The sequence below is a fragment of the Aythya ferina genome (assembly GCF_964211825.1).
Source record: "Aythya ferina genome assembly, chromosome: 4".
Taxonomy (NCBI): Eukaryota; Metazoa; Chordata; class Aves; order Anseriformes; family Anatidae; genus Aythya; species Aythya ferina.
Window position 1 is genome coordinate 35,159,713 of NC_140300.1, and position 247,315 is coordinate 35,407,027.

General features: G+C 37.2%; 1 protein-coding gene and 1 long non-coding RNA gene across 13 annotated transcripts; one reads left to right on the top strand and one right to left on the bottom strand.

The window, feature by feature from the left end:
* Window positions 1-1,319: 1,319 nt before the first annotated feature.
* On the top strand, window positions 1,320-123,765 carry LOC311436098. 11 transcript variants are annotated; one of them, XR_014692600.1, is made up of 5 exons: window positions 9,698-9,714; window positions 10,454-10,508; window positions 11,613-11,678; window positions 32,090-32,357; window positions 36,622-37,255. It is a non-coding gene; the product is annotated as an uncharacterized lncRNA (long non-coding RNA). The 11 variants fall into 11 exon arrangements; XR_014692592.1 differs by lacking the exons at window positions 10,454-10,508; window positions 32,090-32,357; window positions 36,622-37,255 and adding exons at window positions 121,704-121,906; window positions 123,210-123,765 and having other exon boundaries at window positions 9,589-9,714; XR_014692593.1 differs by lacking the exons at window positions 10,454-10,508; window positions 32,090-32,357; window positions 36,622-37,255 and adding exons at window positions 52,719-52,782; window positions 78,059-78,459 and having other exon boundaries at window positions 9,589-9,714.
* An 85,493-nt stretch (window positions 123,766-209,258) lies between these two features.
* LOC311436888 (uncharacterized protein) lies at window positions 209,259-240,300 on the bottom strand. 2 transcript variants are annotated; one of them, XM_084519435.1, is made up of 9 exons: window positions 240,121-240,300; window positions 233,050-233,142; window positions 232,601-232,663; window positions 231,865-231,986; window positions 229,851-229,963; window positions 226,495-226,663; window positions 225,986-226,061; window positions 212,704-212,769; window positions 209,259-209,384 (listed from the first exon to the last, which is right to left on the bottom strand). In XM_084519435.1, exons 6-9 carry the CDS (start codon window positions 226,548-226,550, stop codon window positions 209,277-209,279), a joined length of 306 nt encoding a protein of 101 aa, XP_084375561.1. In that variant the 5' UTR covers window positions 226,551-226,663; window positions 229,851-229,963; window positions 231,865-231,986; window positions 232,601-232,663; window positions 233,050-233,142; window positions 240,121-240,300; the 3' UTR covers window positions 209,259-209,276. The 2 variants fall into 2 exon arrangements, with proteins under 2 accessions (XP_084375561.1, XP_084375562.1); XM_084519436.1 differs by lacking the exon at window positions 229,851-229,963.
* Between the last annotated feature and the right edge of the window lie 7,015 nt (window positions 240,301-247,315).

Below are 247,315 nucleotides of genomic sequence, written 5' to 3' on the forward strand. Positions count from 1 at the left end.
ATCTGTGTTAGATTTCAGTGGCAGTTCTGGCTCCTTATGATTTAAATCCAAAGCAAACATTTAGGCCTTTTCAGCAAAAATGACAGAATATACTGTTTCCATTAAAAAAAATAAAATAATAATACAAAAAAAAAAAAAAAAAAAAAAGTAAAAGTCACGTAAACAGCTTTTACACACCCTGCAGTCACCTGTGTATGATTCTGTAAGTGGCCCAAAGGACTCTGCGTGACAGGCTGTTGAGGGTTCTGGACCACCCTTCCACCCCTGTCCTTCCTCAGCTGGCACTGCAGCCTGTGCCAAAATGAGTGGGCAAGGCTGCTAGAAGCTCTGCAGTGCTGAGGTAGTCTGTTTTCCAGGGAATTCCCTTTTTCCTTTATCCATATTTTTACCTTTTTAATGTTATCTATCTATTTTGTATTTTATGTCTTTATTTTATATTTCTTACATTTATTTTGTTTTTATGTATATTTACATGTATATAATATTTTCTTTTATCTATTTCTATCATGTAACTGGTAACAGAACACAAAAAAACTCAGAAACACAAATGTTCTTCTCCAACAGGAATATATTCATATATTCAGTACAGCTCGTATAGAATCATTAAGGCTCTTTTCCTCCTCTTCTCCAGACTACACAACCCCAGTTCCCTCAGCCGCTCCCCATAGGACTTGGGTTCCACGCCCTTCACCAGCTTTGAAGGCCTTCACTGGACATGCTCCAGGGCCTCGATGTCCTTCCTGTTCTGCAGGGCCCAGAACCAGAACTGCACACAGCACTTGCTCAGTGCTTTACCAGCCAGGAGAATTAAACTACACCTGATATTCAAGCAGACAGAGTGAAAGCAGCACAAAATTTGTGAGCAAATAAAACAAAAAATCTGCCTTGGTCAGGCAGTGGCAGGGAGGCCGCAGACCTGGGGCAGGCTCAAGATATATCCATACACATTATGGCATTGAACTTCCCTATTTAGCTGTTGTTCACAGTGTCAGTAACATGCTGACTACATCTTGAATGTCAGCCTCCTGAGCAGTTTCCTAATCTGCGCACAAAGATCTCATTGTAATGGGGAAAAAAAAAAAAAAAAAAAAAAAAAAAGCTTGTTTAAGATCATGAAAAGCAGCATGCTTACATGGAGGAAGAGGTTGCTAACACTGTCAAGGAATTATTATTATGAGAGCATAAATTTGAAAACTTAGAATGTCTATTTGATTTGCTGGGTAAGACTAAGATGTTCACAGTGGTTTTAAAGCTTTCTGTGGGAGGGTCTGGTGTCTATGTATAAAAGACTGATTCGCCTTTATTGCTGTTAACTCCTACAGGTCCAGAAGGTAGCAAGAAGCTGGGCTGATCACTGCTCTGGGTCTGCTCAGGACAATGGTCACTCTGTGTCCACAGACTCTAGGCTGGAGCTCTGCAAATCAAATCTGACTTCATAATCTTTGCGCAAAGATCTCTCTGTAATGAAAAAACCTCTTGCCCAAAGCAGTGCTGACCGTCATTGCAGCCAGAGAGGTTGGTAAATTCCCCAGGTGAGGTCTAGTGAACTATGCTGGCATGATCCTCAAAGGTCCTGGTGCTGGTGGCTTGCCCTGGCCCTGCTGCACATGTGGTTTAAAGGCTGGAGGCTTGAGATCAAAACCAGTTACTGCTTAAAATCAAAATGCAAGGCTGTGGTTGTGCAGTGTGAGGAAAAAAGGACCACTAGGTCCTTCCACTAGGTTGCAACAACTAGATGTTTTTGCAACAAGGATCTCTGACAGAAGGGCATATTGTTCCCTTGTGCCTATGAAATCACCTCAAAGTGAATCTTGACTTAGTTGGCAAAATCTCTCAGGTAGATTTCCTCTGCTTAGGGTTGATTTGCTTTGATGGCAGTTTGTCATGAAACACATTGCATAAGCCATGCTCTAGTGAGAAATATGAATATATACTGTCTTACAATACATTTATGGTATTTCGAAGTAAAGTTTTAAGGACATGTTAAATGGACTTGCCAACCATGTCCAGTCACTCCATTCCTTTCTCCTCCTGTTAATGCAAGCCAAAGGTCTGAAACACTGGGCTTGCTACGTCCTTCAGGGAGGTTAATTGTCCCACTGCAAGGGAAGTAAAAAATGAAAATAAAAATCTTTTGTCACAATTTTTTTTTCTTTTCACGTTGTATTTCTTAAATTACAGCATTGGCTTTATGTTGCTGTTATGAAAGCTCTTTCCTCACTGAAATATTTTCTATTCTGTCTTTACCAGTTTAGTTTTGATCATAGCTACAGGCTTCTCCCTAATTTTTGTCTTCCATTCATCCCTTGTGCTCAAGCAATAGCTTTAGGAAAAAAGCTCCATTATTTTTGTTGTTGTCCTTGTAGTTAAAAACTCCTGCTAGATGAGTGTCACTGCTAAGCTGCTCACCAATGCCTACTGTATCAGGGCAAGCACTGAGCAGCCTTGCGCTTTTGAGACCCGAAAAGTGTTTGCTGACATAAAACACATCATTGCCACTTGGTGTGTCACTCCCTGTGCTCAAGAGCCCTGCTGTGAGGGGCTGTGCTCCGAATTTGCTCTGAGAAGCCACCAGTGCCACACAGATGACAGTTTGCACAGGGCATGTGAATTGCTAGCGGACAAAACTCTGGTGGTCTGTCTGTTTAAAGCCTTAGGTCAGAGTTTCCATCTATAAACATTCTCTTGCATGTTTATGTTTTTCTACAGTTTGATTTATTGGAGGTGAAAAACACTGTATACTAACTTCTTAAAGCTAACTGATTAATTGTTGTTGATAGAAGACTATTCTCATCAGCTATAACTCAGATGATCAGCATGTAACACCATATTATTAAGTTCATCTGCATGATGTACTCTTTAGTTAGATATCAGAAAAGTGGCTGTCAATTTTGTCACCGTTTAAAAAAAATAAATCGTAATTGTAATGTTGTTGTTTTAAACTATTTGTCTCCAGAACAGATGAAATATCTCTATTACATTTTTGTCTGAATGAAACCTTAGAACTCTATTACCCTCACTGGGTGTTCATTTGCAGATTTTCAGTATGAAGAGAACTTTATCTGGGGAGTGGGTAGTCATCCCCGGGTCTTCACTCTAGACACACAGGCATCCTATGTGTCTAGAATAAGACATTTAAACTTTGGGCTGTTATTACACTTCCAGTAAAATAATGCTGAACTTCTGCTTGTAAAGTACAATAAAAGCTTCAAGTTTGTTTTAAAGTTAAATATACCAATATATAGCAAGCTGGTTTTATGACATGTACACCTACAGTGTACCTCCATGTATAAGGCAGTTATACATGGGCTACAGCAAGAGCTGTGGAACAAGTTGTGTGACTCAGTCACAGCTGAGTGCTTTATTCCCAAAACAGAGGTGGTTCCACACCTGCTGGTCGGACACAGGTTTCTGTGGGCCTGCCTTGTGCCCACACTTAGCTGCCCAAGGACTAGATAACCAGTTATCTATGTGGTGTTGACATCCAGTGTGACTTTGCTTTCCACTTTCCTCAAATGCAGAACTTCCTAACTTAGTAGCTAACTTGAATGTGGAGCAGACAGCATCATTGTTGCTCTTCACTCCTACACAGTTCAAGCTAAACTCCAAGTAAATAAATATAATGAAGTGATAATGTGGGGATGAATAAGATTTCTTTGGGTGTATCTAGCAACGAACTGGTTGCTAGCAAAAATAAAATCACCAAGAAATGTTGTTTTGAAATCTAAAATGATGATGATGATGATGATGATTATTATTTAAGTTGTTAATGTCCTACTTTGAAAAAAAAAAAACTTTTTTTTTTTTTTAATCCATTTGTGGGCAGAAATGTGTGTTATTTATTTTATGATGTGTGATTTGATCACAGGTACAAACAGTTTATGGCACTGCAGTCATACATAGGAACCGTCCAACATCAAAAAGCAAACAACCTCTCTGACTTTTACTGTTACATTATCAACACAAAAAGGAGGACTAAGGAGAATCTCCATCCTTTACTGGATGCGGGGGGAAACTTAGTTACAAGAGATGAGGAAAAGGCGGAGGTGCTCAATGCCTTCTTTGCCTCAGTCTTTAGCGGCAATACCGGATGTTCTCTGGATACTCAGTACCCTGAGCTGGTGGAAGGGGATGGGGAGCAGGATGTGGCCCTCATTATCCATGAAGAACTGGTTGGTGACCTGCTACGGCACTTAGATGTGCACAAGTCGATGGGGCCGGATGGGATCCACCCAAGGGTACTGAGGGAACTGGCAGAGGAGCTGGCCAAGCCACTGTCCATCATTTATCAACAGTCCTGGCTATCGGGGGAGGTCCCAATCGACTGGCGGCTAGCAAACGTGACGCCCATCTACAAGAAGGGCCGGAGGGCAGACCTGGGAAACTACAGGCCTGTCAGTTTGACCTCAGTGCCAGGAAAGCTCATGGAGCAGATCCTCCTGAGAGTCATCATGCAGCACTTGCAGGGGAAGCAGGCGATCAGGCCCAGTCAGCATGGGTTTATGAAAGGCAGATCCTGCTTGACGAACCTGATCTCCTTCTATGACAAAGTGACGCGCTGGGTGGACGAGGGAAAGGCTGTGGATGTGGTCTACCTTGACTTCAGCAAGGCTTTTGACACCGTCTCCCACAGCATTCTCCTCAAGAAACTGGCTGCTCTTGGCTTGGACTGGCGCACGCTTCGTTGGGTTAGAAACTGGCTGGATAGCCAGGCCCAAAGAGTCGTGGTGAATGGAGCCAAGTCCAGTTGGAGGCCAGTCACTAGTGGCGTCCCCCAGGGCTCGGTGCTGGGGCCGGTCCTCTTTAATATCTTCATCGATGATCTGGACGAGGGCATCGAGTGCACCCTCAGTAAGTTCGCAGATGACACCAAGTTAGGTGCGTGTGTCGATCTGCTTGAGGGTAGGAAAGCTCTGCAGGAGGATCTGGATAGGCTGCACCGATGGGCTGAGGTCAACTGCATGAAGTTTAACAAGGCCAAGTGCCGGGTCCTGCACCTGGGGCGCAATAACCCCAAGCAGAGCTACAGGCTGGGAGAGGAATGGTTGGAAAGCTGCCAGGCAGAGAAGGACCTGGGAGTGATGGTGGATAGTCGGCTGAATATGAGCCAGCAGTGTGCTCAGGTGGCCAAGAAGGCCAGCGGCATCCTGGCTTGTATCAGGAACAGCGTGACCAGCAGGGCTAGGGAGGTGATCGTCCCCCTGTACTCAGCTCTGGTGAGGCCGCACCTCGAGTACTGTGTTCAGTTTTGGGCCCCTCGCTACAAGAAGGACATCGAGGTGCTTGAGCGGGTGCAGAGAAGGGCGACGAAGCTGGTGAGGGGCCTGGAGAACAAGTCCTACGAGGAGCGACTGAGGGAGCTGGGCTTGTTCAGCCTGGAGAAAAGGAGGCTCAGGGGCGACCTTATCGCTCTCTATAGGTACCTCAAGGGAGGCTGTAGCGAGGTGGGGGTTGGCCTGTTCTCCCACGTGCCTGGTGACAGGACGAGGGGGAATGAGCTTAAGTTGAGCCAGGGGAGTTTTAGGTTAGATGTTAGGAAGAACTTCTTCACTGAAAGGGTTGTGAGGCATTGGAACAGGCTGCCCAGGGAAGTGGTGGAGTCACCATCCCTGGAAGTCTTCAAAAGACGTTTAGATGTAGAGCTTAGGGATATGGTTTAGTGGAGGGCTGTTAGCGTTAGGTCGGAGGTTGGACTCGATGACCTTGAGGTCTCTTCCAACCTAGAAAATTCTGTGAAATTCTGTGAAATTATTCGGAATAAATTTAGTTCCTGGACCTGAAGTAGCAAGCAGGCATGAAATGTGATATTGTTAAATGGTGAATTTCAAACCTTTCGCAGGGGGAATCCAAGAGAAAAATGACCTCTAAGCAGACAGAAATCACTGGCTGCGAACTGCTGACATTTGTACTTCTGGTGATGCTCTGAAATTCCTTGCATATGAGGTTGAGCAAACAGAGTAAATTAATAAAACAAACATAATAACTCTGCATTTCAGCCCAGTTTCTTCATATTAAAAATAGTGAGCAGAGAGGTTTAGCATGGCAACTGTTTCTGAAGAGAACACGTTTTACTTTGATCTTACTTAGACCCAGGTTCAGCCTTGCATTTGAATCAGTCAATGCCTCCAGAGTAAAGCTTTTATGCCATGGCAAGGAAGCACTCCCTAGCTGACCTGATCTTGAATTCTTTCAGTGTAAGATTTTTTTCAGTCTTGAGATATCTTTTTCTAGCAACCCAAAGGTTTGGGGCCCAAATAAAAACTTTCAGCACAATAAGCTCTGCTCCAACTGTTAAAGCTCAATTCTTTTTGTTCATGACTTTCATACTGAAGCTCAAATAGCTACAGGGAAATCCAGCATATAACCATCATTTTCCACTTTCTGCTACAAAGTTTTTATCTTTCTGTGTTTGTTTTTATGGTAGGATAGTTTCTGGTTTGAATTTTATCTAGCATAAAAACTGCCTAAAAGAGCAGACCTAAATACTATTCTATTATCCCTTTCAGATTTTGGCTGAAACTGAAACATGGAGGAAAACCAATTGTCCTCCTTTTTCCTGTTCTAAAAGATAAGTGTGACATGAAGCACATGCCTCTCTTAAACACTCTCGCATGTGCCTAGAATTTTTGGTCAATAAACCCAAGACTGGAACAAGGTTGAGGCAAGCATTATGGATTAAGGATTTGTCAAGAGGGCCAAATTCCAGGCAGAGGTTTCTTTGTTCCTCCAGAAGGGTTTATTCATACATCTTACTCCTTTTTTTATGTGTCTGCTTTTCCATGTTTAGCTGCTAGATAATAACAGAATGCAGCCATGTTTCTGCCTTATACCTTCCCCATGCACTTCATCCCTTGCAACACAAATGTTAAAGGATGTAGATACAGATGTTCACATTGAGTCTCCTTTGGTACACTGGAGGACACCATCACTTCTGAGTTTCCAGGGCTGCCAGTGCCCCAGAACTTGCAGCTTCTTTGTGTTGATCTCAATCGGAATCTGAGGTCTTAAACACTTGTGAGCACTTAGAAGCAACTCATGTCAGCAGGGGTGCTCCTGATGGCACTGCTTTTACCCAGTCCTCAGTTTGGACCCAATGCCTGTGGTTTGGACCCAATGCCCATGGGTCCACCGCGTGTTATCTCATTGTGGGCTGAGAGACAAAGCAGCATGGGTGCTACCCAAATCACAGAACATAAGGAGGCAACAATAAAGGGGTGGTATTGAGTGCAGCCAAATGAGAAGCAATTAATTTTTTTTTTTTTTTTTAAAAAGACTTTCACATTGTTGTTCTAGTCAGCTGCTACTTCACACCTTGAGAGAAAGTGCACATATACTAAAAAAAAGCGCTTTTGTACTCCAAGTAGTCCCTCACATTTATACATTTCTGTTGTTTTGCTGTGCTTCACTGAAAACCTCTGTCTTCAAGGACAGGCTGAATATGAGTTTGCATTTGTTGTGGCCTCTTGGAAAGCAGCCATCTTCTATTTGAAGTGAACTGTGTTATCCAAGCAGAATCTGTCCAGTTAGCATTTGCTGGTTTTCCTTTGTTACCTGCCTAGGGATACTGAGAACATGCACACCAGACATTCATATGTCTACCTTCATCAACTAACAGTTGATCCAAGTCTTTCAAGAGGAGACACAGAAATTAGCCCATGATTTCAGCTAGATAAAGCATATTGTCTTTTTATCATAAAAATGAAATTTCTTAGGTGGCTTCTAAATCACATCCACTTTCTGCTGCTCCATTTCCAAGTGCCCCATTCTCTTTTTCCTCTGCTAGTTTGATTTTTTTTTTCCCCTGAAGAGAGAGGGCACAAGCTCTGCTCAAGAAGCAGAGGGCAGGCAAGGGAGCTGGGAATGCTCATATGAAGAAAGATTCAGCTTTGCTTTCCAGTGCCTCCACTCCTGGGGATTTTCTGTTACTAAATAATGCTCTTAATGAGATTTAAGACTCTTGTAAAAAAATAATTAAATTAACTCTGTCGAAATACTGTTTTCATTTCTGACAGCAGGATGGGAGATTAATGATCAATTGATTGCCTGTCCCCTTCTCTCACCCCTTTAAAAACATTATAAATATAGATTTAAAAGGATCTGAGAAAGGCAAGAAATGAAAATTACGGAAAGAGGGTGGCCTCGTTATATGTCTGAAGCACAGCCTGTGGCTCACCATAGGAAAAGCTGAGTGGCCAGCATTGACAGAGCTGCTTGCCTCATGCACTTCTTCATGGTTTTGTTTAGCTCTTCTCCCATATTTTTGCCTTTTCTCAGCCTTGACATCTATATCATTTTACTTGTCCACTAGTGACATTGCAATCAAAAAATTTCTCCTTGATTTCAGTCTCATGAGGTGGTTGAGGATTAGTGTGCTGGAGGCAGAGACTTGAACAGCCTTGTCCATGTGGAGGAGTTGGAGTAAATAATTGTGCAAACCAGTCCTAGAGGGATCAAAACCAAGAACCAGACTATGAAAGCAAGAAATCTCCTCACACAAAGGCAAGGAAAATGAAATAGAGTACTCTGAAAGAATTCAAGTGCCTTGAGGCTTGGATGACAGCTTAACAACCAAATGCTATGGAGCGTTGCCACGTTCTAGATGAATCCTAGCTACAGAGGATGCGTGCCCCCATGTGGTGCTGTGACCAGTGTGCTGACCTCACTGTCCAAGCAGAAACAGTCTAGTAGGAGAAATAGCAGAACAGACCTGTACAAATATATGCCATTAATGATGGGTGCTGACAACACTTTCATTTTATATCAACAGAATCAAACAGTGAAGTTTAAGTTGCAGCTGGAATATGCTGGAGAGCAAACTAAGCCTGCGTATTTTGCACAGGTCATAAAAATTGTCATGGAACAAGGTGTTTTAAAACCTGTTATGGGCAGCTGACCTGGAGATGAGACTCTGCCTATCTATTGATGCAAATTGACTTTTTCTTATTCAGGGTTCTGAGCAGCTCTTTCCTCCACTGTACTGTTCTGCTGTGAGCAAAGTAGGACAAAGTAGGTCCCTTCCAGCATAGCATATTCTATGATTCTACGTCTGGAAGCTCAACTTCTGATTTTGCCTTTCAAGTAATTGATAACTGTGTTCCTTAAGTTATCCTGCCTGAGTGTACAAATATATATCTACATATACAGTGTGTCTACCAGATTAGACTTCAAGCAAAATATAGCAATATTCATTATTTCTTTTAAAATATCTCCCAAGAAGAGGTGGAAGCGGTACCCTACTCATACATTTTACCATATGGTGAAAGGTTTTCTATTCCTACGTTGTAGCCATAAAGTACAATGTAGGAAGTTGTACTTCAAAGAGGCTCTTGCAGGTAATGAGCAGCTGGAAGGAGGTTCACCTTAGAGTGTGCCCAGTAGGTGGAATTCAGATACCAAAGGAAATATTTTTTCTGTGGTTATTGAATGCTACATGGGACCAGAAGTAAATGACCCAAGAAAAATAACCTGATGTGGAATACTGAGGCATTAGAAAGCCCTACCAAAGCAGGAGGATTAGATAAAAGGATTCAGCTGTGCTTTGCTTTTTAATAGCATCTACAGCTAATAATTAAATGAAAACAAATTCCTGATGATAGTGTTGTCTGTAACACCTGGATTAGGTCAATGCATTTCCTGTTCCACACAGAGGGCATAAAAGGAGCAAACTGAGCTCAGAAGAGGGACTGAAGTTCAGAATGGAGGTTCTCTGGATTGGTACTGTATCGATATCTAGGCAAAATTTGTATGCTTTCTTATTGACTTGCTTCTTTAATAGAAGACAGGTTATTATATTAACTTCAGCAAGTAAGAATGTCTCCATATGCCTGTTGGAATAACAATAATAAGAAGGAAATATGGTCCCTATGCTGCAGCTTCTTATGGGGAATTCTGGTCTGTAAATTCTAAAACAGGTAGTCTGGATTATAGGTGTGATTCACATACTTGTGTTAGAGTTCTCAGAAAAGGAAGAGTACTAGAGATAATGAGGACTACTGTCTTTTATTGTAATGCAAAAGCTGTGTTCTTTACTCTGTTTTATTCCTTAGCAGAGCAGGTTTACATTATCAGTAGCCCTATCATAGCTGAAGGCATCATTTCTTTCTTTTGTATTTTATGATGCACGTGTCCTCTGAGATGTAGAATTTAAATCTCATTCATATCCTCAATGTTTCATGTTGAAAATTGGGCACTTGCCTATGCTGCAGTTCTAGCATGCTATATTGAGGTAGCACCTTTTAGATCATCTGGTTTTAAAGATCACAGTCAGATTCAAGTTACTTACAGAGTATGCATATGCTTACTTTATATAGGGAGCCTGCATGCTTAAGTGAAAGCTGTGAATCTTTATGTAGTGGCCAAAAAGCTGTAAGTTTAGTACTGTGACAGTAGTGACAGACAAAATTACTCTGTGCACCTAAATCCTAACTTTGTGACATCTGCACTCTCTGCTTAGCTAGGAGCTTTTCCCCTCCATGGGGAGAACACGACAAATTGTATGGCTTTATCTGGTAAGAAACATTAAAGAATAGGGGTCCTATTTTGCCCTAAAATAATAATAATAATAATTAAAAATATATGTTTTGGCCCTGGGATTTCTTGTATGTTTACTTTGGCCATAATGTAAAGAAAGCAAATGAAATTATTTTCTGAGAGGAAATACTGTTACTTCTGCTGAGAAGAAAGGAAGTTGTATACACTCCAAGAAGCTTTTTCAAAGCTAATTATCTCAGCAATAGCTACAGTCTTAATGGGCAGGTCTTGCTTTTGGTCATTTAGGAGGAACCTTCAATAACACTGCTCTTAGAAGAGTATTCTGCATAATTTTATTATCACAGATAGGATTGCCTGCTAATTATTTAGCTGCTCTTTGAAGAGTTTTGACACTAGTTTAATAAATGACTATGGATGCTACAGGTACTTTTGCTGGCTGTTCTCTAAAGGTCTCTCCTGCAAAAATAATCCTGGTCCGATTTTGATTTTGCTTGCACCAATCACCTAGTAGAAAAGGTCCATCAAAACCAGTCAATTCATTTTTGACCAATGTAGTCCAGAATGAAAACAGTAGTTTATATCTCGCTTTTGATATTTCTGATAGGAATAGTACGTTCTTGAATAAAACATTAAATGACTGACTGTTGGAGTTACTGACTAAAATGTCTGGGTATGTTCATTCTTTTAAATAACTTGCAAGTTCGGTGTTCAAAAACTAAGCTAAATTTCACTTAGCCTAATTAATACCTTAAGAATTTCTCTGAAAGTAAAGGCAGCAACAAGACAGCTACAATGGTATATTTAATAGCCTCTGTGTTATTGCTGGCATTTTCAAATAGTTACTTACAATAAAGTTCATGTACTCTTCCTGGTAATATCTGGTTTGCCCCAAGGTATTGGCTGTCAGTTATGAAAATATGAGGTCTGATTTTTAATCCTGGGCATGCCAGAATGCAGTGTTTGCCTGGGCACACAGTTAGTTCTGCCTATAACCAGTCTTTTGCATGTATCTGTTACTCAGTGGAATGGCAGTTATGGCAAAGATGCAGAAATAACTTCATGCGCAAACTTCTGAAAACCATACCAGCACTCTGAATAATGAACGTTTGTATTTATTCCAGGTTTTTTGTATTCTGCCTAGCACTGGCTGAGGGAGCAGAAGAACTGAGTTGCACCACACATCCAATGTAAGTAAGTCTTGGGTATAAGACCTGGGGATAAGGCGTGTCATTTTTGCTCTCTAGCAGTCTATTGAGCTTAAAATAAACACAGAGAAATAAATCATGTATAAATCATTTGGAAATATCTAAATATTAAGATTAGAGTTCCTTCACGTCTTGTATTGCTTTTTATTCTTTCTATATTCTGAAATACATACTTAAACCACATACGTATCTAATTGATCTAGGCTAGTGAAGGCAAACTTCTGACTGGTACACCAGCATTATCACATCTCCTTACTTGCTGGCTGTCCATCCTCCTCCTCCTCCCTGCATCCTGGCCCTGCACCTGGGAAGGCTGATCTGTCCTTGGGTGTCTGGGGAAGGGGAGGTTCTTGATATGAAACACACTGGCAAGAAATTACTGATAGGATCTTCTGGTCACATAGGTAAAACCAAATCAGAGGAAGCTCTCTTAGGTGGAACCCTTGCAGAGGTACATGTATGCAGCACCTGGCCTGACCACCCCAAGTCCTGCTGTGTCTGCAGGATTTAAAGCTAGTCTCACAGCAGTGGGACAGGGCTGGATAGCCAAGAGGTCCAACAAGCATCTGCTCCTCCCTTTGGTCCAGGTCATGGATGAGGGCTTTTGGCTATGAGGGCACATCAGCAACAAAGCAGGAGATGTCATAACTTCATAAACTGAAGAAAATGAGCATACTCAAGATCCAGGCATCTTAAACCATTGTCTTTCATGATAGCAAGAGCATATACTTTAAGAATATACTTTAGTTTAGGACTTCCCAGAACAGTCTCCTTCCAAAGGAGAGGGTGTTCCTATAGATGGTGTAGACATGTCATAGTATTTTTTGTTTATCTATGTCTAAAAAGAGGGTGTATTAAATTACTCAGTAGCAGCTAGGATAGACGGTTCCATTTTGTCTTTATTAAATTACATACCAAAGAAAGCTTAAACCACTTCAGCAGAACAGTGAATCAAAGTTCAGAGCTGTTGCAAACTCCACTGATTTCAGCTGAGTTGTATCACTTTCACCAGGGTTGAATTATTTGTGAAAGCAAACCCTTCAAGGCTATTATTGTGGTAAAAGGAATGGAATCCTACATTATTTAATATATGATATTGTATCTGTTTTTTCTGCTTTAAGTCCCGTTCTTTACAAAAGTCTTCAGTTTAATTGGCTTCAAAGAAGAATTTGCCCACATTTAAGTTATCAAAACTTTAAGCAGAGCAGATAGGAGTAAAGCCAATTATTTATACTTTATTTTTAGTAGACCAAAATGATGAGAATATAAAAGGCAAAAAGATTAACCCAAACTGTCTAACATTTTAAGGTCTCAAAAAAAACAAGATTAAGGTATTGAAAAGCATCCAAGTAATAAATCTGCAGAACCAAAATACACAATTTTAATATTTCAAAGAAACACAAGAGCTGATGGGCACAGATGCTAAGCTGAAACAACTTTAGCAGCCTTTTGTGTTTGTGGACTTTTAAAAATAAAGTGGTCAGATGTAATAAGCAGATGATGCAGTTTATTTCTCTGATGCCATACCCAGTGAGGTGCTGGAGGAGGGTAAAAGAGGTTGGGAAGAAAAATGCTCCCAGCTTTCTGCCCTGTTGCTTACAGCAATATGCAAAGCCTGTGCTTCTCCCCTCTTGGATAAAGCAAACACATACTGTGAGATGTAAGTCTGTTTAACCAGAGTGTCCTGACTGAAGTTATAGAGCACCTAGGTGCAATGGGCTGCTGGTGAGACCACAATCATCATCCCTGCCCTAAGAGAGGGACCAAGCTTCAGGTCCATCCAAAGCAGGGCAGGTAGGTCCAGGGCAGAGCCCCACATATGGGAGACCGTATGAGAATGTGCACCTCAGTGAGATTTATCTGTTGCTTCTGTTTTCAGATATAAATATAGTCACAAACATAAGCACTGGTCAGACACGTGAACTTTACCAATATCTTTTATTCAGCAGGTATATTTTTGGGTTTTGTTTAAAATCATAGCTGCTGGCTCTTTTTGTGTGTGTGTGTTGGGGGGGGGGGGCGGAGAAGGAGGGTAACTTTTTTTATTTTATTCCTCTATAGCCTCACAAATGTAATTGAAAAATGAAATGAGATGATGAAATGAGATTATTCTAATTCTGAAAACCAACAGAGCTTTCCCTACATGTTGAATTTGGTATTCGTCTGTAAATCTGGTAGAGATAATTTAGTCTGCACGCAGCAGGGAAAATAAGTTCAGCTTTGCTCTGAAATTTCTGGTTGCATCCAGGACTGACAAAGTAATGCTCTATAAGTCAGCAATTTTGACATGGTAATGAATGGGAGATAGGTATAGTCTGAAGGATAGTGTTCACTCCCAAGGCACCACCTTTGCAGTCACTTTTCAGAGTAGAATGCTGTTTTACATATTTTCTTTATCTTTATCAGGCTGGGAGGTGGTGAATCTTGTGTTTGCTTTCTCTCAAGGAACATCTCATATAACAAAAACAAAGGAATCAGACACCCCTTCCTTGTAGCCTTTCTTTGTACTTCCTGCTGCCACCAAGAACCTGGTCATGTAGACAAAGGAGCTGTGTCCTTCATCCTATGGTTGCAACCAACATTTGAGAAAATATATTTGTCATTCTTCCTACCTGCCACTCCCATTCCTTCCTTTGTCATGTTCCCATTTATTTGAGGAAGTAACTAGATCGAAAAGCTTAGAAGTGAGAGACCTATTCAGACCCAAGTGATGCATCACTGAACATGGCATCACATATTCCTATAAATTTATATTTAGCCTCTGTACTTGAATATCCCACTTAAGTTATATGGGTAGCACAAACTGACAAAGGTGTTAACTGATTGATTGGCGCAGTGGAGCAACTTCTATTTCATCCACGTCCTCCACCAGCTCTACATTTTCCATGCGGCTGGGCTGCCAATTCTCACACCTAGCGGGTCAGCCTGTTATTTTCTCTTGCTTGAGCAAAATTCCATTGGCATTTCCAAACTGATGCTTGCACCCAGGCATTTCCTAGCTCAATGGGCAAGGGACTGGAAGGTGAAGGAGATCCCACATGGCACAGTCTCACTTACCAATTATTCTTGGAGATGCTTCTTGCAGCCTTTCCAAGCAGTCCCAGGGCTCCCTGACGGTCATAGCCTTCTGACTGTTCTACATGTGTTTCATAGCTATTTTAATTCCTATGGTTCTTTTTAATTATAGCAAAAGTGATGGCAAAGAATCATGGATTCCCTTCTCTAACATGTCTCCAGCCTTATCGGGATCTCCTTCATGGGTTATTTCCAGACACTGCTGCCAGCAGAGTGTTTTGAATAATGTTTTCCTTGTCAAAAGTATTCAATGCAAATCCTGGAGGCATTTGGCATTGACTGCACATGAGGTGGCTTAACACTAACAGATGAAAATCTAAATCCAATAGTGTGCTGGAGCTAATGGCTACAACGAAAGATGAGGATATTCTGTCTGCTCTAGTTTGTTTTTTTGCAGTGCTGAGTGGTACGATCTGGAATAGGTATGGTGCTTCCATGGGTATAGCATATGGTCATAGATTATTAAGTTAAAATTTCAGGGATTTGTGTTTGTGAAATGAATATTCCATCCCAGCAGCCCAGCCATTTTGGAGGCACACCTGTGTATCCCATCATACCTTATGCTGCAGCAACATCAGGGAGAGAACATTTCAGGATTGCTGCCACACCATCCAGCGGTTCTTGCTCATTGACATGGAGAGAAGAAACAGGGCCGGTCAGTCAAAGGAAGGATGCAGTGGGCCAGGGGGGTTGCAATTTTCTCTGCCTCAGTCTGCCAGAGAAGTATGTTATCTCTAGGTTGCAAAAATGTGAGTTTGGCAAAGCCTGGAAAAGACAGAGGCTGATACATGACTAGTCTAGGCCATAGTCCTAAATGTTTTTTCAAGTATCAACGGAAGTAGGAGGTAAAAATGTACATCTAGTTGTTTAATAGTATCTGAGAGGCTCAGGACATTAATTCTGTTTTTGTTAATCCCCAATTTTAGTCATTTTTCCTGTGCACAGAGAAGCAACTTCTACCAGCCCTGCGCGTGTTTTTTTTCCAAGCATAAACTACAGAGACTATAATATACTGATTTATACTTGCAAAAATCATTTTTTTAAATGGATTTCCCAGATGTAAATTCAATCATCTGTTTAGCCAGGTGTGAGAATCTATCAGCTGTGTATGCAGGTGTCAATGCTTGAAAAATGATCCAGTTTACTCCTCTGTAAAGAGTTCTGCATCACCTAGGTCTATCTTAAGCTGAGTTTTGAGGATTTAAGTGGAATTTGAATGGGGCTTTCTGTGCTGAAGGGCCTTAGCATAGGGCAAATGCTTCATAAAGTGTATGCACAGATGGGCAAATTTGGCGGCCCATAAGTGAGGCTGGGCTGGCAGCCCAAATCGATAATCTTGCCCCAGATGTGTCTCCTCCTAAAATGTGTCTAGCTCTTGTCAGGCTCATTAGAGAGAGGTGGTTTTGGCTAGTCTGCCCTTTTTTTGAGTGAAAACATAGCATTTCTCAGTGTATTATCAACATTCCTAAACTGAAATATTTAATAACCTATGCTATCTAATACCTGACTTGGCTTTGCATTAGAAACAATTGCTTGCAAACTGTTTATCTATTGAGTGAGAATGATTAAAAGAAAATAAAAAGTTCTTCATATGCTATTTTTGGGCAACAAAATGACCTTGCTGCTATTTTAAATATTTCAGTATAATTTATATTAGCTATAATACCATCAATAAGGCAGCTTGAAAATTAAGTGTCATTCTTGGCTTGAGACGCTGGGTGTGTTGTGGGACTGAATGCCATGTGCCAGAAAAAAAATTAAAACCAAAACCATGGTCAAGTAGCTAAATTTATGGAGAGAGCAAGCAACGTGGGCCTGAACAACACAGCAACTTTGGACAAACAGCCATGTCTACATCTGGGGAAACATTAAAGTCCCCATCAACCCCAACAGCTGCAGAGCTATGATGGGGAGAACAGTGGCAAGATGACAAAGCCATAATTAATGCTGAAGGTGTCATCTCCCTGCCTGGTAATGCAAGTGGTGGAAAGCTCTGGGGAGTGGATGGGAACTTGCTGGCATTTATGTCCCCATGTGTTGAAATATGTCGATCACCTCCCCTCTAAGAGGAGGCTAAGTTGTCTACCTAATTCTTTCACCCATTTCCTCACCTAAAGTCTCCACCCCAGTAGCTTTTGCCTCTACTTCTTCCAGTGCAAGTCAGATTTTGTTGAATGTGGAGGACATTATGTACACCATGCCAGACAAGGCCCCTCTAAGGCATTAATGCTTCCTTATCTCTGCTAGAAATCCCTCCCCTGTTTCATCCCAGGAGAACATTTTGCCTTTTTCACAGCTGCCTCACACTGATGGTTTCATGATCCTCCTGTGCTCCACTAAGACGATGTGAATATTGTGGGATTTGGCAGTGCTTCCCAGCTCCTGGGTCCAAGAGCAGGACCTGGACACATCCCAGCTCTGTGCTGGGATAGGATCTGGATGTGTACTTGAGACCTTTTCCTCCTACCTGTCCATACCATACTTTCCATGAAACTAAACACAGAAATGCTGGCCAAAACGCAGCTTCAGCACAGTACATTTTGGCCTGTCTAGATAATCAGAGAACAGGATCTTGGAAAACACTGCAGCTTATATCAGTTGTTCAGACACAGCCATATATACTCTGTCTTTTTTATTATTTATATTTACCTCAGGTGTCTATAATGGGTTCCATTCGTTTCAGCTGATCCTATTTGACATTTTTTTTCTCATGACACCTGCATGACATAAGATTCTGTCACTGCTTTTTCTACAAAACAGCAAAATCCTATTTTTTCCCTCCATTTAATCTATGTATCTTCTACTTTGTTTGTGACTTTCTCTTCTTTGAGGCTTCCTGAATAACCATCTGCTAAAATTATTTTTTGTACTTCCATGTAACCTGGTTACTCTACATTTTGAACAAATCCACCATCAGTTTCTTCACACACTATCAAATTTCATCAACTTCTGTTGCTTTAATATGCAATCTAGACTGACATTGTATAGCTGACTGCCTTCTTTGTACAGTAACCTCTTCATAATCCTCTGCAGACGACACTGCTTAAAAGGTTTTCTAAATCCAGTCCATTTAGTGATTTCCATCTACTTTTAGAGCATCTACAGAAAATCCTACTTCTTTTTGAAGTATCTTGAAAAATTGAAACAATAAGGATACTAGGAAGTATGGTGCACTGCTAAAAATATTCATGATCTTAATGAGCAAATTGACCTGCTCCTAGAGCTGATCCCTTTACCCACTTGAAGTGCCAAGTCTAAAATTAGGACATAAATCCTTTGAGGGAGAGTTGTATTGCATCATATTTGGAAGTGAGATACATTTGGTTTCCAATGTATCATCCTAACAAGCATAGCTAATCACTTATAAAAGTCTATTGCTAATGACAGTTGTTTTCTTACAGACTTATCCCATGAAGGCATAATTCTGCTTTTTTTTTTTTTTTTTTTTCCCGAACAATCTCAGAAACATTTTTGTAGCTCTGCAGTTGTCTCTATTTTTGCAAAGTTGGTGAACCCCTAACCTTTTAGCATGCACAAAAGGTTTGTGACATTGAGATTTATGGTGCAAGCCAAAAAAAAAACACAAAAACCTCTGGCGGTATGCAAAGTATTCAAGGGGTTAGGAAAATAATAGCTTCAATCTATATGTAGCAAACAGGTTTTAATAAGTTAAAATTCCCTCAAAAAAAGCTTTAATCAAAAAGTAGTAATGCATTTTACCTACAGAAATAGTTTAGAAAGCATTTCCCTTGTGTTCACCTTTTTGTTATCATAAATACTTGTGAAACATTGCAAGAGAATTTTCAGGGTGCTTCAGACCTGTGGAAGTAAGATACCATGTAAAATCTCACACAAAGCTCTGGAATCACAGCATCACCAACCCACTCAGACACTCGAGTAATATAAGAGCTAAGCTGTGCTGCCATGACATCACAGATTTTTTTATTTTTTTTTTTTAAGCTTCAACTCCTCAAGATGTTTTGCTTCTCTGAAATTTTCTTTAGCATGAGTGAAGGGTGAATTTCCAATACCCTACATAAAGGTCTTTTACCAGAACTTCCATTAAAGTCAATGGGAGTCCTGTGGCTAACCTGTCCATATAATGCACTTGAAGTCTGGGGCTAAATGTCTGACTGCTGCATGTTATACATGTAGGATTTTTAAGAGCACTTTTTTAAAAAAAAAAAAAAAAAAAAAAAAAGCTAAAATATTTTGCCAGGAACATAAGAACTTCAGCACACTAATCTTTTTCTTTCTCTCTTTCAATGATCCCGCCTGGATCAAGCAGGCAACACTAGAGGAGTCTCAAGCTCACACTGCTGGAAGGACTTAATTGCCCTAGGGGACAGAAAACAGAATCCAGCTACAAAGTTTTGGTCTCCATCCCAGATACTTAGTCTATTAGATGAGTCAGGAGGTTACGGCTGAAAAGAAATAAGCCCCTCAGCAGAAGTACATTTTGCAATCTGCTCTGTTTGGAAAGGTGCTGACGCAGAGTCAGGCTGCCAGCATTGGGAGATGTACTGATCACTGTTGTACCAGATGGGTAGGGGCAGGGGGGACAGGAGAGGAGAAATGGGCATTTGCAGGCTCATTGAAGAGGGCAAAAGTCATGCTTTTCTATACCTTTTAGATACTTGCTTCTCCCCCCAAATATTAACATACGGTTTCAGCAGGACATGACTGGAGACCGTAACACTTTCCCGATGACACAGGCTATTGAGTTTCTTTGTGACGAGGCTAAGGAGAGTGGGACGTCTTGTAGCTGGGAGCAGAGGTCTAGGAGCCACTCAGTCACTTTGTCACTTAGGGCAAGTTACTTGACCTTTCTGTGTGCACTTGAGCCATGTCAGATAAAGTGGCTCAACACCACAATTTCATGGAATACCAGAAACCTAATCTGAAATAAATTTTCCTTAGTTCATTGAACAGGTCATCTGTATAATCTTAAGATTTCACCTGTGTTAACTAAGCTAAAAAGCTGAAAAAATCATCAGTCCACTTTCTGAAGTTGGCACTACCTCTAAATTCTATTAGACAGAACACTACACGTTTAAAAGAAATAAGAAATATTGTTTGTACAACACAAACAAGGGCATAGAGTAGCTAACTGAATTGTAACTCAGCATGCGTAATTGCATGTTCTTAATAATTAAAATTTGATGACTTGTAATCATGCAAATCTAAAATTAGATGATTCTGAAAAAAAAGAGTCTTTATAGATTTTTCAGTTGAAGTAGTTTGTGACTGGAAAAAGTACATAATTAGGTTGCCATCTCCTTCCAGTTCATTCTGTTATTATTAGACTATTAAACTATCTGTGTCAGCAGATAGTTTAGCTATTCTGAAAGAAAGCATTGGAGCATTTGAATAATTCACAGACATAAAAATATTGCAGTTCTTGTTTTTCTTTGCTTGCTTAGGTAGTTAAGAAAATCATAAATCTTCAAATATCATTCTTGCTTGAAGTGCTTTCCCTTTGCTCTTACTGAAAGGGTGGATATGTATGCTCTGGAGCTTTTAGCTGAAACTGCTCACAGGAATTGCACAGAAATTGATTTGAGGCCACAGTGTAGGTAGAAATAACTCTTATAATTCCATGGATGTTTTTTGTGTAAAAAGGAATGGATACTAGTTTGGCCTTTTTTTTTTTTTTTTTTTTTTTTTTTAATTTGGGGGGAGAAAGGGGAGAGGGTATAAAAAAAAAAAAAAGAGAAAAGGAAAAATTGTGCAATATTTGGGCTTGGGAAGTAAAGTTCAATACCTGGGCTCATGACGTAGATACACAGCCCATTTTTAAAGCAATTTTTCTCCCATTATTCACAGTAAATGTATGCCTGGTGCTCACTGTGAGGAGTACAATCAAATGGTTGTGTTGATTAATGTACTTGCTGCAACCAGCTTCCTAAAAATCAAAACCTCTTATTCTCAAGTATAAAGAGCATACTATTTCAGTGATTGAAACTGGTTCCATATGAATATGCTTATGTACCAGACTTACACGGTTAAGGTCAATTTTAAACCTGCAGTCCTTCTCCATTGGGGCTGCAATTGGAGTAGAGGAGATAATACAAAAATTTCTGTGCTGCTACAGTGCAAATAAAAGTGCTATGTGTATGTTCTTAAAAAAAAAAAAAAAAGAAAAAAGAAAAAAAAAAGAAAAAAAGCAACACATGAATATTGTAAAGGAAAAGCTTTTTCTTCACTTTTAATTTAAGCAACAAATATCTTGGAGAAGGTGTTTCTTCCCCCTCCCCAAGTATTTACTTAAGGTCTTGTTTGCTTACATCAGTATAGCCTCCTCTTTATGTTTCATACCAGTAAATATATTGTGTAGAAAATACTGAACAGTAGTCATGTTGCAATTGTAAAATGCAGACCTGGCTTGACCTGTTTGATCATATAATGTATTTTCCTGACTCCTACAAAAGCTTTTGCAGCTCTGCTCCTCCTGATGTATTCTGCCCATAGTTTGGTGGCTTCAGTTAGCAAGAAGCAAAAGTTAATAACAGGGCCATCTTGTCAGCAGCATGAGTTAAAGAACATGAGATGCTCATGCATCTTTGCTTTGCACATATGGCATTTTCCACGAGTTCTACAAGTCAGCTATTACTGTGCAACTGAAGAACAGAGGTACCGTATACCTTGCAGTTACATAAAGCACTACTTGTTTTATTTTCTAGTAATGATCCCCGTGTTTCTTTCATGGGTTCAAACTCTTTGTTAAGATTGGAAAATTGTGTAGGTTATGTTTTCAAATTACATGAAGGCTCATAAAGAGTAAGTACCTGGGGTATTTCTGCTCACAGCACATAGGTCACTAGAGGAGGTGTGTGTTGGGGAGTCAATGGTTTTCATACCTAAATATTTGTTCCTTAGGCCAAGAAAAGATCACAAGAGCAGCTAGCACAGACTTGTAAAACACACCATTATGCATCTGTTGAATACTCTATGTCAAGACCAAAGACTTCAGTTAGTCTATATATTAATACTCAAAAGCATAAAACATGACTTTGCAAGCAAAGACACAGCTGTGGGATTACTGGTGGAATGGATCATGGCATGGCTGGATGGATTCCCTGGAGGGTTTCTTCCCATCCTCATGCTGTAGTGAAAATTTAAAGCCAGAAATGTCTTACACATCTGACTGGTGGGAAAAATAAATAAATCTTGTGTTCTCAGTTAGTAAATATCTGAGAGTAAATATCTAAATCACTAGTGAATATTCAGGATACTGAGAGGATTTCTGTCTTACTAGATCCCTATCCCCTGGGCTCAACACCTTTTCTTCTGCTGTAGACAGTATCTGATGCTGGGGGGAAGAAGAACAAAGCATTTATTACTCATGCAAAAATAATTCTGCTTGACCTCAGCAGAGAGCTATCAGGAACAGGATTCAATTACAGTTGTTCTGCAAATACGTAGCCATTCGATGTGAAATTGCATTGCAAGCAGTGCTGTTTTTCAGAGTGAAAGTGAGCAAAGGTGATAAATTGAAGGATCTCAATCCCAGTCCGAGCATATACACAGGCAGAAGAAACTCCTGTAAACTGATCAAAACATTTACAGGAAGTTATCTGATCTTACATCAAATCTCCTCAGTAATTCTAATGTTTAACCTTCACAGCTTTGAAGGTGTCCATCTCAAGGCTGCACTACTCTATCTTTAGCTCAGAGTCACTCTATGGCTTTAATAAGGAAGTCTTAACAGCATTTGCCACCAAACCTCTTTTTCATGCATATAATGTTGTTAAGACTTGCATCATCTCAAAAAATAATATTCTAATTCTGAAATCTTTGAATTCTCACTGGTCCTAGCTACATCTCCCTGACATGCAAACACAAAACCTGAACGCAGTGTTTATGCAAAATAACCTATCATTGATATTCCCATTAATATATTTATTAAATATATTTAAGGAAAAGAAGCTGCAATTGGTACAGCTTTGTACCAGAAGCTCATGTGTAGGTGATTATCCATAACATCCCGTAAATCCTCTTCTGAGTCATAGCTTCTCAAGACAGTCCACTATTCTGTGCAAGTACAATCTGTCTCCGTGTTTCCCAAGTGTATTACGTTGCATTTAGTTGATTCAGCAGGATGTGTTTTTAATACATGATCATGTTACCCAGTGAGCAAAACTGTTCCAAGTGGTAATCTGTACTCCTCTCTTGCTGCCCCACTAATCTTTGTATCTGTTGCAAGTTTACCAGCAATCACTTCAGTACACTGTTCATCTCATTTTATACAGTTCCTCAATAACAGAGATCAAGGATTAGGCTCTGACAGGCCACTAAAAGAAATTTATTGAATCTGTTATGGTACCTTCTTATGGGTATGTCTCACTACCATTGGCATTCAAGGTGAATTAAGGTTTCTGCAGAAAGTGTATGGGCAAAACACCTGGGTGAAACAGCTGTGATTCTTCCACTTAGGAGCATAAGATTAATAGGAGAGAGAAAGAAGACTATATTCATGTATATCCATATTCCTGCTTCGATGCACCTTGTTTGGATGAAATTCCTTTTGCCTATTGATGTCTCAAAACTGAATCAAAGGTAGGAAACCTGGATGTGTTAAGAGCATCAGTCATTTTCTCTTTTCTACATGTATGGAGAGGAATCTTCCTTTAGGCTTCTAGTTTGCCATCAGCTTAAGCAGCTCTTTTTTTAACTGCCATGTAGCAGTGCGGCTGGCTTTACAGATATGCTTCCCCACCTCTTAAAGTGGATGACTATCAGGATAATTTAATTTTCTGCCTTGCATACTCAGCGAAGTGTTTTCAAGTGTACAAACTGTCTCAAACATAACATGTATAGTTAATCAGCTCCCACAGGCCAAGTCTGGAGTTCTGCAGTACAGGTATTTTTCAGTTATCCTAAAAATCTGTGAAGTGTTTATTTTCTGTAGCCTTCTGCAATAGAAAGAATGAGAGGAATTTTAATTTATTTTAATCCTTTCCTTACTAAGTTAAGGAATGTAAAGTATTGAAAAAAAGAATCTGCTTTCCAGAAAACAAAATAAGACTTCTAGGAATGGATAAAAGAGAAGAGCTACTTGGTAGCTCATCAATCATGCAGTTGTAATCAGGCCTCTGTGATAATGTCCACCAGAATCTGACTATCGACAGAGTTCAGTGCATTGCCAAAGCATCACACACCTCTGTGCTTCAGTGCTAGCATTCTTTGCTCACTGTGGCCTAGGAAAAATTAAAATGACTTTTATACCAAACCATCACACACCTCCTTTGTGCTTCAAAGTGAACATCCTTTGCTCACCATGGCTGAGGGAAAAATAAAATGACTTTTATACCAATTGCTTCAGCCTTTTTTTGCCGTAGGTCCCACAGGGGTGCTTCCCTTTTCTTCCTTTTGTTGCCTGGCACCACGTGTGGCAGGAAGCAGTCTCAGCAGTGTCCCAGCTAGGCTCTTGGGCACTGTATTGACTGATGAAACTCCAACCACCATCTGCTCTGATACCCTGACCCCAACACTTCCCCATGGGAATCACAGCCCAGGACTAGCAGCACAACCAGAGCCCGGGGACTAGAGGGCATCAGGGCAGCAAGGGAAAGCAGAAACAGCATTCCTACTTGCAGTGTTAAATTCAACACTTGGAAGATTCAGTGCTGTTAGCTGACAGAAAATAGATGCTGGAAAATACCTCTGCAGCCAGAGTGTCTAAGTGCATGTTGGTCTCCAAGCTAGTGATGAATGTAGCTAGGCGAGGGAAACTTTTGGGATTGGAACCTTTTTTAGCTTACTGTAAAAGTGTCTAGCTTACCAGGCTTTCTAATGATTTAATACATCTTTACTTTTAAAACAGTAACTTGTGTGAAGAGTATAAGGTTATTTTTGGTGTAGTGGGCTTACTTTCTGTTCCATGAATGTTTTAAATAACAACTCAAGAAACAGCTTTCTTCAACACTCCTTAGAAATGGAACTAGAACTTATCAGCAATTCCAAGTCACCAGGAAAAATATGGCTAATTGTCTGTTTCATGTGTTTCCTGGAAAGCATGCAAACCTCGCACATTAGTTGAAGTTAACTCCTTATAAACTTAACATATGCAGTCAAATTTCTTGGACACGATATCTTAACAGTGAGGAAATGTGCAGGGAAAAAAAAAAAAAAAACACGTTGAAATTAGTTTGATATACAAGCAGAGATGATAACTAACTGTTGTCAGGTGACCTTTATTAAGCCAGATACTGCACAAAAGTCCACCTTGCACCCCAAGCCAGTGCCTCGGTCAGTCAGGTAAAATCAAGTGCCTGAATGCACAATACTCCCAGAAAGACATTTGCTTTCATTTGTTCTGTGTGGTAGTTATGGAGGCTGCAATAACAAAAGGATTACATGGATGTGTGATTGGATATTGCAAAGGGTCTTTACAACCAAGCAGAAGGAGATACTTAATTTGTTTAAAAACAAAAGCTCATATTCTGAGGAAATCTACAGCACAATCTGTGTGAAGCCCTAATTCCCCAGTTCCATCTGTGCTTCCACCAGTATAGAGAATTACTGACCCTAGCAATGTCCCAGATGGCAGATAAGTATGCAGAAATGAATTGCTTATTTTGTTAACTGTAGCTACCTGGGGGAAGGGTGCGTGTGTGCGTGCCTGCTATGCCCACTGTCTTAGACTGAAGAAAGAAAATACACTATGACAATTAAATCCAACGACACTATCTTTCACAAGAAAACTTGCTATTTAAAAATAACGTCAGAAGGGTGCTTCTAATATCTTCTTCTCTTTTGATGTGACTGGCTTGGAGAAGCATGTGTGTAAAGCCGAAGGACTGAGTCCTCCATGGCAGGAGATGAATTGATAAATGTCACAACCAGGAGGGGGAAAAGGCTATTTCTTTTGTGATTTTTACCTGGGAGTTGAGGATTTCCATGAAGTTTCATTCTCAGAGCCTTAATTAAATGCCTAGTCTTTCCATATAATTATTGGAGAGAGAAAGTCTTCTGCATATGGACTATGAGTCTTCCAAGGAGGACTTTTTGATTGGATGGGAATGTCAATTCCTGTTAAGGATTCACATGAGATATGAAAAGGTAGAGTGTGAATATGCTGCAAGTTCTCTCAAGGTCTTCAGTTTCAGGAAATAAATAAATAAATAAAATAAAAGGTAGAACTGATATGAATTTCACAGTTTTGCCATTGACAAGACAGATACAAAGCTGTTTCATCAGGCTAAAAATGATTTGCTATTTACTGACAATGTATTTGGAAAATAATATAAAGCAAGTGTTTTCTTCTAGCTTTTTCAAATTGTTTCAGTGGTGAAAGGGAAAACAATTCATATGATGTAGGTCAGAATCTGCAAGTTTCATTAGAGAAAGTGAGTTTTGAGCGAGAAGACAACATGGACACACTCTGTCTTACAAAGTCAATAAATATAAAGACCAGAAAAAAAAAAAAAAGTGAGAGGGGAAGACTATGAAATATAATCTGCTGTAAAGCTGTACTTGCCATTTGATAGCCTCTGAAATGAACCCATGGTATTTTCATGATATAGTTTAAAATCACCCATTCTTCTTAGTTTACAGCCCACATCAACACATAAAAAGGCACTTACAAAAACTACTAGTATTGGATAGGGGAGTACTTTTTTACCCATCAGACAAAAATAAAACATAATAGAAATGTTAACAATAAAGGCATAAAAATATATTTTTTTTTTTTTATGAGGGAAAATATCTGTGATGGAACAAAGAATTGCAGTGAGACTGAAACTTGTTACTGTGTTTTTTGTAAAAATAGTATATGTAATCTTCATCTTACTGTGATTTTTGCCTAGTATCACACTTACTCTAGAGCCGTATACTTTGAGGATGAGTGACATCTGGTAAAAAGCAGCACTCTGAATTAAGATTGATTTTGACCAGTCAAAACAAGGCAGATTGTACCGTGTAAATCTCTTTAATGATTACAAGTTCAGCTGATGCAGGATGGATGCCAAATGTTAGTATTGTGTTCAATGAATACTTTAGTGTAGTATTTGCCTGATGGATCCCACAGAAAAGACATATGAAGCAAACAAAACTGATGAACTTTGGCCTCCCTTTACTTTCATGGAAAATGGTTACTTTTGCTGGAAAGGTTTTATCTTAGTTTACTCTCTTAACAGAAAGTGGATTTTTTTTTTTTTTTTAAGCTCAAGCTTTCCTTATTGAAAACAACTGTACAGAATTTAAGCAGAAAGTCGGAGTTTAACTCCCTCATGCTGTTCCATGCTTCTTTGTCTGCAGTCACAGCTATGTGATCAACAGCATTTTAGTTGGGCTTGACAGCCCCCAGAAGAGCAGACACGACGGAAATCATAGAAGATCTTTTGAGACCCCTGTTGAGAGGGAGCTGTTTGGAAAGTGAGAGACCTGCACAAGTGTTTTTTGTGTACATTGTTTTCATATATGGAGCATGTAGGAGAAGGAGGCTGTAAGGTCTCCATGGGTGAGCAGATAATGTACATGCGGGCACCACAGCAGAACATTTTCTAGGATCCTCTGAGACTGGGAAATTCTTTCAGAGCACTGTGCATGCCCTGTACGCACCACAGAAATATCGCTAGACTGGCAGAGATGCAGAGGTACAGGGAAAAAGATATTTCAGCTGAAACAAAAAGTAAATTTAAAATGGCTAGAAGGTGTTTAAAATTTCCTTGCACTAGGATTAATGCAGTGTTCTCTCTTCCATTGGTGACAATAGGAAATGTTTTAAGGCTAATGCAATGACTACCATATGCCGGGAGAAGGTGGCACTCCAAAGGAAGTATTACTGGGAACAGTAGGGTGAAACTGAGCAATAGGGATGTAGGCTAAGCAGCAGAAAAAAAAATAAATCTGTTTTGTTAAGTGAACAGTGAATAATCAGTTGAGGAATATGGCAGAAATTCTATACGTTGAGTCATAAAAGCCATAAAAAGATCTCAAATGTGTTTATGGGGAAACATCACCATGCTGGTATGAAAGTGACTTGACGGTAATTTTCTATCTGTAGACTTTCTTTGGTTCAGAAAGACCAGTCCAAGTAGACTAAGCTTTAAAATTGCAGTTTAATATTTTTTTCTTATTTATTTAACTTCAATTTTAGGCACTGAAGTAGATGCTGGTATCAAGTGGGCTTTTTGGGGGAGGAGTTTGTGCCTAGTCAAAAACATATAGGTTTGTGGCACTGGCATATAGGTTTGTCTGGTTATCTGGGATTTGTCACTGATTACTGAAATAAGACTTTTTCAGATGAGCCTTTTTCCTTTGTCACCTGTGAGAGAGTCCCTCTGTGCATCCCCAAAATGAACCATACCATGGGCTGGCCCAGATAATGTGCTTCTCATCGTTTAGGGGATTACCATACAATAACTGAACAGTGACTCCTGTCTTTACTAAGCAATGGGGAGAAAGAGGCAAGGTCCTTCTAATACAAGGAGTAGACTCCTGTTTAAAGAAGTGGCAGAAATGCGAGCAATTCATTTTGAGAGAGACAAAATAAAAATTGAAGGTAGATTTAATTATGAGAATCTGATTTGTAAATAAGCTTTGAAGAAGAATGCATAATCAAATTATTTACCCATATTGTCATTCTTGATGATTTGGTATTTTGTTTCCTGATCATGACTGAAAATGGAGCTGTCAGCTGTCTCTCTTAAGCATTGTGCTAGGGTGCTAATGATCATATCAGAGCCAAACGCTTTATGCATCAGTTTAGGAATGTGTTTTCCCACATGAATTATTTTGTTTGTCCAAAATGATTGATTTTACTAAAAAAAATAAGTAGCACAGCTGCTTCCAAAATCTGCATGAGTGTAGAATTAGGCATAAAATAGGCTATTAATGGTTCCTTTAGCCAAATATCTTCCTCAGGCATGAGTACAAGAAACATTGCAATAGCATTTATGACATCATAAAGAAAGATAATGAATACGTGATTTTGCATTTAGTGGTTTTATTTCTCCCCCACATAGGCAGGTATATAGCTCTTAATTGTTTTTGTTTGTTTGAGGGTTTAGCCCCCTCCCCTCTCTCCCCCTCCCCCCCTTTTAATTACAAGCTTGATCTAAATTAATATGGTTGTTACTATCATGTACGCCAATGTCCATTTGTGTTAGGAAAACTGTTCATGCCATTCTTTTCTTTCTGGATTCATGACTTCTCTTAAAGAATCATGCATTCTTTATTGTTGAGTGATGCCCAGGAAAGTTTGAACTACAGGAAAAGGTCAGACTAGTTTGTTTTCACTGGTATTTAGTCATTACTGGAATCACCCATTAGGAGTTGTTCAGGAATTGGATTATCGTCTTGGGAGAAAAAGAAGGTTAACAATGATTGTTAGTTTCTCTGAAGCCTTTCTGTTCTTCTGCAATGAACGCCAAGAGATTGAACCTAGAAGGGAATGTGCAGGGTCTGTGGAGTATGGGAATACTATGAGAGGTACTAACACTGCTCCACAGAAGTTAAACAAAGCAGAGCTGCCTTGATGAAACCTGGAGTCGTCTAAAGAGGAAAAAGGACAGAGGTTATAATTGCACAACTGAGCTATGCTGATAAAGCTACCTTTCAAAAACAGCCATGAATTTTTTTTCCTCCACCAGTGAAATCTCTGGAAAGCCCTAAATAATTGACTGTTCAGGAGCCAGCAACTGAAATAGAAGTTGGAAGTGCTGTTTGCACAGGTGGCTGGCCTACTGGGAGACTAAATGCTTACCCTGTCGCCCATATCAATTATTCTGAGACTCTGTCTGTTTAATGTCTGCCAGTTTTGATAACAACAAAATCCTTTTAGAAAACTGCTGATGCAACATTTATCATGCTATCTTTATGGGACTGATTTTATTTCATTCTACTTTTGCGAACATGTGGTAAGCTAAGGTACTGGAGGAGTTGTTTAATTGGCTTGTCACTTCATGTCCTGACAACTATCTCAAATTCTAAAGTCTAAAAGTATACAAGATAAGACACCCCATGGCGATCTAATTTGGTTTACTTTAAAAGTGCGGCATGGGCTTCTGTACAAACACTGAAATTCAACTGTTCATCCTTGCAGTTGTCAAGGGACTTACCTGTCTGCAGGCAGACTTCACTGCCTGCTCCAGACACTGCAGTGTCTCATACCACACACAGAGATTTGCTTGAAACGATAGCTGTGACTTTTACTAGCTCCTCCCTGTGCAAACCAGCGGCTGGGACAAACCCTTGGAGATTTCCCCAAATAAGCAGATGCTGAGACCACAGCAGTCCTTAAAAGGAGGTAATGCCTCATCTTTCCACTGAGATCCACAAGCAGCAAGTGGAAAGTCCCCCTTGGAGCAGATGAGACTTTTGGTAGCATTGCACATCTGCACTGTGTGGTTCTCTTCTATGGGAAATGCATATGCAACTATAAATTGCTAGCTCTCCTATCTAAGGAGGAAAACCAGGGAGGAGGAAGAAGAAGAAGAAACAAACAACAAACAACACTGTACTGCACTTTGCGACCTCAGTGCCAAAAAGTGTACAGATTTTTGGTACCGATTCCTGACTGTGAAACACTTGGGTTGTCAGCTCTGTGCAACTCAGAGCAGCAATAGGGAATCAAACAAATGCCACCCACCAAGTGTTTGGACTCAGCAGCAGCTCTGTGCCTCTTGTTACCTCAGTTAACCTAGACCTGCTCCCTACCCAAACTGTTTGTTTAACCCAAAGAATAATAACTATCCAGTGCTGCCAATTTGTCATGTGGGAAAAGTTATTCAGCCCCTTTCAAGGAGCTCATGGGCCATAGCCTTGGAGAAAGCATGCAAGAAGAGAGAAGTGAGAAGCAGAAAAGCCCCAGCAAAGGAAAAATTGTGGCAGAAGAATGCTATTAAAGTCTATTAACATCTTGAAAGAAATTTGAGATGCCATTTTAAAGTTTCACCAGTCATATAAGGAGTCATATGCACCAGGACAAGGGGTGAGGTGTTGATTTGACATTGCTTGCCATGGGATGGAGGCACCATAGGGCTGCCACTGCAGAGAACATTTCTTGTCAAGGCTCCTCTATACTGAAGGTTGTACTCTTGTTGTTGTTGCAGTGCACTGTTTGCTCTTGCTCCCTACCCTGATCCCAAAGGCCTTTTTACTTGGCTACATAGATTTGGAGTTAATCTGTTAGGTGCTGGAGAAAATGTATGAGCAAAGGGCAGATGTGGAAAGCAGGGCTAAGGAACAGAGAAGCTGTAAGTAAAAAGGACTTAAAATGAGTTTGAGTGGTTTCTTTCCTTAAAGAAAGCAGTTATATTGGAGCCTTCTGAAGCTGCTGATATGAATCCAGCATATACAGGCTACTAGAAATGCAAAGAATAATCCTTTACTTTTATTATCGCCAAATCATATTATTCAAAGAAGTCAAAGTGGAAAGATATGGGGACTGTGGCAAGCCAGTTAGTGTACTGGCAGATATTTTTCTCCATTAATGGGAAACTTAGAAAAGATGATCTTCTACAAATATGCAGCATTTAGGAATTCACAATTATTTCATGCAGTTATTTATTCTTCTTTGTTCAGACTGAATGTTTAGGGAGGATTTGACAGACTTTTATGAGATGGAATACTACCATCATCCTGAAATCCTCAGCCACATATTTATGGCTAAAGAGGGGAACCTAGCCTCTGCTGATGTTTGTTCTGCACACTGCCCAAATCTTTGCATTTAGACAAAGTATAATGGAGATTAAGTGGTAATGTTTTCCCTATAACATTTTGTTTTCAATCCAGCTCCCTTTTCACAAGGACCCATTCTTTACAGGCTGTCATCAGGCTCATGCAAGTTAGGAGTGAGAGCACACCTACCTCAGTGACTAATCTTTGTCTTTTAGACAGGGCTGAGTGTGTAGTCTCCAGGTCAGACAAAGCCTATCCTCAAAGGAGAATGATTCGACTTGTGGATTTCCTGTATTTTCATATTGTCTGGGAGCTAGTGTCAGCACTGTGCCTAGTTACCATCAATCCACAAATTACATCGTTTTTAGGCCGAAAAGTCCTCTCTCGCAATGTTGTTTGGTTTAAATTTCTGAGGCAAACTTTCTCATTGGTCTGTGATAGTCTGGGCAGCAATGACTTTTTCTTTGTAAATCATATTTAAAAGTTCAACCTATAATCAAGTGAAATTAGAATAATGTCCTCCAGTGTTTCTCTATGATAGTGGGTTTTATGCAGTCACCAGTGACTCAGTGCCAACTGGTCATTTCTAATCATTATTGTCCAATTGCTCTGCAAAAGAAAAGCACATTTAGCAAGTAGATGAAATGACTAAGAGCTGAAAGAGTAGCACCTTTTTTTTTTTTTTTTCACAGTTTACCCTTCTGATGGGACAATGGAGTATGTTGGCATTACCAGTGACTCTGCACTGTTTTGTGGAGAAAATAAACCCTGTTATCTCAGATGCTTGAGACAAAGAGACAAAAGGAGAATCTTATTTGCAGTTCTGCTTTGGATACAGATGCCTAAGTACAAATTGGAAGAAGCATTATGGCCACAGACAATCTAAGCTGTAAAATAACAATTTGTTGATGTCAAAACTGGATATGTAGAGAAACATTGCCAGTGCCTGTTTTGTGCTTGGTATGTATGATCCTGGATATTTTTCCAGAGAAAGAACAGAGTCCTCTCTGTGTATCTTTAAGTTTATAAACATGTATATACTGAATCATAGAATATCCCAAGTTGGAAGGGACCCACAAGGATCATCTAGTCCAACTTTTTCAGTATTTGGTACAAAACACCAAAAAAAAAAAATAATATCTCTGCGTGTATGTGTTATATACAATATGCTAGCCTTAATAACAGATGCATTGTGGTAATGATGTCTGTGTGACAAATTGCAGGGTCATTTGATAATCTGAGTCCTCCTGGGATAAAGGGCACTCACTTTTGACCTCTTCACCTACAAAATGTTTTTGTACTAGGACCCTTCCTGGGGGACTCAAACCAATGAGGCTTTGCCTAATAACAGCTGCCTTTGAAAATTAACCAAAACATACCCATTGCCCCCTCTCACACAAGGTCTTCATTTAAGATAAATACATTGCTCTAAACTGGAGTGTACTGCAATAGTTGGCCCTTGGTTTATTACAGGTTTCAGATCCAACAGACCATTGCTTTTAGTGCTAGGAATTTGTTGTATCCTGGTCTGGTTCTCATCCATTTACTCTGAGCCTATCCATGATCTCTCTTGTGATCTCAATAGTTCTAAAGCACAACAGAGATTCTAATGACCAGTGTGCAATCTGGAAAGGACAAGACATTTATGTCAGCTGTACACGTTTTTCTATTTCTGAAGACTGTTCACATATTTCACTGGTACAGGAGTTCACAAAAGAAGCACAGAGAACAAAAGCCTATAAAACATATTTTGAGCTCTCTAAAGAATGTCCAAAATATGGCCATTTTAAAATGTGACACATATAGAAGACAGAGCCATCTCATTCAGTATCCAGTTTTACTGTTGTTTGTTTAGTTTGACTTACGTGGCTTCCTTGTGGACGTCTAGTCTTCAGAGAAATTTCACTGTTTCTGCCAGTAAGACTTTCTAGGCTGCTCTCACAGTGGGTGGTGTAAAGCACCCACTTACAGCAGTATGGTTTTAGGCTATGATCTCTGTAATAGAGTGAAACAGAAGCTTTCACTAGAGAGCCTTTAGAAGATATAAATCAAGCTATTGAAAAAGATGGGGGTCAGGTGATGGGCACAGTAAAAGTTCTAATTTACGTGTAAGTTCCACAGGCTCACAAACCGCAGTGCAAGGAATACAGAATCTCCTTTACCATAATACAGAATCTGCTCTCCATAAACTCCTTTATGTTTTTATCAGTTAGATACTTATACACTTCTCTGTTACTTCCTATTGGCAGAGTAATGTACCTCCAACAGTCATAATTAACAATTATAATGGCAAGGATGCGTGGATGGAAGCAAATGTGTATCTTCTCATGAAAACACCAGTGATCATTATCTGAATTATTTTTAATTCAATTTTATGGGTTTTAGAAGATGCATTTGAATTTTCAGCTCTGAAAGAAGTGTTAAAGTCTCACAAAACCAAGCATTTCTCATGTACTTTTTTTTTTTTTTTTTTTTTTTTTAATAATACCATTGCATTCTGATTATTATTCCTTAAACTTATTCAAAATTTTGGGTTACATATTTACAAATTACACATTTGCTAAGTAGTGAATTAGAGGGAGTTGATCCTGTGTAGATTAAAGCATAACACATTTAAGTTCAGCTTTTAAATCTTGGTATCACACAGCTTTTGCTTGCAATATGTTTTAATGTAAGAGGTGTCAGATTGGAATAGATACTTAGTTTTCCATCCACCTTTTCACATTTTAGTGCTAGGAGGAGAGGATCTTTCCTGTTTCCTCACAAAGCTTGGTGTCAGCTCTCTAAAAGCCTGTCACAAAAAGAGGTTTGTTTTTGTAATTCAGAGAAGTATCTTTTAAATGAAATTGCCTAATAAGCCCTTCAAGGAATCGGCAGTAACAGAAACTAAGGAAACATGAGTGAAATTCATTATAATTGTGACAAAAATCAAAGGCCACGCATGCTGCCTCTGAAAATAAATATTGTAATATTATGTAATGTTCTTTACAATTTAGACATTCTTTCTAACCCTTCTTTAGGATTTCATGATATTCCCAGTTGCCACATCCATTCATTTGAAATAAAAATCAGGGAAATGCCCTTGCTTGCTCTATTCTGCTATTGCAATTTAGCTTAAGGACAGGGGCTCACCCACTGTGCAGAAGTTAGAAATATTTCAGTACCATGCCCTGGGCTGCAGCATAGGGAATAATGATATTGCTCTGTAAACCCCAGACCAGAAGCATCTCTGGATGTCAGAAACAGACTTTGGAAGGAATGCAATGGAAATTTGGAATGTCACTTGCTGTACAGAAGATTAAATGTTGAGTGGCTTGGATGGGTTGGGAGATCATTTTCCTGTGATGGGGAGACCCAACACTTGCTTCTGCTGTCATGCAACTCCTGTAGTTTGGGGTGCCAGAACTTTGTATGAAAGAGGATGGTATCATTACAAGAAATGAAGTTACAGAGAGAGGTGATTTTACCTAAATTGTCAAATGCTAAGTTTTTTTGTTTGTTTGTTTTTCTTTTCTTAATTATACAAAGAGGTATTTCCTCTTACTCTTATTTCCTGTTGTGTAGTATGCACATCTACACTATGATAGATAGGGGCTGTTCTCTAGCTGCGACAAAGCTGCAAAGGCTTTAAGGGGTGGAGCAACAAGTCTTTGAAGACCTTTTTCTTTTGTAGTATGCTGAAGCTGACGTTGCTTGTAGTGCCAGAAAAATAACTAAGGACTGGTTTTCAAAATGAGATGCACAAGGGCAGCTGTGAAATGTTATCTTTCATCCTGGTATAAACACATAGTGACATTTTTCTTCAGCATCCATTGTGTGCTTGGTTAACCTTGTTTTCACAGACAAGGAAAATATTAAGTGGCTGTCTACTCATTTATTCATCCCCTAACTGCAGATGCAGCTGAAGTAGCTACAGTCCAGGTTTCAAAAACTAGGTTCCTATCGCATTTCTAGAAGCATTCCTATAGAGTAGTTCTGATGTTGATCACATACCTAGCATGAAGACAGAAGTGTGACCATGACACTTGTGCAAACACATTTGGAACAGCTGCTTTTTAATTAGTGACTGTGAGTGCACCTTGCCAAATCCTGGGGCATCTCAGTGAAGAGGCGGTTTTATTAAGGTCAGCATCTAGTCATGTGCACTGCTAAACGTTTGCCACTTCTTGATTGCCTACTGAAAGCTTGCAATCCTGCAAGTTTTCTCCATCCATGTCAAGCTGAACAAAAATGTCTTGTCAGGCAACTGCAGAAAATGAAAGCAGTGTAAGGAAGGCACTGTGTAAGAATTTCTCTTCTCTGCTGTCCTTCCATAAAAATGGTGCCTTTTAACTTGGCAGGACTTACAGCCAGTCTTCTGTGAAGTTATGTCAGCTAAAGCCCTTTTGATATTTCAGCAAGCAGAAATGATTTAGTGCTGTTTCCTTATACTTTATTGGAACTTAGAATATCACCCATGCTCTGTATAAGGCTTGCTTTCTGATGTAGATAAACCACTGGAAATAGTTAGAAATGCACATAAAAAATAAACCTAGTGTCAACCTAGTGATTCTACATGTACATGTGCTTTTTACAGTTTCTACGCTAATTTTCCAGAAGAAATTTTAAGGAAAACATGCTCTACTTCCCCAAATGGCTTATGCTAAAGCAATGTCTTTAGAAAAGAAATTGAGGAAGAAAAGGTATTTGGTCTTCAACTTCTGTTCTCTAAGAATGTCATAGTCGGTTGAAGAATAAGCAGTGAAATGAAAATACATTGAATTAGATGTTTTCTGGGGCCTTACTTTTTACAGTTCTTTTGACGTGTCTTCTAGAGGGACTTTGAGGGATTTGGGAGTTGTCATGGTGATTTGTGGATGTCAAAACATTCAGAAAACCTTAGGGATAAGATCTTAGAACAAATGTTTTTGTTTCTGAGCTTTGGTATGGTCAACACAGAATTATTGATGTTTGTGAGGTTCTTGAAGAACAAAGTATGCATTATGGACCATAGTCATGGAGTAGCTTTATTTTTCTCTGTTTCGTAGTGTCTGTGAATAACTCATCCAGTTGAAATGAAACAGTGAACTAGACTGCTGGGAAACACAGTGTAGGCAGGCTGTCGATACAAGCAATTAGCGAAGAAAACGATGTAAAATAAATTTTTGCTCTAAAATGAACTAAATCGTACAAGAATTTGCATCTGGAAACATCTGAATGTCTTCATTTATTGCTTGTCTTGCAGGCCTGGAGGCATGAATACCAAACACAATGGGAAAAGTTCTGAAGTTTCTGTAACTAAAAGCTTCCAAGAAGTGCATGGAAACCAAACTTCATAATACTTTCAGTAGGTTTCTAAATGCAATAGCTTCAGAGAAAGAAGAGTTGGCAGCATCTAAGAGACCAAATGTGTCTCGGAAGATATTTTGCAAGCATCTAGAATAGTTGGGCAGATAAAAAAAATTCAAGGGAATAGAAATGCATCCTCAAAGAGAATTTGCAACAGTATGGAAAATGTAAAGACTGGCCTGTTAGGTAGAAACAGTTGAGGGCTAAGTTGCTAGAAGAGATGGCTGATGTTTAGTTTGCAAAACTAAACAGATTGGAGGAAGACATAAGCAATTGGAAAGGGGGAAAAAAAGAACTATTAAGTCACTGCTCACAAACCACTGGGACTAGAACTCCCAGCCTGGCAGCTTCTAGCTCTAATTTTCAGCTTGTTAGTCTTTTCTTTTTGTAATGTTTCTGTTATTGTGATTTATAAATAGAAACCAGCCAGTTCCAAAGTGTTCTGAGCAAAGGTTTCATAATCTTGACATTTTGTCTTTGGATGTAATTTGTACATAGTGAATAAATAGTAAAAGAGACTCTTTTTAAAAGTGTGGTATATTTTGAATTGTTTCCTATCCTCTCTTCCTTCACTGTTTGGCCAAGGAGAAGTTCTTTCTCAATCAGTTAAACACACACACACAAAATCCATAAAATTTAAGGATTTCTATGGAGATGGTATAGCTTATGCATTTCAGAGCTGAATATGCTACAGGCAAGCTACATGATGTTTTTGATGTTTTATTCTGTCAGTAAACACTATCAAATATATGATAGCTCCACTTGTCTTAGAAAAAAAATGCAAACTCAACTGGAGCACACCAGACTTAGCACTGATCTAGCACTTGTATGCCAGTGCTGCACTGAGAAAGCCACTTTCGTGGTTCTGTGCACAGGAGGACTTTAGCTTACCACCTCCTTGCATTTTTCCTGGTGCATGATGCACAAGGCTTTGGTGCCTCTCAGAGAATAAAGTGGAAGGTAGTACAGGAAGTGACAAATAGAGTGGAAAGGGAGAATCAAAGCTGTGTAAGCATGGCTTAGTTTTGAAAGACTGAATATTGAGCAGCCACAGAATTTACAGGATCTTGCTCTCTTCAATTTACCGGAAATATATAATAGAAAAAGCAACAAACTATTATAGGTGACACTTTGTCGGAAAGACTCTGTTCTCTTATGACAAACATTTTTGTATTAGCATAATCTATTTTTGTATTAAGCATAATCTATTAAGATGTCTATAATCTGACCACTGGGGTCTTAGAATACAATGTTTTCCCTTTTTTACCCTTCTTGAAGACATTTTTGAGTCTCCCCTCTCCCCTCCTTAACAAATGAGTTCATGAACTTCACCCATAAACAAGATTGCTGCTATCTGAACTTTTGGTTTCCTTTCAAGAGTTTTGTTGAGACATCTGTGGTTGAATCTTCATGAGTCTGGACATACACTATTCCAAATACTTTTTCCTAACCCCTAATATGGCAAAGCCATTCCTACTCAGTAATGCTCATAAACATTTGCATAAAGTGAATTGTGTACTTGAATTGGGACCTCCAACATATCCTGTTTGATATACTAGACCTCATAAAAACAAGGAAAGACAGACATAATTTGTGCCCGTCTGGAAATGAAGTGCTTCTCTTTTTCACTCACATAAGGATCCTTCTCTCAACGGCAGCATAACTTCTGGGCACTGCTTGCTTTTGAAGCAGTAATGGCAAAGGATAAATTCTTTTATAATGCAAGCAAGTAGTAAGTATGAGAAAAATGTTTGTATAAAAGATAAATAGCTTCTGGACAGTCCAAAGCATTTTTGTCTCCCATACTAATCAGAAAGCTGACAGGGCTCTTTTCCACTTGGTCTTCCTCTCTACTTATTCTTCCTCTCTCAGGAGCTGCTGAACATTGTAAGGTGTGAAATAAGAGTAATGGCAAATGACTATTCAGTCCTGTATCCTGTCTCCAGCAACAACTTATGCTGAGCATAAGGAAGAGTGTAAGAACAGAAAGTAAATGGAGTTGTATGTTGATAATATTCAATGTGTGTGTGCATTTCTGTCTCTAACTTCCAAGCTCCACCAAGACTTGAAGTGTGAAGAGTGACTGAGATGATTTAAACTTTACTTGATTGATTAACAAGCAGACAAGAAATGCCTATGAAAGGGAAAAGACCTGCAGAGTTGCCTTTTTTCCCCCTCTTTATTTTATTTTACTTTATTTTACTTTATTTTACTTTATTTTATTTTATTTTATTTTATTTTATTTTATTTTATTTTATTTTATTTATTTTATTTTATTTTATTTTATTTTATTTATTTTTAACAAACATGGGAACAGGAGCAATTAGGCTAGGTCAATGTACGTTCCATTAAACTCTCATCAGTAGAAGCATAAGCAGTTCTTAGAGCAAGAACTGTAGTCTGTGATTTTGGTCTCCTCTTGATCATGCTTTGAGGCCATGTTAACTCTTACTCCCCTTCTTTTCTGTCCCCATGAAGCTGTCTTTCTTGCAATAAAAAAACGCATAATAAGAAGGTGAAAAAAAAAAAAACAACATTTTGGCAGCAGGCAATTTTTAGTGATAGGGAAAGCATCTGGAAGTGTGGTAGGGGTTGGAAAAATATCAGGCAGAGGATCTTCTATATTATGTGCAGTTGCTACGACCTTTGCATTAAAATGAACCCACACAATCCAAAATTGTCTTACTCATTGATGAATAGGCTAGATGGTTACAGGCTGTGAAGATCTGACAGAAATGCATTTAATATACTGAGCACCTCCCTGCAGTCTAGAGAGTCTATCAGACTCTGAGACTCTCCATCAGAGAGTTGTCCTCGCTCACCTGTTCCTTTTCAGCTGGCCTAGAAGGGTGGTTTCTGTGCATACCGTGTGAAATACCTCCCTCTGCATCATCTCATGGGTGAGTCACAAGTGCCAAACTCCAGGTTATCCAGCTCTTTCCAGGGAATAGGAACCTAAAGACACAGGAAAGACAAACCTTATGTGATTTAGTTATGGGTGAATCTCACAAAGTCTGTGCTGCATTAGGAAATTGAACTTGGTGTTCGGGAAATCAGGTTGTACCACTAGGCAATCCTGCCTATGTACATGGAATACACAGGTACATAAAGGGTGATCTTAAGTAAATTATTTGGCTGATACCAAAATTAAAAAGAATAATCTAACTGTGCTTCTTCTATTATCTGTAACGATAGAGTTCTCTTCATTAAGGTTTAATTATTTGATATCCCACAAAGAATCAGTGAGGACAGTAGTGTTTTATGAAGAACTGAATAGTGTAGGTCAGGTTTTTTGACTATGCTTTTAAAGGAGAGAAACAATAGTAAGGTAGCCAGCCAGAAAGCCTAAGGGAATCATTCGCATTCAAGGTGTTAGTATTAAAAGGCACAATAGGAAGCAGATGTGCAGAAAAAACAAAATAAAACTGCAGGCAGGAAGGAGTACCTCAGGCTATGGCTGTTCCTACCGTATGAGTTAATGAGAACTCAGCAAGGAATTATTAATTTAATTACAGTTTACAAGCAACATGTTAGCTTATCTTTTATAAATGATGTAGTAGAATCATTTGTGACTAAGAAATACAAGCTCTTACACAGTATGTGTAGTAGAAAAAAAAATCCAGCCTGCATTTGGCCTACCAGCTGCTGTACAGCACAGGGTGTATTATCTCAATATTGTTATGGCCTGGCATTCACAACAATTTTGTTTGGTGACCTTATCACCAGATGCAATAAAAGTACTTATACAATTTTATGAGGATTTTGCTTGATAAGGATAGATAATTTTGTTATTAAGGATATTATTAAGGATATATTAAGGATAGAATATTTTGGATATGCCCATCCAGCTGAAGAAATGGGGTTTAGTAGATCAGCATTTGCTCCTAGGGTGTGTGCAGCACACATTGGATGTGTGCTGCAGTGATTCAAAATCCCTCTTCCCAGCTGTCCAGAGAAGAACAAAATGATGTATGTCAACTTATTTCATGATGCAGGGCATGTAACTGGGGTGAGGAGCACTGGAGTGACTCCAGGTGTCACAGCTGCCACCAGGTCAACACAGATCCCAGTACTTGCCCAGAGCACTGTTAGTTCTTGTTCGGGAGCTGTGAGCATGTCTGGCAGTGTTTCAGTGGTCTGCCCTGTGTTTCATACTGTCACCTGCTAGTGCTGAATTAGGACCACCATAATTAATTTCTCATGTGTCCAAGTACTATAGCAAAAAAAAAGTCATAGTCTAAATCAAGATATACTGAAATTGTCAGACCTCACGAAACACTTTGAGTGAGATTTCAGGTCATTCTCAAATTTATATGAATCAGTGGCTGTTCCTGAAATGCGACTGCATCCTTGACGTTAATACTGAAGAATGAAGGTCAAACCCAGGTTTGACAGACAGCTAGTTAGTTTAGGAGCCATGTCCATCCTCAGATGAAGAGGAAAGAAAGAAAAACATTGATTGGAAGGATATTATAGGTTATTTAATCCAGAGATTTTCCATAGTTCTTGCTACTCTCTTTGACCTGATCCAAAAAAGGGGGAAGGCAGAATACTAAAGAAATAAGTCTGGTGCTATAAAATGGTCTCCTGAATGCAAAAGATGCCTTTAGGAACATTAAAGAAGAATTATGTACAGCTCCTGTGTGTCAGGCTCAGGTTTTTCCAAAAATTTTATTGTCCAGCCGGATGTGACAGAAATTAAACTGGGTGCAATTTAATGCCAAGAAACTGTTGGTAAAGAGTACCTAGCACTATATATCATTGGGAAATCATTCTGGAGGGGATAAAGATATGCAACAATAGGAAAAAAAAAAAAAAAAAAAAAAAAAAAAAAACAAAAACCTTTTCACTATAAAAGGGGCTTTAGAAGCATTTTTCTATTATTCCATATAAAAAATGCATCTTAGTGAAAGATTATGAGCTCTCAGTATGAATTACTATAAAGAAGAAGAAAAAGGGCCACACTAGATAGCTTATGATAGGTGCCATGCAGCCTAGAAGAGAGGGATCTGGGGGTCGTGGTAGACAGCAAGTTGAATATGAGCCAGCAGTGTGCCCTGGCAGCCAGGAGGGCCAATCGTGTCCTGGGGTGCATCAAGCACGGCATCGCTAGTAGGTCAAGGGAGGTGATTGTCTTGCTCTACTCTGCGCTGGTGCGGCCTCACCTCGAGTACTGTGTGCAGTTCTGGGCACCACAGTATAAAAAGGACATGAAACTGTTGGAAAGTGTCCAGAGGAGGGCTACGAAGATGGTGAAAGGCCTGGAGGGGAAGACGTACGAGGAACGGCTGAGGTCACTGGGCCTGTTCAGCCTGGAGAAGAGGAGGCTGAGGGGAGACCTCATCACAGTCTACAACTTCCTCGTAAGGGGGTGTCGAGAGGCAGGAGACCTTTTCTCCATTAACACCAGTGACAGGACCCGCGGGAACGGGGTTAAGCTGAGGCAGGGGAAATTTAGGCTTGACATCAGGAGGGGGTTCTTCACAGAGAGGGTGGTTGCACACTGGAACAGGCTCCCCAGGGAAGTGGTCACTGCACCGAGCCTGTCTGAATTTAAGAAGAGATTGGACTGTGCACTTAGGCACATGGTCTGAACTTTTGGGTAGACCTGTGCGGTGTCAAGAGTTGGACTTGATGATCCTTAAGGGTCCCTTCCAACTCAGGATATTCTATGATTCTATATATCACATCAGTAGCATACTATTGGGCCTGAATATAGGAAGAGACTTATGATGGGTAAAAATATTTTTTGACTTTATTTATTTGTTTTAATTAAAGAAGTTGCATACTAATGCATGTAGTTGTCCTCCCCCCCCCCCCCCCCCCCCCCCCCCCACAATGTGCAGACAGACCTTATAGTATGGCTAAGAAATTTCCATGTCAGGATTATTTTGACATTTGCTCCTCATGAGCTGGAAAAGAGCCAACTTGGAAAAGCTGGAGGGAAGAAACTTCCTTCCAGGCATTTGGGGTGCTACAGAGACTTCTCTCCTAGTGTTTCACTCTGTTCCCTTGACATAGAAGGAAGGGGGAACAGCTCAGACCCACTTGTCCTATTTGTGACTTGAATTAAAAATCTGTTACTACGAATGATTTCCTGGGTACAATGTGACTCAAATGGGCCCTTGGGTGTTTGTGTCCTGAGCTGGGTGGAGGAGCTGGCTGCTCTTCTGCCCTCCTACACATTCCACAACCTCTGATCATGCGAGATGTTTATATAGAATTCTACACATGCAATCTGGAATCAATTTTGGCACCAACAAACCAGATTTTAGGTTGTCGGCAGCCCTCATACAAATGTGTGCGTGTGTGTATAAATTTAGAAATATAAATATATACTGGCAAGCTATGAAGCTGTCTAAGGTGATTGCACAGTCCTCATCGGTTTGGAGTGACAGGTGGAGATGCAGAATTGCTCTCCATGTTCTCTTGCTCTATCTGAAGACTGTGTGTACATAATTGGACCCGTCTTTTCTGCCTCTTCTAACATTCCTCTGGCTCTTCAAGGTTTGTTGTTATCGCTACAGCACACCAGACTGAGATACTAATGATAGCACGTGGGTCAGTGCCATACTGTTTTAGAGAAGGGGTGAATGCAGCGGAGAAAAACAGTTACTGAAAGTTAACACATAGTTCTGCATTTAATTCATGGCTGACCTGTTTCCCTTGCTCACCTTCAGAGAGATCAGCTTTCATTTTCCCACCATACTCTGTCTGAATTTACAGAGATGCCTTCTAGAAATCAGACTGCAGCTTTTAAGATCACAGGCTTTCTCTGGAGATGTCTGCTGATTGTAATCCTGCCCAGCTCAGAAAAGCTGCAAGCTTTCTGTTAGAGTTTCACTGGTCCCTTATTTGAAAGACATAGGTCAGAAAAGGTCTAGGAATTGTGATCAGACAGAGCTAACATCCACAGCTAAAGCAAACTGCTTGCAAGGTCAAAGATGAATAAAACCTCACAAAATTGTGCTCATGTTTTGTTTGACTATCAGAAATGTTATTTACTCTGTTGTTAGTCTGTATCAATGTCATTACTGAATCTTGATTGTCACTTGGGTTCTTTCAAGCTGAACAAGCCCGAAATATTTTCTCACAACCACATAATAAATATGTAATGCATAGAAAGGTGGTGTAGTTCACTGTGTCATAGTGAAGATAACTATCATTTTTGCTAACTACATCAGGATAAAAATCTTTTCCTGTTTTTTTTTTTTTTTTTTTTTTTTTTTTTTTTTCCCCTCTCCATTTCATTTTTAAATGTTTATTTAGAAGAGAAAGGCTCTTAAATGTTATTTCCAGTGCCAAGAGTTAGACTTTGTAATCCATAAATAGATAACTATGGAGCTTAATTTTGTAAGGTTTTGGACAATCAGACAGTAAACCACCTCCTCTGAATAGGTGACTAATTAAGAATGAACGAGGCTTGCTATGTTGTTGTTCATAACTTAGGCTTACAGATCCCTTCTGCAAACTAAAGTAAACTATAAAGAACATAGTTCATGAGCCCCAGAAGCCAAGCCAGCTGATGCTCTGTGTTGATGTTGTAATATACAGTTCAGCTGGTGGTAATGAGTGGGGTGATATATATTTCTCCCTTTGCTTAAACTGACTAAATGAATTAGGGTTTAAGCTTCAAGCTGTATATTTGCTCTAGAATTTCATCTAATTCCATTCGCATCACAGCGCAACATTTAAACATAAAATAAAACAGTAAACTCAATCTTTCCAAGTCTATAGCTTGTTGACATTGAACCTCACACAGTTCTTATACTGTCTGCTTGGGCCGACATGGCGCTATTAGATCAACAATACCAGCTGTTTTTTTAATTCTCTTGGGAGCCAAAATTTAAATAAAGCTAAATATTAGGTCTGTGCTTAGATCTACTCTATAAATATTGTCATTAATTTTGGAGACATTTGTGCTTTTTTTTTTTTTTTTCATTTAATTTTTATTGTTGATCTTTGCAATCTTGCATTTGTCATTGTTTTTTAAGGTACTCATAAGTGTTTTGTTTATCATACTTTTGTAGTGCAATTTTTCCATCATTTTTAAATGTTTCTAATAGGCTGCAGGGTTTGTTTGCTTTGCCCCTATAATAACTTGAATTACAGGTCCACATACTTTGTCACAGCATATGTCAGATAGGGCACAGGACTGAGACTCAATAGGATTTGGAGCCAGTTGCCTCCCTTCTGGGTGCCTTTATGATAGGTTTTGACCAAAAAATAATCACATGCCTCTGTGATCTGAAATGTGATGTGCTCTCAAACTGTTAGTGAAGATACCAGAAGCTGAATATAGTCTGGTTGTTTTTGTTTGTTTGTTTGTTTTCTTTCTGTGTCTCATTTCTGCTGCTTCATGCCACAGCTGAAGGCACTATGGGTATTACAGGCTTTTCCTTGTTGAAGCCTATCTACTGTAGTGGTCCTCTATTTACCAAATACATGTGTATCTGAATAACAATAGCTACTCATGCTTGGTACAGGTTGATAATCTGAATCAGGGAGTGCAAGGTGAGCATACAGCTAAACTGACTAGTACTCAATACCTAGACAACATGTCATGGGAAAATTTTGCTTCTATATACAGCTTTCCTAGCAAAAGAATAACATAACAGTTTTTAAAACAGAATAAGTTAATCTTTTTATAGCCTGCATGGTTAATCTGTGTGACGTATCAAGGTGAGATATATCATGGTGTCTCACCAAGGCATCACTGACATGAGTTTGAAACAGGAACCCTTGACCAGTCCTGCAGGTGGAATCTGAAATATTAACTTACCCAAAGGCTGGGAAACTTGCTCAAACCCAACACTTGGATGTTACCTTTGGAGTACCATTATAGCATAGCTTCATTTTGGTGCCTATTTGTGCCTGTATAACACACCCATTCATATATGGTCTGCCTTCTCTTTTATCTTCCGTTTTCTTCCTCTTGGTTTAATATTGATGTTCTGGTATGCCACTGACACCACTCTTCACCTGTGTGAAATTGCTCAGATAAACACAGTGTGTCTTCTCTCTGTAGCAGGTATAGTAGTTCAGTGAGGGAAGAAACAAAGCATGAATATATATGCAATGGTTATTTGATAAAGGTCACTGGGTTTTATGTATGAAGATGCAACAGGGTTAATTACCTTTACACCCAGTAGACAAGACATTTTTGTAATGCAGCTGATAAAGTATCTAGTGTTATTTGTCCTTTAACTCAAAGCTTATGTGTTGTATACAAATTTATCACACATGCTTGCTGTATTTTTTTTCTCGGTATTATATCAGGCCATCCAGGTTCCACAGAAACTATAGCAGTGTCTTCCTGCCATTGTACACCAGGAAGTGCCGGCAGATCTCTTATGTCCCATGGTCTGCAATTTCCCTCCTTCGTTTTGGGAATGTGTTATTTTTAAACAGCTAGAGTAACAGGAAAAGAAAGTTGCTCCTCTACAACACAGGAACAACAGCTGTGTTACTGGGCTGGCTGGTGTCGGTATCCCCACCACAGCACCCTGGATGTTGTGAGTCATGTAGGCTGGTAACAACATCTACAGACATCTTGTTAGTGACAAGAGAGAGAGATGTGGCCATAAATGCCAAGTCCGTTACCATTTTCTGCTTGGCATTTGCCAGCAGGCCGCCTTTCTGTGGGAAAGGAGTATGGTCCACAAAAGAGGAGACATAAGGGACTTGCACACATCCTCACCTTACCCCCATGTACCTTCACCCACTGTGTTTACAGTTTACAGTAAATACCAATTAAGACACATAAAGAATTTAGTGTTAGACCTACATAATTTTATGCTTACAGCATTCTATGAAGGCTATTAAATGTAATTTACCCATTTTACTAAAAGTGGAAAATGAAGCCTACCTTTACGAGAGCTCTTCAGGGTGAACACTTGAGGCAGGATGTTTCAAGACCCTTTGTGAATCAGTGTAAAAATCAAAAACAAAGTTAACTTTTTATTCAGTCCTTGCATTCCTTAATGTGGCTTTTTGACCAATGTCTTATACCACAGTGAACTATTATCCCCAAAGCTCAATACTGTCTGTCAGTGCTGTGTCCTGAAAGATTAAGCTATCATTTTGGTGTGGAAGGTTGTCATTTGCAGGACCTCAACAGAGATAACTAGATTTTGTTTGTTTCTGCATAGAATGGGAACATGGATAAGATTTCACTGCACAAAATAGCTTAATTTCTGAAGTATTAAGGAGGACAAAAGAAAGCTTGAGAAGAGAGGTACTTAGTCTGACTCTCTCAGCATTTATACAAGTGCAAATCCACAGCAATTGTACTCATATAAATTCTCCATCAAATGCAGAGGCCCACATCCTTAGTGAACTCGTGAAACCATGAGGAAAAAAAAAAAAAAAAAGGTCAAGACATGAAAAGAGTACTGAAAAAGAGATGTAAAGTGTTTTATACAGGAGAAAGTAAGTTAAGAAATAAAATCTGTGTGTTTGAGGGTTTGAAGTATCAAATATTTATGCACACAAATATTTATATCAGTTTATATGCACTAATAAAACAGAAAAATACACTCAGTATGCTCCAAATAACTGAGACTCATCTGGGAATTAGTGAAGTGCTTCAACACATAAAAGAAATACATAGCTAACACAGAAAGAACTCGATTTCAAACTTTTACAGCAAATTAGAAAAATAAAGGATCTTCTGTTAATGATTTGACTGGTAGCCAAAAAGTTCTTGAATGCATGCTGCAGTTCACAAACTGATTAGCAAAATGGGATCAACTTAATTTTTGTTTATATTATAAAAATAGAAGACTGGAAATATTTTTTTCTTTTACATTTTAATTGAAAAAAAATATGAATAATGTAACTGGAACAGATTATGAATATATTTTATTACAGAAAAATACAATTGTCTGATGGCATTCAGTGTCAGGCAATATTTCTTCATGTTCATATGTTTTGGTCCTATTTTTCATGAGTGTTCAAAGTACAAAAAGGGATGAAATGTTAAGAAAAAAAAAAAAAAAAGGTAAGGAAAAAGAAAAAAAAAAAACACAACACTGTTTTTAACCAGATTTCTCCTCAGAGGTATGTGTTAGAAAGAATTTTTCCCAGCTCTCACAGTAGTCCTCCATGCAGAGCGTGGTGAAAGCCCCTCAGCCAGGCATGCTGGGTCTCTATGCAGGAGCTGCATATTCCTGCCTCAGAGAAGTGCTTACAACATTGTGGATGCTACAGAAAAACAAATGTTAAATAATTATTTTGTTACTCTGTCAGGCCACTTGGGATGAAGGCGTTTCACGTCCTGAACCTTTTTTTTTGCAAAAGTCACAGACCATTGTGCATTACATTGGTGGAAAGAGGCCCCAAAGTGCTTTGGCAAAGATTCTTAGAAACACTATTTTCAGATTTTAAAAATCTCATCTAGGAACATCATTGTCTAGCTGAGCTGCCTAAAGCATGTTATTGAGGCTCCAGTGTTATGCATTCTTGTTTTTGTGATGCTTAGGTTTTGGAAAAAAGAAGCAGAAAATATCTGTCTAATGAACAGGATCCAAGATTTAAAGACTTCTCAGATTAGACATTGCAATTAAATCCTTAGCCCCCCAAAAATCCATGCTAAGCCTCTGAGCAATATCAGCAACAACAGGAAAAGACTTTTCCTCCGTTTGTTTCCAGCACTTTTAACTTGGAAAAGGTTTTTACTGATGAAGCAGGATTTAACACTGTGGGCTAGAGCAAGGAGGGTGTGATGAAGGTAGGCTGATAAATCAGATGATTTATCCCAGTTGAGGATTTGGCTCCTAATGCAGTTAGTTTAATAGAGACATATTAAAATAATAAAAGGTAGTGAATCAACAGTCTTCACAGAAAACCAAGTAGTTCTGGATACAGAAAGTTCAATCCCCATAAGAAGGGTTGTTATTTTTTTCTTCTTTTATTTATTTATTTATTTATTTTTAAATCATTGGACATCATCTCTGTCTGCTAGGTCTTCTTGAGTTTCCTCTCTCTAATTCTGAGAAAATTACTGCTCTGAAGCTACTTCCATATTGAAGAGCCAGGGTCACACAGCAGCTGTGTTCAGAATATACTAGAGGCAAGCCCTGCTGCAGCATTGCAGCAGCTGGTACAGCCGGGGAAAGAACAGCCTGCTCCCAACAGGATGCGCTTCTCCGACTGTTAGCACAAAAGCCTTGGGTTCCTGAAAAGTGTGATGGTCCTCGCCCATGAAAAAAGTGTGGTTTGACTTTATAAATGACTCCTCCTGTAGAATTCCTACAAAAATTGTTTTCTATTGCAGGAGTAATTTGCAAGTTAATGGGGAGAGAATAAGGGAGTCTGTCAGGCTGTAAACACTGGCAGCCTTAGCAAGAAGCATCCTTGGGTACCTCACTGCCACCTTGTCTCTATCTGAAGCTGAAAAGTGCACACGGATCATTATACCTTTCCATCAGTATGATTTGTCTTGCCTTAAGAAAAGGAGAAAAAAAAAAAAAGTGTGTGTGTGTTCCACGATTTCTCATGCAAGGTGATACACATACGTGGGTCTCAGGAATGCAAGTTCATAATTAAACTGGGAATTTTGGCATTTGGAACTTGTGGAAATTTACTGTAAATGTATTAGGAAAGTAAGGATATATGCTCATAATCAGGATTCCATTAGCAGCGTGTTTTATTAGCTCCACAGTGTTATTTTTTCCTCTGTATTTCCACTTTTCTTGGCTTGTACATAATGATTGGGTTCTGCTTTTGAAACTGAAATAAATCTCTGTGGGTGAAATTAGACACACTTCTGTGGGGGGGAAAAAAAAAGACAAAAATCCTCAGTGTCCCATTTTACTCTATTATTTTCTGCAGTTAATCAGTTTTAATGAAAACATCTTTGATGATGGATAACCTAACTGGCAACTGAGACCGGAGGAAGTAGACAATAAACACATCTATTGTGGAGAATCATATGTTCTTAAGACTTTTAGCCAGTAATCATATATTTTGAATTTGTGTTAATTCAGGTCTGGTAAATTGATCAAATAATTCTTCCAAACATATTGAACTGAATGAATGTTGCATTCAGAAATGTTTGTTCATGTTAACTACAGAGAAGTGTTACATTCACTATCACTTTAAATCAAATCTGCGTGCCTTGACCAAGAGAAAGTAAACTTAAATACGACCTCTATTTAAAATGGCAAAGCTATGTGTTTGTGAGTATTTTTATGCATCTATTAAACAGCAAAAATGTAGGAGTTCTGCATACTAAACCTAAATAGTGTACTGTGTTAGAGTGTTACACATTTAAGAGAGCCTGTGTGGGAATTACTTTTATACATGTTTCTGAAGTCAACAAAAATACTGTTAATAGTAACAACAGTGCTTTTTCTCACAAAATCTGGCTTGCTATCCCCCTGAGATATTTCTGTGTTGCTTTTTCATCATTTCTTCATGTATTTAAATTTTCAAAGAAAATCAAAACACTGCCTTGTCATGTACAGAGATATTATTCATGTTATACACATTTTTACAGTACCGTAGTGTTTATAGTTCAGAAGTGTCAATAGATGTGTCTCCTGAAAACAGAAAGATTTGCTATAGCTTTCCTTGAAGTATGCAACTTTGCTTAGTGAAAGATATCTCAAATATGAAACAACCTGAAAAAAAATAAATCAATATAGATAAGCATCATCCAATTTTTGTTTGTTTTCATTTATAAACAGAGGATAGATGATATTCAGAATTAACTGTGACTAGTGAAAGTAAAACCACTGTTCCTTTGTCTCACCTGAACAAAAATATTTTTGGAGTATGGTGAGACGCATCACTAAATTCTCATGATGCTATGTAATTTAAAATAAATAATTATTGGTAGAAGAATACTACAAGATGAGCTGTTTAGAAAAACCTGTCCCATGTAACACAAGACTTGCTCATACATGTTAAACTTCAACTAATGAAAAATTACTAAAAACTGTTGAAGATCACTGTTTTTCCAACTCAGCCCTAAACCCATGCAGGTCAGCAGCAATGGAGAGACCAGCCATCCCCACAGAATCTCTTGACCCACATTATCAAACAGTGCTGAAATTCTAAATAAACCTGCACCTGAATGTCTGCCAGCTCTGTTAGACACCATCTTTAAGGTTTTTGTTGTTTTGTTTTGTTTTATTTTATCAGTTCAGCCCTAGGGCTGTACATGCCAGACTGGAACAAAGCAGACTGAAAGGGCTCACAGAGTGAATACTCGGAGAGGTGTGAAGGCTGCTGCTGCTCTCCTGAGGACACTAAGTGCATTCAATATGCTGCAGGGCCAGGGGATCAGTCCTGGGGTTTATTGTTTTCGCAGTGGTGAGTGAATGCAATAGGGAAATTATGAGTGGAAAAAAAAACACAGAGCAATTAAAGTCATAGGACTGCAAGTATATGAAATATGGCTGCAACTGTCCAGCCTCCATCTTTCCCAAAATAAATAAATCTGACTTGCAAGTAAGAGGGTTGTGAGCCAAGAAGTTGTGGAGACAGTAAAAAAAAAAAGAAAGCCTCTCTTCCATCTGGGCACCGGATTTATATCCATAATCTCTGAGGAAACCAAATAAAAGAAGGATGCGTTTTTCATCTCTCTCCCTCTCTGTGAACAGTAATTGTGGTAGAGGTTCCTACCCAGTTTCACGTGGGAACGGAGACCAAGTTCCACCAAAGTGTAAGGAGTCATGTCTTCAGTATTCTCCAGAGATGAGAAAAGATGGAACCAGAAAAACCCCATCAGGTCTCCTTATTTCTGTTGGAATGCGGGAACTGGAGTTTTTAGGTATTGTGAAATCTCAGCTCCTTCTACCAATGAACTTAGAAAAATTTATTGCAAGAAAAGATGATATTGAGGTTCAGTTTTATTTGTATTCAAAGATCTGGTTTTGAACTTGGCAGAAAAAAATTTTTGCAGGGTTTGGCTGTTCTTGCAGGACCTAATCCAAAGCCCATTGAAGTCAAGATGAATCTCTCCCTAGACTCCAGTGAATTTTGGGTCAGACCCCTACAGTAACATTGATTCTGATGTTTGCAGAGGTTGAGATTTTATTACTGTAATCTACATAAAATATGCCTGGGATTCATTTTAGATATTTCCCTCTTTCTTTCACATAGTGTTCAAGATATAATACATTTTTATCTGGAAAAATATTTATTTTTTCTCTATGAAATTATGAAATAAATCATAATTATTATTACATGAAATTATGGGGAAATCCACAAAAGACTGGACTCGAAATTCTGTCCATTTCTCTCTTTTAATTTACTAATGTCTTTTGATGTTTATTACATGTTTGTATTGTAAGACATGCAGTTTTTAATTCCTTTTCCAGATGAAGATTATCTTGCAGAATGGGAAACAAACTGAGACTACAACATACTTTATCCAGGTTGTGGTCCTAATTCTGCATATACTTCTGGATTCTTTATTGACATGAACATCGATGCATTTACTACTCAATGCATGCCTAGTTATCACTGAATATAATTCACAGTCTATCAAGCCATTTTGATGCTGTTTTAGTCTACAATGAATCAGAATATGCCATGGCAAAGACCATGAGTGGGTGAAAGCCTAGTGTCAGCAAAGTACCTACGATCCTCCCTCTTTCTCCAGATCTGTGGTTGACAGCAAGTAGGTGGAGGAGCTTAAGCACATTTTCCAACATAGAATGAGATAAAGTGTATGGAGTAACCCCTCTCCATCAGATTTTCGCTTGTTATGAAAATTAATCAGAGACAAATCTAATTACAGTAAGCTGTCATAAAAGCAAATGTATCTATTTTAGCAAAAGTTAGAAGGCAATACTTGTAAAAGGAATGGGGTGATCAAGATGCTGACAAAGACATTACTTTGAATGTGAGCCACAAATAGGGCAGAAGTATGTATATGATGGCTCTCATTCTCCAGTCTCAAGGTGCTAGCAGAGGCTGGGGCACATCCTTAGGAAAAGCAGTTCCCTTCTGCAACACTGAGTGATTTCTTCTGCTCCATAGGAATTGCTAGGTATTTGCTTTCAAGAACCTCTGTGATGTGAAGCAAGTGAAGAGTTCAATGATGGTAAGCCAAGCAACAATATTCCTAACTTATTCCTCTATGAAGATAATACATGTAATCAGCATAACAAGTTGCGTTTTTTTTTGTTTGTTTGTTTGTTTGTTTTTAATGCAACTGAGCAGCACTGTGCAAAGTCCTAAGAAAACGGCAGGTTCTGGGGCTTGAGGGAGGTTATCAAGTTCCCCCCTGATTTGAAGCTTCCAGAGTTAGATTCTTTCTTGTATGTAATCATTTCTTTCATTTCTATCACCCCTCCTTGCCCTCATGTTCAGTATATAAAGAGAGGTTTTAGACATCTGTCCCATTCTTGCTATATAATACTCAGACGTTCCTTTTCTCATCTTTTTAGTTGTGTAAGTTATAAGGTAAACAAGAAGACCAAATATACTAGACCAAATATACAAATATACTAGAAGACCAAATAGCACTTTACAATTTGGTTTATATTTTTTAAACTTACAGCTCAGCTTGACTTTCAAAAAATCTTATATAGCCTATCTCCAAAAAATGGTGTTTTGTCTGATTAGTCTATTTTCCTTTTTATTTTGTCTTTTTATCATTATAATTATTCCCATATCTTACAGTTAATTATCAAATTAGAAATCTATTTAAAGTTTTATTCCTATTTTCTTGGGATACAAATATTAAACATTCTCTGCATATGGGCTTTCAATATGCCTAGGCTACATTCAAATCCCCATGCCTTCTACCCAGGTGAATCCAGTAAGTAGTGTCTTAACTTTTCAAGGTCTGCACTTTCAAAAATGAAATCACTGGGGAATTGGGAAGGGAGTAAGGAGGTGCAAAAGCTGTCTATGTTCTTTGGTGTTATAGTCTAAAAATCTGTACAACACAAATATTAAGTGTAACTATTCCATAGTTAGCAATTGTACTTTTCAGAGAACACGGCATGACGAATTGAAGTAGGTGAAATCGCCATGTTCTTAATATCGCTGGTAACAAACATGGGGTGATTTTATACCCAGTGCTTAACTCCCAGGGTTGCTTTCAGATGGAAGAGGAACAGAGAATTAGTGTTGTGGAGCTAAAGAATTGATGGATGGTGCTGCTGTAAATTCAGATCACTCAGTCCTTGATTTATTCAGGAATTTTCAAGAGTGTGGCAATATATATTTCTAATTTCCACTGAGGATGAATTTGGTGAAAGGAAAGAGAAATTATTTGCTAAGAAATAAGCTGGAATCAGGTGCAGGGTGCCAATATTAACACTGCTAAAGAAGAGTTGTTTCCTGAACCAGACTGCAGTGCCAGCAGGGCTTTCGGCAGCAAGCTGCCAGAGCTGCTGACAGACACCTCCCTTACAGGAGGGTTGTGTGCTTGGTTAAAAGACAGTGACGAGGGCTTCCACTGCCAGTCCTGCCAGAGCCCTTGCCCTCCCCGGGGTCTCTCCTGGCAGAGGAGGTGGCAACTTTACAGGCAGGCAAAGGAGCTGTGTGCATTACTCTACCATTTTTCTTTCCTCACAGGTTCAGGGAAAAGAAATTATTAATTTCAGCTGCATTAATATGAAAAGTTACAGTTGCTTTGACAGCAGTTGTATTGAGGGTTGGGGGAGGATGTTCAATTAGCTCAGAGCTCTACATTCTAGCAGGGAAAAATGGCTGTTTTTTATTTTTTATATTTTTAATTTATTTTTAACTATAGAAAGCATACATAGCTGAATACCAACCATTATTTTCAGCTCTGAATATAATAATCTGAGTGTGAATAGCACTTTTCATCCAAGGAGCTAAAGTGGCTTACAATTATTAACAAATTACCTCCCTTACTGATAGAGACAGGAAGCATCGCTATTGCATTTGGGGTTTGGGGAAGATTAAGATACTGAGAAATTAGTTTGTTCAAGATGGCAGAGGGAATCAGTGGCAGAGCTGACTAAAAACTGAGAAGACTGTGAGTGCATTGTTGAATCCTCACTGCTTCTGTGGAAAATTTTTTCAGAGAAAAGGCTCTCTTTCCTATTCTTGCACAGCTCGTGTTTTGATTAAACACAAAAAGACTTTCTCATATGTCAGACTGTAGCAAGGGTCACTTGAGGTATAAGATGACCCTTGCTGGACAGCAGCTTAGGACTTCTTTTTTATGTATGACACAGACTGTGCATTATAGTCATTTATAACTTTGTAAAGTGAGCACAAAATGAGCCAAAGGCAATGTGGCCACATCATTTTCACTTATTATTCAATAAGGTGGAAGACAAGGTCAAGCTCTTTTAGAATTGCAGTCATTTTTTAGAAATAGTTTTATTTTTTTATTGCTGCTGTGAGGTATACCAATAAAGTACATCTAAGCACATAGGAATTTCAACTCTCTATCTACCCTAAAATCTGTAAATTTGCTTTAAACTCTCACTCATAAGGAAGGTGGTGAATTTTCTAGGCTGTTGAAGGGTCCTATTTTGTTTCTGTTCAGACCTGGTCAGTTGAGGTCCCTGTGACTGATCCCAGTACACAATAAAGAAAACAGCTAATGCCAAGCCTCGGCATAACCTTCCCTGGTTTTGTTCAAGATTTGGGAGAAAACTAGAACAAAACGGCAGGGAAGGAACAGTCGGTTGCAATCAGTGTTTAAACTACAGATTATGGCTAGTCTTTTTGCCAAAGCCTCAGGTCCACAGCTTGACTTTTCTTTTAAAAAAGACTAAAGAGACAAGGGAAGTGCATTGGTCTAAATTTCTGGCTCATCTATAGTTTCTTATGCTGTCAATGAGCAAATGTCAAATACCATATATATATATATGTATGTGTGTATGCAGGCATATAAATATATATATATATGTAAGTACACATATGCACGTAGATGTATGTATAAGGATTTTCTGCAGCCATCCAAGTCCAAACTTTGTGTCTGTTGGCTCTCTCTGCACCAAGATTTAACAAACAATAGGTCTGTGCTTTGCAAGAATGCTGCCTTCATAAAAGTTATGTGTTAAATGAAATTTAGCTCATTACAGTGCAGAGAAGGGTGGTGGCAAGCAGCATTCTCTTGATGGAAAAAAAAAAAAAAAAAAAAAAAAGTCGGGAAAATAAGTATTTCCAAACTTTGAGAATCTGTTTACAGACTGCGGGGAATATAAAATAACATGCATTTATTGAAAAGGTCTTGATGGAGTCTGTTTGAAAGCCTAATCCTGAAATAGTCTGCTTTTAAGAACCAGAGCACTTTGTGATTTGCTTCCTCAGAATGGGGCCTATCGTATCTCCCAACAGCAACCTATTTTTGCAGAGGGAAAGAAATGTTAAATGCTATGACTGCTAGACTGGGAACTTGGTTCAGCTAACATCAGGTTTACGACCTAAAATGGAGGTAAATGGCCAAACCTGATCAACACCCCATTAATCTAAGGATGATCAAGTAACATTGTATTTGGCAAAGCCACAAATAGCCATGTAATAACTTTGTAATTCTATGGTAATTTCTTACACATGGTTATTGATGCCCCATAAAATAGTGTGTTACCAATAATCCCATACTACCTCTCTGCTCTTAAATATAAGGTCACTGACAGACCATGACTGTTTAATGTACTTTCAGTCTCAAACAGAAATCTTATACAATGGCTATAAAAATGAACCTTAGTGGGTGACCCTCTTTGCTCTTTAATATTTTTTTCCTCAGAACATATCACGTATGCATCAGTGCAACTCTATATAGTTTGTGAGATATTGGACTTATGGTAGACTCATCTCTTCCTTTTCATTTTTCACCTACCTACAACCAGAGTTTTAAGAAGTTAGGATTGCTTAGGCCATACCTGCTTTCAGGTGTAAAGACCAAGGACCTGGCTAAGGAGGCAAGTAGTAGAATTCAAACCACCCAAAAACCAACCAAATACTATGGTACAGTGGCATGCCATTTTAAGTCACTGGTGAATCGATAAGAATAATCAGATGCTCCCATTTTAATCTCCTATTGTGAAGACACCAAGAAAGAAGCTGACTATGTACAGACCTCTCAGAACAAGGAAAACAGACACAGAGGCTAGCCTAGAAGATAAATTGGTGCTCTTCTAGGTTGATGTCTCTCAGCCCTGGACCTTATTAGACTTAAAATGATTGTAAATTTCACTATAAGCCTTATTTTTGTACCTGTGTGCAGAAAAAACTGTATTCCTCCATAAATTACTTTTTCATGTTACTTGTTTGTAGGGAGAAAATTCATGTGGCCAAAGCCCAAGTAGAGTAGAAGCTGGCCATGTCTGTGGGAGACAATAAAAAAGTTTTTTTTAGATATGTGAACAGAAAAAGGAGAACCAAAGACAACATAGATCCACTACTTGATGGGGAACATCAAGACAGACAATGACATAAGCAAAGCAAAGATATTTAACGCCTTCTTCGCCTCTGTCTTCAACACTGATGATGAGCTTCGGGACCCAGGGTGCCCTGAGCTGGAGGACCGTGATGGTGGGAATGACAAACTCCCAACCGCCCCTGAACATGTGTGGGATTTGCTGCTCTACCTGGGTCTGTACAAGTCCATGGGTCTGGATGGAATTCATCCCAGGGTGCTCAAAGAGCTGGCTGACATCATTGTGGGACCTCTCAATTATTTTTCAATGATCTTGGGAATCTGGAGAGGTGCTAGTAGGCTGGAAGCTGGCAAATGTTGTGCCAATTTTCAAGGGTAAGAAAGAAGACCCTAGCAACTACAGGCCTGTCAGTCTCACGTCAGTGCCTGGTAAAATTATGGAGATGATTATCCTTGAAGTTATTGAAGTGCACCTGGGGGACAATGCGGTCATTAGTCCCAGCCAACATGGGTTCATGAGGGGTAGGTCCTACCTAACAAATTTGATTTCTTTTTATAAGATCACCCATCTAGTCATCAAGGGAAACCAGCTGATGTGATCTTTTTGGACTTCAGCAAAACTTTTGACATGGTTTCCCATAGGATCCTACTGGACAAAATGTCCAGTGTACAACTTAAATACATCATACGATGGGTGAGCAATTGGCTGACAGGCAGGGCTCAAAGGGTTGTGGTAAATGCGGCTATATCTGGCTGGAGGACGGTTGCTAGTGGGGTCCCTCAAGGCTCCATTTTAGGGCCAGTCCTCTTCAATGTTTTTATAAATGATTTGGATGTAGGACTAGAAGGTGTTTTGAGCAAATTTGCTGATAACACCAAACTTGGAGGAGTTGTGGACTCAGATGAGGGTGAAAAGGTCCTGCAGAGAGATCTGGACAGATTGGAGAGCTGGGTGATCACCAACCACATGAAGTTTAACAAGAGCAAGTGCTGGGTCCTGCACCTGGGACGGGGCAACCCTGGCTATACGTACAGACTGGGTGATGAGATGCTGGAGAGCAGCCCCGCAGAGACGAATCTGGGGATTGTGGCTGACAGCAAGTTGAATATGAGCCAGCAGTGTGCCCTGGCAGCCAGGAGGGCCAACCGTATCCTGGGGTGCATCAAGCAAGGCATTGCTAGTCGGTCAAGGGAAGTGATTGTCCCACTCTACTCTGCGTGGGTGCAGCCTCACCTTGAGTACTGTGTGCAGTTCTGGGCACCACAGTACTAAAAAGACATGAAACTGTTGGAGAGTGTCCAGAGGAGGGTGATGAAGATGGTGAAGGGCCTAGAGGGGAAGACGTATGAGGAGCAGCTGATGTCACTGGACCTGTTCAGCCTGGAGAAGAGGAGGCTGAGGGGGGACCTCATTGCAGTCTACAGCTTCCTTGCAAGGGGGAGTGGAGAGGCAGGTGACCTATTCTCTGTAATCACCAGTGATAGGACCCGCAGGAATGGTGTTAAGCTGAGGCAGGGGAAATTTAGGCTGCACATCAGGAAGAGGTTCTTCACCGAGAGGGTGGTCATACACTGGAACAGGCTCTCCAGTGAAGTAGTCACTGAACCATGCCTGTCTGAATTTAAGAAGCAATTGGATTGTGGACTTGGTCACATGGTCTAAACTTTTGGGTAGACCAGTGCAGTGCCAGGAGTTGGACTTGATGATCCTTATGGGTCCCTTCCAACTCGGGATATTCTATGATTCTGTGATTCTCTGTTGAATAATGTTTAGGTCTTTTTGTGTGGTGGATTTCAGTTATACTTGATTTTTTTTTTTCCCTTCATTCCTATTAGAAAAGATTAAAAGATGAGATAAATGCTTGCTTTAATCCTTGGTTTTAGATACTCTTAAAATTACAAAACATTTGGAACTAAGTTTACTCTGCATTTCAGGGCTAAGCCTCTTGTCTTAGTAAACCAAGCATTGGAAAATATGTATTTGGAGTCAAATTTGATTTTGGCAATTTACATATAGCTCTAATTAGGAATATCACGTAAATTTGCAATGTGGTCATACAAAGCTGTCTTGCACTATTAAAATGGATGTGGAGTTCTGCCACGGACTGCAAGGAGAGCAAGATCACGCAGACAGTCCAAAAACACTGGAGCCACCACTGAAGTAGGTCTGACCATGTGCTGAGCACCCTAGGGCAACCACCATTGCTCAGCATCAGCTAGGGCTGGACCTCTAACAAATCCACAGCGTGAGGCAAGGAAATGCTTGTGCACTTTCAGGGGAAGTTAACATCTCATTTTTTAACTTTTGCTTATGTATAGTTTTGAGATTGTTAAAGTTATTTTTATGTCTGTAATACATCAGGGCTGCTGTGTTTTGTATAGCAGAGCAGCAAAATTTGATTGCAGTTATCATTCCTACACAGAGGAGATGTGTAATTGTGGGTTTATAATGCTCCCTAAGCAGCTTTTGTGGACAAGACCGGGTCAGCCTTTTTAGAAAAACAAACAATAAAAGGAGTGCTACAAAATGGAAGATGAATCCCAAGAACAGCAGCTTTCCACTATGCACAAGCTAACATGCTTAGTCCTGTGAGCTGGACCCTCATGTAAATAACATGAGCTGCCCCAGCATCTCAACCCTAAGGAGTACAGTGCATAGAGATTCACTTGCAAGGAACAGTTTGCAGGATCGTGCTCCCAGCAACTTCGTATTCTCTTTGGCCTGGGTGGAATTAGCATATGACTAGATATCCTTTCACCAACTGTGATTGTCAGGTAAACAGACAGAGGGGAGAATAGGACCATCTGTGCCTGGAAATAACAGAGAAATCCCCTGGCCTATAAACTTACTGGAAACCACATATACTGGGCTGTGCTGGGTGCTAATGAATAAGAGCAATGTCTCAGTCTCTGGCTGGAAACGATGTTCTTCAAAATACGCTTCTGAATTTAATTAGTTTTTAGAAGTCTGTTTATGTATTCTGTATACAGCTGTGGAGCACAAGGAATCATGCGGTTTTTGTGACCTTCTGTTGCTCCTTGCAGTGTTTTCTCTCATGTTGCCTTTCAGCTATTCCTTTCACCCCATCGTGTTATCACGTGCATTGTTAAAGACACACTTTGATGCACACATTATCTGCATGCTTCACAAGGTATGTTTGTATTTTCTGTACCAATGAGAGAATCATAAAACTGCTTTCCAGTGTTGCTGACTGGGACATAGTTGGTGTTCTCCATGACGTGGAAATCCCTGTTGACCCTCAGTACTACTGGCAGCTTTCATTCATTACACAGACCCTTATTAAACAGCTTTCCACTTGGGCAATAGACTGTAGCTTTTGACTTGGGCTGTCTTATACTGCCAGAATCCTTCAAATTATTCTCCCATTTCAGTATTTTTTCATCTTCAGACAAGAAATAGATATGGCATTATGCAATTTGCAATTTCTAATGTAATGCAGCTTAATCATGAGTTTCTCTAGTAACACTTGTATTTGAAGGGAAAAAAAAAAAAAAAAAGAGAGAGAGAGAGAGAGAAATATAACCAGAAGACTTATAAATAAATTCAGATAGCAAAGCAGAAATGGCAACCAGTCCATTTAGCCTCTCTCCTTAAGCCCTGTGCCTGGAAGCCCAAGGGAGAGGTTAATTACTCAGGTGAAAGTCTAAGGCTCAGGGCTCAGAAAAGAGTTACTGAAGTCATTCTCCAGAGCAGAGACCAAATACTGAAAGCGTACTTGGTGAGATAATGAAGTGACAGAATGGATTGTTAAAATTTCTATAGTACTATTTTACTCATAATTCAATTTCTTCTTTGTAGTACTTACCTGGCATTGAATGCATTTTTCTCTGACCCTTTAAGGAAAAAACACCATATTTGTAGCTTAAAAATATGTGTAACAGGCTTCAGGTAGAACACTATGACTAGGCAAGAAGATCAATAATCACATAAAGTTTTATTTCAAGTAATGTTCAGCAGCTTTCCAGAAAGGAGAGAAAAACAAACAAACAAACAAACCAACAAACAAAACAAAACCTTAATGTTTTAAACCATTATTAGAAAGGAATTGCTAAATCCAGGCTCTTTCAAACTTTGGCTTTTGCATGCATGTATTGCAAACTCTGAGCAACCTCTTTTTACTCAAATATTGACTGTCTTGATAGTGGTGTCCCCAGGGTCCTTGTTCTTCCCTTCCACTTGGGCTACAAAACAGCTTGTAGTGGGAGTCATTTAATCCTCAGGAATGCCCTAATGTATCATATAAAGCCAAATCTAATTGTGCTCCAAGTTCAAAAGGTATTCACAGACTGATGAGGAAGAGCAATTCTCTTCAGCTACTATGCCCAGATTCACCTGCTGGTAACTGGAGCTATGATGGGTATTAAAGGTCATTCTCAAAGCCACTGTTATCTGCATTTGTTCTGCAATGTACAGTGACAAGGAGCACAACTAAGCAGGCATAAATTCAGGTCTCTTGCAAACATAGATTTTGCCTCACTTTGAATAAAATTATATAAAAACAATGTTCTTCTGATGTTAAATCATGTTTTTTCACTGCAGAATGATGTGATTCCTCTAAATATTTTGATTGTTCTCTATATACTGAGTCAAGTAGAGTATTTCAAAATTACAATTACCTGTAAATTCTGCACATGATTTTAAAGGACTGGATAAAGAGGTTATGTATATCTCAAGATTACAAGTCAAGCTTTTCAACATGCAGATACGTAAGATTAAAAATCTACTTGTCACACTAATTGTGAGGCTTATAGAGTTATCTGTATTTACTAGGTAAATTCACCAAAAGTTCATCCTCAAGTTTGATGATCAGTAGGATCATTTACTGGTATGATTACTGTTGGCAGCAGCATTTTTTTTTTTTTTTCTGCAGCTTCCATTCCTCCTCTATGATAATCCCTGATTTTATCATTCAAAACTAACCTTTCCCCAGGTAAAATAATAGCTGCTGCTCACCTCTTATAATGTTTATGCTGTTTATAATGTGCATGCTGTTGGATGATTAGAAGAAAATTGTAAAATATGCATTTTAAAATTGTTTAATGAGGAGGTAAAGTAACTGTAAAAATGTTGTTTATGTTTATAAGCCACCTTATACTCTTAGGTGTATACTTATACATAAGGATGTAAAAAAGGTTCTTAACCAAGGGGATTTAAAATTAGCTTCCAGACACTTGTAAGCAGTGAAGTACTAATCTAAAGCTTTTGATGTGGTGCAATTCACTTCAACTTGTGGAGGCTAGTGCAGAAAGAGAAAGCACCAGCCCCCTTGGATGGGACAGCATTCCAGCACCAACAACGCCATCATTGTTCTCCTTCCCAGAGAGGCTGGAAGCAGTGGTGACCCCAAAGCAGTCCCTTTGGAAAAGTAAAACTACTTTGCAATAATAATTATTCCTTGAGTTCAAAAGACTAAGCCTTCCACCAAAAGAAATAAAGTGATTGCAAATTCACACAACAGCTGGTTGAAGTTGAATGAAGATGTCAGTTACTCAGATAAGGAAGAAAGAAATGGTCCCTCAATATCCTTTAAAGGAACAACTACATATAAATGTGTTTGAGTTTTGTAAAAATAGATGTACAGTGCTATGATCTACCCAATTAATGCTTCTCTTTTGTCTGCCACTCCTTTCTTAAATGTTTTCTGTTCCTTGAATAACCACAGATTTCTCTGGATGAATAAACCTTCCCATTACCTTTTAAAAGTGTCTGAAAGCCTGATCTAAAACATTACTTGATCCTCTCTATCATTCTCAGCCAAATAGTTGCTGTTCACAGACTGATCAGTGTGTCATGCTTACTTTATCAGCAGGAAGAATAGGCTTCTCTACCACCTTCCCTGAGGAATAGGGACAATTTATTTATACTGCTATATAATAGACATTCCCTCCTGTAGTTAGAGGGATGGTTCATGCTACAGTTAGTGGGCATAAAACATGGCTGAAAGACTCAGGACACAACTGAAACTTGAAACATATGAATTACAAGAACAAAATAAGAATTATTATAAGAATTACCTTTTGATCAATGACTACCATGAATATGCAAAGGGCATTTTCCACTTAGATTTAAATGTGTCTTGTGTTTGTAACTACTGTTCAGACCCCTGAGTGTGGCAACATTACTGTGCAAATTTCAATGACTCTTCAGTGCCTATGCACTCAGGACAAACCTCTGCATGGGAAGAGGCTGTTTAGACAAAACATTTCAAATACTAACACCATTTCTTTTATCTGGGTGAGATTTGTCTGTGTCACAGAATGAGGTTAATAGAAGGCTCCCCCTAAGACCATGCAGTCACTCAAGGATGAACAATTTTGTATTAGGAAGTCTCTGAGTTTAAAGCTTGGGGAAATGTGAATGCTATAAGACTTCCAAGAGAAACTGGGTTCTCAGTGCCTTCGTAAGGATGACTTTTTGTGGAAGAGCAATGCCTTTGTGCAGTTTCAGATATTCTACCTCAGGTAAAGAGGAGGGCTGAGCATCTAATAAATATAAAAACGGAATGGAAGATACTGCACAGCCCCAACCTCCTAAATAAGAAATTAGCCTGCAAATCTCCCTCTCTGTTACCAACTAGCGAAAGGGAAATGGCCCTGGCATCTAAAGAAATGCAGTTATCACTTTACATCTTGTCAAGTCACCATTTTCAATTTATTCTTCATGCATTTTTTTCAGACAAATGATTTTGCTTATGATGTAGAAGTTCCTTTCTAGAAGGAATCTATTTACCTTCTATTGGCTATATATGTATTTTATTGACTCAGACATTTGGATTTAAAAGTATGTTGCTGGTAAATGTGTTAGTTCCTTAGACCCTTTTTCAGCTACTTTGTGTCTTCATATAAAAGAAATTCCCCAAAAGGAACATATACTGACTATACAGTTTCATGTTGCACTGCCATCTATTTTCCATACGGATACAAAGAAAATATTAGAGATTAAAGCTCAGGACCTTTGGGAGTAGTGATCTCTCTAAGAGTTCACCAGCCTAACAGTCACCACTGTCCTGGGTCATCCTGAATTGCTCATGTTTTCCTTAGTGCACAAGGTGTTGGTGTTACCACAGAATTACTAATAATAGATTCTCATCACTTAAAAGGCACAGACATAGGATGGAGCAGCAGAGCCAGTTCCCCTCTCTGAGCTCATCCCTGTAAAGTATCTGTGTAACACTGAGTTTGTGAGGTTAATAGTAAAAGTAATCCTTGAAATTATTTTATCTTTGTAGCATTGCAATATCTGGATTTTTCTTCATTTATTTATTTAATTTCGAAATGTGTTATAAATGCTAAGTGCTTTACAATAAACTGCTTTTCAGGGCTGGTACCTGTCTTCAGACCTGAGGGTCTATCTTTACTGTCATTGTCATCACTCAACAGGCAGTATATCTCTTGGATATTGCTCTTCTCCTCCAAACCAGGAAAATATTTTTTTTTAATTTCTTCTGTGCTCTTATTGGTCTTACGGAATATCTGTTCCTGAAGAAGAGAGCTGTAGACTAAGGAATGTGTAAAGAAAAGTCAAAGTTCATACCAAACAAAAGATAATAGGTGCTGTTTCTTAATTTTTCACCTCCTTCTTTTGTACATTTATCTTTTGTATCCTTTAGTTATTACTTTAAGGATTCTAAAATCAATACTACATGCTCAAGCCATGCTGGCAAACATGACTTTTAGCTTGGAAATTCCTGAAATGTTTCTGAAATGCTACGTGTATTTCAGGCAAATCTTAGATGTGTATGGTCTTCAAGCAATGTAAAAAATGAAGTTAGAATGAATGGCAGAACTGGGTGCATGGAAAATAAATTCATCTGGGAAATGAAGAGAAAGAATTTTTATCTGCTGAAAATATAATTAGAATGACTGAATTAGAATATCAGACTCTATTGAGTATTGTTATCTTAAGAAAACTAACTTTGACTCAGAGTAGATGGAGAGTGATGGAATAATAATTGTTGATTGGGTTTGTGCTACTATTTGTGTATACACGATAGCATTCTTTTACTTTTGTGTGCATGGCACATTCCTAAACTGTAATTACTAGACTTTCCAAGTTTCTCTAGCTGCCAAATCCCCCACTGTGACTCTAGCAGTGTTTTGCATTAGCTGTACTGAACAGTAAATATTATAAAGAAAATAACCATCAGTATTTTGCTAATGCATTTTAACCACTAACCCCCTGAAGTTACTTTTGACCAGTTGTATATGGCCCCAGATTTCTAGGCCATTTACAAAAGAAATCAATCCATCTTTTGTTATTGTAGTCATTATTCTTATTATACTAGGCATTAAAGCTGTGATAGTCATTTTACCTTCTTTTACCATATCTGTAATATTTTGTCAACATCTATCCTTTGTGATTTGTTTTGCACACCGAATATTGAAACTGTAATTACAACATTGAAAATTCTAAAAGACAATAAAAAAAGAGAAAAAAAATGTTTCTTGATGGATAAAAAAAAAAAAAAAAAAAAAAGAAAAACAGAATTCTGTTGACATAGTTACCACTGAAAGAATACTCTGTATAAAAGGAAGTTCAGCAAAATGAATGGGCATGAATGCTTGGCAACATCCCAGATTTTAAAATTAAATTTTAACTCCATTTTCTTTAGAAAGAATAGAGAGATAAAGTTAAAAATATATTTTTTTTCTGCTATTTGGAACACTTTACGTGATTTTAGACTTTTTACAATAGTGTTTTTAAAATGATTTTTTTTCTTGAAAAAAAGGTATTTTTTTTTTTCAAATAAGGTGTACATATTTATCTCACGAGACTGCCTATTATCAATATATCTAGGAATGAGTTCTAACTATTCAAATAAATTGAGATAGCTGGAATCTTTGTCTAGAATTTGATGTAAAGCTATCTCAACTGCAAATAAAGTTTAAGGATTGCTAAAGAGAAAACTGCTGTTATAAAAGGTGTGAAATGGAGGATTCCTTCAGAATTCCTAGTAAGATTTAGATGAGCCAAGTAAGGTCAAAAGAATGAAATTGAATGTGAGACCAAACACCGAAGACCTCATTATGATCAGTTACTGTGAAACGATGCTTAATTTTGGCTGAGGAATTCATGGTGAGCACTGGAGATTGTGAATCTAATCTATATGCATGTGACTAATGTGCATGGCATTGGTAAAGATGGTTTTAAAGTACAGATTAAATTTGCTGATGGAAAGGGACTTTTTCTGCATCCTTTAAATCAGCTCTTAGCAGAGTTCATGAATGATATACAAAATGAGGCTGGAAAGCCATTTTTGGATTAGGAAGATTAATTTGCTAATTACAGCTTGCTGTGGATCAGAGAACTGTCTTAGTAATGCAGTTTTAGTGATGCTTGTGGGTTGGACAAAAAATCTTGACTGGTAAAGGTACACTGAAAAAAAAAGTTAAAAAAAAAAAAAAAAAAGAGAGAAAGAATAGACTTTCTCAATGGGAAGAGAGTTTTCTCTATGCAGCTAGTTTCATCATACTAAGTAAATGTCCAGGGAAATGTCTATTTGAGCGTACAAAACCCTTTTCTTCCTATAATATGCACTCTACCTTACCAGTTGGCTGCTGAGAAAGCACTTGCTGTGAGAACTTCCAGTTCAGTAAGGAACTTTAGTTCTCCTGCTTGAAACAAAGTCAGGTAGAGAGAGGTAATTTGCCAAGAATTACAAAGAAAGATTTTCTTACTCACCTCTGCAGAACTGGATGTCAGTTTTAATTCATCTTTTCAATCTTCCTGCAATAGGCAGAGACCATAACAGGATTTGATATGTCTTGATTTCTAAAACACTTTTTATGGAATGTGGCTTTTGTTTTGTCCCATAAAAAATAAAATAATTAAAAAAAAAAAATAATACAACTTTTCCTGGTTTACTGTGGTGTAGGAACATGTGGAAGCCAGATCTTCCACTGCACAGATTGCAGAAAGCAAGAGAAGTTGTTTGTTTGTTAGACTGTATTTGGAACAAATTTCAGTGAGTACATAGAGAGGCAGATCATGCATGGAACTGTGTACTTATTTTCCTCTACTGTGAATTTATACATCTCTTCTGAAATTACATTTCTTTCCTGTTGTGTTGAAATGACAAAGAAACTGAACTTCATCAGCTCAAGTGAGAAATGGTTCACGTTTTAGCTGGGAACTCACATTCATCAGTTTAATATTCTCTTTCAAGATATACTAAGTTTAGGAGAACTACTTACTTCATATTTATGTAATGCCCTGCTAGTACTACACTGTTTCAACAAATCAAGGCATTTAAGTGTTCTATTTGTAGGCTGAGGATGACAGATTCCACTAAAGAATATATAAATAATTAGCATCATCCAAGCATAGAGAATTGCAGCAGTGGCTCTCTCTCCTTGCTCTTTTATGTGAGATCTGTGTTGAACAAGTGTACCATTTAATTTTAATGAAATGTTGCGCTGCCTCACATTTACTGGCATGCCAAGTGACTGTAGTCAAAGTGTATGGTAAAAATTCTGTGCTTTGTCAGTTTATACTCTCTCTCTCCTTTAAAATAATGTTCCAACTTTAATTTATTAGCACTTTCCTGTGCTCTGGGAAGACTCCTGTATATATGAGTGTCAATTACCAGGCTCAGCTCCTGCTGTCCCTGGAAGCTATGGAGGAGTTTGCTTTATAAGGTGAGCTCAAGCACTGCTGTGAAAGTTCAGGGTCTTTCTTCATCTGCACAGGGAGCCAACAAAGTGTTCATATAAGTTTTCCCTGCCATTTGTGTCTCAGATCCCCTCATGTTACATGACATACCACATTTTGGAGAGATTATCTTCTGAGATTGTTGCCCACTTATGCCATCTATGGCACCAGTGTTTTCTGCATAGGATTTAAGTTTGACTAATAAGTCTGTCAATAGCTTATCTGCAATGAATGCCAGGATGGCAGTGAGACTTTACATTCCATTATCTACTGATAACGACATAATGGTTGCAAAGAACATGGCAAGGTTACATTTAAAGACTATAGCAGAGCCTGAATAAAATAAAAAAATAAGCTTCTGAAACACATTACAAATATTTGTGGTTTGCAAAGTAGCAAGAAAAAGACAGAACTGCCATTTAAGAAAACATTAATAATGCAACTGGATGATTCTGTGACAGCTTAGACGTTTTCATCCTGGAAGAAAACATCACTAGCTGGCCAGAATTAAGTAAAGATGAAGAAATCTTTTCCATATACTCAACTGTTATGCACTGTGTGAAGTTCAAGTGTTAACTCAGATACAGTTTAAGGTGGTTCTGATTTCATGCAAATATCATATGGAGAGGAACAGAAGAACTTTAACAATTGTGAAGTTAAAATTATGAGAGTTTCTGTAAAACAACATGTCAATTTAATTTCTCATATATATATATTTCAATCCCTATATCTACACTACAAGTAATTTTTGTTGTGTAAGAAAAAAAAGTAAAGTTTTACTTAGCAGAAGGTGTAATATTTTAATTGATTGGCTCAAATGAAGAAGTTCATTTGACTTCATAAATTTCCTTCTGATACAGAGGTCATGAGCTTTTCACAACTTGGAGTGCTACATCAAAATAATGAATGCAGCAGAATTTCCTTATGGTATTAGCCAGCAAAAGCTGCCTTTTACCATTATGCTCAGAGAGGCAACAATGCGTGTGTGTGTGCAAACACCAAAGATGTTGCATTGCTTAGCTGGGTGATAACCTGTTCCTGGAACAGGCACAGTCAAAAATGTCATTCTGGAATACTGGAATATAACTCTTCTGCTTGATTTTCTGGTTTGTGATCCAAATTGGCAATCTCAAATATGTTTGTGTCCTCTTCAGTGGTTCATTTTCATGTTAAATGTCATGAGGTATATCAGTTAATACTTGAATACATATATATATATATGCAAGTATTTAAATGGAAAATTGGAAGAGATTTGCTGTGGATGTTCTTCCTACATACCCAACACAACTGCTGTTATCCCTCTATGTATAAGAAGTATCCTTTATGCTCTATTCCACTTTACATGTTTATCTTTTACCAAAAAGCAGATAGATTAAAATTTGAGTACAATCCTCCAATTAAATGTACATATTACCTCTGGAAAGGGCAAAGACATTCCTGTAGTTTCACAGTCATGTCAGTGAATTCACAGAAAGTGGGATTTTTCCACCACTAAGAGGACACTCAGTAAGACTGCATCTACCTTTCTAATTATGCCATCAATGAAAGGTCAGGAAAGTCTTTATAACACATGGTCCTGCTAGGAAAATCTGTTTCACTCATCGGCAAGTAATGGTGTATAAGTATATGCTTCCCCTTTAGCAGGCTGTGAAGAATTTTTAAAAAACATACCAGACATTTATACCTCGTGTTTACTCCATAAGAAAATCTTGAGGAGATTTTATGAGGAGGTCTAGGAATCTGTACTGACCTTCTCACAAAATGATTATGGATGTAGAAAGAACACCCAAGCACATAGACACCCCAGCAAGCACTTGAGAGTCATTTATGAGGTCTGAAAAGAAAATACAAAGTAACTTTTTCCTTACAGGCAGCACACTCTTAGGAATGGGTCCTGGATATTAAAGTGCATTATGAACCTCTGCATAGTGGAAGCAAGCTGGGGCAGACACCTCAGAAAAATAGGAGAGCATCTCAAAGACATTAAGTAATAGCCCATGTATAAGTCATCAGAACAGCTGACTTTGTGGAAGAACTGTCACATAAAGGACAAGTTGTGCCAATTCCTAAGGCAGAGAACGTACAATCACGTAGTTAAAGTACTCCTATAGTTGAGACAGCAGGTGTTAGAATTTACAGGTACTAGAAATATATCCAGTTTCCTGTCTGTGTAATAGGAGAGAGTCAAGATGGTCCTCAGTACTGGCATGCAGGAACCAAAAGTGCTAACTCCTCTTTTTGGCAAACAAATGTAAAGGAACTCTTTCCAGCATCTTCACTATGTATACACTCTCTTTCTTTGTTCACACTCAAATTAATAATAAGAGTTCTCATTAATTTAGGAAGAAAGAACCTCAAATATTTGAAGATAAATAGAGGTTGAAATTTTGAGTTTGATTATTAAATGAATAGTCTAGTCAGGAGATCTGAAAGGGGAGATATAAACAATTCACATTCTTAGCGAAATTGGAAGCATTTTTATAATATTCCTTTTTTTTTTTTTTTTTTTTTTTTTTTTTTTTTTTATGGCTGATTTGAGCTTGCTAGAATCTTACCCAGTAAAGAAAAGTCCCATTAATGAGTTTGATATGTGTTATACATGCAACAGTTTTGAGTGTTGAAGGTATGTGCTGCAAGACTCATCTGTTAGTGTGCATAGTGTTCCAGCTCCTTGGTGTATGTTGGGAAAGTTTGTTTCTAGTTGTATTGAATTTGTTTTTTCTTACGTGGATTATAAAGATTTGCAACTATAGCAAATACTTGCTTTCATAACAAATATTTTGGCTTTTACTCTGCATAATCAGTGAACCACCATACCACAGTGATTTCCCACAATTCAGCACAGGAGAATAAATGAGTTAAAATCTAATAATAATAAAATAATAATAATAAAATCTGTTCGCAGAGACTGAATATACCATATTTTTTCTTTCTTTTTTTTTTTTTCTTTTCTCATATGCACACATTATTCTCAAGTCATAAACTCAATACAGAGCAAAACTTGTAAAAGTCTTCAGATAAAGTCTATTTCTATCATTTCTATCAATCTAATTGAGTCTTGTCTTCCAGACTGCTGTAAACTGTATTTGGAGGTTTTGTTAAATTTGGGTTCTTTTATTTAAACTTGTTTGTTTGTTTGTTTTCTTATTGAAAAGCAAAGCATAGAAAGATGTAATGATTTCACTTTGAAAGTATGTATACGTTTTTCAGGTAGACACCATTATTCCAGTAATATCCAACTAATGTCTCTTAACAGGGAAGATCCAGAGGAAAGGATCTACAATGACACATTAACTTACTTGAACTTCTAAAGTTTGACCTTTCTCTGATCCAAAAAGTTCTGCAGTTACCAATCTTTCTACTCCAGAAATTTTTAAAGCCAACTTACTACTGTGTCTGAACAGTCATATGGAAGTGCCAATTCATTAATAACTACAAGTTTGCATAAAAGTAGTAATGGCTAATCACATTTACATCAGCATGACTTTTTACATCAAACACTAAATCTTGCGTTTAGTATCCCCAGACAGGATCAGGATATTTGAAGTGTTTGTGAATGTTCCCATAGCACTAAACCAGACACACTGTGCACTGCAGAAAATTTTGTGAATCCATGTTATCATATTATGCTTTTTGTACTTTCTCCCCCACGCTGAAACACTTCCTCTTCACAAGGGGCAGGCATACTTTTAGATGTGATCATCTTCTTTCAAAGGGAATGGCCATCTGAGACCACATAGGAATGATGTTCAGATGAAAAATTGGAAGTGATTTGGCCTTGCCAATTATTTGCCTGGGCGTTTTGTTTTCATCTGTCAGTCTCCGATGTTCAACAGCATCTTCACTGCATTGTTTTTGCAGCTCTTGGGTCCCTCAAATTCCCCTTTAATTGATGTCTAAACTTCAAAGTGTTTTCCTTGCAGGCAGGTTTGCAGATACTTGTTTGCATCATGGGAACCACAACTACTCAGCAAGCTAGAGGAAAAGGCCCCTCAATTGGCTCTGCCAGGAAAACTCATAATTAAACTCTGCTCAAGATTTATGGATCCGGTGCAGAGGGCTTGATTGAGCTGCTTATCAGTTTGGGGGAACCTCATTATTTCAATTTTCATTTGAAATCTGTTTCAGACCAGAGACAACTCAGCAGGACCCTTTATTGAAATATTTGGTCTGCTTAATAACGCGTGGCTACTTGTTAATTATCAGAGGGGAAGCAGGGCTCATTATCAGGATGACTAGTCACATCATACCAATACTTTTCACATCAGTTATTTTAAAAAGTCAAGATGTGAACAATAATTGAAAACTTCACACAAGTCTGAAGTTCCTAAGTGAGTAGGTATTTTTCATTTTGGAGTAGGGAAAAAAAAATAAAGCAAAAAATAAATTAAATGTTCTGTGTTTCTTTTAATCCATATAAGAGCACTATCACTCTTAACAGATATACAAACAATCAAAGTAAAGTAGCAATTGTTTTACATTTGGAATCAATCTGCTAAATCTTAAAAACATATCTCTGGTTAGTTGGTAATTCAAATACAAGTAAAAAACACAATCAGATTTGGATGAAAAAAGGGGGAAAATTATGTAACTGGAGCAAGTCCATGGAGTTTATTGAGAGTCTTGTTAGGGTTTTGGAGCCAAATAGAAGTAATATTGGGACAATTTCCTACCACTAATGGAACTGTGGCACCTTTTAGATACTTGTTAAATCTGGCTGTTTCTTTTCATCCTCTTATACTATCCAGTAACCAGTCCTCATACAAAATCAAAAACAGAATTATTTTTGTCTATAAAGACATAGTGATTCTGTGACTTTTATTGTTTCCTAGTTGCTTTTTACTCTGCTCCACTAGAATGAATTGTTCAATGCGGTGAGGTGGCCATCACTTAACTTTATGGAGAATTTCTTCCCCTTCACTCAGCTAACTGTTGTTTTTGTGATACTTGAGAATATTTGTGATCAGTTTAATCCCTTCTGATACTTTTTAAAAGGGAACATTTGCCTGAGCTTGTCAAGTTTTCTCAGAGAGGTAACTCCACATCTTTGCTGCTACCAACACTATCATGAGTCAAACACCATATGCTAAGAGCTCCAGCATATATATATTTTTTTATTTTTCAGGAATGAAGTATAAACATTTCCTGCAAAAGTACATATAATAGAGGTTTGTTTGCCAAGTGGTTTTATTTTCCTCTTTGGCTGTGATTCTCAGAAAATGTTTAAACAGTAATGTAAAAATAAATGAATAGATTTTCTTCATTACTATTTTCTTTCCCTGCAAGAATATGTGCCTCAGGGACACAGGGGTATAGAACAGATTAATAGGGAAATTTTGGTGGGAGCCGCTTGTTAAATATTGGCAGTACATCACTGCACTGAAGAAAAATGAAAGTTGGTGCCCATGGAGTTACTCCTGATAACTGATTGCAAGACGCCTTCAAGGCTGCAATTTATCTTCAAGAAATGCAATAATTAGATCTGTGTAAGCTTGGGCTGTCTCTTTTCAGTAAAGAGGCAGATATGATTTCATTATTCAATTCCTGTGAGGTCATTAGTGAACCTGGAAATCTATTCAGGCTGAGTTAACTGAGAAGGAAGAATAAATATATTTCTGATGGTGTCAGAGAAGAACTGAAGCCTTACTGTTTATTTGAACAAAATAAGAAAGAAGAAAAAGAAACTTCCTTAGCATTGTCGTGTCATTGTGTATGCCAGCAGCATCAGTATAGTGTCCACATGATGGCACAGGATCTTCCTGCCTTGGCACTAGGTCTGCCTGCCTTCCTAACTCTGAACTTCTTTCCTACTTACAAAAGGAACTTGCAGAGTCTTGCAAATTTAGTGATATTAGTGCATACCTCTTAACTCCTGGGCACCATCAACACCTATACTGGCTAGGTATTTCTAAAGTATAAATGAGTAGTTACTCAACATTTTCCAAATTTTCCCTTTTTTCAATTGAAAACTAACTTTTAGTGAGAAAAATTCTTCCTATGGGAGTGAAGGGGAATAAAAAACACATTTTAGGGGAGCAAGTATACATTTACACGTAAAAGGTTACCATCTATCACCATCTCAAAGCGTTAGCTCATATTTCATTGAAACAAAGTGTTACATAAGGCTTAAATCATTTCACTGGCCAGCAAAGAGGAAAAGCAATAGGTGTATATGTGATCTATCCAAACTACTTCTCACTGGAGCTGTATTATACATAGGTAAAACCTAACACTTTTACCCAGTCATAGAGCAGCCAAGGAATACCACAGAGTGCCCAAGAAGTTGTTTTGCTGTGTTACACTATTATCAGACATTGAAAAGTCTTTCAGTATACTGAGAAATATCTGTTAACACTTGATAACAGAAAATAGAAGCATAATTAAGGACTGAGAATTCTCAAGGGGAATTAATTATGAATTTACAGCAGCACCTGTATTTCTGGGAAACCCAATCTAGCTCTACTGATTTCAATTTGGAAGTGGCAACAGAGGAAAAAGTGTGTTCACATTGAAGGTGCCAGGAGGAGAAAGAGGAAGAATGGCAGAATGAAGTCCAAATCAACCACAGAAAGGTTAGAGCAATGATAACAGGGAGAAAAAAAAAAAAAAAAAAAAAAAAAAAAAGGAAGTAGAAGAGTAGAGGAATCACTCTTTGGGGTTATCACAGCAGCATCTGAAATTTTGTCCTTCTCTGTTTTTCCTGGAGGCTGCACAGAGAGTGAGTAGGTAAGCAGACCATTAATGCAGTCTAAAAAATCCATTTGTTAGCTGTGACCAGCAGGAACCTCTTCTATTGTTTTTTCAGCTTGGGTTTTCGGAAGTGTTAAAATTCATTTTTAAGCACATCTCAGATCTCTCTTTTTCCCCTCTCCCGACTCATTGGAATCCCCAGAATTCCCCAAACCCTATTTCTTGTTTTCATCTATATGCTCACAAGTCTTATATTTTTGCATATATATATACATATATATATGCATGCTTGTGCATACAAATGTATTTGGAGTTATCAATTACCACTAGGTATTGAGTACACTGTTAAGGAGAAATGTTTCTTATCATCCCCTTTTGTAAGTGCTGTGCAGACTTGCCATCTGCATCATGAATGGAAATGGCCAGAGGACCCCTTTACTTCCCATTACTATGTTGCGAAATGTCTACCAACCATCTTATTCTCTAAAAAAAATCATAGTGGCACCACTTGGTGTGGCAGTAATGACAAGTCACTTTAGATGTACTGTTCAACCCAGATCCAAACTGAGTGGAAGACCAGAGAAGAAAATATAAAGAGCAATGTTTGTTGAGCCTGCCTGTTCCCTGGTTTTGATTAGGCAGCAAACTGCAATTCCACAGGCTGAAACTCAGAAACGTTGTGTATCTTTTGCCTAAGAGCTTATTCTTGTGCTAACAAGCTTGCCAGCTTTCCAGCCTCCTTTCTGGATGCTTATTTAAATCAGATGTCTGGACCATAGGTCCAGCAGCTTGGTTCCACAGTGGGGGGAACAAACAAACAGTGCAGAGACACATGCATACGCGCACAAGCCTTGGAAAAGCAGCAGATCTAGGAGGGAAGTGGGAGACAGCCAGATGGAGGATTTTAGGCTCTGGCTGGGGAGGGTCGAGGTAAGAAATGTTGCTGTGGCAGTTTAAGAGATCCTGACCCTAAAGAGGCTCTTGCCTCTTGTATGGAGCTGCTGTGAGATTTGCAACCTCCCTGCCTCCCCCCCACCAGTTGCGGGGGGGGGGGGGGGGGGAGAAGGGGGAGGGGAGAGTTGCACAGTTGATGTTCATGCCCGCTGTGCATGCTTCAAGCAGAACAACGCCTCTGCTATGACAGAGCTTATTTATGTGCAGTGTACATGTTTTGTACCACACGTGGCTTGTTAAGAATGCTCATGGAGTGTAAGACCCAGTGCTTTGTAGTGTCCCTGAGAGTTACCACTGTTTCTGTCCTGTGTCCATTTTCCAGCCAGCGTTCAGGAAAGATCCAGAAAGATCTCCATATCTGTCTGAGGAGATCAGTTCACTCGTGGACAATTCCCAAAAGGGGCTTCCTGGGCTGAAGTTTAAGTATGAAAGTCATTGGGTACCTCCCTGAGGACAGGCTGAATTCAGCATACCAGCCCATGGTTAGGGGTCAGGATCAGGCCCAGGATCTCTCCAAGTCTATGGAGATAAAGGTGCTATGCCAGTGTGTTAGTTGCAGCAACATGTACATAGCTGGGAGAGGGACTCACAAATGCTTAAAATTGCCCTGTCGGCTCATGTCAAAGAGTTTGCTGCATCAATCCAGATGCTGCAGCACATGGTAACCACACATAGGCTGAAGCGCTGTATTTCTGCATTAACCAGCAAATTTTATGTTATGACTGGCCACCGAACAACAAAGTGATCCAACTGTACATTTCTCTTAATCATCACAAGTGCTTACTTTGTATTAAAACGAAATGCCTTCAGGGCTAGATCACAACAGAGTAATGATAAATCTTGTCAGAAATCCTGCTTGCCCTGGCAGCAAGTGGGTTCTGTGGTTTTGGCTACAGTGCATTGGTGTTCCTTGCTGCGCTGAGGGCATCACATGTGCCCATTTAAGGTTCAACTTTGGCTCTCTCCCAGCTTCTTGAGAATTTGTTTAACTTTCTCTTTAGAGACTGAGTATGCCCTTCTTCACGTGAAGCTTATTTTCCAGGGACAAACTGGGGGCAAAAGGAGGTGTTCTAGCAAGATGGCCTAACCATCTGTAATCATCAAGTCTAAATGCCTTTTAGACTGTGTCTTGATTATGGAGTTAGTATTTAGCTTTCTCTGTGTGTGTGAGATATTTGTATTTGTCTTGAGTGTTGTCTTTTGAAAAAAATAATAAAATGTTGCTTCCAGTCCTCTAAAAGATTCAGTGTTTTCTACACTATTCCTATCAAAACCAATCCTTTCGTAGTTATGAATTGGACCCCACTGTCATATTCTGGCTGTATCTTCTGTAATTGTGTCACCTGAGAGGGACAGAGAAATTTGGTATTGAATTTAGTACATAGCTCAGAGGACAGGGCGGGTATGTCCCAAAGAGCATTCCCCGCGGGGCTTAATGGTCCTGCTTGTTGATTCTGCAGCATCCTCCCTCCCAGGTGCCTGTGTGTCCTTCGCAGGGAAACCAGGGCATTGGGAGAGAAGAAATATTTGTGCAAAAATCTCACCCTGACATAGATTTGGAGCCCAGCTGAGCTGAGGGGATCTGTCTCCAGCCTGTATAATTTTGACATGGCCTGTATGTAAAGCTTACCACCAACGAAAAGTACCTAAATGCCAAAAATGTTCCTGGGAAAATAAACTGTTTGATAGTCTTGCTGTTTTCTAGTTTTTAGCTTTTTGAACAAAAAGTTTTTTTGGAGGCTTATGTCTCCTTGATATTTTATCAGGGGATTTCATAGTGTCCTTCGAGTTATTTTGGTTTACAGGGTAGGGAACAATGGGAGAATGATAATATCAATTGCTTCCTCATATTGTTTTTATTTATTTTTTTTCCTCTTATATTTTGGGAAATAGTTTAATTTTGCATGAGGCAGCACACTGAATAGTAATCTATTGTACTGGGTCTGTTCATGTCAGATAAATTACTCTGGGAAACAATTCTCTTCTGACCTTCATTTCTATGTATGCTTGTATTAGTCATTTACGTGGATTATGTGTAGTAGTTTCATAAATATATTTCTACCCAGTGCTTTCCATCTCATTTTTTGTGAAGTGCAGCATGTCTTTGTGTGTTTTTTGTTGTTGTTTTTTGCATGACGAACTGGTGATGAATTGAATAGTTAGATCATGACTTGATGTGCATTTATCACAGATTGCAATCTATTTACATTATATAATTTTCTCCAGATTTTCTTTTATTATTCACAGTCTGTAACTGAGACTCTTCAGTAAATAGGGATGATAATTCCACAGAATTTCATAGAAATAGTTTTATTTCATTTATTGGTAAGAAATGTTGGCCACCAAATTTGAGATGTCAGCTCTTACAGGAATAGAGAGAGCTCTAGAAAACCCCCTCTGGAGACTGCATTTTTTCCAGAGGAATAGCTATTACCCGTTCCAGAAAGTTTGTGAAGTCACTGTCTATAAAATACCACGGGAAGGTATATATTGGAAAGCCAGAAAGGCTTCTGATTATAGCCACTTATCCGAGTTTTCAAGGAGGATAGCAAAGGTTTTTTTTTTTTTTTTTTTTTTTTTTTTTTTTTTTTTTTTTTTCCCTTCACCCCTTTTAGAAGTGTATTAAGCAGTTGCACTAACATCCAGATCCACAGCTCAGTCATGGGTGAATTGGTCTTTTCTGATCCTCAGGAAACAACTTCAGCAGATGGTTTTCATCACTGCATCAGTACAAGCACTGTGACCAGAAGAGGTAACATGACCAGAAAATTTCTACTCCTTGGTCAACTTGGTAGCTGCAGCAGTCCAGCCCAAGGAATATAGAGTAAGCTCCCTCACAGTGTGTGAAGAACGACATGATGGGCACCAGAACAGAAGAGGATTTTGAGTGCCTTATCCTAATTTTGTGCATCCTGTCTTTCACTGCTCTACGAGCATAAAGACCAGAACAAACAATCTGGGCCATTGTGTTAGGAAAGTAAATCCTTAGCAGGGATGTCCCCGGTTAGTCATTTTGTGGTTTGATAACTATTTTCTCCACTAATCTGACTTCCCTAAATAAACTGAGCTGCTTTGTTGTTTGGATTGAGATAGCCCAGACTTGCTGTGAGTCACTTATTTTTTCAATTAAGATACCTTTATGATTTTCTACATTTGTTGAACTGGGTTATGAAGGCAACTTCCCAGAGGACTTTTTAGTTCACATGGCAGAGAGAGAGTATGTTTTCTTCCTTGTGCTGTTTTTTTTTTTTTTTTTTTTTTAAGTAGGATGTCATTCACAAGACACATTAAAAAGATTATCTTTGGTATCAAATGTCCTTTTCATCTTTTAAGCAGCAACCAGGCATGTCTTATCAGGGAACCAGTATGTAGCGCCTTTTGTATGCAGCCCTGATGATCTTTGCATTTGTTGAGGGATCAAATGGTCTGGGACATGCTTCTTTTCCAAAATACCGCTGAAATTCTGCTTCTGTAATGTGTGTCTGTGCTGTGCGCTGTTACAGCATTTGCTGCTGCTATCTGACCAGCCACATTTTCTAGTATGCATTAGCTCAAAACAAATGCAATGAACAGACTGTGGTCTATATGTCAGGATTTTAAAGTCAAACTGGGTAAAATTGGTTTCAGTAACAGACATGAGGACAGGAACAAGAATGGGCATGTGTTTAAGGCATCAGACTGAGATTCTGAAGATCCAGTTTCAGTTTCCAGACCCATCAGAGATTTATTTTTTTTTGTACAATCTCCAATAAGTTGCTAAATCTTTTGGGCATCAGTTCTCTGGCTGTAAAGTGGGGGGTAATATCATCTTGCCTTAAAGAATAATTGTGGGGATGAAGTTGTTTGCTAGGGCTCTAAGGTAAGATGGCAAGGGGTGTTGCTTGCAGACTGATCTCACAGAAATGACCTCATTGCTTAATGGTTTAGGTTCCAAATCTGCCAAGTGGGAACAATAACTCTGCTACCTCTTCAGGTCTGTTATGAAACTTACTTCAGTAATATTTGAAAAACGCTTACTTTATGTCCTACCTTCTCTCAAGGGACTTCACAGTAAACCAGCAGCTTCCTCACACTCACCAGATAGTTTTGTGCTAAAGGGGTTTGTCTCAAATATCTAAGCCAGCTAAGGCTTTCAAAGCCTTAAAGTAAAGTAAACCTTCAAAGAAGGGATCATTTAATGATTACCATCTTCATTTAGATTCTAGTTAGTCTTTTGCCTTGTACACTAACTCTGGCTTGTAAGTTCCCTGAGCAATATTCTCATTTTGAAGTTGTTATTCCAAGAGCAGGAGAACTGTATTCATTAGATAAACTCCTGTGTAGCTGGAATAGTGAAGCCAACAACAACTGATGGTTAGTGCTTTTGTCTTCATTTATAATCTTTGCTGTCATTTGAGTACTAAATCACTTAATTGGGAACCAGTTTTTGTCCCTTTTTAAAGAAATAATAAATAATGGGTATGATATCATGGTCATTTTCTTCAAGCTAAAAACTTGGAAAAAAAGAAGACCTCTTAGGCTTGAAGGATGCAAGCAGCTGGCTTTGATGTGCACCACAGAAATATTTCCTCTCCTGATGCAGATTACACATACATGTATTTATAAATCTGTCCTTTTTTTCCTCTCAAGTCACACTTTGTTGCATGTTTTACATGTCCTACTGTTCTTCCCAAAACCTTCAATCAAACCATAGCAATCTAGAGTAAAACCTGCATTTTGTGAGAGATAATAAGAACCCACACTTACAAAGTTCTGCAGACAGTTATTGATTTATTAGCCTGTTATTGATGATGATATAGAAATGTGGCACTTATGAGCAATTATATCTGTAGAGACAAGATGACATTTGTCACAAAGATCTGTGGTTTTGAGAGGTTTGTTTTTGTAACCAGAATATGCTTAGAGCATATTTGAGAGACAAAGTTATTGTACTATGACTTCAACTAATACTTTGCAAACAACTTTCACAAACTTTCATGGTTGCAACAAACACACACTGTATTTTTTGATTAATAGGCTCTCAGATATTATACATGGTAAATTCAGCTAAAAAAAAATTCTCTGCCTACTGAGCCTTCACGTCTGCAGGTAGTGTCCAGTTGTGCTTTATTGTTCTTTTATTTCTCAGCATAACCCCTATAGAGGGAAATCTTGTTAATTTAGAACAGAGGGTCAACTGAACCAAATTTTTTTTAACTTTCATGTTTGCTAAGCTTTTTTTTGTTACCTCTTTTCCTGTTTGTTGTTTGTTTGTTTTTAAAGATAAGATAAAAATTTCTCCATTATTTCTCTTAATCTAGTTCATGTGAGGGGTCCCTTAAACATGTGGTTCCTCTGCAGGGGAAGATGCAGCAAATTTCTTAAAGATGTTTGGAATGTGTGGATGTCAGCCAAGTCTCAGAGAACTTGTTGGGGGTTAGTGGCAGCCCTAACTGCATTTTCTGATAAGTCCTCTTTTAGATGGATTTCCTTTCTAGAGACCTAAAGAGCTGCTCATTAATCAGACACTGCTTCTGGGGACAGCAGGAAAACAGAAGAAAAAGGAGGCCCTTACACTTAGTGTTCCTCAGTCCAATCTCACGACTAAACAACTTGCACAGACTTACAAGGGGAGGCCAGTGTTACAAGTTTCAGCAGTGCACATGCTTACAGTGTTTCAAGAATGAAAAACTAATACAACAGAAAAATAAGACTCAAAGGCAAGTTGTGGAAATTTTTTTGTCTTCAAGAGGAAGAGAGACAAAAATATACCAAGGCTGAAATGTGTTTGCTTTAATGTGAGCAAAGACGGTGATACTTCAGTGTCTAACTGTATTGTAAATGAAAAACCATGGAAAAGAATGTCCTCAAAAACTATGGTTTTATTGTTTGTTTAATTTTATTTTTATTTAAAGACCATAACGATTTGTTGAACTACATATTTTTCAGTACTGAGATTCTTTACATAATTGACACTTAACATTTTAGGAGGTGTCTAAGGTTCTCTGTTTTGACAAAGACATTTACCATGGTTCATCATTTAAGTTCAAGTAGAGAAAAAACTAGTCTTAGAAATTAGAAGAGGTATGGAAGTTACTGAGGTCTTCTGCTTTTTTAAATTATTTTTTTAAGACAGCATTTTTTCTTTTTCAGCATTTGTATTCTGTCTTCTTTTATCTTTAAAAGATAAAAACAGACATGGAACCATCTCAGAATTTAAAAAATACTGACAAAATTAATTTTTTCCACTACCAAAAAAGAAAAGATGAAGGCTGTATCTGTCAGATAAAACAAACAAAAAACAACGTGATTTCTGTCAGAGATGCATATGGTTTTGGCATATACATAGTCACTTATTATACAAATCTCTCTGGCAAATAATGAGAAGAAGTCCTCACGTTGCATCCACATTAAGTTATTTTAGTTCTGTTTTACATGTATGTGCCAAAAGTTTGCATTGCATTCAGATATTACCTATTCTCTGTGTACTTTCTGACCTTGTCATGCCAAAGAGCCAGCAAATAGACTTCCTTTTCCAGAATATAACAATAATTCAGGTCAGAGTAGGAGGAGTTGTTTTACATGGATGATCTTCACTATGAATAATCCAAAACTGACCTCACCTATACTGGTTGATATGAATGGTCTTAGATATTCATTCAAATATGACTTTATACTCCAGAGTATATGTGAACCAAGTTTGCTTAGACCCTTAGGCTCTATTGAGCAGGACTGGTGACCCCACAGTACAACGGGACTCCCAGGCTGAGGAGTGGCTGGTACAAGCCCTCAATAACTCCATTTGGGATCACGTACCACACTCCCTTGTCATGGGTGCTTGAACCTTGTTAGGAATTGAACAGTGGATTCACCTTTGCACAAATGCTACAAAATATCCTGGGTACTACAGCATCACTGCAGTCCCCTGGGGCTATAGTAACAGGATTGTGCTGCAAGAAAACTCCAGTGTTCTTGTTTGGAGCCTTGCTCTTAGGCTGAAAAGCAAAAATAGTCATTTGTATAAAAACTTTGTTTTTCCCCTAATAAAATATTGTATTTCAGTCCTTTCTAACCCTGCAAATGTCACGGAATGGTGGAATTTTGACAGAATTGTTCATTCTAGTAGTATTAATTAAAGGAGTGTCTCCATCTTTCTTCTTCTTAAAATAAATTTTCCTTGTAAGAACCAACACTCAACTTTATCCTAAATAAATCCTGTTGAAAATAATGGAAGTATTTCAATATATCTTTTGAAGTATTCATTTAACTATAATGCCCCAGTCTTTGCATTGTACATAAACAACATATCAGTAATATGGAAACAGATCCTTAAACAGGTTTCTACAAAGTTATGTGATATTTTATTTACTAAGCCTTTTTCAAGGCCAGCTTTGCAACTTGCAAAAAGAATATTGCCCTTGCTTTTAAATAATTTTGCATAAGACAAACAACAAATTCTCTTTGTCCAGTCATCTGTCATATGCTTGTAACATTCTTCCTCTATTTCTTGTCTGTTCCATTGGAAAAATAAATTTTCAACTCCCCTATTCTAGAAACTTTGCTAGTATAGTGTGCCTGGTTTAATCATATCGAGATCATTCTTGTCGCTTGTTCCTTACTTGGAAATCTGGCAGGTTATCATTTATGAGAATACAAAAATGTTGCATTGTATGTTTTATCTTCCTTATTTCTTGAGGGCACTAAAAATACTAATTTTTTTGACGTGAAAGTTGCCTGGGGCTACATTTATTCAATTCATTGAGGTTTTCAGATGTCTCACTACCTTAGTGGTTCACTTCTATTTCTTTGATGTCCATTAATATGTGTAGCTTCATTGACTACATGTAAGGATAAGGTTTAAAATAACCTCTCCTATTTAAACAAAAGGTAAAGGTATTAAAAGAACAATTTTGGTGATTATGAATGATGGACGGTCAGTTGAACTGTAATTCAACTCCTTATATCAAGATTTTCATACTACAGTGATTGCCAGCTTCCTTGAGGTGGATTGTTTATACTTCAGCCTTTAAGATGCCACATTAATTGACAACATATTATTAAGAGAAAAATCAAGATGAAGTAATTTCTGAAGTCCTCTCTCTATTCTTATTGGGGAGGGAGTATCCAAATCAGGGTTGGTAGTTTGTTTGTTTGTTTTGAGAGAGGGACTTAAGGTAGATTTAAAAAAAAAAGTTAAATGAGTAAAGGAACCAAATTTCCTTACAAAGTCTCCCTACAGAATCCCAGCTAAGTAACCTAGAAGAAAAAATGACTATGCATCTACTGGGGATAGCAGCTTCTGGCTGGCTTGTGAATACAAGTGATACTAGCTATATATTATGTTTAATGCCATGTCTGCTGGGTTTTATCCATCACTACAACTGTACTGTGAAAAGCTTGGTGGCTTTTCTGAACACCCCCTGCTTTCTCTTGTCCATTCACTCTGAATTTCCACCCTAAAATACCATGCATGCCAGGGCAATGAATTTGAATTGAATTTGAATAAATTCAAATTACTGCTATACAGTCTGAAATCATAGAATCATAGAATCATAGAATATCCTGAGTTGGAAGGGACCCTTAAGGATCATCAAGTCCAACTCTTTGACACCGCACAGGTCTACCCAAAAGTTCAGACCATGTGCCTAAGTTCACAGTCCAATCTCTTCTTAAATTCAGACAGGCTCGGTGCAGTGACCACTTCCCTGGGGAGCCTGTTCCAGTGTGCAACCACCCTCTCTGTGAAGAACCCCTTCCTGACGTCCAGCCTAAATTTCCCCTGCCTCAGCTTAACCCCGTTCCCGCGAGTCCTGTCACTGGTGTTAATGGAGAAAAGGTCTCCTGCCTCTTGACAACCCCTTACGAGGAAGTTGTAGACTGTGATGAGGTCCCCCCTCAGCCTCCTCTTCTCCAGGCTGAACAGGCCCAGTGACCTCAGCCGTTCCTCATACGTCTTCCCCTCAAGGCCTTTCACCATCTTCGTAGCCCTCCTCTGGACACTTTCCAACAGTTTCATGTCCTTTTTATACTGTGGTGCCCAGAACTGCACACAGTACTCAAGGTGAGGCCGCACCAGCGCAGAGTAGAGCGGGACAATCACCTCCCTTGACCTACTAGCGATGCCGTGCTTGATGCACCCCAGGATACGGTTGGCCCTCCTGGCTGCCAGGGCACACTGCTGGCTCATATTCAACTTGCTGTCTACCACGACCCCCAGATCCCTCTCTTCTAGGCTGCTCTCCAGCGTCTCATCGCCCAGTCTGTACATGCAGCCAGGGTTTCCCCGTCCCAGGTGCAGGACCCGGCACTTGCTCTTATTGAACTTCATGCGGTTGGTGATCGCCCAGCTCTCCAACCTGTCCAGATCCCTCTGCAAGGCCTTTACGCCCTCATTTGAGTCCACAACTCCTCCAAGTTTGGTGTCATCAGCAAACTTGCTCAAAATACCTTCTATTCCTACATCCAGATCGTTTATAAAAATATTGAAAAGTACCGGCCCTAAAATGGAGCCTTGAGGGACCCCACTGGTGACCGCCCGCCAGCCTGACGCAGCTCCATTTACCATAACCCTTTGGGCCCTGCCCGTTAGCCAATTGCTCACCCATCGTATGATGTTTTTATTTAGCTGTATGGTGGACATTTTGTCCAGTAGGATCCTATGGGAAACCGTGTCAAAAGCCTTGCTGAAGTCCAAAAAAATCACATCAGCTGGTTTCCCTTGGTCCACCATACGGGTGATCTTATCATAAAAGGAAATCAGGTTAGTTAGGCAGGACCTACCCTTCACAAACCCATGCTGGCTGGGACCAATGACTGCTTTGTCCCCCAGGTGCGCCTCAATAAGTCCGAGAACCAACTTCTCCATGATTTTACCAGGCACTGATGTGAGACTGACAGGCCTGTAATTGCTAGGGTCTTCTTTCTGACCCTTCTTGAAAATCGGCACAACATTTGCCAGCTTCCAGTCTACCGGGACCTCTCCAAATTCCCAGGATCGTTGAAAAATAATTGAGAGAGGTTCCGCGATGACATCCGCCAGCTCTTTCAGCACCCGGGGATGAATCCCATCCGGACCCATGGACTTGTAGGGATCCAGGTGGAGTAGCAAATCCCGCACACGTTCAGGGTCAGTTGGGAGTTTGTCATTCCCACCATCCCGGTCCTCCAGCTCAGGGCACCCTGGGTCCCGAAGCCCATCATCGGCATTGAAGACAGAGGCAAAGAAGGCGTTAAGCGTCTCTGCTTTGCCTACGTCATCGTCTGTGAGGAGACCTTCCCTATCAAGGAGCGGCCCTATGTATTCTTTAGTTCTCCTTTTTCCATTTACATATCTAAAAAAACCCTTTTTATTTTCTCTCACAGACACAGCCAGCTTCAACTCTAGCTGTGCTTTGGCCACTCGAACTTTCTCCCTACAAACACGAACAGCATCCCTGTATTCTTTCCATGACGCCTGGCCCTCCTTCCAGTAGCGAAACACTCTCTGTTTCCGCCTAATCTCCATTAGAACATTCCTGGTTAGCCACGCCGGCCTCCTGCCCCGCCTGCCTGACTTGCGATATTTTGGAATTGCCTTATCTTGTGCTTCTAGGAGGCATCGCTTAAAGAGTGACCAGCACTGGTGGACATCGAGGCCTTCAAGAGCAGTTTCCCAGGGGACCTTACTGACTAGTTCCCTGAGCAGCCTGAAGTCCGCTTTCCCCATATCTAGGGATGAGGTTTTGGTGGCACTTTTCCTTCTGTCACCATAAATTTTGAACTCAACCACTTCATGGTCGCTATGACCGAGGCGGCCACCAATCACATCTCCCACCAGACCCTCTCTGTTTTCTAGCAACAGGTCTAGGAGGGCACCTTTCCTAGTTGGCTCTGTTAGCACCTGTACCAAGAAGTTATCATCTAGGTGCTTCATGAACCTCCTGGACTTGCTCGTGTCAGCCGTGTGGCACTCCCAGTTAACGTCCGGCAAGGAATCTCTGTTTCCTTGCTTATCTTCACAGATTATGTATGATAGATAATGCTTAATTAAAATAATCTAAACTTGATCAGTTTTTAAGGTCAGATTGATTTTAAGAAAAAGATACAGTGATGATGATAGGGACATGTTCAACACATCTTTTTGCTGAAATCTCGTGCTGAGGGTTAATGTGCTACTCACACACAAAACCTGGGGACTTGCAAGTGTGTGTACGTATGTGCTCAGTATTTATTGAAATGAGAGTTTTTACATAAAAAGATGGGACACATGGTTAGCAGCTGGAGTTTATGAGGATCTCTAATAAAATGGTGGTAACTGTAGTAACAGTAGTTGCTGCTGCATTCTTTAGTTGGTGACAAAATGGTGGCACACCAGTAAAGCTATGCTCTTAAGTTGAAAAACACTTTCCAGGAGTTAAGGGGATAGAGAGACAATGTAGTAGCAAAAACCTTATCATTTCCTGTGTTCTCTAAGTTGTTGGGTATTTATTGCCTTTTTTTTTTTTAATCTCATGGTGGGCAGCCATACTTGTGGCTGCCCAGAGAGGTTGTAGACTTGTCTTCCTCTGAGGTTTACAAGTCTTGTTTGGCCAAAGCCACAACTCACTCTATTTAAAGTCGCTTTTAGTGGTACTTAGGAGGAGTTGGAGTAGATGGCAGGAGGTTTTAGTAGATGATGGCCAGCCATCCCTTCCAAGCAACATTTCTATAGTTCATTAATTCTGTGTTAAAATTACAAATTTATATCAAGTAACAAGCAGTTTCTCAATTCAAAAAACTGCAATCAGACTTTCTGCAACAGGAAAAAAACAAACAATCAAAGAACAAAACAAACAAACGAACAACAACAAAAAAAAACAACACATATCACAAACATATTCCCTGTTTCAAGTAAAACCAGCTACCCCACAGGGATTTTCACAGATGTTGTTGAGGTTGCCTTCACAATTGCTGTCTTTCTCAACTCATTTCTTTGTGGGAAACCATTTTTTTCAAAATCTACTCCAGTTTGCACCCAATGTCAACCAAAAATATCCACTTGGTGCTGAAGAGTTATACCACTTTAAAAATGAAACAAGCAATACCAACTCTTTTTTTTGTGCAACAGGCCTGTATAAACATTTTGAAAGATATTTGTCATTCTTTCAGTCTTTCAGTATTGGACCCATACTAAAAACCAATAAACTTCTAAAGTGGGCTGCATTGTTTAGGGAGGCATTTTCTGGTTGTGACACCAAAAAGGCAAAGAAGGTCACTTCTCAAATCTTGCAAAAGTAGAAATATTCATGTTTGAAAAAATGCATAGATTTATATTGGCACCAAAAAGAGAACACAATATTGAAAAATGCCTGATTACCTAATCCTAATATTATTTTCAGCATACCAAACTTGTTCTATCTACCTGATCATGTACAGCAGAACAAACATTGTATAAGTTTATAAACAGTAAAAGAAAAACATAAAGCCTGGTTCTCAAAATATAAACATGAAAAATGATTAAATGTGTCCAGTTCAGGGCGTTCAGGGCGACGAAGCTGGTGAGGGGCCTGGAGAACAAGTCCTACGAGGAGCGGCTGAGGGAGCTGGGCTTGTTCAGCCTGGAGAAGAGGAGGCTCAGGGGTGACCTTATCGCTCTTTTTAGGTACCTCAAGGGAGGCTGTAGCGAGGTGGGGGTTGGCCTGTTCTCCCACGTGCCTGGTGAGAGGACGAGGGGGAATGAGCTTAAGTTGAGCCAGGGGAGTTTTAGGTTAGATGTTAGGAAGAACTTCTTCACTGAAAGGGTTGTGAGGCACTGGAACAGGCTGCCCAGGGAAGTGGTGGAGTCACCATCCCTGGAAGTCTTCAAAAGACGTTTAGATGTAGAGCTTAGGGATATGGTTTAGTGGAGGGCTGTTAGCGTTAGGTTGGAGGTTGGACTCGATGACCTTGAGGTCTCTTCCAACCTAGAAAATTCTGTGATTCTGTGTGTGATTCAGTAAGAATAATAATAAAAATTACTGGACAGGGGAGTAATAGCATAGAACAAATAGTAGTCAATCTGAGAACACCTTTGGAAATTAAAGAAGAGATTTAAAAGTAGTTTTTAAAGGTTGGGAGGAAATAAATAAAATCAGATTTTAGGGGGTATTGTAGTGCTTCTGGAGTTAAAAAAAAAAAAAAAAAAAAAAAAAGAAGTCACCTGCCAATTTCAGAAGTGGTATTAGATTCTTGAAAGAGGAGGTTATGTTACTGTATGTCTAAAATTCAGCCAGGACCAATACCTTTAGGCTTTCAAAACTAATAATCCCAATTCAAAACCAACTAAACTCATTGTAGGTAGTTGATGGAAAGAACATAAGGGGAGTATAATGTGATTACACTTGCTCAGAGCAGGACTTCTCCATACTATTTGCATTCTGGGCAAGCCCTAATCACTTAAATAGTCCCACCAAAAGTTTTGAAAAAGAAAAAACAAAAACAAGCAAACAAACAAACAAACAAAAATATCAGTGGGAAACAATGATCTATCGACAGTACTCTTCCTAAAGTTTCTGTATGTGGAGACTATTTTTTGTATATTTTTCATCCTTACACTGTTGAGCAGGATGTGCCAGTTGTCAGTTACTGTTACTAAGAACTGATTACTTTAATGACATTAAATGGTATTTCTAATATGCACTAACTAGGACTTTTGCTGGAGAAACCTTATCTTACGATTCAGGTATATAAAGTGATTCACAGTTAAACTGGTTAACTAGAGTTCTGGAAAAAATAAAATAGATGTTGCAATATTTAGTCAACTTTTTCCTTCTATTGTGCCTGTTTCCCTTTTCATGCCTGCCTTCCATTAATACACTAAAGAAAGAATTTAGAGACAAAAATGATTACAAAAAATTAAAAAATGAAAATCAATGAATACTTAAGAGTTTTTTTAAGATGCGAATCCTACATTTGTGAATTACTGTTCACACCAGATCTCTCCCTTGAAGAGTACTGCAGTTAGAACCGGCTTCCAGTAAAGCAGATAGCCAAGGCAGATTTAAACTAGATATTTTGGAAGCTTCTAGCTATCAAGCCTCATTAATGAGAAGTGCATACTAATTTACCTGTTTTTGTTGTTGTTGTTGTTGTTTGTTGTCGTTTGTTTGTTTGTTTGTTTTTTTTAGCTAGGTGGTAGAGATAAATTACACCAGACTGCAAACAAATCTACTCTATGAATATTTATATGAAAAATTAAAAGGTATAATAAAAAATATACATATATAGGTTGAGTGTAAGTTGCATATATGCCCATAAATTTATGCATACTCCATAAGGAAATGCCACTGTTTCACAGGATGAAAGCAAGCAGAAGCAGAATTGTCTGTGATAGTTATGTTTGCCAGGCCCGTGAACTGTTTGACGTTTCTCCAATGAAAAATGGTAACCACAGACACCACACCAACAGGGCACAGCATTAAAGGCCACCATGGAGTGAATTGTCCAATATGCATTGCGTTTTTTTTTTTTTTTTTTCAGTAATATGTCACAGCTTGTGCGTTCTGTTTAAGATTTAACTGGTAAGTTAAATGGAAATGGTATTAATTATATGCTAGAGCTATGTCAACCTTCAAAACAGCTGTAGGCTTTTAGTCTAAGAGAGAAAAAAAAAAAAAGAGTGAGAAGGAAAAAAACCCGAACCTAACCCTAAAAGCATTGTAAGCTTTTTCCAAAAGGATGAGCTTAAGATATGATGACAAGACCTTCAGTTATCTCATGATAAAAACTTCCAAAGTGTCCATCTTCACCCGTCTTTTCATCTCTTCTCATAGACCTTGGTTTCCACTCTCCAAAGGGCAAAACCATATATGTCCAGGAAAAAAAAGGGGACACGGGGAGTGAATCTGGGGCCAGTTTCTTCCCTTTGCCTCTCGGCTTCTCTCAACAGAAATTCTGATAAAAGCTGCCAAGTTCTCATGATCTTTTCCTCATTCTGTTTCTATGCTACATGAGCTTCACCTGCTGGTAAATTTGGATGAAGATTTTGTGTGTACCCTGGCTAAAAAGGACTCCATATAGCCTTATTCACAAGCCAGTGTTGAGATTTTGTGCTCTCTCTGGGATCATCTTGATGATATAATAAGGCTCTTGGAGCCACTGGCACTGGCAGAACCCTGTTTTTCTAATAATCTTTCAGCCAGGAAGGGAAGTGTTGACAACCAGGTACACAACCACAAAAGCATTGTATAAGAAGAATAGAAAGGACTTTTTTTTTTTTTTTTTTTTTTTTTTTTTAATATGCATATATATATTTTGTTGGTGGGTTGTTTTTTCAAGCCAAGACACATATTTTGATGATGACTATATGATAATGAAAAACTTGTAACTATTTTACAGTCAACTGTGTTGCTGTGGAGCAGCACACTTGGTTTCTTGTCTGGTATTTTACTTTTTGAAGTCAGCAATATTTGGTCTGGCATTTACGTTTCAAACATAGTTTAGCTCTCTCTTGACACAGTTCTGTGGAGACACTTGTTAGCACTTAGCTTTTTATTAGGCTTCCAGCCTTATCTTGTTGTCATTAAGTGAGACACAATAAATGGAGGAGTTATGCACTCATTGTGTGAGGTAGGGATTTGAATGAACTACTGACTCATTGAAAGTGGTAAATATGAACCCAAAGTGAGATCTAAGTCATTATCTAATTACACTTGACATTTCCGACTGAGAGGCCTCTGTAGTAATAACAATGTATTAATTGCTTAGATTTCTTTCCCAGTCACTGGTGGTGTTTCTTGTTCTGCCTTCTGTCCTCATTCTCTACATGTCACAGTAGCTTGAAACATGCAATTCTATGTGCGTGCTTGGCATTGCTGATACAATGACACAAAGACAGTTTTGTGAATGTTCACTCTAACCAAATATGAACAGCATGGCCAATCACACAGTCAACATCTGCTACAGATCATACATAGAAGTCTAGAGATGAGTTTTCTGAAATATGAATCAATATTTTATATTTTACTTTAAGGCAGGCATGGTTTGGTTTGATTATCTAAAGACAGAGGAGAGATGAAAAATTCCAGAGTGGTTTTAAATTTTTCTTAACGCTGGTCTATTTTGGACCAACTTCTTTATAAAAGTTTTATAAACCCACAAATCTTGGCCACGTGCTTGCTAGCTCTCTTTGTGTGATGCTTCTTCAACATAATATTTGTGTGTTTTCTGCTGTTGGTGGACTTCTAGTGCTGTCCCAGATTTACCCATTTTACTTCTTATGGTTTCATGAAAAACAAATCTCCATCAGCTTAATGCAGCTATGTTCCAGCCACTCAAGCTCTCCACTAAAAATAATTCAAATAATTCTGTTGCTCAGGGGAACTACTAGTTTCAAAGTACATTGATTGTAATGTATCAGTTGACTCAAGGCCATTTAGAAGATGCATATATCCAGCAGGTTTTTTGTTTATTTGTATTTCCAGTGAGCTATTCTTAGCTTCCATAAAAGAGTAATATTTGAAAAAGCTGTTTCTTGCTTTAACCCATAAGTTTATCTCATAATGAACAGGAAGGTATTTTAGAATTAATTTGTAATTAAGATTTTTATTTTATCCTATCCTATCCTATCCTATCCTATCCTATCCTATCCTATCCTATCCTATCCTATCCTATCCTATCCTATCCTATCCTTTCCTATCCTTGTTGGTGGGAAGAAACCCTTGTATATATTTTAGAGTTTTTACCTCAGGAAAATAAACTTGTCCTTAGAATCAATGAGGAGTATCAGATCTCAGTGCTACCTCCTTCACAAACAGAGAAGGACTGGTGGAGGATGTGATTGTCGGGAGCTGTCTTGGGCAGAGTGACTACGAAATGGTGGAGTTCACTATTCTTGGTGAGGCCGGGAAGAGGACCAGTAAAACCGCTGTATTGGACTTTTGGAGGGCTGACTTTGAGTTGCTCAGGACACTAGTTGGTGGAGTCCCTTGGGAGGCAGTTCTGAAGGGCAGAGGGGTCCAGGAAGGCTGGGTGCTCTTCAAGAGGGAAATCTTAATGGCACAGGAACGGTCTGTCCCCACGTGCCCAAAGACGAGCTGGCAGGGAAGAAGACCAGTGTGGCTCAACAGAGAATTGTGGCTTGATCTTAGGAGAAAAAAGAGGGTTTATAATCTTTGGAAAAGTGGGCAGGCCACTAGGGAGGACTTTAAGGATGTAGCGAGGCTGTGCAGGGACAAAATTAGGAAGGCCAAAGCTCATCTGGAGTTCAATCTGGCTACTGCCGTTAAAGATAACAAAAAACGTTTCTATAAATACATCAACACAAAAAGGAGGACTAAGGAGAATCTCCATCCTTTACTGGATGCAGGGGGAAACTTAGTTACAAGAGATGAGGAAAAGGCGGAGGTGCTCAATGCCTTCTTTGCCTCAGTCTTTAGCGGCAATACCGGTTGTTCTCTGGATACTCAGTACCCTGAGCTGGTGGAAGGGGATGGGGAGCAGGATGTGGCCCTCACTATCAATGAAGACCTGGTTGGTGACCTGCTACGGCATTTGGATGTGCACATGTCGATGGGGCCAGATGGGATCCACCCAAGGGTACTGAGAGAACTGGCAGAGGAGCTGGCCAAGCCACTGTCCGTCATTTATCAGCAGTCCTGGCGATCGGGGGAGGTCCCAGTTGACTGGCGGCTAGCAATTGTGACGCCCATCTACAAGAAGGGCCGGAGGGCAGACCCGGGAAACTACAGGCCTGTCACTTTGACCTCAGTGCCAGGGAAGCTCATGGAGCAGATCCTCCTGAGAGTCATCACGCAGCATTTGCAGGGCAAGCAGGCGATCAGGCCCAGTCAGCATGGGTTTATGAAAGGCAGATCTTGCTTGACGAACCTGATCTCCTTCTATGACAAAGTGACGCGCTGGGTGGACGAGGGAAAGGCTGTGGATGTGGTCTACCTTGACTTCAGCAAGGCTTTTGACACTGTCTCCCACAGCATTCTCCTCAAGAAACTGGCTGCTCTTGGCTTGGACTGGCACACGCTTCGTTGGGTTAGAAACTGGCTGGATAGCCGGGCCCAAAGAGTCGTGGTGAATGGAGCCAAGTCCAGTTGGAGGCCAGTCACTAGTGGCATCCCCCAGGGCTCGGTGCTGGGGCCGGTCCTCTTTAATATCTTCATCGATGGTCTGGACGAGGGCATCGAGTGCACCCTCAGTAAGTTCGCAGATGACACCAAGTTAGGTGCGTGTGTCGATCTGCTTGAAGGTAGGAAGGCTCTGCAGGAGGATCTGGATAGGCTGCTCCGATGGGCTGAGGTCAACTGCATGAAGTTCAACAAGGCCAAGTGCCGGGTCCTGCACCTGGGGCGCAATAACCCCAAGCAGAGCTACAGGCTGGGAGAGGAATGGTTGGAAAGCTGCCAGGCAGAGAAGGACCTGGGAGTGATGGTGGATAGTCGGCTGAATATGAGCCAGCAGTGTGCTCAGGTGGCCAAGAAGGCCAACGGCATCCTGGCTTGTATCAGAAACAGTGTGACCAGCAGGGCTAGGGAGGTGATCGTCCCCCTGTACTCAGCTCTGGTGAGGCCGCACCTCGAGTACTGTGTTCAGTTTTGGGCCCCTCGCTACAAGAAGGACATCGAGGTGCTTGAGCGGGTGCAGAGAAGGGCGACGAAGCTGGTGAGGGGCCTGGAGAACAAGTCCTACGAGGAGCGACTGAGGGAGCTGGGCTTGTTCAGCCTGGAGAAAAGGAGGCTCAGGGGCGACCTTATCGCTCTCTATAGGAACCTCAAGGGAGGCTGTAGCGAGGTGGGGGTTGGTCTGTTCTCCCACGTGCCTGGTGAAAGAACAAGGGGGAATGGGCTTAAGTTGAGCCAGGGGAGTTTTAGGTTAGATGTTAGGAAGAACTTCTTTACTGAAAGGGTTGTGAGGCATTGGAACAGGCTGCCCAGGGAAGTGGTGGAGTCACCATCCCTGGAAGTCTTCAAAAGACGTTTAGATGTAGATCTTAGGGAAATGGTTTAGTGGGGACTGTTAGCGTTAGGTCAGAGGTTGGACTCGATGATCTTGAGGTCTCTTCCAACCTAGAAATTCTGTGATTTCCTTACGGATGGTTCAAACTTCTGAATCACAACATCAATTTATGGAATCATCAGATTAAGGAGAGGGCATCAGATCTTTGTGTAAATCTTTTTTGTTTGGTTGATTTTTATTTTTATTTTTTGATCTTATTTATGCACTATCCTTTTGACCCAGCCTGCTTTAAAATTGTGCGTGGATCACATATGCAGCAGTAGCAAATTAGCATGTTAGTCTGGATGAGTACTGCATTAACACAGCAGAGCCACCTACACTAAGCTGATTTGTTTAGGGAAAGATCTCAGTTATCTCTGTTATGATGTTACGGTGTGTGTAGACAGACTGAGCAATATCTGCAATGGAAAAGGAATGAAAAGTTGTGGAATATGTGCTTTAAACTTATAAAACATGCACAATGATGTCAGCTGCATTTTCTGAAAGTAGTAATAGATTTATCCTGTGATGAGTTGCATAAGTTACAGTTGGAAATGGTCTTACTGGTCCCAACTGTGAAGAGTTAATTCTGAGAAAATAGTCATACAGGTGAGAATTTCCAGTGTTACTTCTTATTCTGAAAGCTCTTTGATGAAACCAAATAAATTTTGAGATTCTTTTTCATTTCAGTGAGGTCTAGTCTGGATGTCTTGCATTTTGTTATGGTACCCCAGGTCAAGTAGCCTTGTACATGGACACTGTACAGTGATCGCATCTTAAAGCTTTTCAGTCACTTGTGTCTGTGGAAGGGCTCCAGTCACTGTTCCTCCCTCTGACTGACCCACACTCATCATACCATGTTATGGGGGAATGCTCTTGGGAGCGCAACACAATAACTCTTCAGATCAGTGTCTGGGATGACATGAAACCTTTCCTCAGAATGCCATCTGCATTAGGCCTGTCTGGTTTCTAGTGAAAGCTCTTTACAGACAACTTGGCTGAAATTAAATTAGGCTTAGGAAAGAAAATTCTTAAACCACAGAAAGTACATATTAAAAATATGAGTTACCTATGGAAACAAAACCAAAAATTCCCAGAATTATCCTTCCTTCTGTGACACCTAGCTGCTATAGACTTTTAAAGAATTTAAAGAGCTTTAATCTCACTCTTAAGCTTTGTATCTTGCCATTGAAGTAATTAAAGTAATGTTTTTTCTTTCTTCCTGCACAGGAAGAATTAATTATGATAAGCAAGCAAAGATTCATTTAAGAACAATGACACCTGATTGGGAGCTTGCCCAGCTCTTCGTTCACAGAGGCTTCAAACATTTTTTTTTTGTACCCTCCCCGAAAGATTCACAGTACATTATCTCTTGATAGGTGACCTTGGCTTTGGTCTTATGGCCAGCTCAAAGTAAGCTTCTGATTTTTATATAACATGTAAAATGCTGAAACAGTTTTCCTTGTACATCTCAAGAACTATCAGGATCTGCAGATAGCAGGTAGCAGGTTTTGTATTCTCCATATTCTTAGTTAAAACACTCGTAAGTAAACTGTAATGATTTAAGACTCTCTGCACATTCAATAACTTAAATTATTGTGCAGATTTAAAGCCAGAAATCCTGGAAAATATGTATAGAGTCCATTTCCATTTTACTTCTCTGATCTGTTCTTTCTCATTGAAAAGCTCCCAGGGGTAGTGACTTCTCTTCTCTCACTTTAATTCATGGATATGGTTTGAAGTTGACAGATATACAGCTATTTAATGTAGCTTTTGATCATGGTTTAAAAAGAAAGAGAAAAAAGAAAAAGGAACATAAAATGAAAGAGTACTTTTCTCCATGGAGGATAGAATGCCATTCGAGGCTTTTACTGCTGGTAATTATAACATGGTTTAGTTATGATATCCAATAATAGCTTTTTAATGCCCTTAACACAGAACATTTTTTTCTTTTCCTTTTCAATTTTTTTCCCCCAAAGCTTTCTACATTTCATTTGCTATGCTTTCTGATCAAGAATTGATGACTGTCTATCATTTACCTTATCTTACAGAAGTTTACAGCAGACAAAATTTTTGACATAGATGTAGTTATTTGATGAATAGTTGGATATCTTTGTTGTTTTTTGTTTTTTGTTTTTTTTTTTCCTCCTTTGTCTATATTTCCCCCTATTTCTGCTTTAGAATAAAAGACAGAAGAGACTGGCTTGTGAAGCTGAGCTGGAGAGATTGAGAAAAATGAAATTAAACCTGATGACATACAGTTCACTGTGTTGCAGTCATAAAAATGGCCTCTGAATTTGAGACTTTCTAACAAGGCAGGAGATTTGTTGTCTCTTTATTGTCTTTTGAATATGCTACATTAAAAAGAAACTGAACCAATTAAAACAGGGCCAAGAATTCTGGAAAAAGTGATCTGGCAAGAACTAGATTTTTATTTATTTATTTATTTTACTACTCAGTAGGGATGACCAAAAACCATAAGCTGTTTATCTTACCTTCAGCCCTTGAGGTTTGTGTTCCAATGAAACAAATCTCAAATTGAATTGCTCCCTTATCTGGACTTGCAGAATTCAAATCCAACAACAACAAAATCAGATTGAAAAAATAAATTCCAGATTACTTCATTTTTATTAAGCTGCTACATTTCAACATACTTACCATATGTTCATTTTTAAGTATGTGATAGGAGTAGGTCTGCTTGTTAAGATCAGGATCAGCTTGAACCTTATTGATATATTTATTATCAACAGTTTACAGATTAGAGGCTTTAATAACTTCTTAAAATGAAGTTATAGCACTAATTATGAAGATCTGCTATCTATATCCCATTTACCTAAGTCTCCAGATAGACAGATCCTTGTGAAGGAGTGAAGAATGTCTTCAGCCACAGTAGACAATTTATATCTAAATGTATCTTTGACCGTTGTGGCAGACATAGTTGGTGAATATGCACACCCATTGCAATCAACAAATACAAGAATTAGAGAGGATGCCAGAGGATGGGATATGCTTACATTTCTATTTTAAGAAGAAAAGATGGTTGTATTTAGGTGAGCCTGGTGGTACTTTACATTCTCTCCCTTGTGCAAAATTTTGCTCACCTGCTCTGGAGGAGGGGAAAAAATCTTATGATTCCATTCTCCAAACTGTTTTGATCTTTGTGATTTTGATCTCTGATATGGATTTATTTTGTGCCTTTTGAGTATAACTATTAATGGCTTTTATGTTTCATCATTTTTCATCTTAGCATGAAGAAAGAAATGTGAGGAAAGTGGAGGAGGGGGTCTGCTGCCTATGACTCCTGTTGAATCCCCTTTCATTTCATGACACTTGTAGTAAGTCATCATGGGGATGTATATACTTGAAGTGAAATTTGTGTGGGAGAAAGAGATTTGATGTGTATCATATGAAGTAATCATTGTAAAGTCTCTCACCTCAAGCAGAATGGTTTTCATTTCAGTAAGTTCTGGAGAAGGCAATGTTCTGAAATTGAAGCACACATCTGTGAGCTGTTAGGTGGAGTAAAGGAAAGCAGAGATTTTTTTTTTTTTAGTTTCCATAGTTTGGCCTAACAGCAGTTCAGACTCTAGAGATAGAGGTGCAGAAAACAGGAACATAGCAAAACAACTGAAACATTGATTTCTCTCTGACAAATACTGTGGCTTGATTGTTATCTTTATGAGGGAGCTTAACCTTGTAAAGTTTCATGCACATATATTTAAGAATTCTCAATGTAATATCTATGTTAACAATATTTATTGGGTTCTTTCAATGTATACTGTATCTACAGTTTAGCTTACACCTGTGTGAAACAACTGGTCTTACACAAGATACTATAGGCATAATTAAATGTTTAAAGCACGACAGCAGCCTGATTTCTCTCTATAGCCTGATCTTTAAAATAAATCCCAAGATCCATTTTTCAGTTTGGTTGCACCTTCAAAACAAATGGAATCTACATCTACAGTACTAGTAGCATGAGGTAAGGAGCCATACTGAGATGACATATGTTTCTGCAGCTGTATGCATTTGCACTCTGTCACAGCTACATGAGAGCACTGATTTGCTGGCAGTACATAATATAAATATGACAATAATATTTGGTATGTGAGACAGATCTAAAGCTTTCTTGGATGATGCCTCATTGAAAGGTGATTTGCTAGATGTTCAAAGGTATCATTTATATATATATATGTATATATATATATATATTTATTTTTTTTTTTTTGGGGGGGGGGGAGGGCAAAAGTAGTGGAAGCAGGCCCAAAGAAAGACTGGACAAGTGCAGTGTAGACAGGTGCTCTTGTCCATGAGGCAGGGCTGCCCTGCAGCAGCATGCCAGTCAAAGTTTGTTGGAAATAGAATTTGAGTTTTCTCACAGCTCCAGCTTAATGTAATTGCACAAATGAGTCAGTATTTCCTGGTTAATATTTTTTTCTACCAGGGAAAAACAAATAAAAACAATTAACTCCATTTTTCACTAATGAGTAAATTCTATTTTTTCCTAACCCATGTATGTTTTCCCATTTCCCAAATGAATGATCATCTCAGAGTGAAGCTGCAGAAAGCATCTCTTAGTTAAAGACTCCTAGTATCTTTGCTATCTCTGCTAAGGTCTTCTCACTTGAAGGAGTTCTTTGCTTATCCTATACCCTTGGCAGGGGATTTGTTGTCTTCCATGAAAACTTCACAATTCCTGCTGTGGTGATTCCCCAAAGTCACTATTAGCATAAGGTGGTTAGGAAAGGACTTTTCTTCACCTTCATTTTGAAAATTAAGCACAGTGGGAACTGATTTATTTTTAATTTATCTAATCAATTTAATTTATCTAATCAATTTATCATATCTAATTCATCAAATACTGCAGGATAAGAAAATATATATTGTATGTGGTATACCAAAGCGACACAAGAAGATAAATGAATGGAATAAGCTACCTCAGGTAAATCAACAAAAATTCCTGCATAAAATTAACTTGTGTGGTTAAAAGAGCAACTACAGTGGCCCTGGGACAACTTCAGAAGGCTCAATAGAACTGCAGGAAACTGTATTTCTTTTATTTACATAAGCAATTATTAGTTAGCTATTCAACCTTCCCAGAAAACTGCTGAAAACGTCTTCAATATCAAAAAATGAATGATCAGTAATATTTTTAGTATAATTTAATCTAATTATATCAACAATATGTTGATTAAAAATCCTGATACTAGATTCCTCAAATGACTGGCATGTTAAAACACATGAGACAAAAACAATAAAATAAGATAATTTATCCAGAAAGAAAAGCTTATCTTTATATTTCATGCTTATTTGATTTCTGCCACTGTGGGTTTTTTTTTCTTTCTTTTATATATATCACCCAGAAATACTTGACACTGTGCCCAGAAATCAGTTATGCCCACAGAGGTATTTATATATATTCTCCCTCTCTTTTTATTGTAATATGAGAAAATGAACTTGATCTTGACCTAGAGAAATAACACCTTAAAAGTCAAAACAGAAAAATGGAGGATGAATTTGTGTCTTTTGAGAAAGTCTCAAGTTTTCCTTTATTTTTGTGTCCATGACAGCACTGTCTACCAATAAAGTAGACAAGACATATTAACAGAAGCCAAAGGAACTGGCATTAATATTAGGTACAGTATTGCAGAGCATTAAGACCCTCTGAAATCAATTCAAATCAGTATGAGTTTGCCAAATGCATCAGTGGGTTTTGGATTAAGCCCATAATTGAATATATATCTGAGCTGACGGTCTGCAATGAAAGTATAATAATGATTATATATGAAAAATTTATAGAATCGTTGCAAATTATTAGAGATATCCAAAAGCCTGATAAGATATACACAATATTGCTGTTTCTCTTTAGTCTGTGGACTTAATATTTGTTGGCTTCCATAAAAAAGGAATGCATGGTGAACGAGTTCCTCATTTCTCCCATTTCATGAGGGAAATGAAGATGGTGGAAATATCCCATTTTTCTGCCTGTTGCTATCACCTAATTGTAACCAAAAATAGTTAAATGTGGCAGATGGTTTGTGCTCTCAAAGGTATACTGTTTCTGTAAATTTCATAGTAATAAAGCAGCTGAGCAGGAGAGATGGAAGGCATATTGAGATGGTCTCATTAGAGAGAAAGGTTCCATGCAAGCAACCACATATTTGGTACCAGGGAAGGTACAGGGAGCTTGCCCAAAAGATACAGATTTCAAGCAATGTACGCTCTCAGACTGGAGTGCTTCTGCTAGGCAAAATATGTTGATTTAGGTTGTCAGCACATCATCAAGCACTCTTTCCCACTTTTGATCAACTTTTAAAAGCATGCATGATCTTTTGGCAATGGTATTTTTTATTCTCAGATACTGTTGGAACAGGCCTAAAATATCTAGTATTTCTATAGATTTGAAGCATTTGAGGGACCAGATCATTTCTATCCACAGTGAAGAAATGCAGAAAATAAAATATAAAGAGGAAGATAAATCTAGTTTTTAAAGGGTTTCAAACATATTGAAGATTCTGTACCTTTATTCATGTGTGTACTTCAGCAAATGTTAATTGCCACAGGATCCCATACTGCCAAGCCTGGGTCCTTCTTTGGTGAGAGCCAACCTTTATAATATTCTCCATGCTAAACAGCTTATGTACAAAATTGCTAGAGAGATAGTTAAAGATGTTTGAAAGCCCCCTGATGTAAATGGATAGATTTATGCTATACCTTGAGTGAAATCTGAAATCCAAACTTGATTCATGGTCAGTCTGATTGGATGAGAGTTTTTAGATGTATTGTCAATCATGGCAGAGGAGAAAGTTTTGCCATGTGCTAGCCCTCAGTATGGTTCTTCACATGTCTATTCCCCACAGTACAAAGAATCCACAGAAACCAGTCCTTTACTGTCTAGCCCACATTGCTATATCATGGTGTCATTTGGCCAAAATCTAGGGGACAAGTCAGCGAGAAAACTTCTCACCCCTCTGCCCCAAGCCAGGAAAGCATATGATAACTGCTGAAATAAAATCATTTCACTACTACCTTTGGACAATATAATGTGCTTCTGTTTGCTCCCTGATCATTGCCCTGACAGATAACAGAGGTATAACCTCTGCCTACTGGCTGAGCCATGGTACCACACTGAATCCCAGTGGGAGATCAAATGCTGAAGGTATTGTGGTCACAGACTGCAAACTGCAACATGATCTCTCTCTGAACCCTTCCTCTTCAAATAATTTATGTTGGCATTGCAAAGAAGGTAATTGGCAAAAATATCACCAAGTGCTGTAACAGTGCCGTTACCAAATAGGCAAGACACTTAGAAAACAATCATTTAACAAAACATTTAAAAAACAATCTCAAATTTGTGGTGAATTTAAAAGAAAGAATACATATATACATACACACATATATTTCCTTAACTACAAATAGACTGTCAGCATTGCTTTAAACAACAGTGTTCTGAGGCATCTCACCTAGATAGAGTGGAGCAGCTGCTCCTTTCAGCAGTGGCATGCCTGACAAAATCACACTCTGGACTATAGTACTTATTCATTGTTATCAAAATTAGTGCTGCATTAGGCACTATTTTTTTAATAGATGGACAACTGTGGTTTTCACCATGCCCCTCATGGGTCCTTTGGATTATTTCACTTTTTTTTTCCCCCCCCCCCACCTTCTTTACCAGGTTCCCTTTTGTTTCTTTTCCATCTCAAGAGATTGGTTCAATGTTTGCCAATTGCATATGTATTCATGTCTTGGATAGCGAACTTGTCATGCAGAGAACATGCATTCTTGTATGGCTTGTACTATCCCTCATTGTGGAATAAATACTGTGATAGCTCAGCCTTGAAGAAGTCTGCATATGCAAGATGAGCGGGTATTTCAGGTAAAAAAAATTCTATCAATTTTGAAGTAGGTGATTTTTTTATAAGTAGATACAGTCATGACAACTCAACACAGCTGTAATAATCGTAACAAAAGATCTTTTACTGATTAGGATAAAATGAGAATAGCCAACACTTTGGGAAAAAAAAAAAAAAAAAAGGAAAAAAAAAAAAGAAAAAAAAAAAAAGAAAAAAAGAAGAGCCAAATTACTAAGTATATCAGAGAATTTTCTTTTATCACTGGCTTTTCAAACAGTTTCAGTGAAATTAATAGGCTAAAAGCCAGCTATACTTTTAGCTAGGGGGATATAATGAAAAAATATGAGTATTTTTTTCTAGCTTTATGGCCAGTGGGACTTAAAAACTGGAAAGAAGTGTTTGAGGATTTGATTGTTTCAGAAGTCTATCTCCTCTCTTGTTCACATCAGCCCAAGCATTCTGTGGAAGACCAATATACACTGTTACAGAAATAGCAGTCCTCACTAAAGTAGGTGAAAGACTGATTTAAATTTGTGAACAGAATGCAGGCACAACTTCAGTTGAGCAAACGCTTACATTTGCCCTGGATTTTGCTTGTGTTATACGTTTAAAAATTTCCCCAAAACCTGTATGGCTTGCAAAAAGGGATACAGGATAGAGCCTGATTCTACTGTTTGAAGTGAAGACAGTAAGCTTCAGAACAGACATAACAGCACTGTAATAGTATTGCAACTTCCCCCGGGCATTTTTAGAAGAACTAGCAAAGAGAAAGAAAGAGATCAGCAATTGATACTGTATATTGAATAAATGGATACTGATATTGGAGCACTAATCCAGTTTTCAACAAATCATAATCATGAATCCAGTAGCTGAATAGAAAAGTGCTAGAAATGTCTTATTAAGTTTTTGAATGCTCTTGGTTGTAAACTTTGTTTTGCTTAATGTTTTAACAATCTATCTTCAAAGTAGCATTTTGAACATTGGAAAAGACTTCTCATGAACTATTCTCAATACTTTTTCAAATGTAAAAATTTCCATTAAAATCACAAAACAGGAAAAAGGTAGTTTTTATGAGGCATATTACTGTGGGAGTTTGAATGAAGAAAAAAAAAACACAACACAACAACCTAGTGAGATGATTAAATTAATAATAAACTATAAAAAATGTTAACACATGCATAAGAAAAATATGCTAAGTTCTGAAAGGAATATCTTCTGTGGTCTTAAGGAATTTTGTTAAGCTTCTGTACTTTAATATATATCCTAATCCTTACCCCAACAAAGTTTATGTCAACATTTCTGTTGACATCAGCAGGAAGTGATAAGAAAAAACTTGGTAAATTTGATGATTTGTGTATCTTTAAATTGAGAGCTTTCAAAATATATGGGGTTGTAATATTATCGGGTTCCTGTTTTTTTTTTTGTTTTCCTCCAAATTATATTTCATACATAATCTAATGAATACAAGTAATGTAAGAAAAAGGTTTATTTTTCAATGATGAACTTTTCTGTCATTTTAATTTTAAAGGATTTAAAGCTTTTCTATTTCACTAATGTGGGATTTACTTTTAAAAAGTATGCAGTCTTACCCTCTATTTTACAATTTTCCATGAAAAGTTTCTCTCAAACTCAATCTACAATACAGGCTATTCAGGAAAATGTTCATTTCAAGGAGTAATTTTGGCTGTTTTGCCAGCGTTGTTGTAAACTATAGTAATATAGAACAAGAACTACAAAAAATAGGTAAAAATGGAAAGCCATGCTTTTTGTTCTAGGACAAGAGTGCACTCTTTCTCTTGATAAGTGCATTTATTTTCAAGTTCCAAAAAAACATATTTAAATTTCTAAAATACTTCTATGTCCAATGATGTGAATTTAGTTTTTCTCTGTGTGTCTCTTTTCCTTGTACTTCATTCAGGTGTTGCTCACGTTCTCCTCTGTCTTCCAAAATACACATAATCTATCTTTAAGCGTTTGGCTTATTGTTAGGTCCACTATGAAATGGAACAATACTTTTAAAATATAAAATAAAAGTGGCCTAAGTTAAAAACATATTTTTCTTTGAACAGTTTGGAACTGCTCCAAGGTTCAAAGGAGCTATTTTGAATGGCACTATGCACCTAAGGCTGGTTATCACATTGACGCTCTTATTCACTATTAGTAACTCATGTATGAGCACATACTCCAACAAATATATAGAGTATATTAAGGACTCTACTGATTTCATTCCCAGAAAAATAAACTATTAGATCTTTGTTTTCATTTGTATGTTTTTTCCCTAGCTCTTTTTCATCCTATATGATCTCCACAATGTCCATGCGTATGGGAGGTGTACACTCCCGCTGCTTTATAGCAAGGCTTCCCACTGGCATAGACAGAAGTAATTAGCCAGAGAAACAATGGTGACATTATAACACAGATGTTCTTGTGAGGAGGGCTTTTTTTTTCAGTATAAAAGCTCAGTTAAAGCTGTTTGTTTCATACTCTGCTTTATCAAACAGTTTATTCAATGTCTGCAATCTGCTTAAATTTTAAACAGTTATTCAGAGCACTTGGGAAATTATATGCATTTGATAAATAACATAATTTTAATGCAGTTTAAGGATACAAATAACACTCCCTAACCCTCGAAAATAAACTTGAAATTGAAAGAATTCTGGAAATTAAAACCTAGTTCAGCCTGATGTTTTACCATGGGGTTAGCTCACCCTTCATGTAATGAACAAATTAACCTATGCAACCCATAAAATTCCTCCAAACTTAACAGTGCCCATCAAAATTCTTCCAGTTCAGGCATTCATTACTCTTATTTTAATGGATTTCAAACTGTTTTATGTTAGGCTTCTCTTCTGTCTTCTGTCTTGTCCTGTCCTGTCCTCTTTCCTCTTTCTATTCCCAATAAGGTGTTAAAAGGAATGTCTTTTAATATATTTTCTTTTAACTTAGGTTTGATCAGCATTTAGAAAATGTTAGCAAAAGTGTAAATATTTAAATTTCAGCTTTCCTTAAACTAGTCCAAGTGTTCATAAAGTTGTAGGTAACTTCCCTTCAACTACAAGTGAAACAGACTAAATTGGTTATGATTGTGACAAACTACCAACTTTTATTAAATGATCTCTCTGAGCATCAGAATGTGTCAGATTTGTTTCAAGTTCTGGCAGTTTCATGTTTCTGAAATTTGTGCTAATATTTCCATCCAGATGGGTTCATAACCCTGAATTTAACTCTGACTTTCAGGACTGAGCAAACTCAGACTCTCAACTGAAATTTAAGGAAAATGACCTGCACTTGAAAGACATATGAAAACATTTAAATCCAAAGCTTGTGTTGTCCCTGGTTTGTTTGAAATTTAGGTCAAAGTTATGTATTAAAGCCACAAAGCTTACCTGTGTTTGATCAGATTGACCTAAGTTTCAACTAAAACCCAGATCCCTTTTCTTTGTAAGTATTGAAAATGTTGCCTGTGGTAACATCAGGTCCTAGACCAACCTTGAACACTATGATGGAGAAACTAAAATCTCTTCTTTGCTGGATAGTCAAGGGAGCAATGCTGAGGGGAAGCTGCTTTCAGCATTCCTGTTCAAAATTATGATATGGAGACCCAGTCCAAGTCAGAAAATTTTACCTGAAACAAGAAGCTTAAAGCCATGCTGAAAGAAAATTCATAAGCTTTTTTTTCTTCTTCTTTTTTTTTTTTTTTCCCTGCATGCTGTTTTAACTCTGAACAGGTAGCTGACTAATTTTGAAATGAATTTGGATTATGAAAGTTTATATTGAATTTACACTGAGAAAAAATCTCATTATCAATGGATTTCCTATGTTATCTCTTGACTTTCCCAAATTTTGCAATAGACAGACTTATATGTATATTTTATCTCTTTCTTCACTGTAAGTGAGTGGAAACTGAAAGGACTAATCAATCCATCCAGCAGATGACACTGGGAGTTCTTTCCTACAGCCAGTATTCCTTTCCAAAAGAAGCATGTTACCTTGAAGAGGTATTGGACAAACCCTTCCAAGCATTTTCTGAAATAAGGTTTAATAACTTTCTTCAGCAGAGAATTCACTGATAGCGTGTGTTCACCCTAAGAAAGATAAGAGAGTTTGTCTTAAGAAGCTCTGATTCAAAATGTCTCCAGGTCTCCAGGTAGGGATTAGCTAACGTGCTTCCAGGGGGCACATATTTTGCTTGGAGAAGTCCACAGACTTAGTTAAGTCAAGTTAAGTCAAGGCTAGATCAGAAAAATAGGATTTTCTGATGGATGTTTGGGTAATACTAAGGGAGTCAGTGCATACATCTGAGCATGAGAATTTGCAGGACTGACGGGTTAGGTGCACTTAAATTTTCTTATGCGGGTGTTTTTGCTTGGCTGTTTTGCCATGTGTTTGATTTCCTAGTTAACTGTGAAGTTTCCTAAGAGCGAAGAGAGAGGCATGGAAAACTGAGAGATGGATAAAGTTAATATTTTGTTTTTATTAGATGCTGTTTAGCTGCTGATCTAAGACTGATTACCATGACCATTTGAGGAAATTTGTATATTTATGTTCATGCTAGAGAATTTAAGTAACAGATATATCATGGATTTTCACAAATCACGTGCCTATGTTTTGTAATAGTTTGTATTTGTAGTAATAAAATTCTGTACTGATGAGCGAGGCACGTCAGTCAGCAATAAAAAAAGTACCTCCTCAGACTTCACCAAAGTGGAATAGTCACATTCCTCAGTCATTCATTTTTTAGGCTGTATTTGTGCAACTAAATCAACAGTAGGGTAAAAAGATTAAGATGCTCAGACTTTGGTGTTAACCAAAGAAATAAACTGGAGGCAATGGTAAAGATTAGAACATCTGTCACTGTAGAACAGCAGAAACTGAGAAAATTTACCTGAAAAAAATGAATGCAGATTTATTTACCTCGTGAAATGTTTGTGCAGCTATTTTAACCTAAATGAGTATATTGTATGCTCATTTTAAATGATCTTATTCAATAGCAGAGTTCATTATTTTCTATGTACACTGTGTGGTATATTTATAAAATGTAGTGCATACTCACAGGTACCAAGCCCTGTGAATAACTTCATATGATTTGCTATGTGATTTATTATTATTATTATTATTATTTTCAGATGTAAAAGTAATAACATTCAAAAAGCAAACCTGGAATGTGGAAAATTGCAGTGAACTAGGAAAAGTGTCCTATAATATACATTTGAATTCCCTCTTAGGAAGTAAGTTTTAACTCAACATGAAGTCGCTTCACAATTCCTATGAAATAGGAAAGATATTGAAAGGATGGTTTGTTCTCTGACTGATAAAAGTGGATTTTTACATCCATTATCAGATTAGAGAGGGGCTTTGGACAGCTAGTAATGTGACAGCTATTTTCTGGTGGAGTTTCAAGCTAAAGCTAGTAAATGTTTACTATACTGACTAGCCCCAGAGAACACACTAGGAAGTACTGTGTCTATTTAATATTTTTAAAATCTGGGGTGAGATAATGGCTCCACTGAAATCAATGGCAAAATTCCCAGTGCATTTGTGGGGTCAGGATTCCATACCTCCTGTTTTCCACAGATTTCAGAGCTGTTCATGTAAGGCTTGAACTGTATTTTAGCTGAAATAAGATCTGTCTGTGACAGCTTTAATGCACATAAAAGTACCCTGGCTAGTTTATGAGAGCTGGAAGATTTTTTTGCCACTCTTTTTAGCAGTATAACAAGAATAAATTGTAAGTTTTTATTCTTTATTGGAAGATTCTTTACTGGCCTTACAAATTTGGACACAGAGAAGAAAGGTATAGAAGCTGGTAATTTTTGTAGCTTTAAGGTTCAGTTTGAATAAATTAGGTGCTATGGAAGATTACTGCAGGTAAGTTTCTGGAAGCAAATTGGGAATTTAGGCCATTAATGAAGTTGAACAAAATGATGGTAAACAATATTTTTCTGGGCTTTCATCTGAGGACTGAATACTTGATAAATCCTCCTCTTTGAAACCTCATCCCTCGACCCACAGCTATGTACTAAGTCTGATCTACTAGGTAGATTACCAGAGCACTGGTCATGCACACTGGCCAGTACTGTCAAACCACAGCTTCTGCAGCTTGTTTCTATGTGACTTTTGCCATTTGGTGTAATGTTGTTGAGATCCAGTTTCAATTTTCATTGTGCCATCAAAGCCATAGTTAGTGATACACAGAGAGCTCTGATACCCATAATGTCTAAAAGGGCTAACAGAGTTAGACAATAAATTAATATACTGGATTTCAATAGTATTCAAGTACCTGAAGGGCCTTCTGATATTAGCTTCAGGAAAAAAAAAAAAAATGATATAATTATCCAAATATATCTATCTATTTGCATGACTGCATGACTCCAGTTACTGCAGTCTCATATCTCAGTGCATTTGTCTATGCGATACATGAGAAAGAAGAGATAAAACAGATTATGGCAGCTCAGAGATGATTACTTGCCCATTTGATATATTTATCTGAGGCCATATTTACCATGACTAAAGTGCTACAGAACATATCAATGTGGTCTAAACTCAGATAAATGTTCCAGCCTTTCTTTGTCTGTTATCTTTCTGAGGGAGTAAAGGAAATGACCAAAAAAAAAAAAAAAGATAAATCAGACCTGGGTTCAATTCCTTCTTTTGCTCAGGAACCCACCCTTAGGATGTGTCTTCATTGCATGGTTCATTGATGAATGAACATCAGTCCTCAAGATACAACCCATATGTCTTGCGGCAGAGTGATTCTCTTGTGTTCTGAGGCAGTATGACCACTTGTTCCCCATGAAGTCTGACTTTTAAGTGGCGTGATGTACTCCGTTTCATTTAATAGTGTTATTGGACTGTAAAACTGTATTGACCATCCCGCTCAGCATTAGTTAACCTATGCTTCCCATAAGAACTGTGCTCCAGAAGTCTCCTAAGGGTATCTGTACAGTGACAATCAGCAAAAAACAAAAATCCAAACAAAACAAGCACACATTTATTTCCACAGAGTGGTTTAGATACCTACAGGCTTAGTCAAGAGATAGTTCCTGGTGGCTGCAAGGTTTATCTAAATTTTTTGTAACAACACTAGTGACATTTGGAAAAAATGTTCAGCATCATTGCCTCAGTGCCTTATTTATTCATCATCCCACTCCTCCAGCTCAGCCACTGAGCAAATGTAGAACATCATAAGATTATCTGCCTTTTTTGCCCCCAAAAGGTTAGGCAATTCTTTGACTGAAAGAAAGTTGGGAAAGACTATTTTGTACAATAGCTGTCTTTTTTTTTTTTTTTTTTTTTTTTTTTTTTTTTTTAATGCTGAAGACACTTTTCCTTCATATAATTCAAGAGGAACAAAATAATTTTACAGCTGCCTAAGACAATTTAAAAGGCTTTTCTGAATATCATAAGAACTTCTGAAGAACTTAAAAAGACATAGAGAAATGTGTCTTAAGGGTTTCTCTCATAAATATTTTGTCTTAAATTTCAGTCCCAAGATTAATTGTCTCCAGTCTCCAGCCTTATTTCCAGTGCATCAGAGAACAGTCCAGAAGCAAACTCAGCATTTTTTTTTGCCTTCTTAGTGGAGCATTAATCTGTAATTTTTGTGATTTAATAACATACTTAAAGAAGTTTTCTTGGCTAAAATCTGATACATAGTGCTGGTGACCTCCAATGACCTTCCTTTCTTCAAACCAAAGGCCTTAATTGTCAGTCCTCTAATATGTACAGAGAGGCCACTCAAAAGGATGAAATCCAATATAAATAAATGACATTTGGTGATGAGGTCAACTTTCAATTTAAGATTTATTTTACCCAGATGCCTGAAATGAGAGGCTAGACTACATTTCAAGGTTCAGGGAAAACTTAATAGATATTTGTTGTTGAATTGAAGAAATGACCTGTTGCAAGCATCTGCACTAAATTACACTTTATGGAGAGTATTCTATATTCAAACTCTTCAGGCCTTATGATGTTGTCTTTCATGATGAGATTTTCAAGCCTAAGAAACTAAATAGCTCATAACTGAAAAGAAAAAAATATATATATGATAAATAAGTTCCAAGGCATACATTTCTATTTGGACTCTGCAAGGTGTTAGGCCTACCAGGTCAAGTATCTCCTTCTACTAATGTCAAAGGGATATATACTGACAATTTTGGTGGGAACGAACATCTATAAAAAGTATAAATTCGACTGACCGTACAGCTGTGTGAGAGCTAAATGACAGTCAAACAAGATTTGTATAGTGATTGGGGTTTTCATCTTTATTCTGCCACTAGTTTCCTTTGCCTTTCTGGGAAATATAAAAATTGTTTCTTGTTCATAAACTATATCAGAAATCCTATTAAAATCTAATTTTCTTCATGCTACTTATGACATGTTTATTTTCTGTGATTCACTTGGCTTTAGTACTCTGGAAAGTACTCTAATAAAGTTCATTTTGTTTTATTTTCAGTTGTCACTGTAGAATTTTCATTCCAAAACTTCAGCAAAATGTTTATAGAAAATAAGAAATATTTTCCATTTAAATTTTAAATGCATATTCATATATAAAATGATTAACTATAGCTACACAGGCAATTCCCCTTTCTAAATCCATCTTTTCACTGGAATCCCACATTAGTTGACAACATCATTCTCAGGTGGCTGGGATGCTAAATCTTCAGAAGTGGCATATTTAAGCACTTGAACGTCCTCAGGACACTGCACTTACACAGAACTGTCCTTCCCTCTTAGATTTCTAGCTGACCTCTGCGACGTCTCTGAAGAAAAATGGAACATTTTTGTTAGTATGTCCACATCTCATTGTTCTCAAGGAGGAATTGCCGATGTCTAGACATCTGTCCTATATCCAGCACATACCTTGTTTGATATTTATCAGGCAGAACATCTTGACAAATGTAAGACTAAATGCAATGCATTTTAATTGTTATTCTAGAGAGTCAAAACATTTTCTAAAGGAGGAAAAAATGAGTCACAAGTGTTCCTGAGAACACTTTTGTGTGTGTGTGTGTTTGTGTGTGTCTGCAATCCCAGCGCTTTATTCTTCTTAAAGAATTAGTCTCTATAAGGAAGTATTTACAAGTTGTCTGGTACTATAGCTCTGTTTGCACAAAGCCTACATTTATACCACTTCACTCAGAATACATGTTGTAAAAATAATTAAGAATAACATAGAAGTTGCTGAACTCTGTCCTACTGTGGCTAACTGGCTTCCTGTATGATAATAGTTATTTCAACTGAGCTCTAATATCGCAAAGTGTATAATACTGATGTACACAATACTAGATAACCTATTTATCTCTAAAATCATGGGGCATTTTAAACATGAGGTTTCCTTTCACTACACAGTGTTGTAAAGCCTAAAAATCAGGGTCTTGATATTTCAGAATAGGCATTTCAGAGCATACACCCTAAGATATGAAGTTCTTATTTCTGCATGTCCAGCTTCTGAGAGCAAATAACAGGTCTTGTGAGAATAAATATACTGTGAAGAAATGACTAGTGTTATGATGTAAATGCTGAGGAAATTAAGCATTCTCTTAACCATAGTGTTTAAATAGCATCAGGGATAAGGACACACATTAAACAAATCCATGCAGTGAAATACTGAACTGCTTGCTAATCTGCCAGAGTTCCTGTGATTCAGTGGGTTCTGAGGGAAAACAAAAATAACTCAGTAACTAGTAGGACTACCAAAACATACAAGGGTTCTGAAGTAAATTTATACAGAGAATCTCCCTTCTGGCATTTCCCATATTCTGAGTGCTTGACTTAGGCTGCTATTGTTCTTCCAGCTTTGTTTAGAAAAGTACTATATCCACACACGTCCTGTGTATAAAATACGACTACACATGGAGGGCTGTTTTAGTATGGCTTTCTCATGAGAACAACAACTCTTACTGCCATATAGAGAACTAGATGAGATATCCCAATGCTGTTAAAGTCATTTCAGGTTTGCCACTGAATTCTATGGTGGATCAGAATTTCACCCCCAAGATTAAGGATCAAAATACAACTAAAGGAAATGAAAGCAAGCAGTAGTAAAACATCAGCAGTAAACCTGTCCCACAAATTTCTTGTGGCTTTACAGGGGTGTAGTTAATACATTAAGTTGTTTTTACCTAATTGGTGACTTTTATTGTGTCATCAGACAGAAAACTGATGCCAAATGGCATGTGCATATGAATGAATGAGAGAATTAAGACAACATTAACAGAATAGAAAACCACACCTTTAACATGGTTTCAGCATGGGAGCAGAGAACTTCTGAAGAAGAACATATTTATATGTGGGAAATAATAACCAAATAATAATTAGTAAGAAGTTACTGGGGTTTTGTCTTTATGGAAGTAAACCATACTGATCATAATCAAACTCATACTTACAGTTCTGTTCAAAGTAATAGCTGTGTCAGTACCATGGCTGATGATGTCTCCTCTTTCTCCAAGAACTGCCTGCCAGAACTGCCATGGTCTGTCATGTCATGAAGCAGTGAGGCTTCAGCTCCTTTCACTCCTTGTCATAGAGCATAGATTGGGCTGGCTCTCACAGCAAGGGATCCTGCCATTGTACCCATCCCCAAACCTATTGCAGTCACCAGAACTGAAATGGAAAAAAGACTAAACTGAAGAGTGGATTGAGAAATGTCATAGGTGCTATGACTATCATGCTGTTCTTATCAGTTTCATTAAGCTGTCCTCAGTCTGTACTGTTGAAGAAGCCAGGCAGATGCACTGCTCAGGATGGGACCATGCTAAAGTTGCTGCTTTTAAAATGAATCCACAAGAAAATGTGAACGTTTGTCATTCCATTATCCATTGTGCCCAAAGAACGCATCAGTGGGAACAGGGCTTGGTGCACAGAGCACCAGTGTCACCTGCCCCATGGGAGTCTGGTTACTTTGTGCCTCCTGGGAAGTAAATGAATGGTGCATAAAAGAGATATGAGCTGGTTTTAGGTGTTCAAATCTTTTCCTTTATCCATCTCTTCTGCCACAGTAGCTCTACTTCTATATGAGTTGTGCGTTTTGGGAGGGAGGCTTCCTCCTATGAAAGACGAGACTTTCTGTGGTATAGATTACAGGCTGTACTTAACAGACCTACACAGCAGCCATTCTTATAAGATCTCTCTCTCTCTCTTTTTTTATTTTTTTCTTTTTTTTTTTTTCTTTCTTTTTTCTTTCTTTTTTTCTTTCCTTTTTCTCTTTTTTTTTTTTTTTTTCTTTTTTCTTTTTGGAGCTGAGTTTTTCTACCGTGGAGAAAAATCTCAGTGGTTTACCTACTGCTGTATTTCTATTGTAACAGATGAAAGGAATAAATAAGAAGCTTCTTGATTTTTCAGTGAGGAAAATAAAAAATCAGGAAAGGAAGTTCTTCAGCTTTCCATATGTAGGATACTTAAATGTTAGACCAAAATATTTTATTCTGCATTATAGGTTATAAGAATCAGATATAAACTACTTCTTATACTGCAGTGATTTTTCTAGGAGACATTTACAAGAAGGAATAAAGCCAAACTCTCAAATAAAAAAATGTATTTAGAGCAATTTATCAATCTTTAATAGCTGCCCTGCTATTTAATATGATGTTCTAGGAGACTCACCATGGTTTTGTGGAACAACATTTGTTAAACACAGGCTTCTTCTTATTTCAAACAGTCAGATTTCAAATACACCCAGAGTGTTTCATTTTCCAAAAAGCACTGGCATTTGGTTTAAGAATGATTCACTTGTCTGTCCTTTTTCTATATAGACTTTATTATTATTATTATTTTTCTTTTCTAGCTATAGGAGTGATCTTATATGGAAATAAACAGTGGTAATGATTTCTCTCTGATTATGGTACATTGCATGCTTCACTCTTTTCATTTGTTTAATTTTTAATGACCAGGCATTATGTCATACAATGAAGTAGAAAGGGGATAATAGCCCATTAAAAGTTTTTTTGTGAGCAATTTTTTAGTCAATTACTGCTATTTACGGGCTTCTCTTTTCAAAAAGAAAATTTTAAAAAAATAAAATAAAAAAAAAGAAAGAAAGAAAGAAAAAAATAAATAGTAGAATGTTTTAGCCATGATATTCAGAGAAACACAGAAGAACTCAGGGAAAGAGGATAGCTTTTATTAGATGAACTAACTTGAATAAAGCAGACAAGCAGATGGTTACATGACTGCAATTTTAGTCTTGTCACACAGAAACACTAAAATATTAAAATATTAAAAATAAGCTTTTTTCCTAACAAAGAATTAAGAAAGATCCTTTACTCCTGAATTAGATCATAAATGTAAAAGGGAATATATACTTTAATAGGAAAGAGTTCACAGTCGCCTAAATGAAAAAAGCTGATAGAAAAGACACTAACAGTCTTGTGGTACATTTGTTTCTGAATTTCCTTGGGCACAGACTGAACTTCCTCTCAAAGTAATTCTCTAATTCCTACTGGGCATGGGATTTATGTTAGGGGCTATATAAAGGGCAAGTACATTAATTTGTAAATGTCATGCTACAGCAGATTTACAAAATATAATTAAAGTTTAAGAACAAAGCTTCCCTAATGCTACATGACACAAGGCTCAACAAAGAGTATCTCGACAGGTAGGGGGCAGAGGAGGAAAAAAATCCAATAGCCCGTCTGTCTCAGCAGGAACACTTAAATAATGCTTACAGGGAAAAATACTGAAAGTTTGAAAAAAATGCAGTACACAAGTCATACTGCTTTCTAAAACACAGTATTTTTGCTAATTCTTTAGGTTCTTTATTACAGTATTTTGTATAAGTGATACCCTGAGAAATATTTTCTAGTTTACAATAGTGTCTGACATGCAGAAGTGCTAGACTGCATGACGATAATTCAATCAGTCAGCAAATCCTCTTGTCTCTCAGTCTGTAAATTCAAGTGATATTTCTGCATTCATCTAATGTCAATCCATGGCAACAGGCCCAAAATAAGGATTATATCAGAGGAATTTTGTGTGTTTGAGAGAAAGAGAGAGAGAAGGAACTTTGATTTGGAAAGACTCTTCCCAGAGTTGTGCTTTGGGAAATAAACATGTACTAACTTCTCCCTCATATTACATTTTTAAATCCTTTTTGTTCTTGTTTAAACTAATGTTAATGTAGACTTTGCATACACGGTTGCTTTACAGAGCCTTTTCTTTCTGTCATCCCACCAAATATCTCTGATGTTTGGATAATAAATCGAAGCCAGGTCTCAGACTGCATAAAGCTATAGTGATATAACCATATATTATATGTACTCATTATGTTAGCCTGCTCAGACATTCTGCCCTTCAAGTATAAAATATATTGAAATAATCAGTCTGAAAATTATACAAGAGTATCCGCACTGCAGTTTCAGTGGTGTGACTGAATGTTCAGCTTCAATTAGTGTAAGTATTCATATAAAGAAACCTAAAAAATTATTACTTTTGGGTTAGTTCAAATGATAAAGAACTTCTCACATTTTTCACAATTGCCAGTTTCTTTGCTTTATTCTGGCTCTTCTGTTTCTTTGTGGAAACATCTATCTTTGGGTTGTGATTATAAAATCCTACAGGTACATTGACAGCATCTCTAAAAAACATCAAAATTATACATCCATAAGTACTTTCCTCTGTCTCCATGCGTAAGACTTTTAGTCCCAAAACCTCCCAGATGTGAATTTTGTCTTTCTTTCCTCTTTATTACTGATCGCAATCCTTAAACATAATCTGGAGCACTATTCTCTTTGCTACCAAGAAGCATAGACCTTAAATCAGTTCACACAAGTGTGTAAGTAGAGGAAGTTTGGGAAGGTGGGTGAGGTGCCGTGCACTCCAACGTGCATATCAGTGACTACAAGCCGGAAGAACCAGAATGCTGTTCAAACATTTTCACACATATCAAGACAAACCACTGGAAAATGTGGTAATGAACGGATAATCAGAAGCAGCTTCACAGCCCTAAACTTTTCCATTTCTTGAATGTTCCATATTTCTCTTCCTCATAGAACAAGTCTGACTTCACACTCTATAAAAATATTTCTATTTGTTTGAGCAGACTCTGTTAGTCTGAGCAGCAGGCAGAGTGATAGAAAAACAGGGCTGTTATGAAGGTGTTGTTGAGTCTCAGAGGAGCATTTCACAGCTTTCTGATCTTTCTGCGCTCCTGTTGTCACGCTGCAAAGAATAGTGGCCAAGACAGCCCCAGAGGTGGGGTCTACCTCCCACTGCCACAGACTGCTTGACTGCAGTTCATCCCTCCCATATTGTCTAAGGTGGTAATTAGCACTCTGCCACTTGTATTACCAACTCTTGGCATCTCATTTGAAGCCTGCAGGAAACAGAGCATACTGCAGAATAAATGCAACTGAGGCATTTCAACCCAGCTGGTTTGTGATTTGCACTGATGAAATGGACCTCTGCCCTCTTGCACTTGCATAAGGACAGAGACCAGGGTGATGTTTATTCTCCTAAGGTAATACTGAGAAGTCAATCAGATGAATGTGTAATTGCTTAGAGGTATTACTGTAGCCATGGATTTGCTTTCTCTCTTTTTGAGGGGAGAGGAGAGGAGACTGATACATATGAGGCCATTCTAATTATTAATTTGTAACAGGAACATTCTTAGTAAATAGAGAACTTCTTCCATAACAAGATGAATCTCGATTTCCAAGGTAGGCTTCATTCCATTTGAGGATGAAAAGATCTCCAAATTTACTTCTGGAAGTGTGATAATGAAGATTTTATTTCACTGTTTTAGGCATTTCAATCCCATGTTGCCCTTTAACCCTCCTTTATTTTTCCAAAAGCTCCTCATGTGCACACAGTGTGGAGGGGAATTTCTACTACAATTATTCCAGAAAAACATAGCTTGATTTATGAACAATAGATAGCTATACACTTTCATGGTGATGAAAGTAATTCTTGTTGCTGATGTGTTACGTTGCTGTAGTTAAATGGTTCTCTATGCTGCCACTCTTTCATCATCAGTTGACATAGAAATAGAATATACCTAGAAGGAGAGGAGATAAATTTAGCATAGTTCTCCTGCACATATATACTGGCAGCTTTTCTGTCATACTTTATTTACACAGAATTCCCATTAGTACATGAAGCAGTCTGTCACAACATGACTTACTGGAAACCTGTGCCCCACATCTGTAGCACTCACATACCGTCTTCAGTCTCTCTATACTGGATTTGGTACATCCATAAAATAATATTCACAAATTTGCATCCTTTTCCTTAGCAGAACTTTTGTACAGGATTATCCTTTTCTAATTTGTCTTTGGCAGCTTCCAGAGTATGTAAGTAGTAATATTCAAATACAGGAGTCATGCTAGTAATTTTGCTGAGGGTTTTTACAAAGCAAGCTTATTTTGAACAGAAAGTAGATTGTCATGGTCTCGATACTTACAAACCAGGAGAAACATTGTCTAGTCTGAAATTGTTCATGGTGAAATATCTCCCATCTTTGTATGTGCATGCACATGCATATGGATTTAATTTGTAGTGATTGGATTAGTGGATAATTCCAGTTATCTGGTATCCAGGCATTGACTGACATTGAGTCCACTTTATCAAAAGTCAGTGCTGCAGCTATCTTCAGCAGACATATTTCCTGACAAAGCACTTAATGGAGTTTCTCAGGGCTAAAGTACTTTTCAAAATGGGTCAGACATTGTAAAATAAGGCCTGCTCAATGTGAATCTTTTGGACCTCGATAATTACTGTTTATGTTTTTCCAACTTAGTTTATTCTGGTTCAGATTTTATGCTGGAATTAATTTCTCTTCTGCCAACTAGGTATGATTTCATCATAAATACAATGGCAAACCCTAGGCTCAAACCATAGGGATAAGTAAGAATGTGGTTGTTTTAGACTAACATCTGCAATGTCAAGCAACATAAGGAGTGTCCTATGTATTCTTGCAATGTCAGATTGTGTAGCCTGGGAGAGAAATACACCAAAATTTAATGCCATGTACAGCACCACTCTGATTAATCATAGCTGCACTTGTCAAATTTAAGCAATGAAAATTAACATGAAATATACAAGTAGATATTTTAAGAACTTTATTGAAAGTAATTAAGGAAAATTACATTCTCCAATTATGTAGAAAAATCATTCAAGTTTTAGCCTGTTGCTTTGGTCTAAAACCAACATCAGTGCTTTATTATTATTATTATTATTATTATTAATTAATTATTTTAAACTTTATTTTCTTCAAAGATTTTGTTCAAAACAAAGTGATACATTAACTAGCAGAGCAACTCTAAAGTAATTTTCCTTACAATGCCTAGCTAAATTGAGCTCTTATATCCTTGTTTTTGTTTTCAGTGGCACGGCTTTGCTCTAACACATCCTGTCAATTAACCCTTTCTGTTGTCATATTTTTAAAAATCTTATTTGTTATTGTAATCTATGCATCCTTAGAACCTATAATAATGAGGGACATTTGGTGATGTTGAGTTTATTTAAAAAATAGATATAACCTAAAAAATATAACTCTGGTTTTAAGGGTAAAGCAACCCATGAGAGTAGAAAAGCAAACTAACCATGAAGGAATGCATAACTGGGAGGATCATTTGGTGATCTTGGATTTATACAGAAAATAGACCATTATGATCTGTTTTGTACTCAACATCCAATGGCTACCAAAGCAGAATTTCTCAATATGACAGAAAAACATTGCTCTTTGTTTATATGTATTGCTCTTTGTCTTGTTTTTGAGGTGCTTTCAGATTGAAAGGGTTGATTGAGGATAGTAACAGCTTCAAAATACTAAGTACTGAGCTCATTAAGTAATCTAGCTAGAGTTCTAAGTAATTTTGCAGTGACAGCCAAAAAGTAATTATTCAAATCAAATTAATTTTACACAAAATCTTATTCAATAGCAAGCACTGCATAGTTCTCATAAAGGAAGCATTTTTCCATTAACTAAGTGTTCTCAAAAAGTTTATCATAAAATACAAAGCACATGCCATTAATGTTCACTTATGGCTAAACAGCAGATCTGATGATATGTGATAATATCTCTAAACTTTTCAATCCAAATACATTATTATCATACAGAGTTCTTACATAATGACATTACTTGTTTCAGATGATCACACTGAAATATCCTTCTCCAAGGAACAACTCTCAACCTATTAATCTGTTTTACATAAACTGGAGAGATTAAGTGGAAAAACAAGATATTTCAGGTGCTTGAAAGAAGTTCCTAACATGCCACAATGCCTCAAGAAAACACACCATTTTGAGTGAACCATGTCAGATAGAAGTGCAATCATCCATAGAGGACAATATGAGACAGGAATAGCTTTTTTCATGTAGTAGCACATGACTTATAGTAGTAGGTTCTATACTCCATTAATCTGTATAAAATTTACAAAAAGGGATAGCAAGTTCTTAGATAGTTCAATTTTTTAATATACAACTACTATGATAAAATGTCCTTTTTACCAGCATATCTAGAATTTGTATTAAAATTAGTATTAAATATAGTCTGTAGCACTATCAAAGTCATAAATTTTAAGCAATATAAGATGTTGGAACTATCATGACAATAGCTGAGCAAATAATTGGAAATATTATTCACAAATTATTGTTTCTGTGGATTATTGAGTGAGTCATTGTCACAGCTCTACTCATAATCGTCCATGCTTTCATTTTGTTTGCATGAACCCTGGAAAATCACTACAATTCAGGGAAATTATTCATGTGTACAGATCACTTCAGCTGGTACTGAATTTACACTACAGTTTAGATGTTTTCAGTTCCTTTTGGAGCTGCTGCTTCTCTATTTTTAGAGTTTCTAATACCAGAATTGCACTGCATGACTTAGGAAACCGATCATAAAACATGAAGAATAAAGGAGTACTTGAAAGATCCGTGAAAGCTTGAAAATGTCTCTGAAGTTCCTTCTGAGCTTCTCACCTCAATGCTTCCTTAAACAGCCTCTTGCAGAGCTGCCTTGCCTTCAAGGCATGGGTTGTCTGGTGAGCCTGTTCACATACTTGGAGCTAGAAGAATCTTTGGACATTAGAATTCACAATCCCCATGACACAGCAATGCCCATGTATTTCATATTTAAATATTTATGGGTGGGGAGAGTTCTGGAAGGTGCCTGCCTTCTTAGATATGTAGATGTTAATAACTGTTTCTGTCCACATTGGTTATAACTGCTTTGAACTGACATGTTAGTTAGTGCTATGCTTTGACATAACGCGTAGTCATTGCATTTTTGGGGCAATAATTTTCTGATCCATCCATTTAATAACATGAAGAGCTCTGTCTTCATTCACTGTAGCATAGCTGATAAAACAAAGGAACAAACTATACCACTTTCTGCAAGAACAAGCAAGCTATGGGTTAAGATTTCAACATCATGTTTCTCTGATGTTAAAACAAATGCTTCTTCTTATTGAAGGTTTTTTAATATTTGATATAAAATTACTACAGTGAAATTTTTAAACAATATTCTTTCAGATACAGTATTTTGTTTGCTTGAAAAGTTAAAAGGCTTTTGCTTAAGGATGTGGTTTTATAACTGAAACACAAATGTTGCATTAACATTACAAGCAGGGATAATTTTCAATCTGTCTTTAAAACAATTGTATCAGCTTCCGTGTTAATCATCTCCTGCTTGAGAATCTGTATTTGTTTTAGCCTCAATATATTCTGTTACTATTTTATAACAGTAACTATTAATAGTGCAAGGCCCTATCCCCTCAAACAGAAGAGAAAGAAGTAAGCATGAGTCAAAAGCTATTAAAAAACAATATTTAAATTGTTTAAGCTTTAAAACATTAGAGGCTCCCTGTTTTATTGACTAGTCTATATTACAACTACTTCTACATGTATATTGATACATTATACCTGTTACAGGCATTGTCGAAGTAGCTGTTATTTATAGATTTTTGCCTCTAATAAGGTCATTATTTTATGTTTTATTGAAGATACTTTAGTTCAATATTATTGAATAAATCTATATTATTACTCATAAAACAGCAATAAAAACATTCTCCTTGATGTAACTTGATAAACTACGAAAAGTTTCAATGTATGAGTGATTTTTAAGCTTTGTGGTGGGGTTTTTAACAAAAATTTATCACAGATATTTTTGATTTGTAGGATTCTGGTAGGCTGTTATACTGTATTTACTGTTATACTGTATTTCTGGGGTGTAAGGTACCCATAGACTGAAAATGTACCCAACACTGAAAATGTACTGCAATGAACTGACTTAAAAATGGAAACAAAATGTTTAGTTAATTTGATAGAGTTTTCCACGAGTAACTTGATGATTTATTTATTTATTTATTTATTTATTTACTGCTTTCTCATTAAAGGGAAGTACGAGAAGATTTCTGGTACATAATGGTTTCAGGAGTTTTCTTACCCTTGCTACCAAATTTTGACACTTTTATATAGTACATTTAAATTTATACCTGGCAACATTTGATAGTCTTTTTCATGCCACATTTTCAAAATAAAAAGTTTCAAAGTCCTTTGAAAAAAAATGCATCCTTTTTATTTTTATTTAATGGTAAATGATATAAAGAGATCCCTCTTTTTAGATACCTGTTCCAGCCAGTATGAAAGTTTCCATCATTGTGCAACACACTGGTACATGATAATGCACTACTTATACACCTAGAGAGAAGAATGGGATTTATCTTCATCCAATTTCAAAATACTATAATGCAGACCTCTCCATATGAGTTAATCATCATGAGTTAATCTTCTCTTCTGATCTTGGGAAAGAAATACCCATCTTCAGGTAAAGTTTCACATCATCACTTATTTCAGATCATTACTTTGGCATTAGAAGAGATGCAATTTAGAACTGGCTAGATAGAGACATTAAAGATATCAGGCTACAGGAATCCCTTCTGGTAACTCTCAGTGGTACGAACTACTGCAAATCAATGCATAGCTCTGAGCCTGCTCTGCATTTCACTAAGGGCTGACGTGTCTCCCTTGAAACTCACATTCAGATCAGGACAAGTGTTTTTGAACTGAATTTTCCCAACATCCCTAATATCTGTGTTCATCACAGTATACATTGTCATGCAAAAACTCCATTCATTTTGGATATAACTGAACCAGAAGATGAGTAGCTAGTGTTCTCCATCTGCTACTGGTTTTTCACATGGCCAGACCAGAGCAAGTCCAGAGCAAAACCCCTGGAAGCCCATATCATGTGGACATAGACTGCTAAACACAAGGAAGTCCATGCTGCAGACCTGCTCCTATCAGCCTCTGTTGCTTATTCTCATGGATGTAACCAGTGTTAACCCTGTCCACACATAGAAGCTGGCACAAAGCCTCTCTGTGAGTGCAGCCAGACCTGAAGTGCAGTTTCCCATTTTCAAGCGTTTTGCTTTCAAGCACAAGAAACAGGGGTGGAAGGTAAATAAATAGCAAACCACCTGCATAAACAGTACCATTGTACATATATAAGGTAACAGTGAAATCTGATCAATTTGTTTATTTTCAGGATTTATACCACAATATCTTCTTTAGGTTTGGAAGAAAACTGTGCAATTAATCTTTTGATTCCTTTTTGCAACATATTCTTTTCATCCCAGAAAGTAGGTTACCAAGCCAGTTTTAGACAATATCATTTGTGTTTTTTTCCTAAGCACAAACTCATTCTTGCTGGACAAAGTAGGATTCATGCAAATTAGATATTATACTGTGTTAGAAATTTAAATATGAAATAATAGTCTGAAAATGTAAAGGCCTGGTAAATGTATAAATACATACATATATATGTATGACTGTGTGCAAATATGATTTACTACAATGAACTGCATTTAGCAGAGTGCAAGATTCTGATAGTTTGTTATTATGTACATTCTTCTGTTACAGTAATTCAGACTGAATTAACTTTAAGAACATTTTAAGAATTTCAAGAAGATAATTCAAGACATGCCGTATTTTTATATTTTCAAAGACATCCTTATCTCTTTTTTTTTTTTTTTTTCCTGGCATATTGCCTTTTGGTGTTTCACACAATAAATTACACTCCATCTTTGCACAGATTTATGATTTTGTTCATTTGTTTGTTTGTTTGACAGTGTAATACCAACAAAAGGAAACAAAAAAAGGAAGGAAGAGAAGAGATTTCCTGTCAAAGGATTTTCCTTTTAATTCTTCCCTTTCTTCCAACAGAAAGCCTGTTCTTACAGCCATGGGAATTTCTATTAGTATATGTTTACATCTGAATAGGGACATTGATGATGCTAGTAATAACAAGACTAATGACAGAAAGAATCACTACTGAGAGAGTACTTTACAGATTGAAAATATTGTTCTGATGTTGAACTGGATTCTTCTCTGGAATAACTTTTCATTTTTCATTGTTATTGCATCAGGGAACTTTATCCCTTATGCAATCCCTTTATCTCTTAGTTAATAAAGATTCACAGTTTTCCTTTGATGTGTCTATAATAATTTATTCTTCTTACAGACATAAATCCTCTCCAACTTTATCTCTAATTTTATTTCTGACTGCAGGAATTCTTGCTTTGCAATTTTTCACTGTCTGTTCAAATGCTGTATTGTGCTTTTAAAGAGCAAGGAACAATGGAACCCTCCATTTCTGAATGTTAGATATTAAATTGTTCTTATGAAGAGCTGATATCTTTTTTTCTTGGCTTTCACATTCCACTGGCTTCTTAGGAACAGTGGATGGAGGGGAAATAAGGATACAGCTGGCTTAGAGGTTCATGTGCAACTTAGGACCTTCATGGACACAACTCTTCTCAGTGGTGCCCAAGAATAGGACAAAAGACAATGGACACACAATGAAATACAGGAAATTTTTCCTAAATACAAGAAAAAGCTTTTTACTGTGAGGGTGATCAAAGAGTGGCTCAGGTTGCCCAGAGAGGCTGTAGAGTCTCCCTCCTTGGAGTTATTCAAAACCTGACTCAACATGACCCTGAGCAACTGGCTCTAGCTAACCTTGTTCGAGCAGAGCTGTTGCTCTAGACAACCTCCAGAGGTCTCTTCTCACCTCAACCACTCTGTGATTCTCACAAATCTGTGAAAGAAAACAACGCACAGGCCACAGACATTTTGCAGAGATGCCCCTACATACCTTTTGGCTCCATCAAGTCTTCTGAGCCCTGAGTAGAAGGGCCATCTGCAAGAGCAGGGGGAGGAAATCTCTTTTCCTCCCTGTTCACTGCTTCTTTGGCTGCACCCCCATGGAGATAATTAACCAAGACCTTCATCCTGCAAGTACTTACATATGCGATAAACTACTACAAGAGAGATTCAATTGAAGCTAATAATGTTACTGATGTGGTTAGAGTTCAAACATATGCAAGCATATCCATAGGGTAAGGCCTCTAAATAGCTTTTTCTTTTAGTTGTTTTCACGTTTTTCATGGTAGAAAAATTAGACAGCTGGAATGTAGAAATTATCATCTCATTTAACTGCTAAGCAGCCATCGGATGATGATAACAGTGTCACTCTAGTGAATCCAGCACCATTTCAAGCTTCTGTAACTGCAGCTATTTAAAAGCTTTGAGTTTCAGGTCCGCTGTAAATCTCCAGTCAAACAATCACCATCAGGTGCTGAAGAAACAGGAGAAGGTTTCAAAGCCTCTCTGGTGCCAGGGCATCCGGCACACTGAAAGAAAAGGAGCACATAGAAAAGCTCTTGACTTCCTGCTGTTATTTAAAAAACCCTTCAACTGTCAAGCAAGAAAGAAGTAAGCTATTGTAATAGACAGCACTCTCACCTCCCATGGGGAAGGAGTATTTCAGAGCTTCATTACATCTCCAGATATACAATTAGCTAAGCCCTCACTAAAATATCTGCCATTCTTAATTTAATCCTTCAAAGCAGTCAAAGCTGAATATTATGCCAATGTTTCCTGTTGCAGAAAGAGGCAAGATTATAAAGCATTATAATTTTACTTTAAGCATTTTAATTTTGCCTTTAGATATTTGTTATAAATGAACTTTCATAAGAGTACCTATTATCACCAGATCTATAGGCAGTGGTTGGTAGCAGCTAACTTATCCTGCCTATTGGACTATTTCAGTGACTTCATATACTTCAAATAGGAAGAGAATCTGGTATTTAACATATTTTATAATCTGGTATCAGTTATTAAGATATATGATAAAGGAAGTAAAATATAACTTAAGAAATTTATCTAAAATGCCCTTTTCAAAAGAAGGAAGACTATTCCAGCCACAATAGTTTGAACAATAGCAGCTCATCTTAGATCCTACTCATATGTTTACAATCTTCTATTTAGTAGCACTGAACACTAGTAGGCATCTGCAATGCCTAAAATCAAATGTCTACAATGCCTACAAACAATCAAACAAACTCCACCATTGCACACTGACATCACACAATAATTTGTGGGTGAAGCTAGATATAGTATCCAGATATGATCCTTTCTAGTTGCTAGACCATGAAAAAAAGCCAGACAGAGGCATGCCAAATTCCATTTATTAGACATGAATAACTGTTAGTCTTGTATGCCACTCTGGGCAACATTTAACAAATAAAGACAGTGAAGTCAGTATTCAACCCATTTAACCTTTTATGTAGTTGGCTATAAGCATCCCATTATAATGTCATTTTTTTTAGTTTTCACTGCTGTTATATTTGATTGCTTTACAATGGATGGAAGCTAAAAAGATGAAAGTACTTTTTCTCTTCATTACCTTTTTTTAATCTACAGATTTGTTCTTCACAGAAAATGAATAATGTGCAAGAAGAACTATGCCAATTATCAACACACTTATGTCTTACAGAAGATTTATTTTTCCTGCACAGTTGTGAGCTTTAGCCAAATTTCTTGCATGAAAAAATGTGTCAGTTTAAGTTCCAGGGCAACAAAAAACAATTACTGACTAGGTCCATTTCCTTCAGAGATCATTTGTTTCCCGTTGTAAGAGGTTTTCAGAAGTAGAAAGTAGTGTGAAGCTGTAACAAAGTCTGTAAAGACTACCTTACCTGTGCATGAAGAAGTCATCAGCTGATGATGATTTAAATTAACGCTTAGCTAAAGTCACTGTATTTTCAGTTGTCCAGCTTTTCTTCAGACATTTGCTGCTAATAACTCTGTAAATGTTTAGCATATGTTTGGAACATTTTATAGTTTTTTTTGTTTGTTTGTTTTTAAGAATTCCCTCCACTGAAACTCACTGTTTAATGGTTCAAAGATTATTCATATGTTCAGTTGTGTCACCTATATTTATCTGCAAATCCTAAATTAATTGGAAAAAAAAACAAAACAGTGCTTGATAGTCTGTTATGTGCTGCTTAGCAGTGATGCTAGACTAATTCAAAAGCTCTTTTAGAAGAATCATGGCACGCTTCCAAGAAAAAAAGGAGCAAAAGAAAAGCAGCCTGATAGCTTTATGATATTCATAATTAAGCCACTGCTAAAGAAAATTAAAATCATAGACTGGTTCTACAAATAATCACACACATTTCACTTTAAGCGTGTCAGTAATACTATTGACTTCAGTGAGCCTCCTTACACTTCTTAGAGTTACTGAAATATTATCGACATGCCAGAGAGAAACTCACATTTAACTTTAGTCTTAAGTACAGGTCCTCCCATTTCTACTAATGCACACACAACAAAATCCAGGCAATTAATGATGCATTAATTTAGCATAGCTAAAATCCTAGCTGCCAGCTGAAAGCAGTGAACACCCACTCAAAAACTTAAACAGAAACTCCATTACAGTAGATGGAAGCATCTGCTTTTAAAATGAGCTTTTCTACCCAGAAGGCTAAAGAACTGAATGAAGAATACCCCAGCCTGTTCATTCAGCATACGCTTTCCATTGTTTATGATACTAATTCATTGTGATGGTATTTTTATGTTAATGCAATTATATTACTTTACCAGTATATAATAGATTCATAAATATTTGTATACAAATTTATATATGTTAAGTATCTTGTAGGTAGACATATATCTCCTTATGTCAAATTGGTACATACCTCTTTTTTTTTTTTTTTTTTTCTTTCCTTAAGGTAACATATGAAAATATTGTGCAATTTAACCGACTGAAACAGTGTCAATCATGTCTGATTGAATGGCTGCCCACCTCGTCATGTGGAAATAAAAGCCTTTGTTACACAGTACAGATAAATTACTTCATTTAAACACTGGGAAAAAAAATATTTTGGCTGTGCATGCATTCATTAAATCCAGATGTTACACTATTAACTGTCCATAACTGTTTTTATCAATAAATCATAATTGAAAGATTTGGTTTTGCAAGATGGCAGAAGAGTGGTTTTGTTTGTTTTGTTTTTCTTTTATATTACATTTTTATTTGTTTTGTTCTGTTTCCTACTTAAGACCTCCTGGCAATAACAGTATAATATTCAGTTTGCAGAACAGTGTATGTTGTACTGAGAGCTACAGTTAAAATGTCTACAGCTTCCAGAACAGAATGTGCAGCCATTTTGGACTGTGAAAACTGAAAAAGAACTGATTTCATAAATTGTTCCAACGTTTTGCTACTAGTTACCTTGTGTCTAAGGCAAAAATACACATAGATGTACATATATTCTTTAACACATGAAAGACCAGACATTTTCCAGCAAGCTTGCAACTGTATTTAGTAGAAATCCCAAATGTCATGTCCTCCTCAGTCCTATCTCCCATGCAACATGGAACTGAGGGGGCACTTTCATAATTTTAAGTTTTTCAGGCTGGATGATATATAATGGTAACTCATCTATGCCACATAATCCTAAACAGCATTATTTCTGCTGTCTGAGACATCTGTCCATAGAAACATACTCATTCCTCTTTTGGGAAATATTAAGGATGTAAAGAACTGTTATCTCCTGAAAAATGCTTAAGCAACTATTTAAAGGAATTTGCAGTCCTCGTGACAGCAGTGAGAGAGAAAGCTCTGCCGCATATTGCAGAATTGGACTTTATGTCAGCCTATTCACATTAATTGTAACCTATCTTGTCCTTTCAATGATAAATTGCAACATTGTCAGAAAATGGAGTAGACTCATTTTGAATACTATAAGAAAAGAATCTCATGTTTATAGCATTGCATACATGTATAATAGTATCACACATCCATGATGTAGTTGTACAACATATCTATTACCTCAGTTTATGAAATAAAACCTGCCAGCTAGTAAGCTTAGAAGGTATTGGATGGAATTATTCCTACTTTGCAACAGACAACACTGTGATTTTCCCTAATATAAACAATTTTTATGACAACCACCTGTGTTCTAACTGAATTATTTTCCAGATCTGATGTCATAATTTTAATCAAACCTTCTGTTCCTCTGGAAACAAATGTTTTCGGACCTTTTGTTATATATTTACAGCTTTGGTGGTGTTTATTTTCTGCCCCCTTTTTTTTTTTTTTTTTTGTCCTTTAACAATCAGCTTTCTTTTCTCTACAGAATGCTTTTCACACTCTTGAATCTGTTTTACTGACAACAGTAATTAATAGACTTCTTAATAAAATCTCATGTATTATGGAAGACATTATGACAATGGTTTCTAGTCCCCTGCTTTTTGAAGTTCCCAAGATCCCCCTACACACATACTGCTTAAAGGCCTGGGTAGTATGAAAGCAAAATCCTAGCAATGGTGCTCAGGTTTTTTTTTGTTGAAGGCCATTATACTTGTGTATAATGTACTGTACTTACTCTGTTAAAAGCTGAATGCTCCTGTTGCATGAGTACTTCATGTATAGAAAAACAAAACAAAACAAAACAAAACAAAACAAAACAAAAAACAGGTGAGGTCTTCACATGGCTGAGAAAGACCATTTCAGTCACAATAGTTCACTTTTCATGCTTTTTTTTTTTTTTTTTTCTTTTTTAATGAGAATCTATGCAAAAGAGGATAGAGCTGCTTTAGATTTAATCTGGAAGCGTTGGGTTGGCATAAATTATGGCAAATTCAAGTAGCCCAACAAACAAATCTCTTATCCAGAATTGCCAAAGGAATGTATGCTCCAACCTTGCTTCTCTCCGTGCCTTTCTTGACAGCAGAAAGATGCATATGTGAGGGAAAAAGGGCTCTTCTGAAAACAGCCTTACAAAAGCAGTCTTGTATCTCCCTCCCAGGGAGTCCTCTCCTGACTTCTGCATTGCCCCTTTTAAAAGCCCATCACTCTGAGGATTAGTGTTTTGCAAAGACTGCACAGAATCAGTTATGTGAGGAAGAGAACTGACCAGGTTAAGATACAAATAGAACTTGCAGCAAGTGGGCAGCAGGAACACAGCCTGCATTCCTATTAAAAATTAATAATTATATATATATATATTGCAAACTAAGTTGTCCACAAAAGAAAGTAGACCTGTATGGAAAAATAAATATATTACAAAAAGGAGGATAATATTCTGCTTTGCATAACTTGGCTAAGACTAAAGATATTAGTATTGTTATATTTTCTGCTGAAAACATCTCCTGTCTTACCTTTTCCTGAAATCTTTGATAAAACAGTGAAAAAACAAAAGTGAGTATGCCAGCTTGCATACTTAGTGAGTATGCCAAGATAATTGGGAAAACCAAGAATATTAGTTCTTTAGTTCTAACATATTCCCAGTATGCATTTATATTTTAGAACTTCTTTCTAAATATAATCAATATTGACTACACCCATACCATATGTCAAATGCACACATATACATGGATATGTATATAAAACATGCAAACTATTAACAGGTCCCCAGCTTGTTCAAGAAGTGTGATTGGTATGTCAAAAAAGAGTGATTGGTTTCAGTCTTTAGAAACAATAATATTAGAAAAAGAAACAAAATCAAAAACAAACAAACAAACAAACAAACAAAAAAAATTCCTAGAATCTTACTTTATCTTTCATCATTTGCTTTCACAATTATCTTTATTGTCCATGCATGGACACTTGTGTTTGGATGTCCCTCATGTATACTTCAAGCTTTAGTTTGGCCTCAACCTTGATTTTCAGGGATTTTGACGTGTCATTGTTTATCTCCTGATTTTCCAACAAGGAAACATATTTACAGCCTTCTGACCCTTTGCATTGTGCCTCTAAGTACAATATATAAATTTATGTGCATACCAGGAATCCCTATGCATCTAGTGAAATCCACATGTAACTTTCAGTGCCCATATTCCATCACATTTTTACATGAACACATGGCTTTTATAACAGATCCTGCTCATAATTTGAGGCCCTCCTTTTTCTGCGATCCATCTATGGAATGGATTTTTCATTAATAGGGCCCTAAGACTTTACACTTGACTTTGGAAAAAGAACAGGCACTGGTGCCAAGTTTTGAACTCCACACTCATTATAATACAGTCTGTTGTGTCAAACACACTCGAAAATGTAATTCTAGGAGAAAACAGGGTCCAGATCCTCAAGCAGACCTTGGTGGGCATCAGGCAATAAAGCACATTTGACAGCAGTGCTTCCAGGCATGTTGCTGTGGACAATTGATGGCTTAGAGATGGTATAGACATGTGCAAGAAGTGGAACTTGAAGGATTTCTTCACCCAAGTAAGTACTTCACTATGACGCATGAATGCTTTGGTGAAGTGCCTTAGTTAATTATTTAGTACAAATAACTTCCTTTTTGTCTCAGATTTCATTCAGCCAGCTTCTAGATCCCTTTATTATATCAGACTCCAACCCATTAGTAAAATGTCCTAAAAGAAAGGCATGGTCTCATATTAGGATTGACCTTCCTTACCTTTTTTTCTTTTTCTTTTTTTTTTTTTTTTTCAAACAGGCCTGTTAGTGTTGTAATTCAAAGAAACCAGTAAAATGGGGAATACTAATAAATGACTAATATTTTTAATTGTCATTGCCCCTTCCATCACAGAATCTTGTGGACCCCTAGAGGAACATAATTGTATTTTCAAGAAGTACTGGTTTTTATGTTTAACAGTAAGAAGGCATTTGATACCATTGTGGAAACCCTATCATCTATAGTTTCAGAATGGGTAACAGATAAATGTTCTTACAGAGGAGACTTGAAATATGAAGAGTTACAAAATGGGAAATCTTTTGACACATCCAAGGTACATCTTACACAGGCTAGTCAACATCTATCCTGCGTTCCTGATGTTTTAGATTGAATGGTTCTACATACATAGAATTAAATAGCTCTTTCCAGGGTGGATGTATTTCTGATCTTACAGGATGTGCTGTGCAGTGCCTGGGACATCATGAGATAAATAGATATGTTGATCATAATTTAGGAGAAAGGCATGTATTGACAGCTCCCAAAGTTAATTGGCAAATGAAAAAAGCTTTGGCATTACTCATTAAGGCTTTACTATACCAATCTGTCAATGGTTTGAAACCAGCCCAGAGGGACCATTCCTAGAAGTGTGAGAGTCAATATCTTGGATCTCCTTTGAGATGGTAGACTGCCAATCAGTGCTAATTGTGGTGATGGTTTATTTCATGTACACTCTGTAACTGTCAGCCCGCAACAAGGCCGAAACCATTGACTTATTTAATTCAACCTTTATTATCTGTTTATCATTATATGCATTTACAAGGTATGCATCATTGCAGCATCTGGACACATTTTGCAATTACATGGACCAGAACAGAATCTACTGGCACTGTTAATACTGTTAAGCATTGATTATATTCCAGCATTGTTCCTATTGTCCTGCACACAGCCCTCAACCACTGGAAAGACATACTTTGTCCCATGGAGTTTACAGTACAGACGAGCAAGTTTTTATGAATAGCACAACAATGGCATTATGGAGTGGGGTCCTGACCTTTAGCATCGATAAAAACAGAATTTAAATAAAACTTCTGTGAAGACCAAGGCCAAAAAAATACTCTGCATTTGTGTATGGGTGAGAACAGAACATTTCTAATAATACTTGCATAGCACTGCTTCCCCCAAAGACCATATATCAGGTAACAGAAGTGTCTTTCTGTAATGCATTCTCTTTTAGAGAAGACAAATTTTGATACATACACTTAATAGATATTTCATTTTACCTCCCAGAATTGCAGTTTATGTTTCTGTCTTCTGAGTTTCACATACTCTGAAAACTACAAAATTATTCTGCCCATAGCCATGGAGTTTTGGAGCTCTGAAATACAATGTGTATTGCTCCTAGCTAGCTAGGAATTAATTTAATTATTTTATTGAAAACTTACATCAGAACTTGCATCAGTTTCTGGTATTTTCCAATGAATATGGGAAATGTTTTACATAAAATATTTCACATTGCTGGTATGGCTAATGCATGTTGTGGGTGCAGGCTGAGAAGGAAAAGCAAAAATGCTGTTCGATGTGGTAGAACAATGAATTTAAAAAAAAAAAAAAAAAAAAGGAGTGAATGACTCTCTGATTTCTCAGATTTAGGATGTCAAGGCTAAAGTCAGGCAGCAGTGATGAGGGAAGGTCTTTCTGAACATACTTTAAAACTTCTGTTGAAGTGAACTAGTTTTATTAGATGTTACTGTTTCATGGTGTGTGATGTCACTAGAAATCTTGGATGGGTGTATAAGCTGATTCTGTTAGATTTTGAGAATAATTTTTTCCTTATGCATTAGCCATTTTTAACTGGATATCATCTTGGATTACACACATTTGGACATGTAACTACTTTTACACTCCTCTACTTACATCCCAGTAAAGCACTTGTACATTGTGATTATAAAGCCCCGCATACAGCAGGATCTCACTGTTAAGGTTCATTTGCTATCCTCAGAAAGTACTTAAATTTGTTCTTTTAAATTGTATCAGCATTTTTCACATTTCACTTTAAGCCAAAACAAATAATATATTTAGATTAAAAATGAAAACAAAATTCAAGCCTGCTGTGTTTTTCATTAACTCACGGGAATCTAAAATAAGATTAATGGATTTAAGCCAATCAATAGTGTGTGCTTATATCCTGTGAAATTTTCAGTTAATATTCATGAATTGGAAATGGGAAGCTGATATTTCAGGTTGAAGTATGCCATACTATTATCTTTTAACAACCTGAAAGAGAGGACTAGCAACAAAAGAGAAAAGGCAAGCATTTCTGCCAAAACACTACGTTGATTCCCAGGTCTCTGCTTACAATGAACAGAAAGTCTGAAACTGGTTATGCTGAACCAGCTAAAGACTCCATAGAGTAAGGCCGGTGTGTGCACCACAGGTTAACTGTGCCCATGTGTGCAAGGAATAGGAGTCAGCTTTCCTAAGCCTGTCATCCATGCATCTTCCATGTAAATGCTTCTTGTGCACCCTGCATTGCATCAAAAAACAGCTCCAAAATAGGTCTCTCCACTGGTCTTTTAAGCTCATGAAAAAACATTTCTTCTGAGACTAGAATCCCAGACCAGACAATGGAGATGCATAGAAGCAGAATCATAGAAACATTAAGGTTGGAAAAGACCTCCAAGGTCATCTGTTCAACTGCTGTCCCCCCAATATTACCGACTAAACCATGTCCCTAAGTACCACATCTAAGTATGTCTGCCAATCACCATGCCCAGGTTTCCTTTATCTTTTATGTTGGCCTGAGTTGTGAAAGAAAGCATTTAATAGCATACCAATTCAAAAATCTAGAAGCTTTGAGCTTCTTCACAGTTAGGTGCAGAAGCTGCTTCTATTTGTCTCACATGAAAAATAAATTCCTAAATATCTCAGAAGAAATTTGGAGAGATGTGGGTTATCTCACCTGTTGCAGCATTTGTTTGCTACAAGACTTGTGTTATTGACCTTTTTAAAAAAAATGTTAACAGCTGTGATTAACGCTATTTTCATTGTCACTTTAAATACAAGAAATAATTTGCAAAGAGGGTGAGAAGTTTGCTTCTCTCTGTATAGCTCTTTTCTCATGCCAGGCATACACATGGTTGAATCTCTTCAAGCTCTGCTTACAGAGAAGTGGACATACATCTCATATAAAATTGATATCCACTTAAAAAAAAAAAAAAAAAAAAAGAGTATGCTTATGCTCAGGATAATCCTTGTTAGTAATGTCTAGCTGGGAATTGCAGGAAAAAAAGTGGAGAGGATGTTCAAGTCCAAGCATTTTGCATCACAGAATATTGCCTTTAGATAGACACATACGCAGGCAGGCAGGCAGGCGCACACGCACACACACACACACACACATTTATATCCATACAAGCCTTCCAAAGACTTAGTTAAACAAGCATAATTCTGCATAACCCAGGAAAACTTCTGGACACATTCTGCTTTCCAGAAATCCAGCTGACTCTGGTATTTTGTTAGGGGGAAGTGACTGCAAGTAGGGGATTTGAATAAATATTTATTTATGCACAATTATGTCATCTGCTGGATGCTCCATTATTTTTCTGGCAAAAGAAGTGATTGAATGGAAAGAGTAAAATGCATCAACGAATGTACGACCTGTCACTGTTTTGTTTTGCTTACAGTGAAACAGGAAGGCAGTGGCACAGAAACCCTTACCCAAATCATGAAAATGTCCCACATGGCCTTGGTTTTACCATTGCCAGATGTATGTCCGCCATTTTAATTTTTTCCTCAGAAAGAGATTAAGCTGAGCTAGCTCATTTCACATATATATGTATGCATATATATACACACACATATATAAAATTATTTTTTTGTAATTGCAACCTTTCCTTATTAAACATACTCAAAAATTTGGGGAAAACGTGTTGTTTATTAAAACCATATTTTGCTAATAACATTTTGCAAGAGCTCAGATTACATAGTGCACTATTCTTTGCTCCTTTTTAAGGAGGTGCTGTAATTTTGGAAAGCAACCTATGTCCCATTTGAAGCCTGGGTTGCTATGGCAAATTCAAATTTTGGTTCAATCATGTAGTAAATAATAACATAAAATTGTGTGCAAATGGCCAGAGCGAAGGTTAAAAAAGCCTCCCATGTACCCTTAATTTGGGGCAACATGCTTCTTTTCTGCCAAGTCTTTCAGTTCCTTCAAATGCTCCCCATACAGCCTGCATGCATATCATGTGCACCTTTAAGTGCCTTTTCATACTCTTGGTTGTTCTGAATGTCTTGGCTTACAGACAGTTTCTAGGATATACTACAAAGGGAGATTCCTGGGCCTTGATAAAGATGAGTTTTATGAAGAGGTAGGCTCCAGACACTGTCCAAAACAGCTGAATACTTTCAGGTACTACCTAATATATCTGTTTGTAGTCAAGCAATTGCTCTCCCCTCATACATGACATAAATGAGTGCTGTGGTGTAGAAGAAAACTCTCCAACCACCACGCACTCCTGTAAAAACAAAGCTGGTAACAACACAGCCATGCTCCACCTCTTCACATATTCACCATTTGGGATAAGCACATCACTTCATTCTTCCCTAATCTACTGGGACATGAGGTGATTCTTATTCCTTCATAACTGAGAAGAGACAGGTTTAAAAAAAATAAAAAATAAAAGTAATAAAAGAGATCTCTATGGACATGAGCTTATTTGCTCTCTCCGTACCATAAGTCAGCTTGTTTTGGCATGCATGTTGTGTTTGTTTGTTTCTTTGTCAATGTTTAGAACATTTCAGAGAGAACAAAAATGGTTTGCAGATAGTGTTATATTCACAGAAAAATGAAAAAATGTATGTTACTACATGGCAAATATAAATACATGCTGGAGAGGGAGCAGATCATACTAGTCATTATTGCCCTGCTTGTAAAATATCAGAGATAATGGATAGTGGCCTTGGATCTTCAGCACATTCGCTCCTGTGGGTTTTTGTGACCACCTGCCTTAACAGTGGTTATTTTATACTAACAGCTCAAAGGTAGAAAAGGAGGAAATATTTTTCTCTAAAATGTAAAGTAATTGTTAGAAATAGATCATAGGAAGAAAATCTGTAAATCATGCATGCTCAAAGACATAATTCTAAGTTAGCAGAGAAATGAATTAGCTTATCTAATTTACAGCTTTCCAAGGCTGAGGTCACATGATATACATCTGTGCAGCCGAACGACTCTGACTGAAGGTCTCTCTTCAGGAGACACTGCCAGGAAATGCTAGGTTAAATTTTCTCACTAACTCTGGTTTTTGTTTTTGTTTTCTCTCTTTTCCTTTGGCTTTTGGGTTTCTATTCCTGACAGGGTCCCAGAGCTGCAGGGACTCTTTCCTCAGCCCCTGGGCACCAGAGCAGCCCCGGGGAAAGCTCTGTGCAATGAGCCTTGTGCAGGGCTCCACCTCCCACCTCTTCACATCTGCCCTTATCTGAGTTGCCCTCTGATCCTGCTCTTTCAGAGAGGTTTTCCTGGCTGAGTAAATAATGCAAATATTAGCTACAGAGCTGCAGAGATGGTGGTAGCCCAGTATTTATGTCCCTTGGGATTGTTAATACTTTGAGACCTCTGTTTATGATGTGCCAGCATAACATGTTTTAGTGCAGTCATTGGATTATCTTCCCACAGTTTTCATTTTCTCTCATATGTCATTAAGTTGCTACCAGCATGTATTAGCAGAGAAAAAAAAATAGATTTATAAATATATATATAAAAGACTTTATATATGTCTTTTCAAATCATGATAATGATTGTAATTTTAATGGTTTAAATTCATTCAAATAATTTTACAGATCACAGGGAATGTGATTTATATGACAATCATTTATAAAGTCTATATCTTAATTGAAGTGCAGTTACAAAGCCACTTAATGCAGACTGAAATTTGAGAGTTTCCAGTCCTCATTGTAACAGCTTAAATATGAAGCAAATATACAAAAAATAAAAAAATAAAAAAATCACCTGAAGTTTACTCAGAAACTTCTAGTGTCCTTCAGGTGCTTGTTTTCCAGGCAATGTAAAATCAGAAGTCCTATACGATTACCAAACAACACAGCACTAGTTACACTGGGGGTGTTTCCCATCAAAAGTAACAAACTACTATTTCCCCTACCCTCTGGCCTCATAATTTTGATAACACTGATTTATATAAAGGAGGAAGACTGTATCTGATCTGAATATTGCCTCTAGAAGAGAGAATAAAATGTTGGGTTTTTGCCAGGTCTACTGTCTTGGAACAACTCTTACTATGAAAGCTCACACCACTACTATTGTTATAAAAAATTACCTTCTTAATATTGTCAAGACCTTTTCTCAAATCTTACTGATTTTAGGCCTACTGTCTTCTTCTGTAACAATGGCTTTTAAATCTCTGCAGGTTTAGCCAACTGCAGAAGCCACTAGCTGTTGAATCTAGTAAAAATAACAACAAGTAGACTTTATTTCCCATGATTTAATTCAAAAAATCTTGCACGTGTGCTTAATTTAAAGTATGTGTGTATTCTCACTGGAATCAATGGGAATACACAGATGACTAAAGGTAAGCAGATGTGTAAGTCGTAGAATACGGGTCTGAAATTAAGACAAGCTTCAACAAGTGAAAGCTGCAACAGAAAGGGAAATCAAAGATGACAGAAGCAATAAACAGTAATAATATTGTGGAGTCAACCTAAGACATGTATATCATGACCATCATCACAATGCATTTCAAAATAATAATAAAAAATAATAATAATAATAAAGATAATTGTAAAAATGAATTCTCAATCACAAATTAGTCTTCCTCCTCAAAGGGAGATAACTAAAAACAGGGTGAAGTATTGAGAATGGAGCTGAATGAGGAAAAATAAGGTTTTCAGGCTGCTGAAAGAGAACATTTCAATTAACATCATCACTGTGAATTCTAGAAGAAGAATGTTACAAATGTATATCTCCATAGCAAAGATGTTATGAAAGCAAATAGTCATAGGTTGAGAGAGGAAAAAAAAAATAAATCAAAATGTGGATTTGAATTTGTCCTTTGACACTATGAAGAAAAAGCAAGCTTCTCTAGTGCTCTAAATGATAACTTAGTGGAATAATTCAGGGAAGGTTTGACTCTAACAGGTAAGGATGGAATTTCACCTACTGTAGCTGTGTGTGACCAAGCCTTAGATAAGTTAAAGAACAGAAGTTGACCATTGTTAAAGATGGCGATGATAAAGATATAGGTGAAGATTTCAGCTCGCTGAGCAGGAAGGCATTAGTCTCAGGAATATTTAAGAAAAATACAAGCAGTAGATGGCTGAGGATGAATATAATCAGAAATCACCAAACTCTTTATTTTACTTTGATTGACTTCAAAATTCTTCCTTGCCACTTGTCTGTTCAGCAGTTTCAATCTGCATATAACATAAGACCTAGGGAAAAAAAAAAAAATTGAAAGAAAGAAGTACTGAAAATGTCATTACAATATCCTCTGATTCACACATTTGTTTTGGATGATGAGACTGGCTTGAACATTTTACATAAACATCCCTGGTACCTTGCTGCTCTGTCAGAGCCAATGATGTACTTCCCATTGTTTTCTTTAGCACAGAATTGCTTCCTTCTAATGTCTGATCTCCACATCTCTACAAAGTCATCTTTTTGGTACATATAGCCAAGATTCATAAAAATATGCAGGCATTTAGTAAACACATAGGTGTTGATACTAACTCTAACTATACGGATTGTATCTTTGACATTAAGCACCTGTTTGAAATGATTTTTTGTCTTGGCAACTACACTTTCAGAATGATACTGGGAATGACAGATGACCTCTAATGAAGGTGTGGTGACTAGTGTGTGGGCAGCTTGCAATGACAACTGTGGGTGATCTGGAAGGGGAAGGAGATAAGGTCTTAGTAAGATTTTCAAAGCAAAAACGCTTGAAAAGAAATTCTCAGCTCATATTTACGATGTACATTACCTGTGCCTTGGAAGCTTTACGCTGACAGAGTCAGGGTGATTTCTCATGTCTTGCATTCATTGGGAGCTCATAGCACAACTGAGAACAGGGCTTTTGTCCTTAGTATTCTTTTTGGCGCTCACTCTGGTGCAGAGATGGGGCTGAGTCACAGCTTTTGGAGTCAAAGCCACATCAGAAAACCCCTAAAGTTTAAGGGCACTTGGACTGATACTTTTGGCTCAAATCACCTCAGATCTTTTGTAAACAATTTGGCATTCTTCCGATTTGTACATACTCAGTGAATGATGTGAACCAGGAAAGAAAATAAGTATGCTAAAATAATCCTTTCCCCCCTGCTGTGCATGTGAATGAAACTGAGTCCATCAGAAAGGAGGATATCTGCCAGTATCAGCAGGGAGGTTATTATCTTTGCATATGTTGTTTGCTAAGAAAATCCCTGTTAAGAACTGTTGTGGTGATATGCAGAATTGTGGAAGGATGCATTTGCACTGTACAAATTTGCTTCCGTCTGACTTCTTAATTTCCTGGAGCTCTCAAACCATGCTACATGAGCAGTTTGCCATCCCTAAATAAACTAGATTGCACTGCATTCAGCTTTATCAGAACAGGACAGAGTTCTTCGGACAACAATGCTGCCAAACAGTTGCATGCTTGATGCGTTTATGAAAAGGACCTACCTGACTTGTTTGCTGCTGATGTCAGAGGACTGGGCTGGATGACTCAGGACTGTCTGTTCAGTCTGTCTCTTTTATATACCCGTGTCACAACCTGTTTTCCTTTCCACAAATGCACCAGCCTCTGTCTGTAAAAAGGAAAAGGAATACATGGGAGAGTAGCGATTGCTGTATTTTCTAAGCTGCTGTATTTCTTAAATTTAAGAAAGGTTAGCAAATTGCCAACAGGTGAGAAAGAGGGAGGGAGAGAAAAGGCACATATTTGTGTCCATGCCTGTTTATTCCCATTTGTTCCCAAACTCCTGCTTTTCATTTCATATGAGTACAAACCACAAGCAATTGCTGAAGGCTAGAGGGGGAACAGCACAAAATTAGTGCACGTGAAATCAAGATCAGTCCTTAATAAGAGACAGAGCAGAAGGATTCAAAAACACAGCAAAGAGCTTGCTGAGGAAAAAAAGTCAGTAATGACAATTTTAAAAAAGAAGAGCAAGATCCCCCAAATAAAAACCACACCATTGGTGGTCACTGGTGCTGTGCTTAAGCTGTCATCTGTTGAATCTGGCAGTCTGCATGTCATTTAACAGATAAATGCCTTTACCAGAGCCCTCTGGACAACGAGAATATACAGCACACACATTTAAACCAGACTGTGAGGGCTGGGGAAGCTCTGTTGGTGGTCACAGACACCAAAGAACCAGGTATAGGAAATTCTGAGTAAGGCAGACATACTTCTGGAGAAAAAAAGAAAAAATAACGAGAAGCAAATCTTTTTTCCTTCTTCTTACCCAAAGTTTTGGTAATCCAGGCTGATTGCACTTTAATGTAGCCACTCATAAATTTAAGAATACACAGAGATTATGTTTGTGTGGCTAAACTGGAAGTGGTCTTTCCTTTTAGATAGCCACAGAGACATACAATTTGCTCTGGGAAAGCAGGACATAAATTTTATCTGCTCTCATCCAAGTTGCTATAAGGAACCACATACGGCTAGTGGTACTGCCTACTCTGCAATCCATTAAACACGCCACAGCTCTTGCTAAAGCAAAGTGTTTTCAACTGTATGCCATGTGGTGAGTCTCAGCAGAGAAAGAAATGGTGGGATTTTTTGCAGATTATTACATGGGCTCAAAAATCCTGAGCCTGTGCAAACATTTAAAAATACTCAAAATATTTGAACTGGAAAACACCCTCATTTGCTGTAATGCCTGTGGATTTCTTAAAAAAATACAGGATCTTCCTTTCCAGTCATCCTCTCAAATGTGAAGTGGTTTAATGAAAAAGAATTCTAAACAATTTTATTGTAGCATGTTTTCATAGGCTATTTACAGCCTTTCAGTTTATTCGTTTATGTATATTTTGTCTCAGTTTTCAAACAAAACCAAACCTTTCCTGGGGGTAGCTTCATCCAAGTTTTTTCTTCTGTCTTCTGCTCCATTGTTCTTTGACGCGCTCCATGGAAACAGGCATGTTGCTGGAATCTCCTCCATTCACATCAGTGCTGGCATGAAGTTTCAAGGGACAGCAGTTACATTGATCAGCCTGGGGCTTTTAAAAGGCTATTTCTGGGGGCACTGCAGCCTCCAATAGGAGAGATGAAATTTGGAACAAACCCAGTGCATTATTGTAATTGTAGATGAAGATGCTTCTGTATGACACAGGGCAGCTTGAACACTCTCTTTTTTGTGTTTGTTACCACTGCTATGACAATGCTCTTTGAATATATTATTCAGGTTTATTACATAATTCTCACATTTTTCTTTCCCTCTTATAAGACCATGACTAAGATTAGTGTTTTCTATGCTATCTGCTGCATACACATATAAGGGGATAAGAAAACTAACCTTTTTATAATCAAAGGCAGAGAATCCTCCACAGACTATTTGCTTTACTCAATATATTTTCCATCAAATAACACAGAAGCAAAGTTTTAAAAATATCACTTCCACAGAAATTTCCAGTTCCTTTTGTTTATTCCTAATCTACATCACCTGGGCCTCCTGTGCTTTTGGGTGAGCAGTTGCTGTGTAGTCCAACACATAAATTATCTTCACATGCCAAAGAAAGCTTAGGAATTGCCCAGTCTATTTCAAAACCTAGAAAAAGTACAAGGTTGTATCTGGCAGCAGCAATATGCATTAAACATTCTCAAAGAAAGCTTTGTTATTAAGGAGAAGCAACCTGTTTGGATCAAGTAGGACCAACATAAATCTTCATTCAGGACTTAAGCATACCAGGAACTATTCTGAAATTAAATAAACTTCTTTCTTTCTTCTTTTTCTTTTCCCCCATAAAACATTTTTTCCATATCTCCTAGATCTCTGCACTTCCAGATTTTAGCCTCTAAAGAAATAAAAGACCTCTCTTTTTCCCTACAAATCCTGCACACTTCAATACTTACTTTGGATTGGCTTTCCAAGATAGACAACTTCGATGACTGTCCAGGCAAAGGCTGAAGAACGATTTCTGTTCTCGTTACACTAATTTATAGGAATTGAGGCCATTAGCTCTTAGATTGCCACATGCAGAACTGAGTGCTTGTCCTCCTTCCCTCTGTCAGACAACACATACAGAATTACAAGCCGTAATAAGGAGTCAAACCTGACCTGACTGAACCGTCTTCATAACATGATAAGAGGTCATGCAGTCATTCCTCTGTTTACATCAATTATTTCCTTTCATTGCTGTACTAGTGGTTTGGATGGTGTGTTGGAAAGCTCAGTGTCTGCGATGCAGTGTGAAGTAAAATGGATGACATATTGTTGAAAACTCCCTGGCTTCTTTTGCAACAAGCTGCCCATCAGTAATTGTTCCTTCCAGAGAGAAGTGATGTAATGTTTTCAAAGAATGCTATTGCTCCCAGAGGAGAAAACATAAACAATCCCAAAGAACATGCCAGAGAGCTGCCAATTCTTCTGATCCAACCTGAAGCCCCCCAGTATTTTGGGGGTGGTGTTAAGGTCTGGCTTTTTGAATCATGTAATGTTGTGGAATACTCAGCTTTCATTAACAGATAATTCACTTTTAACCCTGTGTACTGCAGAGGGGAAAAAACCTGTAAACAAGGACTAGAATAGCATAGAAAAGGGGCAAACACCCCCCTCCCCCCCCCAAAGTTCTTTACAGTTGCATGCCTTTTGAACAATGCAACATCTGACTCATGATCTTGAACTATTTAGCAGCAGCAATGCACATGCTTCATTGATTCCACCAGATAGAGCAAACACTCTACGTGCACTCAGGCAGGCTTCAGTGGAGTGAGACGCCCTCCCGCAGACACAAGCTGGGGTGGGAACTGCAGCTGGCTGGCCCCGTCACATTGTTCATGCCATGCGGCTGACTAACCTACCACTGGGTAGATGATGCCTTGAGAGAGGGAAGTTCTGCTTAGGGAGGTACTACATATATATATATATACTATTTTTTTATCTTGCAGGGCAAGCTAAGAATAGCAGAAGTGCCAATAAAATAAAAATAAATCAAAAAGCCTTTAGCTTCTTCTTCCAACCGTATCAGTTTGGTCCAACGAATGACAATAATCCTCTGGGAAAGCCCTTAGACTGTGGCAGAACAACTATGGTGGCAGCAACACCACGGTACAAGGAACAGGACATGAATGCTGAATAGCAAATTCTCCCACCCAAAGGGTTAATCCTGAATATATACATATATATAGGCTAGTAATCTGCTATTTTTTGGCTTCACAGAGAGGAAGGATGAGTTAGGGAAGTGTGAACTTGTAGATGGTGCCTCATATCTGCCTAAGAATCTGAAATATATAGAACATAATTATGCACTGTGTTTGCAAGACTGTGGAATGTGGTTAAAATAATATGCAAATTAAAAAATAAAGATCCTGCTGAAGTGTTTGACTGAATGTACCTTAAGTGTGCTGAGGCCAGATGGGAATTTCCTTAAGCCCCAGAATGAAGTGAGGTTTCTGATGTAGATAGCCCACAGTGGAGCAACAATGTTACATGGATTTTATGACTTTCAATAATTCTGCTTTAATCAGAAAATTAGAAGTAACCAAAAAAAACCCCTAAGGCCTAATTTGATACTCTATTAAACCAGTATAGCACTAGAGTAATATCATCATTTTCAATGGAGTTATGCTGGCATAAAATTGATGTCAGAGGCAGATGAATCAAACCCCAAGACAGTTGTGAATTATGTTCCTTCTATCTGACATTTTAATGTTCAACTGAAAAAATGTGGTGGACTTGGGAATGAATCCCAAATGCAGTCAACCTGAAAGGCTTGATAGAGAAGGATGTGTTTCTAGTGCTAGTTTAATCATTCAGATATACAAAATATAAGTCTTCTTAACAGAGAACACCACTGAAACGATCTGTCTGCCACTGTTCTTAATAAAAGAGTAATGGCCATTTACGCACTAATATTAGCAAAACTTTGCAGGGTATTACAATGGAAAGACACAAATGTTTGGATAAGATTTAGAAATGATTATTTATTTTATATATATATATATATTTTTTTTTAATACAAAGCTCAAATGTTTACCCTCTGGTATGAGGAATAATTCCGTAAAGTGTAATGTAAGCAAAGAACTTAGCTGCATTTTTTCTCTGTTATGTATCTACAAGAAAATATATAATTGCATTAAGATGAAGAATGTTCTGCTAATTAAAAGCAACAAGAAAGAATAGACTTTACAGTGCAATAAGATTTTAACTTAAAAGAACCTATTCACTTTTGTACCATTTGAAAAATTGCAGTATTGTAATGTTTACTAAATATTTGCAAAATTACATGAAATTGCTTTAAAATAGAAATCTGCAAAATAAGCAGAAAGAAAACATCTGTAAGTAATATAGCATCTGAATATAAAAATATTAACCAGGAGACAAATGTTGCCAAAAGTATACATAATTATTGTACTTCATTAGACCCAAATCTGATCAATCTCAGTTAAACTTGCAAATACATTTTGAGATTCAACCCACTTTCACACCACTTTTATATCAGGGGAATCCTGTTAACTGGAGTTTAGTGGAGACCTTATGTTGGTATATGAGAAATGGGGGAACCAGTCACTCTGTTTATAGTCTGCCAGGAGAGACATAGCCACTTACAATTTTTGTGTCTTAAGTGGAATGAATGCAAAAACCCCAAAGTGAAATTTTTACCGCCAGGAATTGAACAACTCAAGCATGCAAAATGAAGCAATATGGTATTTTAGTGCCAAAGTAAGTCCACTTAAAATTTCTGAAAAAGTACAGTTTGCCAACTCAACGTCTGCTGCATACAACTAGGCTGTAATGAGGGATAAACATAGGAAGGTAAATGGCCAGCTTCCTGTACAAATACTTGACTTCATCTTAAATATTCAACCCAAATCCCCTTACAGCCTTAATTCAAAACTGTGTCTATTACTCTTTTGTCCCATACTTAAACTGGGCTTTAGCATTTGTTGCAGCAGTTGGCATCACAGAAGGAGTTAAAACCAGTCCTCAGCAAGTTCAACACATCTTTACGAAGTCCAAAATGGTAGGACTGATGAATTTTTTTTCTGCTCCATACCACTGTCAGAACAGCTCAAGCTCTTCTACTTAATTTAGGGTTGGGTATTTATTTAAGCATACATTCATTTGCCAGTATACTTGCATCTTATAAAATGTTTTATCTAGAGTATCCCAAAAGCCACCTGATGTCTCAAACACTTTGCAAATAACCTGCAAAGGATGTTCTGTTTCATATCACATTTACCAAACCAAACAGATGGTAATACATAGATAAATTTTGGTGCTTTGTCTCCTGCTTAAAGTCTCATACATTAAATAGCTCTCTGGGAGGAAAACTTGGGATCACCTGCCAGTCACTTAGTTTTGGCTTGTGCTGTTCACTTCAGAGATAAGTTAGCAATACTTCAAAGCTGCAGGTCTTCCACTGAATTGCAATTTTACATACATAAGGAAGAAGAGAGAATAGCCAAGGATTAAAAAGACAACCTCAGATCTCAGTCTTGCTAGTCCAAATATTGCTGTGGCACACTTTCCCTCACCCTTGCTCTTGGCCTCTGCTGCCTCCCATCCTACTGCATATAACAGCCATGGAGAATCTGGTTCCTAACCTAAGGCAGACCTCCAAGGTCAGGAGATACCAGTTCACCTCAGGAAGAAAATTAAATCCACTGATTTTGTAAGTATGCAGCACTCATCCAAGTAGAAATTCATACTCACTTAACTGAACACCTCATAGGCACACATAAAATGCTCAGCCGTTCACAAGATGCCACCACCAGGAGATTCAGTCAGATGATTATCTATCACTGTTACCAGTGCCGTGAAGAAAAGCAATCTAAAAACACCCCATGAAACAGCCAGCAAGAACTGCCACATACAGAATGAAATTAAATGAAATAATGAAATGAAATGGAAAAATAAATAAATAAAATGAAAGCAAAATTCATTTACAAATAGTTAGGCAGAATAATAGAAAGTGTATAACACTGGTTGCATGAAGAAGATTCTAGGAATAGAAGAAAAGAGAAAAAGTACAATACCTTAAAAATACCACATGAATCACAAAAACAAATTTTGAGGAAATTTCCTGCAGCAATTTCAACAACACGTCACTAAGAAAAACACATCACTGCTTCCCTCTCTTTACAGTAATTTTGCTGAGTGAGATCTAGAAGCAAGAAATCACAGTCAGGTGAAAAATCAAGGGAAAGACTAAGCTGCAATCATCAAAATTCTTAGTGAATAGTTACTTAAAAACAAAGCAAAATGGTCCAAGCAATAAAGTAGCTTTACATGGATTCCTAACCTCTCTTAAGAGCTGGGCAACAAACTTGTTTGAAAAAAAAAATGAATCAATACACTATAAAAAATTGCAGGAACAGGATTACGATTACACTGAATAGATAGTGCACTAGCATGAATCTGCAGGATTTTTTTTCAGTTGATGGTTTTTATGTGCAAAATTTGGTCTAAAATAATTGGTGTGTAAAGGTGGGGTGTGGGGGGCTGTTTAAAAGAGAGAGAAAGTAGGGGGAAAGAATAAAAATTCTACTTTACCTAATAATGTCAGTAGACATTTAATTCATGTTGAAATATGTTCAGCAACTTTTCAGCTACAATAAGACAGCTATGTAGAAGAGAGACTATTATATTAACAAAACACATTTCTAAAAAAAATTATCAGTTCTTTCAGAAACCACCATGGCTGCCTTCTTATAATAGCTATGTAAATTGAAAATCAGACTTCTGTAGTCTTTATTAAAAAATAACTCTTGCCTGATTCAGATTTTTTATTAGTACTTTAAAAAAAAATCTTAATAAACTGTAAATTACTTTATATTACTTTCATCAACACAGAAAGTGCATTAATGTTTCGTTGTCTGCTGAGCAATGTTTACAATCACTTTTCTTGACTGTGATCCTAATATGTTGGAAGCAATATCTCATTCTTAATCTAGTTGCCACTGAGTGTATAAATTTCTAAATGTCCATGTTCATTTCCTTATTTTGGTGATTTATCTCACTGTTTAACTCATTGCTTTTTCAGTTGCACAACTTGGGTGCATAATTTTAAATGAAGATATTGACTTGAGAACATCCTCTATATCCTTTGCTCAGATGACATTCTCAAAGAAAACACAGGATTGAAGATATCTAAACTTCCCTTTTCTTTAGTTACCTGCCAAATTCTAAATCTTTCATTTCTGTTCTTTCTGCTTTCTTTGAAAATAGCATAATGAACTGACATATCATATCTTTTTAGGCATCGGGCTTCTATAGACAGATGATGCTACCAAGTTTTGCTAGATCCCATTCATCAGTTCTATTGCTTGAACACAGAAAGCTGTAGCTGATGAGATGAAAACACTCTTTGACTTACTTTTGTGCTTTAGTGTCCAAGAAAGAAAGAAATGTTCCTTTCACAGTCTTATGAGCCACTAAATGCGTAAGACTTGATTAATATATATACGCTCAGTGGTTTGTGTTTTTTGATTGTGTTGAGGAGAAGGCCAAGTGATCCTGTTGAGCCAGATATCTAAATTGGAAAGAAAATCTCTTAACAATTTCAATCCACAGGTCTTTCATTAAAAAAAGATTTTTCAGTTTGTCCAGAAAAACCATGTTCAGTCCTCTGGAAATCATTTCCCATGCTTCAGACTTGTTTAGAGTAAATAAATCATGTGCTGGATTAACAGAAAACCCATGTCATGTTTTAGCTTGAGTCTTTAAGCTTGAGAGTTTACAAAAACATACTGCTAAGTTATTCTTTTCTTCATTCCTACCCAAGAGCAATTGAGAGAAATCAAGTCTCCAGCAGAGATGCGAGGGGTAGTTCCATTTTGTCACATGAGGAATCCTTCCCAAATGACTCTAGTTAAGAATCAGCAGATCACATAGTAAATTACACGAGACACCAGACCTCAAAGGTTTAACTTCAACTCTAACTCAGCAAGGGATTTTTCTTATCCTCCAAATTTCTATTATGCTTACACATGATTTTTGGTACTATTAACTTCAATAATATGTTGTCAGAAACTTTTCTCACAGCACCATAAGATATGTACCTATGGTGCTGAATGAAAGATTTTTCTCAGTATCAACAACCCTTCCTCCCCAAGAGCTGTTATATGTTGCCCAATAATAACATGAAGAACTCACATGAAAAATCTTTTGATTAATTCCTTGTGTCTACAGTTTATTAAGCACAATTTATCCAACCTGGCAGTAGGTATTTATGAAAACAATATTGTTATAGCACTTGTAATTGTGATAACACACACACACAGGTTACCAATTTCTTCCAATCTTGTTGCTTTTGGAATCTAGACAGGCTGGCAGCTCCTAACAATTCCAAGTTTTTCTGTTTAGAAAGTAGAGCAAGTTCATCATAGATTCATCACTAGATCCATGAGAAAATATATGGGAGATAGTATATGGGAGATAGTATAAATTATGAGCTAACTTAAAAAAACAAAAACAAAAACAAAACAAAACAAACAAAAACAAAACAAAACAAAACAAAACAAAACAAAAAAAAAAAAAAAAAACGCAGCACTTGCAGGGCAAGCAGGCGATCAGGCCCAGTCACCATGGGTTTACGAAAGGCAGGTCCTGCTTGATGAACCTGATCTCCTTCTATGACAAAGTGACGCACTGGGTGGACGAGGGAAAGGCTGTGGGTGTGGTCTACCTTGACTTCAGCAAGGCTTTTGACACTGTCTCCCACAGCATTCTCCTCAAGAAACTGGCTGCTCTTGGCTTGGACTGGCGCACGCTTCGTTGGGTTAGAAACTGGCTGGATAGCCGGGCCCAAAGAGTCATGGTGAATGGAGTCAAGTCCAGTTGGAGGCCAGTCACTAGTGGCATCCCCCAGGGCTCGGTGCTGGGGCCGGTCCTCTTTAATATCTTCATCGATGATCTGGACGAGGGCATTGAGTGCACCCTCAGTAAGTTCGCAGATGACACCAAGTTAGGTGCATGTGTCGATCTGCTTGAGGGTAGGAAAGCTCTGCAGGAGGATCTGGATAGGCTGCTCCGATGGGCTGAGGTCAACTGCATGAAGTTCAACAAGGCCAAGTGCCGGGTCCTGCACCTGGGGCGCAATAACCCCAAGCAGAGCTACAGGCTGGGAGAGGAATGGTTGGAGAGCTGCCAGGCAGAGAAGGACCTGGGAGTGATGGTGGATAGTCGGCTGAATATGAGCCAGCAGTGTGCTCAGGTGGCCAAGAAGGCCAACGGCATCCTGGCTTGTATCAGAAACAGTGTGACCAGCAGGGCTAGGGAGGTGATCGTCCCCCTGTACTCAGCTCTGGTGAGGCCGCACCTCGAGTACTGTGTTCAGTTTTGGGCCCCTCGCTACAAGAAGGACATCGAGGTGCTTGAGCGGGTCCAGAGAAGGGTGACGAAGCTGGTGAGGGGCCTGGAGAACAAGTCCTATGAGGAGCGGCTGAGGGAGCTGGGCTTGTTCAGCCTGGAGAAAAGGAGGCTCAGGGGTGACCTTATTACTCTCTACAGATACCTTAAAGGAGGCTGTAGTGAGGTGGGGGTTGGCCTGTTCTCCCACGTGCCTGGTGACAGGACAAGGGGGAATGGGCTAAAGTTGCACCAGGGGAGTTTTAGGTTAGATCTTAGAAAGAACTTCTTTACCAAAAGGGTTGTTAGACACTGGAACAGGTTGCCCAGGAAAGTGGTGGAGTCACCATCCCTGGAAGTCTTTAAAAGACATTTAGATGTAGAGCTTAGGGATATGGTTAGTGGGGATTGTTAGCGTTAGGTCAGAGGTTGGACTCGATGATTTTGAGGTCTTTTCCAATCTTGAAATTCTGTGATTCTGTGATTCTGTGAAAAACAAAACACAGAAAACCTCTAAATGTGCTAACTTCATCTGGATCTACTATGACTTTGAATTATTGACATTATCAACATTAGTCAGACTGCAAGGTGAAACACTCAGGGCAATAAAATTGCAGCACCTCTTTTGATATTCCAAAATAAAGTCTAACATACATTATGAAAAGCTAAAATCCAGCAAAGGTGATTTTCTTTCCACCATTGTAAGCATAGATTAAAATTCATTGAAGTGTACATTTTTCTTTATTTAATTTCATATTATTTTTTACATATGTAAATTCAGGTTTTTCTTTTTGCTTCTGCTATGTTATCACTAATTTTGTGTACAGTTAGTAGCTGCTCCTCTACAAAAGGCAAATACAATTTCATTTGACACAATTCAAAATTAGCTTTACCTAAAGGCTCTTACAATATTGAGGGCTTATTTGTCTCAGATATTATCTTTCTTTTTGGAGTTTTTGAGCCATAAGCATGACATAGACATGCCATCAAAGACAGTTACATAATTCCTCAATTGTATATAGGGCATCAGCAGATCTCTAACCCAGTGGCTCAAGCACTCTTCTCCAATGGCTTTCTTCTCTTTTTTTTTTTTTTTTTCCTTTTCTTTATTTTTATTTTTATTTTTTTAACTGCCTTTTTTAAATCTTGGGAACAGGAGGAGTATATAAAAAACTCTACACTGTACATTTTAAGCCTATTTATTTTTACTCGGTGAAAAAGCCAGATAATCATTACAATATGGTTTGGGAATCTAATGAAAAATCTGAACTCTGAGTAAAGACAGAAAGGTCTTAACGAGAAGATATACACGTATATATATATACTCTCTGAATGAAATCTATATATTCTTCAGTCAGAGAGTCTTTGATCATAATTTTTTGCAATGTGAGTCATGTGACTGTTGTGCAGTCTTCATATAATCACGATCCCTTTGTTATCCCCTTATGTCTGCTCCTCTAATTGAGTGGCATCATGTCTTAGTAAATAGCAAGGGTGCACAGAAGCACACAAAGCTTTTCTCAACCTTTTGTTCAATCTGGATTTTAAAAATATATATATTTAAAAATACATTTTAAAAAAATAAATATAAAGCAAACTGTTTTATAATCCTAAGAATGATTCTGGTTAAAAAGCCTGGAAGCTGGAGAGAACATGCCCATTAATCATTTGGGAGCAGTAGTAAATGACACACACTCGGCTACTCCATACAACATTGTATTTTAATGATCTGCAGCTATTTGTTTTAAGACATCATAACCACTAGCTAATGACACATAAACAGTATTGAATAAATACACATATACATATAAACTTATAGGCATTTGGGCTAAACCCACCTCTCAGGGAAGTGATGCAACATTCTCTGACCTGCATAAGCAAACAATTGGCATTTTCATTTTTGTCCTTCCAGCACAAGCAGGGCCATGCATCTGCCCCTGACAGGCTCTTGACTCTTTCAAAGGGTATGGATCAGTAGAGAAGGGATTCATGTCAGGATGTTGCTGTTCATTCAATGTTAACTATTAGAGTAAGACAAAATTCTTAAAATAGTGAGAGATCACTGTTTTCCAAAGGGCTTTCAAGTCAGGTACCATGTTACAGGATAGGGCAGGAGGGTGCTGTGTATGACAACACAAATCAACAATTAGGTTAATACAGTTTTTAAATTCACCTGATCAAGATACTCTACCAGAGAATGGAGAGAAAAGTAGTGAAAAAGTGCTTTTGCAGTGCATTGGCAAAAAGATGATCACTTAAGAGAGAGCCCAGTTCAATTTCCTGAAAGATTTTCTTGTTAATAAAGAGCGAGACACTTTCATTTAGGTGATGTTACTGGACTACAGTTCCCTAGCAAAAAATAAGTGATTTCCACTATTAAGCAGCCGTAAGAAAGACAGAGCTCTCCCACCATTTTCATAGTATTCCCAAGATTCACAACAGGGCTGCTGGATCAAAGGTCTGACACTTGACTGCATAACTTTGTGAATAATGCCTTGAAGCTACATAATAAAGCTACAAGCTTTATTCATAATTGCCACTTTCAGGAGTGAGAAGGGTATCTAAAATTTTAGCACTCATAATTTCAATGTCCAAAAACGTGACATTAGAATCCCTGACTCACTATTATTGTGTCCAAACAAGAAAACAGTGGGGAAAATCTAAAAATGTGGACTGGCTTTACTAATTAAGGCATATTAACAGCAAGCTGTGATACATCATTGCTTTTCCCCACTACAGGAGCCCTCTCTAGTCCTGTCCTGATAGCTAGAGCAATGCTAAAGAGGTCAGCATAAACCTTTGTCACTCATGAGCTGTTTCTTGTATCTCTGTTCATGTCTGGGTATCCATAGAACTCATTTCTCCATATTTTGTGCACATTTAGAATGGAGACTATGTGATTTTGAGCAGGAATTAGATATTTGTTGCAGTAGAGGGCAGCAGTATTCATTCACAAGCCAGACAGAACTGTATACAGTACATATAAATACCAGCATAGTTGTCAGACAATTTAAGAAAATGGATTGATGTGAAAGAAAATGAATTGAATTTTTAATACCTTGATCAGAGTGCATATTGAACTCACATCACACTTTTTACAGATAGAGATAGGTAATCAGACTGTATAATCCCAATATTAAAATCAACTCACACATGTTAAAATTAGCAACCTCTTAGGAAATCACTCCAAATTTATGAGTGAACAGGGTGCAACCACTTGTGCTTCATGCAACAATATGTGTAATTTAAAAATCTGCAGTATTGAACTTGGGGCCATCCCCACCCCATTAAAAATAAAACTCTCCTCCAAGCCAGTGGAAACTGGCAATCTTCATTGAATAGCAACAGCCTACAGAAATATATCTCCATTTGTAATCATTTCAGTGTATGGATGATGACATTTTGAAACATCTGGATCTGATGATGTCCACAGGAGATTCCAAAATGGTAGTGTCTAAATGTGATGATACAATAAATACAAGATGTTTTATTTTAGATTGAAATAGCAGGATAGAGACAAGGGCAGACATAGATAAAGTATGCAAGCATGGGACTTCAGGTGGCAGCGCATACGCCTCTTAATTCTTGAAAATACCCCCAGCAACAGCCACCTTCTGTGATCTCAGAGCAGCCCTGCAGCTGTTCTCCAGCCAAAATTCTTAACAGGCTTGTGCTCACCAAAATATGTGGCTGTAATTCAAACCATTCACTGCTCAACATAATTAAGAACCAATCTCTGAGTCCAGAACAATAGCCTGCTCAAGCACTAGCACATGGGAGCAAAATGAGACTTTATGTCTTGGCTCATGTTTGCTTTCATCATTTTTTTTTTCTCTTCCAAACAAAATCCTTTCCCTCTCCTCCCTACAGCACATTCGTGTGCAGTTTTCAGGTTACCATAGCTCACTTCAGACTTTCTTCACCACAGAAATGGAGCCACAAAATTACCCCGAATGTATTGTTGCGCACGAATGCTAAAGCAATAAATTTAGGATCTCCGACATAGAGACTGCTTGTTTGGAGATCTAACAGCAAGACACTCAAAACTGATGGGGCACTGTTATTTCTGGTCCACGACAGCTACTTTTGGTGCGGAACAAGAGGGGAAATAGCAGACTTTACACAAACTTTGCTGTTGCTTAAACCCCTGATGACTCAAGAACTACTTTACGCCTCAGCCTGACCAAGGGCAGCCTCAGGGACATTTCTGACAGCCAAGAATAGCTAGTAGGGAGCAGCCCAAGGTGATTTCTGGTTTCCCACTACATTCCCTGCTCTACCACGCAAAGGCTGAGACAGCCGAGAGACATAAAACCAGTTTTATGACCCAGTTTTCCTCTGTCAGGCAAATTTCCTGGTAGACTGGGCAGGCATTGCTCAGCTCTCCAGAGCTTCCAGCAGCCCAGGAAGGCTTACTGCCCATTGAGAAGCAGGTCTTCCTTGCACCAGAGGTGTGTGGCACCACTCACCACATCCCCACCAAGTCAAGAGTTACTTACAGCCATTGCTGATGAGTCACACCTTCAACATGGCCTGAAGGCTTAAATGAAGACATACAGCAGAGCAGAAAACAATTAAAACAGACAAAAGCAGAAGACTTTCTAGGCCAGAAGCAGAAAGTTGCTGTAAAGCACAAACATGTTCTTCATACAAGCATTTTACTTTTGAGAGAGGACTTTCCCTGCTTCAAACTACTGACAAAGATATAAAACCTGGAAATATTTTCTGTTTTGCAAAACAAAGTCCTGTTAAGGAGGCCAGGGAAGGAACAAAAAATATATTTTGAAGATCTAAAATCAAAACCATGTGGGGACTGATGGAAAAATACTGCAGACAGAGGTTAACGAAGAGGAAATCTCAGGAAGGTTCATGTCATACTTTTTTTGCTATTTATTCCCTACAAATGAAACAGTTTCCTTCCCTGTGGACAGGCTGCCCCTAGTATCCACAGGCCTGGAATTTGCAGAAATTAGGGGGATCATCTGAAAATCAGCCGAAAATCTAAACAACCAGTGAAGAGGACCTCACTACTAATGATGGCTCCAATTTCACAGGAACTGCAATGGGTATGGGGCTCAGGTAGAGGCCTATTAATAGGAACAATGGGACCACCTTCTTAAGGGTGATTACCCAGTGTAGTGATGGCTAAAATACCTGAAGTTCTTGGGGGTAGAGGGAAGGGAGGAATTCTGCTGTGCTGCTGGATGCCTTCCTCTGTAAGGGCTGTGGGAGATTAAAACTTTCCAAACAATGCAAGAAAGATATTGCTGCCAATTTGTTTAACCTTGTGTATTTCATGAGCACGAGGGGAAGATCCACCAACTCCTCAGCGTGCTCCAGCTGGGCGTGTTATATAGCCCATTATTTGGAGGAGCCAAAAAATTGTGCTTACAGTTCAAACCCTTTACGCTCACCACAGAGCACTGATCATGTTAGATTTCTAACTAAAATCTAATCAAATTAGCATCATTGAAATGCAAAAACATAATGAGATTGTCTTAGCAGAGCCTTTCTATCCCTTAATTAACCATTGCCATCATTAAATTAAAAGCTTCTGAGATTGTCCTTGCAAGACTGAAGTTAAGCAGTACCCACATCTCATTACTTAGCTATCCAAAAATGAGATATGTACACAGTTTATGTCATCTTTCCATGGATGGCTCAGAAGGAATTAGAGCCATTCACTTTCCATTCCATGGCTCATTTCTACTTGGGAAGCAAGGATTTGTTGCCAGGAATGTTTTTAGGAGCTTAGACACTATTGTCATTTCATTAAAATTGTTCCTAGATTTCCCAGCTGTTTTTCAGTGTGTAATGGGACATGCATGCTGCTCACTTCTGCACATGACCTGATGCTTCTGCATATACATGTATCTCACAATGTGAAAGGAAGGAGAAAGCCACCATTGTTAATGTTAGTCTCATTTTGCTATCCACACCAGAACTACAACTCCTTAAAGTTAACATTTGTCTGATGAAGATACACATGCTACTTATGTGCCATGGCAAAGAACAGCATGGCAAAGTCCACATCCATCAGGCCATATTTGTCTTTGTTTCAGACCACGAAATCAGTGCCTGTAAATTACTTAAATGTTTCTGTGCCTTTGAGCCAGTGGAACTACGGTCTTTTTAGATGTTAGAGGTCCCCTTTTGCCTTCAGCATATCTGCCTTGCATAGATTTATCTTCCTCCGCCTTTTTTCCTTCAGGATCTTAAACATCATGTGTTTGCCCCAAATTCTGCCTTATTTTATACACCCTTGCACAGATGTTCAGAGTGACAAAGCTAGTGTATGACATCAGAGTTTATTCTACAGCAATTCATCTTTCTGCATTAACTGTGTGATAAACTATGGAAGAAAGTTCCTTTCCAGTTCTCTTATCTATGAACTGTCGTAAATATTATCGGCAAACTGGTGACCCGCTTCCTCCAGTTTCTCATGATAACTTCATTGGATTTGTTTAAACAAACTTGTGTCCCAGTCCTCTGCTACACTAACCTATTTGTTGTGGAATCACTAAGGCTGTTGGTAAATTATATATTTTACAAAAAGACCTATATCAAATGTTTAAGGTCAGATTTGGCTCCATGTCCCTGTCAGACTGAATAATGATCAGTTTCCCATACTAATGAATAAGGGGAAAGTTTGCTGCAGTGAACAAAGGACTTATATGTAGATATGCAACAGAAGCTAAAAGAAAGAGAGGAATTAGAACATGAGTTTCACTGAAATGCACCTAACTTTGGCCAGACTGGGTTAATAGTTGTTTCAAAAAATATACAAAGAAATGATCTCTTTTTTGTTATCAAGGCTAACATAATATATACAGTCACACCTCTTATTTGTCATTGCTTTCTTTGTGTCCCTGCATTTTCAACAAAATCAAATTGTTTAAAAGATTATATGTAATAATGCTGAAATGCTTCAGGTGAACACACTCCCTTAATATATTTCAAATGTGGACTATTCAAATTGTTTTCTACCATGTATCTCAAAACTTTAAAGAGTTGCAAATCCACATTACATGCCTCATGTTCTTTAGCAAGGAAGACAACTACTTCATTAACAACTTCCTACGTCAGATAACCCTCTTTGCTATAAAACCTGTAATCTGGACCACCCTAAATGCTCTTATCTTTTTGCTGAAGGAAGAATTACAAACGCTATAGACTGGAAGTATACATTACCTTCCTCGTGCTGCTAGCATTCAACCACTATTCTCCTCAGCTTCCTGCTTGCCCAAGGAAGCTTGTCGTTTGAGTAGGAGAGCACTATGCACCCGATACCAGCCAGATGCTCCAACAAAATTACCAGTTTCAGACTTTAAAACCATGCTTTCATTTCTGTCATCTAAAACCAGGCCTCCATGGTGCTGTGAGAAATATGAAAAAACATCACCTGAAGACAAAATTCAGACTCACAGAACACTGGGTGGGACAGTAGCCATACCTCAATCCAGAACAGTGACTGATTCCTTACCAGCCACACTGATAAACATAAGAGAAGGAATTTCTGCTTTTCCCTATTCCAGTCCCAGTACAGTCTCAACATGCTTTGCTGAAGGAGGGGAAAGCCACCAGTTCTGCCTCTCCTTTCCCTTTTCCTCCCAACTCCACAGGCTGGTTTTCCCTTGCTGCTCTTATCAGTTCCCAGGCACCACCCTGCTGAGATGGAAGGACCTTCCCTACCGCTTTTCTTTGGGAACCTTTTTAACAGTAAAATTCCCTTGCAGCTCCCTATGACTCACAGACTGTGCTTTCTTAGTGCTGGGGTCACTCAGCTAATTCTCTGCTGAAGGGTGATGGAAATGTTTTTTCCAAAATGCAGCTTCTTTTCTAACTCATGCCTTCCCTCTTCTGATACTCATCAGTCCCACCTGTGCAACACTTCTTCACAGAAAGCAGCCACACTTTTGTCCCATTTGATCTGCTGAACAGCATAAAATATGTTAAAAAAAAAAAAAAAAAAAAACTGCAAATACCTGAAAAGTTTTTTTCTGTGGAATTCCTGATCTGAACTATTTCATTGGAAGTGAATCATGTTAATGAAGCAATAAATAGAAACTTAAAGAAAACACAAAATTTGGGAAAAGCAAACATGGAATATGAATTATCTGGCAGTAACGTAAATGTTATAAGTTTCATTTACACTAGCAGGCTGTTTTAATTCCAGTTTTGTGCACTGAGTCTAATACTAAATCCAGGTACCCAGTCAACCTCCTTTTTAAAATTCTGGCTAAAGTACAATTTCTGACTGAACATTTTATAAATAATATATGCTGTCTTATTTTAATTTTTTTTTTTTTAAATGGCTTTGAGAGCTAATGTCTGTGTCTGTCTTGGTATTCAGCACGGAAACTGAGAAGAGGGAGGAGTGGTGAAACAAGCACAGAAAATGTAAGTTCACAAGCTAAACACCCTTCCCCTCAAGACAGCATATTGAAAGTGGAGAGTCCTTTTTCACTATCTTAACTCAGGAGTAAGGAAGCATTTAGATAACTGTAATTTTCCACAGAAATTGAGCCCAGACCTTTCCAAGGCAAGTTGGACTCATAGACCCAACCTTTCAGGAAACTCTGGGTCTGATTGGGTCTGTATCAGCTTCTTGTAGGGGGTTTCTACATGGTGCTGTGACTGCTATCGCCCCCTCACATGTGTGGCTATGCAATGTCCCCCTCCTTGGGGCAAGAGGGAGAGGAGGTGGGAGGCTGGTAATGGGAAAAAGCATACTCTGTGCTTCTCACTCTAAACCAGTCACTTCTTTGTATGAAATTCAATGGGATATCTTGCCTAGTGTTGCTTTAGAATATGTTCTGCCTGCCAGTGTTTTAAGCTATGAAAAATAGACAATAGCTGAAACTGTGAGGCTTTGATTTTTATTTAATTGGTTGTGTGCACTGTACACCTGCAGCATAAATGTAACTTTTTATTGGAGATGGAAAGCATCCATATGAATTCCCGCAAACAGCATAGCATATAACAAAAATAAGACTCTCTTGGGTTTTTGCCAAAATAATTGGAAATCTCAATTTATAAGAATTTTAAAACCCAGTATCAGCTGGTAGCTACTGTTTTTAGGGGATTCATTTGGGTTATGGCAACAAATAATTTTCTTTTAAGGCAATAACAAATAGTAGTTTTAAGCTGAGAACAATAAGGCAAAAAAACCTTGCACCAAAATGCCTGTTACTACAGCCTCTTGTGAACAAAGCAAACTGTTCCTACACAGTTGTTCCTATGCAGACACCACTTTGAGTGTTTTTTTGTTTGTTTGTTTTTTAACTTTTCAAGTTAAATGTCATTAAGAATCAGTACCATTGTCTTATAAACACAGCAGATAATATGCAGGTTCTATCAGAGATTTATATTTAAAATGAAACTTTAACTCTTGTTTGTCAATGCCAGTGGCAAAAATTAATATTCTGTATAGGAGGAAATTTGCATAAAGAAAATACTGTCCCAAGATCATTAGATACTCCTCTCCAGTTCCAGAAAAATAATAATAATAAAAAAAAAAAAAAAAAAAAAAAAAAAGTGAAACCATGAAAATAAGAATTAATCAAGAATATGGGATGTAGCATATATTGCCACATCAGCACATCAGCATTTTCTGCAACAGCTCCATACTCTTTGCCAGGCTGAATGTCTCTACCACATGGGTCATTTGGTCCTAACCCCCCAGTGATGAGAACAAATGTGAGGAACTATGGTATCAAGTGAAACCACCATGTGGATGGCCAGAACAAAACCCTGCTGTGGGTTCTTCTTTCTTCATTTTAGTTAGCACCATTGTAAGCAGTGGTAAAGCAAGAAAAAAGGCCTCTGAATCAGCCCAGAAAGCTGTCCTTAAAGGGCCTCTCTTGAAATACTACCAACAAAACTGACTTGCTCTGAGCTCTGTTATTGACAATACAGTAGAAGAAGACCATCAAGGTCTTGTCAGATCACGGTCAAACCTTCTGAAGTCATTAAATTTTTGTTGTTGTTGTTGCTTTGCACCAGCTGTAACATGGGATGTATTTGATATAATTCCTAGTTTTCTCAAGTCAGTAATTCTAATATACCACAGGAAAGAGCAAACTGCATTGCACTCCCCCTTGATCTGAGAGCTGACTGATGAGTCTAACTGATGATATCAGTAAAAGGAAAAGTATTTTTAAGGGAATGAGAGTCATGCATGCTCATCAGTGCCAGCAGTCCATCCATTTTACCCAGAGAGTGAGGTAAGCACACATTTTTGAACATTTTTACCAGTATCTCAGAAGCTTTTTTTTCATATGTACAGCTTTAATGTCTGTTTTCTTACATATATGCAGAAATTATGGAAGTACTTACAAATGAATGCAGTAAATGTAACATCAGTTTGATGAAAGGGTTATACAAAGGATAAGGATTTCTGTGTCAGAAAGAGATTTCTGACACATTCAGGAGATACAGTGAGTGTAAATAGCAGAAGAGTTAATAGGTTGAAATAAAAAAGAAGGCAACAGGAGACAGGAAGGATTCATACAAGTATGGAATAACTGATTCTGTGGCTATTCAACTGTAGGCTTTTCAATAATGTCTAGTTTCTCACAGGGTAATATTTCACAATTTGACAACTAGCTACAGTAACTATGTTCTGGAAAAAAAATATTAATCTCTGTCAATGATTTTGAGGCTAAAAAAGCTAATACTTTGTTTTTTCAAAGAAGTTTTCATTATTTTTTTTTTGACATAAAGTCCTCCATAGGTTTATTAGTTCATAGGCAGAGTTGAAAAATGATGGCTTGCAATAGTGAAAGTTTTGAGTTTGAAGGAGCTAGAGAGCCTGCATGAAGTAAAATATTGGCATGCAGATCACCTGCCTTTCATTACAAGGGCTGGATATGAGCCTGATGAGAAAGTGAGGGGACTAGTTCCAATATACTATGAACTGATGGCTGCAAGGAATGGCAATCCAAAAAAATGGGAGGGGACTGAATCCAAATGACATGAATTACATCTGTTGAAAGGGTGCAGAGGAATGGAAATAAACTACTGCAGCTGCATGTACATCTGATGTAGACTAAGAGATGGGAAGAGGAAGAGGAAAAGGAAACAGAAAGTACAGCTGTTGCAGTGGCAGCTACTGAGTCAATAAAGAAGGGAGCCACAAAGCTGTTCCGTGAACAGAAAACATCCCAGAGCAAAGGGACAAGAGTTAGCATAGGAGCTCCTCAGATAGAGGACAGCAATACAATACCGAATCACATTTCTACCTCCTGGGTGGAGGCACTTACAGTTCTTCTCTTACAGTTTGCTGGCTTATAAAACACGGTATTTCCCAGTTTAAGTTCTTCGGAGGGATGAATGTATATGCTACAGAGGTTTTTAAAAGACAAGTTGAAGTTAAATATCAGGAAAGGATGTAAGGATTCACCACAGTGAAGGAATGGAATTAATAACATTCCAGAATTGAAAATGTACCACCCTCATAGGCATTTCACACAAGCACATCTGTAGGCAATCTCTTGAGGGCTGTGAAGGTTTTTTTGTGATCCCAATTTAAATGATCTCCTATGGTTGATTTTATACACTACTTTAGGACCATAATTATTCATTTTCTTGGACCAAATACTGGATGTTTAGCTAAATATATGCCCTAGAACTTGGAAACAATATCCCTAAAAACTTTGGGCACTGAGATAAATATTTCATCAACTACATCAAAGATTAGAGACCTTTTCAGATTCTTTGCCAGTCTCCCTAATAAATCAAAATGGACACATGACATATTGTATCTCTGCATCAAAAAAAAAAAAAAAAAGGGTTTAAAAATTTTGCAAGCACATACTACAACAGTTGAAACTTCAAGGGATTGTATGGTCATTAAACAAATTCTATGCTTCAGCTTTTTATGGTGGAGTAGATGTTTTCCACCTAAGAAAGCATCATGAGGCACTGTAATACTAAAGAAAGTAATAGTAAAAAATGTGGGAAGCTATTGGGAAACAGGTAGCTAGGAAAACTTACAAACTTCACAGAAGAGTGACTGAGTGTTCTTATGAGATTATTTGAGAATCCACAATCACAATAGCAAACCTTTCACCTTTTGTGTGTAGTAAATGTGCTACACCTGCTAGACAAAATACATTCTGACCATGAGAAGAGATAGTTTGGGGAAATGCATTTTTCTTTGTCATTTATGTTTTAATAAAAACTTTTTTTTTTTTTTTTTTTTTGCTTTACAAAGACCATGTGTTGAAATGCAGACGATACGTCATGATAAGCCCCTGAAAGCTATTGTTTATTATCTCTCTGTACTAAAACAAAGTTTTCAATGCTCCTCAAGTGGTTTCTATCTTTTTCCTTGTTTGGTTTTGTTTTCTGAGTGCCTTATCCAAGACTTGCCTTTTAACTTTCCTCAGGGAAATAAATCTCACAGAGCAGTTTTCACAAAATTCTTGCAACCGTGAACTCAGAACGTTTAACCAAGTGTGCTGCAATTGCCTGAAGTAACTAGGAAAATAAAACTAGGCTAGGCTCTGGACTAGGTGGGGACTTGATTGTTCTTGTGCACACCAAGACCGATAAGCTGCACTTTTTGCTACTCTGAGCCAAGGACCTGTCATGTTTTGACAAATTCTGTACCCTAGTGTACTTTTGCTCATTATAATATCATTATAATACTGAAACACACCTCCATCCCAAAAGGTACCCGGCTCCAAGGTGCGACCATCACTCACTGAGCATGCGATATGAATTTCTCGAAGCCTATTACTTTAAACAGAGACAGGAGAACTTTTTACCAACCATAACTAAGATATGCTTGACTAGAGTCACTCAAGCTCCACCTAAAAGATAGAAAATAATATAAATTGGCCTAAGAGAGAGGGGATGTTAGGGAAGATACCACTGTGAGGGGAGATACCATCCCGAGGGAATACCACATCCTGAGGACCTTCTGACTCCTGGGACCAGTCGACGGGCTGAGCCTCTCTTCCCCCACCGCCCTTCCCCCCACCTCAATTTGGACGCCTTTGTGTGAGATTTGAACACTTGGTTATAAATCTCTCTAAAGTCTTTGATCCTTTTAATGTGTTAATTTCCAGGCTGCGCACTTGTGTCACCTGTGTATTTCATGCATACTAGCTTGCTTTTGCAGACAGTCACTATTGCTGGCAATCCAAAGAACCTGTGTACCTGTTGCTGTAATAAATTGCACTTTATTGCATTGTTCCTAGTCATGATAGCTCTCATTAAATGTGACTAGAGTAAGGGTGCTTATATGTTATCGGTGAATCCGTGACCGTGGTAGGTCAGTGTTCTGAATCCAAGCAGACCCCTAACAGTTAATGTGTTATTGGTGAATCTGTGATTCTGATAGTTCAGTACCCTGAATCTGACTGGGCCCATAACAGTTAATTGGCTATATCCCTTAACGCGACACCAAGCATCTACATGAAATTTTAAACTGAAAGCACAAAATGAAGCTAGTGTTCCCATAATGTTTTATGAAACAGAAGAATCATACAATCATTAAAGAAATGCCTAGCATTGTGGATGTCAGTGAACTTGAAAGAATTAACAGGACTTCAGTGGCACGTCAACATTGGGCAGAGCTGCAGGCCCAAAAGGAGACAAAGAAAGAAGGCAATGGAAGAGGAAGGAGTCCCACTGATGGAAGCAGCATTGAAGACCCTCAGCTCCTTTTCTGTTTCTCTGTATTTGCATGTACCCCAGGCTAATATTATCATGGACATGCAATAAAGTCTTTTTAAAGGAAAGAAACATTGCCCTACAATCTCAGATCTACTCCCAGTATTGGGGCTAAATGCACTTTGTGATATAGAGACTCTCCTCAAGAAGAGTCAGCACAAGGATTGGCATCACTGGCATAACTTATTTGCTTGTGGGTAGCAGTCTGAGTCTGCACTGGTAAACATGTAACAGTGTGGTAGAAGTTTCAGTGAGGGCCTTTTTCCAAGATCTGGATAACAAAATGATTTTGTGGCATCCCAGGGATATGACTAACAAAACTATTGTTTTTCTTTCATTTCTGTGCTATTGCTTTAATTAGGAAACCACAAAAGTTAAAGCAATGAACTAAACATATGAAAGATAAAGGTACAGTTAAATCTAAATGTCCTTGATATGAGTGCTTTGATGTAAGGTTTAGTTCAGCTGTGAGATATGTGTAGAAACTGGGGTAGGATGGCTTATGTCTGTCAAGTCTCCTACCATAGCTGAAAAGAGTGATTTGAACAGTCTGTTGTTAAAGTGTCTGAGGCAGATGTTACTTTTACCACCACAGTCAAAGCAAGGGTCCTCAGTGTTTGACTTTCAAAATCCTCTCTAAGTTCCTTACAGAGACGTAAAATGGTTTGTTTACTAAATCTGTAATTTTACAAAACTTGTGAGGTCCAGAATGAAATGTCTGATTCTCTGCAGTCTCCGGTGGGACATATATTTCCTTAATCTCTTTAAGAACATACATCCTTCAGCCCAACACCAAGTGCTATATTTATAATCTAAGAAGACAGTAAAGATCCTTTTTCTTTTTGTTATCATTTTTCCTATAGTCATCTTAAATAGTTTCAAATTTTGCCATTTTATTCTTGTGAAAACATGGAATTGGTAAACTCAGCTTCCTGATACATTTCTTTTTGAATACCTAAGTATATTCATACTTACTTGCTGCTTTCTTTGTCTCAAAAGATTTCAAAGGTGTTTTCAAACCTCATATACAAAAGACTCACTTCACCAGTCACAAAAGATTGATCATCACTCAGCAGCAGAAAGCTGTAAAACTAAACACTGCAGAACAGTTTATGTCAAGAAATACAAGTAGAGGCTTCCCTGAAATCCCTGTTCAATTAGTAGATTTTTGTTTCCTCAGCAGTCCAATCAGTCAGTCACATCTTTGTGTAGCAGAAATCAAAAATGGAATAACAGCTCTGTAGCAACATCAGGAAACAACGCAGTTAAATGCATCTATTTTCTCTATTTATATTTCTTCATAGTGAGATAATAGTGATTAATTCATGTCAAAATCTGAGGGAAAGAATACAGCCAGACTCCAAGCAGTGAAAGGGGTTATGGCTTCAAAAAAGTATAGCGTGAACCTCCTAATGTGAAGCAGCATTTAAAAGTCACAGAGGGGACTGTACCCACTGAAGCTGAATAGAGGTTCAGCTCTGGAAGTAAATGGTAGCATTTCAGTGAAGCATAATCTAATTCTAGTTACTTAAAAATACATTTTCAGGTTTGCTAACACTGGATTAATTGGATTTGCATCTCTTATGACAGGGCCGCATTTAACTCAGTGATATTTGTTTGAAACTTAATTAAAATAATTGTAAAAAAAAAAAAAACAAACAAACAAAAAAACATGCTTTTTTTTTTAACTGCATGAAGTTCAACAAGGCCAAGTGCCGGGTCCTGCACCTGGGGCGCAATAACCCCAAGCAGAGCTACAGGCTGGGAGAGGAATGGTTGGAGAGCTGCCAGGCAGAGAAGGACCTGGGAGTGATGGTGGATAGTCGGCTGAATATGAGCCAGCAGTGTGCTCAGGTGGCCAAGAAGGCCAACGGCATCCTGGCTTGTATCAGAAACAGTGTGACCAGCAGGGCTAGGGAGGTGATCGTCCCCCTGTACTCAGCTCTGGTGAGGCCACACCTCGAGTACTGTGTTCAGTTTTGGGCCCCTCGCTACAAGAAGGACATCGAGGTGCTTGAGCGGGTCCAGAGAAGGGTGACGAAGCTGGTGAGGGGCCTGGAGAACAAGTCCTATGAGGAGCGGCTGAGGGAGCTGGGCTTGTTCAGCCTGGAGAAGAGGAGGCTCAGGGGTGACCTTATCGCTCTTTTTAGGTACCTCAAGGGAGGCTGTAGCGAGGTGGGGGTTGGCCTGTTCTCCCACGTGCCTGGTGACAGGACGAGGGGGAATGGGCTTAAGTTGAGCCAGGGGAGTTTTAGGTTAGATGTTAGGAAGAACTTCTTCACTGAAAGGGTTGTGAGGCACTGGAACAGGCTGCCCAGGGAAGTGGTGGAGTCACCATCCCTGGAAGTCTTCAAAAGACGTTTAGATGTAGATCTTAGGGAAATGGTTTAGTGGGGACTGTTAGCGTTAGGTCAGAGGTTGGACTCGATGATCTTGAGGTCTCTTCCAACCTAGAAAATTCTGTGATTCTGTGATTCTGTGATTTTTATCTGATGCATTACATTCACCCACTATTCCATGTCTAATGTCAAACAGAAGTTTAAAGACATGAATGGCAGCCCCATGAGACAGTCTGTCACCCAGAAGGTATCCGTATCAGTCTTATCACAGTAATCATCAGCCTCATGTTTAGAATCACTGCAGTTGTCTGAGATCTGAACCTAAACTCGGTAGACAGTCTGAAAGAATCAACAGCTGAGAAACATGTTACTACAGCATTAGCTAGTCATCATCAATCTACAAACACCGCTGTAATGTCACCTGCTGATTGCCCAAATCTGACACTGAACTGACATAAACCAACTTACCTGTGGGTCAAACGTACGGCAGTCTGCACTGTGACACAAGGTGAGCTAGGAACAGTAGCACAGGGAGAAGTGGGGGATACAAAGCTGGGATGAGGAGTCACCTTTTCTAGTCAGGGGAGGTCCACTTCCCTGAAATGGGAAGTGGAAAACACAGTTTAAAACAAGCAAGAACAAGAAAGGGAGGAAAAAAATGGCAGAATATTTTCCAGCTGAGTAGCCTTCAAAACCTAAGACACTGAGTATAACTTTAGAGAAGGACTTGTTCCATTGCTTCAGCACAAAGGAAACAGGAAAGATCCCCCTCAGGTCAGAAATTTTGTTTCTTTCAAATTATTATACACATTTTTGCATGTTATTGTAGAATTTGTACATAACTGTGCAAATAAATCTGTACACATGCCAGATAATTCTCTTACACGTTTATAAAGTAACAAGCAGATTCAGATTTCTAAAGAGGTGCTACAGTGGCTCCCTAATATCAAGGCTTCCTGTGAAATATTCTTTCACCATCTATGACATCTATGATTTGCAGCATTGTTTACAACCATAAAAAGAACAAGTAGCTGTTATGAAGTACACTGTGCATTCCTTATTTCTTAGAAACCAATATTAAAGGAAAGCTTTTCCACTGATTCTAGGGGAAAAAAGAAAAAAAAAAGAAAAAAGAAAATACATTTCTGTTAAATAAGTAGAAGAAACAAAATTCTGTAGTAGCATAAGCAGAAGATACACTTAATAAGAAGGATCAGTTATTTTGTGTATAAATATTGTGTGACTTGCATATAAGAGAGGATAAGTGTAAGAAAATCTATATTCTTCAGTTAGTGCACCAATCAGTAATTAGCACATTTTTTAAAGTGAATTCAATCCCTTGATTCAGTTCTGCAAAATAAATGGAAATAGATGACTACCACCAGAGAGATTTTTTGTGTTTATGAAAATAACAGAAAGATGACTTCTGTGTACTATAGGGAAGCCAGAGAATCAAATACCCATCCAAAATGATCTAAAATCCTTCTTAATATATCCCATTATCTAGTTGTTCAGGAAACTCTGAGGTTACTCTTAAAATATTGCAGGATCTTTTTCTTTCCTGAACAACATATCTTTTCTGACTCCTTTCCAGTGTCACTCTTCATCTCACTTCAAAAGTGAGATCCTATTTGTACATTTTTCAATTTTTATTTTATTTTATTTATTTTTTGAATGTCTATTTGCCTGCTGTCTACTTTACTTGGAATAAAATAGTCAGAAATAGTTCAGGGCTGGAGTTACTGGTCAGACCCATGAATGTATAGTTTATTCAGAAACTATCTGAGATAAGCAAGAAGTTTGTAAAGAACATCAGTGTTTGCAAACCATCCATCTCATAATTCCACTGCACAAATGAGAGGCCAGGTCCTGGTGTGCAGTGATCTCCCCAGGAGCAGCTGCAGTCAAGGCCTACATCTACAGGAGGACACCTTAGACCTTCTGCCACGCCATCCAAAAAAACAACCCAGCCAAAACAACCATTAAGAAAGAAATGTTTTTGTGCACCAATTCTTACAGCCTGTAGCTACATTAAAAGTGTCAAATTTTCAAAAGCACAGTAGGTGAGCTCAGTTTTGGCTTCAGGAGCATATCATGAAGCCCACTTAAATGTAGCATCCTGCACAACTGCCAGCAGAGAAGCATGGGGTTATTTTGCTGACTGATGTTTCTTCCTTGTTTTAATTTTACCCCAGAGGGAGCTCTGGGTCCTCCCATCTCTGCTTTCTTATGGTCTCCCAGTAATGCTTCTGGACAGGGAGGCTGAGTTGGGGGGGGAGCAGGGGTAGCAGTGCTAAGGTTCTCACTTTCCCTATTACTAGGAACCATCATGAGGGCTCTGGTGGGTTGTTAGCACTGAGTTAATGTTCCCTTGCAGAACAAAAGTAGATTTCTGAAAGTCTGTTCATGGGTGTTACACACCATAACATACATAACATACCAATGTTTTCTGGTTCTGATAGTATATCTAAAGCATATCAATACATGTGAACGCCTTCCAACGTGTTATTCATCTCACTCTCTGTATGGTTTTTATTGACATCTGGTCACAAAATGTTGTACTTCCACTAGTCAATATAACATTACTGTCCATAAAATATACATGTTCAGGGTTGTATGAGAAGTTCAGCTAGCCCCTGATAGGGCCCCATACTAAATGCTTATTAAGGAGTATCCAGACAAGTCAAGCACACAGTGATAGTTCCTGAGAAAGACAGTTTCATTTTGTCCTCCAGTTCTTGTGTCTGCTATATTCTGATACAGCTGCTGAAGGAGATACATAATTCATAATGGAGACCTCCAAACATTCAGACAGAGAGCAAGATAATGCCAGTAAAAGCCACTATTTAAAACACTGATCTAGTGCTCCGTATTATGACATGCTTAGACACACCGTAGTGTTCATCCTCCCCGGTTGGCAGAATTTCAGTAGCAGTTTAATGCAGAATATCACACTAAGTAAGAGAAAACCCCAACAGCCTGCATTTACACATACCTTTAACTGAAGCACTTGAAACCTGAAAGGAGTCTTGGGTTTTGGAAAAAGAACTTTTTGAAAAGGACATGGCCTCGCAGTTTCTGTGATCTCTTTTGACAGACTGTGAGCAAAATGTATTTTAAGAATCTTTACATTAAGTTCTAACCACAGCAACTTTCAGTACTATTCCAAATATATTTTCCCTTTCTAGAAGTGAAAAATTTTATTTCTACTACACATGGCAAACAGAAGAGTTCAGACAACATCATTGAGGAACCTTCTGTTGACGGAATCATGGCAATTTTTATAGCCGAGCTTACATTTACAAGCAGGAGTATCACAGGGGTCACAGCCCTGCTTCATGTCATGTGGCAACTGAACAAAGTTGAACACACACAGGGAGACACTGAGGTGGCCGGCTGGCATGGGGGGTAAATGCTGCAAAATCATTTTGCCCACCCACATAGACAGTGCTTTAAAACCAGTAAATAGAAATGCAACAGTAGTTTTATAGAAAGGCCAGACCATAAATAATTAATCCATTGGATAAATACATTTACATCAAACAGAAAGGCAGAAGCCACAAGCCAAACTTTACCTTGTAGATTTTTTTTTTTGAGCACGTGCTGTTTCCAAATGTCATTCATACAAAACATACAACTCTGAAATTACCCAAACCTTTTGTTGCTTCATGCCACCAGTTACAGTAGTAGAAACCTTTGTTAGGAGGCATGCTGTATGTTCAATATACAACTATCTTTACACCATGGAAACAACTACAATTCATGTCACTGTTTCCTTCAAGATGCAACTCATTCTCCAGTATTTCATTTAATGTGGTAAACATGATAATGAGCATTTTAACAAATGTGAAAGTTGCCCGTGTTTCTCACTTTGGTAACCGTATAGCAGATTTATGGGAATTTAGAGCACAATACAGAAAGATACTAGGTACTGTGCTCTACTCTCCTTTATTTCCAAGAATATGGCTATGTAACTGAATCTGTTGGAGAAAGCCATATAATTCTTCTTAATTATTAAATTAAAAAATATATGTATATCTTATTTTTACACTTTAAAATTAAAATATACACTCATCATTTGCATTGGCCTTATTGGAAGGTAGGTTGATAGCTTATAAATATCAGAGCTCAAAGTAAATCAGTTAATAAAATATATTCAAAGGGTGTTTTGCCACTTAATTATAAAAATAATGCTCAAGTTTAATATCACCAAGGACAATTCTGGGAGGTCTAATTCTTAAAGTACAGTTAAACCATAAAATAATACTTCCACTTTTAAGAAGAAGATAATTTCAATAATTTTAACTTTATGTTTTGTAAAGATGACTTTTCCCTTTCCTACACAACTTCTATGTTTCTTTGGAGACAGCTACATTTCACTAGGTTGAGATCAAAGGTGAGGAAGGGGACAAGCAATGATCCTTCTATACTGATCAGCTCAGAGCTGAAACAGGAAAAAAGTTTAATTAAATTGTTTCCTGTAAGCTAGAGGAAGGTAATTAAAGCCAATGTACCATTGTTCTTCTAATCCCTGCCCAAGGAAGTTACATGGTTCACAAATCAAATTACTGGGGCAGCACGAGCCCCTGGCGGAGACAGGGAAAGATGCAAAGTGGAATTAAGGATTCAAATATCAACACATACCAATAAATCCAATTTGTTCCTTATTCACATGCTTTGATATTGATACATTAAATAAATAAATAAATAAATAAATGTGGTTCACTGTATGAACTAATTCCCCTACGCATTTCCACTTTTTTTTTATGGCAATTTTCTGACAAGTTGTAAAAAATAAAATAAAATAACACTGTAGCAACAACAATAAAATTTAAATTTTTTTAAAATCAAATCAAATTTTAAAAATCAAGTTTTTTGGGAGAGAAAAATTTATTAGCCTAACATAATTATGCAGCATTACAGAAAAAGGTAAACAACTCTCAGTGTAGTATAAAACTAGCCTTTATTGGCAGCAAGATAACATCAAAGCTAAGAATTTATTGGCATTCAACAAAAGACTCTACAGTTATGAGACAGCAAGAATAGTCACCATCATATTGAATGGGAAAAATATATTTTGCTAGAGCTATGAAAGAGAACCGCAAGTTTCAGAACATGATCCAACCTGTACCAAATCAGGGAATGAGGAAAATCCTAAATTTCTTGAGTCATACAGAACACTTTTCACTGTTGACACAAAGGAACAGGCAGTATTTGATCCCAGTCCGACTGACACTCCAGACACCACACAGCTGATACAAGGATAGAAGAACGTCTGCATTTTGTGCATGCTTTAGAGACCAGTCTCACTGGCCCTGTGTTGCACTGTGTTTTCTGCAGCTGCTCAGTAAATCCTGTTCATCAGATTTGCTGCATATTGCTTACTCAGAGCCCCCTGGGATTTTAAAATAACTCTGCACAAAGAACTGAAGTTTGACTCTCCTATATCCCAGGTTGAGTCAGGCAGACTGCCAGCTACTTGTAATTTTGATTAGAAAATAACAGAAATAATAAAAGGGGAACCACAGACAGTTCTTTTGCATGGCCTTTTGTGTGTGTGAGAGAAAGAGAGAACAAATGAATTTTCAGGTTCTGTTTGAGGTTTAGGCACAACATCACATCAGTTCTTATTTCATCTTTTCTTAGTTTTCACCTGGTTTCACTAGAATTCCTAAAGCTTTACTTCATACATTTGCTCACTTACACTTTATCTCTTTTAAATCACAGGTATGGTTTCATTCTTGGCAAGCTCCACACAGCTACTGAAGCATGTTAGCAATTAGGGAAGTTCACTGTTTGGCTGCAAGAAATAAGAGTTGCAGATCTCCACATCAGATGAAAATGGATCACTATTGTAGCTGACAGCTGGCTCTCCAGAAACATTTTCCCACTGGGTATTTTGTCACAGCATATTGCTAAGATAGTTTTCTACAGGAGCAGGAGACTGTCATTGATTGTAGTCACCGGTCCTTCATGAAAAATCACCAGTAGCTTCATAGACAGGACCTTTACCTTGACTTCTTTCTCTGTTTCACACCCTTCTTCATCAAGACCTTGGATTTTGTCCACTGCACCCTTGTGACAGGATCCCTCTCCTAATTTTACACCACATGTAAAAAAACAGGGTTTACACCTGCTTTACAGCTAGAGTAAGACTTTCTTCCTCATTAGCATATATCAGATATAATTAAAGTTTTCAACAATATGGTAAACTAATGTGAACGGGATCCATATGTTTAACATAAAACAGCGTTTTGTTTACATATTTCATTAATTAAGGCACTTTGTGTTTTTCTTAACCTCTGTTAGGCTATTTTGATAATCATCATGTATGATACCTATTATTTATTTGTTGTTATATAAAAACTAAATTATCACATGTAATCAAGTTGCAAGTTTTCTATGCAGGAGATTCACATTACAGGAGAATGAAAAATATTAAAAACCTCTATGTTTTTTTCACAGAGGACATAAATTACCTCATAATAATTCTACCTCTATTACCAGTGATTTCAGAATGAATAATGAAAAAAAATGAATCTTCCACGAGTGATATGATTTTCAAAAGTAATCTCTTCATGGAAACATGGTAGGTTGAATAACACAAGAAGACCATTAGGAATAGAAAATCTTTAAGAGAACTAATGAAGAGGGGCATTTACAATTTGTATTTCCACATGAGTAGGTATTTCACAAAATAACATTCATTATTATAAGAGCAAATCCAGTTTCCTTTTTCAAATTAAAATATTTGACGTTTAATACAAATATCTGTTTGCTGCTACAGAATCACAGGATGTCTGAGATTGGAAGGGACCTCTAAAGATTATCTAGTCCAACCTCCCTACCAAGCAGGATCACCTAGAGCACGTTGCTCAGAATGGCATCCAGGTGGGTTTTGAATATCTCCAGAGAAGGAGATTCCACAACCTCCCTGGGTAATCAGTTCCTGTGCTCTGTCACCCTCACAGTAAAGAAATGCTTTCTTATATTCAGACAGAATTTCCTATGCTTCAGTTTGTGCCCATTGCCTCTTGTCCTGTCACTGGGCACAACTGAGAAGAGACTGATTTCATTGTCTTGACACCTTCCCTTCAGATATTTATATACGCTGATGAGGTCTCCCCTCAGTCTTCTTTTTACCAGGCAAAACAGACCCAATCCTCTCAGCCTGTCCACATATGACAAGTCCTGCAGTCCCCAAATCACCTTAGAAGCATCTTGTTATCTTTTTTTTTTTTTTGGGTGCTGATGGTGAAATGCAACTTAAATTATACATCTCAAGTAAAGGCTCTTACAGCACACACGGTTAAAGACATATTTGTTGGTAATATTTTCCTATTTTAGTAGTTAAAATACAGCTTTATACCTGGGCTGCCTTGTACTTTTTGTCATATAAAGTTATTTCAAGTTCAACACTTCCATCCTTTTAATATTCATCATGGAGAAAACCAACAGGTCACAAAAGTGATTTCTCTTGTACTATGAAATTTCATGTAGACTTGAAATAAGCTCTGAGCTCACAGGGCTGTGACCTCGCTCAGGAAGTTCATAATTTCTAGCATGAGGGCTACAAGCCCCTCCACCTCAAGACCAACCCCAGAAACAGCCACACCCATATAGACCAAAAGAAATGGCTACCATCATGTAGAAATGCTTCATAGCTAAATGCTTAATAGTAATACCTAGTAAGATTGTTATGTGTGAACATATTGGTATTTTATTCCTATGGAGTTTCTTTTTTTTTTTTTTTTCCCCATTAAAAAGTAGACACCTTCAAATAGAAGATGTTTTACCACCAGGAATGAATATCAGTCCTGGATTTACAATACCCTCAGCTCTTTTTACCAGTTTGAATCTGCCTTGATACCATTTAAAACAACTTCTCTTTCAGTTCTCTGTAAACTGGAAATAGTAGCTCCATACGTCAAAAAGAAGATAAATGTCTTAATATTCTCCAGGTACGTAGCTGGTACATGGACAAATGTTCTAAAAGAGACCAAAACTAAATGTGCAATTCCACACTTAATTCAAGCCTTAAAGATGTGAAAAGAGCTCTGTGATGAATAATGAAAAGCAAGAAGTAGTAGGAAACTGCCTAGAGTATGTGTGAACATGTATTTAAAAACTGTACCTTAATGCAAAAGGCAGATGAATTAGAACTGCAAATCCACTTACTGTTAGTAATCCTAACATCAGAGAACCTTGTAGATTAATGTTCTTTTAATGTATTTCCAAGTAATGATGTACAAGCCTATATATGTATAAAAGCACTGAATGAACAATAGATAAGTCTCTGATTCAGGAACTGTATAGCAACCATAGGAATAAAAACTAGATAAGAAATGTCTTGTACTGGAAACTAGTTTCAAAATAATCATCAGTTATTAATAAGACTAATGAAAAGGAGAGATTTTGCTTTCTAAGTTAAAATTGAAATGTTCTTTATGAAAAGCAAACAACAACAACAAAAAACACACCACCCAACTATTGTCACAATCAGGCTGAAAAGCATTTTTTTTTTTAAGTTTTACAGTAAATTCCTATACTGTTGCCTTCAGTGTTTAGAAAAAAACTTCACAGGTGCCTGAATATTTTTGTAGATCACACTCCTTTGGGTTGGGATGGTGCCTTGGTTCACTTCTCTACAGCTGGTGAAATTTTCTCAACATTGACACAAAGACACACATGATGCCACATCTTCACATGTGCAGACAGCTGATTACATCTCCTGCACCTGGGGAGACAGCGGCATGGGTGGGCACTGCACATTAGCAGTGCCAGGCAGGGCTCCCCAGAACCAGCAGCATGCATGCAGGTGGCATGCACCACCAGCAGCCTGGGATGTCTGTGATATCTTGTAACAACAAACAAACAAACAAAAAATAGAGCACGCTATGGGCTAGGTAGATACTCACTCTTTTCTTTCAAAGGCCTCCTCAAAAGCTACCTGCTCTGCTCCATTCATCTCGTCACAGATACCAGATTTTTCTACATAACAGGATGTGCATAAGAATGATGCTTCAGCTGCTGTTAATTCAGCTCAGTTAATTCAAAGCCCCAACAAAGGAAAAGAACAAAGGGTAAAACAAATAAAAATAATGAACCAGTTGCTCAGTTGGTGTAATTGCACTAGCTTCAATAGAACTACACTAATTTTCAGCAGCTGCAGTTTTGGCTCTTTTTTCTTTTTATTTACTTTACCTCCTGTTCTTAATTTTCTACCCTTCCATTTGTTTGCTATTTTCATTCATTTGGAGTGTAAATCCCTTGAGGAATGACCCTCTCCTCTTCTCTCCTCTCCTCTTTCCTTCTTTTCCTTTCCTTTCCTCTCTTCAAAACCATGCAAGATTAGGTTAGTTCCATTATATGATAGGTAGGACAGACATGGTAGGTATAGGGACAGTATAGAACTGGAAACACAAAACAACAACAACAACAACAAATCTAAATCTGTCTCCATGTATGATTTTCTACCTTCACCAGCCAACTATCTGAGTAAGATCAGGATGGATAACAGGCAAATGCTGCCATAAGACTCTGTTGCCTTACCTACTCCTAGCGACAGGACATACTTAAAAAATACCAGTTTAATGCACTCTTCCATTTCAGAGGTGTTTTCTACCTGTCAAAAGAAGGAGCTTTGAAAGAATTGCTAGTTGTTTTTTTGTTTGTTTGTTTTTGTTTATTTTGTTTTGTGGTTTTCTTTTTTTTTTTTTTTTTTTTTTTTGGTTGTTTGGCTGGCTATTTTTTTGTTTGTTTATTTGTTTGTTTGTTTTTTAGCTAGTGCACATTCTTTGGTGATCTTTTCTTCTTGTATTTGTTTTCCTGGCAACCTGGCAAACCAACCAGGTCTAAATCAGCCACTCATAACTTACTGAAAACTTTTCATAGAGAAGACCCTAATTCAAGTTCTCAAGTTTAAATCTGTTGAACGGCAAAACAATCAAAACGGTAAAGATTAAAGCCACAAACAGATAAGGAGATGAACTGAAATACAGTATAGCACCTTCACTTCTGTAACAGTTCCCCAGAGTCCTCACTACTTGTTCGCAAGCAAAAAAGATATTACTAATGATTTATTATGATCATCCTGTGACAGAGCTCATAAAAACTGTTAATAAATCAATCTACATGCTTGAAAGTTCTTTCTGAATAGCTTAGGTGATGTGACAAAAATATTTAGCATTCTCAGTTTTCTCAGGAATTGTATTACTTTAGATATCACAGAGCTAGGTATCAGTAAGTACTGTATAACTATCACTGCAAATTACTAGCTTATTTAACATGCTTGAATGTTGAATTTGTTTTAGCATTTTTTTGAAGAAAAAAAAAAACAAAACACAAAACAATCTAGAAAGGAGTAACAATTCAGTCAGTTCTTTCAGTACCAATTGCACAAAATGTTTACTACTAGGCTTCAGAGAACATAAAACCTGCAATGTTGTAATGAAAATACAATTACATCTTTCCTGTTCCCAAAGGGTGAAAAAGCTTTTCTAATACAAAATGTGCCTGTAGCTGGCTTGCCAGTCCATGTGCAGCAAGGGGCAATTCAGCAGACAGTCTTATTCACAGTGGTACAAAGTTTCATTTTTAGGTCTTGGCTAAAAATTTAATTGTCTTTTTGCAGATAAAACACAGAGTACAAAGACTGTTCTTGCTTTTTACCTTCACTCTCTCTGGCAATTTTCAATTATACTCCTCAGATATATTTATCAGGAACTGATACAGAAATCTGCCAGCATATAACACGAAGTAGTGTTTTACTTTCTACATACCTCCCATCTTCTCTGTTCTCAGGGTGCTTCCACAAGTGAAGTAAAAATTTCAGGTTAGAATCTGTTAAAATATTTCGAAATATGAGTTGCTACCTTGGAGTTGTATTATGTGTTCAAAAACATAATAGATTATATATTCATCTTCTAACAATGGATAAGGATGATATCCTGAACTACAATTCAGATTAAAGTAATTACATTTAATGGTTTCTGCAGCAGAAGTTGCAATCTTCCTCTATAAAACCAATTTATTATTGGTATTCAGTGGTATTCAGTTCAATTAATGAAATGTTAAATACAAATAACTAAGCATTCCTACATTTCAGAGCTAAAGCTAGACTTATTAGGCAAACCTGCTCATAACTTTTCAAAGAAATATAAATTCAGTTAAGTGAAAATACCAACATGTCCCTGTACAAAAAATGAAAATAAAAAAATGAAAAAATGCAGATTTATATGAACTCTAAATCACTGCATCACCCATATTCAAAGATTTTGGCAAACCATTTTCATATAAATATGCCATATACATTTTCCCACTAGGTTTCCATTTCCTTACATAGAAATGTCACTGTGAGATATAATTTACTGAATATCATCCAGCTAATTTATACTGATATGGCACTGTAGGAGGAAGAAAGTGTAAAAACTTTTTTGTGGAAGAAAGACTAAATGACAAGGAATCTGTTGCAACAGTGTTTTATAAGAGGAATCATATGTCAGAAAATAGGTTATTTGAACCGTAGGTGTGAATTAGATTTTTGAAAGAAGAGTATTACTGTTATTTTCACTTGCATCTATTTTTTCTAAGAATTTGCATTACAATTTGTGGATGACATAAGAAGCATGAAATCATGCAAATAATATTATAATATATAATAATATAATAATGCAAATAAATAATTTACCCCATCTCATACTGATCAAAAATCACAGAATTCCTCCTGAAATTAAGCTGGCACTCATGTAAGGATTTAATAAGGACAGCAGCTCAGAGACCAAGCTGAAGATGGAAGTTAAAATGGAAGTTGTAAAATTTGGTTTGGGACTATTACAGAGCCAGTAGTTAACAAGTTTACTCCAGCAGTAAATCAGAAGTCTAACAGCAAAGGGACTCACATTCTCAGTGTTGTCTTTAGTATTGTTCTTGGATTTCAAGAGCTTTCATCTGAAAGTCTTAAGGATAGATGAATTTGTTCAAACAAAACCTCCAGGGATTCATTTTTTTACTATCAGACGGGAAGAAGAGTTTAATTTGTTCAGTACAGACCTTATCCATTTTATGACTCCTCTGAAATTCTTTTGTATACTAACATTTATATATATACATGTATATATATATACATATATATATATAGTGTGAGAACTCTTTCCATGAGACTAGATATAAACCTCTTTTACCAATAATTCATTAAAATTTATAATAGCTTTACACTATAAATATGTGTATTAAAATGTTCCTAAAAATAACTGAGTTTATTACTGACATAAAAATGACTATCAGTTTTCAAAATTTATTTCTCTTATCTCAGTTATTCTGTGTTGGAGAGTTTTGCATGCATTTGTAATGATAGCAGTCATGAAAGTCTTAAAATCCCTGGTGAGGCAGACTTTTCCTTGGATGAAGCCCACCTAAATGAAATCTGGTGAATCAGGAGACAGGAAACCTAGGAGTTAATGGATTTATTAGTTTTGATTTTTTTTTTCTTCTGCTTGCCTTCTGCTTTTGTACTAAACCTTTCAAAAACTGTATTGTTCTGATTGTCATTAAAAGCTCAGCCATTAAGTTCATCTTGGAACAACTTATGCAAAGCCTCTAAATAAGGTTGATTGTATGGAAAATACATTTTTTATTACATTTCATATTTATTTTTAGATTTTCATCAGTCATAACGCAAGTCATAAAGAAAACTAAAAAGCCTATAAACCCCACATATATGCAATGTTTTCTCTTCTTTTCAAATTAACAACTTGGATTTTACATCAATAATAAAATGGACTTTACTAAGCAATGTTTATAGATGACTCTTCAGCTTAAGTACATGTTATGAGGTGTTTTTTCCATTTTTAGTTGTAAAAACAAATTTTAATAATAATAAAAATATGAATAAATTTTAATATTCCAATATCAGTATCGTTAATTTTAAAACCACACTAATTTAACTAGAGGCTACAGAGTTTATTTGTAAGTTATTAATCCATCAGCAGAAGCATTTTTCCTATGATACACTTACTTTTTAATGTTTCTAAGATCTGTGAAGCAAAAACCAAGAACTTAAATATAATTTGCTCTAGATAATGTATTATAAATTCTATCACACATACAAAACACTACACTTATAGGTCACAATGTGTATTTTGCAATTATTAATTATTCCTGTTATTATTAATTATTTCCTGCTGTCAGGTAAGAACTAAACTTATAAATTAATGTAAAATAAGAACTCATCCCATTAGGCTCAATCTGGTTACACAATTAGCATTCATTTATAGACTCTTCCAATAATAGTGTCACTTCATTTATAGACTTACTATTTTGAGGGGAAATAAAGGTCCCAAATTGTTTCAGGCTTATATAAAGTACAAATTGCAATTCCAGGTGTAGTGATCATGCAATGAATGATAATGCAGTGAAGTTATGTGGTGGGAAAAAAAAAAAAAAAAAAAAAGTGTTCATTATAACTACGCCATGTATTTTCATTAGCCTTTCTAATACAGCTGAGTTATTGATATTTCTATGCACCTTTATCAGGCAAGGCAGGAGTCTCTGGATATTGAAGTTTTCTAACATTTTAGGGAAAAAACTTAATTATACTCTTGTACTGATGTAATTGTGAAAACCCAGAGTACACCTTTAGAGCCAATCTACTATGAAACTATGTCTAAAGTGCCTCCAGTGCAAAATTAAACAATTATTCTGTAAAGTAAACGTTATGTTATTGTAGTACATACTATATTCCTTGTCCTGCTAACAGCTTAAAATAGATTACTCACGAAGAGATAGGTGTGTTTCTTTTTGTTTTTTGTTTGTTTTTTTTTTTGTTCGTTTGTTTTTATGTATAAATTCTTACTTGTCAATGACAATGAGTAAAACAAAGATGAAAAGATGAAAATCTTAAAACATTTAGGTCCCCTATTGGCCTTTCCTAAATGTAGAGTCCTTTTCCATTTGTGTACCCACCTGGTACTGCATGAATTTGGCCCATTTTAGGGGTATGAGTACATTATAAATATACATAAGTAACAGTTTGCCTTTAAATGTCTTTTGTCCAGATTGCATTTCTTGCAGCAAGAAGAATATCTGCAAATCACCACTATGCAACAACTATGGACATTTCAATCCCATTTAGCATTTTTTAGAAGGAATAATAGGAGATTGCTGAACTTCAAGGGGTAGATTTTGTTGCACAATAGCACTGCAAAGAAGAGAATTAAAAATATATTCTGCTGGTACAAGAGACTCATCTGAAGAAATATTTAAAACTTCAGAATTTTGAAACTAAAGCTCATAATCCTCCTATTTATAACTTATATGAAACAATGTAGTGCTTCATATAGAATATGAATCCGAATATTTCGTCAGAAATCAATATACTTTTGAAAATGATGTTGAAAATAGAGAAACAAAGCAAATGAAAAATACACAGGAAAAAGATATTTTTGAACTCTGAATGCATTTAAAAAATAAAAATAAAAATAAGGAAAAAAACTTTAAGATTTCTACAATAATAATAATAAAAAGAAACATCTGAAAATATGCTTTTTTCTTCTCTTTCAGATGGAATGTGAAAAACCCTTCAACAAATACGTCTGCATTTGTACAACAGTTTCAAATTACAAACTGCATTCCCTAAGTATTACAGAAAACTATTGCATTTGGTGGCAGTATTAAATTATTATTATTATTATTATTTTATTGGCCTAGGATATGTACTAGTAAAAGCAGAACTATTTGGTCAACCACACAGAAAGGACTGTTTACCCATGATTAATACAGAACATGTTAATCATGGGTGAGCAGTATCTGTAGACAGATAAGGGACTGATTGCAAACCCCAAGTTTACCTCCATGATCTGTAAATTGTCTTCAGTTAACCACACAAACATTTCCACAAAACACAAGGAGGTGGAAAGACAGATCATCCCTGAATAATAAACAACCCAGGTTTTGAAAGAAGCTCCTCAGATTTAAAGCTGTTTCTGCCACCAGAGCTGCCACAGTTTTGTTGATCTTACTGCTGCTTGACCAGGCCAGAGGATGCAAGATGTTTTGAGTTCATTTAGTGACTACATAAAGCAGAAGGAACTCAGGACCATAATCCTCAAATCTTCTGGAAACAGTACCAGTAACATTTTATTCTAAAGCAACAAACCTTCAGATTTATTGTTGAAAGCACATAAAAAAAAAAAAAGAAGGAAATAAACAGAAAATTCCTAGAAAAGTGATGAAAAAAGAAAAAAAGAAAAAAAAAAAAAAAGTGGGCAAAGGAATAATATCCTTCTCTCTTACCTTCTCTCTTACTGTCAACATATGCAGCAAAGTCAAGTGCTGTATAGAAATGAGTCTACAGTGCTAGAGAAAGAAACCTTCCGCTAACTAAAATAACTGCTGCAAGGTGGATGGTAATGATATTTGCCTCTCACATAGTCCTGAGAAGGCGCCATTAGTTTGTCACTGTTATCATACTCCATGGAAAAGGAATGCAAAAGCTTTCAATGCTCATCCTGCTTTTATACAGAATTTGTAAATAAGTAAATGTTCATCCTTGGGTTCTCTCAGACTAATTCCTACAAATCTAAGGATCATATTCAGATATAAAGTACTGTAACTAATAGCGCTGTTTATTCATTAAGATGGCTCACAATGCTGTGTTCTAGCTGATTCTACGATAAGAGGGAATCTTACATTCAATATCCTCTAAAGTCTGAATTTGTAGTAGTCATAAAATAATGCAAAACAGGGGAAAGTCTGGTTCTGCACTGTTATCTCTCAGTGATTAAAGAATGTGTAAATGTCATGTATATCCTACAAGGTTGCCCCCCATAAGACTGCCTGGAACACCTTCAGTGTGTTAATCCTACATGGAACCATTGTTTGCATTTCTCACATGAATATTCACCACATCTTAGGAAGCCTTTCCTGCTATTTGCCAACTTTGCTCCAAATGACAAATTCAAAGGGCTGAGCAAGTTCTTTTTAACCAACCTGAATGCTAGATTCTAGATGTGGTACTTTGAAATACCTCTAAAAATGTCATTTTATTTCAGATTTAAATGTAAAAGCATTATGCTCCCATTTCTACAGTGCCTGGGAAACTGTCCAAATAAAACCCAGGGTTGTACTATCCACATTTTGCAAGTCTTTCACAATGTTCTATGCTTTTTTTCCACAAATAATGTAGCCAAATAACTTCTGTCCAAATTAGCAATGGTGACTTACCCAGAAAAAAAAAAAAAAAAAAAAAAAAAAGAAAAGGTTAACACTTTGACAGGTCTAAGTTTTAGAGCATGAGAGGATAAGGAAGAGGGAAAGCTCTCTGTCAAATGTCTTCTTTTTGCAGATGATGCAGAGAAATCTACTTCATCAGCTTAGAGGTGAAATTGCATCAAAACTGTAAAAACAAAATTTTGTACCTTTGTTCACCTTTAAGTAGGTGAGCCAATAAAGAGAGAAATATACACGTCCCCTGTAAGTCATATGAAACTGTTCAACTATAAAACACTAGCATTTCTCTTCAGCTCTAGAAATACTCTCTTTAGTGTGAAGCTTGGACCATTTCTAAATTTTTTTATCCCAGTTCCTTGTCCTCTAACATGCCACCCAAGAAGACTTTTGGTAGAGCTTATGTGTGTTTGGGTCACAGAAAAAGAAAATTAGTCCCTCTGCTTTACATGATATTGACAGTGTGGGATTGTGCTGAATGCCATTAGTATTAACATTCCAGGACATAAAATTATTGTTCTCCTTTGAATTTTTGTTATTACTAGTCAGGGCAACTGGTATTTGGACTTCTTCACAGACTTTAAAAAAGAATAATCACAGGCTCGATCCTGTTCCCATTTAAGCTAACGAAACTTTTGACACAACTTCAATAGGGTCCCAGGCCCTCGAGGACAATTTTCTGAATATCCAAATTTAGCTTTTGAAGTTCCACATGGTTCAACTCAAAAGTTGAATCACTTGGGAGGAACAATTTTTCAAATTCTTATTTGCACACCAAAATTCACATTCCAAAAATTGTGGAGGCCAGTTTAAACTAGAAATAATATTATTAAACATGCCATCCTTTCTTCCTCCATTGTTTTCCATACTACCTGCTGTTCACTGTGAACTTAGCAATTTCACATGTGACTTCCTATTATTTCAATAGGATGTGGTTGCTGTAAAAACAACCAGCTATAGCATGCTCTGTGTCACTGAGTACCAGCTAATTTCTACAGACTGCCTATCCAAAATACGGAAGCTGAGGGTGGCTTTTATCTCTTTACAGTCTCACTATACTCTAGGCTAAAAATATTGTCTGAAAATGAACTCGCTCCAGAACAAAAATATTCATGGCTGACTGGACCACCTTCTGTGCACATCACCTACCCACAAGATGTGTCCAGTTAATGGAAAGATCTTATATTTAAACACCAAAATATACTGCCACTCCACCTTTGCTTTAATCATGTACATAACCTTTTAGTGACTTACTCTTTGATTCAAAAAGAATAGACCAATACTGTATTTTTAAAGAAATGTGAATAGGGATTTGTACTTTGTGAAGAAGTCACTTTCACATGAAAATCATGTTTGCAATCATTTCCACTCCAGTGCAGGAATAGGATGATGTTCTCCCATGATGCCAAGGAAAATAGTATGGCTGCTATGGCAAGGGTGAAACAGCTTTTACTGGGGAAGTTGACATGTTATTTCTTCTGCAAAAACCTTTAGAACTTTCTGAAAAGGGACTCAGTATTTGGTGAAGCATTAAGGACTTTTTTTTGGAAAAAGTGCTTTGCTTCATAAGAAGTTACTCAGAATGTGGTTCAAAATGTGTTTTTTTAACTAAAGAGAAACGTGTGGTGCATATGAAAAAATACAGAAAACCATGAAAGATATCTTTGTTAAATGTCAGTGATATGTGTCTGTTATTTTTCTGTCTTGCAAGCTAATAAACTTAGGACCAGTTGCTTTACAGACAGGGTAGTTATTAGCTCTCAGTAGAAAATAATGTACCACGGGGAATTTACTGTATAAGAAAAATGCTCTTAAATATTTTGGGCCATGTGAGCCACCCAGGGTAAGTGTTTTCTGGCAGTAGAGGTGTTATTGTTGCCATAGCCCTGCCACATGATGTTATTCTCCTAAGTAAAATGTAGTTTTCCTATTAAAGAGCTCTGCTTAAGCCCAGCAGCAAGTAGCCATGATTTTGTTCTCATACCCAGCATGGAAGAGAGGATCATGCAGTAGTGGTAAAGGAAAAGAGCAAAACTGCAATCTGTGGTTTAAATAAAGCAGGTGGAAAGAAAGGCATGTCATTTCTGACTGTGCTCAGAAAAACTAGAAGAGCTAAAGAAGAATATTATTGATTACAGAGATTTAAATGCAAATTTGTTGCTTACAACTTTCAGAAAGCCATCCAATCTATGAGGAGATATATAACCCTAATGGTTTTATTTTCATGGAACCTTACTTTTGCTATTAAATGTCTACTGGTTTTTATTTATTTATTTATTTATTTATTTATTTATTTATTTATTGATGAATCTAGTTATTGAAGATCCTGATTAGCAAAAAGAAGAGTTACAATTCAAAGCCCAACAGCTGGACTATGTGGTGATTGTTGGGATTTAGCAAACACCTTCTAGATAGAAAGATAAACATGAAATTGTGTTTTGAAACTCTGAAACAATGTTTGGCTGTACACACTCTTGGCTTTAAAGACTGCTTTTAATACTGTAAATATAAAATGATTCTGCATTAAAACTTGACAACATTGTTTCATCCTTTATTCCAGGGCACCCATACTGAAGTTGAGGTTTTATGAGTGTAAGTAGATTAGACCTGCAATATTATTTTTAATCATGTACCTATTCATGAGCAAAGGTCTTTTTAGATACAAACCAGGTGCAGACCAGCTGCTTTGTGTATCTGTGAAAGTGGCCCCAAATTGAACACAAAAATCACAGATACCTATCTTTGAATAATAACATTTATGTGTCATGCAATTCCTTTCTGTTATTCTTGTCCAACGATTTTCCATAACCAAATAATTTGTCAAAGTATGTCTTGGTGGGCTCCTCAGCTAAGGTCACAGCCGTGTGATACAATCTGCCGCAACATTTTGCTCAAGAGTTTCCAAAGGGCACCCACGTGCTGGTGAGAGCAGCCCACTCCTTTACTGGCCTGTGGACCAGCTCAGCGCAGTGCAGACACGGGGCTATGCTTCTCCAAGGGGCAGCACGGGCAGCTGGAGAGCTGAGCAAGCCCCCACCCCCACTCTTGCCTATTGTCATGGTCACGCACAATTGGTATGTGCTGACAGAACCATATAACACTGGCATAGATATAAAACTGGCAAGTCATGCCAAACAAAACAAGCTGCGGAAACAAGGACTGTAAATCCCAACAGAGGTCAGTGTCTCCTTGACCAGAATCAAACAATAATAACTAATAATAACACACAAATTTCTATAAGAGGAGGGGAAGAGATGCCTGGAGGAATGCTACAATACATAGTGATTTCTCAGAGTGATTTGCAAGTGGTAGCTACTGAATAAAGGTTGGAAGCAATATTTGATTGGAAAAACATTATGCAGCTAGAAAGTGAGAAAAACTTAGAGAAAGGAACCTATAGCATTTGAGTCTGAGGACTGAAAGTTTCATCTGATAGAAAAAATGAATGCCTGTTGATCTGCGGAAAACATAATGCAAAACATGTTTGCTGAGTGAGAAAAATGTTGATTGGGCAATATCAAAAGCAGCTGTCGTGTGACAGTGGAAAACCAATTAAATAAATGCGACATGGCAGCAAAATAGTCCATGTGGATTGGGGTCTGTGACGTTATTAGAGGGGGCAGTGATGTAAAGTTCCTCACTAAGCTGTAACTGTGCCGACAGCATCAGTGACTTGCCGAGGTGGTCACAATATCCATATTGCTCGATGTCTTACTGTATGTCTTACTTTTATAATTACGGTCCATCCCTGATCTTATTGACTGTCATGGCTCCTGACTAATCTTGATCACACACTTCCCATGTTATGGTGCAGATAAGTTACCAACACACGTAGGTTTGCTTACCTGGTAGTTCCCTGGTATTCTCCATTCCCTGGTCTTCTCTTTGTGTTTCTTGACACCAATCCGGATTAAAAACAACAACAACAACAACAAATGAAACAACAAAATACTGATAAGCAATGGGCTCTGACAGACAAAAATGTTATCCTGATGACATTCTGTGCCGTGACTTTCAACTCAATAGGACTATAATGAAGTATATATTAATTTTTACTGTCAAGCGCAGATTTTCTATGGCTGTCATTCTTCTTGTTTGAAGCAATATGCAGTGTCTGTAATGGGTATAATGTATGATTTAATGTGTCAAATACAAGTATGTGGCCTTGATTTTTTCCAGTTTACCCATTCTCCAAAAAGATGGTGATCTCATTGGCACTCTTGTCCTTGTTATGACAGCCTCGTTCCTACACCTGCAGCAATCTAGCCAAGGGAGTACGGTGAGATAGATTTCATTAAAGGCATTGCTACTAGAGCCAATATGCAAATCATCTAATTAGATATCTCTGCTGTTCTACAATCATCTTAATTCAAAGGTTTGTGGGTGTTGGTACAAGTAATCTTAGCATCTATGTCTTTGATAACTAGCAAGTTGTAAATTCATTCTCAACTTAAAAGAACAGTAAGTAAATCCAGTACAGCTGATTGCATGCTGTAGTTTAATGGCCCACCAGAAATCTTCTTAAGAGAATGTATTATTTGCACTTCGCAAGAGATGAGGACACTAAGAAAAAGGACATCAGCACTAGATAAAGAAGGGCCCCAAAATCTGCCATCCCATGGCATTCACCAGAAAGAAACTAAGCTGTACATTAGTTAGGTTAATGTATTTAGTTAGGTTAATGTATTTAGTTAGGTTAATAACTATTACTACAAGAAAAATCGTTCCTATGTACAAATTTAAATTACAACACATTGCATCACAAGTTGGGTGCATGAGACATACTGGCTATCAAAGTTTCATAAAGTGGCGTGGGATGAGAAACAACTCTGAGTACCTGAAACTACTGCAAAGTCCAAAGAGGGACAGAGAGGAGCAAGGTATCAGTGTTTACATCCTCTTCTTAATCGCGCTCTCCCTCTCTCTCTCTCTCTCTTTCTTTCTTTCAATTTTGTGAGTTCCTTTTTGAACAAAGAAGTCAATATTCAATCTTCATGTTTATTTGAATCCCTTGAAATGTTTTTCCAACATGCCACTGTGAAGAGACTACATGAAAAGATTTTTTTCATGAAAAGATAACGTGACAAAGCAAAACAATTTTATGTTCTAGAGTATTATGTAAGCATTTAGTTTTCAAAGTATGCTTGCAACAATTCAATATATATATATATATATTTTTTTTTTTTTACACACCCCAGACAGTATCAACATTTTTTATTCGTAAAGCTTTCTACATTTCCATTGAATGGAAGCAACTTTCATTCAAGCTTCCCCAGCACTCTCCCACCTTTTTCTTAAGGGACCACTTCAGGATGAATGCATGGTTTAGTCTCCATGACCCACTCACTCATTGATGCCACTACAATTGCAATTAAATGACTGAAATTAGTTTTAACTGTAATGTGAATACTAGAAGTAGTTAGACAGACGCAACTAATTCATCCTTCATTTAATATACATTTCTGCTACTGTTAATCTGCTTGTAACAGTGACGTACATCTAATGGATTCAATAGGCTTTTTGCTCAAGTCTGATCAAAGTATTAGTAACACAGTTGCGCAAAAACAGAGAGAAAAATACTTCAAATCTTAATATGATTTTTTAATGACCTTCTCTTTTCCTAATGCCTACAGCCCACTTGTTTTCAGGTCAGGCTAATGTCTAAAGCAATCATCCCAAGCAGGAATGGCTTATCTTGGTGCTTACAATCCATTCTGTTTGGTGTGCTTTCCTTCTTTTTTAGCAGCAGCTGGGAAAGCAATTGCTGGTGGAAATACATGGACCCAGTGAGCATCGCCAGGACTGCATTAGACCATGTGGTTAACTTGAACTGCATGTGTTTAGATTCCCTGTCTTAATTTTGAACCCACAACATAAGGGGAGCATATTTCCCTGCTCCCACATCATTAATTGCAATCACTGTTATCCAAATAATCTGGTTCATAGATAAAAATTGTTTAAAAAAACTTGGAAGAGACACAATGGATCAGCTAACAATAGGCCGTCTGATCGTTTAGGAAAACTAATAAAAAAATAGTGACATATTAATAAACCATTCTGACTCCTGGCTTGTCAAGGATTTGGATTGTTAAGTATAACAAATCCAAAATCCATCAGTTAAATTCTAGTGACACTGAAATCTATAGGAACTCCGATTCTTGCATAGGGTGATGGGTCAGCTAGTGAGTTCATCCAAGCACTAAGGCCTGAAATTTGGCTTCAGAAATTCTGACATGCTTCTTGTTGTAAATAGCCCAAGCACAAGCGTCTGAATGAACACAAGAAGAAGCTGCATTAGGTTTTAGCAATAAAGATGTTACTTTCTGCCTTACACAGATTTCCTACGTGACAAACATCAAAATTAAACAGTTGCAATATTCAGCACATTTTTATCCAGATAAATATTGAAAACATATTTAATGCAATATTGAAGGGATTACAGAATTCAGAAAAGGGAAAGTCTGACTAATGCTGCAGCTGTGCAGCATTCCAGTGAATCCAAGCCATTGCCAGCATTTATTAGCCACTCAGTCTTTGACAATAAACAATCTTCAGCTCACAATCATATATCCAGACAGATAGATGTATGGTATTGCTTACACAGCCACATTAACACTGTCCTGTCTATGAGCCATGACTACCCTTAACTATTAGCTTTCACTCTGAGTCTGTTACAAAAGGCATAGTCCAATTTTGCTTTCATTTTCTTTAATGACAAATCAATTACAGTATTATACCTTTTGTTGTACATTTATTTTTGTTTTCTGGAAGCTTTACTATGGGCACTTCATGAAAACTTTACTGCTGACATTGAAATAAAAACTTCAGCCATTTTACATTTTTTATTTTTATTTTTATTTTAAAAAATAAAATAAAGATAAATGAGATAAAAAATAAAAATAAAATAGAAATTTTAGGTTAGAAAACCTGTTTTTCCAACACGATATCTGGAAAACAAAAGAAAATCAAACTACTTAAAGACGTGACAGCTATTTCAATAGGAAGCAGGATTTCACCCATCATAGAAAGTGTGCTTTGTAAAAGAAAATAGCAATGGAAATGGCTGCTTTAATATTCCTCCAAAGAAATAAGTACAGTACTAGGAATAGCAAAGAAATCATTATGATACTGTCTTGTTAAATCAGGTGAAGAAAAATCTCTTGTATCATTTTAAATCATTTCATGGAATAAGTATTTGAGAAAATAAATTTTGAGAAATCTCTTCTGTTTACATATGCACACCACACAGCTTTCAGATCACCAGGCACAAGATGGACTCAGAAAGCCACTTCTCTTATCTTCAGTCATCACCATATTATAAACCTCAGTGAAGGGCCTTATTTATATTTGGTGAAGGTTCAAAAAGAGAAGAAAAGAAAGAATTGTCATTAACCACAAAAAACTGCTCAAAGATTATAAAAAAGTGCTTGACTTCTGAAAATACCTGGTTTGCACAGGAAATGCTCAAGAATTTATAACAAGTATGCCAAAACACTTGTTTTGAAATATAGCATTAGAACTGGAATAATACCAGCCAAGATGAATCTCAGATCAGCAGTTCTGAAAATGATGTAAACAAAACAAAATAAAACAAAACAAGAAAGAATGTTTTGTAAAGTAAAAGACATGGAAATGTTTCAGTGCTTCCAATAGTACAAAGCAGAAAGTCACACAAAAGAGCTTCTAATTTACAATAAATATTTTTCAATACATGAGATAAAACAATTATTTGGCCCCCTTTATTTTTTAGTTGCTTCAAGAATGAAATGCCATCATTGTTATTGTGTTATGTTCTTGTCAAAGTCAGCATATCAGAAAAAATCTCAAAAAATATTGAGAAAGAGGTTATTGTCAGCTGGAGACTGTTTTATTGTGGTACCTTGCTAGGATAGTTTTATAAATACTATCCAAGAATGAGTGGAAAAAGCAAGAAAATCTTGTAATATATGGAAGGATTATGGTAAGAATAATATATCTACTTTCATTTATACTCAGCACTGAATGTTCCAATATTAAATACAATGGGAATGTATTTTAAAAGCGTATTTTTCATTAACATAGAATTTTCCCTACAGTGCAACCATCTGTGGGACATCCAGACTTCTAAAAATGATATTTCTCAATCATGGCCTGGATGGTTAGGAGTCAAGGCAGCACCAGTGGGACCAAGGGCTAAAGTGGGGATCCAACTAACACAAGTTCTGTCCTGAAGAACCCCCATGGGTGTCAGAGCTGCCAAACATGCAGAATAGTGCATTTTAAGGCAAAAGTTTTGATGTAGAGCAAACTGGACAAGGATGCACTTTAAAATGGCACACTGTACCTTACACGAATGAATAGACAAGAAGCTCATAATGCAGAAACAAGATAGACAGTTCTAGCTTATACTTTCCGTATTCATTCTAAATTGTCTGCACTTGTTAATCACTAAGCTTCAAAATATTTCTCATGGAATTGTAAAAGATTTTCATAGAAGATATGTCCATATACATATATATGGACATATATGGATATATGTATATATATATATATATATATATATCCAAGTCCAGGAATTACAAAAGGAAGCTGTATGGATTTTGATCCATAAGACAGCAGAGCAGTGATATCAGAGAACACCACCAAGGAAGACAGAGATGACTCCATTCATAGCAAATCATTGCTGATGAAGGTGATCTATGGGAAAATGTTCCGAGCTCAGAACTAGATACTTCTGACATCAGATAATTAAACATTGCTGTGGTTACACTATTTTCAGATATATTTTTTTCAAGATACCACTTTAACATCAAGTGTTCATTGGCACAAAGATGACAGGTGGTCAACCAAAGAAGCTCAACATTATGGTGACATAATGAATCATAATGTTAATAGCACTTGCATCCCTTTTTTTAATGATTGAAGAATTAAGAAAATCTTTTTTAAAACAAACAAACAAAAACATTAGCTTTGAAAGTCTCAACATGGTTAAAGATTCACATTTACTATAATTTCACTATTTCAGACAGAATTCCACTCTGTTGAAGCAGGATATCACCTCTGAGTTCATGTCAAGTTCAACTTGAAAAACACAATGGCACAGTATTTGCTGCTGGATAGAACAAAATGAAGAAAATGACTACAGCTAAACTGAGATTATTGAACCAGAGAGAGTTTCTGGAATCCATGATCTGCCATGGTGGTCTGGTCTAGAGGACATTTTTTACTGTATAAGGAGCACTGGACTAAAAGACTAGACAAAACTCAATAAATATATTTTTCATTTATAAGTGCAGTGATAACCTGAAGAGTCAACTAAGATCCTTTAACAAAAACAATAAAAAAGAATTTCTTTGGCCTTTTGTTAAATCTTTTTGATGCTTCACGGAGGTTTAGGAGAAACTGTGGTCAGGGATCAGGAGCTCACATGCAACTGCCTGCAGGTGATAGTCATATATAAGATACAAATCTGTAATACCATATGGCATCCAAGCAATCAAAATGAACATTGACAGAAGAAAACAAAAAGAGAAAGGAAAAGGGGAAGGGAAAGGGAAAGAGAAATACACAAGAGATACACATTTAAAGGTGTATGTTTCTTTTTTTAAAAAAAGAATAAAATCCCACTTTTTAGCTTTTTAATTACACTTCTTTTTTAAATAACATGAAATGAAGAAAATTATGACATCGACAGGCAAAAGTAAAAAAACAGCTTCTAACTTGTCCTTTTCAGAATAGAGGATATAATATTTGTCATTTTTAGTAGTAGCTGCCTATAAAGTCACATCCTTAATGCATGTTCCCTAAATAAATGCCATTATTTTTCAAACATGAAAAGCTATTGAGTTCTTTTGACTCTTGAAATCAAGCCAATTATTTATGTGTATAATGTGGTTTTATCACAGCCATTAAACACCCACACAAGCACCTTTTCATTAGTCATTTCTTAATGAAATGCTTCATAGATGCTCATTTTAAATATATTATTTGGTTATGAGGAAAGTTTTAAACAGACCTTATCTCTTACTTCTTGCACCTCAGTTTAGGCACTTACATTGGAAGACAAGTCACTACAGGCAACTTCTTAGGGTGATTCATGCAATCACTTGTATCTCAAAGCCTTTCAGAGACTCCTGCATCTTTCCACGGCATAGACTCCCAACAGTTAAATCCAAGGTGAGGCCTCTGGCTAAAATTAGGTGGGATGAAACACACCAGAAGGCAGATTTTGGAGTGGCTTTCAAAAGAAGTTTTGCATTTATTTAAGACATGGAATTGAGATTCTCTCTCTTCCTCATTGCTCCTCCTCCTTAATTTAGACAATAATTCTTTTTGGCTAGCAGAAGTAATTATTGGGATAATTTCTTTAGTAATTCAAAATCTTATATTTCAGTAAGCAGGCAGGTAGACAGGCCAATGTTAGGCATGTTGTCAGTTGGCATTTTCTGTGAAATTCAGTTCATTTGACAAAATGTCCTATCTGAACTTTGAGCAATTCACAGAACTTGGAATATGTTTGAAGATAAAAAGCAAGATACAAATAATAATAATTTTGTGTGTATTTCTTATTTCATTAAAAATACTTCACCTTGCCAAAATGTACTTTGTGTATATTCTGAAAACAGAAGTCTTCCTAGAACAACAGCAGCAAAAACAGAGCCAGACACAAAAGCTTATTTTCTAACATAATCAGGGGAACATTGAGTGTAACAGAACAGCTATCTCTGATTTTAGTGAAACAGAAAAACTTACAGAACATTCCCTTTTGTGTTGTTTTCTATTTCTGCTTATAGCTCTGATGGAAGTTAGAAATAATGTTATAGGCCAAACACAATTATGTGACATTTCTGAGCCTAAAAAATGGACACCAAATTGAAGGACTTTGTATTTTATTTGATTTATTCATTAATTTCCTTATTATATAAAAACTAAGGAGACCTCACACTTTCATAGCCCAGAGTACATTTCATTAAAGAAAACAAACAAACAAACAACAACAACAACAACAAAAAACCATTAAAATTCCTTCCCCTTTGCAATGATTCGGAATGTTGAAGTGACTTTACCTGTTCTTTATCTGCTACCAGAGTTGAAATCTTCCCCTCACATTTGCATTTTACTGGCATTTCTATGGCAGTCATGAATAATCGTCTGCTTTGGAAAGCAGCATGGAGTATTATTAACTGTTATGCCTTTAACATGACCTTTCTATGACTTAGAAGTTGGTAGAAAGAAGGAAAAATAACATTATTGACAACCAGCTGGCGCCCCGTACACCACTAACAGACCATCAGCAAGGGTGACCACAGGGTTTTGATGCTCTGTCTTCTAGCACATGAACCCAGTCAGAAACCCTGAAAAGCCTGGATTGAAAATACGTTAGCTGTGAACAGATACATCACAAATGCTTTGGAGCAAGTCTAAAGACATAAACATTTCTCTTAAAACTAGAAATTTTGCTCCTCTGTATTCTACTGCCCTGAACAATTTGTGTATAGGTTAACCAGAAAAGTTACCAGCAAGCACTCATTTCAGTACAATATTGGAATCGGAATTAAATCATAGTAGTTATTAAATCATAAGTAGTCATTAAATCATGGTAGTTATTCATTGGGGAAAAAACAAACAAACAAAAAAACACACTACTTGATGAAGAGTTGCATCAAACACAAGCTATATGTGTGGCAAGTTGAGGCAGAGACTTTCAAAGCTTTGTAAGGACCACAAACCTACCCCTTCCTATATTGTTCATTGGCTATAAGGCATACAGAGATGATGTCAGCTTTGAAAATTTCAGAGTTAATTGGGAGTGTTTCTTCAAATTCCTATTTCATGTTTAGAGGGTCCATTCTGTTATAGTTCAGTAAAAACAGATTTTGAGTTCACTTCAGTAGGAGGACCAGCCTCTTTCATGAGACTGGACTAACAAGGATTTGTGTCTTCCTATTGTTTGTTGTTATTGTTATTGTTGTTTTGGTTGGTTGGTTTTGTACAATCTCAGAAAGCATAACCATGAAGTACTGGCATGTGATGTACTCAACACAGGAAGATATACTGTGCTGCTCTGACCTGCGAAGTCATATCCTGCATTGTCATATCCTGCTAAGATCCCTCAGGTTATTCCAGGATAAGTGAGATTCTGATGTTCAGAGCAGGTCTGGTTTACAGCAGAATATTCATCTCTATAAATGAGATGGGAAGAAATGTCCAGAAGCATTATTTAGAAATGAAGATAAGTGCTGGCTAAGTTTCCTGCCTTATGCTTATATCATCTAATTACTTTGGCATCGTGTTTTCCTCTTTCATGTTCCAAGTCTGCTTTGTGCTTCAGCAGTTCACATCATTCTCCTTCCTATCTCTTACATTTTCTTTCCCCTCCCTTTAGATAAACCATTAACAATCCTAAGTAAACTGAAATTTGGGGGTTTAAATATGCTCTGTGTTACATAATTTCTGCTCCCAGTGTCCAACCAACACTACTTATTTTTTTGTCTGCAAGACAAGATGCTACATTGGGCACACTTTTAATGGGATCTCCCACATCCCTTATCTATCTTAAAATAACCCAAAAATAGCAAGAAGAGCTATGAATCCCAATGACTAGGTTCAGTAATTTTGGAGAGAGAGAAGGACCTGAGAGCCCTGTTTGGCTCTATTCATTTTTCTCTTTATAAAGCCAGGCCTATTCTCCAGAATTTTTTTTAGTTCAGCAACCTTTAGATGGCTTCCTGGCCTACAGCAGATCTTCCCAGATCTTTTAATATCCTAAGAGGAGTGGCTTTCCTCCTTTTATCCCTGGCTGTGTGATTCTTCCCATGCCTGTCACAGTCACTCCCAACAATGCACATTTCTTCAGCAGTGACTTCTTTCCATTTCAAGAACTTCTCTCAGCTGTGCATGCTCCATCTCTTTCAGGGAAGGATCTGACTTCCCTCTGTCCCCCCATCAGGGGGGTTGTTGAACAAAGGACTGCAGACAGAACAAAGCAAAGAGACAACCTTTCTAAGGAACACAGCACATGGTAAAACACAAAGAAATAAAACAGGTACCATCCTGTACAGATTTTGATATTATTTACAAAATTGTATTCTTTGGCATTCCCTCATATGTGAATATTCTAGACATTTTTCTTACCAGCTCTGAAATGGAAAAAGACAAAGATGGCACCAGGAGAAAATACCAGTCTGTCTGGAGCCATTATGGGCATTTGGGTAGTTTTCGTGGAAGACTGAAAGGCCATCTAAGAAAAAATGGAGACCAAAGACGTGCCTTCCTGGACAAAATGTTGTCCTTCTTGATGCAAAACTAGGATGCCGAGCCTCTACAGCAGGGTCCTCTGCACTAGTCCCCATCTGTGCCTTAATGCTGGAGTTAGCATGCTAATGCTGGCTTAGCATGGTATAACATAGCAAAAACAGCTTAGTCCTCAACCAGGGAGGGCAGAGAAGAGCCTTGGTCTCATCCTAACACATTGTCTGCAGTGTTCCGTGGATACAGAGGTTCATCCAGCTTGGGCTGTATAAATAATGCTTTTGCAGAGGAAGCTAATGTGTTCATGTGAATATTTTCATGTCAAATTATTATCTTCTACAACACATTAAATTAAAGGGTCTTACAGTCTCAACATCTGCCTAAAAGAGTTTTTTTAATACTTCATCTGTTTGATTTTCCTAACACTAACAAATAATTCTTTCAACCTCAGTACCTATATCTCCTTCTTTTTGAGTTAGCTGTGTTTTTACAGTCCTGTTTATGAGAACTACAATCTATATGGAAGCAGTAAAGTTTCATAAATGTATCTTATGTATACAGCATTTCCTAATCCCAAATGGAGGTAATGAGACCTAATTTCTCATTCAAATTGTCTCATTACAATGTATTAGAAAATATCAAGTGGAAAATCAGGAAAATAAATAAATAAATCAGCAGGTATCTGGCAGAATAGATTATGTTTAATTATAAATATTTTAACTATATTGTTAATGATTTCAAAAAAAAAAAAAAAAGGATTGAAAATGTAGTGTAAATCTTTTTGCATCCTTTTTTAAACAACTCTTGTTGTATACACATGCGTATAGACACTATGCATATCTGGCTCTAGCATTAATTTGTTGAAACTAGACCAGTACCAAGGGGATCTTTGATCTGCACAATTATCAATTATATAATTAAAACCAGGAAAGTGAAGATGCTCTGAAGATTTGTTACTAGCTTAATTTATTCTCAGTTATTAATTTCTGTTGCATAAAATTGAAAAACATGAAACAACAAAGCATTCATACTGGCTCTGTAGTGGTCTTTGAACTAAAAAGTCTCCTAAGAGTTACGGAATGTATATTCTGGGTTATTCGATTATATAGTACAATATTCCTAAGAAAATATAGGCACAGTCTATGAGGGATAGATTTTTGATCTGTATCATAGCAAATAATATATTTATAGTTTTGATTTTAGAAAAAAAAAATAAAAAAATAAAAATAAACTTTGAAGTGTTCAATTAAATTATCTTTGTTTACTCTAAAAATTCCTTCACATTGGAATGAATTACAGTTCATTACAGTTCAGCTTTTTTTCTTCACTTCAATCTACTGCATTTATGGGAGTTAATGCAAATCATCAAACAACTTAGATCATCTAATATAGATTTAATATAGATTAAAGACAAGATTTTGAAACTTATGTTGTCTACTTTTTACCAAAGATGCTGCACAATGACATTGTACGTGTATTCTCATGTACAAAGGTACCCAAGCCACATGATTTTAGCCTTGTCCGCTTTTGCACAGGGGTTACTCCATAATTACTCTTTCTGTGAAGCTGAGTATAATTAAGTTAACCAAGTAGTTACTTGCAAACCTAGAGGACAGAAACCTCTGGACTAACTAAGGCAGTGGATTGACCAGAAAAAATATGTTCTTCATGAAGCACTTGAAACAGCTACAGGCCAAAAATTAAAATGAAATAAAATAAAATATAAAATAAAATAAAATAAAATAAAATAAAATAAAATAAAATAAAATAAAATAAAATAAAATAAAATAAAATAAAATAAAATAAAATAAAATAAAATAAAATAAAATAATAAAATAAAAAATAAAATGTTGGCTCAGCCTATTTTAAACACTTAGATACTTGAGAGTCATATTGAGCATGAACACTACCAAAATAAACCAGTGTTTTAAGTTTTTTAGTGTAAGGAAATAAAAATAAATAAATAATAATAATAATTAAAAAAAAAAAAAAAACAGCATGAATGTCAATAAAACACATTGGGTATTAAATCCGTAAATTATAAAAATTAGAATCAGTTAAAGCTTTTTCAGTTCAGAAATATTTTTCTGGACCTTTTAAGAAACCAAAATGTTTGAGTGTTCAAGAAAACAAATTAAAACCTTTATGGAAAATAATTTTTGATGAAGTACAAACATCAAAAGACACGGGTTCTTTCTGCTAAAAAGCCATTCCAAAAACAAGGTCCTTGTCATCAGAATGTTCTGAGGGAGTACATCTGATCAACATCTAAACAAAGAAGGAAGCACATCAGAGAGTTTCAACAGCAAGCCATTGGCCTGATATGCCTGAGGTGCACCGTCTACATATTGTAGAGAATTAGAATGGAATAAAAGGGAGAGAAGGGGAAAGTGGAGGGAAAAGGAAAGAAAAGGGGAGAGGAGGAGAGGTGAAGCGAGGTCAGGAAACATTGGAAGGGACCTCCAAAGACCATTGAGTCACAGTGCCTGACCACTTCAGGGCTAACCAAAAGTTAAGGCACATTACTGAGGGCAGTGCCCAAACACCTGTTGAGCACTAGCAGGCGTGGGGTATCAACCACCACTCTAGGAAGCCTCTATCAGTGTTCAGCTACCCTCAAGATAAAGAAATTCTTCCTCGTGGCCAGAGCAAACCTCCCCTGGCACAGCTCTGTGTCGTTCACACACGTCCTGCCACCAGTGAGCAGGAAGCAGAGGGCGGTGCCTGCCTCTGTGCTTCCCCTCCTCAGGAGGTGCAGAGGGCAGGGAGGTTGCCTCCTCTTCTCCAGGCTGGGCACCTCACATGTCCTCAGCCTCCCCTCACAGGACGGGCCTTCCAGCCCTTTCACCAGATTCATTGCCCTTCTCTGGAGGTTTTCAACTGCCTTAACATCCTTTTTATATTGTGAGCCTCGAACTGGTCACAATACTCAAGACAAGGCTGTATCAATGTTAAATGCAGTGGGTTAATAACCTCTTTTGACTGGCTGGCTATTCTGTGTCTAAAGCATCCCAAAATGCAATTCTTCCTCTTGGCTGCCAGACAGTTCCCAGACATAAAGCTGTGTATCATAACAGCTACATAAGCTTACTTCCTTAAGGAAGGACCTACAGAGCTCTGTTGTTCCAAATCTGTTTGCAATCCCAAATTTGAAGGTTTGTATCAAATATTCTGTTCATTCACCTCATGCACACAATTTTACTATTCTGTACAAAGAAAATAATAATAATAATAATTAATAATAATAATAAACCACAACAAAAAAATATATATCCCTTGTCATTAACAGAAGTTCAGACAATGAATATTCTGCTTGCCAGACTGCAGTCTCTATGTAGTTTTTCTTTGTGTATAAAGAGTGAGTAACTGAAGATTCAAATTGCATATCAGATGAAATCCCAAAAGTTATTATGCTCAGTCACATATTCTACAGTGATTTGTTCTAAGAATCAGGCCTTCTAACATCACCTCATCCATGTGATATTTTTAGTGTTGCCTGGTTTCAATCAGGCTAGAAATCTCAGAAAGATAGCTTTTATTTTGTCTTTTTCTATGTATTTCTACCTCAGAAGGGGAAAAAAAAAAAAAAAAAAAAAAGCAGGGAAACAAAGCACAGCAGGACAGTAAGTACTGGACCATAAAGACCATAAAAAAACTGAGCTACCACTTCCATTCAGATGTATAAAAAGAAGTCATCAACATGCCTTCAAGGTAAAAACAAAAATCTAGTCCAGCGAACTGTTATTACAAACATGAAATAGAAAGTATCATCTATGTCAGGTGAAAATAATCTCTTCTTAATGTCATGGAACTGAGTTAAGACAAAGTTACAACTGACACCTAAAGCTCTCTGATATAAATAGTAAGTGGAATGATATAGTCTCAGACATTCACCAGAAAAAAATATGAATAAATAAACAAATAAAACCACCTATTTTTGCTTATTATTTCTGTAATGTTTTTACCATTGTTTGGAGTAATTAGGCACTATGTTGAGCAAGTATTAACATAAGCTATTTTCCTCCTCCTTAATTTGTTCCAATAAGGTCTAATTATTATTATTATAATTACCATTCTGAAAGCATGTGCTTGCTGTTGTGTTATTCCCAGGGAGGAAGCTGGGAGAGACCCTGTCTTTGACCCTAGTCCATGGCTGGCCACTGGCTTTGCCACCACTGCTGAAGACCAGGTAAAGAGGAGAGCTTCATTTCTTACTTATACATTACACAGCACATCTCTCTTTCCTACATTGCTTCTGGACAGTAACAGAGCCAGCAAGTTTTTATCAAACTATTTTTTATGATATAGAAATGTCACTGCTTTCAAGATGAATAAAATACTTTTGATTATATAAAGTGTTCGCTCGAGAACTCACCAAATTTTCCTTCCAACAGAACATACTCTGATCATTTAAAAAAGTCTGGAAATGTATCTGAAATTTGAACATAGTTACTTTGAACCACTATACAGCACATTTCCAGGGATTTACACTACTCTGATAACTTGGAATAGTCAGGAGCTCAGCTCATGACTGCTTTGCATTCCCAACGTGATACAAAACAAATGAATTTTACTAGGGAATTTACCTTTTCCTAAGTTCTATTCTCTTTTCTCCTTTCTTTCACTAATGCTATATCAAATAATTATTGGGTATATGTATTTAAAACAAACGAGCAAACAAACCCTTTGCTGGAGAAATAAAAAATTTATACATAGAAGCTGCAATTTTGCTTCAACAGAAAATTTTCATATTCCTTTTCTCTTTCTTCAAAAACTTTGTCTGAAAATCTATAACAAACTCATTCAGTCATGAAAACACGCTTAGTACTCTGTATGCACAGTGCATGAAAAATGTGTGCCTTTCCAGAAATACACCCTGGCCACACACATGCACAGTGCAAGTGATCAGATATAGGGCACTCTGAGGGGCTGATGGGAAGTCTGCCCTTTTGATGCAAAAATGTAATTGAGCAAAGAAATAGGGGGTCGTAGGTTGCAGTTTGCTCCGTGGACTGCCCACAATGAGAAGAGAAGAATTAACTTCAGCCAAAACCAATAAAAGTACCTCTCCTCTCCTCTGCCTCTGAAATCCTCTGGGACACTGAGGTTCTCCCAGACCATCACATAAGTCGGACCTGTCAAAATTGTCAGTGAAACTGTGCACCCAAATCCTATCCTAGCCCTCACCATGTGTTATAGACATACGTATGGAGCACTGTATTTAGTGGGTACATGCTCATACAGGTTCCTTGTAGGGCCAAGGAGAAAGCTGCAGTGTCTGAAATACACATCCACCTACACAGAAGCACAGTGAAGTGGGTAGAACTAGGTGCCCTAGGAGAGAAAATGGGAGTAACAGTTTCCTGAGGATTGCTAAGCCAGCACACTATTAAATACACCATCTAATATTGCTCTGTTCTTCCACTCTTGCAGCTACCACATGTGATGGACAAAATCCAAGTTAAACACTAACACCAGAGCATGCTCCAAGACAGAAGACCAGGCCTCAGGCTTTGCCAATACAATACAGTTCTATTCTCTATTTATTTTTGTAGTTCAAAGACCTGGCAGTAGCCCATTTGATGCCTGCCATAAGGACCAGTGCATTCCTGATTACTGCCATGAGATTTCCAAGCCCACAGATGGCTTGTACTCCAGCAGATGCCAGTCACCAAGATAGACTATGTACAAATAACAGGGGGATTCTCTGAAAGAAAGAAAAAAGCCAGCTCCCATTTCCACTTTGAAAGCCCCGATAATAGGCTGCCAACTTGAGGACCTTGCTTTAATCACGGCAACCACATGAAAGACTTTATTCTGTTTATCTTGGTTCAATGAGGAAGCCAGTGATAAGTCTACCATGAAAAAAAATCCATCTTCTCCCCAAAGCTGGCACACTTGTCCCAAGATACGGGCTTTGATTTCATTTTAAGTGCAGTTATTTACAATCATATCATAGAGTGCATGATTTTTATTTCTTTTTTGTCCTACCAAATGACCTCTTCCTCATAAGCAGGTTGTGAATACTTTAAAATTCCTCCAAAGCACAGTGGCATCTCTGAGTCGAAGTGGTGAGAAAAAAGAGCAGCAGATCTTCCTACAGCTGCAAGGCAAGCATGCAGCCACATCCTTGATGTGTGCACCCAGCCAGGCAGCAAGAGGTCCTGAAAAGAAGAGCTGTGGCCAACACATAGGAGTGGATGAGGCATGTAATGCAACTAGTCTTTTCTTCTCCCACTAGTCTTTCTGAAGCAAACAGGACAAGTAAAATATGAAATATAAAGATGAGACTGGTGCCCAGCTACTGAATCTGGAGTATTACTTTTCCATGGAATAGCAATAACAAAGAAAAACTAAGACACAGATTAATTGCAGATAAAATCATATACCGCTCTTCCATATAAGCTAACTGTGGTTGTTTGGCTGTGGAATACTGTGAATAATTGAGCAGGTACTGCTGTTCCTGTAAATTAGAGCAGTATACTTTTGCTTCTATCTAGAGATTGCTGGCAGGCCCCGGTGTTGCTTATGGTGCAGCCAGATTCTATAGTTTTGTTGCATTAGTTTTCTGGGCTCACCAGGTACTTCATAGGGTTTAAATGGCAGTGAGTACAAATCTCTGTTGACTAATAATAAATTTTAGAAGGTGTGAAATGGCCAACTAATTATTTTGAACCCAATGAGTGCAAGGCAGTGACTGTGACAATGAAGGGAGTATGCAGTAGACACTATTTAGGGACAGCTTGCTAAAGGACTTTGGAAGCAGGCATATTAACAGGGAGACGACTGAAAGATATTTATAGCCGTTTGATTCCTGATAGCTACACAAAGCCTCAGCTCCTGGCAAAGACATAAATGGAAATGGAGAGGAAAACTCATTTGAGATTTGCAGAAAGACGCATAATTTTTTAATTCCGTAGGTCCACTATTTTCAGCACAACCATTTTTACTCTTGAAATGTAGGTTGTATTACTACATTTACTTCTGAATTCCCAGCCCCTGGCACCCATAATTCAATTTTCCTGTCTAAAAAAAATGCTGAGGCCTCTATGCTGATATCTCAGCAAACATAATACTTCATCTCTAACTGTATCCTGTTTAGTCTGGATTTGTTCACAAGCAGCAGATTTGAAATATGGTCTTGCAGCATATTCAGTAATAAACACACAAAACTGACAGGCAATAATTTCCTATTTTTTATGGAAGATAACATAAGATATTCAGCAAAACTTTGCCATATTGTGTGATTGTGCCAACTTACCTCTCTCAGTGAGATAGAGTTATCCTTATTGCAAGATAGTAGGAGATGCTACTATAAATCTTGCAGTATCTTGCAAATGTGCAATTACTCTTCACAAGTGCCCAGATGGGGATTATATCTCATTATATCAAGTGCTATACAAAAAACAAACGTCTGGCTGTAATTAATGGGATTGGAAACTTCAAGAAGAACAGATCTGGAGATGAAAAAAAACACAAATGGTCAGAGGTTCGGCTTGAAAAACAACCCAAATGACTGGATGCTTATCTTAACCTTGTCCAAAGTATGTAATCATCCTGAGAATGCAAAACTGGACTGAATCACAAGAATGACCTTTTTTTGCAAGCTTTCCACTATGTCCTTTGTCTATATGTTGAAAATATATCTGAAAATTTTCCTTTTCATGCTACAGTAGCACTTAGATTTCTGACCTTTTTTTGTTTTGTTTTGTTTTCTTTTGAAACAGAAATAATAGAAATAGCAGATCCATGAATAAATAAATAAATAAAACAAGTTTTACACAGCACAGGGTGAGAATAAAGGTCTGTTTTGGTGAAAGCTTAAATTGATTACTACTTTAGGAAAAGGAATTCACTCGTGAACACATAGATGTAAAATAGCATTGCCAGATTCCCATTTACAAGCCCTAATCAACATTTCCAGCACAAAACATTCCCCTCCCCCCTCTTAAAACATATCACCGATTAATCACTTCACTTCATTTACCACTGTAGTGTTCTGCAAATACACATTATCCCTGGATTATCCTTCTCAAGAATAGCTTCTGGCCAATCCACAAACTTTTCAGTATTTCATTCTAATTTGACCCACTAACACATTTACCCAAAGAAACATTTTTGGATCATCTCAAAGGCAAGGCAGGGAGAGGTAGCTGTACTGGTTTCTTTTTTTTTTTTTTTTTTTCCCCTTTAGTTTTCTGTAGCATTATTTGCTGAACAGGTTCAACTGAGTGTATATTCAGACGTGCTCTTACTGAAATTTGCTTTAATGTTAGTCATTAACAGATCTGCATACTTCTAAATATTCTTTTTACTGCCAACACAGTTTAAAAAAAAAAAAAAAATCAAACATTTTTTTTCTCATTGTATAATAATTTTTTGATTAAACACACCAAGTGCTAATCCATCTCTAAAAAAAATGTTATACTGTGAGATGCAAATTTTAATGTTTTCTTGAAAATTTCATAGTAAATCTATTCTACAAGCATAGGACAGGTCGGATTCGATTTTTAAGGTATAAAGTGAAAACAGCAGAAATCTTTCATTTAAGAAAAAATGATATCTTATAAAAAGAAGGTTTCAAATTTATGATTCTACCAGTTTTCCTTTCATTCTCAGAAGTGTTGAGAAACTAAAAGGAAAGCAATCCCTTTTTCTTTCTATTGGAAGAGCAAAAAGAGCCCAAAAGCAGAGGTGGGTAAATTCCGTTTACCTACTTTTAATTTCAGCTTCAGTGTCACTTGTCGGTCAGAACTTATGTCAGGATTTCACACTTATTAACTGAGACACTTTTATTGAATCCTTGCAACCTTTACTAATGTGTAAACCATAAAGCATGAAGGTTTCATTTTGAGGTAAGTTTACAGAACAAGTAAGCAGGAAAACTACTGCTCTGCTTTTCAGCTCCCCAAGCCGGTCTTCAAAATATTTAATGACCCTAACCCAGAGAAGTCACTGTGCAAATGGACGCCATAAACAGCCATAAACACATGATGAACAAGTGGAGCCATAACAGCTATTTTGAGATGGATGGCACCGGTTTCAGAGAAAACTTCCCTTAAAAAGAAAGACTATTGAATTACCCTTTCATATCCGCAGCTACATTAATCAGCCTTGAGTTTCTCCATGATGAAAAATGAGCAAGTGATGTCCAGCATCATGCTTGAGCTTTCTGCTAAAAAGAGAGGAAGCTGTCATGCAGGCTGTGTGGAGCTGGAACTGCCACTTAGCAGTGACTTGGTCATTGGTGGGAAACTGAAATCTGCAAATCTGTTCTATTGACTTAACCAGTTTGCTCTTCTAAATTTTTCTTGCAGTTTTTTATATCCTGTCTACAAATAATCAACTTATCTCTCTTTTATACTTGTTTCTGTTTAATGTTATGCTTTTACAAGAGAACTGAAATATTTGCACTAATTTGTGCTAATAGTTGTCCTCGAAAGATTACTGTTGTTTTATGTTTGGGAATACAAATACTGACAAGATATGCCAACACTTAATTTGTTCTTGTACCATTTAGTAGGTGAGTTGACTTTGATGACCCTTAACACTTAAAAAAAAAAAAGGGGGGATTGAACAATGTAAAATAAGTATGCTGAAACATTTCTGCATTCCTGAGCTCTCTTAGCCTCTTTTTTTGATCTGTACAACTCAGAACAAGGTATGAGGCATATTTTGTGCCATATTATTTATGAACAGTTTGTTCAGGAGAATTTCTCTTTATCTGGAGTATATACTTGATAGTGTATGCTTGTCGAGAAATACACAATACTGAATTGTTGTTCCGAACTTTTAATGGATAGCAAGCTAAGACAGAACTTTGCCTAGAGATAAACAAAGTATTACCCAGATGTGATGATATGCTCTTGCTTTCATAAAAATAGCATAACAGAAACCAGAATAAGACTCTGATTTCTTTATCTATAAAATATATTTTTTCCAACAGAAACTAGAATAGTTTAATGTGTTGATTTTTACATCTTTCTAGAGTCTTTTAAGAAAACCAGCCTGGAGTTTGGAATGCTTGGCCACTGTGTTTAGAAGATACTAGTGTCCAGATTGTAAATTTAACTATTCCTTCTTCTCTGCAGCATTTAAGAACATTATGACAAACAGAAAAGAAACAAACTCTGCTTGTTAGTATACTTACATAATTTCTAACATTAAAAAATTGTTCTGTGTTATGTCTTCTATGATTTTTTCTAACAAAACCAGTAGAATATACTTCTAGCAATTGACTCAGTGTCCGTCAATATCAACTGAAATACCCAAGACTAGAACTTGACAGAAATAGTAATACTATTCCTAAGAAAAAAGAATAAAGATAAAAAAATCTGAGAAAAAAACTTAAACCCAAATCCTTAGAATCCCCCAGAAACCCTTAAAAATACTTACTTTTTCATAGGAAGAAGAAACAAATAGAAAGTTCTGGCCTCCTGAATGAATGCCAGGAAAGCTCCTGTCATTTGCTAGAAAGTGAACTTATAGCAGTGAAAAAGGTGCCTTCAATAAGCCCAAGAAGGGAGCAATAAGAACAGTAAAATGATACAAACAGCCTGGTAGGTAGTAATTACAACCATAAAACTGTTGCTATTTACTCAGTCAGCTTTTTATAGCTATCATAGCAAAATAAATGTGAAAGGGAAGATGAGATGATTTGGAAAAGTTTTAATCATTTGAGAAGCTCATCATGTTCAAGAGAGCTGTAAAGATTGAAAGCCCAAAAGGGCTCACTGGGAAATTTGATAAATGGGCAGTCTAGTGTGTTTTCTGAGAAAACCTGATAAAGACTACTTTATGTGAATACAGAAGTTGTTTAGGGAAAAAAAAAAAAAAAAAAAAAAAAGGTCTTTTTTTTTTCTGAGCAATTAATTTAGAAATGTTTCTTGTATTAATACTTTCACTATTTCTATTCAATTTCATGACAACACAAAAGATGTAGAGTTAATGGGAATTTCATACTCAAACTAGTTCTGATACTGCATAGGAAACTGTCAAAATTAAAAATTGTGCAAAGAACACAATTTGTGAAATTTTAGTTCAGAGCCAAAGCATTTTTTTTTTAAATAGTAACTTTCAAATAATATAATTCATAATAGTTCATAATGTTGATATATGAAGGTTTAAGGTTTCTAAAGGAAGATAAAGTAGTATGTCACACATTTGAATTGTGTGTAGTTAAAAAACTAAATGAAGTTTCAAGGTTTTAATTCTGTCCTAATTTAACTTTAGCATGCAATGACATTATAGAAGGATTATTAAAAGAAATGACAGTTTCCATAGTCAGAACCTTTCTGTGTCACAGAAGACTTAAAGTTTTGTTAGTGGGAGGAGACCTAGAGGAGATAAAGAAATATGGTGAAGAAAGTCTATACTGAAGAATTCTTTTCTGTGCTTTTCATATATTTTTGTTCATTCCATATTTTGCATCATGAGCATCCAAGAAACTATTCTTGATTAGTTTAATTAGTAAGTAGTTTAGAAAAACCAAAGCCCACCTAATTCAGTAATGATATTAATATCCAATAACTAGGTCACATTACCCCCAATTACTATAGAGATTACAGAGTTCCTTGTGGAAAAAATCTTTCCATATCATACAGGACATGAATAAAAAGCTGGGATATGTCTAGTGCAGTAATGGATTCAGTCAAGCAGAAAATTAACCAACTCACAGTGGAGGGTGGTGGAGGGGACATGGTTGTCTCGCAAACTGTTTAGAGACAAGTAAATTTCACTCAAATGAAAGACTAGATACTTTCATCCACCAACCAGAAATTAGTGGAGCAGGTAGCCAGCAAAAGATATCCTTCAGGCAAGATTGGATTTGTTCTGTGTCCCCCATGCTCATTTCTCCTTCAACATACTTACTAAGCCTGGTATGGGGAGTCTTGGCAATTAGCAGAGCAGTTATGTCTGGCACTGACTTACGCATGTGGGCTCAGAAAACTTAAAAAAATCCAGATCATGGAAGTCCTTATTATTTCAAATGTCTTCCATCTGTTTTCAGTCAATGAGAGCACTTTCACACACCATGAAAGTACCATGTTGCTCAGAACCTCCAATACTACAAAATATTTTCAGATGACGAATAGCAAAAATCAATCAGAAGAGAGATACGCATATTCCCTAAAGGAAAATTCTTCAGGAAAAGGCTATGCCTAATCTATCTAATCTGCATGTAATGGGTATTAAGGTCCTGATCTCACAATTTTCAACACTCTCCAAGCCTATGCTGAAGCCTTCAGGACTGTTCTGCTTTTCCTAGAAACAATATATTACAAGGAGGATAAAAACTAACATCAGTTTTCTCCCTACCTGAAATCACAAACACTCAGAGTCCCACAGATCAGATATAGCTAAAGATTCCTTATTTGATGGTGTGCACATGCATAGGGTTATGCAAGAAGCTGACATAGGGACCTCATAAGCAAGATAAAAACCGTATCCTTTATATCCATCTTTGTATACAGTAATCAACAGTACAAGAGATTTAAAGATTTTTATCAGTTTAGCAGTATTATCAAATGTTTCTCACATGAAGAGAAAGACACTCAAAACCACAACAACAACAACAACAACAACAACAACAACAACAACAACAAAGACCAAAGCCAGCCAATAGCAGTTGTAGACATTGTAGACATGATAGCACACTTAACTTAGATTGATTTATTCAGCATACAGGACATAAACTTCTACCTCTGTAGAAGTAGGTAAAAACAAGCAAATGCTTGCTCTTTACGGTAAACTAAGACGTTATTTATGCTTGAAAAATACTTTTATATATATATGTATTTACATATGTTACATCAACCATTAAAAATAATTGTAATGAACAATGTAACCAAACCAGACATACTTGAAATTGTTCATCTTTAAGCTGATTTATTTCTTTTCAAAGCCTACACTAGGTTTGTTGATATGCCTTACTATGTCATCAGACATAGGCATGCATGTTCAGTACTTCCGGGTGATTATGCGGTTATACACTAGACAAATGTCAAGGTCCTTAAATTTTCCCTGCAGTTTCATTTCAGAGGCCAAGATGTTAATTACTAGGGACAAATTTATTTTTAGGATGGGATTATTATAAGGTTTTTCACTGTGATTTATTCTTCATTGTAATCAACATTGTTAAGAGCTCCAGTAATGTACAATTTATTAGAAATAGTCTTTTTCCTGGTCTTTTTTGAAAATGTATTCTGTTTTGCAACCGTATCTTTTCTTCATAAAATAGTTACAAGTCAAAATGACATGCATCAGTGGCCTTTAAGAATAAAAATAAAGCTATTTTCCAAACTGTTTCCCTCATATTAAAACACTGTTTAAGAGAACTGTAGTTTTCAATTTGCATGGTAGAGATACAGTAACCAATTGGAAGACAGTTGCTGCCAGGAACATTTGGTGTCAATTACTGTATGGCTGAAGAAATATATATATATATATATATATATATATACACACATGCATGTATATATATATGTGTGTGTGTGTGTAATTTTTAGAGAAACTGATGAAACCTCACGTTTTCCTTAGGTTTGTCAGAATTGAGGATTTCCTGCGTTTTCTGTTCTGTCAAAAGGCAGTCTGTCCCAGCAAAATGTCAAGATGTCTTTATCTAAGTAATTGCCCCACTTGCATTCTCAGCAGACCAGAAAGTTGTACTATTTTCATGAGCAATAATGAGAATACTAGAATGTGACTATTAAATGCAGACATCTGAGGGACAGAAATTGTAAAAATGGAGGACAATTTTCCACTTACACTTATATAAATGGCTGCCACTATTATTCCTGGAACTGTCCCATGACCACTGCTATTGGTGGTCACATACGTTGGAGTTCAGGTCTGTCACTGTGCTATGTGTAACTTATCCCATGAGTAGACAGAATCAGGCCCTTATGATCTTAACAAAAAAAAAAAAAAAAAAAGTCTGATGGTGGATAAGTATTGGTCTTACACTTCTCTTAAAATAATTTTTTAGGCTATAATAAATTATACATGGAGTGTAGTTTTCAGTTCATAAAGAAAACTAGTGATTTCTGGGTTGAAAAAATGACCTCCAATGAATAATAATGTCCTTGCTTGTGGCTTCAGAACTTAAACCCCACAGGTTTTCACCTTTTTCAATCCCACAGAGCAATTCCTTTCCCTATAAACTAAGGCTCCAGCCCACATCTGTTTTATTACATATCTTTAAAATGTCATTTTAGGCTAAAAATGTGCTAAATGAAATTTAAGTATGTTCTACCAATCGTAAAAAGAAAACTACAAATAGACCTCGAAAGACAATGTAGAGTATAGAAATTGTGTCATGCTGGAAAAGAAAATAGTCTAGCCATAGCTGTTCATAGTCTGATGGCAAACCAGCAGTAGGTCAATCAAGCTGTTCTTGGTTCCTCCAAAGAAAAACAGTATTTCCCCTTCAATCTACCTTTGTGTTCTAGTGTGTGGAGGTCGCGTTGTTGTGCATAGCCAAAATGATCACACTCAACTTCCAAGCATGCTGGTTCACCTGTGCTACAGCTGGACAGGCACCTCCTGGAGACAACTGTGGGATGAAAAGGTGTCACTGGGATAACAGTTACTATTGAAGCTCAAGTTGCTCAGCATATTATCAAGGTCTATGGCTCATCATTAGCAAACTCCAAGTATATTTATTGAAAAAAAAAAAAAAAAGACAAAAAAGAGCAGCTTTCTTGAGTTGGCACAGTCTCTTCTGTAAGTTTTGCAATCTTGTATATCACCAGAGCTATAAAAGGAGGCCTAGAATGTGATCTAATTTCCATCGCATCTGAAATGATTCCACTGAAGTCACTAAAATCCCTCTCTGGTGTCTCCAGAACAGGCTGCAATTACTCCAAAAACTGTCTACAACCAGAAAGGGAGGTAGGATTTCTCCTTTTCTAGGGACACATTTGGCTAAACCATGCAAAATCATGTCCCACACTTCAGGACTTCCACCTACTTATGCTGGGGACTAGCTTTTGGAGTTGCTACACATTTCACTCTATTGAAATTTTTAAAAATCTAGTTTTAGGTGCCTCATGAGATCATTGTGAAGTATAAAACATGTAGTCACTGAAGTTTTGAGCTCTTGCTTCTAGTCACAAGATGCTCAATATTAATGTGAAGCTTTCCTGTACATGAAAACTACTGAAATAACTTAATTTTTTTTCTTTCTTTGTCAGACAATGCATTTGGGCCCCGTAGAAATGAGGTTGACTTGAAGTGGTATGTGTGGTGTGAAAAAAATTACTGCAAAGTATAGTTTTTCAAAAGTTCCTAAAATTTTAATTAGAAGAAAACACATTTTTTTCTGCACTTACTTTCAAAGTAAAGTCTGTTTTCACTAGGGAGGATAGCTGATAGGATACCCTCTCTCACAGTAAAACTGGAATTAAAATTGAAATGTAATGTCATGTAATGTCATTTCAATGGGGTAATGGCCACAAGATAGAGCACAGGAAGTTCCACACCAACACGCGAAAGAACTTCTTCACAGTGAAGGTGACGGAACACTGGAACAGGCTGCCCAGGGAGGTTGTGGAGTCTCCTTCTCTGGAAGACCCGTCTGGATACCTAAATGCCTGCTCTAAGGAACCTGCTTTGGCAGGGGGGTTGAACCCGATTATCTTTTGAGGTCCCTTCCAACACCTTCAATTCTGTCTGTGTGATATTTTAGCCTGGTATCTTAGAGCACAAATCAAACACAATCAGTACAACTCATCATACAGACGTCTCAAACTAAAGGCAAATAATACACCACATTTTATTCAAACTTATTTAAGTGTGTTTCTACAACAACTTCACATATTTCTCTTCACAGTACATATTTCTTCATCCAATTAGCATCCTTATGCTAATAATGATCTTTTCTGATCATTATTTACCTGAAGATGTGTGATGAAAACTTTAGAAAAAGTGTGAAATTAAAGGTCTTTATTCCATTTACAGAAGAGAATATTAACGCTAAAGGGAACCCACACAACAATTTATCTGGTCACTCACTGCCAAGATTCTTTCTAATTTTATTTTGGTGAAACCCAGGAAAAACATTGTTACCGCTTCTTTGTCTCCTTCTCTTAGCATAATCAGAGAAGAGTTGGCTTAGTCTTATTTTATTTATTTCATTCAAACAACACCTCACCTTCCTTTAGCTTATTTTTCCCTTTCCTTCTTTCTCCTCCCACCCACTCCCAGTCATAAAGCTTTCTGTAAATTATGGTAAGCTTCACAGCTCTGCGGGTTTTTAAAAAATCCTCATAAAATAAAGCCCCCCTCACCCCCCCCCCCTTTTTTTTTTTAAAGCAGAACATACGCAGGGCACTTAAGAGAGATGTGAAAATGCTCTTGTTTGACTACCCTCATCTGAGGGCAATTTTTGGCTACAGATGAAATTCATAAAGAACACAAGGAACAAATTAGCAGGTCATCAACATCTTTGCAGACACAGAGCATAAGGAGGAGCAAAATACTGAGAAATAGGCTTGGTGAATCAACAGATAAATTACATATATATATATTAAAAAATAAATAAATAAGCCAAGAGGGTCAAGTTTGTGTATGTCTTGACACTTTCATCCCCCTGAAACTATTAAATCTTTTTTTTTTTTTTTTTTTTTTTTTTTTTCACATCTCCTAGCTTTCAGTGTCTCACTGCTGAGTGCCTATCTTGGGTCTCCCAGAGTCTGCTCTCAGAGATGAATATTTACAGTTCCAAACGAAGTGCTAAAGCACAGTCTCACAGTCAGGTTTAACATTTCTCAAAATAGTCACCCAAAGTGTGTAACCCAATGTTAGTGGAAACATTTCAAAATAATGTTCCACTACAACACACTGTGTGAAAAAGAAAATAATATTAAATGAAAATTTTAACTTGCAATGTCTACATGTGTAAAACAAGTATTTTACAAGCGTTGTCATAACATATTACTAAAAAATACAAGGGATTTGTCCTTTCTCTGAGCATAAAGTAATGTTTCCTGCTTTCAACTATCTTATTGTTACCAGATCTTTTTACTGCTGCAGAAACATAGTGAATATATCAACAAATCAACAAGAAAAGATTTATTTTTCTTAATAAGTTAAATGAATAAGAAATGACCCATCTACAGGGGTCTCATGCCAAAACTAAGAGTTAAAACCAACTAAATAATAGGAATAAAACACCTTGCTACTACAGTTTATGCATTCAGAAATTCACCATATGCTTGACATATGCTAAAGGTCATGGGCAGCCAATGGCAAAATATAAGAGAGTTTCTAAGTGTTATCAATGGTCATCTTCTAGCTAAAAAGTTACTGAACCCAACACATAATAGATTTTAACACTGGAAGGACCTAAACCATGATTACATTCTAGTCTGATCTTATGCCGTAAATTTTTTGGACTGGTTGTAACTGATAAAAGACGAATTAACCTGTTTTCTATATATCATCCACACTCAGATAAACCAGCTTCCCTTGAAAGAACACCATACAGATAACTCTCAGATAAGGTAAAAGTTCAAAACATTTGGCTCCAGACAGTAGGCAAAAGCTGGCAAGAGCAAAGGGCTGTGGCAGATTCCCTCTCTTGCGGCTGTAGGGCCCTTTCCCTCACACCCCCTTGTCCTTCCCACCACCCCATCTTCTACACGCTCTTCGCTGAACCCTTCCCTCCTCACAGTTATGGGTAGATAAATCAGTGTGGAGAGCTGTGAAGGCCACTGAAGGTACAAGAAAGCAGGGTGCGCAGAGAGAGGGAGGAGAGCTGTGGAGAGGAAGGGGGAAGTCAGCACCAGACACCAGCCAGGACAGCGGGATAAGGAAAGAGGAAAGGGCTGCCCTCACAGTGCAGCAGGTTACGTGAGAAAAGTCACACTAACCTTTATTTTTATGTATTGACAGCTCACTCTCCTTGCTGGAGTCAGGTCAGCACTTGAAAGGAAACTCTGGAATTAAAAATCACCTTGTTACTCTCATGTACATAACCTATTCTGTGGAGTCACTTCTAACTGTCTACATTAAATACATAGAGATGTGTGAGAAAGTTTATTTATATAAATAAAGGTCTACAAATATGGGAACTTCATGTAAAATGTCAAAAGTTCACATTTCCATAGTAAAGAAAGAAATTCCACAATGAGCCCTGATTTACTATGCTTTTGTGTGTAACAGTCCTCAGAGCTTGACCCCATGTTCTCTCAGCACTTTTCCAGTACTTCTAGTTTTTTCCACATTTTCTAATTTAATCCTTTCCAAACCCACAGATTATTCTCTTTACTAATTAAAAACTAGACCAAAGTTAATTTATACTAGTTGGCTGACTAATACAGCATTTAGATTGATTAGCCCACAACAGCTATGAGCTCAAAAAGACAAAGGAGAAGAAAAGGCAGGGGACACTACCTTGAAGTTCTTTACCTTCCAACCAATTTTAGCCTACTTGTAAAAGCATTTTTTTACTGAGATCTTTCTACCACTTTAAATGTTCTTGAAATTGCTGAACAGATCACAAAGGGTCAAAGGTACAGAGCTCTGTATCTTGGTAAAATAAATTTGTTTCTCTCAACTTGTCTCAGCTCTCAGTTTTTGCGCAATGCAAAGGCACTGTCTTTCTTTTTTCTTTTTTTTTTTTTTTATAATCCTTATGACTCATACCAGTCTTGCAGTCAGGAAAACATATCTTGGCATGTGCTTTTTTCTTTATTTTGATTTAGCTCATCTTTATTTGACGTAGCACCAAAGCTTGTTCCTGAATGTGCATCACATCTGTAGGACATCAATCCTTGAATGATTAAAGTTTAAAATCTCATGAAATGGGTCTCACAGACCACATTGTGACTTGCATATTGTAGTGTATTATATTTGTCTATGGGGTATGTATTTATGTGTAGTGAAATTGCATTAGAAATGGATGTGTATGTATACCACAAAATATTTGTCTGCCTTTTTGGCACATGACTCACTAAACTAAAATTTAGGAACGGCTATCTAAGTGTGATAGCTACTGAAGATTAGCTTAACATTGCATGAGGAAAGAAATCTTGTTAGCCCTTGACATGAAAAGAATTCACCATGTTGGTTTTGGCTACTCAGTTTACTGCCAGTAACACTATTCAGCATGCCAAAAATCAAGCTTATGGTTAGATTACTACAGACCTGACCTTGGGCAGACATAACAACATTTTTTTTTTTTTGGAGGTGGGGTAGGGGACAAGGGGGAGCCATCTCTTTCAGAGCAATCAGAGGCTCAGGACAAAATGGAGGCAGTGAGAGGGTAAAGGATGCAAAGGGGTATCCCTGACTACTCTTGTTGATGCTTTACTATGTTGTGGTGAATCACAGAAAAGGAAAGCATACAAACATGGACAGCTGGGATGGGGATGATCTGGCATCAACACAAAGCCTATTTTTATATTCTATCCCCAAACTGCTGGATGTGAAACTCAGAAACAGGCTTCAGAGTAGGAACAGGAACATAACTACATAACTCTCTCATCCCAAATGGATGAGATCCCACAACCCCTAGACTGCAGATCTTTGCTCCCTGTTGAAAAGCCTTACACACAGATTTGTACCCTTCTGTGCTCACATAAAAGAGTGGAGACAAAAAGGGTTTCCATTCTTTAAAAATTAAATAAATAAAAACACAACTGAAAGAATGCTACCTTTTGACATAGTCCTAGGTGTTTGAACCCTAATGTTCTGGTCTTTACGAGTGAACTGAAATACCTTCATGTAGTCCAGGCACAAAAGAAACTGCAGGAATGAATGGCTAATTATGCAGCATCCCACCAGCTGGATAGACTGATACAGCTCTCAGACCCTGGCATGTATTCTTGAAAGCACACTCTCAAGCCCCTGCTCTTGCTGGTCGCTGCACTGAGAACCACCATCCCCCCAACTACATGCCCTCAAGTACATCCTGAGCATCAGGCAGCTTCGTGCTGAGCTCTGAAGTCCTTTGTCAGAGTTAGCTTTAATTAACATGCTGCAGACGCCCAGCCAGTTGTGTTGGCTGGTGAATAGGTGAAGTGGGCTTATGAATCCCCAGTCACCTCTGCTTTCTCTTCAGCCACTAATGCTGTCATTCAACTGGGAAAGCAATAAATAAGGTACTTTCAGCCATCGAGTAAGATCCAATTTAATTTTCAAAACATAAAGGCTCTCTGTAAAAGAAATTCCACGTTAGAGTACCCCAGAATGTGTTGGAAATGCATTTCACACCATAGGCAAAACATTTCTTGTTTACTACCAGTGCACTTGTCCAGCTGCCCATAACGACCACCTCTCACATGCACTGGGGTAATTTTAAACATATGGCTTTCTAATAATTTCAGTGAGGCATATATTTTTGCAGGATTACAGTTTAGAGACTAACTTTTTTTCTACTTGATGTTGTGGCATAAATTTAACTGAGGTAGAAATTTAACATAATGAGTGGTAACCATCCAATCAATTTTTATCTATTTCTTTTTAAAGATCAGTGTTATATTTATTTTACTCTAAGTCCATCATTCAACCTTACCCCCTCCCATCCACACAATTTTGTTAATTTCTCAGAAGTAAATTAAAAGAAAGTAACTCAACATTTCCTGGTGGCCTTCCAGAAAATGGTCATCTTTTCACTGCCCTAAATGAAAAAATAAATAAATAAATAAATAGCAACTTGTTATTTTAATGATATTTTGAATGCCATCCCCCTTCCCCCCCCCCCCTTTTCTCATTTTTAGGTGGAGTTTTTATTGCTCTTCTTTTCTACAAATTATACTAAGTGCTTTAGCAGCACAACCAACATCATGTATTATGGAAAGTGGCCTGGAATACCGCCAGTTTCATTATAAAAGCAAAGAGACTTGTATAAATACTTATTCCTTGTGAATTCTGTAAATTAAACCCACATCAGCCTTTTAATACTAAATCCTATTTATTTTTCAATGCAACTTTTTAAAGCTGAACACCGGCTGTATTTTGGCATTATTTTTCTGTTCTGTCTCATTTCATCACATTTGTCACAATCATCAAAAGCTATGAAATGGTCAAAAACAGATTATTGAAGGTTTTAATTGGCCATTTTTTTATACAGAGACAAATTAAACTTCTTTGTAAAACATTACTTTTAGTGAAGATTTGCACAGGAGAAATTCAAGCGATCAATAAACAGTAATGAAATTAAAATCTGTTGGAAATGCGCCACTCCCTTTTGATCTTTTTTTTTAAATTGTTGTTCTTTATTTTACTACTGTGTCCAGTACTATGTGTATACTACCATGGATTAGACAGGACTCAGCCTACTCCTTCCATAATGGAATCATTAGACACTTTGTAGGCTAGATACTTGGTTCTATATAATTTATTCTTTTATTATATGTGTGCTTCCTTTTTTTCTTTTTTATTTCCTTAACATTAAATACATTGTAAAGAGAGATTAAATTTGTTATGGTGTTTTTTAAAGAAAATATGCCATTGCCTTAAATTTGGCCACCAAGAGGCTTGCTGTCCCACAAAAATCTTCTTAATTAACTCCCTTTTAGGCTGCCAATTACAGCAAGGCTATTTTCTGAAGATAATTGATCAGGGCACAAAATCTTCATTAAAGCACTATAAAAGTACTTCAGATTTGCATGGGAAATGTCTGCCAGCTGCAAGACTCAGGTAATTGCACTATTATCTCTCAAAAGTAGACAAAATACAGCTTTATTTTTCAGTTAAATCCATGCCACCCCTCAAAAAAAAAAAAAAAAAAAAAAAAAGGCTGCATTCAGAGTCACACACAGGCAGTAATTTCTCTGTAGTGCTCTCTCCAGCAGTCACTGAAGTGCACAGATTGAAAGAGTAGAGACTTATTTCTAGAAATAATACTGCACAAGGCCTTTTCTGAAAGTAAACACATATATGAAATCTCAGGTTATTGTTTTCACTACTCAGTGCTCAGTTTATTGTAATCTATTTTCACCTTCACCATTATTAAAACCTAAAAATGCAGATATTACAGGTACATGTATTACAGGCAGACCACTTAGCACATCTGTGCTTTGTTTGTTCTTTTGAATGGAAGTTCTTGTTCTTTTTTCTTCACTTTACCTATATTTTAATGACTAATTTATGTTCAATTATATTATTTCTTTCTTTTTATTTGCCACTGATTTAAATCACTATTTGTATTTATTTCTGAAAGCTGCTTATAAGATTTTAATCCTCAAAAACTTTACTGACAGAAATGATGTGATAGAAGCAACCATAAGGAATTGTCTTTCACAGAGGAACTAGTTAATCAACTCACAGAAGAATTTTCTTATTACACTTAAGAAGAAAGAAAATAGAAACAAAAAGCGATCAGCATACCATAGCCCAGTGGGCTAGTGTTGTTTACACTGCTTAATAAATTCAAATCTGTGATGTATCAGTACCTCTTTTTTCTTTTACCCTGAGGTACCTCCATTCCAAAGAGGCCAGGGGAATCATCCTTCATGTGCAGCACTGTCATGAGAGTGCTGCTCTAACCTCGTATTATGGGTGAGATTTATTAGCAATACTACTTTGTTCTCAATCTCTTAAAACACTTCACAAACATTAACTCTGCTTTCTATTCAAGTACTTCTCTGCAAGTTTGAAAGCATCAGGGAGCAGATTTTCGTCTACAATGAATTAATGAGGATTTGGTGAAGCATCAGGGAGCCACATCTAATTATGCAACTGAAAATGTACCACCTTCATGGCTGCACTCATTTTCCTGACAGACTCTCTCTTGCTTGAGTTTTGAATGCATTTCAAGCCTCATAAGAAGATATCATGTTTTTACTTAGTACATTCAAGATGTATTCAATATATACCTCAATTATTGCTTTGCCTTTAGACAACTTTGACAGACATTTTGGTGGATATTACAAAAAATATTATACACCAGAAATCTGTGTGTTTTCTGTTTCCTAAACTGAATATTTGTTATCTGTAATCAGTTGATTCTGCATCAATAATTTATACCCTATTGATTTCTTGCACTTGTTACTGTGATCTTTCTTCACTATTCTTCCAATTTATTTTAATTTGGGAAGATTACTTAAGAGTAATCTAATCTAAATTTATTTCCGTTCTACATATACTTTCTTCTGCTGTTTAAATACAGAGGCATTCTTAGTACAAAAGTTGTAGGGGTTTTATTCTTATGATACCAAACTTATCAGGGTCAGTGCTGCTTGATAACTAGTTCTTCAAAACATTACCCCCCTTTTGCCCCACAACAACCATTAGAAAAAAGCTTACCACTTCATAAATTCAACTAAAGCTCATTTTACTACTGAGCAGCTGTTTTAAAATGTAACTCGCTTCCAAAGTGAATGGTGATTTATATTATTTAGCATTAAATAATGGACTTATGTTGCATCCGATGCATAGATTGAAAAGCTGAGTACAAAGATTTTTTTTGACATTAAAGAAATCTTGGAAATCATGTTTAAGGTAAAGTGTGTTTGTTTAGAGTTGAGAAGGCTTCAAATATGAAGTGATATTCTAGCTCTGCAAAGCCCTTCTCTTAGCATCCAACATTTAGAATAAGCACCCTGCTGTATATGTATATTTAAAGAATGTAAACTTTAAACTTCAGCTACAAATATTTACTATAGATTAGATACATAAGAAGAATGATCTAGTCATTTTTTACAAGTCCCTCAGTTCACATAGTTAGTAGTAACATAGGGCACAAGCATATTTCCACAAGTAATTTCACAGCTGCTATCACAGCTTCTTCACTACACCGTTGTTTCTTATCAATACTAAATACTCACAAGTAATAAAGCCTAACAAGTGAGGTCTGTGTTCTTTTCTTTCCCATGTCTTTACGGTAATGAACTCCTTCAGTAAATATATGTGGTGTGATTCACATTGCAGTTGTACTGTTTTTTTTAGAGGAGCAATTCTCATTACTGATACATTGGTAGATCAAGTGGCTTGGTGAACCAGAGAAGTAGAAGGCACATAGTGAGGGGAGAACTGTGTCTGTGAAACAGACATAGAAATTATAACGGAGACCATGAATAAGAAAGGGCTGAGCAGGAAGACAGTATGTAGCTAGACATTACCTCTTTGTAGCAACACCCAGTGCTATTACTTCAACAGGCACAACACTAACCTATTTGCATTCCCAAATATCCTAACATGCATATAGACAGTTCCTTTAGCCTGACTTTCATGACTTCCCATCTTTCCTGACTTCCTTTGCTTTCACTGATAAGCTTCAGCTTGTAGTGAAATAAAATTGTCAAGTTAAGAAAAATGATGTTCTTCTTGTAAATTCTACTGCCCAAGAATGAACAGTAATAAAACAGGAAAGGGGAAGACAGAAGCTGGAGAATTTACACAGTATTGTAGAAATTCTCTTAATAGGATTTTCCCCACCAAATGAACGCCCCTCCCTCCTCCTTTTCAAAAGCTATTAACAGCCTTTTCCAAAGCTACTTAGTGGATTTTTCTGTGTAAATGTCTACAATTACACTGCTCTTGCAAAATGGAAAGTCTGATTTTAAACATCTCCTGCTTTCATTTAGTGAAATGTCTCGTTTGTATAATCCAACTGCTTCTGTTCTTTAGAAAGTATCCTGTTGTGTATGCTTGCTTTGTTTGTTGTTTTTTTTGCTTTTTTTTTAATTTAATGTCTCTAGGTTTTACCAGATCTTAGCTGGGACAAAACCTTGCAGCTGTATTTGAAAGAAAGGATTAAAAAAAAAAAAAAAAAAAAAAAAAAAGTGAAAAACAATATATGCTGAGATAATTTTGGTACAGACATGTTTGGTCTTATTCCTAGATTTGGTTTAAGATATTGACCCATGAATTGCCATATCATGACAAAGACCTGCTTAGAAAAATTGTCAACACTAGCAGCCAAAAGTAACAATTAATGGACTATTCTGTGGCTTTCATTATGTCTGATCTCACACCCTGACATCTCAAATCAGATCAAAAATTAGCCCCATAGCCATCAAGTATTCTTTGCCATATATAAAAGTTGTAAAAAGATTTATCCATAGATAAAGATCTCATCACACCAATAGATCTCTTATATGCCCTTGTGGAAGATGTCCTGGGATTACATTTGAGGAAGGCACGAGGCCAGAGCAGTATTTTGTTACAATATTTATTACACATCATTTAAACGTAATAAATATTGGAGAACCTCAAATCCTTGTAACCTGTGCAACAGTGATGAACTAAGTCAATCTACTAAGGTCAAGCAAATCAGATGACACCAACATAATTTCTTCACCTTTGAGCATTGAACATCGCTAGAGATTTAGGTAATAATTCCTTCACCATGTAAAATATCTAAGGTTACCTTGATGACAAATCTATTGATTTCAAAGGATACAGTGATGTTTATGTGTTTGCAACTAAAATTAAGCCCCACCCTACTTCTCCCCTGCTGTTGTAGAACATAAATGCAGCTATATGCAAATGCAATCCTACACAAATAATTTAAATCTGTCTTTATGCCTGTATGTGCTTTACTATGAAGAAAGAAAGAAAGAAAGAAAGAAAGAAAGAAAGAAAGAAAGAAAGAAAGAAAGAAAGAAAGAAAGAACGAACGAACGAACGAACGAACGAACGAACACAGGCTGAAATCTGACGTGCTTTTGCAACATTGATTGTAGTAGCAAAAGTTTTGAGGGACAGTTCCTACTAAATTAAGGAGTGGTGTAGTGTGGACTTTAAAGGGTCCTCTTAACACTGCATGTCCTCTAAATTTCTAGCCTCCTGGAAGAGTTTATATGGAAATCTTAAGGAATTCTGCATCTCATAAAAACTTCCTGTTGGCATATCTCATGGTCAATGGAGCTGATTCCAGGACAGATATACCCCTCTATGGTGCTCCAGTTGCTTAACGGTGCTACGTCATTAGGACATGATCTTAATCTGATTTATATGGCCACAGAAGAAATGTCAGGAACCCCCCCTAAGCAAGGTTGATGTATTGACAGAAATTCTATTCATAAATAACAAAAAAGCCTGATATTAAACGCCTTATGCATAAGCCTCTCTACCCACCCTTAGGTAGAAAGGCAAGTATACAATGGCCATAGGAGAATTTTGTAGCTTTCCTATGGGCTGGTGAAGGTACTAACAGAAGGCTGCTTGTCCCATATCTTTGGGTTTCTAAAACCAGGAGATTTTGCAAAGTCTTCAGCTAATGGACATGATATTCCTAAACATCTGCTGTAACTATCCCAAATAATATTGCAAATTTTGTAATGTATGTATGTAACTATATATTTAACTATCCCAAATAATATTGCAAATATTGCAAATATTGTAAATATCCCAAATAATATAACATCATGCAGTTCCCTGCATGCCTGTTGTTTCTTCTACAGTATTGGTGGATCTTTTGTAGCCATTTTGTGTCATTCATTCTTAAACAAGCAAGAAAATGCAGAGATGAAAACCTACCAGAGGTAGTAAGACTACCTCTGTGTTTAAGGATGGCTGTATCTTTCTGACTGTTTCTAGGTCTCGACTTTGTCAGGGAAGGCAGGATGAGTAGAGGAACTTCCAGTGGCAGTTCATCCCTTTTTAAAACTTTTCCTGAGCTAAGAAAATACAGCCTCTCAAAGGTGCCTGTCTCTCTCCATCAAGTAAAGTGTTAGTTTCCACAAATTCCTTAAATAAAATATCTCTGTTTAGGTGGTTAAAAAATATGTAAAGTGAACCATAAACTAATTCAATACTATGGCTCTCTACTTTTAGGGTAAGATTCATTCTTAGGAAACAAATATAGCTTGTAAAACCCATTCACGCACCAATGTTTGAAGATTTATTTAGGGCTGAATTTCCTGTGGGATAATTTTCTCTTAAGCTGTAACTTCATGCTACACTATTTCTTATATTGTGATAACAGTGACATACAAATAACCGTTGAACAAAGTTTTCCAGTAGAATTTGTAGAACTAAATTGAGAGATGTTTTCACATAAAATGAAAGGTTCTTTTTACCAATGGAGTAATGACTATTCCATAAACTATTTCAGTTCAATTGCAGTACAACAGTTTTACTCCACAGCTGATCCAGCAGGACATACTTCTTAAAAAAACTCTAGTAAAGCTTTTTATCTTGTATTCTAAAAATATACTGGCTGTTTTCACAGACCGGAAAACAAAAGTACTCCCTTTAAATTCCAACCACAATTTAGAAGGGTGCAAAAGAGCAAAATGCAGTCCTATTAAAAAAATATATATATATATATAAAGAAAAAAATCTTTGAAGTCTGTGAAGAATTTCCTTCTTCTTAGCAATTTGAAATGTAGTGCCAGAAGTCATCCCTTGTACAGCTACTTCTCTGAAGTAGCTCCAGTTCCAGTAGATGTAACTTCCTCCATATATCTCTGCCTGAAAAGTCTGATGAGGCTGCCGCCAGAAAAATTCAGGAGCCAATGGTTTGGATCTTCAAAGATGGATCAGAGGGTGTAAGGTGTCTTAATACAACTTGTGTGTCTTTGCAGATCTGTGTCTAAATAGTTTGTCATTTATATTAAGCACTTGTGAAAACGTCAAAAAAAAAGAAAAAGAAAAAATCCATCATGCTGATTTGAAAAGTACTTAACTAAAGTCATCTATTAATTCAGGTTTGGTCATTTGCACTGTTTTCAACATGGATCCACTCACCAATTAAACTCTTATATAGGAGCACAAGGCTAAATTTCTTAGCTTGAGCAGCTGTTCATGGCACTGGGAATGCAGAAGACAGGTGGAAGCAATTCTGCTCATGAGTTAATACTCCCCATATTTAAGTATACCTAGAGAGAAGAAAAGAACTAATTTGTAGAAGAGGATATTCTGCCCCACCCTGAAACTACCTTATATGCTATTTACATACACTGTTTTGTTTCCTATGGATGAGGTTCTATATCTGACTTACCATCAATTGGAAGTTGAAGAGCATGCCAGTTTTAAACCATCCCTGAAGTTTTGAATTGAATTTTGACACCTCCAGCAGTGATAGCAATACTGATTTATAAACAGTTTAAATTCCACCGTACTAGATCACTCAATTCAAAAACCTCAGCAGTCAGTCAAAAAAAATACAGAGGACTGCACCTGTGGCAGGCAAATAGCACACCATGTTTTTTTTACAGTTTGTTTGTTTTTGTGTGTGTGTGTGTGTGTTTTTTCCTTTTCTTTTTCCTTTTTTTTTTTTTTTTTCCCCTACAGAAGAATGCAGAAAGGACTGCTACAGTGGCTCCCAAGATCTCAAGGGAGCAAGCCTCTCCAGCAGCGGCTGCAACAGACCAAACAAGTATAGTTGAAGCTTCTAAAATATTCTCAACTCCCATCCTTTTAGGAAGGTCTACAAAGACAAAGCTCCTGTCTTCCCCCCCTTTTAATTTACAAGATAATTTCAAAAAATAAGTGATTCCAAAGGGCCCTCCTCCCTGACTTGTGTAATTTAATTTTCAATTCAGATGTGAAGGACTCATGGCCAAACTCCACGTTTGTTTACAGCAGTATATTTCCAAGTTTACTCAGTTATAACTAAATGGAAGTTTTCTGCTACAGCATTATGTTTACTTGATTCATTTGGCTCCCTTTACAGTGCCTTTAGTAACACATCCAAACATTTTGTGGTTGGTAGCTGTTGTCTTGTAATCTTTAGTGACAGCTCAGCTAGATCGCTGGTGCTTTCCAGGCTTGGACAGAAGACAAAAAAAATAAAGTAACTTTTTTTTTTTTTTCCTCATTCTCATTGACAAATAATTTTCCTTTTTTTTTTTTTTTTTTGGTTTTGTTTTTTTTGTTTTACCGAAGACTCTTTTCTATAAAGTTTTCCTTTTTTTTTTTTTTTTTCCACATGTAATGACTGAGTTTTCAAACTCTGATTTTTAATTTTTCTTCTCTGTGGTCTAAGAGATGTTTCTCAACTTTTATACATTCTTAGGAAAAAGATTTCTACAGATAAAAACTTTATAGAAACAATTTATTTGTTGTCTAATCAATTGAAGTTGCTGTAAAAAAGAAACAGGTAACTTTTTACCCTTCTTTTTTTTTGCCTCACCTCCTTTGTTTTCCATTTTAGAAGGGAAGGAGAGCTAAAGAAAAGGGAGCAATGCTGAAAGAAAAATATGATGAAGAATGCTCTCAGAAGATGTCTGCAGGACAGACCCCTAGTAGTTTTAAACAGCTCTGGTCACTTGTACTCATACAACCAAGAAGAAAGGAAGAATTTATCAAGCTGACACTAGCCTCCTAGTGCAAAGACCTATCAATTTCTGTCTCTTGGCTAGTCTTTGTAATAAATATAGGCTTGGTGTGTAATGAAAACCAGCTGAGTGTTTCTCAAGGTACAGATGCTTTCTTTTCTTCTGATTCCAGCTAAGATTGTTCTTACTCTTCATAATCTCTCACAGCTGCCAAAAATCCATCTTATCTTTGCATGAGGTGAAGTTTCCATTAACAGCTATTATGGTAGCAGAGGTCAGGCATCCAGCGTCAAATGAGCTGCTAAAGAGAAACACTGCTAGAAAATGCTGTACTAGGGAGAAAATCTCAGCTGAGGTGTGTTTTGTTATTAATTTGAATAGTTTTTATGTTCAGATATGGCTGGGCTAGGCTGCTGACAGATTGGTTTCTGATGTCCTAGAAAAAGAGAGGAAAATTTGGGGTGTGGAGGAAGTGGTAATACACATCCACTTGGCTGATTGAAATAAAATTTGAATAGTTTTGATGATACTCAGTTTTCAGTATGTCAGCCAACCAGACTGACTGCCTCTTTGGGTTGGAGGGCTCTAATGAGGGAAACTCTGACCGTAAATACCACTTGCAATTTCAACGCTCACTTCACTGCAGCTAAGGTTCCTGACTCAGGGAAACAAAATGAAAGCAGTAAAAATAATAGTTCTCATTTCCAATCCCTTAATGGAAACCAAGAAGTTCCTCCAAAGAGAAACAAACCCATCTCAAATATTTTCATTTTAGAAAAATATTCCTCTGGTAAAAACATCTATATTGAACACATTATTTGTTGATAGTAAATTACAGTATTTTAATATGCTTCTTGTATGAAGATGGTAAAATTTTCTTTTGGTATTTCATGCCTGGAAGTGCATATCACCTGGAAAACATTTTAAATACTAATTCCTTTTTATGTGTTCATATAAGTATCTATCTGTATAATATGTGTACCAAAGCTGCAATCACACAGACATTTACACTGTGAAGGTATCAAACATTAATAGTAAGTGTGCTATACTCAGAACAGAGACAAAAAGTAAGCAGATTAAAAAATAAAGTTGAATTAATCTTGGGCCTGTATTACAAAAAAAAAAAATAATAATAAAGATAATGAGATGCATAATTATTTGGAAAACCATTATAAAAATATTTAGTATCATGATATATTTATAAAAATAAAATTGAAAACATCAAGGAGTTCAATATTTGCAGAAAATAATGGCTAAATTTCAAAGTCTCACAACACTATTCTTTCTACGGTACCTCAATAATGAAAGCTCTGTCTGTGTTTTGTCTTGCAAAGGTTTCTACAAGCCCCTTATCACTCATGCTTAAAGCTCTCAAATGTACTTCTGCAGACAAATACATCTGAAGTTGGCAAACTCTCCTCGGAATTAAGGGACAGAGCATGGAGGAAGCTATGACCTCCCTTCAATTTTTTTCTTCATCATGTAGATAGACAAAGGTGCAAGCACATTGGTTACAGTAATCTTCTCTAGGCATTGTCCACAGGGTAGCAAACACACAGTATGTAGTGTCATTTAATACACACTCTTACAAACAATACCAAAACTATCCAACACCAACAATGTCGTGATGTCTCAGCAACATCCTTCTGAGCCCAAGGCACCCTTACTCTATCAGAAATACCCTGAAATATTTTCAGTCAGGCTCAAAGCAAACAATCTTTTACCCACAGGCATGAAGATCCTGCCCTGAATTCAGTCCTATACTATCACACAATTTGTAAGACATTAAATCCACAAATTAAAAAAAGCTGAAAGGAGGACAGAGGGGAATTGCTGTCAGCTAGGGCAGGCAAGTGGGAGGACAGGATGGTAGGCCACATAGCACTCTCGCCAACAAGGCCTTGTCTCACCACCCTTTAGCAATTATACCTCTCACAGCCTACACTGCAGTAGGATAAGTGAGCCAGATTCTGCTAAATACCTGTAAAGTTGTTTCAATATTTTCCTGAGGACTAGGACATCTTCTCTGGGATAGTTTCAGATTTTGATGGTGTTTTCTGCAAATGAAGAGGAGAGTCTATGTGAGCTCATAGTCCTTCAATTGACATCAGTACTTCTTTCCTAGAAACTCTTCACCTGATACAGTCTTAATTTCATTAGCCTGTTTTCATGGCAACCTCTCAGTGGCTCAGAAATGATCCCGTAAGTTACACAAACAGGATGATCTCCCACATCATTGTTGCTAAATACTTTATTCTCCGCTTAGAGCAAAATTTCTTGACTTTGTTAAGACAGCTTTCAGCTTGCCACATAAAATTTCATACAATTTCTGTTTGAGATATAAACAATATTGCACAGGCTGTTGCTGCCTAGCTACAAGTTATCCAGCTTAAATAATAATAATAATAAAAAAATACTATGTTTAAAAACATTTTTAAACATTAAAACCAGCTTTTGCAAATCACTCACAGAAGGCACATTAAAACCTACCTTTGGTGATGGGAGACACCTCTGGCAGTTAACTGGAGCTCATCCAGTAGCAGCATGCACAAAATTACCACCAGGACTCAGGCAGCACCTCAAAGCCAGGAGTAAATACATGGGTGCTCTGCAATGGTGCCCAGCAGTGCAGGCAGATAAGAAGCAGTATGGCCTTGGGCTGGGGGGAGGTGGATACATGGAAATTAAAGCACACGTATTATATCTCTCCAGAGTCCTATACATCTAACTCTTATTCTGTACCTTCCACAATGACGAAACTTAGCAATAATGTAAGAACAGAAAATCTAGCAATAAGTGGCTTTTTCTATCCTCTTCCCAGAGGGGAGTATATAGCAAGCAAAGGTGGACATCTCAGTGATGAAGATGAATCATCTCTGAAGTAGTATGCAGCCACTCCTTAATTAGCACAGGGATAAACTGCCTTACTTAGTGCCATATATTCAGGGAAGGCATTAAGTCATAGATCTGATTTGAAAGGATTGTTGATTAAAAAAATCCACTTTCTTTTAAATGGATTAATGAAATTATTTTTCATTTATCTCAACTACACAGAACTTTATTTTATATAACATGTGGTTGACCTATAGACACCAAAGTGTGGTGTTTTATCTTTTCTTTTTCTAACTGGGAGAAGATTTACATATATGTCAGGATTTCTGGTGGAAATATGGTCTCTTTCAAAGTATGCTGATAATAGGAATACCAGATTAATGAGCATCCCAGTTGAATTCATGGAAACAATGCATGAAAGTGAAAATGTACAGCACTGAACAGAAGTAAAGAAAAGGAAATATACTCTGCTATTTAGCACTGTACTTTGAGTGAGCAATAGATCTCCAAGAAAATTTCTCAAGATGTTTTTTAAATTAAAAGCAATCTTGGTAATCTGTGCTCTGCTCCCTAAAATCATGTTTTCCTTAAATGTAAGGCTGAGATGACAGAAAGATGAAATACTAGCACTTCTATTATCCTCCCAAAATTACAAGAAAGAAAAAAAAAAAAAAGCAGCTTGTATGTATGCATCTCAGACAACTTATTTTTCAAGGATTTAGCTCCTGTAATTTAGTGCATTTCTGTCTCCCACATAAAAACAGGAAGCCAAACCCAATTCGAAGGCAGAATAAAATGGGACAAGAATGGCTTTGCCAAGATTGGCTGAGGAAGACTGGAATAGCCTTTGCTGGTCAGTCCTTTAGTGCTTGCAGTCTTATAAATTGCCCTTTACATCCCAAGAAAATACAGTGCATTTGGTTGGGCTGCAGTCTCTTCTCACCTTCTCTTTCACTCACATATCCACTCTTTTCTTCATAAATAAGAGAAGATTTTATCACCCTGCTTACAAATAGATGCAGAGAAAGGTTTAGGAAATGGCATCCAAGCTAGACAGGATCTCTGAGAAACTCATACAAAAAAAAAGTGATTGGTGATATCAAACAAAAATAGTACAAGTATGATAAATTTGAGACAATAACTACAAACAAAAATTAGGGAATACAAAGCCAAAAAAAAAATCTACCATCAATATGAAATTGTAACATTATTAGCACAGGAAGCTGCAGAGAAAGAAAGTAATGCAATATACATGAACATCAGAAATACAGACTTACAATTATTGTTAAAAATGTTTGGCTTTTATCAACATCACACCTGATATGGTTCATGACCCTATTCCTATTTAGTAGTACGCACTTTGTGGACTACCACCAAATACCCCAGCAGCTGCAGGTGATAGATTTAAGGTTTGATTTTGTATGGCAGCTCTTGTATTCCCTCTAGATTCTCTCTTTCTCAAAGTATGAATCCATCACATTCATATGTGCCGGAGCAGGAATAACAGCATTTCCAGTTAAAAATGTTACTTAGATTTTAAGTTCTGCTTTGTTGATTACTACTACATCAGGATTTATTTATTTATCACAAGATTTTAATAAAACTGTTTCCATCCACATTTGTTAGCCAAACTTTTGAGTTTACTCCAAACTTGAAGTATGAAATCTATTGAAAACATTTTTGAATTGATAAAATACTATTGCAGTTTTAGTACTTATGTCCATATTCTTATCTCTAGACTAGGGTCCTTGACCAAGCAACCTCTCTCATGATACCTTACAATCCTTTTCATTGTTGAACCACCTGGTGCTTCACAGGAGCTAGCTGGGCCCTGGCCTGCAGGGGAAGGTGAGTGCAAGAAACATCCAATGCAGCTTTCACTAGTCATCATTTCCATGCATTTACAGTAAAGTTTTTCATTTGGGATACTTTTGGGCTACTTTTCATAGATAACTGAATTTCCAAGTCAAACATGAAATGCACAGATTTACATTAAAAAAAGAAAAAGAAAAAAAAAAAAAAAGAGAGAGCGCTTTCATGTATAATTTTCAACCTGTCATACTCGCTATTATTCTTTTACTATTTCCATGTGAGCAGAGGAGATTATATTATATTTGGGTTAATGATATATGCACTGAAATATATAACTGCATCTTGAGCATCTGCAAGATAGTCCTGACAGGCCTGGCAAATAACCTGGGAGCTGTACCAAACTTTGTTTCCCAGTTTAGTAACTGGCAAATAAAAGCATCTGATGCAACAGGTCAATAGAGAAAAACGTATGTACCGACAGGGGCTGAGCTGGTTTTATTCTTCATGTAACCAGAATATTGCATGGCTTAGTTTTCTGTCAATGAGCCAGAAGCTTGTAGGTAGCAGAGCTAAGTCGATTCTGAGGTTACTGGAAGGGAATTTCACTCACACCACAATGTGTCCTCTCAGCACAACGCTGGCTCCTTCTAGCATCTACTTTCTTCCTCACCCCACCTCTTCCACACTTTTCATTATTCTTGCTACATTCAATCAGGTAGCAACAGGTGTTGTTTTTTCTCAGTCCAACAACAGTAAGCGTTAAGTAGACGATAGTTCCAAAATGCAACGTGTATATCATATTTTGTGACTAACACCATCTCCCAATCAGGTCATTTTGATCTTCCCATTATAGCTAGGAACTTTTTCAGGAAATGATCTTTTTACATGCTCTCATAAACTCTCAGAATGTCTGGTTTTGTTTCACTCTCTCTGCTAAAGAACACGAATTGTTTCTCTTTGGTTTTCCAGTGTATGTTTATTGAGCTGATAAAGACTGCAAGACGTATTGAAAGAAACACTTGGTTTATTTTATTTTATTTTGGCAATGATAACAGAGTGGAATCCATTTTAAAACCAGGGGAAAAATAATTGCCATGTCCCAGTTATATTGTATTTTATATATATATCTATGTACATACACACACATACACAAATGCATACATACATGGATTTTTATTTTTTTTATTTATTTTTATGGGTACCTTCCTGACTTGCAGCCAATCCATGGAAATGCTAGCCAGCTTGTGCATTTAATTGTACCAGCATATAATAGTAGACAGATTTTCTTCCCTTCATGTTGCAGCATGCGTGGAAGCTTTCAAAGGAATCAGGAGAGTACAAGGTAAAGGAAAAAACAAAACAAAAAAAAAAACAAAAAAAAAAAAAAAAAACATTTGCTTGCATAATAGAGATGAATTAAAATGCATACACATCTAGGTGATATACTTAAACATAGCGTCATGCACTCTGTATAATTCATAGAATGAATCCTTACACTAATAATCACCTTAGGGGATAGTTAGTGGTAAGCAAAGCCTTACATGCAATGGTTACATTAATATATGCCTAAGCTAGCTAATGCTCTGGTTTAGATATACGCACACAGGAGCTGCAGCTGAAACAGAAAATCTGCTGAATTTTCAGTCCTCTTTGTGTCTGTGTCTCCCCACATCACACACACAAAAACACATGCCCCTTGGTAAGTTTCAACAAGGAAATAAAGAAAATAGCTTTAAGAAACTTTAAGAAAACAGATATTACCATATCGTAATTCTGGCCAACATGCAGCAAGGTATGCAAAAAAGAAAAAAAAAAAATCTTTTTTCGCCTTTTATGCTTTTAAGCTTCAAACTCATGTTAAAGAATGAAAAAGACTGCAAGTTCTTTATCCAGTACATTGAGTTGAAGGTAAGGTCATTGCTTGCCAGCAGGCTATGACTGACTTTAATTAAACATTTTTATACTACTCTGCTACTGCTGGGGAACATGTCATTAAAACACAGGAAACATTAATCTGCAGACTAATGCTATAAAAAGAAAACTTTTACACAATCTTTAGTTCCAATTAAAAGAAGCTTAAAAAAAATTAACCCTTAGAATACTATAAAACCACCACCCATTAAGAGCTCCAGGTGGATGTTTGTCATGCTCTGCTACCTATTTCTTCATCTAGTCACACCAGCTTTGCCTTAGCATAAGTGAACTTACCTTAGTTACATTTACTAAAAGCAGATATAGTGCTCTGTTGTTTTGTTTTTTTTTCCCTACATAATCACATATCTTAAATGAGAGAATTGGTGCCATGTATTTACTATGTGTTGTCTATTTGGAACAGATTTAAAATACTTTTTCAGAAAACCCGTGGGTGATCTTTACATAAATCCCTATGTCTTAGGCTAGTCAAGAACATAGTGCATACTATTATTTATTCATTATTTATTTTTATCAACCGCTGTGGTCCATCTTGAAGCAATTGCTTTCCACTGTAAAGGCATCTCTATGTTAGCTCCATCTGCTTCTAAAAGAAAATGTTTTGGACTCTTTTGGAGGCTGAGGGGTTGGAGAGAAAAAAGGATTTATGGATGGGCACAGATTTCTATGCCCTTGTCTTTTCAGCAGAAGTATGCAATTTGTTTTCAGTTGTGAGTTGCTAGTTTGTCTGTTGAACCTCTAGCTCCCTCCCTGAATCTCCTCACTTATTCCTTTTTTTTTTTTTTTTTTTTTTTTTTGTAGTAAGGACACCTGTTTAAGGTTCAAAGCCTTTAAAAAAGGGTTCATATCCACCAAGATTAGAAATATTTGGTCAATAAGGTGTAACTAGAAGTGTACATTTTGTCTTAGACCTTATAAATCTGTACACATACAGAGAACAATTCAGACAATTCAGTATTTTAGTTAGCATGCTACGAAGTTAGATGGGTCCACAAAATTTTAAGGCCATTGCTTGCTATGGATATATGTATATAAATAAGTACAGATGAAGAAATTTGCACACAAACAGCAATATTTATATGTAACACTATCTCAGTCTGCACATTTGTAATTTTAGCACACAGTTTCAACAGTAGCATATTATCACTCTTTTTTACTTCTTTTTTTCCAAATAAAAGAATCTGTCATCTAGGCCTTGATGTTACACAAGCATTTAGTTAAACCAGTTAAACAGGATCAGATTATTGCTGGAACCATGTAGGAAATATTTACAGTAAAACTCACCTGGCGTTGAGCATTGTTCCAATCTTGAAATTCAGCCCAGTCTTGAAAGTTCACAAAGTTTCATTAACATATTTGAGCAAAATGCAGGCTCATTTTCAAGTAATTTTTGGCTGATACTTATTCTAGATAAAGGGAACAGTATGACAGTGATATGATTAAAATATCTTGAGTGCAAAACCTGTTCAGTTGTGTGGAGTGGAAGGGAAACACTGTTTTGGTTACCCATTCAACACTCATAAAAATCAGTCACTTGCTTTCAGAGGGAGGCTTACTTCATATGCTCACAAATACACACCATTCAGCTGAAGGATTTACATAGTCAGCTAAGAAGAAAACTCATATCAAGGGCAAGTGAAAGCATTGCTGGTTGTTTAGGAAGTTAAAATGTCTCCTAAACTGGAATGAACAAAGTATGTTCTACCTTAACAAGTGACAAGAAGGGAAAACAGCATACACTAAATCCATTCAGATTTAAAAATACATTCCACATCATTATCATTACTTAATGGATTTATAGATTAATTGTCCATTAACCCAATGACCCAGCTTTTACTGCAGTTCAGATCCAAACAAAAATGTTTCTAATCATATGGGAATGGAAAACCCTTAATGAAGTTTAAAGACACACTTTAAACCTTGTTTGTCCTACCATGCCAGATTGTGCATTGCTAATCCACAGTGAGTTACAGCTAGTTTGTCAAGATTAAATGAGGGAGGAATGAGAAAGTATTATTACCTCCTCTGAGGCTTCAATCAGTTTTCAGTCTGCTGAGATGACCCTGGCCACCTTCAAGGTTCCCTGGAGACAAGAAGGAAAGGAAATGAATAAATAGCAATTCATAAAGATGGCTGGGGCTCTAAGCAGCATCCATTGCTCTCTTTTTTCACCCCTAAATATATTGTCAAAAAGAATGCCTCATCCATATGAAAATATAATAAAATGCATATGTTTCTTTTATATATGGGAAAGGTATGTAATTAGTTTTAGTTTAAGTAAAACAATGAAGACTGTATGAATGTACATTCAAAATAAAAGAGAAAACAGAATATTTTGCCTTTGTTTAAGTCTCTAAAAAATTCAAGTGAAACCAGAAGATGGACTGATTTCATTTAAACTAAAAGTGAGAGAAAGTTAAAAATGACTCATTTTCTAGGGAGTGTCACTACACATTCAGAGAAACCCACCTTTTCCTTGGCCACTTGGGACAGTGCATCAGGCCAGACAGATCACATCGCAGCAACATAAGTTTTCATTCCAGTCTTCTCTGGTACCTTTGCCTTGGAATCAAAGGACATATCCTTAATGTTTAACAAATCACTATCCTTACCTTTACTGCTTAAGAAAAGAATACCAGAACTCTCATTTGAGTATTGAACTTTTTGAATGTCCACATCATTTTTAGTTCATTGCCTGACTCTGCTTTGGATTCTCCCAGCCTGATCTCTTCAAGAATAATGTGGAATAGAGGAGTTTCATCCTAAAGCTGCATGAATGTGAGGAGCCACTGCCCTGTGACTAGAAGGTCTTCCCACCTGTTTTTGCTTAATCCTACAAATACAACTGATTGTATTAGTGTAAGGTATGGTAATGTCTTCAGGAGGCAAGAAAGGTTTATAGGAAATGGACACCTTCTGCGATGTTTGGGGATGTCAGAAAACCTAATGCAAGCTTATTTTGTACATCTTCACATGGGACTGATTCCCATCATATCATATATTGCCTCTTTTTTTAATAGATATGTCATGACATATCAAGAAAAATTCACATAATTCCAGGTACTTTGATTGTGGATACTGTTCATAAACTGAAATAATTTACCTTCTAGTTAAAATATACATCTGTTCTGTCAACAAACTAGAATTCACCAGATCCATGTTTGTCCTAGTTAGCTATATGCAATTTTTCTATTTCAAATGAGCATTTTTATTTCAGTTCAACTATCTTTACCGATAGTATAGATAGAGCAATTATGGCACATTTTAATTACAATTAAGGTGCAATTGATTAACACGTAACTTGGAATCCTGTTATGTCACACTGCAGATATAGTTGCAACATATCTAAACAGAAGTCCCAGCACTCACATGGGATCAGAAAGAAAAAGAATGAGTAATAATTAAAAAAAAAAAAAAAAAAAAAAAAAAAAAACTACCCTGAATCATCCAAATTAAAGCAAACAAACAAGAAAGCAATGTTCTCTCCTTCCCTGCTTTCCTGCTTTCCTGATTGATGATGATAATAAATAACTAAACAAATAAAATGTTTTGGACACGCACCTCAGAGGTGGAAAGCACAGTCTGTGAAAGCAGTTATGTTGTGCTGGAAGCTACTCAAAAATTATATGTATATATATTGGGGAATGGAGGAAGTAATGAGGAAGGGTAAAGGTCATTTTATAGAAGTGGTAAAATAAAATCTAAAAATACTCTTTTTACTTTTAAAAGATAAAATTAAAACAAGCTTAAACATATAAATTTTTCATATTTGTGTAAAGTTGTTCTTTGAAATATAATTACATTTTAAATTTCATTTTAAATCATGATTTGAAATATAATTACTGTGCAGAGTAAACAGCATTGGGTACACTAATTTGTAACCATAATTTAAAGCATTGCTCACAGAGCTCACAGAGTGAAGGAGGAATGTAAACTCAGAATCTATGTTCAGCAACATTTGCGTAAGTGAAAAAAAAACAACATAGAGTTGCTACTGTTGTTGGATATTAAATCTGAGCAGCTGGGTCTGAATTATTTATGTGCTGAGTTATTAAATGTAAATCAAATAAACACATGGGAACACCAGTCATTCCATTTGCTTTCTTTAAAGCCCTCTCAGATTATTTTTTTATATATATTAACAATTTGACCGAGTAGATTGCAGGACTGTTCAAGTCTCATGCTAATATTTTGGCATGTCCAATAAGCAAGGATAGAGGGGAACTTTTTTTAATTATTTTTTTTTGCCACTCTCACCAAGTGCAAAGTGTTTATGAAGTGCTTATTCATATAATTATGACAAGTTGTGTTAATTAATACTGAAGGACACTTCTGATGTGAAGTTCCTAAAATTACAGTAGCCTCACCTTTTTGAGCATTTACAGGACGTTTCTGAGATGATATAAAATATATTCATATACATGTAACTTTAAATAGATTTTCAGAATAGCAATCATGAAGTCTTACTGTATTTTCTGCTTCCAAGTTTCATAGTGATTAACTTTCAAAATCAGTTATCTTAATGAGACATAATAGCTGAGTGATTTTAGTGTAATTCAAATTAAACAAATCTAAAACATATCTTCAATAAAAAATGCTTACAGGCATTGTTTTTTTTTTTTTTTTTTTTTTTTCCCCCCCCGGTGTGATTTCTTAGTACAAAATAGTGTAAAGCATGTATAAATTCCATTCATTTTTTAAAGATATCTTTAGGGCTATGTTCTCTGTTTTGCAAACTTTCCCATACACAAAAAAGAACTCCATCATATTGCACTTTATTTTACTCCCAGCTATGCTTCTCAGGATTCATGAAAGCTTCAGTGCTCTCATCCAACTTGTGAGAGAAAAGATGTTAGAGGACTACGCCTTTTTGGACTGGACTTCTCTCAGGTTCATCTATGATGAAATAAATAGTCTAGTCTTGTGTGGTTCCTCAAGGAGAATTACAAAGAAATTGTCCATATGTAGGACCTAAGCCAGTGAAACAATTTCCCTTAAATATTCTTTCATAACAGACTGCCAGTATGGAAACTTCATCATACTGGCTGAAGTTTTACAGGAAGAAAACCTTAGTTTCATGTATGAATATACTCCCTGATTAACCAAATAACCAGTTTCCATATGTACATATATTAATAGTTTAAACAACTAGATATTTGTGATGTCCTGTGAAACTAGCATGGCTTCTGAATTGGAGCCATATCTGTGCAACTGGAGAATCTTTGAAAAAGTCTACCCATTCCTTGTGAAGACATATCTATATTGCTTTGCATTGTCACCCATTATCTTCCAAGGACTTTGAGAACATGTGGAATTAAAATAAATTGCTTGGAAAATATATTCATAGCCCTATCACCATCTCTTTTTCAATATGCAGCTAACTTGCATATTCTGAAAAATTCTATGAAGTTGCACAGAGTTACTAGTCAGGACTAACATTGCCAAGTATTTATTTATGAACAAAAACAGGAGTTTCACATAAAAGAATATTTGCAGCAACAGTATTGTCTTTCCATGTAAAATGTTGGCTTTTCATGAAGAAATAAAATATATATCTGAATATTTTCTTTCCAGAGATCTGTTTTTAGTATCTCATGTAAATTAAGGTTGTTGGTTTGTTGGTTGTTGGCTTCCTATCTAGACTACAAAATGTAAGTTAATGTGAAATTTCATGAGGTAAAGCCATTCTCTAAAGGCCAAAATATGGCAGATTAAAATGGCAGTACATGTATGCCAGTACATGCAGCACAAGCAATTCTGTTAAGGAATCATCACATAAAGATTGCTGTCAAACTAAAGATTTCAGCCAAAAATGTTGAATATTTGAATTGCTCCTAAATCACAACCACAAAGAGGAAACCTTTATTTTTATTGTCATGGGAAAAACAAACAAACAAACAAGCAAGCCACAACAAAAAATATTTTTAAATAGCTTTCCTTTTTCTACTGAACAGAATAGCACTACCATAAAGTAAAATATTCATGTTGAGCTTCCTGTGCTGAACAGCAGTGAATGGCAAAGAGAAAGCAATAGAAAATAAAATTATTCTTTTTTATTCTTATTTTACTAGATCTGAGCAATAGTCTATAGATATAATGTTAAGGCAAATCTGCCAACTAAACTGATAAAAAATGCAGTTCAAGATGACCTCTGAGTTTAATATCCTATCCATTCCATTTTCCCTGAAACATTTTCAAATTCATAAGAAGAATTTGTAGAACTGTCAAAAACTTCAAATATTATGATAGAGAACAACAAAAATCATTTACTGATGTTGTACCTCATTTCAAATGACAATATTTTATTTTTAAAAATATGACCTCAACCTAATAAAACAGTAACTTTTGCCAAAATAAAAATTGCCCTTGGGCATCACAAATTATTAATAGAAACTTCCATAAGTCTTTGCAAATTTTAAAGAAAAACGCAAGTATTTGCACAAAGCCTTCGCCTCTGTAGCACAAAATATGTGCTTTGCATCTCCCTCTAATTAGAAAATGTTAAGCCATGCTCTGAGCAACTTATTTTCAGGTCAGCAAAGTAAAAACATTGCTACAGTGAAAAGTTTCATCTTTCAAAAGGAAATGTCTGCCTGGCATAAGACTTACTTTCACAGCAATCGTAAGTTTATGATAGCAATGCATTATGCTACAAGGAAAAGTGAAGAAGGTTAGCAGTATGTACTATATGCAAAACTAAGAGCATTGCTCATTTTTCACTTGAACAACCAGAAAGAAAAAAAAAAGAAAAAAAAAAAAAAAAAAGCATTGCAAGCTGTTTCCATTATAAGGGGAAAATGGTGTGGGAGCTATAATGCTTCCTCTAATGGTTCTTCATTTATTTACAGTAATCGACAAGGTGCTCTCTTCCTGACCACAAGTAAAATCAAATAAAAGGAAACAGTTTATTTGCTCACTTTTCAAAGCATCTGTTAGCCAAAATGTTTTCCATGGTACACGTTCTCCATGTTGAACTCTGCTGTGTCTCCCTGTCCCCTTACTAATTCCTATATCAGCTTCTTTAGACTTCTGGTTTCTCCCACAGACATACAAATCGTCACAAAACAGTGGCTTGGAAAATTGTTATTGCTTCCAGTTGCCTTGAGTTATCTCAAAAACTTCAAATGATAAACGAGGAAAAGGTAAGAACATTTTTTGGGTTACTAAAAAGAACTGCAAATTACTGAGGATCTGATGCCTTAATAATAGATTTAGTGTTTCTTTTTCCATACTAATAAACATAGTTTGAAAAGTAAGGCTCCTATTTAATCATTAACCTCCAAAGCACATGTATAATTGGTAAATCGGTGTTTGTAAGGGCACATAAAACTATATATAAAATCCAACATGTATCTATCTGCCATCTATCTGCCTACCAGGTTAGGTATATGAAGAAATACCTGATTTACACATGCAGATTGAGAATCTGTATATATAAACAATATATGCCATTTCATCTTACAGTTTTTCAGCCATTCAAGTAGAACTGTACCAGTGGTAAATTTTACCAAGATGTAAACATGATCACTGCTTGCAATGGATCCAAATACTTCAACACATTGTTCTGAAAAGTATACCAATAAAACCCATGGGACATCCAAGGGACAAGGTTCTTTTTCTCTTGAGCCCTGAAAGCAATCAATACTCTGAAAATTCTATGTATATCTCTGAATTACAGCAGCAACAATATCATATCATTCAATAAATCTGACAAAAAAAAAAAAAAAAAAGTGTTAGCTGAGAAGGATTTACCTCCGCTTTAAGGATGGAGGTTTTGCATAAGCCCAGTCAGACTACCAGCTCATTTCAAGCTCACTGCTGAATTTATATTGAGTGTTAATGACTTCCACCTAATTCTAAATTGGAGTTAAGAACTTACAACAGAAACTGACCCTTGCTGTCCCGGAGGAAAAGTGGAAGTGAAATGATTATTTTGGGCTGTTTGTTAGGCCTGAAAACCCACTTAATGTATCAATAAATCAAACAGCGAATGAAGCTGGGTTTGAAAGTAGGTGTGTGGATTCTGGTACTAAATAGGTGTTTCATGTGAGGGAATGCTGTGAGTTATTACAGACTGAATGAAATCAGATGAATTGTATCCTGAAAATTCCCGAAGAAGTATGACATTTGTTCTAACTTTACTATCATCACCCCTTCTTGTAAATATTCAGTAAAACACCCCTGTACATGTATCTTATTCAAAATGTATCAACATAATATATGTGTAATATCTGATAGATTTTAATGCAGTGCATTAGTAATATATTAATGTATGAGCATTTTGTGAGTAGAAGAGTCAAGTGCTGACAGGAAACATCATAGATAGCTTAGTACTAATGTTCAGGTTATTTTCTGGTCTAAGATAATAAGTATATGTGTATCACTGAGCTGCTGCAGAAGAAAATTATGTACAGGGGAAAAGGAAAACAAACTTGCTTAGGAAAGTCAATAGAAAATGAAACCTAATACCTCAGCTTTCCTGACTATAGCATAGCATGGCATAAGGGCACTCCAGAGAGCTGTTTTCTCCAAGTCACATCCAGTTCATCAGAAGATGTACACAAAACCACCACAAGAAATGCTGCAGAAGCCACACATTTTGCCCCAACATTCTGTCATTAACTCATCAATCAATCAATGTCTTAATTAAAAGACTGACATCTAAAGAACTACAAGAGGATCTGACCAAAAGAGTCTTTTTAATATATATATTTTTAATTACTAAAATACTTAGATTTGCACTTGCATAATCACAAGCAGAACATGTGTCAGACTACTTTTTAACAAGTATGGTAGAGCAAATAGGTGGGCTCGCTGACAATATGATATTATATTTATGCAAACTTGAAAGGCACTGCATAGTATGATTTGCTGTAATATATAGCAATGCTCAGTGTTCATGTAGCAGAATGATTCACTCAGTAAAATCAAATTTTTCAGACTGACATCTCATTATATCCTTTTATGTTATGGTGGAATAGGCCAGAGCCTATCGTATTTAGTATTAAATAAATAAATTCAGAATAAATATGTAACATAAGACTCTACTTTTTATATCATAGATCTCTTAAGTATACCCTGTATACTAGAAGTATAAAAGTATGCCCCTTGGTAAAATTTGTAACAAAGCAGTGTGGCAAATGATTCTTAAGCTAAAAGCCATCTTAACCATGCCTATAAATATTAGCGTCACAGCACTTTCCTCCAGAATTTATCCATATCCATCCCAGACAGTGCACTTTTGAGATAAATCCCAAGAATCATCCTCAAATAACATTTTCCAAACAGCTTTCAGTCCATAACAGTCATTTCCAAGATGCTTTTAGCATACTTCAATGGAATGAAACCTATACTTCCAACAAATGAGGACACAGCCCCAGAAGTTTTATTACTAAATGTTCAAAACATATAAAATTGGTAGGAGCAGATTAGGACACAGTGAAAATTCAGTATAATCTTCGAAAATTAGCTTAGAAAATATAAGGTAAAATAAAATCAGCAAAGAAAATACTTAGCATAGATCTGAAGAATTGTACTCACAAAAACAGAATGGAGAATGATTAACCTGTAGCTGTTGAGAAAAGGTTTTAAGGAGTGTGGTGGATCACAAGCTGAATATAAATAAATATTTTGCTCTGTGTAAAGCATTAGGCATCACATTGGTCGTATTGTACAATATTCCCTGTGAAACACAAAAGAAGGAGCCCTTCCTGTGACAGTGACAGGAAGTGTCTGGACGCTTGCCCTGGAAACACCATTTAGAGTCAAAAAAGGGGGGGGGACAAAAATGAGAAAGGGTGAAGAATAAAAGGGAAGGTGTCATGGAGAGAGGGAAAAGGAGATGCAGAAAGTTAAAAACAAAAGTTGAATCTGAGGCTCAGACAAGTCAGGATAAAGGTGTCAGAGGCTTTCAAATCAATGAAAGTAAACTAAAAAGAGAATAGCTATTAAACCTTTTATAGATATAACAGTAAACAGACAAAGTTATGGACCTAAACTTCATCAGCAAAGGTAAGTTATGCACTGCGGGAAAGTTATTGCAGTGATCTGGTCCATCACTGGAAGCCCTTAGACAAATGTGTTAAGAGAGTTGTAGGCATATTTGATTCTCCTGTTGGGGCATGGGAGATCTCAGGAGGCACTTTCCAGCCTTAAGTTCAATTATCTTGTAAAACTACAAAACTACTGCCATTGTATTATTCATCTCTTTAGAACCTGCACAGCCATGCTGTTTCCACAGAAAAAAAAAAAAAAAAAAAAAAAAAGGGGGATTAAAAAGGGTGATGAGTTTTTGAATATGTTTGTTGAGTTTAATCTGAAAGTCCCTGCTAGGGTACTGGGTGCTTAATAAGGAAAACAGACACCTCTAATATTTGCCATTTTGTCTTTCTTTTTCCTCCTCACTACTATTCTTTAGATTCCATTTTGTTTGTATTAATTTTAGTGTATCACATCCTCCACAGCAACGTTCAAATACATCCCTTCAGAGTAGTCCAAGAGATCCCTGCATGATAAAGAAGCGCCAGGAATTTTTTTTTTTTTTTTTTGATGAACATGTTTTTGAGTTAATAATATGCTGAGGGAGCAGCTGCACTCAGCAAAACTTCAGCTATAAAACCCCCAAAAGCTTGTGTTTCTTTCACATCATACTGCAGCCAAGCCAGCTGAGTCTACATCTGCCTCAAATCACTGGCAGGTAAAGTCTGTCTCTTACTACAGGGATGTGGTCCCACTGGGTTATTTTATTTATTTGAGGCAAACTAAAACATTTGGTATAGTTTGAATTTGTGTTTCTCCCCAAAGTTCACATGAATTTCAGCATTTTTTTTTCCTTGTTTTGTTCCTATGTATCTTTCTATAGTATCTATTGTATATTTGTATTGTATATTTGTAGCAACAAACAAAATTCATAAAACTGATAAGAGGACTGCAACCATCAGTTATGCTGCTATGTGCTACAAGGACTGTAACAAAGTAATGCACGGTTCCCATATTTGTAAATTCTGCACAGAAAATCAGGATGGGCTACACTTAGGCAAATTGCAGTTAACAAACTTTATAGTTTGTCAGGATATATATATGCATAATGGGAGTCAAAGAATCTATTGTTTTTATCTAGCTCTCAACCCTTTTAGTTATAATAATTACAACCTTCCTGTTGCCATTCGTGTCCACATTCCAGTAAATCATTTATATTCCCACTAATCCTTTCTGTATTGACAGCACTGCATTGAGTTTGCTTTCAAAATATGTAACACGAGAAATTGTTTTCCAGTCTCTTAATTTGTGCATGCACATACAAAGTGTTACCGATTTGGGGAAAATTGCCTGAACAAATCATAATGCTAAAAATGCCAGATAAACAAGACACAGACCAAATTTTCTAATGTGCAACCCTACATGCTCATTCCTTGCTGTCCTTTCTGCTCCCACCTTTCCCTCTTACCTGCTCCTTCTTACAATTCAGAATCTTCAGTCACACAGATCTGAAGGCTGGCTTAAAAAATTTTCTTCCGGTTACCGCTTTAGCACCTCTCTTTCCCAGGTATACAGTCGGAGTGTGCTAAGGAAGGCTCATGCCTTGTGTGAATTAATGTCATAGGTGTAATCACTGACCTACCTAAATTAAAGACAACCTGACACATTGTCAAGAACAAAAAGACTTAAAATAAATGTAACAAAGAATGAATTTTCTACTCATTTTGAAATGTAGGTGTTATCTCAGTTATCAAAGCAGACCTACTGCAGCTTTTATTTCACTTCCATGACAAGAAATTTATGACATAGTGATGAACTGTAGTTTCTTATTTCCCTCAGAGCATTTACAGTACTTTATAATATGTTTGCCTATATGCCAATGCACCTGTGACGGCAGTGTCATAGAGATGACAGCTTAATCTGCTTTTGCTGTGGACATTAGTAGGAAAGCTAAATAAAATATACACATCAACTGCATGCATAAATTAGCAACCATGAATATGAAATTTGCAAGTGTTTTTTCATGTCCATGGATTCACAGAAACGCCAAGGAGTCATCCAGTCCTTTCCTTAGCTCAGAAATAATATGAGGTATATCTTGGTCATCCCTCACACACATATCTTCATGAAAAATCTCCAGTGTAGGAAATCATACAAGCTCCCATTGTAATTTATGCAAATGTTTATCTATATGCTTAGCTGTCTAAACTAATGCTCTTTTTTTCTGCAGACCAAGTCAATTCTTATTAATCCTATTTCAAATGAACACAGAACATTTTATTGAATTTTACAATACTGACTTCAATACATTTATGCAAGTTCTCAAGTCCACTTTCATATTTAAACTTACTCTCTTTTCCAAGCTTATACACAGTTTATGATTATATACTGAAAGCTATCCTCCATGCCATAACCAGAAGGATTAAATTGCTCTGGCACTAGGAAAGCCTTCAAAATAAATCCTCATTGACTTACCAATGTGGTTGCATACCAATGTGGCCTGTAACTTACAAGAACTGGACTCAGACTATGTTAAAGCTAATACCAACTCCCTTTGCACCATTTCCCTAATCTGTTTCTGAAAACGTGTTTCAGAACTGTCACAACTATTTCTGAAATGAGTACAAATCACATATGCTGCTATCCCTGCCTCCCCCCCCCCAACAACTTGTACTTTGGAAAATCAGGGGTGGTTCTACATCGCATCATGTTATTATCGTTTATTGCATCTGGGATCTCATCTATTCCCAGTGGGTCCCAGGAGGTAACTGTTAATTATTTAGAGTGTGCAGTAAACATTTGCAGACAACTTTCAGCTTCTTCAAAGAATACACCTGAATTATTTATTAAAACAAACAAACAAACAAACAAACAAAATAGATATTTTGGCTTTTCTGGCTCTTGCCTTTTTGTTTCTCCTTCATATTACTGCATTAATTACAATAATCATGTTAGTCACAATAACCTTTTTCAATAAAGGCAAGAAAAAAAAATCTTGGCACCCTACTCTGTATTCTGTATCATCTCTTCCAAAAGTAACTTAAATAAATATTAGACCTGCCCTTTTCTTTGTCTTTTTTTGCTTTAACTAACATGTGATATATTTATAGAACCATTACTTAATTCATTTTATGTATGTTTTCCTAACATAATTGACTTCTTATGTTAGGATTTTTTTATTCTTCTGCTAAAAGCCTATGCTGTCCTTGTTTTTACTTTTCCATGATCCTGTTTGGATTTTCAGGTTATGAAAAAATCTTGTGACTCTGATTTATTGACAGCCACTTATTCTTCCTGTCACTGTTGTGCATCAGTTTGTTTGCCAGAATGTTTGCATTCTCTCCTGATTTTCTTTTTTCTTTAGTTACATTACATAGACCCTATCTTCGCAACTCTGATTTTGCTGAACCAGGTTCTCTTGAATCCCTTATGACTACCTGGTTCTAATGATTTCCATATATAAGCTCATATATATACATATATATATATACACACACACATATATATATATATGTATACACACACATATATATATATATATATATTTGTGATGTAGTAAATACCTATTAAGAATGAGGCTGGGCACTCACTGTATTCATTTTATAAACAGACCTTTCCCATTGCAAACACCCTGTCTTCTTAGGTGCAAAATGGTGGCATGTATCTCACCACCTGGTCCCTTGAGTTCGTAAGAGTATTTTTTTTCATGTCGTAACTCACATGTGTTGACATTTAAGATTCCAAATGTAAACCAAACAAGCAAAGGCTGAAGACGTGTAAGAGGCAGTTCTTACAGATACAAAAGGAGAAAGGGCAAATCCTGGCATATCCTTCCCTGACTACCACCAGTGGATTCAGTGTGAATTATAGAGCTTTCACTTTTGTTTTCCTCTTGACTTTCAAAAATCTTTTAATACCTTCAAACCAACTGTACAAAAGGTTCATGGTATTTATTTGCCTTCATACACTGAAAACGCACAACAATTGCACAGATGGCCAGTTTCATGTGCTTTTGATTAACTTTTTTTTGTTTTTAAACACACCTTCTTTGCTCAAGCCAGTTTATGCTGGTTTTGTTTTACGACATGATGGTTTATAAAATTTCTGTCAAACTGCGTTACTGTTTGATCATTATAAGAACAATCAGAGCAAGTGTTGCCAGTTACAGTTTTTGAACCCAGCCAAGTCACAGTGTACATATGGTACATGAAATAAGGCAACACAAAGACTGATTAGCGTGCAAAGTGCAGTGCAGTGGTCTTTACTGTTCATCATTAATGTCATAGTGGATTTTAAGAAGCAAGAGACTTTTCCCATAGCCAAAGCAGTCTTACACACAACCACAAGGAAGAAAAGCCAACCAGAAATTATGCAACATGTGGGAGCATAGTCTTCAACTATAACCTCCTTCCCAGAAAGGGAAAGATTGTTCCTATCACATATTCCTGCTAATTCCTCCTAAAGGTTCAGGAAACATATGTCCGAACAGCTTTCCTTAAGATGGAGCTGTGAAGTTTTCCATGCATTCCCTGGAAGAGCTTCACTTCCTGAAAATGTTGTAACATCAGACCCAGAATAACTGAAGTATTATACCTGAAAGTTCACCAAAAAGGATGAAGGTAACTATCACCTTTGGACTTCCTGCTATAAATGGATATAGATGTTAAGGACAATTATGGATTACAAACAAAAAAGGTTAGCAAGCCAACCTCACAAAAAGCCTAAAGACTTCCTGGTTCTTATTTTTATTCTTTGTTTCATAGCCAAATTTCCAAGTTTCATTCTGTTTTTTTTTAATGGGTAATATATAATTCTGCAACCATCTCTATGTATTAAAGACTATTCTTATTTGATATTCACCCAGAAAATTGTATGTGTACTTAACCTGTTCAGCATGTGCAGACATTAATGAAGTTCACATACGCAATGGCATGAAAGGCATCTTTTCAGCAGGAACTTTCAGAAGGTGTACCCTCAAGGAATCTCTCACAGAAGGACCCATTTTAAATACTTTTCTTGCTAGGGAAAAAAATCATTTCTAGCAGCCAACACATTTTGTGTTTGACAGGAATGAGCAATAATTTACAGTCCATTGCCCGTTTCATTGGTTAATATAAGAAACTGACATTTATGCATGTCAGAATTAATATGGAGCTGCGTCACCAGAGGAATTTTTTGGGGAGCACTTCAGCAAGCACAACTCCATCACAGTGTTTAAAAAAGTGTGCATATGACACCCTTCCTGTAGGCGGTTTAGCTCTCTGAAATCATTTAGGAACAACCCACAACCACTCATGACTTTAAAAAAAAAAAAAAAAAAAAACGAACACACACAACAACAACAACAAAACCTCCCAAATGTCTTCTCCTCCACCAGATGATGTTCCTGAAGTTCCTGATGAATCATAATCAAATATACATGATTAACAGAAGGTGAATCCAAATGCATGGAGACCAAATGAATATAGTGGCTTGTAGCCACAACATTTTGTGTTATGAGCCAGTCAGACCTCCCAAGTTAAGCAGCGCTGAGCCAAGTTTGAATTTAAATAGGAGATCCTCCAAGGAAAACTGAGTGCACGCACTGAAGGAAATAGTACTGGTAGCCCTTGTCTGTCTGAGTTACTACTGAACGGAGGCTCTTGCAAGATGCCAACAGCACTGGACTGAGACTGTAGAAAAAAATCAGATCTTTGAATCCTAGCTCCTAGAGGTCATTAAAAACCCTATGGCAGGTTATGGAAAAGTAATGATGTTCATGTAGCCAAATTTCATACTAGGTAATTAGAACACAGAGACACACGACAAATGTTCTGGCAGTCTGAAGCAGATACAGTGTTTTCTTTCACTTCTTCCCAATCAACTTTCACAAAATGTTATTGTAAGCAGTTGCAAAGTTTTACCCAAGAGGTGATTTCATTCATATTCTAGCGTTGAATAAAGACACTATTATAGCATATCATGTGGAAATCACTACCTGCAATTCCTTTTATTTTAACCTTCATGTTATGCCTTAAAAATAAATAAATAAAAGCTTCTTTCTTACTCACAAATAGCGTCAAATCTCTTTGGTCATCTCCATCTTGTACTGTTTTAAGCTAACCAAGTAACTCATGATTCTTGGACTCAGACCTTAGAATTCATATAGTTCAACTGCCTGCTCAAAGTAGAGCTGAAGTGAATGTTCAATCAGATTGCCCAGGGCCTCAATGTAACTTATTCGCACAAACCACGCTCTTTGTATTTGATATGCGTTGTAAAAAAAATGAAGAACAAGGGTTGAATTTTTGGCCTTTGCTTGTTTTGGAGAAATTCTGTACAATCCCTCTTCAAGGTTTGACCCATTTTGTTCACACTTTATTTTTTTAAATGTATTCACAGCCTAATTCAGTGTATTCACAACTTAATCATAATTATTGTTAATGCCAAGAATGTTTGCTGGCATGAACCTGTGAAACATACAAATAAGTTAAGGAAAAGGTGACAAAGAAAACACAACTACAACAGCTACCAAAAAAAAAATAAATAAATAAAAATAAAGCAATAAGACTTTGTACTGTGGTCATAAGGTCAAGAACAGCAAATAAGATTTTAAGCCTTTTGACACTTCTGGAAACTGCAGGTAATTGTCTCCTATGGCACAGGTGTTAAGTAAGCACATTCATATATCTGTTGTAAAGTTTAATGCTCATTACAAGTAGATTTTATTAGATTACTAGATGTTCCTGCATACACGAGGAATGAGGAAATGAACAGT

Coding starts and splice junctions, on each gene's coding strand:
- LOC311436888 (XM_084519436.1), bottom strand. CDS start 226,550: ATGCTGCTACTGGATGAGCTCCAGTTAACTGCCAGAGGTGTCTCCCAT. Junction 212,770..225,985: donor ATATTGAAACAACTTTACAG/GTATTTAGCAGA, acceptor TTTTAATTCCAG/AGTTTCCTTTCAAGTGCTGA. Junction 209,385..212,703: donor GTCAATACATAAAAATAAAG/GTTAGTGTGACT, acceptor TTCATCCCACAG/TTGTCTCCAGGAGGTGCCTG.